Raw genomic sequence first — 288,358 nt, 5'->3', positions numbered from 1 at the left:
ACATTAAGAAGAAAATACTAATCTCATTTGGTGACCAACTTTGGCTGGTGATCAAGAAATGTCTGATTTCTTCCACTGGCCAAAAAATTTGTAATAGTTTCTTTACTTTGCTGAAAGGGCTGCTCTGATGGATTGTGCTTCATTGTCTATTGATGTCTTCATCACCGATATCAGGAAAATGTATCCCTTTATCTAGTCTGACAGTAGCAAAAAAACTTTGATTTCAGGAAACTCCAGATTGCTAATGACCACTTAACTCTATTTTGATTTACTACATGGTTACAATTTGGCCGCCTTCATCATTCCACTAATAAAATACCTTGTGTCCTTGGGCCTGCAAAGTGAGGCTTCCTTTGAGAAGTCCAGGTTGGCAATAGTAACACCCCCAGGTTAACAACCAAGTGGGATTTACATCTTCAGCAGATGCACAACCAAAACCAAAAGTATCAAAGAACTGCTGGAAGAAAAGAGGATAGCAAACCTGAATCTGTCTCTGGATCAGAAACTGAGTATTTACATACCCTCATAACAATGAGAAGGACAAGAGGATCTTTCCCGTTGTTCAGAAAGACTCAGGACAGCAAGGGCTGCAGGCTCACCCTAAATGAAACTCCAATTGCACAGCACAGCAACACGTGCTGGCTCCTGACACAATTGCTGTGCAGCTAGAAGGAACCGTTAGGTCCTAAATCTGGTAAACAGACGTGTGTGACTGGACTCTAATGGGCTATTAACCCACTCACTACTCATCGCGCATATTCACAGTATTGGCTTGATTTGAATTTACATTATGTATGTGTTTCTTTTGCATGAGACATTAGGATGCACGGGACTTGGCACTTGACTATTTATTAATTTCTTTTTAACAGTGACTTTGGCTCTAACTAACTATTATCTCTTAAGCTTTGAAGTTGGCACCATGTTTGGATCGTCGATTTTCTTTAGAAAGACACGTTCTCTTGGCATCACAATACAGATTTCAGTAGTTCTGCTTTTGTGAGAAGTAGAATACACCTTAACTCACTTCTGGATGCATTCGGTCAGTGCCTTTTGTTTGAAGCATGAATAGAAATTCAACCATTGTCAGTTTTGTGGCAGAGAAAGCAAGCATCTGACAAACATTTTATCCCAAACTCAGTTTAGAGCATTAGTGCAATTAAATGACTGATAAAAATAAGCAATTCTCCAAAATTGATACAGGGTCATTTTCACTCATTCTGAGCAGTTTCTTTTTGAACAGGAATACAGTAAGTCACTTTTAACTGCTTTTCCAGATTAGGCAGGTCATAACTGTATTATTTAAAAATAAAAACTTACTCAGCATTCTATTTCTTTTTTATTTCTAATTTTTGCTGAGTAGAAATGTAGTAATTGGATTCCTTCATTCCTCCTCCTACATCATCCTGGGTCAAACAACTCAGGTGATTAAAATGAAATGGAGCAAGTAATGGATAAAGCATTAGTATCAGCACAAATGTACTGATTTGAAAGCCTTCACTGGACAGTGTATCACTCCCACCATTGCAGGAGGGCTTGAAGTCTGCTGTTGTACAGAACAGCTATGAAATTTGGCTCCTGAGACCCTTATACTTCAAGTACTGTGTGTTTTTAATTTATCCACAATGGGCAATAACATTCATAAGCAAATTAAGGGCCTTTCCAGCTGAGAAATTGAGTTACAATGTCCAAGGCACTCTATTTGAAAAAGTCTTTAACGTGTCCTAAAGGTCTTCTTAACCCACCCGTTACTGAAATGGTGAATTTGTTTCTCCCTACGATGGTGTTCTGTCTCTTGATTTGAAAATCTCACTCAGACCCAGGCACTGGAGTTCTCTTGCACAGGCTTGGATTCCTACATTTCAGGCAGAGTATGCCTTCACAAATGCTTTGCAAGATGTTCTTTTATGACAATGTGTGAGAAAATGTAAAAATAATGTGTTCAGGTTATCTTCTAGAGATTTTGCAGAATCCTGCCAACTTGTATTCAATGCTTTAGGGAAGGGCAGGCTGCAGCATCAGCTGCTGGAGCAGACATCACCACCTTCAGAGGCTCTCCAGGGTGCTCCAGCTTCTGTATTCCCCAGTAATCACAGCCACCAGTCAGTGTATTAGAACATTTCCATAGTAGCAAGCTGGGAGTAACACAAATGTCACAGGTCTTGCCCCTCTCTGTACAGAAATTGTTCTTGGCATGATCCCTTGTGTTATGTACAGCTGTTCTGGTTTCAGAGCTGGCCAGGAGAATTATCAGGTCTGAAGACTTGAGAATGGGGGGAAAATCAAAACATACTTTGATATAAGTCTGCTTTTCTGTTATTTTTCTCATTCTTTCATCTCTGTGCATCTCCACTGGATACACAGAACAGTATCTCTATTTCAGTGTTTATTGTTGTCTCACCTTTTCCACAAGGAAAAAAAAAAAAAAGTTTACCAAAAGCTCAAGTCTCAATTTACCCCTGGTTTCTGAACCGTAAGAAGTGTCTGCTTAGAGATTTAGTCTGTTCTTTTGATCCACTAACAGGATCATTCCAGGACACATGCCAGCTCCTCTTTATCTGCATTCTCCTATTTGTGAGAGTTCTGTGACCTTGGATGCTATGGGACTGAGAGTACTTCTGTGAAAATTTCATCTTTTTCCAGTACTTTACCAACTCAGAATATCAAATAACATAATAAAACACCACAAATAGCACATGGCCCAAATCAGAGCCAGAATTTACTAGTAGCTGAACATAACTAAGCATTTTGGTGACTTCTTCTGATAAATTATCATTAACTTTTGATCCTGTACCCAGAAAATGCAATGAATAACAGTATCATAAGGGGAGTCCTTGCTGTACAAAAGGTTATTTTGTCTGTATTTTATCTATTTGGTTTTATCCCACAGGAAAAGGTATAAACACTAATGAGTGTGGATTGTCAGCTACAAGAAATCCAAGTTCTATTTTTGGGCAAGCAGGTCAAACCTTGTCTCCAAAAGCTCAAAACATTGCATGTTTTAAATTTGTTTCTCACCAAAAAGGTACTTGGGTGCTCTAGATATCTATCTTTTGCAAAAGAGAAATCCTTAGGTGACCAAAAGTCTAAGCATGACCAGAAGCATCTCGGTGCTGAATGATTTCGTCTCTGAAGCACTGAAAAAACACCTTTATTCAGTGATCACTAAATATAAAGTTCATAAACATTAATAGGAGAAGGCACTGAAGCCCAGCTCTCATCATTTCCAAATCAGTGTCCAAACCACAAGGATAAAGAACTGTGCCCCTTGGTTTTTGTTTCCTGTGCATCCACACACATGATGTATGGTAATCCACAGTACATGAAGGAATTAAGCAGGGAGGGGGGCTGAGAGAGGCTTGTAGTGCTGCTGTTACAGAACGATTTTGGAAGTCAGCAAACATGAGATTAAATTCTAATGCACAAAAAAAGCTAATGGAAATTCAGTCTCCTGCGTTCCATTGTCATGCCTGACCTATTAGCTCGTAAAGAGGCATCACCAGTTTGGAGGAACCTGATTTCAGGATGACTTACGAATCTTGAATGATGGGAAGCGTCAGAATAAAGGCACATATATTGTACTAAGATCCACTTCTCTCTGCATATTTCCTCCTGGCTAATGCAGCTCTGCACTCCTGTGCTGCCTCCCCTGGTCTCCTTCCTGGCTTTTAGTGTGCTGTATGGGGCAGGCACGCAGGCTCAGCAGGGACCATGGGTGCTGCTGCATGGTCAAGTGCCTAAAATAAAGATGCTGCAACATAAAGTACTGCCAGCTCCATTTTGTTTAATGGATGGAGCTCTCTGGCATGGACTGTGGATCCCCAGATATTTCAGCATCTTAGCAATTCAAGCACTATTTCTGAGCATTGGTACTAGTGCTGCAATTGTAAAGGAATTTCTCTCCAGGGAAAGAGATAAGTTATCTCACATTTTCTAGGGGTGCCACATAAAAGGGGTGAGTGTACAATAAGTGTTAGTGAGAGCTTGATACCATAGAGTAACTGGTTTGTATCTCAAAACCTTGATTTTACGGGTTTCAATAGAGTTCAAAAAGGCTTAGTCACAGAGTTATTTATTTTCCATTTTCAGGGAAAACGTGAAAAGTGAGAACCTTCAGTGCTGCTACCCCTGCAGCCTAAGACTTCAATCTTAAAAATAAATGACTTTCCAAATTTATTATTGCACAGAGAGTTTTCACATTATTGGCTCCAAAGAATCTGGAGTTTCCTGGAAAGCTCACTGATGTTTATCAACTTCCATCACAATAGAAGGCAAAGGAAATCCAGATTTTGAGACAATTTATTATTTAATATCACTATGGAATGACAAAATTCTGTTTTGCTTCCATGACCTGAATTGTCTATCACTTTTGTACTTTATTCAGGTTTTTATTATTGTCTATAATAGGCTTTTAGGGGAAAATATCTGGAAAAAAAAAGCATATAAGATAAGAAAATTATTTGAACATGTGTCTACTTTTTCCTATCTTAACTATATTTGTGTCTCTAAAGAGATACAAAGATGTACATATATATCTATTTTGTATATTTGCATACATAGTTATACTGTTAATGTTCTAGTAATAAATGCACACAATCACATTGAATATTATATATCAGTCAGCATTTAGAAGCAGAAGAAATTATGTTTCATCTTGGCAACCTTCTCTGTCCCTCCAGCTAAGACTAATGGTTATGTGACAGGTTAAGCATTCTGGTCTCCAGACTTCATTAAAATTGAGTTACTAAATGTATGTGAGAACAGTGTCGCTTCTTCAGATCGATGGAGAGTATGAGTATTGCCAGACACATGGCACTTAGTTTTTCGCAAGTGCCCAGCTGAGCCCTGCCTTGCTGTCCCCACCACAGTGGGGGTCCCAGCATGTCCGTAAAGTTGCCAGCTTCTTCAGCACTCCAGCCCAGCTCTGGAGAGGGGTATAGAGCTGCCAAGTATTTGCACATGGGTCTACCCAGCAGCCAAGCCAACGGACAGACCGAGCCTGTAATTCAAACAAATGCACAATCACAGCAAAGCCCTCTCCCTGGCAGCAAACCCAGCTCTGCACACCCCGCAGCAAGAGGGGTGTTTCCAGAGCAGCTGCAATCCCAGCCTCAGCAGGGTGAAGTGTGAAACCAGACCCCCACCTCCTGTGTGTTCTTGTGACACTTCAGGAAAGAAGGCAAGAAAGGAAAAGAAGAATGTCTGATTTTCCATTCTTTCATCTCAGATCTGCTTCTTGTTTTTCCCCCTCTTCTTTTCATTTCTCAAATTAAAATTCTCTGACATGCAAGGTGGGCAGCTTTTATTACTACATCACTGAGAGGTTGCTGGATCAGATTTCTGAACCAAATTTGTGACTCTGGGAGCAGTATTACTAGCCCTTGTGATAACTGAAGAATAGAGCTTCACGGGGAAAAGAATATCAAATGTTCTTTTTTTTCCTCGAAAATTGATGAAACTAATGACTTGTAATAAATAATAAAGTCATTAGCACTCAACATTAACAGCCATTCCAATGGAAGTGAATTAATACTTCTTTTAGTGCATAGCTTCTGTTTCTTACATCTGCTCCAATTTTTTCTGCAGAGGGATATTAGAATCTATGTTGCTACACTTAATTTTACTATGTTTTCCCTCCAGTTCTTTATTGTCTGGAGCAAGTGAGCCTAAGAACCATCAAAAGAGAAATAATCAAGCAGGTTTATCTTTGTCTGATAATCCTCTTCTAGAATATATGAGTGCAGCTCTACAAAATTCAGTTGAGTTTTACTGAACTTTGTGAATGAAAACTTCAGTGTTGGCTTCAGCTGTAAGTTCACAAAATATTCCAGCATGCTCTCTCTTATGATCATTGTGTCTTACATCACGTCACCATGGGATCTCTCTTCTTCCTCCCCTACTCTGTATACCATTGGATTTTAATTAATGATCATGCATTTAATGGCAGAGTCCAAATATCTTCACACTCTCAAGGTCAGCTGAACATAGTGATACTATAATGGCATTTTTAAGGTGTGAATTATGCTTTATGTTCTTCTGTTGTATTAATAAATTCTGTTGTTTTGTGATTAATATGAGATGATACACAGGCAGTAAGTGATATAGCTAAATAAATCATATTATGCATTCTAAATTATTAAAAGGGGAATGTAGCTATCAACATCACCTAAAATGTTATCTGTTACTGTGTCTAATTTCTATGAGATGAAGATATTGTTATGCTCTACTGAAGCAAGCTAGCATACCCCTAAAACATAAAGAGGCTCCAAAATGTGACAATCAACCACTGTTCATGGATAAGTATTAAATCAATAAGGTTTTTTTTATATCCCCACTTGTACAGGATGTTATTTCCAATCAGCTGTGAAGTCAAAACCCTCAAACTAAGCTTATACTAATGAGGTCAACTTAGAGGTAGGACACAGTAGAGGTACAGGTCCACTGTTAGACTGTGTACAGCATTGCAAAGAGCGAGTGCTGGAAGGCAATAATGTGCATGTTCTAGCTCCTGAAACCTGAGTCAGAAAACCAGGCCCCTACTGCATATTCAAATGTACTGAAAGCAATAATTGTTCTACAGTTTTGCTCCATTGTAGGTGTCCTTCCAAAATTAGTTACAGGCCATTTACCATTTATATGCAAAGCTAAGAAACATAAAATACCGTCAGGCACACCTAAGAGGATAACACCTGCAAGCTGAATCCAAATAAGGGACCTTGGCAGACTAACCTCAGACATCTAAGCACAGAACTCAGATATTTATAGCACTTTTACCAGCTTCTGACAAGCCAGATGTACTTGTGTTCACCATGGAATTGTTAAGGAAAACACCGATTACTTGGTACTGCTAAGTATCTTAATGTTCCTCGCATCCAGCTTTAGGAACAAAAACTAATTCATTGTCAATTAAAAAAAAAACAAAACAAAACAAAACAAAACAAAACAAAACAAAACAAAACAAAACAAAACAAAACAAAACAAAACCAACAACTTTAATCTGTATTTTTTGAACTCCAGTTAACAGTTCAGCATTGTTAGTCCCAAAGGAATGAAGGAGATAGATAAGTACCTGCAAGTGCTTTTGACTGGGAAGCTAAAGAGCAGGGAAAACAGACAAATGCTCTAACGTCTCCATAGCACTCTCTGGTTGCCTTCTCCAGCAGTTGGTTTGTGGATCTCAGTTCATGGACCCTTACAGATGGGTTTCTAAGCGCTGTATTGTGAGTCCTTCTGGGTGGCTACAAACCTAAAGGTGCTATGATATGACACATTGCAACACCCAGGTCCTCTCTATGGATCCTCTGCAACTGTCACAGTCTTCAAGTGATTCAATTGCTCTACCTGTGCAATATAAAAGCCCCAATGTAGGAATGTCTTTCTCTCCATGCTTGCTGCCAGAGTTCCTTCCATCAGCCTCTGTTCTCTGTGTTGAGCTGCGCTCATTCTCTCTGTGGTCTGGTCACTGCCTCTGCACAGCTAGGCTTATTAGCAACCTTGAGATGTGTTTATTGTGAAGCAGTCATGTATGTCATTGTCTTATTAGTTAGTTCAGTTTAGGAGTCTGTCTGACTACAGAATCACAACAGGGTTGAATAGACCATAATATGTCCTGTTAAAATGTGGGAAGACTTCTTGTTGTTGGAGAGAGAATATAATGAGCATAGGAATTACTCTTCATTTCTTTTATTTTTGTGAACTAATTTGTGCTGTCTGGTCTAATACAGACTTAGTAAGAAGTTTCCTCTCAGTTCCATCTTGGGAGTGGCTACAACTAGGGGACTGGTGATGCTGGGGCTGTAGGAGCACAAGTACAACCTCCTCAGCTGCTACAATTTCCCTTCCATAAAGAACCAAAGCATATAAATGTTGTTTTCCATAAAAGGAATTCAGCTGTCACTGAAAAGCAGGGAAGGTAAGAGAGACATTTTAAAAGGCATTGTGAAAACTAAGGAAAGAAAACTGAGTTAGGACTGCATTCAGAATACTTTTAGGCATTCAAGGGCAAGTTAAGAGCATAAACAGATCTTTGGATCTGGGCCCTAGAGTGCTGAAAACAAAGGTGAGGAAGGAGAAAGGATTGTAAGTGGACAAGTTGAATATAGAAACCTTATTTTGATGTAGAATATGCAAGAGCATGCTTGCAGGCAGTGGGACAGGAGCCAACAGAGTTGAAGGTGAGGCTGAGATAATGAGAATAAAAATAAAGGAGGGAAGGAAGCTCAAGATAGCAGAGACTGAAGGGATGAGAGGTAGATAATAGTCCTTAGACCTCAGAACTGAAGACAAGCTGTGACAGGGAAGGGGAAATTAATGGTGGGGCAGCAGAAGGGTGGGGACAGACAAAAACTCTATTTGGACTCATTTTTATAAGAGGTGGAGAAGAAATGTGAGAGGCAGGCAATATAGTCTAGCAGCAATGATGGGAAAATTGTCAACAAAATCTATAGGGAGTAACTCTTGTCAGACAAGATATTTTCTCATAACTTACAGTATCAAAATATAATCTCTACCATCATCATTAGAAGCAACAGTGGGAAACAATTCACTTCTGAATATCTGATAGTCAAATCCATTCCTCAAGAATGTGTGCCCAATGACATTTACCTACACAGTGAATTGCAAAATTTTCCTGCTGTCTGGAAAGAATGATATTAACTGAAATACAAAAATTACTGCTTGACTGACAACACTTGCTGCTTTTTTTAGAATAATTCTACTTTTTCAAATTATTATACATTTTTATATCATTTCAGCATTAAATATTAGTTCCATGAAGGGGAAGGGACAGATGCAATCAGAAAAAGTAAAGGGATCATATAGACAGTGTAAGTCATTATGGCCTGCACATCAGACTGGATTGTGGTAAAGAAAGAGCAGAAGAAAGACTAAGGACGTTTTTTCCCTTCATAAGTAAAAACTATGCCTAAAAGTCCATTAAATGAAACCACTTCTGAAAAACTTTACAGAAGATTAAGTTGAAGGTATTCATAGCCAAATTCCAAAACCAAAATTTTCAAAATAACTACTATTTATTTGTGAAAAGGGTAAATCTTCTCTTAAAGAAGGAGGCAGATTTTCAGTCAGCACTGTCTAATCATTTCTGGGGAAGAGGAAGGGGAAAAGCAAATGCCTTTTTGGAGCTGTCACATCCAAAATCACTGATTCCCCTCAAATGTCCTATGGCTTCAGGTCAAGGCTATGACCTCAAAGGAGGATGTTCTGTGGAGGATTTCAAGGGGCTTCACTCAGTCAGACACACATGAGAATTCTGATAAGCAGCCTGGGAAAACTTGTCACTGCTGGGGAGATAGCACTGACCAAGAAGCAGTCTTTCCACAGTAGACTGTACCTGCTTCCTCTTGGTCCTTGCTCCCTGCTCCCAGGGCTTCCCCAGCAAAACAAAAGTCCTGAAACACAGAAAGATCCTTCAAGTCTTCCCAGTGCTCTGCAGGGCCTTGGCATCCCGGGCATGGACATATTGTCTTCCAGGTTAAGTTGTCACATCCAAATCTGAATTATTTTCTGAGTGATCCTCTGATTTGAATCCATCTCTAGGGTTGCAGAAATTCTCTCACTATGGTGAAACACCAGCAAGCTGGATTAACTTTGCTGTAGATATTTTATTAGTGGGAACAACAAGTAATAGGATCCTATTCATTGCTCATATACAAGTCTAATCATGGTTCAGAAGGATTTCAGAAATAAGGAGATGCAGCTGTGTGAGCAACTTACTGTGTATACCCTTTTCCTACATTTTAAGGGAGAGGCTTCAGTCTGCCTCAGATTTCAGGACAGTAGCAAAGCCATTGCTGTTCTTTTCCATGAAGAAAGGAAGACCCGCACAGGCCTGCAAGATCTAGCTGATATTTACACTCAGAGGTTTCAGAAGGCATCCTCATTTATCACACACTGAGGTTTACTCCTCATTCAGAAATTGATACAGGCAGCTCTCTTCAGTTACAGGACATGATGAAAAAATGATTGCACTTAGGTATTATACAAGCAGGAATCTCTTTTAGATTGTATTCTTTGATCAGAGGTGAGCTGAAGACATGTATTCCCACCCACAGAAAGGAGGAAGCCCAAGGGTTTCCTAATGTCTTTGGAATTACATGCTGCACAAAACGAGCCTCCATGTAAAGTGAGACATCACTTGCCATCACCATCCTAGTCAGTTTTTCCAGACTCAAGATTTTTTCACCAAAATCAATGCAAGCTTTAACTGTTTACTATTGCAATATCCTTCGTCTTTGTTCCTCTTTTATCTACTCCTTATTCTTTTCCTTCCAGATCTTTCTTCTCTCTAAGTGTTTCATAAAACACTTCCAAGGGTTGCCCCCCCCTTACTGTCACCAATCCATGTTATTCCATTCAGTGTTGCTTTTCTGTAGGAAAATCCTCTCTAAATACCTTAGGGACAACCATGAAGAACTCTTGGTCATATTAGGATGTTAGTAGATGGCTGGGTGATTTTGATAATACCATAACCTACTTGTCTGCATTTAGTCTAAACATCTCATTACAAACCCAAGAACATATGGACATGTCTGTCCTGAGCAATTCACTGTGTCATGGAGTTGTGCCACGCTTACCAAGATTAAGTTGATTTGATAAATGCATTCCTAACAGGGCAGCTGCATTCAGGGGAGCGACCTCAGGTCCTGGTGACAGTACTATCCCCTGAGCATGGCTCTGCACCAGGGCTTGGTGCAGCTCTGCAGCCTCCTGCCTGATGCTCTCTGGGGGGTGACTGTCCAGTGCTGCCTCACACCGGGAAGGCTTCTCAAATCATCATTCAAATGCAGTGGTGCTCAAGCTTATAATTCACTCAGGCACTTCAGAAAACCTAATGTCCTCATCTTTGCCCATCAATATTCACGCTGCGATGCTTGTAAATGTCTTTGGAAACATTCAGTTCTCTTTTCTTTGTATTTGATGTCTTTAAGGACAGCAGTTTGTACACTGACTTCAGATACAAGCTTCACTTCCTTTAAATACAGAAAATTACACCAATACAAAAAAGAGGAGTCTCTCTTGTCCTCCATTTCCCCCCAAGAATCACTGGTTCCCAGGCATGGAGGCATTTAAACTTCTCAATTAGATGGATGTCAATTTAATATTTTTTTTCTTAACAAGAAAAAAACAAGTATTTTTTGCCATTTCTTCCCTTATGAAATATTAACAGTACTTCTCTGACCTTTTACCAAAAAGAATTAATATTAATAATATTAATAACAACAACGATGATGGTGATGATGATGATAATAATAAGAAGAACTTTTAAAAGCAGACACTTTACATGGAAGATTTGAACACAAATTGTTAAAGCCTTGTGAAATTATAAAACATCAGAAAGAACATTAACAACTTAAAACATGAATTAGATTTTTCCAGATCCAGTCATAGCCTCAAATGAAACTATGACAGCTAAATGAGCTTCTAGAAGCTAAGCAGAAATATAGCTCATGGAGGTCACAGGCCTAGTGAAAGCAGGGATTACACACAGAAGATCCATTTTACTCCTCAGAAAGATTGGGAACTGTGTGAAAAAGCAGAATTCCCTTGGCTGTGAAAATAATGTAGAATGAGAGCAAAAAAACATGCGAGGAGGGTAGAGGTTCTGACATAAACTAGGGATTAAAACAGTAGAGGTAAAATCCTGGCTCCTGTCAGGTTGGGTATTGACTTCAGTGACTTGAAGCTTTACTCTGCATCTGCACCACAAGGTAGGGAAAAAAATTATCTGCTTGATTCCTTGAACTGTTCTCTTTCAGGTCGCGTTTTGTTCACTTCTTCTTTGATCTTTGCATCAGTGCCATGCTCAATGGAAGCATCTTCTCTTTTGTTTCATTTCATAATCAGTGGTACCCAGGCACTGTGGGGCTTGGCAAAGAGGGAGACAGGAAGGCTGGCATCTGGGCGCCTGCTCCCTTTGGGCTCTGTGGAGAGCTCAGGAAAGCTTTTGAGGCTGCCATAGCTATGTGGAGTACAGATAAACATTATGCAACTCTTATCATAAAGAAAGAGGCTCGAAGAGATTATGGAGAACAAACAACATAAGACAGCTCTACTTCAAAAAATACAAACCGGCAGTGCGGCTCCCAGTGCAGCACCCATACAAGAAATGACTCTTTTGTTCCAGGGTGTGCATGCGGCGTGGGAGCTGTGCTATCATCTCGTACCACCTTGCACGGAAGAAATGTAAGGCTGTGAGTTCCAGCTACCCTTACACAGAGCCACAGTGTACCTGGGGGCTCCGCAGGAGGGAGAGGTCTACACGCAGAGGGAGCATAGAGCCACCTGCCAGCTCTTTCAAGGTCTGGCAACATGCAAGAGGTAGGCAGTAGCCCCGGCTGTGCCCCCCCCAGCACCCAGCAGCAGACAGGGGTGAGGTGCTGGTGCCCACGCACAGGTGGACAATGCTGTTTGAGGGTAGGTGTTAGTAAGGGGATGGGGAGGAGTAAAATTGACACCTTGCATTTGAAAGAACAGGAATGAAAGGAAGCTGAAAAAAAGTTAGATTAAGTTTATACATCGGGAAAAGATAATAATGGTGGTTGGTGCAATGATTTTTGCAGGAGAACAATTACAGCCTAGTCACTAGACACCATCCAAAAGTGCATGGGGCCATTTTCATATGGTTTAAGGTCACAGGCAAGATGGCTCAGAAGGGTTTGTGCCTACATGAGCAGCAGCCCGGATGAACTTTGTCTTCTGGAAGTCACTAAGAGTTTGCTGGGCAATTCTACAGATGCCAGTCCTATTGCAATAGCCTTTTCTAATAATGTGGCTAAAATGTCCCAACCCCTATTTAGTCTTTACATAGTAACGAGCCTAAGTAGGCAATCTGGTATTTACCCAAAGCTCCCACTGATTTCAGTGGCAGCTGGGATTGCTCAGCAACTCTGGAAATCAGGCTACTTATATTTAGCTATTTAAATATGGAGTTAAGAACCTAATTTTGGGTGCTCAAAATTGAAAATTTTGGCCCTAGATATTCTATATCAATTATTTTTTCATCACTTTCAGCAAAATTTTGAGGAAAATAATAATACTATGAACAAATGATGAGATTATATTTTTATTCTCAGAAGATTGCAAACATCTCTGATTATTTCTTAGAATACCTGTAGTTTCCAAACCAATATACTCAAATTTACTTTAACCATGTGCACTGGTTATATTAAGCAAAAAAAAATCCAGTGTACAAAGTTTTTATTTCGCCAGGTTTAATCTCAGAAAGTTTTATCTTATTTTCTGGAGAATAAAAGTTTGACCAGGGCTCCAGGCAGTGGAAGCAAATCCATTAGCCTTCAAAAAGGAAATGTATCATTATGATTTTTATGATTCTTTTTTTCCAGAAGTTATGATACCAATCATACTGTGATGCATGTGCTTGGTCTAATTATCCTTTTTTTTTTTCCTCTGGTAACTTAATTGTGTTCAATTAAGAGAATATTCAGAGAATATTTTTAATACAGTAATCTAACTGAATTGTTGAGGCCCACTTCTTCACCCCTGCAGCTTCACACAGAATTCATATAAAGACCATGAAAGAAGCATACCCTTCATTAAATGAATCAGCTGTGCTGCAGTACAATTTTCATTTCATTCTCCTGTATTTCGCAAACAGTGGATAAAAATCCATGCTTTTCTTGATTTTTTTCTTAATAAATGAATACAAAGAATGATGACTTCCTATAAAGTGGTCCCAGTGAGGAAGCACCTTACTTATTTGGCTGGAACACCTCACCTGACCTAACAGATGTGACTCCCTCAGAAACCTCTGAGTTGTTGTGACTTGTGGGAGCAATCTGTGAGAATGCAAAAACACTTTGCCACCTCTCAGTCCTCTGCCAGAGGTTTCCACAGTGCCATCTGATGGGACTGTGTACATGAACTCTATCTGCTGGACCCACAGACTTAGTGGCTGTGCATGGACCCCATCTGTTTTATTGACCATGTGCATGAACCACTTTTGCTATAGTTACTGTGTGCATGGACCCTACCTGCTTTACTGAGAAGTCAGGCAGCTAAGCTTAAGCTTATCATCACTGACAGTCAAACCCAGGCTGCCCAATGGCCAGAGGGAAGAGGGGTGACCTTGCTATTTTCTCTGCTCTGCTGAGGGCAGCTGGGCTGGATAACCTCCAGCAGATGGTAACAAGCAGCCCCCAGGTAGTAAGGTTTTAAACTACTGCAGCTGCTTGGTAAGTAAACATATTATATTGATGCCTTTAATAAAAGAACAACCACCACCAAAAGAGCAGTCAGAAGCCTTATACTTTTTTCCTTTGGTCTTTCTTCCTATTTCAAATTTGCTATTCTATCTACAGGGACTGCTGCTTCTTTTTTCTTTTTTTTTTTTTCTCCTTCCTGTTTTTCTCCTAGGATGGCTGATCAATCAGCAATTCTTTCCCTTTAGATCCTTCATATTCTTCGTCTCTTTCAAATAGATTTCAATTTACTTTATATAAGACCGATCCTCATTTCATTAGCCCTCTTATTCATCTAAGTCTAAGATTTCTGTAGGGCTTCCTTATGCGACAAACATGAAAGCTACCCTCCCTGCCTGACTTTCTTTAAAAGTCATAAATCTGCAGGCAGAGACTACCCTGGCTGTAAATCCCTGGGTAACTTTGTAAACTGAATGCTGATGAGAGTCTTTCATGAAGTCCTGGATATATGCTCAGTCACGCAGTAGCACTAGTGCAAGTGGTGCTCGTATCCAGAAGAGGAGAGCTGCATGTGGCCAGAGATGAGCTGGGAATTGATAGAGAGGGGGGTGCTCTGTATATTAGGAGCCTTGGTTTCCCATTCATAGAAGCAGGATAGCCGAAAGGCTGTCTTGTGAGATGGAAAGGAAGAAAAGCATAGATGGGATGAATCAGGCAAAGACACATTTCAGCTACGTTTCCAAATACGTATCCAAACTAAACAGAGGTCAAGGATCCTCAGTAGTTCTCCAACTACCAGGTTCAAATTTCCAAGGTCACATTTTAAAGAAATAGTTAATATATTTCCTGCAGTGGGGCAGTCAGAGTGGAGTTTACATTTTAACTTAAATTAAAGTTAATTCCTCCACATGGACTTTTTTGGCTAAGCTGAGCTTTTTATTAGCAACACTGTGATTTTTGACATCCAAAATACTTTCCATTGTGTTTTTCTATCTGCCTGTCTCCCTCACTGCCTTTCTTGTGTTTTCTGCCTTGGAATTATTCAGGATCTCTGATACTAATTTGTTTAACAGAGAGAGCTCTGACCTCTCTGCTTGGCATATTTTAGAGGTAATCTCCATACAAATTTGGCACAGGAAGTAAAGATGTATGAAAACAATTTATGCTGAAATCAAACTGGAAGAGGTCAGATATCATGCTCATATTTCACACTGAGAACATACAAAATAATTAGGAAGGAGCACGAAACTGTTTCCCAAACACACTGAATATGAGGTTACCAACAGCAGAAAACAGATTCTACTGAGTTTTTCTTCTGTGATTTCTTATCTCATGGAAAGAACTGTTTTATTTTTGATGATTGTTGTTTTTTGTTCAAATATATATTCAGTGAGTATGTATGATTGTGTAGTTTTTAAATAAAAGCAGAATTCATGTGAAACTGCTCTGCTTCATGGGTGTATATGCTGTTTCTTATGAGAACTAGACAAAGTATTCACACAGTATGAGACAGTTTGCACTGTAGGTCCATATGATCACAATACTGTTGAGAAGCAAATATAACAGGACAAGATTTCTGGCTGCCCACAGGAATCAAATAGATAGCAGACCTGCAGATTCCTTATACTGGAGTTATAGGACTGCTCAAAGGCCTCAATTTTTTCCTTTCCTATTTACAGAGAGTCAAAGTCATACACTTATCTACTCCCTACAGTATTTTCTGCCTTCTTCCTAAAGCCAGACAGCAGTAAACTGCCAGTAGGATAAGTGACAAAAGCATTAATTTCCTCAACCTTAGGTCAAGATTACAAACTCAGCCTACGAATTCCCCGGACTTGCTGATTACAGTCACAAAGCTTCAGTTGTTTTTGACACAGAACACTGCAAGGGCAGCAAGCACTGCTCTGCGGCTCATCCACCTCTGCATCCCCACCAGCACTGATCAAAGTTTTATTCATGCCCATCTCCAACATAAAGATGAATAAAGGGGAGACAACAAAACAGCTCCATTTGGTGTTGCTAAGCCGGGCATGAGTGTGAAGCTGTAGTCACATTTCTCCAGCGTTGTGTGTAGAGGTACTCAGTAAGCGGTGCTGGATTCGGTGAGCTGGTCATTAACTCGGGCTCAGCCTCTGGTCTCTCTCAATTCAAGTCTGATCATGTCTCAGAAGAGCTAACATGAGGATAATAAAGACTTGGAAGTGTGGAAACATCTGTTGATAAACAGCAGTCCTGCAGCCCAGAGGGTTCAACAGGGTTTTATCTTAGTGGAAAAAACTTTACTAGGTATATATATAGAGAGATGTGTGTGCAGAGGCAACAAAAATGTATTTGGTTACAGGATTACCAGAGAAGTTTAGCTCAAGCTCTGCTTCTTAAAGAACTGTAAACTTGCCCATTTAGAGAATGGTCTTAAAATGAGAGCGCAGAAATATTAATTGCGAACGCCAAACCTCAAAAAATAATTTTATCAATGACAAATCACTTTAGACCATTGCTCCTTCTATCACCCAGGAAGGAACATACAGAAAAATTCAAATTGTAGACCTTGATGCCAGAGCAGCAGAAGGGCTAGGTTGTATCCTGCCCTCCTTGCTGCCTACCCTGTAGAGCTTCTGACAACTGTGTTAAAAGTTTCAGAGGTATTTTGGCACAGGCAGTGCTTTTGCAGGAGAATATGAGAGCAGAGATGGGGCAGCACCATCCCTTGAAAGATTTCTAGCCAGCAGCAAAGTTCCATCCCATCAGCTGTTCCTCCTTGGAATGAAAAAGGGATGGTTTGCTGACAAGCCAAATGACGGCTGCGGTGGCTGCTGCCTGAAGTCCTTACAATGGAATTGATTGTGTGTGGTGAAAAGGGTTTGAATGTGAGCAGATAGGAGCGAAGATGCATAAGAATGCTAGTGTTAGGCTTTCTGCTATTGAAACACCAGCTAGTGAGGAGCAGCTGTGGTTATCTAAAAACACTCATGCATGGAAGAACAATTTTTCTTCCAAAATCTGAAAGAAACTCTAATGATGAATCATAGGCCAGGCTATAAATAAAACATGACTATGGATTTGCAGACCCAGAAACATTCTCATTAAAGAATGTTGTTTTTAGGGCCAAATTGCCTCATTTTTTATTTTTTTAATCTATCAGAATCATTCTGGAATAATTACTTCCATGATGTCAAATCCTTTGTAATGCACAGTGGAGTTTGTTGTATGACATGTGACAAGCATTAAGGTTAAGCAAATGAGTCTGGCTAAATATCTGCTAATCAGCATGACTCACCAGCCTGATATACATTCACAAGTTTACATCTTCTTTCTATAGATAATAAATGAGGGAAGGGAAGAACTGTCAGTCTTCAACCTTCTTTGTGCTGAAGAGCTGACTGGTTTCCTGAGCTTCATCTTCCAGACTGAAAGGTCAAAGATGCTTTCTGTGTCTGGTGAACAAGAAAGATTAGGGAAAAAGTTAACAATACAGTGATGACTACTAGTAATCATTATTGCTAGTTATAGTTAGCAATAGTATCCATTCTTGCCACAGAACAAAAGATTATCCCCCCATAAAACTGAAATATTTGTGAAGAAGTATAAAAATTGAGATAGATGGAACCTGAAATTCATCAGATTTTGTGGAATTTGGTACCTAGATGGCAAATGACCGCAGTCTCATTCACTGCACGCTAGTCTTGTATGAAACTCAGAAACAAGGGACTCCAAAATAATTAAATAATGTTTTGAAGACAGGTCTTGATTATTGTCTTGCACCATAATTTGCATAGACATCTCATCGCCCTCAAGATGACACTGAATTCTGTAAGACAGCTTACAGGTACAGCTATCTGTGTCTTCAGGTCCCACAGCAGCACTGCATGGTTGCAAAACATAAAAAATATAGTCAGACATCATATTTCATTTGAAAATACAAATTTAAGCCTGAAAATAAAGTTCTGTTGGTTCTTAGTTTGTTTGGAATTACAGTCTTACTTTAAAACTTTGAATCACTTATGGCATTTAGCAGTAAAAGCACACCAGTTTATCAAGTTATCAGCCTTTCCTATGTTTTTGCAGGTGAGCACTGGTACCTTTTTTCCCTGAGAAGTTCTCTAATGTCATATTCAACTCCTTGTCTTTTCCCTGTTCCAAAGATGACATGGTCAGTAAAAGAGATCAATCAGGTTTTATTAAGATGAATTGAAAATATGGATATCCACAGAAGTGTTAATACATAAACTATTGATATTTGTCATTCCACCAGATGTGCAGATATGCATGGTTATCTAAGAAATATTTAAACTAGTCTTTTTCTATTATTAGATTTTCTTTGCTTTTATTTACAAAAAAAGTGAAATATATTTCAACACTTCATATGTTGACAAGTAAGTGATATTGATTGAACCTGTCAGCAGCCTCTTGCACATAATCTTCCATTAAAATGAAGATATTTCATATTGATACATTCCCTTTCTTTGTTTAAAAAGTTCATAGCCTCGCTATGCTTTGTTTCAATGGGTATGGAGACTTTCTGGCTTTAAATTAATGGTGTAGCTAGCTTTGGAGTTTTCTTCATAGATAAAATTGACTTCTTCCCAGTTCTGCTGTATCATAAGACTGCCAGGCAGACTTCCTTCTGCACAAGCAGTGTAATCCCTGTGCCACGGCAGGTAATACAACCTCAGCGACAACCTTTCCTTTATGCCTGGAGTATCTCCGTTGAGTAGAGCTTGCAGTTCAGGAGCAGTAACCAGCACATGAGCTGAATGCTTAAGCTCCTGTGAGGGATAAAAAGGTGAGGGATGTGCTTATTCTGATTCAGAAACCTTTTGTACCTGGATGGTCTTCCTACTGTATTAGGGACATTTCATGTCTTCCACAGCCTTCACCCAGACTGACACAGGCTTTTCAGTACTGCAGGACTCTCTTATCCATCACTGATAAAGGAACAGGCCTCTTCAGTGAACAAGTTATTGCTGGGTAGTTGGGCAGCTGCACTAATTGCAGTTTTCTCTTAGTCAGCTATTAAATTTGGCTGTTTATGAAAGCTGCTTTATTGGGGTTTGAATGTCTGTTTTTTCCTATTCCTCTTTTCTATTTATTCAAATCCTGACTCAGAGAGTTGCCTAACTCCCTGATAAGTTCATGTTTCTTCATGTCTTTCCCTCTTTCTCTGATTATTTGCACCTACTACCAGAAGCTGATGACATAAAACTGCTATGTTGTCATCTGAAGCGTGAGATACATAGCGTACACTCTCGGAGTCAAAAAATCCAGGTTTTGCTCCACTGGGATCCTATACAGAGTTCAGATTCAATCAACCAGCTTGCCATATGGATAAGCCCTGCTTAAAGAGATGCCATCTGTCTCGCTATATGCCGACATGTGTTCACTATTTCTATTTTAAGCGTTTTCTCCCAATTTTTAATGTTTCTCTTTTGGCATTGGGTTGGTCACCTGATCAGTTATAGTAGGTTTTATGAATTAATCAGACACTGGGTCTGTTTTGCCAACAATCCTGCTGTACACTGATGGCAGAAAACCTTCTCTGAAGGTGCAGCCAGACATCACCCCTCTGTCTCCTAACCACCCTGCGGCAGCCGGTGGCCCAGGGGGGTTGGAGCAGAGTGGAGGGAGAGGTGGCTGATGCATTCGGCTCCCAGCAATGCTGGGGGGGAGCTGTGGGGCCTCCCCATGCTGTTCCCCTGGGATATCTCCAGGAGGTAGGTCCCCACAGTTGTGCACTGCCTGCTGGCACCCACACACCTCGGACACTGGGACTTCGTGGGGCCAGGATGGTGACCAAGTCTCCTGGCTTAGAGGAGACAGAGAAGGCCAGATTAGTGGGCTAGGTTCAGAATTCATTCTGCATGAGGCAAAATAGTATTCTGTAGGTGGACAGGAGGCAGCCTCTGTCTCCTGCAGTTGTGAGAATTTATTTAAGAAATAAATGTATTAATATATTCTCCCCTTTTTTTACAATATATAATAAAGGATTCCTTTTTTTTAGGTAGTAAATTACTCTCAGATGAATAAAATGACCATAAGTGATCTGTGGCATGGATCAATTCAGAGTCCTGAAGACACAAGACACACCTCTAGTTACTGAGTTTTCCCTTGAATGACATCCTAGGTGCACTGACCTCTATTGTGGAGCTCCCAATGATTTCAAAAGGAGCCAGCATTTTACCTGCTATTTCATCAAAACTTCCCAGACAAAATACTGGCCTTTTACTGTTGTAGAAATATAATTTAACTCAGTTTCCACTTGTCCCGTGACAGAATTTCTATTACACTGCAGGCTGAGCAGGACTTCTTAACAGGGTTTAGGACAAGCCTTTCATGTTTTTTTCATGTTGCTATTTTTAGAGAACAGACTGAACAGGGACATTTCATTTTCTCAGTCAGTCTTGGAGGAGGCAGTCAATGGAAGAATTGATGATCATGGTATAAATTCAAAGATAATTAAATGGTAAAGGGCAGCCTTTGGCTTGATAGACATGTTTTGCTGCCATCAGCAGAAAGATGAAAGACAGGATATTTATTGTAAAGAGCAAAAAAGCAGGAAGGATGCAGATAGAAGTACTACAAAGATGTCCAGGAAAAAACACATACACTGAGCAAGAATTCCAACTTGTTCAAAAAATACCAGTCAGATTTCTTCAGTGAGAAAGTAAAAAAAAAACACATTCATACTTGTGTCTTAATAGCTGCACAGTCAAACCTAAAAATTTGGAAATTTGTCTGTAAACAACCATATTACACTGAATTTTAAGTTGTTCAATTCTGAATATGTTCAGATACTCTGGAAGACAGCAGTGGTGATAGAACAATGGTGGGTAAGTAATAGAATAACAATTGTCTTTTTAAGATGAACATGGGTTTGATGATGGAGTAGCTGAGATCTTTGGGAACCCACATGAAGCAAACTCCTTTATTTGGAATTTCAGGTGTTGATGTTTGGATTTTACAACCATCAGTCTATAATTTTAAAATATTTCAAGGAATCATCAATTCCTTAAAAATTCTAGGTTTTACCTGTAATTTAGGGGGAAAAAATTAAAAATTTTGTGCAAGTGCCTATTTTGATTTTGTTTCCAAGTCTTTGAACTATTGTGTTTCCAGTGTCTTGTTAAATCTTACAAAAACAGATAAACCAGAGATCTAGCTAGCAGTTTGGTGTTCATATGTTTTGAGAAACACATCTTGTCATCTTTATACAAAAAATTCCAAGAGAGTTCATTGATGTTAATAAAAAGCATAGAGACTTTGTGATTAATTCTGATGTGCAATATGGTATCAAAATATTACCACCAATAAGACTGTTGTGTCATATTTCTGAGAGTAAAAAGCAGCAAGACACTCACAAATGTTATGCACAGCTCTGTAAATTAAAACATTATAATTTTGCCTTGCTAGAATAATGATGGTGATGGGTGGAATTAAGTGCATGATTAAGAATCAATTTCCTTACACTTCAGAAGTCTCAGGCAGGCATTTAAGCCTACACCCAGTGGCAACTGATCCTGAAGTCATTTACAGTGCAGAGAAACCAGCCTGTGCACAAATTTGGTGACCGTGTTCCCTGTTGAACCTCAACCTGGCATGGACAGACAGACAGGTTCCCTCACAACCGATCAAGAGAGAGTGCTATCGGATCCTAGAGGATTCTGGATTCTGGTTTCAGGGACAGATCTGGCATTCTTATGATTACTTAGGCAGGTATTTTTAAAACATATTTGGGGCACAGCTATCCTGTCTGCATATTCACTTCGATACAGTTATGCCATGCAGATACCTGCCACACGATTATGTATCTGAAATATTTCAAAGAAATTAACACATTCTTAAAATGTTCCAGAGTATGAAATCTTGCAGGTTGCAAAAAGACAATTCCCCAGACCACAGGGAGTTCATAGAGAAGAGATTAACATATTTTAATCTTAAACCCTGCTCCTGGATTCCCTGCTCTTTTGAGAGGCACCCACCTGTTGCCATGGTTTTCAGTGCCAGTTGCATCTTTGCATATTTTTCTTTTTCAAATATATCTTTTGTATAACAGGGTTCTGGCTCCTTGTTTTGGACAGAGCTGTGTGGTCCAGAGAGTCTCTTGGACTCCTCCCCAGTCATTCTTGGCCAACTAAATTTGGCCCTAACAAGCCTTCTGTGCACAACAGTGGCTATATTCTTAGCACTGCTTTCAATGCTGAAATACATTGCTGAAATGGCAAATTTCACATCAGGACAGATCTGACTGAAGCAGAATGTAAAATTCATTGGCTCTTGCCAAAAATACGTGCCTTGCCTGGGCCCATCATGCTACTCCACTCCTTTGACACAGAATCCATGAAAAACAGCATACAGTAGAATGACTTCTTTCTCCTTCTGAATTATCTCTTCTTATATCACTTTTTAAAAACTTACAGGGACTTAAGCCACTTTTTTTGCCATAGAATTTTCTGCATTAACTGCACAGAGAATTAGGCAAGATGAATATCAAGATTTATTGTCAGGGAGATCTCAGCCTATGATTTCTTACTGAACAGATAATAAATCTTCCTGTTCACCAGGAAGATCTCAGATTCCCTGTAGTTATAAGCACTCAATGTAAGCAAGGTCAAAATTTAGCTGACTCCCTTTTCCAGTTACTTTTTTGAAAATCATTAGAAATTATAAATTGGATTGTAAGTCTCATAAATATGTTATTTACCTGCTGACAGGTAGCCTAGTCAGGATTTGCTATACTGCATTAGGATACTACTAATTCAGGAATTAGTTCTCTAGAAAATTCACTGGCTAGAAACTTACAACATCATCAGGTAGTCTCCAGACAGAATTTTTCTCCTATTTTGAAAATACATGAGTGAAAAAATAAAAATTAACTATATGGAAGAAATAAAAGTCTTGTAAAAAAACTAAACTGCTGTTGGTCCATGTAATGTGATTTCCACATCAGTTTTCTGTTCAGGACACACAAGTCTAATGTCCATCCAAGGACGAGTTCATTCCCAGTTTCATTCAAATGGTCTGTTTTATATAAACTAGGGATTGAAATAACTACAAATAGATCAGGATTGTTAACAAAAGAGGGTAAAAGCAAAAGGCGGAGGGTAGGAGTTATAGTTTGCTGTGAAGACTACACCTTGTCAAGATTCACTAAAAAAAAAAGAGGGTTTATAAAACAAGTGTTTGATATCAAACTTTCAGAAATGCCACTGCTGAGCAAGCACAAGAAGTTAGTCAAAGAAATATGCAAATGGGACAGGTAATAATCCAAGAAGCATCAATATATCTAATCTCATCTTTAACAAAACCTGATCTAACTTGTAAGAGAAGGGACAAATTTCTAAGAGGGGTTCAACAACAGTACCTATCTGATATGTTCACACTCAAAAGAATATTTATTTAATATGTACATAGTGATCTGCTGTGCAGCTGAAATTACTCACATGTAAAGATTGCAAAGCTCTAGAGGTGTGCTCAAAACTTTCTCTGAATTCATCATTGGAGTCAATGAGGAGGACTGTAGACTTCTGAACAAATAGATGTGTGAATAGGCCAAAAGAACAGAGAATAAAAAAAGAGAAAAAAAAGTCACACCATGTTCTGAATGTCTGTCAAAACCAGGCATTCTTACAGGGCATGTTAACTTATCTGATGGAGTGGATATTTTTGATTGACAGGGCTGAAATAAAAAGGCTGAAGTGTTGTTGATACTTTTTCCAGTAAAACAGCTGTATTAAATTATGTGTTTCCCTTTTTTTTGTCAACAAGTTGTCAGGGTGTATGCAATGTGTCAGCTCTGTAATGACAGCACCACTTTAAACCACAGTTGGAAGAGCCTCATATGAGTGCTTGTTTTTGTGAATAGGTATCTCTAACAAGTGAAAATATAACCAGTTGTGAAGAGAATTAGTGGGTAATGTGTGTCAGAATGATACTTCAGCCTTATAATATTCAATTTCTTGCTCTGTCCAGATATTATCTGGCAAGGAGGTAGATCCACAGTCTTGAGTCATAAACTCCTGCACTTAAGTGACAGAAACCCCATTCCTGCAATGTTTTCAAGCAGGCACTCTGTTCCCTGCCACCTGGGTAGTTAATGATGGAAACAGCACAAGCACCATATGCTTGCTGAGGCACTTCAGAAGAGCTCTGTTGATCCTGGCCCAAAACAAGGAATGAGAAGCCATGGCAGAAATGTAAAAGAGCCACTGAAAAATCTTGCTTTAAAAGCAGGATGATTTCGGTTTGATTTACCTTTGAAACTGATTATTGAGCTGAGTCTTATGAAATCATCTTGTGTAACCTATTCAGATGGTTTTGCCCATTTTACTCTACCCTAATGCCTACAGAACTGCTCCCAGGTGTACCCAGCTACAACTCTATCTAACCTAATGAATCCCAGGCTTTGAAAATTATGTTCTCAGACACCATTTGCAAGACCCCATTGTTAAGCTGCAGTACCACACACTAAATACTTCCTTTGCACCTGACAGCTATCAGTGAACACTCTCTGCACGTTGTTCTCAAAAAAACACCTACCAGGGTTAACACTTAATAGAAAGGCAGAGTGAAGGGTTTTGCTCATTCCCAGTGAGAAAAGGATGAGGGAGCTCACAAACAATGTAACGCTGCTGGTATGGTGGTAATCGTGGTAGAAAGTAGAATAGAAACAGCTGAATAGCAAGCATGAAGTATGAATGCTGCTTTTGCCATGTAACCATAGTGACTACAGAGAAGGTGACTGCTGTGACACCAACCCAGAAAGCTACTGCATCTGTTTCTGAACAGAAAACCTGCCCCACCACTGATGACAGAGAGGAGTCAAAGCGAAGGATGGTCTGAGATAAATGGTCTACCAGTCACAATATTTTAGTCAGAATTTTTGTCCTAGGTAAGTAGTGTTCACACCCACAATGAAATGTTTTTAGTATGTGTCAGTATTGACAGCCCTTCATTTAGGAAAAAAAATGCTGCAATATAGGAAAAAACAGTTTTAACATTTTTGAAAAACAATATTGAAAAGCTGTTTTAAAGTAAAAATTAATATAACCATACTTTCATTAAAAGGTGATATTTGAAATGAAGTGTTTCCTCTCCCCAAATCAAAACCAAAAAAATCCAGCTAATTTAGTACAGTTTATGGAATGTTTGTTGCTCTTCTCCTACTTCACAGCAAGTGAAACATTTAGAAAATTAAAATTTTGGATGGAAAATACATTCTCAATTCAATTATTCAGCTTACAATGCAAATCTGACAGCCACTTGGGTTTGTACATACATTAGCATAGGTTTGCACATAGTCCCCACATATATATCTGGAAATATTTTGATATTGCTAAAGCCATTTCACCTTCTGATAGCCTGTTTTAATCTTCCCTCCTGAATTATCTGGGAAAAGGAAATATTAAGTCATTATGTGAATTTTCTCATTAACTGTAACTCCCATGTATTGGTTACCACATATGGAATTTTGCTGTACTTTCCAAAGCAATAGTATACACTCAGGGTCTCTTTTATTCCCTAAAGAAGGTACATGAAGTTAATTTATAATAAAGGGTAAATGTGACTATGGTGGGTTAGCTTTGTATAACACCCAAACACCTACCCAGACGCTGACTTACTCCATCCCCTTAGTGAAGTAGGGGAGAAAATATGAAGAACAGGAGCAAGAAAACTAATTGGTCAAGATAAAGACAGGGAGTTCACTTACCATTTATTGTCAAAACAGACTCAATTGGGGAAAATTAACTTAATTTGTTCCCAACAAAAATAAAATTATAATTATGAATTCATGTAGTGGGCAACAAAAAGTCAAACATTAAAAAACCACCTTTCCTTCCCCCTTTTCAGATTCGGGTTCACTCCACCATACACAGCAATTTCTCTCTGCTGTTCTTTCCTTCTCACACTTCTCCTCTGCTCCACTACAGATCCTCAGTGGGCTGCAAGAGATATCTGCTCTGGTACCTGGAGCACCTCCTCCCCCTCCTGCTCCTAAGACCTTTAGTGTTCCTTTGGTGCTTCCTCTGCTTTTTCTCATTATTTTTGTCCCCTCCTTATCTCTCTATGATGTTCTGTCCTTTCTTAAATGTGTTTTCTCAGAGGCACCACCTTGGCTGTGGGGCTCAGCTGTGTCCTGCCACTGGGTCCACTGGAGCCCTCTGGAACTGGCTGTGTCTGTCATGGGGTAGCCCCTAGTCTCGTCTCACAGAGGACATCCCTAGATCCCCTCCGGTGCCAATACTCTGTTTGGCATCTACACCTAATACAGTTCCACATTTCAATCTGAGCTGAGGTGATATTCAGCTCACTTAACTTTCACGAGTTAGATTTTGTCTAAAGAAGGTATTTTTTTCTATGATAAGGATAACATCTTCAGAGGACAATCCACCCCATCTTTCTAAAGTGTTTCAGGATGGTACAGCCCACTCCTTGGAGCTTCCTTTTTCTTTAGATGAAGAAACCATGGAGGTAACAACTTTTTTCAGTATTGACTGAGAAGAGTCCCCATCACAGCTGATTGTCCAGGCTCTCCCTCTCACCAGGACCGAATTCCCACATTTGGAATTGTCTCATTTCAGCTGGGGAATTATCTTATTTTTAGCAATCAAATGCTCAGGCACATAATGGAATCTTGTAATCTGATCTCGTCTACAGTTGATGGAGGACAGTCAAGCACCTTGAAGGGCAATTCAACCTACCAACTTTAAAACCTTGTCTTTAGATATCACTGTCCTGATGTATGAACTTTTTCCCTTGTCTGTAGAGGGGATCTTGGTGACTGGCATGACTAAACACCTCTTCTTCAAATATCTTATCCTTAACCTTCAAGACCCTATGTTGAAATTAGTGCACAGCTTGTTTTCTATTTCAGTCTTTGTAGTTGTACCTGAATGCTGTTATTTACAGAAGAGTCTGACAGGCAACAAATAAAATTATTTATTAGGAAAAAAAAATTAGAAAAGGAAATCCCACTAAATAACCTGTAGTCTGCAGGCTATAGACTCACAGCAAGACATCCTGTCCTCCTGCAAGTCCCTGCCATCAGGCAAGAAATATAGATGAGAGCAGCCACTCTTCTTCAAACCTGAGATTTTTTGCTCAATGCAAAACCGCAGCCTGGAGGACCTGAATAATTTCCAAATTGTAGCTCTGTGTTTCGTTAATCACTAGTCTTTATATGTAACAGATAAATTTATTTGGCAGCCCAGAATTTAGATATTCTATCATTCTCTTGCAGTCAGTTGAATATGCTTGACTGATGTTGGAATGATGCACAATCCCTAAATAAAATTACTGACATGTATCAGTGACAACAAGAGAACCCAGAAAACCTTTGCAAGTGTTGTACTACTTAAAAAGATGTAAAATCTATGTCTGAGGCTCTTTCTCCCCCTATATACGTATCCTACTGTCATATTTAATAAGGTAGAGTTTTGATGAGGGAGGGCTTTAAGTACTCCAAAGCTTTCTTGTCAGTGAATGTTAAGGCCCTTGGTTGTGTTAGACCAATACCTGATGACACAGCTTTCACAGTTTCAAAGCAAAGTGTTGAGTTGCCCCAATTTCAATTACAGTTGATAATGGTAAATGGCATTGTACTTGTTTCCAAATGCTCCGTTCTTCCTGGAGATAATTTACAAAGCCTGTCATCCTGATTGCTGCTCAGTTAACTTTCACTATTTCCTGTGTTTCAAGGCAAACTCACATCAATTTGCTTTCAAGGTGTTAATTTACACTGTATCTTGAAAAATGTATTATATTTTAGTGAAGTTCCTATTATTCCCATTAGGTTTAATATTGTATTTTATAACTTCTGTCTCTTATAATTAGCAAGAGCTATAATTTTCACAACTCAAATTGTATTGCATTTCTCTACACCAAAATATTCTCTCACCTGTAAGATACCAGCAGTATTTTCTCTATTGTTCTATAAATATCTCTCCCACTATACATCTGAGGTAATCAAACATATTTAATCTATAATAAGTTTTGCCCATATAGTAGCCCCAACTAATAAAGTTTTGATGTTTCTCCAGTGCTGTTATCCTAAGCAAATGCAAACAAGAATACTGATCAGACTATTTTAAACAATAAAAAATGAAAAACACTTTAGCAGATGTGTAACTTCTAAAGGTTTGTGCAATTTATCTCCTGAAATTTACTCTCTGCCCTCTCCTGTGGTTGTCACTGGCTGCCTCAAGTGGTGAAATTAGTATTACCTCATCGGCATCTGCTTTTGAAAAAAAAAACACAGGCTCTACCCCCCTTTAAATATACCTTCTATTCAGCAGCCAAAGAATGTGTCACTTCTCAAAATCTTGGCTTATGCATTTGTTTTTTCAGGTTATGTAAAATACTGTTCCCCACAGAGATTGCCCAGGGTGGTTCCTGTGCCTCAGTGAAATTTGCCTGTTGGTGACCAGCAGGATTGTACAAACCACGGGTGGAAACAGTGACTGTTTTTTTCCCATCTGACTCTGTGTCTACCTGTGACCTGCAGGACTGTGCAAACGAAGGGTGGAAGCCCAGTCACTGCTCTTTTTTTTTTCTGTTTTCCTTGTGGTGTTCCTTCTTGCTTCACTCTATGGTTTCAATGAGATGCTCAATCTCTTTTTATTTCTTATTACACAGCATTTCTGTAGGCTGATAAACAGCTGCTGGATATTTTCTATGCCAAAGAAGATCACAGAAGTGATGGGGAGAGTGTAATTCTTACAAAATAAATGAGACGTTATGTAAATAAAACACTTTTAAAGCCTCCAGGCTGCAAGGTGTTATCCAAATAAGACAGGATCGCCCACAGCCTCATGTGCTGCTTAAAAGAATCAGGGTTAAGTGTCAGTTTAGATGTGCATTTCAATTAGGGTTAATAGTTCCACAGTATGACTCACGCAAAAGCATTTGTTTGGGGGCGAGGCAAGACACACGTGAATTTTGCCTCCAAGAAAGATATGTTGGGGGGGAGCATTTGGCACGTGACTCTGATGGTTGAACAGAAGGACTTACAAATTCTCTGTATGCTTGAATAACTTACCCAAGCAGCTAAAAGCCATTTTTTAAAGAGATCTTCCAAAATACAGTTAAAATAAGGTGGTAAAAAACGTAGCTCTTCTTAGAAAATGAGGCATAGGATCCAGTATTTTTCCTTTGGACTTGCATGTTGCTATGTGTTCTTTCTTAAATCCTTTAGGTTTCCTTTTTTTTTTCTTTTTTCTTTTTTTTTTTTCTTTTGGTCTCACTGAATGGCTTTCTTGTTCTCATATAATGATTTTACTTTGATGCCTGTAAACCCTGTGATTACTGTAGTTCAATAGTAAGTAATCAGAGAGGCAGAACTGCCCAAGAATAGGACACCAGTGTGGGCAGCAGTGCTTGCCTCCCTTTGAAAGAGTTTTGTAGTATAGGGATTAAAGGTGATGAGTAAGAATTTGGAGACAGATCTCGGAAAACCTAGGTGAAGTGGCTAAACGTATTTAAATATGTAGGCCTTGGTACTGTTTGTTAGGTGCCAACAACACACAAAGGTTTAGACATTGAAAGCATAATGAAGAAATCCTGTACTCTGAAGGACTACTAAGAGGAGATACCATCAGGAGAAGGTTCTGAGTGCTGTGTGTCAGTTAAGTAAAAACTGCAACAAAAGCCTTTATTTCCTTTCCTTTTCTGACTAATACAAACAGGTTGTTATGATGATGGAACTTAAATATACCTAACATTTTACAAATAGATATCCGTGGTACTAATAACCTTTAAATGGGGTTGACATTTCTGTCATCTTCAAAGGAATTTAAAAAAAAAAACAGCATTCATTTTCATGAGTTATGCAGAATGTAACCATGAGGTATAGTAAAAATGAAAGTATGTATGTAAGTGAAAGAGCACAGCGGTGGTACTAAGGAAGAAGATTATTGCTAAAGCAGTCATGAGCTAGAAGCAAAACCAAACTTGTGTTCAGCCTGACCTCAGGGCTGTTACTGATCAAAGAAGAGGCCAGGAGAAATCCTCACTCAGTAGAAAAAGGCTACAACAATTAACCACCAGTGAAAGCTTTTGTTATTGATGTTGTTTTGATGGAAATGTATTAGACAAAGATCTGAAAGGGCTCTCCATGTCACTCTGCCCTGCTGTCAAGGCTTTATTTCCAGGAGGGTACTCTCATTGAGAGCAGGCAGCAGTGGGGTTCTTGGGATTTTCCCCTGGAAGAATATAGCTAGCCAAGTCATTTTGCTAAGGAAGTTTTTGGTTTTCTGCAAAAAGCGCTTCTTTCCACCCAGCTGGAAAACAGTTTTGCAGAAAAGAACCTGCAGGTCATTGTGGACACCAAGGTGAACATGACCCAGCAACCTGTAAAGGCAGCTAGTAGTGTACTGGGCTTCATTAGGAGGACTGCTGCCAACAGGGAGGTGATTGTTCCCCTCTACTCACCACTGGTGAGGCCAAACCTGGTGTGTTGGGTTTTTGTGTGCACCAGGGATTTTAGTAGCAGGGGAGGAGGCTACAGTGGTGGCACCATGTGAGAAGTTTCTTAAAGCTCCCCTGGCTCCAAGTCAGACCCTCCTCTGCATCAAGGCTGAGCCAATTAATGATGGTGGCTGCAACTCTGTAATAACGTATTTCAGAAGGGGAATTGGGGAGGAGGAGTTGGAGTTGTGAAGAGGAGTTGCGAGGAGGACACCTATCCAAATACCAAGGTCCATGGAAGGAAGGAGGAGGAAGCAGGGAGGTGTGCCAGAGCAGAAACTCCCCTGCAGCCTGTGTTGAGAAGACATGCTGTACCCCTGCTACACATGGAGGTCCATGGTGGTGACGTGCGGAAACAGACTCCACAATCTGATAGATTGTAAAGTAGGTATGTTTATTCAGCGCTGAGGTACACAGGGGATAACTCCTCCTATTGTGTACCCAACGTGGGGTACTGTTACCTTAGATTTATAGAGCAAATGATTACATATTCATAATATTTCGCAATACGCCTATACATATGCAATACCTATCCCCGCTTCGTATTATAATTAGCATTTCCATAATCTCCTCCCAGTTGAGTCTGCGCAGTGTCTTCTGGTGGTGGTCGTGGGGGTCTTTGGGGATGAAGTCAAGCTCCTCTTCCTCCTGTCCGCTCTGTGACCCCAGGTTTTGCACAGACTCAGTTTCTTACTGGCTGTTGTCCAAACCGCGGGTCTAGTTCCAACCGGCTTGGTACTGATAAAGCCTAGAGAGCTCATCGTGTTTTACAAACTGTCTGCTCACTAAGCAGAACTGTTAACCGTTATCTAAACTATTTCCCTTGAACTATTATCTTAACTATTTTCTTTTGTTATCCCCTTCTTGCTATTCTCATGTTAACCCTTACATCCCCTGTTCCTATCTTGGCCCTGTATCAGTGGAGCAGATGCCCACCTGCAGACCGTGGAGGACCCCATGCCAGAGCAGGTGACTGATCCCAAAGAAGACCAGGACGCTGTGGAAAGAAGTAGCCCCCACTGTTATAGTTCGGTGCTGGGAGGACTGCAACACATGGGAGCAACCCACACTGGAGCACCTCAGGAAGAATTGCATCCCAGGGGAAGGACTTATGTTGGAGAAAGTTCATGGAGGACTGTCTCCCATGAGAAGAACACCATGTTGAAGCAGGGGAAGAGTGCAAGGAGTCCTACCCCTGAAGAGGAAGGAGTGGTGGACTGACTGTAACCCTATTCCCTTCCTCCATATGCCACTTGGGGGGAGGAGGTAGAAAAATTGGGAGAAAAACCAAGCCCAGGATGAAGTTGGGTTGAGGGGAAGGTGTTTTTAAGATGTGGTAATACTTCTCACTGTCCTACTCTGTTAAGTGTTGTTGTTGTTAGTGTCTGAATTAAATTTATGTTCATTTTCTTCCCATAATGAGTCTGTCTTTTGCCCTGGACCATAATGGGTGAGTCATCCCTCCTCGTCCTTATCTCTATTCCCAAGTCTTTTGTTTCATTTTCTCCTTCCCAGCCCTGAGGGAGAAGGGGTCAGCAAGCGGCTGCATGGCCCTTTGGACTCAAACCACAACACCTGGAGTGCTGGGTCCAGTTCTGAGCTCCTCAGTGCATGAGACATATGGAGTTACTGAAGAAAGTCCAACAAAGGGCCACAAAAACAATTGAAGGACTGAAACACCTCTCCTATGATAAAGGTCTGAGAGAGATGGGACTATTTAGCCTGAAGAAAAGAAAGCTCAGGGGGTTCTTATAAATGTATATAAATAACTGAAGGGAGGGTGTAAAGAAGAGAGTCAGGCTCCTTCCAGTGGAGCCCAGAGATAGTACAAGAGGCAACAAGCACAAACTGAAACACAGAAGGTTCCCTCTGAACATCAGCAAACACTTTTTTCCTGTGAGGGTGACAGAGCAATGACCCAGGTTGCCCAGATAGTGTGGAGTCTCCATCCTTGGAGATATTCAAAAGCCATCTGGACACAGTCCTGGTCAACCAGCTCTAGGTAGTTCTACTTGTGCAAGGGGTTGGGACAAGATGACCTCCAGAAGTCCCTTTTAATCTCAACCATCCTGTGAGTCTATAAAAATGTAAGGTAAAAAGAATTCATAGCATTGATTACTTCATTGTATAAAAAAAAAAAAAAAAAAAAAAAGAAAGCTATTTTCCATCCAGCACTGCTAATTACATCTTGATTTTTACCTTCTGCACATAATGTTCACAGGACTTCAGCACAATATATCTGACACCTCCCTCCATCTGCACACAACACATTCTGTTGTAAAAACTTAACCCAACACTTAAACAACCCTGGAATGACAAAAAACTGACAAGAAAATAACTTTACCCAAATCCTGTCTACCTCAAAACACCACCACTGCAATTTTGTGGAGAAGTAAAGATACCCTTTTCCTCAACTTTTTATACATAAAAAAAAAAAAAAAAAAAAAAAAAAAATGTCTGACTGAAAAGACTCCAGATTTCCATGGAAAGACAGATAGAGAGATAGAACTAAGGGAGGTAGGTGTGACCATCTGAAGGAGTCAAACATTATTATGGAGCAGTATGGAGCAGGTTTGAAATACAAAGGAGAAGTGGGGCCTCAGGTTGCATTATGGCATCAGTTTTACCATACCAGTCTGGGATTTGGTACACTGACTCCCTGGTGCTGCTACCTCAGCTCAAGGTCTCAGAGGAAAAAAAAAATATCTAATTTTCCAGGTTGCTTGTAGAAGCACAGACACATAAAAATAAACTTTTGATCTGTTCTGATCTTTTCTACTCCTGGGAGAAGAAAGCACTACATTCAGAGTTAGAAAGTGTGACTGGAACCAAGCAGCTTCACTCTGCAGTTCTCCAGAACATTTACTCTTGCAGCTTGTTAGATGGTGATCTTAATTTCCAGGAGAAGAAACAACAGTGTAGAAGATTCACACGGCACTGTATTGATCTGCTTTCAAATTTGAAGTTTCCTTCTTATCACTTCATTTACATTGCCCATGTCTGCTGGTGTCTTACCAGATTGGTGGTAAGAGTCCAATTATTTGATAACCTGATTAAGTGCCAGATTTAATGTTAATTATATACTGTGTTGGTACGCTTGCAAATCAATGGCAAATAAATAGGGGTTTTTTTTTAAGAATAAAGTATTACTATTAATTACACAATTGGGTGATTTCTTATGATGAACAAGGAGTATTTGTTTTGTTATGTACCGAACCCTTATATATAAATTATAATTTGTATAAATTTATAATTTACATAAATCATAATTATAATATAAAATTATTATAATTAATAAGCATAATATTGTTAGAACTAACAAAATCACAGTTAGATGAAGCATTAGTTTCAAAGTTTATGTTGCTGTAGGTGACCACCCAAATAAGGTATCCCACCAACAATGTTCTCCAACCTTTTTCACTCTCTCTAGGACATGGTGTATCTTCTTTGCATCATGATAGTTGGTAATCAGGGTTCTTTGTTCATTGTTCCAGATTCATTTTAGCAATTGACTCAGGTCATCATGTTGGAACAGTGTTCTTTCCAATGTAAGATTCATTCTAATCAGGGTAGGTAGGAAACCTTGATACAATGTATAGTTAGGTTGTAGCCATTACTGGTTTGTGACAGGAGCTGAATAGTTAAAATCATATCCCATAATTTTGGTTAAATTACAAATACAGATATTTGAGTGATTATTTGTCTCTACAGTGGTGTTGTCTATAAATACACAATCACAAAGGACTCTCAGACAAAAAACACATCCATTTCAACATATACAACTGCAGTTTCAGTGGTTTCATCAGGACATATTTCCGAATGGCATTTTGTTCAATGTCAAGACAAATGTCTTGGGCCCTAATGGTATTCCTTTCACAAATAAATCCTTGTTGATCCCACATAATACATGCACCAGCATCAATAGTTTGCCATTTGATCCGGTTTTGTTGGGCCCATATTCTATGTTCTAATGGATAGAATACAATTCTATGGTGATTTAATCCCGGCACAATGATTTCGTATACGGTGTCTACCAAAGCATTGTGTGCTGTTAAAACAAAAACTGTGGCTTTACTGTTGGTAGGGTTATAACTAGATGCTACCAGGATTGGAACTCCTTTTCCAATTTTTTTGCATTATCCCAGATTACCTTTCGAATCTCAGTAGGCAGGGCACCCTCAACTGCAGTTACAGTAGATTGTACCCACAACTGAGGAATGTGTATGGTGCAGAATGAACTATAATTATCATAATTGGTTAGGATAAATAAAAAAGTAAATAAATAAAAGTGAGGGTCTCCACCCTGTGGGTCAAATTTGTTGATGTATAAATCAAATTTGGTTCATGCTGGCAATGATTACTCCCGGAGAAAGTTAAGCAACCCTTCAGTGGTCAACCCAATCTCCAGGGGAAGTGTGCTGATATCATTCCTGGAAAGGGAAAATAAATACAAGTCTCAGTGTTTTTTTTCCGGATGGGTTACCCTCTAGTGGCTCACCTTGTTTAACTGATCAGACTAAAGACAAAAGTCCTTTCTACAATTCAGAATATTTCTGCTCTGTCTCTTTAAATGTAGTTAAGCTAAACATTAAATGACTTTTTGCCTACCCTGCCCAGTCTGGAAATAAGTATCCTGTTCTGCAAAACCCTATTCTGCTCTAATAGGGTCATGGATGTGTACTAGTCCCAACTGCTGATATGTTTTTAATTCCTGTATTAGTGTCTTGGCTGCCATTTCATGGTCTGCGTTCAATTTCCATAGCTTTCCCTTTCATAAAAGTGAGCACAGTGGGCTAACAATAATAGAAAATCCAGATACATGTTTCCTCCAATATCCTAACGTTCCCATTAACTGCTGTAACTCTTTCCTAGAGGAGGGCATTTACAGCTGTTCAATTTTTACCTTAGGGTGTCCAGTGGAATTGATGCACTACCTGCAATCCACCAAATACCTAAAAATTTTACTTCTCTACTTGGTCCCAGACATTTTTCAGGTGGAACTTCAACTTCTGCTTTATATAGTGCTTGCCACACTGCTGCTGCCACTTCCCCTACCTTTTCAGGGGAAGTTCCTCTGATTAGAATATCATCTCTATATTGGTACAGTTTCACGCTCTGAGGAAGAGAGACTCTCTGTAAAAGTTCAGCGAGCGCAGCATGAGCAATTGTGAGTGAATGTTTATACTCCTGTGGGAGTCTGTTAAAGGTGTATTGTATAACTTCCCAAGTAAAAGTAAATTTCTCTTTATCTTCCTCTTGCAAGAAGACCATAAAGAATACATGTCTGACATCTAGCACTGCTATCCAAGGATGTGCAGCTGTTTGTAGTGTGACTGTTAAAGTTGCAATATTGGATGCTGCAACCATTAGTGGAGCAGTGCTGGCATTCAGGCACCGATAATCAGTTGTCAGGTGCTGTCTCCCATCTGACTTTTGGCTCCCATCACCAGATGGGTGAATTATATGAGGAGTGGGTTCTGGAAATAATAGGTAATTTTTCCAAATCTGCTATTACATCAGAAATTCCATTTTGTTCCACATCAGTAATCAGATACTGCAGTACATTGGTAATTTTTGAATTGTGCAGTGCAGGGGCTGTGAGGAATACACTCACTGCAGCCTCACAATTTCTACTGGGGTTGGGGTCTTTTACAGAAGAACCACATACTGCCATCTGGCAAGCACCGGTCTCATCCAGTCAAAACATCAAACCCCAAAATATTTTGAGTGTTCCTTTTAATCTCAAAGCAAGTAAAGCACATACACTTCTCACCCAGGAGCCATAAATTAACTTTTGCTGTTTTGACAAATAACACTTGCTCCATTTACTCTGGTGAGTAACTTTCTACAGTGTGGGTTGCACACACAACTTCTCAGCATCCTGTTGTGCTAGTATTGAACTTTCTGTTCCCATATCTATTAGAAATTTTACCAATTGTTGGCAAGGACCAACAGGAATCAGAATGTATTCTGCTTTACTGATGGGTCTAGCCTCACGTACAGAGGAATCTGAGGGGACCAAGGGGGTCATCATTTCCCTCATCATCAACAGGATCACCCCAAATATCACCATCCCAGTCCTCTAGGGACACTATTAATTTCCTAATTTACATTTAGGGTGTGGGGCCTGTATGACCATCATCTTGATGTTTTCTTCTAACTTTCGTTTTATCTGTGGGGCCTGCATGAACATCACCTCAATTTTTTCTTCTAACTTTTGTTTTGTCTGTTTTTATTCCTTTAACTGCTTCTGTAGCTGTTCAGTTTTCAAAGACAGCATTAATTCAGCTGCCTTTCTGCCTTCTACTTCTTCCTTTAGGTCCTGTTGCCTTTTATTCTTTCTACCCTGATAAACAGCTTCTAAACAGGTACCTAGCATTTTTCACATAATTCCTTTCCCTTTTCCATCCTTTATATGCCCCCTGGCCGCATTTAGTTATTCTTCCACAGCTTCCCAGTCATGCCAATTATCACAAGCCCACAATTCTGAGAATTTGGGACTCAGACTTATTCCATGTTTCCGTAAGTAATCATTGATACTATTTTCCATCCTGCCAGCTATGCCAATTTGTCACAAATCCTGATTTAGGACCATGCAGACTACACCAATTTATCACAGATGAGTGATTTAGATTGCTTAAAGAATGACTATCAAAGGTATTAGCAAAGGTGATTTTAATATGATGTTGTAAAAGTGTGACATATCAAAGTTTGATGGCAAGGTTTACTCTATTTCTTACTACATGAAAGCAACATACAAAGGAAAATCAAGTTAGAATTGAGCTAGAATTATTTACAGAGAGACTGGAGATGAAAAAGGATAAGGAAGACCCTCTCATTGAGTCATAAGGTTCAGAATGAAGCCCCTTGCTTTCTAAACTCCTTCTCAGAGAAGAGTCTAGGTGTGGCTGGATGCAGACTTAGTTCCAGACTTGGTCAATGATTTATGTCTAAAGGATTATATATGCAAAGTTTGTAATAGTTAATATTGAGTAACTACATGGATTAGTAATGCTTCATTAATATTAATTCAGCATGCTATCAGTCACTTACTGAGGACCTGTTATGAGTAAGGGGTCTTTGCCTTGGGTAAGGAAGGATCCTTTAGTCTCAGGTAAGAAATCTCAAACCTCAAGAGGTGTCCCTGCTCAAAAAGAGAGTCACCCAGTGTGCAGTCCAATTGCAATTTTGGGACAACTTAAATTGGTCTTATCCAAAGATCTGTCTTCGGTAAAAGGTCTCTCTGCCTTGAGGAGCAACCTTGAGACATGTCCCAGTTCAAGGGGAGATCTCCACCATGCAGCCCGGCTGCCTAGCAGGGAGAACTCAGAGAAGGCTCACTCAGGCTGTCATATTTATGGAATAAAGTGTTGGCTCATAGTCAAATGGCACACAATGGGAAAGATATGCATAAGACTCCTTGTACGCACAACTTTTTATGCTTCTTGAGAAATGAGCCTTGGAAAAGCCACCCGCTTTTCATGTGTTAATCACATGATTAGTGTTCCAAGCTCATATGCAGGATGTCCGCTGTCACTCTGCTCCTCTTTGGGTTTGCCAAGGGAGTTCTTGGCCTGGCTATAGCCCAGCCCTTTACCTCCTTTGGAGACTGTACCAAACTATTGTGAGTTTGGTTAAGGGGTCAAGTGAATCCATCACAGCCGGTGCCTTCATTCATTAATGCTCCATTACAGTCCTTGTCCATCTTTAAGGAAAACTGACACTACAGACTGGATTTAATTCACTCAGTGAAGACAGAAAAAAAAGTTATAAATCCTTCATAACAGGCTTCTACCCACACTTTTAACTCTATTCTAGCATTGAAAATAATTACTGCATGCATCAGCTGAGGGATTTATTTTTTATTGGATCTTAGTAAGAAAATTACAATTCAAATAGAGTCATGAGTATTTAGAAATGGACACAAAACACATACACATATTTAACTACCTTTCCCTTGGCATTCCAGCCTGCATTTGTAAACTGGCACCAACCTGCTTCAAACACTTCAGCAGCACTTGATTGTGTCGTTCCTTTCAGTAAAAGTACTAAACCTAAGTTTTTAATAACATTAGCTACATCTAGACATCATAATTTTTTGCATTTAATTTTATCTAATTAAACCACTTAAAATTAACCAACCAAAGACTTTTGGCAGTAGAATTTTAATGAGCAATACCAATTCCTTCCATGTCAAGTATTATTAAATGTATGGATTATTTTATTTGGTTTTAAAAGCTTGGTTAGGTGCCAAGTTCATTTAACAACATTTCAAATCAAAGCACTTTATTTCAGTTAGAATTAATTACATTCAAGACAACAGATCTAATATTATAGAAGGAACAATCCCTGATACAGCAGTTAAATAGCATTTCTTCATTAAATCAAAATAACTCTATTCCATTCTCTGTCAAAACGAAAGATGTTCCCCATTTACTGTAGGGTGTTTTCATCTGGTATACTTAAAGAAACAAAGAAGTTCATATCACGCTGTTACTACCTGAAGCAATGTAATAGTTGTTATGACCTGCTTGTAAAAAGGTGATATAATTTTGTGAAAGGTTCTCTTTTTGGAAAGGAAAGATATTTCTGACAATGTTGCAAAATATTAAAATGTACCTGCCCAATCTAATTTTAGGATACAATTTCATATTGCCACTGGCCAGGTTGTTGAACAGCAATGTAAACTGTGTCAGTTTCCTGGCTGAATTGCTTTATTTTGCCATGAGAAATCATTTATTTTTTGAAACATTTATCTTCAGCATAGTTGAAGTCTGACAACTCTGATGGTTACAGAAACTATAACCTCCCACTGATTAAAACACCTACTGTGTCTGAATCAACAGTATGGAATCTGGAAGGCTTTTCTTTGGTTAAAACCTTTTTGGCCAAGAGATTCATGTGGACCATTCTGGAGGTTCTCCAACCAACACTGTGGCCCCTGTCCCAGCAACAGACCAGACATGCATTTATGGGCTGGCTGGACACAGATATTCTCTACTACATGGGCAGAGTATTCTTGCTGTGAATGGGGCAAAGCAAACACAAATCATTAAAAAAAAAAAAAAAATCTATAAATTACCCATTAGTTTTTACTGCTTATTTAAATGACCGTCCACCTCATGGATCTGTTTTCCTGCTCTGTGTATGTTTTGGGAAGTTCTAAGACTTTCTGTAGCCAACTTCTAAACTTAAACCAGGGGCAAAAGTCTGTCAACACTGTCCAACATAATGGTTTTGGGTTCTCAAAGAGTTCAGGATTCAAAAGCTGTTGAACGATGCAGGCACTCAAGCAGTAGGATGACATTTCAAGCCTACTTACTGTCTTCTGCTACCACATCAGCTGTAGTGAATAATCAAGCAATTCTCTGCTAATGGGACTTTCTTTTTCTGGAAAACCTAACCATACTTGCAGGTAGCAGAAATCAGTAGCATCCTGGAAGGAAGCTAGCTGGCGGTCGGAATTGGTAAGAAGGTTTGATAACAACCTATTCTAACTATCCTGTTAATTAAGTGAATGAAGAAAATCACTGCTTTTAACAAACTCCACAGATTTTGGTGCAGAGAATAGTCATGGAATAAATAAAATATATTTTTGTATTTTATTTAAAATTCTTTCTGCCTTGGGCATTGCCATTCTACCTGACATTAAAATCCACTCTGCATAAACTCTTCCACAGAGGTCACATTTTAATTACAAAAATGCATTTGATACCCATAGAGGAAACCATATAATTGTGTTTCATTAGCTGACATGCAACATTAAATTCCACAGAAGAATTAATTCTGTATAAGAACGGGGCACAATGACAAAATATCAAAGGTCTGACACATCTCATCATGCATATAGTAATGTGGACCTTACACTGCACTGTAGTGAGTGATTTATTAATCAATGTACAGAAATGTTACATCTGTTACAGATTATCTTTATTATCCTTCAGTCTCTACAGATGATGTCTTACAGAGATTGCAGAATCAACCATTCCCATATCAATGTTCTTAAGAATAGTAATTGGTATTATCATTGATACTATATTGATAAAGAACTCTACACCCTTTTCAGGTCATTTTGATTTCCTTTTACTGAGGAAGAGAAATCTCAGAAGAGAATACAATTCTGAAAATAAAAGGATATTTTCTCAATGTATTCACTTCATTGTGCTGCTAAAATAAAAATTTGAAACTGAGAACTCTTGAGTCATCAGTCATATGGATGCTACTTGTTTGGTCATATTCAGAACCTTTCTTTTCAGTTTTGAAAATATAGGCTCTTACATACGAACACTAGATTTCAGTAGAAAGTTGATCTTTTTCCTGACATCATCTTGTTCTCTTGCTTGTGCAGACTCTTTTTTTTTTTTTTCTCTTAATTATCTCATTCATTTTAATTGTATTTATTTTGAAGACGTTCAAAATCTTCAAGACTGCTGTCCTCCATGTGTGTCTCTGGGAAAACACAGCTACTCTCATCAACCTCCACAGGAACTTTACCACAGTTCTGTATAATTTTGAGCTTTTATTTTTGTTTTCTTCTCCCTTTTTTGTCTTACATTATTTTATTTTCTCTCCCTATGGCTTGTTTACTCTGTAGGTAAGTCTTCCCGACTTCTTGTCATTGTTTAGCAAATGTTATATTGGTGCACATTATTTTTGACGTTACCGATTCTCTAGGTTTTGTTCCCTCACTACAGTTGTGGATAATTGTGAATCTGTAAGGAGAGCTTCCTCTGATCCACTTACTGAGATGAGGGCTATAACACCCTTGTACAGCCTAGGATTTGCTCTTCAGAAGGAGACCAGAAAATATAGTTTGTTCAAGAGAATAAAAATTGGGTGATCTGATCAAGTTGCTCCTTCCTCAGTTAGATTTATCTACTAGGACCCAAAATAAGCATTTGCATGTAGAAGTCCTATAGCCTGTAGCTTTATTTTAATCAAATAAGGGCTGTTTTTGCCAATTTTTCAACACTAGAAAGTGTTTTCTTCCTCAAAAAATGTAAGAGTATTAATCTGTGTCATTCTGCAAGGGTGTCCTGCAGTCAGTTTCCATTCATTGGTTAACACAAATTCTGTCACTCACTGGGGAATGCACATTTCCAGCTTGTCATAGAAATGAGCCAAGAGTGAAAAGAAAATTGGGGAAAAACTATAGTGCCATAACACAAAATGATGATGCATGACCTCAAGAGATCAAAAAATATAGACTAAAATTGAAAAATCCTTTCAAAGTAGTTTCAATTAACAGAACTTAATTGCTGCATGTGAACACTGGACGTTAGCCTTGTGTTAATAATATTGACTTTCAGTCACCATCAGGAAAGATATTTTAGCTTATTATTTTCATCAAATGCATGAATGGTGCAGATTAACTCTTTACATTTTATTTTATTATATTAATATCAGTATTAAAATAATGTCTGTATTATCCTATTAAATACCATCTATTCCTCTGCTTGAATACTGATAAACCTGGAGCACTGTGTGAATTCAAGGTGTTTCAGAATGAGGGGAAGAAAACCCTAAATTGTTCTCAGTTTCACCAGTCCATACGTCACTCAGAAAAAAAAAAAAAAAAAAAAAAAAAAGTGTTTAAATAATATATCCCTGCATTTAAAAACTATATGTCTAAAGTCTGTTTTTTTATACCACTTTCATGACCTCCCAAGACCTACACTATCAAGATGCCCTTGTAAAATCCAATGACAATCTTCTCTCATGCACTGGTACTATCAGTAAAGAAGTGTTTTGAGTTGAAGAAGAAAGGGATTTGTATTTATAAGAGTCTTCAATTATGAACATAGGAAAAACAGTAACTTAAATATCATGCATCAACACTTAATGAATATATATGCTGGAGTTAAAAACAGACTCGATGGATTTTGGAGCTGTTCCTCTAGACACTCCTCCTATGGTTGTCACTCATCTTGTTTCTGACAGATGAGGCGTATCAGAAACCTCCTGCATTATTGGAAATCATTTTGATGATGACATTGAAGATAGCTAACTTAGTAGAGGGCACTCTGGTTGGACACTTTGGTTCCAGAAGAGAGAAAGAAGATTGAAGCTGGACCCTAGGTTGATGACAGTCTTGCACGTTAAACAAATACACGAGACAACTGCTCAAATCACTTTTGGAGAAAGAAGGACCTCACTAGAAACGTTCTTCCACAATCTTAAGATTTTAGATCTCCTTGAATAAAAGAGAAGTTTCACCAGAGAATTTCAGAAGCATCTTCAATAAATGACCAGGCAACCAACAGTTAAATATTTTCAGATCAGCCTGGAATTTAATGAACTTCAGGAAAAATACATACATCCCTGCTAAGTTTTTCTGATTGACATATCAAAGATGCGAGAGGATGTTCTACATCAGGAATCCAAACTTAAAATACTACCTCGTAAGCAAACACACTTGAGTTTACAATATAAAAAACTCTGACATGTCATCAATTACTATTTATTAACCTAAACATATAGGTAAATATACAGACCTTCACTCTTTGTTGCAGCATAATATTGTGTCTTAATATTCTGGGTGTTCTCTGGTAATTCCTGCTTCGGAAATCATGCTAATAACCACAGTCTCCATTTTATCATCTAGCCTTCCTAGTTGCAGAAAAAAACTGGGAAATCCATGGGTGCTTAAATACGTAGGGAACAAATGGAAATTAATGTATTTATTATTTTTAAGTCCTTATTTTTAAGACATCCTTAAAATGGTTGGGATTTTGAGCAATGAATTTTAAATATCTGGCTGAGTTAACCCCAGGGCTTAGACACAGCTCCATGCATCAAGAGACAGAAATGATTTAAGAAGTTATCAATCCTCTCTGCCATATGTATTATTCCAAAAGGACAGTAGGCAGTAGAAAAGATATATGATCACTCCTTTAGCAAAGTCAGACACCTCAGAGGACAGCTCAGGCCACCAGACTTTGCACAGAAATGATTGACGAGTGCTCGCATGGCCACAGACTGTGCTGCAGGCACAATAATTGCCATCAGAGGGACAGGAACAAGCAGCTGCAGGGTGCAAGTGTCAGAAAGCACCTCTGCCCTTTGCTGTGTTGATGCAGTCATAAGCCCCAAGAGAAGCATGAAAGCATGCACAGAAATAAAATCAGGGTACCACAATTTGCATGGGTTTTGTTTATACTGGTGTTGACCTTACTCATAGTTAGCTTGCTTAAGGGTACAGAAAACAATATTCAGAGCGCAGCTCATTTCTGAGAATAATGTGGTTATATATGCTCCTCCAGTTAATGGGCTTCCCACATAATGCTATGTACTGTACTGTCACAACTACATGGTGGTAAACAAGTCTGCATCTCTGAACGCTAATCAAGGAAGCAGTGGAAATTTTAGCATCAGAACTTGTGCTGAGCAATTTCACTGCTCCAAGTTGCACTTCAGTGCTGGACAACAAAGCTGGTTCTGCTACTACAAAAGCATCTTTCTCTTCTTGTTCCAGAAAAATCACTGACTGCATGATTCAAAAAAATTTATTAGAAAACATTTAATAACTACTTAGCTATTTATATTGTAAGTTTCAGTCATCTTGGTGAGACTGATTCCCCAGTGCAGCAGGACAAGAGACATTTTGCTCCAATAAGATCTCTGTAGGAGCTGAAAACCATAGAATCATAGGATGGTTTGGGATGGAAGGGACCTTAAAGATCATCTAGTTCCAAGCTCCACATGGCTCCCCTCTCACAGAAGACAGTCTTCCATGAACTTTCTCTGGTGTGAGTCCTTCTCACGGGCTGCAGCTGTTCCCATGCTGCTCCAGCATGGACGACCCCCATGTGTTGCAGTCCTCCCGGTGCTGAACTACAACAGCAGGGGCTTCTTCTTCCCACAGAGTCCCGGCCTCCTTTAAGCACAGCCACCTGCTCCGATGTGGACTCCTTCATGGGCTGCAGTGGATATCTTCTCCATCGTGGACCTCCTTGGGTGACACAGGGCAAGGCCCTGATGTCTCACCACAGGTAGGGTTCTCTGCTCTGGCACACCTCCTCCCTTTCCTCCTCTTTTATTGCATTGACCTTCGTGTTTGCACAGGTGTCCTCTTCCCAACTTCTCCTCACAAATCCCAACCCTCCTCCCACATTCACCTTCTTAAATGCATTATTTCAGAGGTTCAGCCACTGTTGGTAATTGGCTCAGCCCTGGCCAGAGGTGGGTCTGACTTAGAGCTGGAGGAGCTTTCAAGAAGCTTCTGACAGGGGGCCACTGCTGTAGCCCCCTCCCCCACTACCAAATACCCCAGAAACCCAGCACATTCCACCCCTTGACTCTATGAATCACATATTTAGAAACTGTCATCAAAATCTACATTCATTTCATGAGACAATACTCACAAACTTCACTTACATCAACACAAAAACAAAACAAGAAAACTATAGATCTAGTAAGAAGCTCAATTTTAAGTCCAACTTCTTCCATCTGTAAAGAAATTCAAACAATTAGTTTACGGTTTCCTAAACCAAATGGATACAGAAGTTATGCTATTATCTAATGTGCCCCCATGTTGATCTATGGAAGATAGTGAAGCTGATGACTTCTGACAGTGCTCTCACAAGGTAGTAGCTCACCACTTTTTTCCAGGTTTTTGTAACTTTGCATTTGCCCTAGCACTAAGTGGTAATAGCTCTTTTTATTCCCTTGAATTTTATATAAAAGTTTTCCTCATGACACCTTAAAGCAATTTAAAAATGAGACCAGGATCAATATCTCTATTTTTACAGATAAATAAAATTAAGGCACAAATTACCTGGGCTGTGTAACTGAGCAGCCCAAGGCTGACCTAGGTTTCCTGAACATTAAAGATCTGATTAGCTAAACCTGAAAAACAGAGTTAGCAATGATATAAATTACCACCCCTTGGCTGGAAATCCACACCTCTCACCTGAGGCACTGTATCTGTCCATACTCTCCCCACAATCCATTGCCATGCCTGATAAAACAGTTTAACTAGCTGGCACTGAGGATACCTGAGGCTGGGAGAGTCATAACTTCCAGATGAGGAAGCAGAAACTTCATTAAAAGCAGTAACTCCTTGACCTGGGGTTTCTTGATCTTCCTGCGTTCCAGATGACCCATGGTTTCAGCTTGCACCCAGAGTACCACCTGCCACACAGAGTCTTACCCCAGCTCTGCTCTGGCATGAATAGCACTGTGCACCTCCAGCTCCCTGGCATTTTTTTTTCTATTAACACTGCAAGTTCTCATGCATATTTTCGGTTGTAGACAGCCTTTTGGGTAAGGACAAATCCCCTCCCTTTCCTAGGCAGGCTTTTCTGGTGAGATTCATCTCCTGGCACATAAATGCAGGTGTTTACATGTAAGCTGGGTGCCTTAGCTCCCAATATAGCCAGAGAAGAAAAGACAGTCAGTGGAGACTAGGTTGCAGGCCACCTTTTCAGATGGATTCAACTGTTTCAACTTAGCCTTTTGGTGCCATCTGAGATGCCCTTGGGTATCTGCCTTGCCTCCAGCAACCATTATAGGAGACCTGAGGTCCCTTGTTGATACTGTGACATATCTGACAGTCCCATGGACATGTCTAGGTTCCTCAAAGGCACTGTAAATAACATCTGAATCATGCCCTCAGTTTACTTTGGAGAGAACTGAATCATTCTCTAGGCTCCCCTAACTGCTGACTAGCTCTCAATCAACTAGTGTGGGAGTCCTGGCACCCCACTCATATGCAAATGCCACATGAAACCCAACTTTCTTCTGCTTTGTCTAACTCTCACTGTTCTGTTATCTTTACTGAGCCACATACTTGGGTTTTGTTTAATTTATTCTCCTGCTCTGACAGTTAACAGTCAAATATGTCTGCTTTATTTTGAAAGAAATTTCAAGGTCCTTGGAAATATTTATTTCAAAGGTTAATAGGACCTGTTAGAAGTTATCAGAAGATGTGCAGATAACTTACTAGAACTTTACTTATCTATTCTCCATGTTTTGTTCTCAAATAAAGGCTCTCTCTCCCGCCTCTTAGTTCAAGAGGCCTACATCTTCTGCTGAGCTATAAAAGTCTACTTTTAACTGAAACCTAATGCTTTTAACTCCAACTTTTTCTTTTTCAAGTGAAAAGATAAAATCCTTCATAGTGTCTGTAGGAGGTTGTTTTTTTTTTCTGTTTAACATTCAGTAAGTTTGTGTGGCTCCTTTCTATCCCCTGTTCCTGGGTCAGGATGTTATTGCCCACACCAGTGCCTAAGTCTTTGAAACACTGAAGGAAATGCAGCACAAGACCCATATCACCATTTTTGCCCATTCTGACATGAAAGCTTAGCTCCACAACGGAGTACTGAACACTGTAACTGAGACTGTTTCAGTGCAGTTGGACAACCAGGGCTGACATAGAGCCAAGAGGTGTTGATGTTGACAGCCTCTCTTTCCTCTAGGTTAGGTGAGTTTCTCCTGGCAAATTCTGCAAAGGTTCAGCAAATTTTTTGGTTTTGTTTTCATCTAGGTCATTTACCTTAATTTGGAAGCAATGTATTCTTCCCTGACTTTCCTTAATGTCTGTTAGCAGTAGAAGACCTGGAAATATATGACCATGAAAGCAGGGTGTGTTATCGGGTGCTATGTCCCAGGCCCCCAGAGAATTTATACACCCAAGCCCATCTGAGAATCCAGGAGTCTTGCTCAGTCCTTGATCTCTGATTTTGAATCCTGAGATTACATCAGGATCACAGCTTTTTTTTTTTTTTTTTTTTTTAAATTCATCATTCTGCCTCTCCTCTTGCATCCAGCTCCTGCATATGGGTAGCATTTCTGAAAACAAAAACTAACCCTTATAATTGGGAAAGCATTCTCCCTGCTCAACCTTTTCAGCTCCAATGTGAAAGCTCCAGAGTGGAGATAGCCAGCAACACTAAGGCAGCCTGAAGTGTCCAAGAAAGAGGGGGGAAAATTCTTGTAGCATCTGAGAGAGTGAAACCCACAGTTGAATGAGGACGCCTTGTTTGGCGCTGGTGATGGTTCCCATGCTCAATAACTCAAGGGACTCTCTGTGTGATGGAGAGCTGCCCTTCCCTTGGCTTTTGCTCCTTTCTGCTCTAAATTTAGGGAAGTAAGTATGCACTGAACTGTGGGCAGGCATCCCAGTCATTTCCAAGGGCCCAGATCCACCAACATGGCTCAGGCTGGAAGCACAAAAGGGATGTCCTGCCACAGCATGAAGTATTCACACTTGGCAGAAGGGATGTTCAAGGCCAAATGCAATCCTTTTGGGATCCCCAAACACCCTCTCAACAGAAAAGTCTATATGTGGAAAGAAAAGGACCAGAGTTTAAGTTCAGTACTAAAGGCACTGCGAAGCTGCTCTTGTCTCTCTGGAGGGAGAGAGGAACTCTACAGCATCTTTCGTGAGGGAAACAGGTATCTTTATCTCTGGAAGAGACAGCTCTGCTATGCGGAGACCCTAGGGCCACTTGACTTGCTGCTGAGCTGAATTACAAGATTTTGTACTCAGAAGGAGATTTTAACTTTAACTAGGAAGCTAGCAGTGCTTACTCTCCAGCATAAGCAAATCTCCCTGTTCCTTCTTGAGTACCACATGTCCCCTGCTATCAATTCAGCTAGTTCCAGGGGACAGGCAGAACAAATTAATATCCCCTCTGTCACTCTGTAGAAGTAAAGGGATTGTATAGAGGGTTTTGGACAAAGGGAGATGTGAAGGGTCAGAGGGAATCAGGGCATGTGCTGTTGTGACTACACCCCTGGTCTACCTTTCCCTTCTCATGGAGGAGGGAGGGATTTTGAGAAATCCCTCTGGATACGACTTGCAACCCATCACCCTTAAACTCATGAATGAGTATTCAGAAATCTTCCACCATTTAATATATTTTTTACAATAAGAGTGAATTAGCTTTCTGGGAACAATGTGACCAGTTAGAGGTCTTTAATTCCATCATCAACAGATTTTCCTTTAAAATCATTGGACATATTGCTTGTGATTTTTGGACCTGTAACCTGCACCATATTTTTTATTCTTCCCTCACAAAAGAGATTGGTAAAATCTGAATCTGTGGCCAGAGGTGGGAATGCAGACTTTAACAGTAGTTTGAGTGTCCTATGATATACCCTATGTAAGCCCTGTCATTGTTCATAATTATTGCTCAACACAATTTACAAGAGAAATTACAGTAATCTACATTTAATCTAAAACTATTATCGTTCTTCTATGGCACTAAAATTCAGCTGCCCTCAAGAAATATTTCAATAGGAACCTCCATATATAATACATGTGTTCAATTTATTATTAATGCACTTCAATCTGAATCACAAATTCAACACGATGTCTGAATTTTTTCATACTCATTCTACTCTGCATCAGCTCTTAAAGCATGTTCATCACCATAGCATCTGAGAAATGGATCCATAGTGCATTAAACAACAAACTTAAAAATTATTTGTATACTGTTTAGTTTCTTAGCTTTTCCCCAGTGTTAGAAGTCTAGATCATGTGGAACATTCAGTTTTGATAACACTTTTATTAAGTTTGGTCTGATGCAGGTTTTCTTTTAACATATATGTATTTGAGCCAGTCAGACCAATGGCTCTTACCATCATAGTATGTGATGGCCAGGTTAGTGGTGGTCCTCAGTTCCTGCACAATTAGTTTCACAGTCTCAGCTCAGGCATCGAGAAAGGTCCATGCCCACGACAGAGAAGCCTCACTTCTGTGATAGAGAAAGTTCTAGTCATAACTTGGTCTTGATCCCATCATGTCAGGATGTTTTGTAGATATTCTGGGACCAGGTTCAAAATAAAGATTAAAGTCTAGCAATTAGCAACAAGTCCTATGACCTAATCTCATCTGCATGCTGAGCTGCGGCAGTGGTACCCTGTGCCTGGCTGTAGTGCAGGGATGATAGAGCAGCAAGTCAACCGCGTGCTGCTCACATATTAGCATTTAACCTTAGGTTACCCAAAGGTCATGAGATACTGGGGCAAATCCACAGGTGAGGGATCCTGCAGTGATGACACAGTGTCCCAAATCTGATCACTCTATATACAACCCCTGGAGAGATGTAGGGCGTTGTTAGCACCTTGCCTTCATCCCCCTTTCAGACAGCAAAGCACCATCTCATAGGGACACAGCACCTGCCTGATTGTATGAGGCTAATACCAGTCCTCAAGTGTCTTTCATCTGATGAGCCAGAATCAGACAGTTTTGGCTGGAAAGTTAAGCTTTTTCACCAGACAAAACTGTTTCTAAAGCTCCTTGGGTCCCTTCCCACCCCTACCCATTTGCTGCCATGGAGAGGAGCTTTAATAACCCCTTTACCGCCTGGCGAGGATAACGACTGTGCCACTGGGCATGCAGACCCATTGGGACTGTTAAACTCAGATCCACATGCTGATCACTGGGATTTCAACAAGCCTCTTCGGGAAGCTGACAAACAGAGGAAAATGAAGCCAGAAGCAACTCAGATGCTACACACTGTCGTTTCCCTTTGCAGAAATCTAAGGAACTGCAGGGAAGTGTAGATATTAGAAGTGGTTAGCTCTTTCCAAGAGCACTGGGTATTTTGCTGTCGATATAAATATTCCATTTATGACTGTCGTCTTGTTATCCAGCTCCTGTATGTTGTTCAAAAGGCACCCCTCAGTATACTTCCTCAGGCAGTCAGTAAAATATTAAAAATCCCACAAGTCAAGTTATGATCTGCTGCAAAAGCACAGACACTATGTGCTACATACCAGCTGGAAGAAGTCCATAAGTACATCAAAGCATCCCTTTTGAAGTTCTTTGAGAACATGAATGGCAAGCTAGTAATGCAATAATACTACTGAACAACTTCACATCCAACCATGGCAAATATGAGATTGCTTTACTTGAAAGGAACAATCTATCTAAATTATCTTTCAAACCCCTGAAAGGAAAAAAGTCTTTCATGTGACTAAGCATTTCAGAAGAATGTGGCTGAGTCAAATAATTATCATTTTGCCATTCATAAAACTCACTTTAATAAAGACCTCAGCTCATATCACAATATTAATGCAGCTATAGAGAACTGGGGTACAGGTTGAGCCTAACATCTCCCAGCAAGTCAGAAGCAAACCTGCTCTGACTTGCAGGCTTCCTGTGAATCAGACCACCTCTCCCCTCCTAGATACCTGTGTTGCCATCTCTTCAGAATATATCCCCAGGTGTCACAAAGCATGCTGCAAGCCCCAGAAGCCAAAGAGAGGGGAGAATAACAGTTTTTACCCTGAGACCCTGACCACGCAAACAAGATGCGTGTATCGCTGTCTGCATAGGCAAGCCCACCAAAGGGCAGCCTGGTTGTACCTGCCTGCAGGACAGACACCTCCCAGGACCAAGTCCTTGTCTGTGTAACCTGAGCCAAGATCTCACCTGAGGTGAGACATCATGAACAGATAGGAAGTCAAACTGAGAAGGGAGGAAAGAAGGAGAAATGCTATCTCTAAGATGATAATGTATTTACCATAGTGGATTGGGAACGGATATACAGGAAAGCAGGTCTTGATCGGCAGATATTTGATAAATGCTGGAAAAAGAGTAAATTTTAAGAGTCTGTGTTCCATAAACAGAGTTTAATTCAGAAGGGCACTCTCTAAAAGATGAAGAAGGCACAGCAGCAGCTCTTAACTGCTGTAAAAATGAAGTTTATAGGGAAAGAGATGGATTGGTAATCACAGCAGTAAGCCTGAGACCCTATGAGTTTCCCTTATGCCTGTGAATTACATGCTTTCCAAGCCTGTGAATCCCTTGAGCCAGACAGCCAGCTGTTCCCCAAAAAGGCCAGCCTGCTGATCACTTCTTTCCTCCAAGCCGAATTTGTGTTCGTGAAAGCCAGCTGTCACTTAGGTGTTCCTATTAAATTTGTAGTTCAGAGTGGTCTGACTGTTTTAAAAATTTACCAATGCTCCATTTGTGTGAAATAGCTCTATGATATTCTAAGGAATTATATTGTAGTTTATAAATATTTCACAAATGTGGTTGCTAAACCATTACCTTATCAGCTTTTCTCTATGCTACACTTATATCAAGGGTTTAAGATCAAAGTATATAGAGACTGCAGGCCCTGCTTTAGAGAGCATAATGTGGGGACAAGGAAATTCAGGGAAGGCTGAGGGGATGGAGGCTCAAGGACATGGGTGACCCACTTCCACATGCACAGAGACATCTTATTGTCCTCAGGATTTGAAAACAGCATCTCCATCCCCCAATCTGAGCACTTGAATCCATCCTTGCAAAATCCCAGCTTTTGAGCCAGCCAAGACAGGGAAAGTAGCTGGCATGACCAAGGCAGCTGTGCAGGCACCTGTGAGGATTTACTGCTGGTGCTGGAAAATTAGACCCCTTTGGGGTTAGGCACCACTGAGCAGTGTCTTGGAGACTCTGGCTGTTGGATATAAGGGCTAACATTGGAGGGGGCAAGGCAGGTGAGTACCCAAGTCCTTCTGTACACTGAGCAAAAAATGAGTCCAGAAAGGAGTATGGAACAACAACCCCAGAGCTGTGGGGTTTAGGTTTTGAATAAAGGTATGAGATAACACAAGGAAAAATCTTGTTGGACAAAACAGTACATATAATTATGTTAATGAATAACTCAAAGATGTTCAGTCTCCAGAGCCATTAAACATTTAATGCTGCTATTTCCAGGTTAATTTATGCTTGGCTTTTTTTTTTTTTTTTTTTTTTTTTTTTGGTGCTGTCTAATTATTAGTAAGCAGAAGTGACAGTCGCCCTTGAGAGAAAGATTCAGTTTGAAGTTGCCAGAATTTTCCTGAACTGATTAAACTTTTCCAGCAGATTTTTGTGAATGATCAGAAGGAGCTGAGTCACCTTATTGAAGAATTAGAAAAGGAAGCAATCTTTAAGCAATATCTCACAGAAATACCTTGGCAGATCTTTATCTGCTCAAAGGGCATTATTTTGCAGTCTAGATTTTTATCATAATGGTGCTTCACTAAGGCACTTAAAGATGTGTTTTAAGTGCATCTAAAGTCAACAGGTCTTGCATAAGTGCTTGCATTTCAGTGTACTTAGCTACTCTGCTGGAAAGGGATTATTTCTTAGAATGAAGATTTTGGATATTAGCCCTGACATTCATCTGGGTGGTCTGCAATCATGACAAAGCATTTCTGTCAGAAATGTGCACTGTGTAAAGGATTTACACACTTAATCTCAGAAACAGTTTGCCTCAAGTCAGAGCTAGTTAAATGACAGACATGACAAAAATTTAACATAAAGGGTGAAGCAGACTACTTCCAGATGCCTTGGCTGTGAGTAACTGATGAACAGCATAGGGTCAGGAGTGCTGTGAACAAATACAAAATCCTTAGTGGAAAAATTCCGAAGTTAAAATTGCCCTAAAAGATTAAAGTTTCTGGTGCCTTCACTAGAGTGGGTGTTGCCCAGGTGATGAAGGATGCCAAAGACTCTAAATAGAGAACTGTCTTTTGGGGCTGATCCTCTTGCCTAGATTGCCAGCATAAGAACAATTACCAGGCAGAGGCAGCTTTCAGTGGATTTGGGATGAAAATCCAAGCAAGAGCTCAAGAAGCTGAAGGAATCCTGAAGTTTTATGACAGCAGAAGACAATTTTGATGGCACAAGAAGTGATAATAAGAGGCTGTAAAAATTATAATAGGTGCTGGAGAAAATATACTACATTATGCTAGTCCCCTGAATAGGCTAATCAATTCATGGTGACTGATTTTATTAGATCTTGTGAGTGACAGATAGACCCTTTAACACCAACATGTGCTTTGTAGATATACTCTAAGCTCTCCATGGAGAACTGGAGAATTTTCACAACACTGTGTATAAAATCGGAGATCAGCATCCTCCCAGGTACTTAAACATAGAGATAATGAAGGCCTTTGTTGTTCATATTAAAAATGCTGAGGCACTTTCTAGGAGACCAGTATTACCAGGAAATGACCAAATCATTGCCACTTCCAAAGGGTAGGACCAACTCCTGCTCCTCCAGATAGGTGTGAGTGGGAAGCACGAGACGGGCTCAGTGGTCAGACACCAACACTCCAGGTGCAGCAAACCAGGACCAGTACAACACACTGGCTGTACTGTCCGATGAATAGTGTGCCAGAGCTCAGACAAAATGTGAATGTAGATAAAGGTGAGGCCTAGCAGAAGGAAATTAAAGCAATGAGTGCCCCCATTAAATTATGCCTTGGGCATGTTCTCAGCCCCTTGCATCACTGAGAGGTAGAGCTCTCAATAGTGGAAATTTTTTTTATTTTTTTTCTAGAAACAGAATGGTGCATTATTCCTAAATGCTTACAGAAAAATTAATTTAAAAGGCTGTGTGAGGGTGATTCAGTGATTGGAAAATTTCAGAGGGGAACCAGAGACATTTTAGATTGACCTCAGATGAACTGTGGCATTATGGAAAGTCTAAAGGTTTTTCACATATGCCAAAATACAAGACAATTCGAGTGAAATAAATAGCCCATGTAGGTGGTACAAAAAAAGGAAAAACTTTCTGCCTGGAACAAAGTATGCATTGGTTTGTTTAACCTGGTGAAAAAAAATACTTCTTGCTTAGATATATTTTTAAAAACTAGCAGAATCTCCTTTCTAGATCTGGATGTATGCTGTCAAATATTTTACATGAGTCATCACTTATTTTTTAATGCATTTATTAGACTCATACACATAAGAGTTTTTTGAATTTTCTTTAAACAAACACATCTGTCATTGAATCTTACTGGCATCTGAGTTTAGTTTGAGTGAAACCCATCTTTGTGCAGACTGTGATATGAATTCCATGCACTGTTTCAGTCATCATAATAAGAACAAACAAGTTTTAGAATAGTGAATATTTACTGCACTGGCTTTTGAGAAAAAATGCAAAGTTGTGGATGCACATGACTATAGAAAAATGAACTTCTAATTCACACATAGTGCTGTTTATTCCAGAAATGCTAGTCCACTGAGGGATGTGATTGTTATAATCAATCACAGATAACCACAGACAGATCACTCAGACCCTATGGACTCTACACTCTCAATAAGTCACATTCAGGTATCTTATGTTAGATAGTATTCCCAAATGCTATCAATACAAACATTTTTAGAGCAGGAACAACCTTACAAGAAAAGAAGAATAAGAATTTGGTCCAGACTGTATGCCTAAAATTTCATCCATCGACTTTAAATATTCCCTCCAGATATATTCCAGGAAGTAATTTTCTATATCTGTTTATATATACTGTCAAAAGCAATAAAAAAAAAAATAAAAAAGTCTAAACTTTCAAGATGAATTTTTAATCATGAATTATGATCTTTTCATTTATTCCTTTACTGTTTTTCACTTTCAGAGTGGGACAGGTAATCTAGATTTCATTTCATAATTACATTTCTAAAACATTAATCTTTTCAGGGGCAGACTTTGGATGAGTGGGTTACAATAAAACTTTGAGACTCAGCATGTTATTTTTCTCTGCATCTTCGCTGTTTTTTTTTCCTGCTCTACACAAAAATACATTCATACTTCAAAGATGTCTGTTCTTGGCACACTGTATATTAACCAGTGGCTTCTGATGTCTGCATATGACAACATTCACTAGTGCTTTTCCCTGCAATTCTATTTTTCTTAATCTTCAGCTCCAGTCTTCTATTATAAGTAATAGATATTCACTTCATTTTGCATTAGTGCTCTTCATATCTTCGCAGTTTCAAAAGAAAACTTCACTGGGCTACTCTGGTTTGAAAATGTGACAACAGGTACCATTTTGATGCTGTTTTGAGAAAAGAACAAAAATGTGCTTGAAGCCAACCTGCAAGATTTCTTGAAAAGTCACATTTTTAAACTTACCTTGTTGACAACGAGGAATATGTGAAACATGGGCAGAAGCTCAAAGACTGCATATGAAGCAATACACAGCATTTTCAGACCCTCAGTCTGACTGATTTTAGCAAACCCATTTACACCCTTCTGCTGGCAGCCAAGGGGGTCGCATTTGTATAAGATGTCCATGCTGAGAGACAGAGTGAGACATAAAAACACATAAACTGAGGAAGGATAATTGTCCTTGTACTTTTCCTCTTTATTCCTTAGTTGCTCCTCCTGCAATTCAACTTTGCACTGGCCATGAGTATGATGGCAACAATCTGGATCTTCTCACATCTGCAGTTAGGGCCAAAGAGGGAATTGAACCATGGGCATCCCACATCAAAGACAGGGACAGTGTCTGGGTAGACCTTGATCTGATGTATGTTCATATGTTATACATATGTTATACTGATCCCCAAGTTTTCTAGTCAGTCAGACAGTGTGAGCTCTGTATACTGGCTGTGAACCACCACATTTTCTTTTCATCAAACTGTAAATGAACTCTTCATGTAGACAATGTGCATGAGATATTGTTTATAAAGTCTGGAGAACAAGCTGCACTGAGGTTTGGGCAAAAAAAAGAAAGAGTGGCTATGATGTGAATAGAAGAACATATGAGACATTCAGTATTTGTGTCAGTTATGAGTGTTTGAACAGTGTTTATACCAGCTAGGGTTGCTTGAATATTTTAATGACTACTGGGGTTTTTTTGCCAAAATGCTTGTGTGTGCCACACATTTTCAGCAGAAGAGCTTGTCTTTCTGCAGCACTCATTGTCTTCTCTGATTCAGCCTGTGCAGAGAGTTGGTGTGACAAGCAGGAGCATGTTAACCTCTGTGTGGTTCAAATAGAACCAATGTACTGGGCACTGTGCTGTTCCTCTCCAGAAAAGTGCATGTGTCCCAACCAATGAGTCAAGGCTACTACATCAGAAACAGCTTACCCAGAAGCTGAAGCAGATTCAGCAAATGTTTAGTGATATTAACAACAGCTGAACGCAGTCTCAATGGAAAGGGCCAATACACATGGCATCTGAAGATAACTTTGTTGAAATGGAAGTTCAGTGAAGACTTTTTATCCAATGTACTACTTTCAGCTTGCCATCATAGTTTGTTAAAAGTAGTTTATGTTAATATAACCTCATAATGGTTTTCACTAAATGCTTGATACACAAGGGAAGAAAACAAAAAGGCCCTTAACTCTTGACATCACCCATACAACATGGTTGCTGCCATAGACTCTTTAACTATTGACCAGTAATACATTATGCTGTTGTTTCTTTACATGCTAGCATGTAAAGAAACGGAAATGGGGGAAATCTGTATCTCTCCAGTGTATAGCAGTCTCTGTACTCCGCAAGAGAAAGACATATATTTTGATAGTGTCGAATATTAAAAGAAAGTAAAACAAAATTATTTTTCTAGTTCTTATTTAGATGGGAAAAAAATTAACTCAGGGTGATCAAGATGACAAAAATACAGTATCAGTCATTTGGGATAATTATTGAATAGGGTTACTTTTGTTATTGTAGTTTGATTGTTTATAAAAAGTAAGTAGGAATCTTTCTGACGAGACTGAGGAGATGAAAACTAAGGAAGTACACTGGTGGATGTCCATTAGATTACATGAATTTTGCTTCCTTATGTTATTTTTTTCTGGGATTTTCTTGTCAGCATAATTTTTGGACAACCATTATATTAAACAGTGTTCCAAAGCTACACGGTACTGCTCTGAAAGTGTAGCTTTTCTTCATCCTTGTTTCTTTTTCTCTAAAAATAATAAAAAAAAAAAAGTTCTACTAAATTCATTTGTAATCCAGGTCCACAATGGAGGGCTTCCAAAGGTGGAATGAGTTTGTCTGGATTAAATCTGGTGGCAGGTTGTGAAGTGCCCATATGCCGAGAGGATCGAGTCTGTGAGGATGTTGCCCAAGAGCCAGTGTGTTGAGAGAGCATGTCCTGAACTGCAAACACCTTTCTCCAGGGGGAGGGGACGTCTCCTGCCATAGCTTCGCTAGCTTCTGGCACTGCGCAGTCTAATTTGGTGGTGCCAACTGCCAGGCAGGGTTGTGGCTTCCCTCTGCTTTCCAGGCAGGTGTCTATGATGTGATGGAGACCCCTGGCACAACACGTTAGCCCAGATGATAGCTGTAATAAATCAGTGCTAAGCGCTGAAATGTGCAGTCCATTTGCATATGTATTGCTCACTGCACTCACATTCACAAGCACTACTTGCTGCACTGTCTGATGAGAAGGATAAAATTCCCTTTTTGCAGGAGACAGTTTTATACAATTGCATGATAGTGCAGCATGACAGAGGAATTAGAAGTCTCTGGAGTTCCTGAGCCCTGGCAGTGCTTCAGCGCTCACAGCCCCACTGCAGTCCTCTCATCTGCACCTCAGTGTGAGGCAACATCAGAGACATTATCAGCCACCTTACCAAGTGACCTGTGACCAAAGAGACTTCTATTTGTGTTTGATATGCATACAAGGAATGGCTTTTTCCAACTACATCTTTTCCTCTTTTACCCCCAGGGTCAGTGCAAGGCTGAGACTACCATTTAACCAAGACCCAGCTTCCCCCTGAAGAGTACTTTATACTGAAATCACATTTCAGAAGTGGATAAGTAATATTATCCCCATCTGCCTTTTTTGGTTGGTTGGTTGGTTGTTTTTTTTTTTTTAAAAAAAAAAAAAAAAAGGAAACAGAGGCCCAGTCACTCAACATTTCAGCTAAAACAATTAAATAATTTAACATTCAAGGTTGGACTAACAGACCTCTGGCTTTCACGTCCGGAGCAGATTGATTCAATCTGTCAGATCCACAAGCAGGTAGAGGTAGTAGACTACACCCTACTGATTTCAGTGAATCCCAGGGTCCTAAATGCTAGCCTCTTGGCTTTTATCAGTTGGTGCCTGCAGTTTCTTTTTCCCTGGCTAAAGAACAGAATAGCCTGACTTTTTCACCTAAGTGAGTTTGTGTGGACCAGAACATTGCAGGCCCAGAACACCCATACTCAAAACCCCAGTATAGTCAGCAACTACCTTGCTCTGGGGAGCCAGGACTTCTGAAGCAGAAGAAACGTGAAGTCAAACACTGGTAGAAGGGAGAGATCCTCGGATCCTTCCTTGCACATTTGACAATAAGCCTTTTGTCCATAAACCCCACTACCAGAGATCCACAGTGCCAATGAAAGGACAGAATTTCTCCTTGTTTATTTTTTGTTTGAATCCTTTGAGGGGGAAGGTGGTCACTTGTTCTATTTTAGTATTGTAAGCCATTTGAAGGTATATAAAATTAATTCAGAAACACTGGTGGCCTTGTAATCCTGGTGAGGCTAAAAAACACATGCAGTTGTGAAACTGTGAGCTGGCACTCACATTTCAACATCAGCTGTTATGCTTTTGATGTCTCCTTGAAACTGCCTCAAGTTGGTCTTGAAAGAGAAAATTGTGTTGCAAAAAAAGGAAAAAAAAAGAATTTCCTATGTAGAAGCTAAATTGGATATTTAAACCTGACTAATTGGAGGAAAAAACATCCAAGCAAACTAAAAAGCGTTGTTATCACCTTAAACATAACTAAATTCAGGTTCTGGGAGAATATTCAAAGTGGAAAAGCCCACGGTTTGAGATAAATACAATTTAATAAGTAAAATGAAAAAACAAAAGAAGAGAAAAACAAAACTGAAAAGCCCATGGTTTGAGATAAATACATTTTATAAGTAAAATAAAAAACAAAAGAAGAGAAAAACAAAACTGAAAAAAAGAAGTGGTGCAAAAAACCCCCCAGAATTGCTCACCACCATCTCACTGATGCTCAGCCAGTCCCCAGGCAACAGCAGCCCTGGCAAGCTCCACACCCCACAAGATTTTGCTGCTGAATATGATGCCATATGGAGGTCTGGGCAATCCCTTTGGTCAGTTGGGGTCAGTGTCCCAACTGTGTCCCCTCCCAACTTCTTGTGCACCCCAGACTACTGACTGGCAGGGTGGTGTGAGAAACAGAAAAGGTCTTGGTTCTGTGTAAGCACTGCTCAACAATAATTAAAACATAGGTGTGTTATCAACACTGTTTTGTTTGCAAATCTAGAAGATATCCCATATGAGCTGGTATGAAGAAAATTAACTATATGCCAGCCAAAACCGGTACAATCCCTTGTGCAAAATATGTAATAACAACTGCATCTCCAGGGGCCTAGAGTCCACACATAGCCTGCAGAGCCATTTAACAAACCTTGCCTTATGCCTGACCACATTGTTTTGAGCTGATTGTAGTGATCAATGTACTTGGTGTCACCTTCACGGTGACACTTCATCACATAGAGTAACAGGAAAGGAAGAAAGAACCTCATTAGGACCAGAAATGCACAGTGGTTTCTCATTTTCCAGCTGCTGGAGATGTGCAGGAGGCCAAGATGGGGCATGAAGGAGAGGAGATGGTGACTTCAGTGATGCCCAGGGCAGGAGGATCTCCCCATACCCAGAGCACCCAAGGAGCAAATGTTTCTCTGTGCCCTCGTCCTCGGGGATGCTCTTTGCTTTCCCCTGGTCTGTAAAAGCCCAATAAAGTCCTAAAAGAGAAAATGTGGGGACTGCGAAGGAGTGAGCTACAGCTTTGTGGCAAAGGGCTCAATGCCTCTGGATGTGAGCGGGAGAGGACACGCAGTGGGCAGTGATGGTGCAGCCCCTTGGATTGCCCCACAGCTGTGCCCAGACCCCAGCAGCAGCTCTCCCCACTGACCTGCTGCCTCTGCAGCTGCCTACCTCCTTGTGCTGCACAGCTCACTCATCTCCTGCCCACACCCAGCGTCCCAGAGGAAGAGGACCAGCAGGATTTGGCCACTGAGGCTGATTTGGGATATACGGTCTCCAGTCCTCACACCATGGTCCACATCCAACAGATACCTTGGATGTTGGTGCAGGCAGGCCAGCATGTGAACACAGGGACCATCCAGTGCATATGTCCCCCTCTCAGGCCCACCTGGACCTGCACAGCCCTCTAAATCCATCCACCTACCCAATGGGCAAAAACATGATCTCTATCACTAAAAAAAGCATTGCTTACAGCTGAGCTCCCAAAGGCATACTCCTGCAGAGAGATTTGGAGAAGATCCCCTGCCTCCCACTGCCTCGTGCCATGTGGTACAATTTACAGTTTATACTGAGCACATGATATTGTAAAACATCAAAATGTGGCATTATTCATATATTTTTGTGATGATGTGACTATTCTGAAAAGCTGTGGAGATGAAGGGGAAGAGGGAGAAGGCTGTGAGGTGTTCAGCATCCACCACACAGCTCTGCTTCCCTGCCACCAGCTCTACAAGCAAAGCCTACCACACAGGAGAAACCACCCTCATGAAATCCTCAGGACAAGAGGACCCAGACGCATGCTTCAGCAGCATTGTGGCTGTCACTTAACACTGCTTCTTGGGCAGACAGCAGGCTCCAGTTGACTCGTTAAAACTTCCGTCAGGTATTGCACAGTTGAGTGTTAAGGTTTGAATGCTGTTACACTTACCCCACGCACCGCCGCGGGGTCCCAAACAAGGCAGCCAGCTGCAAGGATGAAATCAGATCCAAGACCCAAAAGGCTGTTGGCAATGTTGTTGGCAATGCAGGTGTAACACCACAGCTGTGCCCTGAAGAGTATGTCCATGCTGCTTGGTGGGCTGGGATGGGCTTTTTAGGGAAGTAGGGAATCAAACCCCAGTGCCGGCCATAGGCAGATGCTGGCAACTCTCAGCTCTGCATGCTGAAACCTTTATGGGGAGTCAGCTGCAGTCCCAGACCCTTACTTTAGCTTATACATGGTAGAAACAGCCCCACTGAGGCAAAGCCAGCCCCACAAATCACCCCATGGACCTGCTGTGAACTACAGACTATTAATCTGGAGCATCTCTGTTGCAAAGCATATGTCTACCTGCCTTAACAGTTATTACAAAACATGTCACCTGAAAACTTGGGGAAGCATATAACAGAGTTTGTCTAGTATTTTTAGATAGGCACAGGCAATGTAGGAATAGCTGAATCAGAAATTACTAGTTACTGCCTAAAAGCTCAAATACAGATAAGTGAAACAGGCTTCCCAGAAATAAGGATAGCAGAAGTCTAGAAATTATGCCCTATTTTAAGGGTACTGAAGACTATGAATAAAACTTAATGAACAGTTTTTGTCTATGACTAGAACATAAAAACTTCTCATAAAGTAAATTCTTATAAAAGTATATTCTTATTAATTTAGCTAATGAACCTATTTTCATTGTATTTATCTTCAGGTCTCAAGGAAATTCAGTACTACAGTAAGACTTAAAAACAGCAGAAAGAATCATGTCAGTACTTGTTATTATTTTTGATAAATTACGATACATTCAGCAATCCAATCATTCTGCTCAGTACTATTATACTGATTGGTAAATCAATAGTTCAGTGAATATGTGGTTGGAAAATCTAATTTCTGAATTTGGTTTCTAAGCAATCATCTCTATACATTTTTTGGCATGTCCCTCTGCAGTGTCCCTGGCACTGGCTATATTCCAGTTGCAAACCAATCTTTGACAGCTGTGCTGCTTTTAGACAGCACTTTGTGGCTCCAAAATTTAATGTTCCCAAATGTGGTGGCCATACAAAAGGAGCTGCAGAGAATTGCAAATTCATTCCAAGCTGGATTAGACCCAACTACATAAGGCGACATCTCCAACAAGTTTTAGTCAGCTTCACAAAGAGAACCAGGCCTGTACTCCTTTACCCTTGTGATTAAGGTTCAAATTCACTTACCTTTTCCCATCCCAGCAGCTCACGTGCAGGCTACAGCTGCACTGTAATGAGGAGACAGGCAAAAGAGGTGTGTGGGTAAGTCCTGAATACAGGATGGGCAGAGTTGAAGCTAGGAAAGCTACAGAAGGCAAGAAGCAGTGAAGGCACGTGCAAAGAAAACAACGGAATAATCTACAGGTTCAGGAGACTGCAGAAGGGGAAAAAAAAAAAAAAAAAAAAAGCAAACAAGTAACATAAACTCTACTTAAAGCTTCTCAGATAGACAAATGCTCTTCCAAGAACTGGTTTTGAAGTACGCCTGGACCTCACTTGATAGGATGGTTTAAGTCAGAGATGTGTTTCTTGCAACATAAAAAAGAGAAGAAAGCTTGGGAGTTAGTGTGGGGGACATGTCAGTCCCACATACACCTGAGCATGAACCAGCTCCCAGGCAGGCTATGATTGCACACTCGTCTGAGAACTCAAGTCCTGAAAAAGAAGACATTTCTGGGGCGATAGAGGGGAAATGCTCATGAAGTAGCCTTGGCCCTCCACATCTGTGAGAGTGGAAAAAGCACCAGGAGGGGCAGGCACTGGAGCCTCTGAGCTGAGCCTCTGACCCCACACTAGGAGGGAAACAGATCCAGCTACTTTGTCAACAGGCACTTGCAGAGATCAATTTGACCTATACTGAAAGACATGGATAAAAGGACATACCTAAGACATGGATAAAATCACTTTCTGGATACGTTTGGTCCACCTTCTTTACCTCTGGAGAAACCCAAGCAGCTTGCTTGTAGCAGGCACCAGGCGTGCACTGGACAGGGGTGGTGCCGCACACCTTGCGGCTGGGTTGGGTGCGGAGTGACAGTCGCCTTTTCCTCCTCACTCCTGTGCCGGGGGGGAGGTTGGACCCCCGCCCTGCTGCAGTGTGAGCTGCAGTGTGAAGCCCCGAGGCACTTGCATGGGCCATTCTGCTGCAGTTGCATCAGCCAGGGGAGGAGGGAGAAAGGGGGAATGGGGCACAGGTAAAAGCTGAGGCTTCATTTCCTTGTGGCTACTTGTACCCAAACCAGAATCGGTGACCACCAGGATAAATGCCATTATTATTAATAATAATAAAAATATTTCAACTGAAATATGTTTGAATACTAAGATGTTGGTGATGAATGTCCTGGAAATGTCCATGACATAAACCAGTTGCTTCCCAACTGGTTTGCTTCCCAGCTTCTTGCATAAGCAAGCCAAAGACACTTTTGCCACTGATTTCAGTGAGGCCATTTCACACTGGGAATTTGTTCAGATAATGTTCTGTACTGAGAAAACTCTTCAATAATTACCGATGGACCTATTAAGTTTGTGCATAAATTCTCCTCTGAGCTCAGCCCTAGTGCTGTTAAGTTCTAGAATTGCTCCGTTATTCACATATTTAAAGGGGTTAAGTAGAGGCTATAAACAGCAGTAACTAAATAAATTTTGTTGCTGAGATTTCCAACCAAAACTAAGAGGAGTTTCAGAACTGCAAAAGTTACAGTCATTGTCAAGGCATTGACATAGGGAAAACTGAGTATTTTTATTTCTGTGTGGTCGCAGTTATATGCGGCAGATTCCATAAGAGTTTAAGAAATCTGTGACTTTTAGTGTTTCCTCTACCCCCCTTTCCAGTGTTCTGGTTTAGAAGAAATCTGATTTTTCATGCCAGCAAAATGCAAAAGCTACTACTAAACAATGGCATCATTTTAAGACTTTCAGAGTGCCAAACACTACATTGTACCAACAACATTCATAGGCATGAAGAAAATAAGATTTCCATAAAACCCTGGTGCTGCATTTAGTCACAACGCAAAGAAATCCTTGTAAGAAACTGAAAATCCATTCTATATTTAGCATCAGCCTAATAAGATAATGTGGCTATGCTTTACTGTTCTTCAGATTGATGGAGTTTTGTATTGTTTCACTGAAAATGCCAAGCTTCTTAAATAAGTCTGATGTTTCTGCTTTTGCAAATAAGCTATCTTAAGGTCAAGGGAAACAACTTCCACTTTCTTCTTTTGGTAGTTCACTATTGTATGCAAGTTTAATGCTGCTCTGACGAGGCTGACATGAAATCACCTGCTTTCTGTGTTTTAAAGAAAGGGTGCCTGTACCATTCTGCAAGACAAAGATGGATTACGGCCATCTATTACAGCCTCAGTATTTCCCAAACAATCTCTTTTTCTTCATATTACAATTCATGTTTACAGTCCCATAGGAGTCACAACCATTCTATAGAGAAAACATTTAACTTAAAATAGTACTCTCTGACTTGCCCTAGCATCTTATCTCTAAATCCCATTTGGGGAGAAAACTGAGAGCTTCATGTAACAGTAAAATTCAGTGATGTTCTAACCAGATGCAGAACATAAATGAACACATCCTGAAAGTTTCAGTATAGCCTAGTTGTGGCCCTTGTTTTAAACTGATCTCTAGTCATCCACCTGCAAATAGTACAGGAGATGTTAGATGAAATGCATAACATTTTAGTGCCAAATTTTCAGAAAGTGTCCACCTCCAATTTCTTTTTTTTAAATACACTAGAATATTGCCATCTGTGACTGTGAAGCTGTGAAAGTATGAATCTGAAATATGTCAGCTGTTCATCAACATGCTCGTGAGAAAAAAATGCAAGCGACAGAAGGCTGGGTTTTGGGGAGGAGGTTGCAGGGGGCGAGAGAAGCACGCATCTTTTGCCAGAAGGCAATGAGAAGCCACATGTAGAGCATGGCTCCGGATGCTTCCGCAGGCTGTGCCATGGAGCTGGGGGCTCTGCACCGCTCCCGCCCAGCTGGAGCACACCCCAGCATTCCCACTGAGCCGGTGTGTGACAGACCCCCGTCTCTAGGGCCTGGAATCAGACATCTCTGCAATTTCAACATGTCCCAGGGACGTTCTGCTACGAGACGGAAATGCTGGTAATGGCACATCAGCTAGGGACCCAACACCCAACACTAACATCTCAGTATTTGCTCATGAGCCAACTCTCAACTTTAAAACACACCATTTTTTAAATGACTTGTCTCTTTAGAAGTTAAATAAATAACAAATATTTGCAAGGGAAAAAAGATGTAGTATAAAAATATTAATATTTCTGATAATTTTAACCTGATAGAAACCTTTGCTTTTTTCATCATTTCTTCTCAAGCAGTTAGTATTCAAAGGCTCTATTATGGAATCATTCAAGCCACTGCTTGTAATACAGCATATTAATATATTCATTTTCTCTTTCTAGTAGCAGTTTTCCATTCCAATTTCCTTTATCTGACTTCTGCATGATTTATTCTGGTGATAAAATGCCCTCCTCTTTCATATAGTTAATTCCTTCATGACTTAAAATTCATATCTTCCCATTAAATATGCTGGCAAGTTTGCTCATATCAGATTGGTCCCTTCCCCCTCTAGTTTTCAGTGACCAACCTGAACAGAGGCTTCCTTAAATTTCCTTCTCTTTTAACAGTTTTAATTTAATCTAGACCTTCTGTAAGAGAACTTTTAGGAACAATAATTGTTTCACACATGAAAAAGCCCCCTGACACAGTGTTGTATTAATTATCATTAGCTGCATGCTTTTTAGAAGTTCTGGCACCAGTTTAGAACACACACCTATAACACTCATAATAGTGTCTCAAAATTCATTGGAACAGCAATATTTTCTCAAGGCTGCATGAGGCCCCATAAGAATAATAACTGTGTTCAAAGTCTGACAATCCCATAATCTGCTCATCTCCACAACACATCACAGCTTTTGATCTCTGCACCAACTCTGCTGTTGCATTAGTTTATCTTTCAAAAAGATGCTAATTTTTGACATTTTGACTTTACAACTTTAAAAAGCAAACAAGCAACAGCCATTTGTAAATTGTCTTAATGGATGCATTGCTTCTAAACTCATTACTTGTTTAACACTATCTAGTTTTGACTTCTAACCCTCAAATCTTACTTAAACAAGGATTAAATAAGTTTTTGGAGTCTTAAAGTAGGCCCAGAAATGCCCACAACTGCCCCTTGGTGAATATTTGATCCCCAGGATACCCACACTCACACAGCTCTCAGGTCTTGGATAGATCTGCTCTGTGTAAGCACATCACACTGTGAGGACCCCCTTTACAAAAGATCAGTGTATCTAATTTATTTTTAAAGGATGGCCAAAAGAGGAAATTAATGTACATCCTTTACATAGTATTTGAGCCATAAGAACTGCATTACCTTGAAGACTGAACTCTAGCTAGGTTCAAAGCTTTCCTCAGTTTGAGAAAGTTAAACTTTGGTGGCCTACCTCCCATGAAAATGCACTTTCACCTCTTCTCGGATGTAAGAGATGACTTGTAACTCCCCGAAACAAGGACGGAGAGAAGTAGCCTGAGGGAAGCGTGAACAATGGCGAGACGCAAGACTTGGTAAAGATAAGGGATGAGGGGAGAGGAAGCCCTCTGAGCTGCAGAATGTCTCAAACACTCAAAAATAATGAAACTACAGTCATGGGGTAGATAGAGTGGAGATAGAACTGATAAGATTGCCTGGATAGCACAGGTTGTGGCTGGAGGAGGGAGCCCTGTGGAGACAGGATGGTTCTGCTCTGGTGCATCCTGTAAATTTTCAGGGGCCATCTGTCTCGTGAATGACCTTTGCTTCATTACCTGCAAAATCCATAATAAAGTTCAAACCCTGCACATGCTAATGAAGATTAACAAGATCATGGTAGTTACATCATCCCATTGAGCACCTTACTCTTCCCCATGCATGTGATACGTCAATATGTAGGTTGACCTAGGGGAGGGACCCAAGGAAAGTGTGTATAAATTGGGGAGGGGCAAGGTTAACAGAAGTGAAGCAGAGGGAAGGGGAGGGGAGGGGAAGGGGAAGGGGAAGGGGAAGGGGAAGGGGAAGGGGAAGGGGAAGGGGAAGGGGAAGGGGAAGGGGAAGGGGAAGGGGAAGGGGAAGGGGAAGGGGAAGGGGAAGGGGAAGGGAAGACAGATGCATCCTTGAACCCTTGTCGATGGGACCAACACAGGAACCTGGACCAGTGATCTCTATTTCTATCTCCATCTTTATCTCTCTCTCTCTTCTCTTTTTCCCCCTTTCCTTGTTATCATTGAGTAATGCAAGATATATCACACTGCTTGCCATAATTTGTTATATTTTCAGTCAATTATTGTGTATCCAATTAATCCATTGTGGGAAATTAATAGATGTCTATGTATAGACTTTGAGACTTGTCTCACTGTTGTCCACTCCACTGGAGATTTCCGAATCTAAATCATTTGTCTCCCTCTTCTGAGCAGGATATGTCATTGGGCCCAGAAACAGGAGAATGGGATGGGACTAGTTTTGAGGGTTAAGCCAACTCTTCCTCTTAGAAGAGTCAAATTTGGGTTGTAGTCCCAAAACACATGAATAGTTAACAGATTCACCATCAGCTTGTCCTCCAAGTGTGTTTTAAAGGAACACATTTAAGCATGGGCTTGGTTCTCTATGAGAAAAATCAGTAGCTGCAATCCGGATATTCTGGACTCGAGGTCCCATGTCAGTGAAGATTCATCCACGCTTAATCTCCTTACAATCCAGAGACAGTAGAAGGTGTCAGACACCATCTGGCTGTGTTTTCTACAGTCATGCCCAAAACAATGCACCATCTTGTCTGCACGCCATTTGGGGCTCCTCACCATCCCTGTGTATCACTGAAGAAATTCAGTGGTGCTTGGGGGCAGACATCAGACGTGCATGACTGTAGCTGGCTGGGAGACTTGTGCTGGCTAACCACTACATCTCTTCTTCACATGGGTACTGCTCACAGGTCACAGTACAGACAACTTTTAACCTTTGGGCAAACTCAGCACATTGAGCTTTTGTGGTATGTCACTATAACATTTTCCAAAACTTGAACACCTATCGATCCTGTTTTCTGGAATCTTTCTTACATTCCAGCACCTTTTCCAAAATACTGAGGTAACAGCCTCTCAGATCATGGGTACAGCTGTACCAGCTCCCTAACCCCTCTCAGACACTCTGATCGTGTATTCGGTGATTTCACTGGCTGCCCCAAATACATTACTGAACTAGGAATTTTAGGCAACCATTTATCACCTCCTTTTTAGGTTAACTTCACACCAAGATGCAATAAAACTGCCTTGAGTCTGATAATATCTAGCCTAATTACAACTTCCACCTGAGATGTGGGGTCATTAAGAAGGAAGATTTTGAATCGTTTCAGAAGCCAGCTCATGCTAGTTTTTGAATTAGCTTCTCATGTACCCCAGGAGACTGGTTTGAGAATTGCGATGGCCAGTGGCAGGCAGGGGACCGATACAGCTAAAGAAGAAAGCGCATGAGCCACTTCAGAAGGTATGTTCCAAGTTCCTCCCCAGGTCTTTTGCCTTTTATTCTCCAATTCAGGTATTACATTTCCACTGGTTTCCACCAGGATTGTGCATGCACCTTGACATGTTCACAGAAGTTCCACAATACAGAGTTTCACAACTGGGACAGGTCCCTACAATCGGGACACCAGGGTGACAAAACAGATTCTGGAGAATTTCCCACTGAATAGGATGGAGAGAACATAATTACCACATCGTAGCACTACAATGCTTCATAAACATAGAATAGACTAGATCCATTTACCACAAAAATCACAGAAAGTAACTGATCAAAGAATATCTCTTTTATGTAAAATATACATTTGTAGCATATAATTTTAATACATCTTTTATACTTACGGATGTTGGGTTTGCAACACTCTGAATTAAAAAAAAAAAAAAAAAAAAAAAACCAAAATAGTCTTGCTGCCAGAATTTTATTTCTCTTAATACTTATAGTTTGAGGTAACAATGAAAGAAGACTGTGTGCTGTGAACAAAGTCAGTGATGTTTGTCTGCAGTCACATTTCTGCTATCAAAGTGAAAAGTGAACTCAAGACTTGGCATGTACACTAGAATTCATACAAATATAGGTCATGTCAAACTGAGAAAGCAAGGATTTATGCAAACCTACTCTGTTCATATTTGTGACCTTTGCAAAATATACCATTATTAAGACAGAAGTCAAGACAGATGTAGTTTACATCACTATCATTATTAAGTGTGTGTCTTTGTATGATCCACAGCACAACTTACTGCAGGAACCAGGAATAATACACACAGGGGTGCGGGTCTTTGCATGGAGCCTTAGCAATGATGACTTGAATTCAGCTTTCCTTGATATAGATAAAAACTGATATTCCATGCACACACATTTTATTTACAGCTGACTCATCAACAGTGACTAGTCACCCCTTCCTCTGGCAGCAGTAATTATGAGCAGTCTTTCATCTTCTTTAACAAGCTCTACTTCCATGTAAAGTCTCAGTGACCTCCTCAAGGCGTGAGTTGTTTATCAGGGCCCATTCAGCAGCAGCAGTCTCTTTCCAGTACAGTCCTTGGTATGGCTAAATTCCATTGTCCCTTTTTCAGCAGTCAAAAATCCATGATAAATTCTGTACAACACTGTAGTTAATATAACAGCAGCACCAGATATTATATTAATTCCTTTGCTAAAAGCTGTTTGCAGTTATCTCTCTATTGACAATATTTTAACAAATCTAATTCAATGTACATCTCTAAATATCAGAAATGTATACTTTGATAAATACATTATTGTACAAGAATTCTGACATGCAGGTCATGCTATTGGGCTAGGCTATATACAGAAGAACATGTTACATGGTCAACAATAAGTTGTATTTCTTTTCCTAACAAAAAATAAAACATGACAATCAGGGATTATTCAACAATCTCAAGGATCTCTTAAGATTTGAGTTGTTATTGTCTTCCCCATGTAGTTCCAAAACTCTAGTTTAGGGTGATTTTTCCTCACCAGCCCAGAACACTAAATCTGCCACTGCATTTGTCCTATTGCATAAACAGAAGTTAATATTGAATGAAAAAGCCACTGGAGGAGATACAGTTTCAAAACTGTAATGAATGCTGGTTGCTAGGAGGAAGATTGATGCAATAGGCAACCGGTCAGTACGGTAAAGCCGCTACTAAATCCCACTTGAAAAATCTTCAGAGTGCTCACATGAGTTAGTCTAGACAATACTAACTTGCACTTGAAAAATATATATATTTATATCTATACACATAAGTATAGTCCATATGAAAAAAGAGAAAAGGAGAAAAATGTCCTTAGTTAACCTTAAAAGAGGGGGGCATTTTAACAGTATCCCTGTGCTTTATGGAGACAGATGGAGAATACAGTAGACAGGTTGCAAAACAGACAGACAAACAACATATAGGACAAAGCACCTCAAAAAACATTGACTGAAGAAATTTTTGAAGCTCATGAGCCAGAGGTATAAGGCTGGTCAAAAACCCAATTTGAGAACTACTACCCTCTCACAGTGGTACAAAAAAGCCCCCAATAATCTTCTCAATTTTACTTGGTACTCAGCCTCTGAAAATGGTGAAGAACCCTGGAGTAGAGAAATGACTACAGTACCAAGCAGCACTTGCTAGCTTAAAATTGCAAGTCTGGATGGCGTTTACCTTTCTTGCATGTTTTGTGCCTTCCCCAAGCCATTAAGAAAGAGATCTGGCTTCTGCTTGCGTGTAACCAGTAATGACAACCTCTTTGCAGTTATCTGTGTGCAAACAACCGGAGACATTCAGAACTCTGATACAGCAATCCAGTACCAAAGTAAGTTAATCACAAAATAAAGCCATTTATAAACAAATAGATTGTTAAAAAATAAAAGAAAAGGTTAAACAAAGAAAAACAATCCCACATGCAGACCAGTTTATCAGTGCTTTCATTTCAGCAGGATGGTACAATGAGAGAACACACATCCAGAGCCCTCTGTGGTCTCCGCGATCAGCAACACTGCTTGTCAGGTGATGGAGACAGGATGGTCCATGCAAATGAGCAGACCCAAGTCACATTGTGTGCAACCACGACACGATTCCAGACATCTTCAGAATGGATTAGAGTCACGAGAAATGGAGGTTCAATGGAGTGACTGATAATTAGTTGGAAGCACATTATTTTAAGTAAATCTCCCTGAAAATATGCTTATTTATTGAATATACTGGCCAACGGCATCCACTAACTGTCCTTTTATTGCCACAGTAAAGTAGGACAATATAGTAGATAAAAGGAGAAGTGCTACCTTAGGTAATCTTTAGAAGCCAAGATAAAAATCTTCAGCTACCCAAGTGGTATTTCTTACTACTGACAGTTATACCATGCAGGAGTTATACCATATTTGTGGAGCCTATGGTTAATGCTACATTTATTTCCAATATGTGGTAAACAGTATTTGAATTAATACTATGTAGTCGATTGATGCCATCTGGTTTACAAGATGGAAGGGATGGGAGACCGAGAGCGCCTTAGAGGACAAGGTGAGCTGTAGGGTGATGTTACTGGAGACAGTCGCAGAGCATTGCCTGTCAAGCCAGCTATGTTGTTTAAGCTTCGAGATTTTTCATAGCCTTGTATGAGAAAATGCACAGACATCAGTTGAATTCAGCCAAAAAATAGACAAAGACAAACAATACAATGTAATGTAATCCAAGGAGCTATCTGGGACTCAGAGGGAATCTGCCTGCAAAAGAACTCAGTGCTGAGACACATTACTACCAAAAGTCGTTAGTAAATAAAATTATTCACAAATTAATGCAGCTATTCTTTTCCAGAAAAATAAACAGACCCTCACACAAGAGGTCTGACCTGCTCTGCCACATCACATCTTGCACTCAGTGCTGCTCTGTTGGCTTCAGCAGGTTACACAGAGTGCAAGATAAAGGATCCCAACAGGGTTACTGGGTGAGCTATCTGGCTAAGCATAATAAAAAACCCATCAAGACAGACTATAAAAACTGTTGGAATTATATAATCTCTGTTAAACCGAATTCCTAATAAAGGACTATTTTCTTTAAAAAGAAATAAAATAAAAAACAGATAAATTGCAGACAATATGAGTAAATCATTTCTGTGGAGGATTGAATGATAATATGGAAAAGAAATATTAACCCTAAGACTTTGAGACTAATATTAAAATATAATAGAATGGCAGAGTTTGACATATTTACAAATGCCTCCTGATTGGAAAATTTAAAACATTGTATTTGTGCCCCTTCTCCAGCTGACTCAAATGAAATAAATTATATTAATTCACATAAGCAAGTAGTAAGCAAATAAACATTAAATGAGGCAATCACATAATGCTTCACAATTTGGAGGGAACATCGCACTTACAGACATTTCTATTCACGTACACCGTGAGCTCTAGCTACGTACTTTTTGCTACATACAGATTGTTTTCACCTAGTAGAGGCTATGCTCTAAAACGACAAAAAAGCATTGCTATTCACTGCATCACTATCTTCATACTCAAGTATTTTCAGTAGCACCTGAATAAGCCCACTTACGAAGAAAAGGATCAACCCATCCATCTGGAGAGATACCAGCAAGGAAATACAATGAAGATGAATCCAGACAGGACCTCACTCCTCAAGTACATGGATACATGCTGCACTGCAAGCATGAGAAGTTTCATTGATTTCAATGGCACTACCCATTTCCTTGAAGACAAGTATGCATCTAAGCACTTGCCAGGTTAAGAAATTCACGTATAAATTGTTTACGGTGAAATATTGAGACTTTGCCCATAGAAATGATAAAATGTCGATGACTATGCAACTAATTACTACATGGAATGTCACATGACATTTTTCTTCTGACTGAAATAGTTACTGCCTTAAATTCCAGATGTCCAGATAACAGACAGTTAAGAGACAGTTGTAAGCATCTTCAGGAAAAATCCTATCTTAGTTTCTCCCCTAATGACAATTAACGTATTTCTTAGCTATCAAGAATTGCATACTGTAAAACTATACTTAAAGCAAATGTATAACATGTCTGCTAAAATGTGCAATGTTATCTCCAGATTGCAAGGGCAGGCTAGACTGTGATGCTTCACAGACTTCTGATACATTTCAAAAAAAGCCTCTAGTTTCTGAGCTTCTATCAGCATTTAGGAATATTAGAAAGAATCATGTTTGAAGTGGGAATTGAGGGGAAGCACAATGATAGTGTATATATTTAACCTCCCTTTTAAACATCAAGCTTACAAAAAAAAAAAATCAAAATAATCAGTTAACTTTTTACACAGAAACTAGGAAAATATTCTTTAAAAAAATATGTTTCCTGCTGCTTTTCTAACGATAAAAGCAAAGAACTGACAGAGGAAGATAGTAAAGAAGATAAAGAAAACAGGAACCCCTAAAAAATGAAAACCAGATACAGAAGATGAATAGAGATAGAAGCATGATCCAAAATCAGTACTTTCCAGGTATTTTAGTGGGGTTTGGATCAGCTCTGAATCAATATCATCTTAGAGATGGAAATAAGGTGTTAATGTAAAAAAGCTCAGAATAAATGACCATTGAACACAACTAAGAACCAACCAAGGAACCAAAAAAACAGGAAGGATGTACCAAAAGAAAGGGAAAAAATAAAATTAAAAAGTAGTAGACTTGATGTGTGAATTAAATTCAAGTTTTGAAAACCATTTGGATGCTACTTAAAGATGTTTTCTGCTTATGAGATAAATACCCTACTCTGTATAAAATAAACCTAAAATCCAGTGGCTAAAACATTTCAGCCTAGACTAAGGTTATCATCAGACTCAGCAAAGAGCACACTTCTCACTGAGAAACTGTCAGTTCTGAACTCAAGCCCCACCCCCTTTTTTTTTTTCCTAGTAAAAACTATGGAACAAGTTTCTCCTGAATCAAAATGAAAATGTTCACATGTTCCCAGTATAAAATACGTTTTATTGTTATAGGAATATGTCTTTAGTAGTTGATGAGTAACTTCTATTATTTCTGATCTGTTCTAATCATGGTTATTCTCAAGTGAACAGCACCCAAATGCTTATACTAGCATTCCTAAAATAAGTCAATAACCTTATCTTGCAAGATGGCATGGCAATCTGCCTTATTCAGGTGTTCCTGACTTCCTTGAAAACCAGACCCTTAACATTGGAGATATTTTAAATAATTCTAGCTGTTGAGAAGACAGTGTGAGATATACGCTCAATGCAAAGCGTCCTAAATCTATGCAAAAACACGTTTGCAACAAAGTCCCATTTAATCTAAACATTATATATAGGAATATGTAAAACACAGCAGCATGGAGACAATAATATTCTACAAATACTGTATACACTGAACTCTGGTTGAGTATCTGCCTTCACAGGTTTAACCTACTGAGCTCATGCTTTTGAAATGTAAAATGAGCATTTGCAAAATAACCCAAAAGAATTCCTTTAGGGTCTGCAGCTGACTGGAACAGCTATGTTTGCTGTACACAAAGCAAGTTACGAAAAAAAAAAAAAAAAAAAAAAAGAAAAGACAGAAAATCTGAAAATCTCAGCCAAAATTGTTTGTCCAATGTCATGTGGCTATTGCAGATGAACTCTGAGGTGAATGGCCACACATCAACACTCAGGAATGTGAAACCTGTTGGAATGATGCAATTTGCCAAGGAACCAAAGCAATTATTATCTAAGGAAATGGCAAGACTACCACTGGCATTGCTGATTTTGGGGCTATGTCCTGAGGGTAGGTTTGCAGCTACAGCCAGCTGTGGCCTGATGGGGTAGCCACACCACTAGTCATACGGATGATACATATAACGACAGAAGGTTTTGAAAACTCCGGCTGGGGAACCCAATCCTACTGAACAGTGAGTAATCAAACTCGAAGAGGCTGAATAACTAGAAAGGTATTTGTAGCACTTTGCAAGATCAAATATTGTTTACTGTAGTTTAATTCTGTTTGGGGTAGACAGTCACCTTTTAGCATCAGTGGCATATTACAAAGAGGAAACATTTTGTGGCATTATAAATTCAAAGTTTTCTTTGAAAGAAATCTAAATAACGTCTCATGAGATATGCTTTGTTGTGTCCAGAACAGAAATGTTGCTTACTTCTGACATTTCAACCTTTTAAGTGTAATTCATTCAGCTGTAATTTTTACTAAGTTATTAAGTGCAGACCAAAGTTATTAAATAATTAATTTGTCTTTTAGAATGACAAATGGTATTGAGTGATGACTGGTTGAATGAGTAAGGTCTGAATTGCAGGCTTTTCCATTAAAGATAACAGACAATGAAGACACAATTGGAATGAGGGTCCAACATCAAGCACATTTTGTGAAGACTAAAGAAGATGAGTGTTTCTAAAAGGAAAGGAGGAAAAGAATGACTAGGAATAAAGAAAAAAGATACATTGTGAGTACAGTTTTTCCTCTAAGAGCATTGTGCACATCATTTTACTTTAAGATTGTTTTTCACAAGCACATTGCTGAGTAACCTTTTAGGATCTAATGAAAGAAGTCCATACCTTTCCTGATCCCTCCATCAGTAGCACACGTGTAATCACCTGTTGTCAGTAGGAAACATGTTCCCCCTCTTCTGTTTTTGTCTCTTGTACTAGAGCGTCTGATGGGAGGGAGCCTTTCACCAGGTGAGAGTGGCTGCTCACTTCCTGCACTGTCTTCACCTGATAACACTGGTTAAAGCACCATGCCCATTTACAGACAATAATGAATGAGGAAATGAGACATCACAAAGAGCTTATGCTGAATGCCGGATATTCCCATCACTCAAAAAAGTTATAAGGTAAATCATTAGAAGAAAACAAGATTGCAATTCACCATTAATCAGTACAAAATGGCAAAAAGTATATTTTGTATTCAAGAACAAATGATCTTTTTACTTTCCTGTTCTTTTAAATTTCATGTAAAGTTATAGTAAACTAACATGAAATAAGAAATAATCAAATCAAGGCACAGTTAGTTGCCTATTATGGACTGTAACTTTTCAGAGTACAGTCAGCCTTGGATATTTCAAACAAGTATTTACTATGTTGGCTATCTTTTTTGTTAAACAAGTGGTCACATTAGTAATTTTTGATTTTTAAATTTATGTTGTTTAGCATATCTTAAAGACAACTCCTCCCCCAGGAGGGTTAAATTTTCAACGTTTGCACTAAAATCTGTTTAATAACACACTTAGCTTTCACTTTTATACTTATCACACTTGCACTGCTTGTCATCATAAGTACCCAACATTAAATGCTGTCTTTGGTCTCTGTAGTTTATTTTGTCAAACAGTAAAATTCTTACCTCTCCTGATTTGGCACTCCCAGAGGACTCTCTTTTAAAATTATCTACCATTTCAGATTCATGCCACACTTCAAGAAAAATATCTCTGCTCAGTACAGCACCTAACAGGTAATGGCATATTTTTGACTTCAGCTTTACCTTTGCATTTAAACCTGAGCATATGTTCTTCTGAGCTGGTAATGTAAAGGGCTATATTCAGCCCTGAAGTTTTGCGCAGAATTCCTAGTGACTCCAATAGCATTCTCTGCCAGAAATAAAGCTACAGTGTATGATATCAGCGGTAGCACTACTGAAGAGAAAGTTAACACTTTAAAATGGCTCATTTTTGCATATCTGCTTTCTCTCTAGCTTCAAGGATTATAACACCTTGTAAATAAAGCTGCAGACACAGGAAAGTGTCTCTTTGCTATGATCACACCGAGCCTCCTCTATTCCGGAATACCTTTAGTAAAACCTGATGGCATGAAGAAACTGTTATGATTAACACTTTAAAGATGTTGTCTGAAAGTGGGTATCAGTCAAAGCACTGTGAAACTAACTATATTCCACCCTCAGCATGAGTCCTGTCAAGGGTTTCCATCTTCTTAAATATATTTAGGATGTTCAAAAAGCTGTGTTAACTTTGCGAACACTCACTCGGAGACTGAAACCGAGCTTCTTTGAACATAAATATTATTCAGTAGCAGAGCAACAGACCAAAGACAGATATTTTTCAGAGACCAATTTTCCAGACTCTTCTTTTTTAAAAAATAGATTTCAATTACTGAATCACACCAGTCATAGCTGGTTTTCCTCTTATTATTCTTTAGCAGCTTTCCAACAGGAGTCTAATGACTGGTATGTGAGCTTTCTAATCAGATTGTTCTTGGCTTAAGAATAAGTACATTCAAGAAGCAAACAAAAATATCCTTGCTGCTAAAAAAATTATTTTAATTATACTGAGAGATAAAATTTACTCTTTAATTTGAAGAGAAATGGAATATGGGGCAGTGGCTTGGCGGGGCAGAGGCTGTCATTTGATATGCATTTTCACAGCGATTAGCACAAAATACTCCTTACCCATCATTTGGAACTCTAACAAATAAAGTAATGTGAATCATAAAAATCAACACTAATGATGATGATGATGTTGCTAGGGGCTGTCATTTTCATTTTTCTTTACACACTTTACATCACCTATGCTATTATCATTCAATTAATAGTGGATATCATGCAATGTCTCATCTAACACAGACAAAGGAGGTTCTTCTAGCCAGGGAAGCAGAATGCCAAATGGAAAGAAAGCTAGAAAGATAATTTCTTATTTCCTTTGAGTGCTGGGCTTTTGATGTAAAGCACCCGCTCCTTTTAAATGACTGCTTCTTTGTAGGATCTTGCTTAGCAGGCCACGATGTGGCACAGGCAAAGCTGACACAAGAGACAGACACTGAGGCAAAACACCATGGAGTCCAACAGGGTGGGACACGGTGGCTGCTCAAATAGTCACAGTCATGCAGAAAAACAAGAAACATCCATACAACGCAACAAACAACAGGCAAAAGAAAAGGTTGATATCATCAGCAGGAAAGCATTCTCAACAGAGCAAGCAAAACTGTATAGACCAGCTACATAGAGGTTTGGGAACATCGCTATACCTATTTTGTCCTCTGTGAGACTGACACACGCAAACACTGGAGGGGAGAAGGGTGGGAGCTACATCTTCTCCTGGCAGAAAGACTGGCTGCTTTCTGACCCTTACCAAACATACTGGTCTATAAAGTGTTTTCAGAGGACATGCATTTCCAGTGGGGTCCTACCTGATGATCTGTTGTGCTCCATCAGCTGGTTGTCCTTGCCGAGGCAGATGTCACCCTGTGTGCTATTGCAAGCCATGTTCAAGTCTGTCTTGCAGAAGGTGGGTGAACTGGCTTGAGGAGCAGGAGGGATATGCTTCTTCCGCTTCCTCGGCAATTTCTGCTTTGCCATGGCCAGGGAGTAGTACATCCCAAAATTGTTAACTATCACAGGCACGGGCATGGCTATGGTGAGCACCCCTGCCAATGCACACAGGGCTCCCACCAGCATCCCTGACCAAGTCCGTGGATACATATCCCCATATCCCAGGGTGGTCATGGTGACTACAGCCCACCAGAAGCCGATAGGGATATTTTTGAACTGTGTGTGCTCACTTGCTGACGGGTCATTAGGCTGGGCTCCCACCCGCTCTGCGTAGTAGATCATGGTGGCAAATATCAAGACACCAAGTGCCAGGAATATTATCAGCAGCAAAAATTCGTTGGTGCTTGCTCGCAGAGTGTGGCCCAGCACCCTGAGGCCCACAAAGTGCCGAGTGAGCTTGAAGATTCGCAGGATCCTCACAAACCTTACCACCCTGAGGAATCCAAGCACGTCCTTAGCAGCTTTGGAGGAGAGCCCGCTCAGGCCCACTTCTAGGTAAAAGGGCAGGATGGCCACAAAGTCAATGATATTCAAGAGGTTTTTGATGAATTCAAGTTTATTGGGAGAAAAAACAACACGTACTAAAAATTCAAATGTAAACCATACCACACAGACTCCTTCCACGTATGTCAGGGCAGGATCTGTCTCAATTTCATATTGTAGCACAGTTTCTGTCCCATTGACGACCTGCTCTGTTTTGTTTATAATAGTATTGAAAGCCTCATGCGTTTCCAGGCAAAAGGTTGTGATTGAAACTAGGATGAAGAACAAAGAGGCAAAGGCGATGAACTGAAACAAAAAGAGAAAAGAGACATCAGAACTACACAGCTCTTCACATTAATACTAACGAGGTCAGTGATCATTATAAATCTTTTGCTTATTCATCCCTGAATGATTCTCAAATTCGTATGCATAAAACTTTGCATCTAGGCCAGAGAAGAGCAGCAAACAGCTCTCACATGTAAGCCAGAAGTCTGGGAGCAGGAAAAGTCTTGGTGATGGACGCCATGACACTCATTCAGAAAGTGGCAACAAATTATTTAATCTGTGCTAAATCATCTGAAATCCCTCCAGTTGTCAATGTACCTTACAAGCAGCTCCCGTACACACTAGCCACAGCAAGATTTAAGGCTGTCCACCTCACACAGTGGAAAATGGGGCTGACCCTAATGGTCTTGAGATTATGTTTCAGGAATTCACACCTGGCCTGAAGGGCACCTCAGAGGGTCCCAGGAACAGATCCAAATGCTGGGTTTCCTTTGGATATTCAGTGATTCACAAACAGGATATTTACTGATAGAAAATGCCTTCCATGTTACAGGTAGAGTTGGTTGTACAGCCTGTTATGTTCACAGTCATCCATCACTCATATTCTTAGGCAGGACTAAGAGTAAAACTAGCTGAACATCTCACTGCAGTGGCAGAGCTTTGCCAGTGTGTTAGGATCCACAGTCCTGCTATCAAAGTTACAAATCCAGGACAATCTGAACAAATAGGGAAATATAAATTCAGTTCTACTAGAGGCACATAAATAAATAAATAGAATTAAATAACCTGGAGACAGCCCTCACAGAGGATTGTTAAGGACTTAAAAACATTTACGGCATGATCTTCTACCAGTCATCGCAGTCAAGCATTTAAGAAAAGAGAATGCCCAGGACAGGAGCTCATAAAAATTAACACTGAGCCAAACATCTGGAGGGGGAGATAAACTTTCTTACACTCACTAAAACATGCCAAATGAAAAGGTGTTTTGTGGGCAGTTGTTCTTGTGCTACAATGGATAACTTCTTTTAAGTGTCAATATATTACCACCATGTTAGCATTCCAACAGCAATGGTATGGTACATGAATAGATGTTGTATTTAAATCCCTCCCTGAGCCAGGACTTATAATATATTGTCAATGTGTTTGTTATTCTGGATTTTCATCTTAATAGACATTTCATAGCCAATATTATCCTGGAAAAAAATTCACTGAAGACCTGAAGATTTTCGAAGGTGTTATAGGCCCAAAGAGACAAAAAGATGCCTAAACAGGTTTTTGAAAATATCTAGTGCCTATGTGCTTCCGCACATATCTAGCAGTTTGAAATTTTACCATTGCACAATATCAAGAAAGAAACAAATTTCTTTCAAAATGGCAGAAAATTACTAACTCTTTTGGCTTTGGATTTTTATAATTTTAAACTGTTACTTGCTGGTAAAACTAAAATATATGATAGGGATCTCATAGCTTGAGGCAGGCTCTTCATCCTTTTTAATATTATTTATTTTAGTAAATAAACTAAATTAATTTTATGTTTCCCTTAATACTACTTACAAATCACTCAAGGTATCACTCTTCTAATCCATTAATTCCCAACCTTAAACTGAGTACCTTAAAGAAACCCAGCAAGTAGAGAAAAATATCATGTTCTCTACTACCAACCATTTGTAAATGGCAGTTTACAGTCTGGGTTCCAGTGGTATAGCCAAGAGAAAACGTGGCAGCGGGATGCTGGTATATTACCACACCAAAATCTTGAATCTCATTGAAAAAATCTAGCTACAAGGGAGACAAAACAGCAGCCATAAGCAAGAATGTCTCTGTTATGTCACTTTAATCCAGGCTGCAGCATTGTGGCAAACAATGATTTTGTGTACTTCAGGTATCAATCACTGAATTTACTATTTAGCACTCCGATTTATTATTATGTGCCACAGGAGTTCATTTGAGCTGGTACAATACTGAATGGTTGCATTTTTCTAACATAGAACATTAGTTAGACAACAAAATGTTGTCTCTACAACCGGCAGAGAGAATTGCTTTTATTCTGAGAAACAAGTTTAAATTTGCAATGCAGGCCTGGCAAATTTATTATATGCAGACCCACAAGATATATCTATCTACCAAAAAACCCCATATATCTACCTATATCAGAGACTTGCAGCTTGTTTATGGCTTCCTTTCCTCAATCAATGAAACAAAGTTATTACACCAAGCCCTTCAATTACAAACACTCTAAATCTGTTATCTTTCAGAAAGGACTGACTCAGGAACTGAACTGAACACTTATCATCCAGTCTGAACTTCTAGTCACGAGCTAAGCAAACAGTCTTACATTGTCTGGCTGATTTTTACTGAACAGGCTTTTCTGCATTTGCCTTAACTACAAAATTGCTTCACATTCATAGCTCATTTATTCCTGGCACCTGACATCAATATACACAAGAAAGACTCTGTCTTGTGTGAGACAACTAGAGTCAGCAAATACAACCAGATTTATATATCCTAAGTGAATTAATCTCAGCAGATCCTTGCAAAACCTCTCCATAACATGGATAGAGAATTTATCAGACTCTAAGCCACCAGTGGGCTAAGAATTACCCCTGGGAGGCTCCTAGAGCATTTTCCAGCATCTTTCTACTCAGTGAAGGAGGAAAAAAGCAAACAAATCTGTGGAGGTTGAGGATCACTGAAGCTAAGTCAGCACTGTAGTTTACAATCTGGGTGGGAACTTTTAATAGCTAAAATATTGGGCAACCTCTTTCACAGCAACACTTTGGTGATTTCAAACAACTGTGAACATTTTTTGTCTGAAAAGAACAGAAAATTATATTCAACCTAGAAAAACTAAAATTTACCAATTCAGATATAATAAGAATTAACTGTGCATACAACAGGCCACTGAATCAAATAGTATGTAAATAATAAGCACCTGTTTCTGGGCTGTATTTCAGAGAGCCCATTCTAGTTCAGATCCTTTCTAAAAAAACGCCAAAAATCAAGGGATAACTACAGGTTGAACTGTCTGACAAGCTATTTATTACTGTTTTGCTCAACACTGACACTGTGAAAGGCCATGGTGCACTTGGCACTTGGCAAAGCAGATTGAAATTTTTGACTGTGCACCTACATTCAGTGGTGCTTTATTATCCTTAAAGGATACAGACTTTCAGTCATTTCCAAAATCTGCTGAGTATTCCACTCTGTTATCCTAAAGCCAATCATCTTTCAGAGGTTAGAACAAACAAAGTCAAGAAAAAACTATTAATCTAGTAACAGTTTTCTTGATAATCCTGCAATTTCCATTAATAGCAATGTAAAACAATGAGACATACACATTTCACCATGAACATAATATCATATACGCCACTGATTTTGAGCAAAGACACTTATTCCTTTTATCTCTTTATGCATTTTGTTTTAAACTGTCAACTTCTTGGATCAGCACCTAGCACAATGAAACCTCATACACAGGAAGACCTGCAATGTCATTGCAATAGTCAGAGGGTTCAGAGAACATGCAAGAAGAAAATGAAATGGCCAATACAAGAAGGAACATTTTATCAGTCAAAGAAAAATGCTTAGGGATTCACTTTATATCAACAAAGATACTTCCTTAGTATTACATTACATAATACTAGGCAATGTGTTGGAAAGACTAGTATGTTTTTCACAAACAGTTTTAATGATAGAAGTCATGTGCTATCCTCACTTTATGCTTTCCTTCCATTTCATTCTAATTCTATTTTCTCTCATTTTGAAGGAAATGAGCCTTTAAAAACACATCCATTTTTGTTCATGTGAGCAAGCACTACATTTCAGACAAAGTCAGTACAGATCCAAACTCCCGAATTGTCTGGTGGATAGGACCAAGTTCTATTCCTCAGTCCTCCTAATGTCCACAATAATTAGGGTACCACACACAACTTTCAGGGGTTTTATTACGAAGTACAAAAATCTAAACAGAGTTAGCCTGATCATCATTTCAGAAAGGTCACAGCAAGAGACTATTTTTTATTTGAATCATTAGCAACCTTTCACTGTGAGAAGTTCTGAAAACCTAGGTTTTGACTACTTGCAAGACAAATCCAGAAATTGAGCCTTGGTATACAGCAAAACAGCTTCATCAACCCCCTTTTCTAACCAAAGACTGCAGTGAAGAACATGGTTTGAAACTTTTTAGAAAAGAAGTTGAAGAAAAATTTTCAAATATGATCCAAATAATCAGAACAATTTTCTAATTTCTTTAACGTTTTTTAAAAATAGTTGTTTCTTGTTTGTTTCAATGAACGAGATAAAATTATCTTTCTTCATTTAGGTTTTCTTTTTTTCCCCTGAGGGACAACAATTTTCTAAGTGAGACAATCGTTGTACAGACACTCCAGGGCCACCAAACCATCCTTTTTAAAGTTGAAATTAATAAATATTTAATTATTAAAAGTTTCAGTTCATTTTTGCCAGAAGAGAGCAGTTAAAAGTTACAAAAATGTTCAGCATGTAATACACAGCACGCAGAACATTCCTCATTAAGTAGTTAAAGCTCTCAGTAGGCTGCTGATTCCCTCTGCTCTCATTTTGAAGGCAGTGTGCACCCAATTTTGTTCATAAGTGTCGATAACACATTTCAGACAATGTTGGAACAGATTCCAGCTCCCAGCTTTTCTAGTTGATGGGATCACCAGCCAAGCTCTGTTGCTGAGTCCTACTAATGTTCACAGTAAGTGGTTTAATCATCTACGACCTGATTTTTAATGAAGCACATAAATCTAAAGTGAATGTCAGATGCCTGCACATAACTTGTTGAAAGTAGAAAACTTTATGATTCCTATTTTGAATTCAGCGTCCCATGGGGAACTGAATTGCTCAGAGCTTAAAGCAATTTCAAAAATGACAACCAATTCTAGGACTGCAAATTGAGCAGTCTGTGGATTATCAGAACATCTCTGTATTTAATGCCATGTTTTACCTTGCACATAGCTCCTAAAGTGCCTTGAAGAAATCAAGGTCATTTTAAAAATCATGGCTACAAATGATCTGACAACAGTCTCGTAGTAGGAAAAGGCACCTGGTTAGATGTGAGTACTGCAGCTCACATCTAACTCACCCCCACCAAATTTCCTTTTCAACATAAACCAGTCATGGGACTTGCTGCACAACTTGTTGTCCGGTGGTGAAGCCAGGGTCTGACTTCAGTCATTCTAAGGTTTATCAGCTTAGATACAGCCCAAATAAAACAGCAGTAGAGTTCAAAATTGATCCTCACACTCAAGTGTGTCATTCATACATAAAATCTGACTCATAATACTCCATATTCAAGATATGCTTTGTCCATCCATTCTGCACCTTTAAAACAGGCTATTTCTACACACTATTAAATATTCCAAGATGGACAGGTCATAGTCAGAGAAGAGGTTAATGCACAGTTAATTGTTGGTAGTCACAGTCAACCTTACTTATTGTTTCATAGTTAAGTTTTGAATAAAATCTCTCACAATATTTCAGTATTTTCCCAGAAAGAGTCTGTAACCTGTCTACATACAACTCGTTCTGGGGTTGGATCTCAACACCTCCTCCTTCAAATCCCCTCACAGTGTAATGTATATTTTCTAATGTGAGTATTCAATAGCAGCTTTTAAGGTTCAGTTAGTTCATTTGAGTTTCATTCCAGGACTTAGAAGGCTTGCCCTTGACACACTTGACTACAGAAAAAGAAAACTACTGAATATTTAATAAGCCCTTGGAAATACAACATGTAATATGCTCTAATGAAGGTACAGAATTGCCTTTAAAGAAAAAAGATGACAATGCTGTTTTAAATAAATATCTTCACAGGCATATTATGACACTTGATACATGGAGGTTGCCGGAATTTAAAACAATTAAAAAAAAACCAATAATGCTCCCTGCCACACTTAGACTAAAAATACAACTATAGGGACGCTGTCACATAAAAAGGATTGTGTTTTATTTCTTAAAGAAACCTGATTTGACGGCTTGCTCACTACTGAAACCAAAATCCTGCTTTCATTACAAAAGATAAAATTTCTCTGAACTTACCTTTTCCTGAACAGAACAAGACTTGGGGAGTTTAGAGAGTCATGAGTTCTTTGCTTTCCCACCAGATCATTCATGCTAAACAGAACCCTCAAAACACAGTAACTTTTCTGTTGGATAACAAACTACTTAAAAGGAAAGCAGTGGTTTTTTTTTTTAATATCATGATTATTTTGAAAAATCAAAAATAAATTTCTATACTTTGGAGAATTACAAATTATTTCCAGTGACACCTGTTCACATCTGCTAGTTTAAGCCTCATCTTTTTATCGTTCAGAATATGATACAAATTATTTGAAAAATAACTAATTCAGTGTCTTCCTCTTACCAATACTCTGACAAGTAAGCTAATCTATGTATTAAATGCATACCATCTCACTGACTGCAAAAATTTAGTCAGAGATATTCATTACAAAACTGTATTTTACAATTTTTCTTCATATGTACTCTAAAACTCATTGATCAAGACTATTTCTTAGAATAAGACAGTTATAAGTGGCTATATCAAAATTAAACATTCCCATCATAAACACTATAGTCTGATATTGACTTTTCTCTCAAGCTTCAGGAAAGAAAAGTCTTTGTTCCTGTAAATCTTTCACATATTTGTCCTGTAATATTCTCCACAAGCCTTTTTTATTCTTCCAGGAATTCAAACCCCCAATTACCTTGTGGAATCCCCCCAGTTCTGTAGGAGTGAGACCAAATCAAACAAGAAAAAAAGCCAATGTCATGTACTGCTTCCAATCAGTCACAACTAACTTGCAAAACAGATTTTTTAATCTAGTTTTATAGCTGCTTAGTCATATAAAAACAAAGTCTTAAAAAAAAAATCCCCCAAAGAATCCAATAAATTTGAGGGATTTGTGTGTTCAATGAAAATATGACTTGACTATGGACGTTACTTAGGCAGAAAAAGAAACTGCATTTGTAAGTACACGGCATGCTTCACTATAATGAGTAGCAACTAACACTGGAATGAAATCACAGAATTAGATGCCACTTCCAGCTTTAAAGAGAGTTGTCTCTGGATTTAGATTTGACATATTGTCCTCATTTCTTATTTTAACACAATAGAATTTTATCCCCTTTGTTTAATTTCATCTGGCTATCAGGAGACTGCTAAAATCGTAATCTGATTTCAGAATGAGCTCTTGTGATGACCTTACCTCTCTGGATGGTATGATGTTCTGTGGGGTGAAATTTAAACATTAACAATTTTACACAAACCCAAATGTCTCACCAAACAGATCATCAGTGTCTTCATGACTCTATTTCTCAAAGTAGCTATTCTTCCTCAGCTACAAGCTCCTGTTGGAAAATAATCATTTAATGAAAAAAAAAAAAAAAAAAAAAAAAAGTCACATATGCTTTTATGGTGTAATGCATTTTCAGTGCATTGCATCTGGGTATACTGAGTAAGGAGCCAAATACCACCAATAGCTACTAACACCAAACTACTTGCATTTTAAATATAAACTCAAGGCAAATATACTATCAATTTTCTTCATCACTCATAAATCATAATCTCTCACATTCTCACTCTCCAAAGATTAAGGAATGGATACATACACAGCATTTTAAATGAATCTTCAAGGGAATAACAAAACCATGATACATGAAGTATCAAGCACTAAGACCAATTTGATGTTTCCAAAAATCTGTAGCTCATCATCCTTCTGGGGGATAAGGTGGAATGTCAGCATTAAACTATTTTTTAAATGTCTACATAAGTATTTAACATCCCAGCCTTAGCATCCTAATTGGGAAACTCTGACCATTATAATTTCTCAACCAGCATTAAGTCACAGTTGGTATAGTTCTTGCCAATATTTTTGTTTTCATCCTGTGAAAGATAAGTCTACTCTTTCCAAATCTCCAGTATAGTTCTTCCTCATTTGTACTCTCTCCTGCTAACATTATTTGGCATTCAATTTAACAGTTAACATTCTGCTGCTACAATTCTACGCATCATCATATTTGAATGAAAAAAATCTATATATCAATACACTTTTATTGATATATTGTTTAAGAACAGCCTATAAGTAATAAGCTATGCAGAGATTTATAGTGCAGGAGTATTTACAGCTCAGACTGGCTACCATCTGTACATAGTAGTGGGAACACAAATGTTCTCTTTCTTGCTCATTCTTTTCCCATTTGTTATAGTTTTACAAAGCAGTTGTGCTTCATTACCAGCTGGAGCACAAATAAAAAGGTTATGAATGCCTCTTTTCTTATTCAGAAATCCAGGTCCACAATCAAGTCACTCTGACTCAGCTGTCAGGTAAATCAGCACTCTGACACCAGTTTGACCCAAATACATATCTGACTCAACAAATCTTAGGTACATCTACATTTTAAAGCAGATCATGAAGCAAACCAGAGTTACAAATTATGCTGTATTTTAATTGCATTTAAGTGATGTATATCTTCCCAAAGGATTCAAAACTGATTTACAAACCTACACTGATATAGACACATGTTCTGTTGCTTAGCATGGAAAACTTTTTCTCTGCTGAGCAACTGGAAAGAAGATGTGACAATGTGTTTCAGTGGCAGGGCCACATTTCATGAAGTGGGAGTCTCCAGGACAGGATTGATCTGCTGCATCCCTGGTTGTCTCACGTCCAGAAAAATTACTAATTTCCTAAATGACCAGTGTCATTTCCCACTAGACAAATCAAAATCATAAATCATCTGACTTTGTTGTCCGACTGAGCTGCTACGTCAAACATGTTATACTGACACACAACATATATCCCACTGCCTGTTTTTTTCTCCTGAAGACTCAGCAGAACTGCCTGAAAATCAATTATGTTGCCTCCAGAAGCTTCCTTTTCCCATCCACTTGAATTTATCAAGCTTGTTTCACTTGTGATCTTTGTGAGCTGTGACTAGTACAGAAATGTTTTAGGCTTTACAGCCAGCTGTGCTGATTTTTTTAACTGTTCTTGGAATCTATATTCTAGCATTCATTTTTTAAAAAGGCATTAGCAAGGCTCACTTTGACCTTGCTTTATTGAAAAGGTCTGGATGGTTATTAGGCCTGATAAAGCAAACCACTGCCACTCATTCATTAAACACTGCTATAAATCTATGCACTCAAACAGGCAAGATATTTCTAGCAGCTGCAAAAATGCAATGAATGTTTTTCCTGAAGTCAAGACAAAAGTGAGAAAAAAAGAAATTATCTTTTGTTATTCTGGGTCTGATATCAGACATTCAGTGGCTTCTTACTACTAAAAGAGCATCTTCCAAAAAGAAGCTAAAATTCTCTGAATGGATGAAGAAGGCAGACTTTGAAGGACCTATTTCAGCCAATCCCAAATGTACATGCTGAGTTGAATTAGCATCTCTGTATGCTTTGTTTCCCTGCCCTAGACTACCCACTGTTCACACCATTACAGCAGAGATCAGGCTCTCGTACCTGGCAACTTGAAATACTACACATGCAGTATCTTTCCCTCTGCACTTGATTTATCATGAAAAGGTTTCATTTGGCTCAGTGGGTCAAAACTGGAAAAAAATCTTCAGTATAATAATATTTATTATTAATAGACTTTCACATCCATGCAGACAAATGGAGAAAAGAGAGAAATTCTTAAGAAGACAAATTCATGAAAATTCTATTATAATGTAGTTTGCCTAGTACATAAATCTCATGTCCATTAAAATTACAGAAACATTTTCAGCCCTATCATCTCTGTTTCACTTAAGCACGTAAGCTCATTTATATCTATTTTTTCTCTCACTCAAAACAAGTCTGATGGTCTAATTTAAACTACACTTGGGCGAATTTAGAAAACTTTAGGATTTTGAGGCTTGACATCCATTAAGATTTGTAATAGAGCCCCTCTTAGCTTTCACCAGGGAAACCTTATAATCAAACTATTGAATCTTTTTTTGCATCCCTAACCTAATCAAAACATACTGAAATTATTTACAAGTTTTCCAGGCCTGTGTCTTTCCTATACAACATAATAAGTCTTCTACTACAAGTGCTGGAATAGAAATTACCAAACTACTTTTTAAAAACTGAAGGGAAGGAGCCATTTCCAAGATACTCAAAAGTGTACGCAAAGCCTTCAAACAGCTGATTATCGGGTCTCTTTTGACTGGAAGCTATTTCTTTCTTATACTAATAAAGCAGCATTGGTTTAATTTTTCATACCTATACCACAGTAATACAGTACAGTTGATATTAATTGGTGCCCTTGTTTCATGACTGCAAACATAGTTACAGGAAAGCAAATCATAATGAATAGGCTACCTAGACTATGGCATTGCCTAAATCTTAGTTGCTTGCTTAGTATGGTATGATGAGCTTCCAATGCAGCAAATGATGAACCCAGAAACTTCATCCTGACACTTCTTATGGGAACGGCCACAGTTGTAATCCAGTAGACAAAACTCCTCTGCCATTTGCACTAGCAGGGTAGCCAACAACAGGGGTAGTTTAACTGACCCATGGTAGAGTACACAGTGATGAGACTAGGCCGTCTCAAGTTTTCTGGTTCTGACATGAAAAGTCTCTAGGGAGTGCAGATTTTTTTCCCCATGTTTCCATAGCTTGCTGAATTTCAGACTCCATTGTGCCCCCACACCAAGTATTGTCTTCTCCCTGTCCTTCACTCCCTTTCTCAACCCCAGCTCTACATCTCAGGTTTACAGTTGGAGCCCAGACTTTCTTTCTTCTTCTGAGCAACTTGTTCTTACTTTAGTTTTATATCCATGTCCTGTACCTCAAATCATTCCTTATTTTCATATTCAGCTCTCTCTCCAGAGCTGATGCACCTCCTCTTTTCCAGAGTCCTCCTCCAGCCTCAGCTATCACTTCACATGCTACCCTGGCTCTTTGTCCCAGGCTGTTTGCTCAGCCAACTCTGTTTTCATCCTAGTCTCAATGTCTGCATCTTTCTACCTCCCTCCACATTTCTGGAGGAGCTTCAAGCCCTTCTTCTCTGACATAAATCACAACCACCTTCCTTCTTCCCATCTCCAAAAGCAACTTCATCTTCCTTTTGCTCTAGCACCGATACCATGCTATGGTCTCCTGGTTCACGCTCATTTATCTTTTCTGCTTCCACTCATAACCTCATCAGGATTTTTATGCCAGTATTCTCTCCCAGTGTTGTTTCTGTGACTTTTATATTTGAATCTGAAGGGAACACATGCCTGTAAAGTCATCTGCTTTTTCCAACCAAATTACTGGTCTACTGAAAGATAGTATCTCTTCCTCCAAACCTGGCTTCACTTTGATGCTGAAGTCTTCCTCCCCTGCATCAGCTAGATGACAGAAAAGCGTAAGGGAGCATAGGATAAATGTTGACCTTAATTAAACAAATCTACTGTAATAAAATTAGAAGTTTCTTTTCAGAGGAGGATTTATGCCTTTCTATAGTAAAATCACTGGATAGTCTATAAAACAAGAACAGTATCTCAGCTTTAACCTTTTCCTAGGCCAGACAAGATGGTGTCCTTGGAATTTCTACATGATCTCACAGGAGCCTCTGAAAAGTCTTTTAAGATTTAAAAAAAAAAAAAAATCTTTGAGATACCTAAATTGATGGACTGTACATCCTAACACTTTGGTACAGCTGAAAGAGTGATGCACTTGGAGAAGAATTTGAGGTCAGAAGGGCATTTTTATGCGAGGGGAAAGGGTAAGACTATTAAAGCCCCTGTGCATGATGTATGTGAGTATGTTTCAAGCTCACAACACAATCAAAGCTATCAAAGCTAAATTTAGAGACAGGTGAATTATTCATTGCAACAGTAGTCAGCTAGGCTTATCCAGACTCTCAGGAACTGAGCACGTCACCCCAGACTTTTTCAGATCTATCTTTTGTCTCCATGGTGCAAAAAAATTGAATTGGTCAACCAATTGTCCAGAATCTTGTTAAAGGTCTTCATAAAGATAGGTAAAAAACTATATGTAGCTTACTTGCAGTTTCTAATACATTAAAATTTCATTTACCTCTGTCTCCAGGGATGCAGAAATGACAGTTCAATTGAACTGAGAAAGGGAATGTAAGAAAGAGAAAAGCCACCAGTATGACAGTTATTAGGATACTCATACAACTGTGATGTTCAGATTTCATTCCTGCCCTGTTCAAAGCAGACACCTGAACTGAGATGACAGATAGTTCAAATCCCTCCTCTAGATCCTAGGAGAAGCATGTTTAAACATATGAAAAAGACACAAATTTATGAGAGGGATTAAATGACACTGGGCCTGTGATAACAGAGAATTGGACTCAAAAACCCAAGAGGCTTCTCCAGCCCTCTGTCCCCATGAATATTTGCAAATCCAATTTATGCATTTATTTAATACATAGATTATGTTCTAAGCTATTGCAAGTATTAGCACTGAAGCTGCATACAGCACCATTTCAAATGCATTCCTATTATTTAATACCATCTGCATTGCCAATATTATTTAGCTTAAACATTCTCTTAGAGCTTTATCACTAGTTTGCCCCAGGGACTGACACTAATCCTTGCACTCAGGGCTGGACTAATTAGCACAATGTCAAATATTAGTGACATTGTGCACAGATCATCATCCTGCTGAAGATTTCTTTAACCAAGAGCTTGTTACTGATTAGAAGGAGCTTGCCAGCAGCAGAGGGGAACCATACGAGACTTGCCTTGCCTCAGAAGAAGTGAGGAATGAATTCCTGTGTCAAACCTGTCAATCCACCATAGCATATATTTCTTCAGAACCACGTGCTGAGATGGACAACAGCATTCATGCCAATCCAGCAAGCTTCAGAAGCAGCCTTCCCAACTTGCCAGGGAAAGCTCCTGTCTGCTGCAATTTTGCTTTTTATGACAACTCTTGTCACTTTCAGAGGTGTAAGTTATTCAGAAAATAAATACCTTTATCCTTTTATTTGTGATTCTAAATCCCAATTATTTATTTTTTAACTTACTGTTGTGGTTTGAGCTCAGAGGGCAACTAAGCACCACACAGCCACTCACTCCTCCCTTCTCTTCCAGTGATGAGAAGGGACAAATAAGCCAGACTTGGGATTTGAGATAGGACCAGAAGGGGCAAATCACCCATTATGGTCACGAGCAAAAGGCAGACTCATTAGGGGAAGAAAAAAAGAATACAAATTTATTACAGACACCAAAAATAACACTTAACAGAGCAGGACAGTGAGAAGCATTGCCACATTTTGAGAATACCTTCCTTCCACCCCTCCTTTCTTCCCGAGCTCAGTTCTGCTCCTGATACCTCTACCTCCTCCCCAAAGCAGCGCAGGGGCAGGGAATGGGGGAGGGTGGGGGGTGGGGGGGGGGTGTGGTGTGTGCAGTCAGTGCTGCTGCTTCTTCCATCTTTGGTGGGGGGAGCTTCTGGAACTTCTCCCCCTGCTAAATCATGGTCCCCCCTCATAGGAGACAGTCCTCCACAAACCCTCTCCGACGTGAGTCCCTCCCATGGGCTGCAGCATTTCCTTACACTGCTCCAACGTAGGAAATCAATTTTCTCTAACTGGAGTCCCTCCCTGCAGCCCTTCCTAAGCTGCTCCGGCGTGGGACACCCCCGCACGCTGCAATCCTCCCAGCACTGAACTACAACAGCAGGGGCTACTTATTCCCACAAGATCCCAGCCTTGTTTGGGAACAATCACCTTGGTCATCCATGAGAGGCCCCTCATAAGCCATAAATCAGCGTCTGCTCCACTGTAGATCTTCATGGGTGGCGGGGGGAGCCGCCCTGTCATCTCACCACAGGATACAGGGGAGTCTCTGCTCCAGCACCTCCCCGCTCCTTTCTTCCTCCGTTCCTTTGATGACCTTGGTGTCCATGCAGCTGCTGCAACTCCTCCTCACAAGTGTGACTCGTCCTCACCACATCCTTTCTTAAATACATTATTGCAGAGGTGCAGCTGATTGGCTCAGTTTTGGTGCAGAGGTGGAGCTGACTTGGAGCTGTGGGAGCTTCGAGAAGCTTCTCACAGGGGGTTGCCCTTATAGCCCCCTCCCTTGCTACTAAAAAAACCCACCACTCACTCAAACCCAGGACACTTACATGAATAGCTTACATATGAAATATCAACAGTAAAATATACACAATGGACCCATTCCAGGATCTTTGTGATTTAATTCTCCACACAAAGGGGTGTGGGAAGAAATATAAACTTAGTATAAACATTTGGATGTCCTAGATGGCTAAAATTCATCTTCAGTAAAGCAGCCAGCAATATCAATAACTGTATTATCATTTGTGCATCAGTCAACTTGCCATTGAGTTGGATGGGGCAGTTCTTTGTGCAACTAGGATTCAGAGCTATCTGAAGGAAAATAACTCTGCACTGGTTATAGTTTGGGTTGGTAACTTTACAACAATCCTCACAGCAATGAAAGGCATTGTAGCATGAAGCGGAAACTTTGCATTAAGGGAGCACAATTCTCCAGAGAGAGTTTCTGTGGTGAAGACCAGAGTCAGAAAATCACACAGTAAAGGGAGTCTTTGACACAACTTGAGATCTTGTTGCTCATTATGTACAGAGTGGGAACTCTGAGAGAATGAATTGACGCCACTGCCACTATGAGGCAGACTATACATTCACAGTCTCTAGGGAGCAATCTGCAAAAGGAGTGGCATGCAGTGCTGCACAGAGGCACATTTCGCAGTTTCCATTTCCAGTTTAAGGTCTACATGGGATATTTACCGCTGGCACATTCCTCTCAAGACTGGTTACGTTTGTCTGCATACTTCTCTTAAATAAGGAGCAGGTTACTTGTACGTAGAATTACAAGAGTTGTTGCTGCTGAAATATGCATGTGACATACCTGCAGAGGTCGGTCACTAGTGGTGTTTATGAAGTAGCAAACCAGGCTTTGGGGAATTCTGTGGTTTTTATTTAGGGCTTTGTAGTCCTGATTTGAAGGGTAATAAATTCTCTTTGTTTACATATAACTGACAGTCATAAAACATCTTGACAAAATGATGCATGCCAAGAAAAACAACTTTATTTAACAGCATACAAGCAGAGAAGTCTAGTGGCAGGCTCAGACTTCATTTTCACCTTGTTTCTTCAGCTCTTTTTCATCAGTTCACCTACTCATTCTTCTCTTACCATTCTGCAATTTGAGATGTAGAATATGAAGATAAATCATTTCATCACAAACTTTTCAGATAGTTTGCTTCTTCAGGATTTGAACAAAAGCCCATTTCCCTGGTGTCTAATGAAATTTGTCCTGGTAACTCCTGGCGAAACTGAAAACCAAACCAAAAAATTAGCAGGATGTTAGTGGTAACTGTGTTCTTTACAGCCTCCTAATTCCTAACATAGAAACTGTTACTCACAAACAATTCTTAAACATTAAGACTCTCTGTGTCTTAAGATGTTCAGAAATACAATAACTGCATTAAAACATTAACCTTTATTCAGATAGGGGTTGGTGAGGTATTGCATTTTTTTGGGGGGGCGGGGAGGGATGGTTTTTGGACTGAAGATACTAGGAAAGATGATGCTCAGTAAAATAGTGTATATGAAGTTATCACTTGCAGTGTGCAGGATTACTTTGCCAAGCAAGAGCAGAGACACATTAAGTGACTATATGTGAAAAATCTGAAAGACTAGGGGAAACAGAAGCAAACTTAAATGCACCAGAGGGTTCTTGCTGGTTTGCAGCACACAGCAGAGAGAGGTCATCTTTATACTCCCTTTTAGGAACAAAAGGCTGTTTCTTCCTTTAGTAAAAGATATGCTAGAATATAAATGATATCCCAGCTAGTCAGGTATTTCCCCTGCCCTCAACACATGAACAGCTCAAAATAGTACCATTCATGGCAGGGTTTACCATGTATGCTATGTTTATAAAGATGTTTAGAATATATTCTATTTCCAGTTCAAATATAGATTGCTTACACATCATCATGTTTGACCAGCAGTTTTGTAACAGGCACCTTCAGTGCACGTCTCTAGTGTAATTGTGAGTTTGGTCCCTAGGGAGAGACAGGGAGTGACGGGTGTCAGATGAGTGTGATGAAGGACTCATCTGAGGTACCAAGGTTGAAAGCAGCATGTCCATTCAACAAATGAAAGAATGTTGCTACAAAGGGGATTTTTAGCGTTGCAAGAAACTATAGTCATCTTATTTCACAATAGCAGTAGTGAGTACTGTCTGTAAATCCAGTCCCACTCTTCTCTAGAGGAAAACAATGAAAAGAGATGTTACTTGCTAAATTTAAATTAATAACAAACTCACCTGTACAGAATATTTTTTATCCACCCAGCTCAAGTACTCCAGAATAATCCATGATACCATTCTGCACTGTGTGGGCTGGGATTTTGGATCCCAGGTACTTCTAGTACTTCTTGGTCCTGAATTCAATTCCAATTCACCATGGCAAGGGCAAGCAGCTCTCAAGCCACAACACTGCTCCAGATGTCCCAGTGTCACAAAAAGGACTATTTCTAGCTTCCTTGTATAGAAAAGAGATGAAAAACATTGGAGTTCAGATAGAAATAACTTGTGGCCCACATGTCACAGGGATTCAGCTTGTTTCCCAGACCTTCAGCCCTCTCATTTCTCTGTCATTGCTAGTTGAAATCAAAATTCCCTGTACATGGAATGTCATCCAGTTATAAATTAGTTTGTTTGGAAAAGTCCGTTGTGCTTTGTTTGTTTGTTTGTTTGTTTTTTTCTCTTAGTCCAAATAGGCCCACTTGCAGCTGCTTCATTCATGTGAAGTTGAGCCCCCAATGCCAGGGCACTCTTTATGCACTGGCATCGCACACAGCAGTACACAAAAGCAGCGCCCAGTAACAGCCGTTGGCAACCCCGGCACATCTGCGCATTACTGAGAGCGTTTGGAAGGACAGCACGGTGCATGGCATGCAGGGTCTTTCACTGACAAATGAAAGGGTCTTGTGTGGAGACAAAGCTGCTGTCTCAGGCCATATAACCGATGCCCTCCAAACCTACACACTTGCATACAAATAACACATTTCTAATAATATCATCCTTTATGTTGGATGTGGACATTGATATGTTACCCTGTTTTTCCAAGACAGTCTTCATACATGAATATGGCACTTATGTCTTTTAAAACTTTCTGTGGCAGTAGATCTTCCAAGAATACTGTAAACTGTCAAACTTCTTCCTCCCATAAGTCTCAATATATTTTTGGGTGGGAGGACATAAAGAGGTGTTATACAACCTCTGGAAATGTTCCAGTTTGAAAAACCATAATGTCTGGTCAACTCCCTTAGTTCTAGCACATCATTTGCATGCTACTGCCTTAATTTCTAAAATAATGTAATCCAGAAGGTGAAAAGCTGCAGTTATTCACAGAAAAACTGTTTGTGAAATTTTCACTGGGAATTCCAATCTCTCCAGAAAATAATTTAATTTCTGCTCTCCCCTGCTCCCATCCACAAAAGAGTATTCCCACCAAAACAGCCAATACCTCAGGGTTAAGATGCTCCAAGGGGAGGTGAAAGACCATGTTAAAGTCTCTAAGGAGTCAATGCGTGCCCCAAACTACAGCCTTGGACTGATGCGGATTCCACCTTTCCTTTCCTTCCCAAGGGCTACACAACAGATTTCAAATCCCAAAAATTTAATGAAATAAAATTTTTGTTTTCCAATCAGCAATTTTATCCCAGTTCCTAGTGGGTAAGATTTTCTAACTGTAACGCCCCAACATACTCTCTTTCTTTTCCTCTCCAACTCTTCTTTCTGTATGAAGCACCATCTGAAGTGACAGACAGGCAGACAATGAACCAGCCTTTTCAAACCCTACTGGGAAACGCAGTTGAAAGAAAAGTATCAAAACCATCCAAAATCACACACAAAATATAATGGCATGCAATTAATTAACCTGTCAAGAGAGAAGCAGACATTATTGTTCTGATGAGCTTTCTAGATTGTGGGTTGCTTCCTCTTGCCAGGTGCAGCTGCAGTGATAGTGGGGGGGAAGCTCACAAAAATACTATACTGCCAACCCAGAACAAAAACTGGCCTTCAGACAAACAGCCTGGCTGCATGCTCGCTGAATACGAGAGCTTCTCTCCAGAAGAAATCAGAGAGAGAGTGAGACAAAGCAAGGGTGTTTTTTTTTTTTTCCATTTTGCACAGCTGGCACCGCTGTTACTTCTATACAAAAATAAAAATAACAAACAAATAGAGTGGTTGGAGGTCAACCAGAGCCAAATATACACAGCTTTTCAGGCTCAATCCTGTGAAATAGTGAGCACCTCCTGCAATGGGAATTGAGGATACTTGATAGAGGGAGGGATATGCAGAACATAGGTGGTCTGGTGAGGGCTGTTTGCCCAGGATCCCTGTAGGAAACATATGAATGTGGGAATCTGACACAGATCTTTAGATTTATGGAAAATAAAACCAGTAGAAATCTCAGTCTGTACACACTGTTTCATCTGACACTCTTGGGCTTTTATCTCCATTTCTGTATGGGATTTATAGCAAACTTTATGTTAGTGCTTCGAGAGTTCATGCCTTGCTGTCATATCTTAACAGACATTTTTTTCACTTGAGTAAAATTTCATCTATTGTTTCTTTGATTATATAATGTCCTAGTGCAGCTCCTATAGTTACCCACACTTCCATGTACAGCTTTCGTTTTTGTCCCAATCTTCAAAAATTGTCTGGGATTCAGAGAATTCTCTATGTTAAATCACTACAAGGATTAAGAGGGCTTGTTGAACAGTTGCCATTACACAAGTCTCCTTATTCTGGGGCCGTTCTTGTTCTTAAGTTCACTGTAGTTTGTTCATAAGGTAAATGACTAGGAAACAGATAACCCTTTAGATACAGATAATTACAGTGTCAGGGTGGGAGGTTCTCCGAAATAAAAAAAATAGTTAATTATGTATTATTCACTTTTTTTTTTTTTTCAGATTTCAGCCATGAAATTTCAGCAGAATCTCAACAGGGATCCTGGGGAACAGATATACACTGTAGCCTGGGAACATATTCTAAAAGCTAGGTTCTGAAATTATGGATAGCAAAAAGTAGGGAAGCAAGAAATAATGCTTCTCTTAGACAACCAATATGGAACAGGCTTTGAGAATATTTTTGTAAAAAACACAGTCACTTATGTCCCCAGCTGAAGTATGTGTCAGGCCAGCTGAGATGGAGTTTTGCTCACTGAGTATAGGTCTATGTTTAAAAGATAAAGGAAGTTTTATTCCACATGTAGGGATTACATTAAACATTTCAACTGCTAATATGCTATCAAGTGATATAATGCTTCAGATATGAAGTGATGAGCAACATTGTGGAAATCTAAGTTTCACAGCTTTATATTCATTAACAGTTTTGTTTCAAATGTATGAAAAATTATGCTGGATATGACCAGAAAAAGTACTCAAATGTCTATTATTAAATCCCTTTTTATTTACCACTAATGATCCAAATACTCAGACATTATAAACTGAAAATGAAGAAACTAGGGAATATTTTGGTGCATTTTTGTAGATAGATCTGTGCCTGCCCTAGAAGGACTGGCTGCTGGTGTACTACATTACTCGTTGTCACAAATCCATGACCATATTGGATAACCAGACCAGGAAAATAGAAAGTCACTACCTGTAGTGGTTGAGTTAAAGTTTTTTTCTTACTTTATTTTACTTATCTGATAACAGTACTATGTGAAAACATGACTATATTTGTTTTCTGCAGTTCTGTGTTATTGAAATATGTATATTGCAAGAGGCTAAAAAGACCACAGTGTGACATTGCCATAACTGGTTTAGCACATGAGGTTCTTGCATACAAGGAAAGAATAAAGGGTAGGTGGAAAACTGCTCTTACAAAAACAAGATGGGACAAAATTCTGTGTAAATAGAAGCAGATATTAAAACATTTTGGGGTTTTTTTGGCTTCAGAAATGACAATGCATAAAATCAGCTCATGCAAGATACGGTCATATAAGATTTACATGTGGTAACGGATGCACATGGAGATCAGAAGCAGCCCATTTGAAAATTTAGGCCCATGAAAGATAATAGAAGGCAATAAGGCAAGTCACATGCAAGAGTAAAAGAAGAACATTTATCAGTTTAATGGGCATTTATAAGATGCACTAGGGAGGCAGCAGACCATTAGATAAGACTATGTGTGGTACACATGCACCCATCTATGAGATAGAGCACCAACAGCCTGCTCAGGCTTAAAGACATCTTCCCCTCATTTCATTCAGATCCAGGCTGCCTGCAGTGCTAACTGGTATCAACACTCTTCCAAAAATATAAGCTGATTCAGGCTTGTACTCTTTCAGTGGCTGATCATCACCATACAAGACCTGATAATGAATGCAGCTGCACTGGTGTAATAACAGAATAACTTAGTATGACACAATGGAGCTTCATGCTGTTAGAACTGAGACCAGAAACAAACCCAGTGTCACAGAACAGGGGAAATGGGAGAGTAAGCCAAAAAAATTAACCTAGCCTGGCAATGTCAGATTGTTTAAGACAGTAACTGTGCAATTCTTTTGAAGTCAATGTGACGACACAGAGGCTTCAACGGGGCACATGCTTAAGAATCTTGCTGACCCAGGAATAAATACATCGATTTTGGTAATATGATGCTGACTCTGTATCCCCCTGCGTGTGTGTAAGCTCACTCAATGTGCACAGACTGCTGCTGTATTGTTCTGCATCTACTAGGTATAGCAAATTTATAAAGAAACAATAAAACAAACTCTGAAATCCATTGTTACACAATCCAAGATTCAGCTTGATATTGGGACCTTAAGATCTTACTTTTATCTGGAAAGGCTCATGCAATTTAGACGTGACCAACAAATGTATTCAGTGCAGGCTTCTAAGATATGCAGACATGCAATAAAATGCTAGCCTATGAATCATTAATATTCTCTTACATGCTTACCTCAGAAGTAAGCTTGAAATTAAATTCAAAATGGTGACAGCGTAGGTGAGAAAGCTCCATTTCTCCCAGGTCCCTGCTAAATTTCTCCATGAGGCTATTGCCATGATAAAAAGTGTTTATTAAACTAAATCTGGGTGATATATATGCATCAAGTCACTGTAAACTTCTCATATACCCAGCCAGCCAAATTGAAAGTACTCAGTTGTCACTGTAAACCAGGTACATGTGGACAGGTTGATGTAACAGAGATGGCTGGTGAAATAAAACTTACCTAGGACTCCCCGAGGCACTTCTAAGACTAAGACATTGCCATTTTTAAGATTAACAGAGAGAATGACTTATAGGAGACTGCAAACAGTTGTTGCTATTTCAAAACTTTAGTTTCATAAAAGGACTCCTAATTTCTAAGAAAAATACTAACAATTACACCAGCTGAGCACAAAAGAAAAAGTAAACACGGCCTTATTCAGCCTCTGGCAGTATTCTTATCTTAGATGCAACCCAAGTTAATGAAAATTCCAGTAGAAACGTTTTGAATTAATGACATTCATCTGATTAGAAGCTTCATTTTGATCTTCAGCATGAGTTTACTCTAAACCTCAGGCTAGATTTGAGAGCTGCTCATCATGTGTGCTAACTAGCTCACAGAGGAGACAGGAGGAATTCCCAGGTTAGGAGGGAAAGGAAGGCTCACATACTTGATATAGAAAGATAAAGCATTTTTTTTTTTTCAATTCAGTGTCCTATTATTTTTTTTTAAAATAAGTTACCTGAAAATAAATAGGGCAGTTTGATTTATTTCAGAAGTTTGCTGCCACCATGCAGTACTGAAGGAGTACTTCTTCAGAGTTTCCTGTTTCTCTGATACATGTAATTTGGACAGCTGATCTAAGTCATGGATAAAACCACCATGAGGCACAGGTTTAAAATTTCTAAAGTTCTTCCTGTCCTGGGTAAGTGTGCTTGTGTGTGCTTGCATATTCTGTGCAGTTCTTACACTTTTTACATTTTCAGTCCACATTGTTAACAAAGAGAAAGCTCAGAGAAAATATAATAACCAGTTCCATGTTTTGACTACTGTAACAGAGATTTACCCACAATCACTGAAAGAGAAAATAAATCCCAGACTTCAAAAGTTTATTTATTTTCTCAACTTGGCAGAAAGAGAAAGTAATAAAGAAGAATGAAGAACCCATCAGAACCTTCAAAAGCAACACTAGATATTGGAATGAAACAGAAAAATAGGATTCTCTCTACCTGAGGGAACATCTCTACAAATGGGAGCTGCAGTGCACCTTTAAATGAGCTACTCTTAGCACATCAGTGGAGAAACGCACCATAAATAACTGAAATTAATTTTCTTATAGATGACCTTCATCTGGTTATATGGTTATTTATGGTGCTTCCCCTGGGAGAAGCAACCTGATTCCTCAAGTAGACAGCCTTGCTGGGGAAAAACTGGGCATGGGCTGAACATTTGCTCTGATCATCAGTACCTATTTAACATAATAGCCATTCTACACATGTTTTGGCAGTTGCCTGTGCCACAGTCAAAAACAAGTTTTCCATAAACATCTACCACATCCCACAGAAAGACTAGGATGGGGTGTGTAGTTTAGACTCAGACCACTAACCATACATACATCACGAGAAGCTTGTACCATCACACTGGCATGTCCACAGGTGGTGAGTTAATACTGAAAACTTTTGAGGAAGGACCTTAGCATAATTACCAGAGCTGAAAAACATGAAATGAAACAAGAGTTTCCTCCTGTCAGTGCAACAGCTTTGGGAGTTGCCCTTGCACACTTGGTGACAAAGGACAGAGAGAAAGTGCTTCTGTTTAGAAGATAGGATCCTTCCCTGGAAAATATACATAGCTGAAAAGACGTCATTGCCACTGGCTCCTTTGTAACTTCCACAGCATGCTAGTTCCTCTATTTAGGATGTTTTAAGAGTACATCTAAAGAGAGACCATATTTTGACTAGGAAAAATAAAAAAATACATCATCTTATATTTAACCTGACCATGCCATAGGAAATTAATTTGTTTGCTTTCCTAATGAAAAGGTAAATAAACATGACATAAATATTTAATCTGCAATCTTTCCCTCTTGCCAATATGTGGTTGGTTTCTCATAGCAACAACAGCCATGCCATTGTCAACAACAGGCTGCTTATGTTACTGTGAGCCTGGACAAATTCCACGGAATGTAACAATCCTGCATCTGCCCTCCATCATAGCTGTTCCCCTGGTGCCAGATGGACAGGCTGGCTCACAGTGGTTCTGCAAGCCAAGGTCACCAAACAGTTCTAGTCACAACCCCTCCCACCTCCCCTGGCTCATCTCCCTTGGATGCTTCTCCTAAAGGGATGCAGAAACAAGTGGCAATAAACACAGATAGCTATGGGCCCTCCAGAAAACATTCAGCAGAAATAGCTCTGCAACGGTGACAAACAGGGGAAAGAGAAACCCAAGCTGGTTCAGCAATTTCAGAAGTTAGTCCAGATTCAGAGTGGTGTATCTGACTCACCATCATCTCACTATGATGATATTAAATCTTTTATCTTGTAGCCCCTACTACTGTCTCCCTTTTGACAATCAGTCATGCAAAGTCCCTGATTTAATCCTGCCACTTACCAGTGAACCAATTTTCTGCACATGACCTTCTCCTTAATATTTAGTTGGCCTTGATCAAACTCCCAAGCAAAGATTCTTCCTTCATCAGTAAACTGTTTATATACCACTCTTTTAGCATAATAGCACATCAGTCAAGACACCAGCAGTAACTAAAGGCAGGTTTCATGCTCCATACTAGGCAGCTGTTTGTTTCTCAAGCTTCCTATAAATTTCACAGCTCAACTAATAATGCATGAAAGCAGCTAAATGCGAGAAAAAATGATAACAAATTGAACTATAATAGCTTTTTATTGTAGTTTATGTTGCCATTGCATGGAGCTCTGGAAATATTACTGAACAATCACTATTATTGCAAATAATTGCATGTAACACAGTGAATTATTCCCTCTTAATATTTGACTGCAAAAGAAACTGTCTAGAAAAATTATCTGGAGCATTCCAGAAGACAAGGATTTAATCAGAAATCAATCAGTACATATGCATTTTGAATTTAATAATAAGGAACTGTCACTGCAGGTAGAAAATTTCCCAAGTTAGATTTCACCAGTTACTAGCCTGTTAGAAGAATATGAAATATGATCTTAAAAATCCCTGTAACCAATTGAATACATGTGTCAACTTGCCTTGAAAGATTAACTTAATTATGTAGAAAGGGGGAAACAGAACTGGTAGGATTGGCAGGGTTTAAAACTCTTTGATGTATGTTTCTTAAGTGCTGAGATAGGGCATTGAAATCACATATAATACTATGAAAATGCGCTTTGAAATGCTTTGAAAATATATAGTGCTACATAGCTGCTATTACAATTACTGCATCTAAAATGTGCATGCACACATCATCTTTGAATGGAAAGTGTTATGAAATCTTTGACCAGGCTGGAAGTTATCTCAAAGAGGTCTTATTAAAGGATGTTTTCTTATATCTCGTAAGTTCCTGTTATTGTAGGACTAATAAGTCTCATCAAAGTTAGTGGGAAATAAGCATGTGTTGAAAATCTAGCACTTTCTCACCTTTCTGAATTGGTGTTTTATGCGCTTTTCTATTTCTCCTTAGATAATAAACTCCACTTTTCTTGGGTTCCCAGGTTCATGCGGCCAAATTCAGAGGTCTTAGACACCACATGTGACTTACAGCTCTCAAACCCACCAAAACTACGATCTAAAAGAGCCTATTTAACCATCACCAGAGCTTGGAGGTGCCCAAAATTACCAGCTGACTCCTTATTGTGTCTATAATTTTCTAGGCATCAGGAGATTTGCATATCTTCCTTACCCAGAAGGCACCTATTTGGGGAATTTTGAGGACTTTTTTTCTGTTTAAACTGACTGGGGCTCCAGAAAATACACATTCTCTCACATTTATAGCATGCCCTCACAGAATTTCTATCTTCTAGCCTCTTTTTATAGTCAGTGGAGAGAGTCAGACAATTTTAAATTAACACACATCTGACCCGTGCAGAAGTCTCCTTTAGAACTGAACCAGAGGACATGAAAGTGAGCATTTGCCTCCATTGATTATGAAAGGAGACCAGCTAGACTGAACTTCTGTGTGGACACCAACATTTGAGCAGATACCTTTCATCTTCATATCTAATGCACTCAGGATATTAATACCATTGAAGGAACTTGTAGATACTTCATACACAGAGAGTAAATTTCTTAAGACAATAGATTTGATAGTGACAGCAATTCTGGTTAGGTCTGTTAGGCTTCAGTTACCCTAATTTTGAAAAGAGGGAGAGAGGAAGCAGAGATGTAAAATTCACATCATTTGAGGAAAGTCTGATATGTTGAATATGAGATTTTACATTGGAGAGAAAATTCAAAATTTTTTAATGTTTACAGCACTCTAGAATTTCACTAAAAAAAAAAAAAATTAGGGAAATCATTTCCCTCCTGAAATATTTTACTATGGTTAGACTGCATCATGTTCTTTAGATATCCTTGAATGTCAATTAAAATTTTTTACTTTCAAATCAAAATGTTTGTCTCAGATTCTGAAGCACAACAGAATAGTTACTGCTTGTTGCATCTCGGGCCCTTTGTAGATGTAAAATTATGTCAAAAGAATTCTGCTAAGTCAGGTATTCAAGGGAATTGTAGTATAAGAGCAGGTTTTAATTTTTTTTTTTTTCCCCAATGTATTTGTTAAAACCAGATTAGAAGAAATTTTTATCAAAAGAATAACATTGCAATTTTATCAGGTCATGAAACAAATGTGCCATCTTAATTTGATCTTCAGATATACTCTGTTTGGTTGAATGACTGGCCTATTACTCCTTTCTAATTAAAATGCAGATATACAACATGGGGTAGAAAAACAGTTAATAGAATATCTACAAATGGACTTCTATACTAGAGTGACAAAGCACTGTAATAAACCCTCTTATTTTAAATACAAATTAGGAAATATTCTGCTCTAGAGAAACAGTGCAAATAAAAGCTTAAGAGAAGAACATCTTTGATATAGTATGATTTAAAGAGTGCTTATAACCCCACGGACCGGTGATATTTCCTGTTACATGAGCACAATTTCCTTTATCGGAGGTAAACCTGGATTTGCTTGCTACTGTTCAAGCTAGACATCGTCATTCAGAGAACACGAGTTTTGAAGGTCTCCCCAGAGACTTACCAACAAGACAGGCTTTTCAGGGAACGATCCCTTCATCGGAAACTCAGAAGGTGTCTTAATGCACACACTCACGTGTGAAGCCTTTCAGAAGACCTAAGGGCTGAGAATGGGATTTTCAGAGGGACAACACACTGCTGAGAGTGACTGCAACATAACATACTTTCTTCTTGGGCTATGATACATTTTTTACAAACATTAGCAAATCATCACACACACAGCATCTTTGCATGTTTTAAAAATTAAGAAACTGAGACTTAATGTGGTCAAACAATTTTACTTACAGGTGGTCAGAGTAACAGTTTACCTCCCTTCCCAAACTGTGGGTCCACAGCTAGGTGTAGTATCCTTGCTAGTCACTTGTGTCACTTTTCAGAAGAACATCTCTATCTTACTAATACTGCCATCACATTTTCTGGTTTACCCCAAACCAGTTTAATCTGGTTACTTCTCACTTTGACTACTGAACTACTAACAAAGCCTAATCCTCCCCTGTCTTCCCCAGGTAAAATGCCACTGAATTCAAAGATAAGAAAAGGAACTATAGATCATACAAATACTTTTATGGAAAAAAAAAAAAAAAAAAAAAAACAAAAACAAAAACAAAAAAAAAAAAAAAAAAAAACAACTAAAACCACTCTCTTTGAAAAAGAGCTTCTTCATGTTTTCTCCATCATACCAATGCTTTGAAAATATACAGTGCTACATAGCTGTTATTATGATTACTGTATCTAAAAACAAGCTATTCAGGTTATAGAAATACTCATTCAGAAAAAACAGAAATCACAACACTCCAGTCCTATAAAAAGCACACTCTTAAATGTTTTTATGAACTGGTTTCACAAAATACATACACGTAACTGTGATACACAGAGGCCAACTAAGGCAGCACATTAATACTCCCCTTCATAATATCTGATGAGGCAATAATAATATTCATAACCAACCTCCTATTTCCTAGATGTGCTACCATTGCTATACTTTGCCAAGCTAGACACGTTTTACTGTGACATATTTTGCTTTTGTTGTTTCAGTTAAGTAAGACTCTATATGGATCTAACAATGGCAAAAATAAACAGATGAATGGAAAAGTGTAACCTTTAATATACCTACAACAGATGGATGATTATTGTAAGAAATAGCAGACCATTATAAACTAACATAAGCAGGTTTATAATCACTACGTGTAGGCATCAGGTGAAATATTGTCCCTATTGAGTGAAAAATTAATTTCTCTAATTGCTGGCCTTCAGGATTGCTAATAACTACATTTATTTATACCTCTAGGTTTACAGCATATGAAAGAGAACTTCAATTTTTTGCATGGTACATGCACCTTTAGACTCTCTATTCTCTTTTTTGTTCTGGAACAAATGAAAGAAAATAATAATAATGAAAGTTCAGAAGAAGCAAACAGTGCATTGTAGATAGCTCTTTAAATCTTCAAAGCTAAGAAATTATTAACAATTAGGAATAAGAAGCATTTAAATAATGAAATTCAAGTTAAAATTTTATATTTTTGCCAGCCTTTAAAGGCATCAGTTACCTTTATTCTCTAATATATGTTTATCATATAATTAAAAAGTATCTGTGATACTTTCCCTTTTATTTTTACATCCTCAGCCAACACATACACAGACATCATCTTCCTATGCAGTTATCAATGTAAGACGAAACAAAGCAAAGCAAAACAAAACTACAATAAATACTGCTTGCCTTGAAAATGGAAAATCAAAGCAAAATTCAGTACCTGATGAGTTCCTTTCCCTATTGCTTCAAAAGTAAGAGTACACCATGGAAGAAAGCACTCTACTTTCTCATTTAATTCAGTCAGTAAACCTCCCAAGGGGAAAGGATGTCTGACTTACCGCCTTGGGAATTCTCATAATTCTTAAAATATTTAGTTGCTTTACTCTCCTTGTCCTTCATCCCCAAACATCATGTAATAAGGTTAAAAAACAGCCTGAGTCTTGACAGGCAGGCTTACGTGTGAGTTTAACTGCTATGGCTTTCATTTCTTGCTTTTCACATGGCAAATGGGCATTAATTATCTAGATCTTTAATGGTGCTAAAGATGTGCTTAGAAATCATATCTGAAAAAAATCACGTAGAAGATAACAGCAAGAATGCTTCTGTTCAGTGCATTTTCTTTTGCAATGTAAAAATGCTACCTGTAGAGACCTAGAAGCGACTTTATTTTGGGAGCATATTTTTGTAGTTCGGTGGTACAACATTATTTGGTTTGACTCTTTAATTTGCTTTCAGATATTGAAAAGTTCTTAAATTCAGTGGCATTAAGTTTCATTTTAACTGTAAAGAAAAATTACCACGCATTTATCATAATTCCATGAAACATCTTTCTCTTTCCAGGGAGGCTTTTCTTTACCTCCCTTGTATAGACTGTCTTCACATGCTTACAAATATTTAACATCAATCAATAGACATTAGAAGGCCAGGTGCCTTCCTTTCTGTAGAACAGAAAATATGTAAAACATGTTCTCACCCTTTGAGACACTACCCATGAAGACGGCTTTTTGAGCACACTAAATGAACTAAGAAGACCAGAAATATTCAGCTCAAATTTCCCATTAAGAGATACTACATTTGCAACACCCTTTATTATCCTATTCTCAATTTTCTGAGGAATTGTGGGGTTGAAGGTAGCTTTTCTGACCAACCAGTGAAACCAGCAGGGAGCCAATGGAAAGAAAGGAATCCATTAAATGTCTTATACTCATCATATAATGCTAAAACAGCATTCCTTCCCCTGTTTCATCTGCCACCACTCAATAAGAGGACTGAGGAGTCTCTGTACTTCACCGTTCAAAGCGAATAGGATGCTCAAGAGAAAGCCCTCCATGAACCTTCCCAGTCCTTTTCACCTCTGCAAGTCAAAAGGGCAAACGTATTTGTTGTCAGACAGGCTATTTCTCCTCACCTTCAGGCACTTCCTTCTTAAAATATGGTTGGGGAAAAAAAGTGAAAAAGTAACTGTTTTCCTGACGTTCAGCAAATCCCTGTATTTCACACGGTCCTCTCCAAAACCATGTTGTCCTTGCAGGTCTTCTCAATGAAACGGGGATGGTTGGCAGGTCAGGGAGCTGCAAAGAGTAAAAGGTCAGAGACACCAGGAACAAGGAAAATTGTAGCAAAAGAGGCACTGTCATGGAGCAGGAGGGTCTAACAGTACAAGCTGTCCATGCGTGACTGTCACTTAGAAAGTTCACGTGATGAGCAGTCTGCAGGCATAGGGAATGCAAAGCACGTCCCATGAAATGGGGTGCCCATAAAACACCTACACAAATGCCCATGATGTGCTAGCATCTGAGCCTGAGAGTACATTACTACGGTTGAAAAAGATAATTCTGTAGTAAGGTTTATACAGCACAGTGGGTGTTTCACAGCATAGACGTGACATGGGCGTGACACCACGACACCATGACATCAGCTGGATTCCCTTATATGAGAGGCCACAGAGGTAGGGATGTTACCACTCTGGGAACATAAACTTTGGTAAGGGGCTGAAACTGAACTTTTTAGATGGCCAACATAAATGAAATAAACATTTAAAAGGAGGCAGGGAAACACTTCTGCCGTTGACTATGAAGGTTACATACAAGACACCATTTAGAGAGAGCTTCAAATGACAACAGATGGTGTTTACACGATTTCAATCCTACTTGACTCTTTTATGGATATATCACTTATACATTGCTCCATTTGCCATGTAAACAAAGAATAAAGGAAGAAGTTTAAATACTTGCTTTGATTGTGCATTTTCTTTTTGGTATTGAAATGGCCGCTTTTCATAATTTCATACTTCAGTTGACTCACTATGATACTCATTATGAAATAATAAAACTATGAAATAATGAGTTATACAAAACATACATTTCTGCAATGGTCTCTTAAGACACATGCTTGGGGCTAGACATAAAATAAAATCACCTTTCTGTTGAGAAGGCTTTGGCAGAATTATATTTAAAGTTGAATAATTTCTTCTAAGTTGTTTGTTAATGCATTGATACACACAAAACCAGAAGGGTTAAAATGGTATGTCTCTATTCTTTCCCCATACCCTGTCTGCAGAAAATTCTATAATATGTATTTGAAATGACAGTATGTATACCATTGTATACTAAATCATCTGTGTATAAACTTGTATACATGCATATTTCACACTTCCAAGAAAACTTGTTATGTATGTTTTGGGTTAATAACATTTGTAACCCTAAAACCATTTCCTTTTCTATATGAAACAATTTTCTCTCTCTGCCTCTACTCTATTAGGACAGATCCTATGGTTAAAGAAGAGAAAGCAAAGACAGAAAAAGAAATGCTGCTGGCTGATTTGAAGTTACTGAAGAACACTGACTAGAATGAACACATAATTTCACGTATGAGGGAGGTCCCATGTACCCTCTGCAACACATAAAGGCAAAAGCAGTCTTCCTTCCTAGCAACTGATATCATAAAATATCAAAAAGTCTGATAATTGATTATGAGGAAGAAAAGAGACAGGAAACTGCAGTTTTCTTCACCTCCTTCTGACAACACGGGAAGAGCTGAATCCGTGGGCTCTCTGCTATGCTTCCAACAAGGAAGGGTGTATTCACCATCCCCTCACCTTGGACAGCAGCTCAAAGCCATGGCTTATTTTTAAGCACTTTAATAATAGAAAGCTGAAATAACCTTCTGAGATCTGAATGGGCCAGATCCAGCATGCACATCTGACAGCATGGTAACTAACACTGCCTGCACAGCTAATAACCATCAGAGACACTTTGAAGTAGACTTGATTGAAGTACACCAGCCAAGCACTGGGTACGTTTTGAAGGCAACCCCTCAGGCTGTGGCTTCTCACTCCTCCTCTGCCCAAAGCACCGGCTCAGTGAGTGGGCTCTGAAGCAGTTGCAGCCAAAGCACAGTGACTATTAATGGTGGATGTAAAAAGCCATTACAAGTGCCAGGGGAAGAAGAAAATCTCTGAAGTCTCAGGCATGGGGACCTGCTAAAGGAGAAACACAAAATAGCTTTAAGTCACATTATTTCCTCTCATGAAGCACAAAGAGAGCAGGCATCACTGAATGTAAAATGAGTAACTGCAATTAAAAAAAATCCAGTTAGTGCTCATGCCATTGATAACAACTTGGTTCGCAAAAAATACATGACCCTCCATATTCTGTGAGCATAGGAAGGCTTGTTGAAACAACATCCATATTTAAATCCATAAAGAAGGGCAATTCAGACTTAGGGTCCTCTGAAAATGTCATTTTACGAGGCACTTTCACATCAGTCAACTTCCAGGCAGTTCCCTCTGTAGAGGAAGGAGCACTATCAAGGAATCACTCTTTCTCTCCACTTACTATATATGGTTCCTCAAAAGACTTTCCTCTGAATTTGGCTGTGGCTTCGTGAGAAGCACTGCCTTTCTGACTTAAACTTTCCCAGCTCATGTGCTTTTTAAGTCATCCATTTCCAAATCAAATTCACAGCACAGCTGCATAAAGCTTTGTGACAAAACAGCAAAGGGAGCTATGCAGGAGGGGGAACGATAGGTCAGTGACAAAACAGTACTACAGGCCAATATCACACATATGGCTTTGTCTGATAAAACCCTGGCTGTGGCTGGTTAATGAAATGCCTGAATTTTGGTGATGAAATCTCATCTCTTCTCCCACCCCACACCTTAGTGGTTAGGGGCAACAAATAACACAACCACCTCAGGGCAAACAGGAGCTGCTGCATTAGGAACCTGCCCCTCTCTCACTGCCAGCCTGTACAATCCCTGTGGCCTTCCACAGCTACGCGCATCCTGAAACACCCAGTGAACAACAACTGAACAGCCACATTTCAGTAATATTTACTAGAATAATCAATCTGCCACAGAATGATTAGTACTTCTTGTGCAAAATATTAAGCAATGTTACATTCCCCATACTGACAGGGATGCTAAACGCTGTTTGTCCCTACAACAAGCACTTAGAGCCAGCAAGAAATAATAATTGTCAAAAGGAGCATGATAGAAGAGGGCTCATGAACAAACAAACGTAACCAGACTCTTCCTCCATCCAGGACAAACCAGGTATGATTGTGATCAGGAGTCACAGAGGTCTTAGTCCTGATTTAATATAGTGAAAGCATCATCATCTTGCCAGACTCTAAGCAGAATAGATGGAAGGACAGAAAGCCACAAACAAAATCGCTCTAAAAACTGCACAGGGCATCACAAGGCAATTTACAAAAGATGATTATCTTTCCCGCTGCTTATGCAAGGCATCTTTCCTTAGGTCTATATGGGGGAGATAATGAACACTCACACAGCTCCTTTGTGTTTCAGTGCTAGCTGCCAACACTGAACACATTCAGATTGGAGGCCTTCAAATTGGAAATGGAAAGCTAAAGCTGCACCTTTTTAATTTCACTTCACACCACTTCCAGCATCTTGGTGACACTTCCAGTATCACCTTAGAGGTTGTTAACTTCCCTTAACTGTACAACTGGGGATGGGACAGAGAAAAGAAAGATTATAGTTTTCCTTGTTAATCAAATTCATTAAGGCCTTAATTTGCATCAAAACAACTTTTCATTGATGAATAAGTAGGAAATATTTAAACATAGAAATAAACCAGCTCAAACAGCTTATTCCAGCAATGGAAAGTGACAGCATATGCACGCATATAATCACATGGGAAATAATAATAGTATGTCCCAGTGCACTGCATAGCATAAGAAATCCAACTGCCCAAGGGATATGTCAAGAATGATTTATTTGTATACAGGGCTCTCTTTCCGTGTGTCGCCGCCTGGTTTCTTCAATGGAATCAGCAAAACCTCAGTAGAAAAATAGCTATAGCTTCCTTCCCTTCCCTTATCTCTTGTTATTTGAAATAACTTAAATAGTCCTTTAAAAGAAATACAGGAACTTTCTAAGTAGTTGAAAAATTGGAGGAAGCTGTTTAAAAATACTTTGCTTCTAACTCACATTCACACACATGTAAGCAGATAAAATGTTTAGATTCTACTGAAAATATCAGTATTCTGATTTGAAAAACACATTGCTAATTCAGAAACTGACTGATGGCTTGTCTTGTCTTTTCCTGTAGATGCTATTTCATATAACCTTCTGTCTCAGCATTGTCCAACTTTTGCAATGTGATTCTTTTGCTTCTGTATATACGTTATTTCAAACCAGTCAGATGTATAGGTAATGTATCCCCAGATAGCAGTCACAAAGCTATTATCTTCTTCTCCTTACAAGACTGCTTTCTTCTTACTATCTTCTTCCACTTTGTTTCCAACATTCTCCACTGCAACTTCCCTGGAAAGTTTAAAGAAATCGGTATCTACTGGATAAGGAACTGGAAAACAGACAACATAAACAACTAGTGGTATTATCTGGCTTTCCCTGTAAGAATTGCTTCTGCAAGAGGGTGGTTAGTCAGCACATTACCAAAGATTTAGCAATACTATCTGCAGTATGAGTTTTTTTTTCAATGCAGGGGAACAAGCTGAGTATGAAACAATGCTGCCTCATCCAGTGGTCTGACAAATGACTAGAGATTGTGTTTTCAATTCTCCAGCAGTATTAATACTTAAGAAATAAGAATTCTTCCAAAGGCAAAGGCAGTGCTCCTGAAAAGGATCCTAACTGTTTCCATTACTGCTGGACTTCAACAGTTAGTCCATCCTCTACATCTTCCTGTGTTCTACCTGCCACCAAAGCCCTTTAAGACAGAATCCTGTTTCTCACGCTTTTTCTAGACTTACCGAAATTTTGAAAAAGTACAAGATCTTGCAAGATATCCAGGTGACTTTTGAAGATCAGTGAGCTTTAACTTTGGCCTGGCAAGGTTTTGGAAAAACTAACAAAAACATTATGAAACAAGACCACCTATTACACAAAAATTACAAGATAATACACCATTATGGTGAAACAGAACAGTTTGCAAGAAGATGAAGTCAATCTTCACACACTCAGTTAAAGTGGGTCTGTATGAAACACATCTATCATTAGCACTGAATGGCATAGATGACGAATGCATTAAACATCTTTGTTTTCACTGATTTTCTTGTTACTATCAAGGGAAATGAGGGCTGAAATTATCCACAGACTCATAAAATAACATAACATTGACCACATTTTGACCTAGTCAAATAATCTAGATGAACAGAAATGTTCAATACTTGATAAAACACAGCATTTTTAAACAGGATGCATTTGGTACTTCTGTTGATGATCTGCCTACGTTGTGCCAGAGATACAAGCAAACTATTGCTATTGTTTCCTTGACAGCATCAAAATAGTACTCAAGGGAGTCTTTGGTCAACAGGCAACAGCAAACACGGTGAGAGAAGCTGCATATGTCTGATTGTAAAGGAAGGAGCAGTAGTGCTCTTTTACAAAGTGAAACAGGTAGATACACGAGAAGCTGCAAGTGCCACACAGTGAGTGCACAAGGTATACGCTGCAGTACATCACATAGCTTAGCCACTGCAAGCTGGAGAGTTTCCCAATTTCTATCACAGGATTTAAAGGCTGGTTCAGCAAAGGAGGAGGCGGGATGGACCAGAAGATATAAAGGCAGAAGAAACGCAGCAAACAGGAAGACACTGTTGTGGCATTATTCAGAAAGTCAGTGCAGAGGCAGAGCTCCTTGGATGTGAAATATACTGAAAGGTAGAGGTGGGAATTTCTACATACATACCCACATCCAAAGTACTTCTAACATTACTTTTAACAGTATACTTTACACAGTATGATTAGGTAGTGACAGATTTACTTCAGCAGTAACAATTACTGCCATTCTCCATGCTAAACCACACAAAAGAAACCAGATATAAACATTCATTCAGATTTATTGATGAACTAGAGTTATGCATGGTAGAGGATTTCATGTCTTGTATGTTTTCCATTTGCTTACAGAAAAAATACTGCATTCATTTATCATCAGCCAATTTGCATAAAGGAGAACAAAAGCATAAACAATCATCAAGCATTTTTATTTTCAAAATGGTGCAGCCACAAGCCTGGAAATTTCATAACCTGGGTTATTTTCCACCCATATTAGATAAGCGAGACAGGGGTGATTATGCATTATACAAATTGCATTAGACAAACCTCTAGAACAAACTATACGTTCTGAGCTAATGCCTTTTAATCACAAGCCTGCATCAGCAACTAGGAAAAGTCACTCAGCTGGAGAGAATGACTGGGGTATGTGTCAGGAGATTCAGTCCCCAAAAGTCACCTTGCCTCCTGGACCACAGAGGCTCAACTGAAGAGCATGTGAAAACCTTCCCTGAGCCTCTTAAAAACATGTGAGCTGCTGAGGGCAGCAGCAATTAATTTCTCCAAGGTTCCTGATACTCTGCAGCCCCACAAAAATCAGTGTGGAGTCAGTGATGCCTCCCTTCTCCATATCACCAAATAACCTGAAAAGGTTATCTGGAAGTCTGAAAATAAAACAGATGCACGCAGCTCTTCAAAACATGCATACGCCACAGAGATTATGCCAAGGGCTAGCACTATAAATGTACCACAGTCAGGATGCAGTCAGGAACAGGTTTGCTTTATTCATAACAAGAACCACATCACCTCACCATGCAAGTGTGAATCTTTGCTGAAGAGAGAGGTCATCTGTGCAGCATTAGTTATGCTTAATAAGTCACTTCCCCCTCTTCTTAAGCTCTTTTTAAGAAGCTTGGGAGAGACATCTGTTCAGTTTGTTATTTGACTGCTGCTAAGCAGACAATAAAGACTTGTAAATACTCATAAATACTGTAGTTATCAGTTCCTCTAGATACATTTATGAATTGCCACCAATTCAGTATGGAAGACTTCAGAACCTACAATTCAACTACCTACACATCAAGTTCTTTCTCTCTATAACTACCAGGACTAATTCAAATACAAAGACATGTAAACCGAAATCATTACCTAAATGATTTCCAGGCTTTAACTTATTTTGTTTGTTTGTTTTTAATATACACTGTCCTTGCATTTAAAAGGGCTTTTTATTTCCCTGATAAATATGAAATATTTCACATAAGGATGAAAATTAGCCTCTATGAAAGTGACATTTCTTCAGAAACAAGCAAAGGTATGAATCTTACAGTTTTACAACCCCTTCTATTACACAGGAAGATTCAAATTAAGATGTCATGTTAGTGAAGTACATGTAGAATAAAAAGAGGAAACGGCCAATTTTTAAGAAAGTGCTGTTAACATTTGTCATATTCAGAAGGAACAAAGTAGAAGCCTCCATAAATTATTTAATGCACATCTTAAATATATGAAATTAAAAGATTCCTATCTTCTGCTATTAACTCAACTGTGGTAGTATCAAAACCTTCAATTGCAATGAGAGAAGATTTTCACAAATGCTGAAGCAACAAGTCCCTGCCCCAGAGAGTTTCTAACATAATTTGAATCCATGAAATCAGTAATAGCTTAATTGCTTCAACATTTTAGATGAAGAATATAACTATCTATTTGTTGAAAGCATGGAAGAAATTTCTCAATATGTTTAGTGAAAATGCTATTTAATTAATTCATTATAAGAATATAGCTTTGTGCATAGTTATTTCTACTTGCATCTACTTGGACAGCCAACGAGCCTTAATTAGTTGCAATTTTACCAGAGCGTGATCTCAGGGGCAGTCCAGTCATTTTACATTACAGCAATTAAGCCCTGTAGCTGTATGCTTAAAAGGTACATAACATTTATCACTCATGGAATGAGAATGGAAGTAGATTGCATGGATTATGTGAAAATAAAACAGTTACACAGTAGTTGATTATTTTTCTCTAAAATAGATACATATATTAAAATTACATATGTAATATATATACATTATAATGGATGTTCTGTAAATATATGCATTATACAGAATTTATATACACATACACACACACAGCCATTCCCTCATTGATAAGGACAACATTCCTTGCAGTTTCAACCAGCTAACACACACAAAAATGAGAATTTGGGTTCTCTGTGCTCATTCTGAAAGCAGATTCCTGGAACTTGTTTACATGAATGCTGACACTATGGACACTCGTCTTCCTCTCAGCTACATAAAAGTCAGCTGTCTCTGCAGTCAAGTAAAGCAAGACTTTGCATAGTGCTCTAACACAGCATTTAACCAACAGGTCCTGCCAACCAGCTTCTTCCTTTTCATCCTTAGACCTCACCAATCAAATGATACTGGAATAGTAAGTCTGGAAAAATTACCCTCTCCTTTATTCTTACAACTGATTCCTCAATTACTCTGGATAACTGGGGTATTTTATATGGAATTCAAAAAGACAACCAGCATACACAGCATTATGCAGGCATTAATAATCAAATGTAAACGCCTGTACTGTAGACACCTAAATCTAGATTTCCTTCATAGACAGTGGAGAGACATAAGCATTCTTAAGAGGCACAGCATCTCAACCCAATGTAAAGATTTTCTTCTGCCATTGCAGTTCAGATGGGCATGAGATAATGGTCCTGGAACATGCGAACTGTTTGATGTACCCAGTTCTACAAAGAAAATCCAAAAGAAGTGGGAAGCTTTGCTGGAGTTGTCCTCTTCTGTGCATGAAAGGTACATAAAGACAAGTGCAAAAAGAAGCAGACATGAGGGAACAAACTGAAGTAGCTTCAGGGGAAAAACTCAGAGATAAACTCACACCCACAGAAACACTGGAAAGGGCAAAGCACGATCTGGGTCCACGATGGTTTAACTTCATTAGCTGCAGAAGGTCCTCTCCATTTCCTCAAAGGAAAATGCAATATAAATACCAGCAACCACTAGGCAACATAGCTATGGGAAGGAACGGAGGATTATATGGATGATAAAGAAAACAGATGAATTAGCATTTCCTTTTCTTTTCTAGCAAATGGACCTCCTGGGTCTTGCTGTGTTCAGACAGGACCAGATGAGTGCAACGAGGAGGGTAATTCCACAACTCTCCTGCCACCAGATAGTAAAGACAGGAACTATTTTGCCTTTTAATTCACCCTCAAGACTACTCTATGCAGCCATGACATCTGAATGATATGCACTCTGGGTGTGGATATTAACATTAGCTTCCTTACTTTGATGGACTGTTTTACTAAGAGACCATCATGTGCAACATTAGGGTTACAACTTATTTTCTTTCTTTTTTTTTGCATTTTCTGAGAGTTCTCACTTGTCACTGGTTCCATGCCACAAACTTCAGTACTGACCTGAACTTCTCCAAAGCCCATAAGGTAACCAGCTTTCATCTGGAAGCTTCTCTGCTTCATGTGACTTTCAAGAAAAAAAAAAATCAGAATAAAGCACCAATTTTAAGAATTAATTTACTGAAACTTTTAACTTTATTCATTTAGGGTGACCAATGCAGACAGGTACATATGCAGACATTCTGCATTATGATTCAGGGTGAAACACTCAGAATCAATAGGTAAGCATGGAGTGGTTTCCACATTCATTTATTAGTCTGCAAATAAATGACTGAAGGTCAGGTATTCTTTTTGTCTGCCATGCTGAAGAGGGGAATTACACATGGGAGCTCTGAGACCCAATTTAGTTTATTGTTGAATACACTACATGGCTGTTTCAAAACGAAACAGAAAATATTTGTTGTTAACACATGGAAGTGCTCACGGTCCTCTCTCTTCCCACAGTGCATGTATTAGACTGAAGTGAGGGGAGGAAATTATTTGCTAATCCATGCAGAATTTTGCCTAGGGAGTAGAACCATTGTCACTAAACTCAACTATGATTATTCAGACCCTGTGTATTTTCTTAGTGATTTTTCTCCTTGGCCATGAATAGTTGGACCCATGGAAACCTCATGTTTTTAATGCCTTCTGCCAGGAAGGTCAACACAGCCAAAGGAGACATTTTATTTGGCTGTGAGTAAAACTATCATGGAACTATTTTCCCAAATTGATTGTATATACTTCTGCTACATCAATTCCTACATCTTTTCAGGCTGACTGGCACTTGTTTTTGCACTAGCATTCCACACCAAAACACCAATTATTTTTTAAAAGGCCTGAGACTGTATGAACCTGCAGAGAGAAGGACATAGATGCTAATAAATCCTCAATTAAATAATTCCTATAAATTTGTCTATAAAGTCTTTTCATAGGAACAAAAGCAACTGAAATGCAAATTATAAAGCCTGCATTTATATATTTTTAATAGGTCTTCTCAATTCACTATTGATATTTAGATGCAATTAATCTGTGTCATGGAATTTACACAGTCTATAAGCTTATCTGAGGGTGAACTAAATATTTGGCACGGCAGAGAGCCTGAGAAACATTAAAATGGTTATACACACATGAAATTTAAAGCTCAATAAAATAAAATCTACAGAAGACAGTGAAAGTCACAGCTTCCATACATAGCCCAAGTCTGAGCCCCAGAGCAGAATTCCTGCTAAAAGTAGCAATATCCTGCCAGTCCTTGTTTTCTTATTAGAAAGATTTTCTAGCTAACAGAAATCTCAAACCATTACATGTTTTTGCTTTAAGCTCTGATTTTCACAGGCAACTTCTCACTTTGAGACTAACTTTAGCCAAGGGTTACCTTCCCTGTGTTCAAGTCAGTCTTAGGTTTGTTACCACAAGGGTTGCAGGCAGCATCTCCCCTCCAGCACTTACTGTCCTTATCAAGTGTAGACAATTAACATTTGCTTAAGAGACTTCAGGAGAGCACTCAGTTGTCCCCTTTCTCAGTAGACTGCAATTCAGCTAAATATCAGCCCTCAAAAGTTTCATAGAAGCAAATCCTAATTAAAACTTTTTTCAGAAGAAAAAAATAATCTAGTTTGGTTTATAGGCTTAATGGTGTATTAAATAATTCTTCTCCATCTGATTAAAAGGCTCCTGCACATTAAAGCTGTGGCTGAACTTGGAGCTGGGAGTTTTTCTGAACTCATGGGTCCAGGAATTTGTTTTGAGTTGTTCTGAAACTGTGCTGTGGTCAAGACCCAGATATGCAATAGTTCCTTCTCTTCCCTCCTCCAGAAGGTTTTCCCAAAAAGGAAAGCCAGGCATGCGAAGCTGGGACTCCTGGGAGGATCCGGCAGATCCAGGATCTCTTCAGGCAGACATTGTTCAGCCTCAACACAGCATGAGGCATCCACCCAGCTCGCCAAGAAGAATTATTTAAGTCATGCCCACAGTTATAATTAGCATACTCCCAGTACACAAGCCCCCTTTTTCCTCTGCAGCAGTAATTTCGGTTTCTCCAGAATCCTAATGTTTATATATCTTAAAAGAGTTTCTTGTTCTCATCAAGGGGGAAAAAAAAAAAAAAAAAAAAAATAAATTAAAATTGCTCTAAGTATCTTGCTCCAAGAAAAGGCACTAAAAACAAACAAAATGAAAAGCAAGGATTTTGGAAGTATCTTGCAGTATCCAGAAGTGAAGTAGCACTACAGTTATCTTAGGAGCACCCATGACCTGTAAAATGTTTGTAATGTGCGTTATATCAAGAATGCAGTTACAAGACAAGGAGAGACAGCAGGTAAATAATGTTAAACAAAGATGAAGGGAAGTGCCTGAAGAAGGGGTTAGCAGAGGCTGGAATGACTAGCAGATAATTAAGGACCTAGCTGATAACTAGCGTGGAGAATAGGCAGCTAAGAAGCAACTGGAAAAAGCCTACTTGCTGCAGACAGGCTTCATTTTGAAAGAACAGCTTCTACACCGCAGGTGCAAAACAGGTCAAGTTCTTCCAGCTGGGGAGTCTTGCACGCACCAGTGACAGACCTTCTAACCTGGATAGGTCTGCAGGTAGGGGTACACTGGGGGACAGGATGGATTTGAGTCCAAGAGCCTGAAGTACCACAACCACTGAGCTCAAATCAGAACAAAAGTAGGAAAGTAGATGCACTGCGTTTATATTTCTCACAGTATAAATCCAAGTAGGGATAATATATCCATTTGGCTGTTTGAATATAGATCTGGTTGCACAAACTACAGGAAAAAATTCAAGAAGTTGGGACAAACGCAAACACTTTTGCCAAACACCATTCTTAACCAGGGATGACTTCAGGAAAGCAATATTCTGGATGAGGAACCAAGAGTAGAATTACTCTCCTGTAGTCTACGGAGAGAGATGGGTATCTCAGGAGAGTGATCCATCTTAGCCTATGGTAACTCTTTTCACTGATTATGGCAACAGCTAAATGCAGACAAATAATGTTTAGATGCATTGGGCTAGGCAGAAAGTATGGTATACTCATTGACCATTTCCACCACCAGTTACTCTAAATCTGTACTACCCTGCCACTCACATACTGCTGGCTGGGATCAGCATTCCAGCAGCCTAAATACAAAGAGTAACACATATCAGTGACCTGCCTGCAGAATGTTGACAATTTATACCACTCTAGGCAGCAATTTTGCATGGTCCCCAACCACAATCCATGTAAAATAAGAAATTATGAATTAAAAATCTACAAGAAAAATTTTAGCTTTTCTTAATTATGTTTCTAACCTGTGTGTATGTGCATCACCATCATCATTAGAACACACTACTGCTATCATGAAGAGATTTACAAGATGTTTATGCATGTGGCATTACAATGAACATAGCTGCCTCTGCCAAATAAACAAGTGTAGGAGCTTTAGGGATAGCTCCTGGAAGTTGCAGTGGGGTCTATGTAGAACATGAACTATCAGAAGGTCTTAAGGACAAAAGTCAGCTTATTTTGTTTTCTGGGAAGCATGATTAAAATCAGTAAGGTTCTCCTGACTTTTATCTTTGTTGTTTTTATCGTCGTTGTTTTCTACTCAAGTACAGACTCTAATACTAAGCCTGTTAATGCCTGGCCTACTGGTTAAACACAACAAAACTATGTCCTGTATGGGACTCCACTGGGACCCTACTCAATGTGAGCAGAGGGCTTTCTCAGGGAAGTTCCTTCTGAAAGGTTTCATGGGTTTAAGAGGTACCATAAACAATTCAGTATGTATTTCAGTTTATTTCCTAAAATAAATCTTCACCCAGGAGAGTCCAGGAGAGCTGGTAACTCCCGCTAGAAGCCAGGTTGCTGGAACTTTAAAAAGACAGGCAAATCCTGTTTCCCAATGAAATTAATAGAAGCACAGTGAAACCACTGGTAGTCCAGCACAGGCAATTACCCTGTTTATTGAGCTAGGGTCATTGTGGTGTTTAATCCATTAGGAACAAAAAGGAAGAAAGATAATTGAAAGTCCAGCTGTCTTTCAAGCTCAGTGTGAATCTATTATTATAGTTCTGCAAGAGTGGGTGAAAGATGTTTTACAAGCCTGACATAAATTGCTAAAAATAATCCCACTCCCGTTCATAAAAAAAATTCTTGCATTCTATTTCAAGCAGCTGTCACCCAGGTACCTGCCTCTCTTAATTTTTGTGTTTAAACGGTGAGGGGGGGGGGGGGGGGGGGGGGGGGGAGAGGAATATGAGAAGGCTGAAAATCTTCTCCTAATGAATTTCTTTTCAATTTACCTAGAGATACATAAAAAAACATGGCCACAGGCCTATGAGTTTAGCTTATCATACAGCTAACTTTCCACACATATTCATACTAGATGGTGCACATGGGGTTTCAAATCTTTCTGCCTGGATAGTCTTCTACAGTTTTATGCAGCACAATATAAAATTAGTGTGATTTTACCTACACTTCAGAACTACTACTTTTAAGAACAGGGTCTCTACAAAGCATTTTAACTTGCATGATTTTCCCCTCAAGTCATTGTTTTCAAATGAAATTCAGTATAAGAAACCGTATATTACTAATACAAACTGTTCTAGTCAGACAAATACCTTTATGTGCAGATAATTCTTGTTTTTCTTTCAGGAACTACAGCTTTTCCAATTCACACTTTGAAAAGCCAACTTGAAATACACTTGTTTTGATTGTTCTCCAAATTAAATATCCTTGACTTTCAAGTCACTACTAAACAGGACAGAAATAAACATATTTAAAGCTAGGGTTTAGGTAATTAAAATTCTTCTAGTATAAATTTTTAAGACATCTCCTTCCTTTGCAGTTAGCTCTAAAGATGTAAGAAGAAAGTAAATCATTTAGTCCCAACTATTTTTTACATAAATGAAACAAATGTCCACAGTTAAAGGAACAGAGACAATGAAATATTGCACATTTATTAAGCCAGTGAGCTACACAAACCACCGTCTTCAGCCTATTACTTACACTGTGAATCTTTATTTGATTCTGTCTTAGTTGCAGTGTGCAACTTAGCTCTAATAAGACAGCTTTTTGCATTTATTAAACAATTGCTTTATCTGGCGAGTACACCGAAATAGCGTTTGAAATTGCAATGTAAAAACTGTAAGAACTAACAAGCAAAGCATGAAGGATGTTACTATAACAAACAGTGAGAGAAAAGCCTCAGATACACTTGATCATTTTTTTTTCTTTTAAGAGTTGACAGTGTTAAGACATAGTAAACTATATACATGTAGGAACAGCCTTGTGAAGGACTGTGATTACTGTCACAGAACCCTAGATCTGACTTACAAAATCACATATGTTCTTTTATAAAAATAAAAAGATTGTCACAATTCATTCTGCTTATCACCATGAGGCTGGGCCAATTCACTGTACTGAATCATTCCTATTCTATACCTTGTAAGGGGTGTGGATCATATAACCTAAATCTCATTCAAAGTTACTGCCAGGGATGAAGGCTTCCTTTTTCATATAAAGGCAGATTATCAAAAGGTGGAACCAACTTGCTTACTACCTCTTCTTAGGTTACTACCTTTTCTTCTGTGAAATCTACACAAGGATTTTGTATTCAGAAGGCCTGCACTACAAAAGGTTGCACATTCCTCTCTCATATATTACCTTGCAATCAAGTGCCTCCGGTTCTTGTAGACTTGAAGAGAAACAGTAAGAGAGTCTCCTTCTGGATCTCAAATAAACCCCTCATTTCATCTGCTTTACATATCTGCATTTCTTAGCATAGCAAAATTAGTAACTATAATAAACCGTATGTTAGGATAAAATTTTCAAATATATAGTATTTGCCTAACCCTCTGAAAGCTTATCATTTAATTAGAAGGTTAATCCTGATACTTTCAATACTTTTTCATAGATGAAGAACTGACTTTGCTTCAGATTTTTGCCCTTTGTATTTGTTTCCTGGCAGGTTATCCCTGGCAAAGTCAGTATCTTCCTTCTGGCTGATTTTCCACCAGGAAAATATACACAGCGTTTCATTTTCTTTTCACTAAGGCAATAAACTCTTAGAGACATTTTAGTAAGTAACATGCATCTCATTAATTCATTATTCACTTCTTTTTAGCTGTTTGTTTCATTTGCACTTACTGGCTCTTAAATATTTCACCATGGGACAATAAATATTCTAATCCAGAGTAAATAAAAAACAATAGTATGCTCAATCTTAATGGAATGGATATTTTAAAACATAAAGTTGTTTTTCAATTACTTAACTGAAGACAGTTCCATTGAAGAATATTTATTTTTCACCTCACAATCTAATGTGAAATTAAACTAGATTAAAATTTCGAAGCCAAAAACTTTGTTTCAACGAAAGTACCTCCAAAGGACTTCAGTTCTCCACACCCACAAACAACAGGACCTCTGGACAACTTCAAAAGCATTTCCAAAATCAAATAGGTAGGATGGCCAGAAAGGGACAGACTATTCACCATAAACCTGTGAAAGTTAGTTGAACTCAGGGGTTCCTCAGTAAGCTTTCTGAGTTCAAGTAATCAGGATTTCCAGATTTTGATTTATTTGAAAATCTATGATCATTTGTTTACTAATGCCTGGGAATTACTGTTGTTGCATGTTCTTGGTAGAAATTCTAAACTATTTCAGAGTTGGAATAAACCAAACAGAGACTATCAAAGTGGTCTCCTGTTGAATGACATGAAAATGAAATTAATTTCTAGCTCTTCAACCATTTTTTTATGTTATTACTCTGATACACAAGATAGTAGTGTGTTTTTTGCTCTAGATAAAAAAATTAATTAGCATGCTTATCAATTTAAATAAGGTAAATTATCATATTGAAATAAGTTGCAGTTGTTTCCATCTGATATATCTACAGGTCTCTAAACACTTTGCAGCCTTGAATTATGTTAGCTTTCCTGTGCACCTTTATCATGCCATTTTACAGACATGGAAACAAAGACATGCAAAAAGGTTAAATGATTTCCTAAGGCTTCTGCCAGAACTAGAAATACAGACCATGCCTGAGTTAGTTTTTTGCTTTAATGATGAGCTATTTCCTTTTTTCTCCAAAATAATTTTTCATAAATATAAATTCCAGCATTTTCAAAATATTCTGCCTTATCTCTCATTCATTAACATTCCGGTTTACCACTGACTTTAGTATTTCTCTGTTTTGGGAGACAGGAAAAAACTGACACAACTATTCCATGAAAAACAATTATCCTGAAAGTGCTGTAGTCTCATCAAAACCTGGCAATGCTAAAGGCATTGGAAGTAAATTGGCTCAGTGTGCAGGGAAAAGAATAGTTCATGGACATGAATTCAGGTATTTTAATATTGCTTGTATTTGCAGATTTGACATTACTATATGTCTCTACTAACTGGTTAGTCAGCAATAACTAGTGCTGGAGGCAATTAGTACATGTCAAATCTATGAAATTTCACCTGCCACATGCCTAAAATCTATTCAGTCACTATAGATTTATTTAGACTATTTCACCTTATGATAAAAATCCTTCACAGTAATATTTTTAAGCAGATTTTTGCCTTATACTTTATGTAAGGTACTCTGTAAGAAATGTAAACGTCCAAAAGAACCTATTTGAAGCCACTACATTGAAATTACCTGACTCTATATGGATAAAGACAGTGCAGTACACTCCCTCTTTTTGAGGTCACATTTAAAAATAGACTAATTTTATTTTGTTAAAGAAGAGAGACCTCAGTCTTCAAATCCACAACGCTTCTACATGTGGATTGACAACACTGAAACCAAAGGCAAAAGTTGGTCTGTGTATTAAATGAGGCTGGGTTTTCTCACTGAAAACACAGAAACCAGATCATTATTGTTTAATAATAACAACAACAAATATTAATAGAAAGTCTTAATTGCAGCCTTACTAGCACCTTAGACAAAGTAAAGGTCATATTACATTAGTCATTGCAGAACATAGCTGCTCTGACTGCTATGTGTATCTCAGCCTCTGTAAGACAGAGAAAAAGCTGATACTCATGAACTTAAACCTACAATAGTCCTGTTTAGTTCCAGAGAGGGCTTAAACAATGCCAGGTTTAAATGCGTATGTGTCTGCATTGTGCCAGAGTCATTCTGTTGGACTGGAGGACCCTGTCACATGGAGTTAAGACTCCATCCCTACAACTTAGCCCTACGTGTTTAGATAAATAGGTTTCTTTTCTGTATGGAAATAAAACCTTTTTAATAGATTATATTTAGATATTGGCAGACAAGGTCCTGTTCACATGTAATTTTTCTTTCAGCTACAGCAGCATGGAAAAATGCTACCGATAGACCAAAGCACTGGTAAATTATATACCATATAGGCATTTGAGAACCCAGGCTTGTTTTGATAGACAAAATAAATCTTTAATAGACAAGGTCATGGTCAAAAAAGACATGGATTGTAAAGGCAAAGCAGCAGCAATAAAACAAACGTCTTGCATTTTTATTTGGCTAACAAGTTCAATACCAATAAACATTATTTAAGAACTTCATTCATACTTACATCATCAAACCTCCTGACTGCTAAAGAAAATGCCCTGAAGAAATTAAACAGATTGAACAACTATATGCACTGTAATGAATAAGCAGAAGGGGGGAGGTGAATTTGTGTGAGCTGCTTGACCTTTTGCATGCCCTGACTTTTGAAGTGTGCAAGCCTCATGACTTTCTTCTGCAATCACACACAGCAGTAAGTCTGAGCATCTCCCTAGGCTTTGTGCATCCCTTTGAAGCATTACAGGCCTTCTTTGTGCATGGTGCTATTCATAGTTATTTCTGAACAGTCTGAGAAATCTCAGTGCATCTCCAACATTGAAAACTGAAAATAAGTTATCTGCTGCTATGCATAGGCTTTTTTAGAAAAAACTGTTGAGCTCTAACAAATTTTGTCTTACACATCAAGGTGATGACAAGAGCTCACCCCTTAGCTAATCTGAGTTTGTTAAGAGTTTCCAGTCAGGTATGTGGTCAGCCTTCTCCTCCAGCTCAGTACCTGTACTGGGGAAACTGTCCTTGAAAAGCATCTGTGAAAATATTCTTTCAGAAAAGGAATTCAAGATGAAGCCGAGAAAAGATTTGTTAAGAAAGTGTTCCTTCACAGTTGATATCTTTAGCTATGTAGTATTTTGTGTCAGTTGTTTTGCCATTTTTCCAGCAGCTAAAAAAAAATAATTTTGGGGAAAAAAAAAAAAAAAAAGACGTTTGCTACAGGAAAAAAAAGTTTTTTTCCCTATTTTACCTATACTACTTGACAATATAGAACGAATTTTCACAGTCAAAAGCTCATAGTTAAACTCCCTGTATGAATTCAGAAGAAACGGCAGAAAGCCACCCTTCTTCTCACCTGAAACGATTTTAGTTCAGCCTAGATGGCTTGTATCAAAGGTTTTCAAACTTAATATGAGATATCATTTATCTGCTTTGGCAGGTTTTACAAGCCACTAAAATGAGGGTTTCATACCACTATCAACATCCTTTCCCTAATTGGGAACCCTGACTCTACACCAACAAAGGACAGTGAAAATAGCATTTGTTACTTTTCCTATCTAAAAATAAGCACCTCTTACTTACCATCACAAAATTCACACTTCATAAAAAAAAAAATAAATAAATAAAAAAAAATACATGCTTCAAAGACTTATATTTGCATCTTTGCAACTACTGTTTTTTCGTTTTTGTTTTGGTTTTGGGTTTTTTTTGTACATATACATTAAATTTGTTCTATTTTATGCATATAACTTGATTCTCATTTAAGCATAAACCTTTTCAACTACAGTTCCCCTTTGCTAGGGAAGGGGATCTGCTTGACAAACTTCCCTGCCTGTGCACTGTAAATTATTTTAGTATATAGAGGTATGGAGTGATTTTGACATAAATATAAGCAACTGAAAAAAGAGAATAGAAAAGAAAAATAGCAAGTGATATAACTGCAGGCTACAGCTATAGGTTTCTTTGATTCTCACTGTGTTCAGAGACACTGAACTGATTCTCTGTGTTCAGAGGAACTATAGTCTTTGCTGGTAAACAAAAAGGTGGAATTAAAAATGGCTGCAATAAGAAAAGACTGTTACTGTTGACCAGAACAAAGGGAAGAGCTAATTATAAAACGTCTGGGTCAATCTGCAAATCTTCTATTTTGTATTTTGTCTGTCTATTCTATATTTTTTTTTTCTAATTGAAAAATATATATTGCTGTGTTTAAGAGAGGGATGGAGAAGCTGTGAGAATGAGAATTGATATGTAATTGATTTACTGGAATTGAATTGCAAAGGACAGAAAGAAGACAGAAACTCTTCTTTCCAAGTATCCCCATGCTGGCAAAATAAACAAAAATGTCTGAGCCTGTGACTTTTCCAGCCAATGGTACATATCACGGCTGAGATGGGAGGAAATGAGAGCAAGTATGCTCATATTTACTAATTTTTTTTTTTCCTTTTTTTTTTTTTTCCCTTTCCAAATTCCCAAATCTGGAAGGTCTCCAGATGGTAGAGTCACAGGTGCAATGCAAGAACTTGAAACCTAGTCTATTGTATATGTATGTTTTTTCTTTCTGTTACCTTTTCCACTTATGCTCTTGCAAAAATAAATCATTAATCATTACAGAACATCATATGTACTAATGTCAAAATCCAAACTCCAATTTTCTGGCTCTTGAGAGGAAGAGACAGAATTCTACCGTATAGAAACATCCATGGAAATAGTATACATGGAATTTGACACAAAATAGAAGTTTAAAGCTAGTTTTCCAAGTTACTTTGTTGAAAAGTTCAAAGAAGTCTGAATATATGAAGCAGACTTGCTCTAGTTTGTCTCTTAGAATTAAGTACAAATTCTCTCCACAAGCTGTCCATTAAAGAGTTTAAATATGATAAATTATCACAGCATTATTTTCAATATGCTCTGCACAGCTGAAGAGATAGGAGTTAATAAAATGTCTGTCTCAGCTTTAATTACAGTGTCATTTCCTCAAAGCTGTAATAAGGTTCATTTCCGCAAAGCAGTTTTCCATTTTTCCTCTTGCTTATTTTATCTCAGCAGCAAATGCATGATTAAAAATTTCTTAGAATCAGACCAAATGTGTCACATTACAGAAAGATTTAACAAATCCTATGAATCAGTTCACAGGTGAAAAACAAAAGGGAAAATAAGAAGAAAACAACTAAACACATAAGAAGCTGCTGCTCCACTGTAAGTGCTGGAACAGAATAAACACTATTGGTTGATATTAAACACTGGAAAAGAACTGGAAATACCATTTTTTCATAAGTGTGACAAAATCACTTGGAGTGAATATACTTTCGTATTTGTCATACAAGGACAGCTAACTACATTAGATCACAAATGGTTCACACGTCTATTTCAGCTGTTTCTTCCACCTCTTTATCCTGAAATCCCTTGCAAACAGCAAGTGGAAAAGGCTTTGAGCAGGCTAGAAATACTCTGGACACTTTATGAAGATCTTACAAAGTCTGAATCATCGTGCTCAGGTTTTGGTCGAAGGTTCTCCATGAAGCAGACACACACAGTGCCAACCAAGGAAAACCACTAGGAATCTGGTTCTTTTCTCATGTCAAGATAAGAGTGTTGCAATTACCTTAATAAAATAGCCCGAATCCCAAAATATTATTTTGATTTTAGTTTAAAATATGGCTTTGAATTAAAATGGAGTTATAGCAGCTATGAGAATATAAAGCACACTAAGGCCCTTGGGAATAGGTAGCTAGTATGGTGTGTGCCTTGAACACTGTACGAATCGTTATGGACTCTGAATTAAAACAATGGGTACTGGTTATGGATCTTGAGTCAAAACAATAGGTACCAGAAGAGACTGGGTTTGGTTTGGAAGATCAGCCAAAGAAGAAATGAGCATTCGTCAAAGATGAAATGAGCATGTGCAAGGATGGAGTTCAATCAGCCGACACAGCGATGAAGACTATCGACGACCACCAGAGGACCCCCGTCCAGTATAACCATGCATGCGTTAGAGACATTTGCATATGATAATGATTTCCAGGAAATAACATGAATATGATGATCATTACCCTCCCCTCATTCTATTCAAATCAATCAGTGAGAGTGACCAATGATTTCTGTAGAATAGGAATAGAGGTAAGGTGAGGTAACTGAAAATCAATCATTATTAAGGTCAAACTAAAATTTATGAATTTTGTTGACCTTATGTAACCATGACTCTGCTGAAAAAGTGTATAAATATGTTGTGCTTTGTATCAGTCGGGGAGCACGTTTTTTTGGTGGAGCTATCCCCCATGCTCCCCAGCGCTGGAATAAAGAAGTGCCTGCTTATCTGCCTTCTGTAGATAAGTTCTATTCACGATTGTGACCGCTAACAAGAGGACCGCATCCCTTGAAACAAAATGAATAACCAAAGACAATACAGAATTTGAGGCTGAGCATGAACCGAACCCCCCAAGCTATCAAGACTAAAGAGACTGCAAAGCATAGGCATTAGTTTAGACACAATAGCCATAGACTACTTAAAAATCCGTCACACCCAATACGGTGGTGTAGATCAGTTAGTGTCAGTCAAGTAAGTCACCAACAGACAAAAATATAGGTGGCCTTTATGACTGAAGCTGATTTCTTGAGTTTGTAAAGGAGTAAAAGAGGTTTGCAGAAAGTATAGCAAAAGATATCATAGCTGACTTCTAGCCTTCTGCCTCCTAGTGAAGGCAAAAGATGGAAAAAATAGATTTTCTAGGTGGATTAAGAAGAACCAGAAGAAAGGCTTGTCAGCAAAACATAAATAATGCAGGAGTGAACAGGGAAGACTTTGTGTCACTGTTAAAAACAGAGAGAAGGCTAAGGAAGAGTCCAGTCTTGAGGAAAAATCTACAGCTGTTTGCTGGTGTGGGGTACGGAACTGACTACAGTGTACAGACTGGAAGTGCTGTGGGTTGATACTGGGAACTGATTGTGTGCACCAGAACAAAATATTCATTAGGTTCTGCTCCAGAGGTCCAAATCTACGAACCCAGCACTGCTGTCCTTATATTTCCAAACTCCTTAATGCAAAATCTGCAATCTCAGGTAACTGAGACCAAGCATAAACTGCAATGAAAAACATTTTTCATTGAGTATTTGATGAAGGATGGCTAGAAACCCATAAAAAAATAAAATTACTGTTTCCTGCACCTGTCACCTGGGACATCTGGCCACAAACTGTTCAAATAAAGGTTCTTCTACTGCTTCATAAAATTGGAAAGAGTTAATTTTTTTCTAAGGTACAGTGTGGCACAGTAGCTAATAAACATCACAGAACTGCATGAAACCTCTTATTGGTTAATTTATTACTCCAGGGGAAAAATCACACACAACAAATATTTTTATATGGATGGTTATTTTCTATTTATATTTAAGTTTTGACTAAACGCACTAATCACATTTTAAATGGCCTGTGATCAAGAGCAGGATGTATCATATTGTGTCACTGTCAACACAGAGAGGCAAACCTCCAGAGTACACAAAATTTAGCCCTCGCCTCCTGCCCTGTTCAAGCACTGCACTGCAGCACCACTGAGGCAGGCACCATTGTTCTGTGATGACTCTGGTTTACAGGACATAAGGAAATTAAAAAAAAAAAGAGGAAGTTTCAAGAATATTTTTTTAAATCAAGATGCATAGGCTATCAGTAATTCTGACTGAAAATTTTGAACATTACAGCAACATAAAGCCTGTGAACAAAATAAATCCCTTTTGCTGTAGGAGCTGCCTCAGCTGGAGATCGCTACAGTATTAGTGTATACTGGCCAACATGGAATATTACCCTGCTGGGCTTAGACTAGTGCTATCTTAGCTGTAACATAAAATTAAGGATATAAACTTGCAAAAAAGCACCTGAACAGCAAAGAGGTTGTATAGCAATTTGTAACTATCATTAGGATTTTTAAATGTATTTAACTAGACTTTTCTCAAACATAATCCCTTATTAATTGGACAAAAATACTGTATTTTCAGATAAATGTTTCCAAACTACAGTATCTTGCAAAGCAGAAAACAATTCTGTCATCCTGTTTCAGATTAGTCATTACTCTTTTCCTTCTATTCTGGCCACAGTAATCTTTCATTACTTGTTTCCGAGACTGTTGGTTGCAGAATTTTAGAGCTGTACTGTTGCAAAAGCAATAACCAAGTAGTCCATCTCATCTCCCAAATACAGCACCACTGCTCACTGTGAACACAATATAAAAGCCACCACGGTCAGTGGCAATGTTTGAAACAATTAACATCATTAGCTTAGTTCTTCGCTGCTGAAAGCTTATTTGGGAGCACCGTACCATAAGCAAGGCATGCACATCGCCCAGCCAAGGCACACCAATTTCATCTGAAAGCCAATCACTACAACAAATGCAAAAGGAATAAGTTGAGCCTACAACCAAAACAACCTTTCCAGCCCCACCGTAGCTCAGCCCAGCCCAGCAGTTGATATTCAGCAGAGCTCTTCCGCTTTTTATTCGGACGGTGCTCATTTCTGACAGACGGCAGTTTACATAATGATGACAAATGTGAGTGAGCAGCTGTCATCAGTGCTCAGCATTTATGCATCATGAAGTATCAGCAGTCAAACGTTCCCCTTTTGGAGGGGTGGGAGAAAAATGTAAAGGTTTTCAAACCACCAAAATCAACACCTAAAATCACACTTTCTGCCATAAAAATAGCAAGAGGAAACAATAATCACCACAAAGTAGTGAATGAAGAGTTAGGGAAGAGATAGCCTTGACTAGTTTGGAAGCTACCAGAGTGGCTCAGTGTTACCACTCTTCCCCAAGCTGCTTCTTACTTGTCCTCTGCTACAGCTTACCAGTCCCATAGGAAAAAAAAAAAAAAAAAAAAAAAAATGAATAAGCATCCTTATTTCATTTCAAAGCCAAGCTTTTCATCTTAGCTCTAAATACCTTCCTAAAGCATTTTGGAAGACCTGACTGACAAATGGATAAATAGTTCTTCCTTGCAGCTACTATCCTTTGGTCATAATAACCTCTGTCTGGTGATAACACACAGGTAACTGTAACATCATCCCTGATGTCTGCAGGAAAGGGGATCTGCCTTTGCCCTTAACAGAGGAGGAAATTGTCATTCGGGCTCCCTTATAACACCACATTTCAGCATGTGTTACAGCTCTGCAACCATGCTGAGGTCAATGCACTGGGCTCTAGTGCATATAAAGGCATACTTTGGCTCATCTTTTTAGTTTTTGAGACTCACACACCAAGAAGAAGAGAAGCTGTAAAAATAATTAACCACTAAACATTGATTTGCTAATACATACTATTCCTATTTCTCTTTACAGAGACTTCTTTTTAGTAAGTCACCTACATGGCCGCAAACTCTTCATGCTTATAAGAAAACTCAAAGCAATGTAAAAGATTAATTCTCCTACCTTAATTATTCCCTTTTTCTACACTACCAGATACCATGCAGTATAGTTTCTTGTGCTTTTGTGTTAGTATTATGAAACTAGGTTGGCGCAGTGTTTTTCAAAACCAAATGAAGTTGATCTTTTAAAGAATATTCTATCAAACTTTGTACAGCTATTTAAAAAAAAAAAAAAAAAGATGAGAAGCTCATCTTCTGTCTGTGAATGATGTAAATAAAGTTAGGCAATGGCCAAATAACACACCTGTCATATGCTGCTTCCTATCTTTTCCAGTTCATTCCCTTTAAATCAAAAAAAAGAGTCATTGGAGATTTATATTCTGTCTCTCAGAACATAAAAAATTGAATTTCAACAAACAGCCATTTCAAGCCAAATCAGGTTCTGATTAAATGCAGTCTACAAAATTTAAAGTGTTGACAATACACTTCACATATTTTCCTCATTTTCAGCTTTCACCATCCGTTAGCATGCAATATGAGACTCTTCACTAATTATCCTCACATTTCTCAACAAATAGTTGTTTCTGTTATCAAGTTCCATGAAAAAGTACATTTTTTTAGCTGTAAGAAAAAAGTATTTTGACCTAAATTTATAGCCATTCTTTTTTTTCCTGTTCAAAACCTGATCTGATTCCAGATGGCAGACTTTCCAGCTGAAAACCACAATGGAGAACAGGTGTACTTGAAAGCATAGTTAGCGAACTGAAGCAACTGTAGCCCATCTACACAGCTACACACTGTGTAGTACCCAGCCCACCCACATAGCCATTTGCTCATTTGGCCATTAAAATGTAGGAACTTAATATTTGCATAATTCATAAGCAAACAAATTCCATCTGTTTTACCTTCAGAGTCAGTGTTGATTAGGGGGCATGAACATAATGAAGTCATACTCAGTGGTACTCTACTGGTGTAAACATATGCTGAGAGAAAAGCCTAAAGGCTTTGAAGATTTGCAATAGTTTCAGGCTTCCATGCAAAAAGAAAAGCGATTGGGACTTGAAAAACTGAAGGAGGCCTCTGGGAGTTCCAGCACATCTTGTGATGCTATGCTGCAGCATTTAATCCTCATGACCACTCTTGGAAGGAAAGTATGCACACAAAAAAAAAAAAAAAAAAACCACACACACAAAAAAAAGGGAAGAGTACAAATGGTAATATGTAGTAACATTCCATCTTTCAGTGCAATGCTTATCTTCGTTGATAGATCTGCAAAGCAAAAGTCCCTTCAAGGGAGGCAAGCCCAGAACCAGTTGTACAGCCTTCTTTTTAGACCGTGTGAATTGGAAGGAAGGCAGCAGGCTCAATGTGTTTTCTACTCCAAATACAGTTCAACAATATTATCTCTTCAACAGACTGTGACAAAACCTTCTCTCCTCAACTGCTGTACATGTAAACTAAACATATACATTTTATGACACACAAGTCACAAACCATCCTGAACGTTTCTTAAGTATACAGTAAATAGAGTTTTGAATCCTCAGTTTCAAATGAGAAGCTACGGATACTGTACATGTTTTCTATGTGTTTTGGCTTCTCCCTTCTCCTAATTTACAGGGATAACACACTTAGAATACTATTGTACATTTTAGGATTTACAGAAATAAAACACAGACTTATGACAAATCTTCAGCTGGTGTAAACTGTCTCTTTTCCATTGGATTCTGCCCCCTTACACCACCCATTAATTGCTCAGATGCTCTTGGTTGTCCTATTGCATCTGTGTTCTGCTCCAAGGGACCATTTCGGATTTTGATTACCAGCTACTAGCACTTCCATTTAAAAAAAAAAAAAAAAAAAAAACCAAAAACAACACAGTTATGCAGTTGCTGGCCCTTTTATAGATCTTCTGGTCACCTCAGAACTACAGCTGCAGAATGACTGCTTGGTTTCAGCATCTGTACTAAATAAATGTTGGCAGCTGCTGAAGGCTTTCCTTTCTGCTGCCTCCAACTACAATGCATACAGATAATTTCTTTACCTCTGTTCTAGATATCACGTATGTGATATGACATCTGGGGAACTTGCACTGGCATGTTCAGTTAACTTTCCTGACATCTTACCACAGAAAAGAGAACTCTCTGATTAACATAGGAAAATGAGAGTGAGATGTAAGCTAAGTAGATTTATGAGGGAGGAAGAGAGTAAGAGAGGAAGGGAGAGAGGAAAAAAAAAATAGGGCAGAGGGCAACAGCAGCTTCCAAAAGTCCTTGGGGGAAAAAAAGCCATAAAACAGTATTTTAAAACTGCATTATAGTAATTTGAACAAATGCCTGTCAACAAGCAGTAAAAGAAATTCCAGCATGGCAACAAAATAATTGCCAGACAAAAATGTTCATGCATTCCCCCTAACATACCTGTAGACTTGAAGGAAAATCTGTATGTCAGCAATTTTTACCAGCCTAAGGCTTGGCTCCCACAGATCAAACAGCATGCTCTGCACCACAGGTAGGAAGAATCTTTTTCTCCGAGTTGTCTAGATGATCTACATAATTAAATTCACAGCAACTGTCTTCAAACTGTACTGTCTGGTTTTGCAGTTTCTCATCTGAATGAGGACTTACACAGCCAAAGCCTTGCGTATTTCTTCCAAGTATGCCTTCTGAACTAAGAAAAGGTATCATTCCTACCTGTAAATCATATTACTCTTCATCTTTAGCAGAACTACAAGCTGACTACCAGAACTAGGACAAACATTTCATATAGGATGGCTGGTTTCTCTTCAGCTAGTTGCTCTGTCAAAAAGTCCATTTGCCAGCATCCCAAGTTTCTGCTCCTGTCCTCAGTTCAGAATGTTACAGAGTATTAGAGTTCCCAGTAGTGGAAAGGTTCAAACTATATTTTAAATTTTGCCATTCAGTTTTATCATTCCAGAACTCCCTTTTTTTTTTTTTTTTTTTTTTTTTGATCTCCATAAACTGCCTCAAGACTAAAGAAACAGTCGTGATCTGCTGCTTAGCTCAGTTCTTCACTACAGGAACCTCCAGCTGATGAGATCTGCCCTCAGCAATGAGTACTACTAAGTTGATGGGAATAATTTTAGAAGGTTTGTGGGAGATGAAAGGCTGATTCACCCATATGAAAAAAAAAAAAAGGGAATAAACAAAATAAAAAATGTAGGTCTTCTATGTTTGCTACATGGTTACTTTTCATCTCACAGAATAAAATATTAATGAACTTTCCAGCACTAGCTGCCTACTGCTCAGGAAAAACTGTTAAATATGTAGTAAAATGATATGCTGTGTTAGCTTTATACATTTAGACATTCAATTTTTTATATGATGCTTTTAGGATTTTCAAGTATTTCACAGTTTTCTGCACCTCAGTTCCTTCTCAATGCCTCTCACAAAAGCCATTATATCACATGGAAAACAGGCAAAGAAGATTGAAGACTTTTCTCTTTTTTTCTAGTTCAGGTAGAAACACTGCTAAAAAGGCAGAATTCATGTCAGTCGGCAGAGCAAAATGCAACTAAAGACAGCATCTCTTTAAAGGAGAATAAATATTGTAAAATAAAAAATAAAAACCATAGGAGAAAATTTAAGCTGAGAAGTTGTTTAGCAACCCTTTAGTTTGCATAACTTATACAATTGAAATTCTCATCAGAAGATGAAGATATTTAATTCTCTAAGGAATACAGAAGAAAAATCATACTTTTCACTTTACTATCTGTATTGATCCATACATAAAAGCCCACGATAAGTACTTTCAATAAACTGGTCATTCTATGAATGTCCAGACTGATCTCTGCCTCAAGACCCTTCCCAAGACATTTCCATGTACAACCCGTACAAATTCAGGTCAGATCACAGAACACTCCTTTTTCAGCCCAAGAGCTATTGTGATGCTCCCTCCTATCCCTCTGACAGTCTGAAAGATGTCAGTTTCCAGGAGTTTTATAGTTCCAAGTTAGACAGTATGGTAGGTAATTAGATAATATTCCAAACTTTCTGAAGGCAGCAGCTTTATTTCCAAACACAGCCTGGACCAGTGCTCCATTCAGAAGATTTTGAAGCAGTTTTTAATGTCTTTTGAAAAGCAAAAACGTGTTTATATGATAAACACTCCCATAGCTCACAGACAATTGCTAAATACCATTTGGGTAAATAATTCCTTCACTGATGTACATGAAAGAACAATCATTATTCAACTCCTCATGACAGCTGCAGCCTATGTAGTGGCAACAGAAATTCAAAATTTCTCATTAAACACAGAAATCTGTTAATGTGTTTGAATAAAAGACCTACTGAGTGAGAAGATGCAGTATTTGTGCACTACCTCAGCACAAAGTACATTTGCAAACATTTAAAAAGGACTGAATATTAAATCAGTTTAAGAGATTTACTTTTTTTTTTGAGAGATCCACCTGAGGACTGAAAACATTTTTTGAGGGATACATTTCATGAGTGACTGGAAGGTAGCTAATGGAACAAATGTTGAAGCAGTTGCCTGTAGGTTTTGTATTTTGTTTTCTTTAAGTGTAACACCTAAAATGTTAATTAGGTCATAAAAATCAAATACTCAGAAGCTGGAAATGCCAGGCTCACCTGCTCATCCCCCATTCACAGGAGCAGAACATCTTGCCAATGTCATTCAACCTAACCCCTCACAGGCCGAGTAGGCAACTATTTATATTGAAGGCAAGAAGACAATAGATTTTTATTTTATTTTATTGTTTAAAGAAGTGACCCCACATTGCTGCTAAAAAGCACTTTACGAAACTCTATTTAAAACAAAACAAACTCCTTCACAAACAAAAAACCCTTACATTTCTGTCAGAGAAGAGACCTAAAACTCCAAGGAAGTGGCTCAGACCCCATTCTGCAATAGAATTAAAATGATAACAAACCAACCAACCAACCCACTCCTGACTTCCAATCCTGGGTTAGAATCCTTCCCTAGCTGTAAAACTGGTGACAAGTCTGAGCATGTGAAGACGACAAACCATTGAGTGATCAACGACACACCAGTACTTCTCATAGCAGATCACGCCAGTTTCTCCCACCTACCTACTTGCAGCCAATCCTGTATGCTTCAAAAAGAAAAAAAAAAAAATAAAAACAAACAAACAAACAAACACACACACACTGAGAAGGCAGGATATATAATGAAAGGTCAAGGGACCATCCCAGTAAGGTGTAGGCTGTGATTCATACAAAAAAGGTACAAGTGAACACTGTCAATGCCGATCCCATCTCCTCTGGGGAGCTGTACACATATGTACACATACTAGTTGGTTCAGTTTCTAGCAACCTTGTCACCCGATTCCATCCGTAAATTTATCAAGCTCTACCTTAAATGAGTTTTTCATCTTTATTGTTGGATAGCATGAATTCTCCTAGCTCCAGCAAAGCCTAAGATAGCCTACATCAACACTGACTTTACCATTAGAGTCCATGAAAAAGTTAAAATATGTAAAAACAGTGGTGAAACAAAGGAAGACAAAGATACAAAGTTTTGCCTTGCACCCACCCTTCCTGAGCATTATTCCTTTAAGCACTCCCACCCATGCCTGTCCACTGCATGAAAGATCCTCAACTACTGCCAGATGAGCAGGTACTCAAGGAATGCCTTGAAAATCTTCATTCTTCCCTACAGTACATACACGCATACATCTACAGTCCTGACCAGACATAGGGGAGTATATCTGGAAGTGTAAGGGCAGCTTTTGGTCTGTTTCTGGTACGTCTGTCCTTAGGAGCCTTTAGCTGTAATCCCAAATCCTGACAGAGAGGCATAATCAAACAGCAGGCAGTTTAAAGGACCAGATTTTCAGGCTCAGCAATCAGGCTGGTTTTAAACCAAGGTAATGCTTCATGATACCTAATCATATATTCTGCAGCTGCTGAAGAGAGGGCATTTTTACTTCCCAGAAGAACTGTAATTATCCACCACAGGCAAAGTCTGCAGACTTCTTGCAGGACAACAACTGCAGAAACTAATGTCCTGTTGCCATAACCCTTAGTATGAGTGTGCATGTTCTTCTCAAGGAGTAGTCACCTCAAAGCACATATGATCCATTAGTGCAGCAAAAAATTATTTATACAAAGACTCATGCCCCTACAAAGCAGGCTTAAAATGAGCAGACCATGATACTGGAAACTAATCTTCTACCCAATTCTCCTTTTTCCTCTTTAAGTAATAGTCAAGCCATGATTTCTACTTATCTGAAAAAGAAATACGTGAATTTTATTCATAATGCAGTTGGAGATATAGAAGAGCCATTCTATGAATAAATATTTTTCTTTTAGCAGAGAACATGAACTGGCCAAATTGGCAAATGTTTTGTATAAATGTCTTAATGACAGAACTGTTTATTTTCCACAAAACTGGATTCAAATTTGACATTTAGTATGGATGAAGCTAAGGCTGTTGCTCTTAAATTAAGCACTCAGAGAAGAAAATCCCTCATAGCAGCCCTTTATCATTTCAGTGTCATGAAAAGCCTTCCAGAGGAGAGATGATGCTTGGAAGCCTGGGGCAAGGCAACACTGCAATCCATGGGTAGCACACAGGCTTTGAACCCAAGCCAAAGCCAATCTCTCTCTCATTCTTAAAATATTTTTGTTAAGACAAAATAATTAAAATCAAATCTTGTTGCTAACATACCTTGTCAATCATATTTCAAAGCAGAAAGAATGTATTTAGTGTAGTTATATCCTGAAAACCATGACTTACATGGAAGTCTTGACACATCCTGAATTATTTGAGGCCACAAGTAGCACTGTGATACCCAAGCGAACTTTCAAGCACTGTTTTAGTAGTTTCGGAACAACAGTGAAGAGTAGTGGTAGAGTTGATAATACCACACAAAAGAAGCTGCCCAGACAATATAATTTTCTAAAAGTCACAAACGACACAAAACACAAGTCATGACGAGACATGAGCTTTGGCAACAGCCACTTGCAGTCTCTGAGTCTGGTCTGCTTCAACTCTTTAAAATTTTCTACATATCAGGGAAACATCTCAGCATTGAAACTAAAAACACAAACACTTCTTATTAATCCAAGCTGGGTTTCCATCGCTAGTGTACTCTGCTCATAGTTCATGGAGATCTATTGAAACATTTGCCACTGCAAAAGACAAGATTTCACATGCACTGCTCAGAGAGTAAGCAATTTTGAACCCATGAAGGCTACACAAGTTTTACTGAAGAAAAATGGTCTCGCCCTTTGGTATGGCAGGCGAGATTAATAAGATTCTTCCCTACATTGTGAAGTAAACATCTGGACTTTTTATTTTCTGTGCAGTATTTCTTCCTTGCTGAAAAGTAAAATAGACCACTCTCCCACTGGCTGAAAACTAAAACCAGCTGCTTGTCTTGTACATTTTTAGCAGTAAATTCACCTGTACACAACTGTGCAATCATTTAGACCCTCATTTTCAAGGCCCTTTCTGTGCTATCAATTTTTTCTGCCAACAAAAGTGACACTGTAGAAGTACATTGTCTTATAAATGCATATTAATTTTAGTCACTGAGCTAAAGACTTCTTAGACAGCAGAAGATAACATGCAATAAGAAGGTGCTGCTTCCTCTGAAAAAGAAATTTACCTTACTTCCAGTATAGTCAATATTTGGGGATTTTTTTTAATCAAATGAGCATTAATGTATTTTAAATACTGAAAACTCACCAAAATGCAACAGTAATAAACCACACTAAATGGAATACTAAGAATACTGTTTAACCATATGGTCTTTAAAAAATCTAGAACTTCTGTACCTTAATTCTTTATGCTTCTCAATACAAACAACTTGATGCAGGGTCATCATGATAATTCAAGCAGTTTAGAGCTGACCCAGCTCTGCTATGCACCAGTGAAAATGAAAGAAGACAGAAGCCAGGCTCTTCTCAGATGTGCCCAGAGACAGGACAGGAGGAAATGGTACAAATTGGAATACAGGAAATGATGTTTAAATGCAAGAAAAATGTGTTTTCCTGCAAGGATGCTCAAGCACTGGTACAGGTTTCCCAGAAAGCTTGTGGAGTCTCCATCCTCAGAGATATTCAAAACCCAATTGGACACAGTGCTGAGCAACCAGCTCTAGGTGGTCCTGCCTGAGCAGGTGTTGCACTAGACAATCTCCAGAAGCCTCTTCTCATGTCAACCATCCTGTGATTCTACTGGACTTCCTTGGGATCACCGGTGACCTAATATTTATTATCTTTTGTATGTGTGTCATCAACTCAGCTCTTCTTCTAGCCTAAATAGCAAAGCCAATAAACAAGCCGTTTGTCTTGACTCTGACTTAGAAGCACCTTCATGCTCTTGACTGGGCCAGAACTGTAAACACGGCTGTCCAACGTGAGGGAAATTAAAAGAAATCTGGCTTAGACTTTTAATTATGAGAGAGAAAAAAAAAAAAAAAAAAAGCTAGTATGGGAAAAGACTTATTGTATCATCAAAGTATACAAGGAACTATCAAGATAAGAAAAGCATGAAATCAAACTCCTGATCAGGTCTCGAAAATACTTCCATCAGCTGTGCAGTGTCATTTAACAGGACACTGATACTAAACCTAGAATTGTTCATAGTCCCATAAACAGGATTGCATTTTGGGTTCCACCCCACACTAAATTAATTTCTAAAGCTTTCTAGTTATCCCCAGCAGAACCTCATGCTAAACTCTTAAGCAACTGCCTCTCATGCACTTTATTTTAGTATAAAAAAATAATAAAACAATAATTTCCCTTTCCCCTCACAAAATTAAAAAATTCTCCCAAGCCAAATTTTCACTGAATAATTAAGAGAAGCAAATCCTTTTCAATGTCTAATCTGCAAGCAGAAAACTAAGGATGTGAATATTTATTAAAAGTAAAGCCATGGAGTTCTTGCATTAAAAAACTAAGGCTTTTTTCCTACTGAATAAAGGATAGTAACACTGAGGAAAAAAAAATCCTGAAATAAATCAAGAAATAGTAATAATAGCTTTCTGGTACATCCAGTAAAGAAAAAAAAGTGAGCTTCTATTGTGGTATAAATGAGAGTTGCTCCACTGAACTACACTACTATTCATTAAACCCAGTTTACAGCAATTTACAAGATGGGTGATATATCTGACTATTGACATCTGTCAACCAGGAATCACAAAGCGGTTTAATGAGTTGAAACATTATTGGCATATAATACAATTTGGCATATAGTTTTTCTCCTTTGAAAAATCACAGCTCTGAGCCATGGAGAACTTCAGGAACAAGAATCCAGAGTATCATTTAATTCTTCTTTTGGAATAAAGGAAGTTTCACGTGATAGCAGTTTTATTCATTGCATGGGGGATAAAGGCAATGAGTGGATACTTCTCTTGCCTCCAGAGCTGTGGATGCAGCTAGATCCACAATTTCACTCCACAAATGTTTTCTTCTCAAACATTTCAGTGTTGAAAAAAGCAAGTATGTTCCCACTATATACATCTGATCCAGAGCTAAAAAATACAGCTACCACAAATAAGAAAGTCATGCTGCATTCAGAACACAAGCAAATAAAACATGTGAATCATAACATGACCCCTCCTGCAATTTCACTGGGAGTGGTATCCTCTTAGAAAGTTTCACAGGCCTAAAACTAATTTCAAAACACACATGAGGAAGACCAGATCATCAATCTCTATATCAACAGGAGACATTCAGTACTCCTGTATTCGGACCCAATTGCACTACTTACCTGCTAATGGACATTTAACAGGCTCTGGGCTTGAAGACAGTAATTAATCTCACAAATTTATAAATAGGGTTTCTCTTACCCTTTTACCCATTCCAATACTCTCATCAGCTTCAACACGTCAGATGTTCCTACTTTGCCTCAGCAACCTCTGTGGCATGCCATCTGACCAGCGACACGTTCAAACATCGCAGTTTTAATTTTCAGTTGTGTCGTGAGACACTTGGCACTCTGCATCTAACATTTCCACAAGGAAATATGGCTCTGTGTGATTGATCAAATATATCATGTCCCAGCAACTTGTGTGTCTATCTCCCTCTGTTCCAGTGGCACTTCATTTACTGTTTAAAAAAAATAATAATTTGAAAATCCCCAAAAGCCTGATCTGTTATGGTGGAAGTTTAATTAGACTGAAAACTAATTTGAAAGCATCAGCAATATCTTTTCTAAAGAGCATTTAGGTATACTCCATTTAATAATAACATGACATGAAGTAAGTAATGAAATTATTACTGTAGGAGTGAAAATTGTTTTAAAAGAAAGACTATTATTCATACTGAATACCACATGTTTAAGTGACTGGCACTGCATTAATAATTATAGTAGTTATCACTCTCCATTGAAGAGAAAATATATTCGGATTACTAGCTCTACCATATTATAGCAAAAAGAAAAAGAAGACAAATGTTATTGCTGAGTTGGGGTAGTCATTTGCCAAAATCTATTCCCATTATTAGCAGCCAATTTTTTTCAAAGTCACTGCAAATCTGGGTAAGAAAACTGTTATTCATACAAACACACTTTATTGATAGAAAGCCAAATAGTTATGAACACAGAGCGAATAAAAAAAAAAAAAAAAAAACAAAAACGCATTTTTGCATCTCTTTTTGTTTTCTTTATGTTATTCTGCCTGTCCCAAATATAACAGATGTTAAAAAAAAAAAAAATAAAAGCTTAATCTAGTTTCCTTTGTTTTATGACAAGTGGAGTTTCTGTGTAGGAGAGGTGGACATAAAAAAATGCTGTTTCAAGTTCCATTTTCTTCCAGAAATAGGTAAGCTAAAAGTGCCTTTATCTTGGCAGACTTATTCAAATAACCATTTCTCATGATGACCACTCTGGTTTCCCTGGGATTGGAAGATGTCTCTAGCGCTTCTACTTGTCCATTAGACCACCTAGTATTCTTTAAATAGTTGTAATGCCAGTAGGTCACACTCAAAAGAACAGCCACTACTATAGCCCTTCCTCCACTGAAGAAGTCTCCTTAACATAGAACACAACTGTGAGGTACATTTTGCCCTGAAAAGCCCTCATGATGCATATTCTGGAGTCACTTCAGAAGGTCCTTGTGTGGGTCACTCCTCACCTCCCTCACTACTGTGATTTACCTGGCCAAGTATTAATTTCTAAGGCAGAGGAATCACTGAAGAAATTAGGACATAAAGATCATGTTTCAAAGCCAGAAGACCACGAGCTGAATGACTGTACCGAAGCTTGATGACCATTTCTGCATAGCTGCTAAAATAATTCTGCCACCACTAAAAGTCTGGGCTGATTTGAGAAATCAGCATATCCAGTCACATAGCTAACAGGGCAGGTTTGAATTTTTCAGGGTTTCCTCCTGCCCTTCCCCCCCCCCCCCCCCCCCCCCCCCCCCCCCCCCCCCCCCCTTTTTTGATTGAATTATTTGCTGCTTTGATCATTCAAAGAACATTTTAACCTCAAATATTCAAGACACATGCTTGCATTATTTTAGCATTTCTTTCTCCCTTTAGCAGCATTGCTCTGGAAGGAAATTGTTCTGTAACATCACGAGTGCCAGCGAAACACACTGCTGCTTCTCTCAGATTAAAACCTCCCAGCAACATCAGGAACTTAGCACTCCTGGTAAAACATCTGCTGGAGACAGTTAACCTTGACAGTCCCATGAGCAAAAATATTAATAACAAAACCAGCTTACTCTGTGGGCATATGTGTCTGCTGACGTTCCTGTACAAAGGGCCTTCACCTCAGACTCTGTACATCTTCATTACCACATCAAACAGATCGCTGAACTGAGTTAACTCATATTTCAACTCATACTACAATGATTGGGAAACAGCACTGAACATAGTGCGCATAAGAACTGCAAAAAGAATTCCGTTGATACTAGAACAAAATTTTAGTTTTATTAAGGAATTTTTAGTGGCTATTCCTTCATACAACACACCCTTTGTGTCATAATTATGCAAAAGGACTCCTTCTACCTCTGCAAGGAATGCACACAGCAGAAGTACCCTCCTCTTGTATAAACCTGCCAGCAAGTTGTACAAATTATTTTTCTCCTCAAAAACTTACTTTCCTGCAACCAGTAACTATTCTTGCAAAGAATGGCTGTAGTCTAAATTTCTGACTAGTTTATAACTTTTTCATCTTGGTAAGCAATTACCTTTAAATTAAAATAGCATTTCTCCTGCTTTGAGTTTTCAAAGTGAACCAGTCATTTAAACCTTGCAGATGAGATTGGGACTGTTTAGCTTCACCAACAGAGCCAAGTCAAAACTGAGTGCTGTGCAGGACTTGTATTACGTGCAGAGAGAGAGCATGTAGGATGTAGCTTCCAACTCTGCCACGTATGTGAAAGGAAAGTCCCTCTCTACATACAAGTAGATCTGCAATGTTCTCTAGAAGAGGAGAAAGACTCATGCAGGTCTGCAAGTTGACATCACACCAGCCAGGTGGGACCTGACAGCAGAGTCTGACAGCACTGGCACTAGATGACTCGGTCCCCACAGGACAGCTGACATTCACAGCGCCAGACACAAGCCTACGCACTTTTACAACAGCCCAGTGACACCCGGACAACAACATTTACATGCACATCTTGCTCACTGTGTAAAGATGCATGATGGCACAAATTACAGAAGCACAGAAGAAAAACAATTTTAGTAGACATCCCAAAAAGCAAAGCAAAAGCAACTGATTTCCCTTGCAGAGATGTCTTTTAAAGCAGTTTTTGTTTCTTTCCAGTGGTGTGTCTAAGGATGATACTCCTTTAAGAGAAAAGTCCTTCCCTTGCCTTCATGCAGTCATATTCCATTAATTGAGAACAGTGGCTGTTATGCAGAAGTTAATCGTTGTGGTTTCTCACACTGAAACTTCTATCATTCTTCTCCACCTGCTTTTTTGTTTCAATAAAATGTAAAAGTAATCTAAATTTATAATATTTGTTTATACCTTGTCTACAAAGAAATTCTGTGCCATTTCTGATGATAATTGGGCCATTACTATTACAATTCCCTTATTAATTCAGCAGAACAAAGCTCACCTTAGTAAGTTATGCACATTAATAACAGCCTATTGTCCATGTCGCCTTCTTATTAATCAATTAAGCCTAATGTCCAAACTTTAAAATGAGCAGAAGACATATTTCTGCAAAATGAACTGTGTTAAAAGGACAGCAAATGTTCATAAAGACTCACTACCCCTATCTAAACAGACTTTTAATAGAAGATATTCATGTTTATATAAGAAATCTCATCTGCTGCATTTTTGTAAAATTGGCCTCTACTTGAGCCTCAAATTTAATTAACTCATCAAGGCCACCAAGCACACCAGCCTGGGTTTTTCTCTTTTTTAACTCTTCACACATCTCTTACTTCTGCTGAAATGCTGAGCCACGACTTCCATTTTTCCTCTAACAGGGTAACTATTATTCTGAAATTAATGAACCTTCTCCAGACAACTGCTGTCAGAGCACACGCAGCTCGGACGTACCGGTACACATTTCAGGCAGCCTGAGCCCACGACACCATCTTCTCTGACCTGAGCAGTCTGTCAGTTCTGCTTTGGATGTTTGACATCCAGAGCGTTTCGCCCTTTAATGCTGCTATTGTAAGACTCCTCCAGAGAGCTCTAAATTCTGCCTGTTTTCTTCTCGCTTCCCCAGAAGGCTTTAAATGTCTAATCAGGGACAGTGACTTGAGTGATAAAAATAATGGACTTCTCAGTTTGAAGAACACACTGGAATACTAAATATTAATGTAGATCAGTCCATAACGGAAGTTTTTCTTTTCTTTTTTTTTTTCAGGGGATTTTTTTTTTTTTAATCAACATCAAAATATTTAAAACTATATTATCCTTTTTCCTAATTTTTAATGAGATTTCTACTAAAAATGACATTTCAGAATTAGCAGCTGATAATGTCAGCACCTTAAAAATGTTGCCCCATCCCATTATATCTCCTTCCACATATGTAAACAGTACAACAACAGCAACATTTATGAATAGTTTCTATCTCCTCTAAGCTTGGACTAAATTTGGACAAATTTATTACTGGTCAAGTAATAAATACTGTCCAGCATTTCAGCTGCTTTTCATGCATTTGAAGGGACTTCCACACAGGAAACACACACACTACAAGAAAATATTCCAGTGCTAACTCAGAAAAGCATAGAAGCACATTAAACAAGCACTTACCTGAACAAGCACCATCATGAAAAGGCACAACATGAGAAGGCATAACAATTCAGAAGGAGAAACAGTTGGATGAATATAAAATATATGGAACATAAAATCTGGTTCAGTTCAAGGTTTTGGAGGATATTCCAGAAGTTTTTTACTATTATTTACAAGTTTTTCAAAACCTATTTTCAGACCTTGTTTCAGGTAAAAATCTTGCTACCATCTTCTGAGAAAAAGACAGGTGTCTCAATAAAGATGAAGGATTTTTGGCACAAGTACACACTATAAATATTTCTATTTTTCCTGTGCTTATTTAGATACCTCACTGGATTATTTATAAACTAGTCTAAATCTTTTGCATGGAGGTATAAATTGGCTGGCATCTTCTCTTATGTAGAAGAGGCTTGTAAATCTTGGTTTGCACAACAGAAATCATAAATGATGACCCTGGATTTGATGTGGCCAAAACAATAGAATCTGGCACCTCCTTAATCACCTTTTAGAGTCTACTTGTAACAAAATCTAAAGCTTGCTTCATGGCTAGATACTATGAAGAAATTCATGACTGCGAATAGAGGCTGTAGAGCAAAAATGGTCCAACTTCCCAGCCAACTCTTCCTGGTGTGCTACTGCTCTCTTTATCATCTCTATTGTTATACAGTGATTTAAATACGAACGCAAAACAGCTTCAGTCTACATTGCCTGACTTCACTTCACAATTATCTTCGCTCCTTTTAGCAGCTACACACAATGACAACATTCAGTAAGAATGCCTGCAAAAAAAAAAAAAAAAAAAAAATCAGGACTACACAAAATCTTAACCTATAATCTGAGACCACTCTCTTGTTCTACCAGTCTGTGTTCACAATCCACTGGCAGATACACATTTCTCAAATTTCTGTGACTAGAAATATATAACCTCCTAAACATTAACAATTCCTACCACTTTTAAAAACTCTTACAAAGTAGTAATGAAATTAAGAATAACACAAGCACGGATGGGAATAAAGTATGGATGATCTCATCCAAGGCAATCGCTTGTTAATCTACAACTCTCCAGCTATGGAAGTACAATCTGAACTTCAAATCCTAAAGAGCGTTTGCAAATCCATAGAATTTGGAAAGATGCAAGGAGACAGGAGCAAAGTAAAGCTTGATGTTTCATGCTTACGAATTCAGATCAATCTCCTCAAAATCTGTTCTGGTCAAACAAAAGCATGGAACTGACTAAAACTAAACTAAATATATACTGAATCTTTCCACCTCCAATTTAATCCTATTACATTTTTGTCTCTTTGGTATGGACACTGGAAAAGCCTACTCTTTTGTTTGTAGCAGTCTATCTGACGTCCCCTATGTCTTTCTACATTGTCCTGTTCCCTAATACAAACAACGTTAGGTCCTTTATTCTTTCCCATAGGCCATCATATCTAAATTTCTGACTACTCTGGTGATCTGGACTGTCTCCATTAATCCATCCCTTTCTATCTTTGTTCCATAATAAAAACAAACTCACTCTTCCCCAAGAACAGAGGTTATGAGGAAAAAGCTACACTCACACACCTAGAAGACTTGATTGCAATAAGCCATTGTCATCTTCCCCGTTTTTCCACCTTTCCCACTCATCAATTCAGAGCAGTTTAGGGGCGCTTGAGAATTTGACCAAGACAACCAATGAAAAGATAATCCTCAACAGGAATTTATTCAGCAAACGGAAGGTGCAATGAGCCCGATTCACACAAACGCTCCAGCATCACCTACTCCTGTTCCTGGATGACAGCCACGGACTCACCCTGTGGAAGGACTTTGCTGCTGGCCCCACTGGAGAGCCTCTCAGAGGGGGTGCACCAGGAGGAGGAGAGCAGAATTGCACTGGTAAAGCTCAAGAGGCTGAGGTTCAGGTAAGCTCATGAGGGAGGAGTACTGCAATGTTTAGGACCCAAGCTAATATGAACAGGTATTTTTTATTTTCCATTTATTTTCTGTGTTTGCATCAGGTATTGTTGAAAGGGAATCATTTGGAAATAATTATACAGCCATTCAGCTGCAGCTGAACATACAACTTTTGTGCCTAAGAATACGACTAATCTTTACAGAAAAATGGAAAAACCTTACAACTACAACACAAAAGTCATATAAGCTTTATAGTACTGTATTCATAATGTTAGAATTTCACAATTCTAATTAATGAAAACACTCTTTTTTATGATATAAGGCTATATGAATGTTTAGTTTTAGTCTTAGTCCTTAAGCTACAGTGTTTTCAAGTTAATGGACTTCCTGTGTTTTTTTATAAGATTACATAAATAACCAGAAAAATAAGATTATTTTTTTAAAAATGTGCTCTATCAGTTAAAGCGTTAATGATGTTGGCAATCATATGATCAGAACCTGGCTTCAGCACCCACTGAGGTAAATGAGAAGTTCACAACTCTTCACATTATTGTTTACTTTGCCTGGCTCCAGACTAAACAAAACATTACTTTGGATCCAGAATCAAATCTAAACTCTGCAACACCCAAACCCTGGAAGGTCGTATGTCCTCAAAGGTAAAATTATGAATTTCTCTGATAAGTCAGATCCTGCAGTGGTTACAAATATTTGCAAATGTAATAAATCCTGCTACATTTAGGAATAAACTTAAAGAAATCCATCACTACAAGGTAATGTACTGCATAAGCATCCACCAGCCAGTAAAATGGCAAAAGTTTTGGTTCTTACAACTTTTCTCATTTGATGTAAACTATAATACAAGTATGAAACAAAATACAGTGAAGTGATACTGAGCAGCCACACATTGCATGACCAGATTAGAGCCCCACCGGCAAGACCTGTGGCGTTGAAATTTAAAGCAAATTTTTTTTCCTATTTATGACATTTCCAATGACATTTAGTCAAAGAATCAGTCTCTTTCTAGTGCGCTACAAGACAGTCTCCTCTGAAATGAGTGAAGCTGTTAACTGCAGTTCAGCAAACGGAGTCGGCTTCCAGCTCCTGTAAAAACAAAATAGCAATGGGCAGCTGTTCTTCAGAAGCAGTTTTTCTGTACTGCTTTGTTTATTCTGGGAATATTTGGAGGGCAATTCTTGGACTTTGACAGAAAGTCTGTATTTGTTCTCTAGCCTCTTTGCCACTGCTGAACATTACATTGCAGTAAACGGTCCATTCAGACCAGCGCATACATTAGTCATCCTGAACAAAGAGTCAGCTTGGATGAACACTAACCACAGTGATGCCCACAGCAGTGCTGAGAAGGTAGCTTAGCATGCGGTGATCTTTACAGCATGTCCATGTTATCCTTCATTTCTGAATCTGTTTCTTTCAAATACACCCTATAAAAATAACATCCTCCTCAATGACTTTCCAAGTTACAAGAATATTTTCACTTCCCACAGAGGTAGCATAGATACAATCCAAAGAAAGGGAAACCCTCTTAGCACAGAAGAAAACACAGTGGTCCCAAATGAAAGCAATTCACAGTCCACACTAGGATCCTTGCTTCTGATTACACGAGATTGCCTGATCTATAGATACTGACTTCATTTAGCTACCTACCAGCACGTCTATACTATGTGATGGAGTTTGGTGAACAAACTGTGGAGGTAGCAACAGCCCTCATTGACTAGATGAACATCATCACCCAGCACTACAGTCTTGCATCTTAAATATACACATAAGGATGATACTGCTAAATGCTGAATTTTAACATCCCCTAATTCAGGGTGCTAGCTGTGCAATTTGAATAGATGCCTTTTACTCTCATTTCTGCATTTAAAGGCTACATCTTGTGTATGAAAGCATTTCCCATACAAGAAAGCATGGGTCTGTTATGCACCGTGACAAAAAGATCTTGAGGTCTGGGGTTTCTGTTCTCCAGGCAGACGCAGACTCAGCAAATTATACAAAAGTTGCACCTGTATAAACTCCTACCCCACCCAACACAGATGGCTGCATTCATTTCCTCAAAATTAATAGGGGTGTATAGCAACCGAAAGATGTTTAACAAAGAAGAGGACAACAGGCAAAATTCAGTCCCAATAGTTTCTTATTCTATCTAAAATTAAAAGAGCAAATCTAGAATGTATGGTTATGGAATCTGTCCAGCTTCATAAAGCAAAACCAGAGGTACCGTGATGCTGCACAGGCACATAATGCTTTCCACTTGAACATCACTTCAGCGCTGCTGAGCAGGTGTGTGCCATCGGCAGCCTAGTCCGAGGCTTCCTGCTGAGCCCCTGCTTTCCCTTCCCTTTGAACAGAGACCATTTGCATAACTTTTAAAATAGAAACGTGCTGGCCTCTGTTTTGATTGTGATTGCTGTCTATTGTTTCATGTGGAAAAACAGCTTTTAAAGTTGCTGATGCTCTGATGTGCCTCTTTATCACCAAAAACAGGCCTGAAAGATAAAAACAAGGCTGCACCTGCATGGACCTCCACAGGTCCATCCATGCAGCTCTCCATGGCAGCTCCTTCAGCACCACTCACCGCCTCACATGGCAGAGGACAAACAGACCTCACCCTTTGATCCTTCTGCACTCGTCCCACCGCAGAAACACAAGCCCGCTATTTACTGCAAGAATTTCTCTGCTGGTTCTGAACACAGCCCAGCCTCACCTCAGTCCTCCCGTGTGGCACGGCCACCTCAGACTCTGCTCCTCAGCTTGGAAGGTCAGAAGCTGGTGTGTGCCGGCGGGGAATAGAAATCACTAATGTTGCAGTAACGGATTTAGAGGTCTGCCTCAACGGGGTTCATGCAGTCACAGCATGTCCCAAGAGCACGCAACAGTTCTGCTGCATGTTTGAAGGGCATGACAAACAAGGAAGGAGTTCAGCAGAAATGCAAAGAATGAAAAAAACATCACTTGGTGGTTACGTGGTGTTATAAATTGCAATAAGGTATGCTGGCAGCTGTCACAGTTCTTCCCCATTAACATTAATAAGACGTGCTAGAATGGAATTAAGATGATTTTACTGACTTCCTAAAAAAAAAAAAAAAATAAATAAATTTCAGGCTTTCTAAAGCTGTGATTGACTTTCATGAGGTCACAAACTTGACAGTGAATTGCATTGGGAACTCATTACTATCTCTATTTCAGTAACAACTAGGGAAGCCCCTAATCGATCCCAGGGCTCCTGCCATGCGATCTGAAATGTGCACAAGTCAAATATACATACATGCACATACTTCTGTGCTTATAGGGGATTTACAGCTGAAAGAGACCAAGGCAAGGAGTAGGAGCAGAAAAGTACTAAACGCAGGCAGTGAGTGGCTTGGAATCAAGTAACTGAGTAGCTGAGTCTCAGTTCGATCTGATTTCACTCAAATACTTTAAGGAAAGCATTGCATACTGAAAGCAAGCATATTTCAGATATATCAAGCATTCAGGAGTAAAACTGATAGCTCTAGGTGTGGTTTCCTAGAATACCTCATGAGAGTCTGAACACCTTGATACCACAAGTGGCCTATGCAGAAATCACACAGAAATTGCACCAATTTAGCTAAACTGTTTTGCAAATTGATTTATTTACGTCAGAGCTAGCCCCTGGTGCATTCTCTTAAGTGTGGGAAGATTGGTTTTGAAGCCAAACTAAGCTAAACAAGTACTGGGCAATCTTAACCTGATTGAACCATGCCCATATAAGCTTCCTATGCTGATTTAGGTAAACCAGCTTTAGCAAACAATTTAGTAAATCTGTGCCAATTCTGTTCTTAGGCCACAAATACAATTCACTCTTCTTCCACTTTTCACATTGCTTATTTCTCAGTAGTACAGCTTATGTAAAAACAAATGTATCGTAACAAAATAGAGAGCAGAAATGCCTATTTCAGTCACACATATAGTAGAATTATATTTAAAACACTCAAAAGGGGATTTACGCTGTCCAAATGTATGCATCTCAGCTATTCTTAATCATCTAGGCCTATATCTCTAACTATTAAAGAAGATGGGAAGCTCAGATACCTAATTTTAGGGGCTCTGAATTGCATCTTCTGGCCACCTAGATGAAAGATTATATACCACAATGTTTGAGAACTTTTCAAGCAGAAATTGTGTAGAAGATTGTGTAATAGTGATATAATGGATCTGCAGATAGGATAAAAAAGTAGAGGCAGTTCTCCCTGCAGTTTTAAGTTTTTAAGCCTAACCGTGTTTGAAAAGAGAAGAATATTGTTCATTAAATTTAACAGTGCTGAGCTGTGAATCTGTAGAGATTTATTTTTTTTTACATTACCCACTAAAAGGGAAAAAAAGAAAAAAAGGTTATGGACTCTTCCCATGTATTCTGTTTTGCAGGATCAGGTATCTAAGCTCATGAGATGTACCACTAGCTGTACAGTTGTAAAGACCCTCACTTTACAGAATGAACCTTTCTACAGAGGAGCAATGGGTTACTTAAATGTAGAAAATCCTCAAGTGATAAGAAAAAATAAAGGGAACAAAAATAAAGGGGAAAGACAAATTAATTAGAAAAATAGGAAATAGACCAAAGAAAAATAATTTGCTCCAAAAATTAACAAATTTATGAAGTAAGGATGATGATGATTCATATAATTGAATTTTTAAAAGTTAAGAAAGATCTACATTTAGTGTAGAACTAGAACTATCTCTCTGACTGTGCATATCTAGGTACAGTTTTCCTTTCTACACAATTATCAATAAGACATTCCAAAGCCAACCTCTGATGAAACGTGTCATAAAATCATCATTCACACATACTGATTTTCATGTTTGGTTGTTCAATTTCTTTATGTTTGATCCAAAATAATTCCAATTTTCATAAAGTGGTCTGATTACGAACACAGACAAAGCACTTTATCAAGACTGTCTGACACTTTAATTTCCATCATTTATAGTTCAGGAAAAGGGACACTGAAAATCTCCAAAGCTTCCTTTTCAATTTTTACTGCTCTTCCTCTGCCTTTATGAATCTTCATCTTAATTGAATAGATACAAAGTCTCCTAAACACAGTAATAAAAATGTATCCTAGAGGTCAAGCAACACAGCATTTTATACTATTTCAAGTCACTTGTTCTGCTCATTTTTCATATTTCTCTCATTCTTCATATCAAACTAACATTAGCTAATAGCATTAACAGTGCTATCTATAAAGACAGAAAATTGATGACACAGTCAAGGACAGTGATTCCACTTTTTTATGGTGTTAATCCATAGCAGAAACAGCTGTGAAATTCTCCCTGAAAATAATGTAAGACTCCTATAGCCAGGCAAAGAATTTCTAGTTCTGTACTACTTACAAGCATGACTTCTTTAACCAATATCTGAATTAGAGAGGCACGTTAAGTGAATGATGAAGCAAACCATCTATTCTTCACTGCTGTGAGCATAAAAATACATTATAAATCATAAGTACTAAATATCACAAAAACGTTTTTATTGCCATAATATAAATCTACCACAAAAATAACAACAAAAAAATATCTAATAAAATGACTCTACTACAAAGCTTTGGATAGCTTTTAGGATGCTAAAAAATCAGGAATTAGCTCAAGCTTAGGACTCCAGAGGTCATCACATTCCCTTATTCTAGACAATAGCTGACAGAAAAATTAGTACTTTCCATTGTACAGAGAAAAATTTTAAAAAGAGGGGATTGCTGAAGAGTTTCTTCTAGACATTACTTTTTGACCAAAGAAAAGCACGAGATAAGATCGAGGAAGGAATACGGGCTTAGGAAACATGTTTATTAAGCTTCTCATTCATTCGCCGGGAAATACAGAAAAAATTGACATTGTCTTTTAAAAGTTCCACCCCATCGCTTATAGTCGTCTTCACCTTTTCTCTGCAGAGAAAGACATTAGCCATTCTTCACACTATATTCTGTGGTTCTCTCCCAAAAGAGCAGAAACCACTACTAGCTGATACCACATAAATGTAACTTTTTTAGAAGGGTACCTCACAATGGACTACAGCTCACCTATTTTTCTTAACCTCCTGATAACTTTAAAATGTTCTCTCTGTTTAAAAAAGTAAAAGAATCACCCAGTATTTGACTTTCCTCAAAACCTTATTAGGATACTTTCTTACCGTTGTGTTCTTTCAACAGCCCTAAAAAAGGGTTTAAGATGGAGAAAAAGATTTAAATATGTCGGTTCAGAATGTACAGTATAGCATCCCTTAGGATAATTTTATTCAAAGCTGTTTTGTAAAAAACTAATGAGCTAGAATTAGAGAAAAATAAATTCTCTATGCTACTTAGTGGTTTCCCTGAATTTCAAATATTAAACATTTATCTTAGTAGCCTCTTCTCCTTAACATGACCTATTGTTCACTTTCCTATGAACTGAAAAAAAAAAAAGTGCTTAGTTTTCTTGAAAATCACCATATTATAATATTCATAATATTGGTACATATGGGTATATACTTAACTCTACGTGCTTTGTCCAACAAAGTTACACCTCAATGTCATATGTGTCATGTATTTCCAGGCATTTAACTTCAAAATCTCCTATCTAAAAAGCTGCAAATAGTGCAGAACAAGCACTACTTTTGATAGAGAGGTTATACACAAGCAGAGTGTCAGGATTGTGAGCTACTGACTCTCTAGAAAAGGCAAAAGCAAATGCACGTACAGGATCACATTCTGAAGCTTACAGAGGCACACTGAATTTTTGCCATTTGGATACAGCTTCAGGTAGATTCATGGTAAACTGAAAGATTTTATATATTGCTTTTCAAAATTAAAGTGTATAATTATGCCTAAGAAAACTGTAGCTCTGTATGAATGGGCATTGAGACTTCTCCCTGTCCTTCTCCTTTCCCTTCCCCCTGCCAATAATTTATTCTAATCAGTTGAAGAATTCCCTAGGATTGTGATAAATGTAAATATTTTCACCCTACAAAACTGTTAACATGTATTTTTTTCTTCCCTAGGCAGCAGAATAAAACAAATCCAGAAGCAACTATAGCCCACACAACCTCATTTCAGGGCAAGGCGACACCAGTCCCCAGTTTCCTGAGCCTGACGTACTTTGTGGTCTTCAAACAAAAAAACCCTCCCCAACAGGTCTGTTCCCTTCCCCGACCTTTCCTTTTATTTAATTGTCATGTATCACTTTTCTTCAGCAACTCCTGATTAGATTTTTCCTTTAATATCCCCACTCCTCAAGGTCTTAATGTATTTTTTTCAGTTTGGTTTTGTATTTATAGGAACACTCAAATCCTTTAGCACACTTAGCTTATCAATTGACAATGCTGTTTGTCCAGGATTCCCTGCATATCCTAGGAAATCTCTTCCTGATTTAGAGATTGACAGACTAATACAGGAAGCACGGTGTCCTCCACTTAAACACAAATGCCCTTCATTTGAAAGAACAGTGCTATGAACTCCAATCTTTACAAAAAGCAAGGTATTTAGTTTGGTAAGTCTTGAAAATATTTTAAGATATTAGGGTTTTCACTCTAATAAATATCACAGCAGTGAAGGAGGACCATCTTAACATCTAGTGCCAAATTCACCTTAAAAAGTACTGCAGCTCATTATCATGGCTACCAGCTCATAGCTTTTTCAGAGCCAAACTAGTCACCCATGCCAACAATTTACAATAACCACTAGGAATACATGGAACTATCTTTTTCAGTTAAACTCCTGTAATGGAAGGTTTGTTTTTTAAAGTTACATGGTGAACGTGAAACAAGATCTGTCCACCACTCCTGGTTCAGAACTAGCTTTGACAAATACAGAACCATGGCACAACATCAGCACAGTGCTTGTGCAGAAGAGAAAGCCTATGCGGCAGACATATAAAGATGTAATTCTATACTTTTTCTCTTGCTAAATATTTTACAGTTGGTTTATTGCTTGGGAATGTGCATTCAATTCTAAGTAAAATCTTGTATATTGTTTCAAGATCAGACATTACTCTGTGTAAGGAATCATGTTGAAATCCAGCCCTGCCTTATGCAGCTATTAGCAACACACCAGAGAAGAATTTTTCAAACCTCAAAAGCCTCAGAAGAAATCCCAAAAATGCAGCTTTCTCCTCTCAAGGCTATAGGCAATGATCATTTCAGGTAGAAAAAGAAACTGAGCTCACTTGTTTACCCTGCATCTTGTTCCAAAGCAATTAAATGAATGAAGAAATCACTTGCTTGTCCATGATCACAGCAGACTTAACATTTGTCAACTGCTGTCTTTTGGAATTAATTCAGCCAACATCATCACGTGTCTCAAGTACATGCTCAAATCCTGGCCAGATATAGCTAGACTTTTTTTTTTTTTTTCCAGCACAGAAACATAGCAGTTAAACTATTAATGAATTTCCTGCAATAATTCCGTATAGCTTCCCTGATTTGTAAAAGTAGTGTAATGCTGAACGGGGAAGGGGTGTTTGTGGGGAAAGAGTGAAAAATCAAATTAATGTCGTTGGTGCCCGCAGGGATCTATAAAGGCAGATCTTCAAAACACTTCAGCGATTTTGATGGCAATGCTCTTGCTCTTCATGGCTTCCACCTTACAGGACAGTTCGGGTTTCTCATCTAGTTAGCAAAATGTTTGGCTTTGTTTCACAACAAACCGACAAACATCTTACTCATCAAAATGCATTCACCTATATAGGACGAATTCACTCATCTCCATAGGAAGAACTCACAGCTAGAGTTCTTGTACACAAGAAGCAGAACACAAAGACAGGTGTTATTTCAGAATTAAGGAACAGGTATTACCTATTCCTTTGGAAAAATCTCTTACCAAAATTTACAGTAACCCAATTACAACACTGCCATGTGCTTAGCCAATACTGATCATCTATATAGTTGGGCACAACTAATTAACATATTAAGAAGCATCAAAGAATAGCAACTAGCTTTCACTAACCAATGCAAATACGAAATTCTGCGCTACCGTAAGTATTGCTCCCACTGGGCATTCCTTTGGGATCTTGCCCCTTCTTTTTTTTTTTTTTTTTTTTTTTATTTTTTTTTTTTAAGTCTGATAAAACGTATCTCCTAGAAGTGCAGCCCACAAACTCAACCATTCCCCCCCACATCTGGTGGCCAAGGCTCACCATCAATCTACACTTCAAAAGCAGCTACAGAACACAACCAAGAATCAACATGAGATCACTGAAAATATTTAACAATCTTTCTAATATACTGCAGATGGAATTGGTATCAGAAGCAACTGTAAAGACTGACCAATATTTCTCATTTTAAGACTTTCTACTCTGCTGTGCCAGAATTTAACTGCACAGGCCGAATGCCAAATGTCTCTGCATTCAGCAATCTGTGGGAAAGACAGAGAACTACACTGTTTCATGTATATTAAATTCTGGAAACCTTTTATTTCAGAAATGCTAACAGTAAGTTTTGGAGGAAAAACTTTGACTGTATCTGTTCCAAACCCCTCCTTCATTCAAACTCCTTGTGTTCATATACTACAACATAATTTTTACTAACATGACCAAAGAGTCTTCTCCCACATAGACCCTGCTTCAATCAATTCACAAAATAGGCAATGTTTTCTTACTGAATTCAAAATTTTCTTTTTCCATACTGTTGAGGTGTGGGTTATGTGCTTCCCTTTCTGAATACACTCTTCCATCTCTGCTCTGCAAACAAAGTTATCAGTATATTATGAGGATTTCCTCTCATATTCATTACTGCATATATTCAAGTGGCTATGCAGTCACAGTTAACTCCCACCATAGATCTACTGAATGGGAAGGGATGGGGGGTGGGGGAAGGTGATTATGTATGCTTACATTTTCAGGCACAGAAACCAGCAAACAATCCCCAACCTCCTTTAAAAATTACCTAAGCTCTCCTTTGCACTATATTTGACAGTTGCCAACTAAAATACAATTTCCCTTTTTTTACTTCATTATTTGAGTGATGCATAATTTTTTTAAGTTATTTTTTTATTTTCTAAGGTAAAAGAACATTTGTATCTTCCCAGTTTGCAGACAAGGTGAACCACAGATGTTACAGCCTACCAAAGACATAAACTTTGATCTCCAGAATTCCCTGCTAGCGCTTTAGTCACTGAGCCCTCTTCACCTCCCTCCCAGCATGACCAAATGAGTTCATTGTAACACTCCCTACACCATTCACAGATTTCACTGTACTATGATGTTTTGCATCTTCCACTTAAATGCTGCTTTCATGGTTTTGTGCTTTTTTATTCAGTATTCCTCACAAGAAGCAGAGATGTACAAACTTCACTTGAACTGACCTTTTCTTCCTTCTAAAAAAATACCTACATGAAAAAAAATATAGGTAAGTGAATAATAGAACAGGTTGCAACACTTCAAAGATGAGAAATCATGGTATGTGTTATCAACACAACCTGATGAAAATGACTGCCAAATCTGATTGTACTTAATACATCTCCTTACCAACAGCTGAAGAAGGGAAAGCTGCATCCCTGGGAGACATGAGTTTCTTAAAATGTCTTGTAAAATAATATAACGAATGCATAGGTTTTTACAATATAAAAATCAGTAGGGTTCTAGCACAGTTCTAGATAATTTACCAGAAGAACTTGACCATTTTATAGGGTTTTGAGCCATTCTGTGACACGCTATGAAAGCAATATAATTATATAATTATTTTTATTAAAAAATATAAAAGCAATATAATTACTTATAATATTATGATGTTTGAAATAAAGTTGTAGAAAGAATTGTCTCCTTGTTTACTTTTTATAGGTGCTTTCCATAAAATGGATACCATAAAATATTGGTTTGCTTTGGAATAATTGTTTTTTAAATGACATAATGCATATCATAATGCAGTAGTGACTGCACAAAACAATGTATAACAATCTCCACCTTGATTTAGTATTCGTCACACAAAAGGCAGAGCTCTCAAGTGTGGAAGGATTTCCTTTCATCAGTCAAACCCCCTCCCAGTCACAACAGTCCTTCCTTCAGCCTCTGCTTGCTCTTTCAACCTGTGCCTGAGCTCCAAATACTTTGGCAGAGTTACACTTCCTGGTGTAACAAGTGTAAATGTAAGTGCTTTCTTGAGAAAAGATGTCCTAAGTTGTCAGGACTTCCAAGTGAAAAGCAAATTTACCTTGTTTTGTTTTGGTTAGTTGATTTTGGTTTTTTAAAAAGAAAAGCCTTACCAACACGTCACCTAAGACTCTGAACCAGCCAGCAATTTATAACAAAGTCAGACTGAAGGATAGAGATTCTGAAAACAATTAAATCTCTACAGGACTGTGAAAATAAGAGGCCTATTTAGACAGAGAGATACAAAACCTTCAGTGAGAAAAAGCTGTGAAGTGAGTTCAGAACCTTCTGACCGCAACAAACCTGCACTCAAAAGAGACTATAATATGCCAAGTGCAGGAAAAAGTGTAGCAGGTCCTGAAAGTCACCCATAAGAGAGACATTCACAGAAACAAAAATTTCTTTAGGTACATTACTGCTTCAGGTTTATCCCATTTTTAGGGAGATAAAATTTATAAAGAACGCAGCACTACTTCTATCACCGAGCATTAATAAAATACTGTTAGCAAACAGTAATATAATGTATATCAAGATCTATCATAGCCTAATAAAGCAAGATACTTAGACGGTCCACAAAACTCTACTTGAACTTATAGCTGGGAGCTGAATTAAAGAAGTAAAAGCAAGAACACTGAATTAAGTCATGAGATACGGGATGCAGCCTTCTTCATTAAAATCTTCAAGGACAAATGGGAATAAAAAAAAAAAATCTTCTTGACTATCACAATTACAGATTAGGATCACTAATATATGCATTTGTTTAGAAATGTGTATGTGTGTGTGTGCAAATACATACACATAGACACACAAAAAAATATTTGCAGCCATATTTATATATATGGATAAAAACTCCACCTGAAGTTTGAAAGCACTAGGACCACCAATGTTCTCCTGCCATGTCTCAGACTCACATTTCACCCGTTTCTGCAGTGCACACAGTTGTCACACCGTACTTGTCTGTACAGTATAACTGCAATGAAAAATTGAGGTCACACATTTTCCTTTAGCCTTCACTATTGCCAAGACTTTCCCACCCAGAGACAAGGCTTGGGTTTCTGGAGGCAGCATTTTACTGACAGTATGATTACGAAACTGTAACAATTACCTTGTTATTTTAAAATTGCATTGCCAGTAAACAAACAAAGTAAGATTTGCCAAGTTTGTTCATTATAATTACTAATACATACCTCCTGATCTATATTTTCAAGGGGCACACAAACAGTAGCAGCACACAACAGGAGTTTAATAATTTTCCTCATGCTATTTTAGAAAGTTAGCTATTGATATTTGAACAAAAGCAGGCATTATTTCAAAGAGGATCGCTTTCATCTCATGAATCTGTCAGGACCGCAGTGCAAGGTAGGTTTCTGTAATGAAATACAAACCCAATGTGAACTACATCTGCACTTCTCTAGAGACTAATGGGTACTTTTCTGCTACCGAATACTGAATTTAAATGTCTTTAAATTGTTGAGAACACAAGATCATTGAAATTTTGCTGGGTTTCCATTTCAGTAAGTGATGCATGTCATCATGCTCTCAAAGAAAAGCTGCGAACACAGCTACTAAAGGTAGTATTAACAGTAGAGAGGTACCTATAGCTATAATTGTACCTCAAACCATAGCTGAATGGTTAATTTTATTATAAAAGCATTGGAAAAGGCATTGATTCAGAAGTATTAGAATAGGCAGTACACTGAATGCAATGCAGCAGGGCTGAAGAAGTGAGGAAACAGATAGCTAAGAACCAACTCTGAGAGCCTCCGGAGATAGTTTTGGGAGACACTTGCAGCTCTCACAGCTACTGGACTGAGGTGGAAAACAGCTGCAAGACGGTATCTACCTACAAGTAGCTCTTTACAAAATGTGATAAATGTAGTCATCAGGGGAGTCATTTTGAAAAAAATCAAAGCTCCCCTCTCACTTGAAGATCAAGGAAGTGGCAACTGCAACAAGAAGCAGATAAACCTGCAGCTTAAAGAAAAACAACATCTTCCATCCTTAAAGCAATGAACATCACTTAAAAAAAGCCACACATACAACACAAAATGCCTGTATCAGTTTTAAGATTTGTCTGGCTATGTTGTGATAAACCAAAATAACAAAAATACATTCTTTGCTTCAGTCCAGAATGGCACATTCTTTACCAAGATGTAATTTTCGCTTTCTTCAAGTATTTTCTCCTTTTTAATTCCCTCAGCTCATTTGTTCTGCTATCAAGGCACCAACTTAAAATACGCAATGGCTAACCAATGAGCCCCTGTAGCTGCAGTGCATCAAACCAATTTTGTTGACCATTCACACATCACTGCAACATCAGCTTCACGTGCCTGTTTTGGAGACACCTAGGCAAGCAAGAAAACTCCAGCCTGCTGTCAAAAGTCCCAGTCCTTGAATTCAAAACTATAGTCAAATAGCCTCAAATATAGCCAGTAATAAAATTTACTGGCCAAAGTATGAAGATTCCTGAGGTGTTTAAATCAATTTGTTTAACATAAAGTATTAACAGATAATGAACAGATAGTGAGTTATACAGCAGAGCTGATGTTCAATACCTGTGCTGAAACTCTACTCCATTTGTTTTCTACACAAAACAAAGCTGTTGATGTAATTTATTATATGTCATTTACTACATACACTTTATTTTTTAAACCATGAAAGAATGAAACATCATCATTATTAAGTAAAATAATTTCATCTTCCATTGTAAGCGAAAAGAAGGTTGGAAGACCAGGACTTATTTATTTAGAATACAATAGATTATTTCAGTTGGAAGGGACCCACAATGATCAACTAGTTCAACTTCCTGACCGCTTCAGGGCTGACCAAGTTAAAGCATGTCATTAAGAGCATTGTCCAAATGCCTGTTAAACACTGACAGGCGTGGGGCATCGACCATCTCTCCAGGAAGCCTGTTCCAGTGTCTGACCACCCTCTCAGTAAGAAATGCTTCCTGATGTCCAGTCTAGACCTCCCCAGATGCAGTTTTGAACCATTCCCACACATCATGTCACTGGATCCCAGGGAGGAAAGACCAGCACCTCCATCTCTGTTTCCCCCTCCTCAGGAAGCTGTGGAGAGACAAAATCCAGTTCCCACTGAGTTTTTTATAATTTGTTTAAATAATTTCCCAGATTAATGAGAGAATGTTCAAGATGAAATCCAGATGTGCTTGCACATCAATTATATCCTAAAATTCAAATGGAAAACTGAAGGCAGGTATCAGACCTAGAATTGAAAATGCAAGAAAATTCCTTTCCCAAATGTGATCAGAAACCAGGAAGACAAATAAGGTTCTTCTCCAAACCGTATCTGGATTAAACGTAGAATACTGCAAAATTCCTGTCAGAAGAAAACCCTGCATAACACTTGGGATGACATAAAAAAAGATCCAAGTTAACTCTTCCGTTCCTTAACAATCATTATCCTGTGAAAATTAAGATACTCCTGAAACCAATTAATAAAAAAAATTGCCATTCATATTGGTAAAGGATGACCAGTTCAAGAAGTTAAAATAGACAGCTCACTTGAAAAGTACAGAGAATTTCTGAATACCTAGGTAAAAATAAGGACTAATGAGGACATCTCCTTTGGGATTGTCTAAGAACTAAGGAAAGTTTATACCCACACATTTGCATACTTTAAAAACATCCATTATATTGTCCTGTAATAATTTTTACCACTGTTTAAAAAAAAAAAAAAAAAAAATTCTGTTATTGCACAGGCTTTATATAAAATACTAATTACTACATACTCGATTACCCTCAATCTTATAGTCGACAGCATATAAAAGCCTAATATATTTTGTGAACGTTTATGATCTGAGAAATTAAGTAGGCCAACAGAAATATGATTAGAAGACATTATTCTTCCTTCCACTTCAGAGCCCCTGCCAGCAGGTGCTGTCGGGGATGGTTAAGCACTCTCACCCAGCGCTGCGGCAGGCGCCAGCCCAGTCCCCTCGCCAAATCGTCAGGAACCCAGCCTGCGCTCCTCATCATTGCAACGACGTGTACGCAGCATTCCACAGAACTGTTCTTCAGCTCTCTTTTTCACTCTACTGAACTTCACCTTCTCCAGTGTAATTCACTGGAAAAAGAATTTTCTCAGCCATTAATTGAGCTTCAGCATTTGATTTCTGTTGCACTAAAATCCCACAAACTATCAGCCCTCTAGTATTGAAGTAGACGTGCTATTATCAAAGCAAGCATTTTAATGTGGTGGAAGTCATTCCTAAAGCAGAATTATTTCTCTTAGGATAACAATTAAACAGTTAAGAAGACTACTGATGTAAAGCTAATGCTCTACAAATTATCAAAACCAAACCCACAAACTTCAACTGATACTTCCCCTTTTTCGAAGACTGGGCATAGTAAAAGAGTATCATTTTGTATGCTATACGCTAATGAAAATGTAAACACTTAAAACACTATACTTATTTCAGAAATAAGGTTTCATGATATCGTGTGCTAGATTTAATGCATATTAATGAACTTTACCACATTATTCAGCACTGGGGTAAGTGACTGTTCTCTATTTACAGCATTCTGCAGGAGCATATCAAAGACCCGATATCTAAGGTTCACCTAGAAACACTGAGAAATTACAAAAGGTTATCTGTAGTAAGAAAGGAATGAATTATTACACCACTGTAATAATTAATCTACTGGTAAAAAGACCAAAACCACTGCAACATCTCAGAAATTTCAACATAAAGGGGGGGGGGGGGGGTGGGGGGTGGGGGGTGTGGAAACAACCCATGGTTATAATTGGATAATTTGGTTTTTAAGCTTCAAGTCACCACTTCAGTCAAAATTTCTGTAAAGCAAATCACAAATCACAAGAAATTGTATCTCGTGATTAGATGCTATTCTATTTTTAACACTACTGATTAACAGATGGAAGTGGAGTTTTTCCTTCAGAAGTGCCTTAGTCATCATAAAGTACCAACAAAGATGTTAATTAACAACACATTTGTAGAACTAAAAAAAAAAAAGGGGGGGGGGGGGGCAGGGAAGTGTGATTTCGTATTTGTTCTCCACAGCAATTTCTACAGCTCTCTGACCATTTAGTTACATCAACATATACATGTTTATGTCAGGATAGGGAACAAAATGTACCAGGTCATCGCTATGACTTGAATCCCTTTAATCGTGTTGATAAATATTGCCAGTGCTAAGATTACATTAGTACATCCGTACACATTTCCACAATTGTATATTGTGTTCACCACTTTAAATTATTTCTGATGTGTGAAATATCCTCACATTTCAGCCCTTGCACCAGAAGAAAGGCTCTTTGGAAAGAACAGCACACGTAAGTAAGAGCTCCCCTATTTGGTCTCCACATAAAAATCCTGAATAGCCTTACTTAGCATTGCTTTAAAAACAAATTTTTATTCCTATACAATTACTACTTTATACTGGAAAGGGTGTGTGCTTGTGAAAGAATGAGTGTGTGTAAAGGAACTACATCACTATAAGAACTATTCTAAGAAGAATGATAATCAGTAGTTCGGTATTCCAAATATTACCACATCTATATTTTATTTGCCTAAATATTTTACTCACAGTAAAAAAAAAAATAAATCTGCAGAAACCCCCACAAGTTTCTACACTGAATCAATACACTTATGTAAATCACATTGCCAGAAGTGAGGTCTACAGAAGAGTTTAGTAAAGAGAATTAAAAGGGAACATAGTATCCCCATCGGGTGCTAAATATAGAGAGCAAAAACCCTTTCTTTCCAGTTGTGGCTGAAGGAAACTGTGTTTCCTCAACATGAGCCAAGAGTCTGAAGCACAGGATGAGCAGGAGTCGTCTCTGGAGAAATGAACAGCACTGAAACATCACTTGATAATGAAAAGAACTTGTCTCTTCCATCTTAGAACTACTGGACAGCACTTCATAAGAGATTATTAAAATATTAAACATTTCTATAGGGACGCCTTTCCTCTTCTCTGATCCTTCCACCTCAATTGCAAGGTAACTTCATAGGAAAAGAACAGTCACTTTCTGCCAATGACCACTGAGGTAGAAAAGGACAAGTTTTACACAAACTTCCTGTAAAATACCTTAAAGTTCTTACAGTGAAGGAAACTAATCAAGGATTTGGGATTAGTCCGAGTTCTGAACTTTTTTGATTGTGACTCAACACAAACTCACCAACATAAGCGAAAATGCTGACTCCTTCATAGAGTATTGATTGATACGTTTATCCTGGACTAAGTACCAGACACTTTAACAATATAGGGACTTTGAAGATACCAGTTTTATTACATCACTTTTTTCATATCCTGACTGCATCATGCGACAATGGCATGACAATGTGATACTTCATCTGACAGTAGCATTGAAACCTATAGAATATTCACCAGAAGATGTGAGCTATTCCTCCCACCACCATCTTAATCAGTTTGAAGATAAGTTCTTGTCCCCAAAGTAAACCACTTGAGAATTTTACCACTGTAAAAAAGAGTGACAGATAGCATGTTGTGTATTAACTACATAAAGGAAGGGAACATGGTCTGCGAGATTTCTCAACCAAAACACTTCTCACACCGTTATTATCCTGGGCTGTGTATGTCAAGCTAATTTCCACTTCCAGTTACACAGAAGCAAATTCAGCCTAAACCCATTAACCAAATTAGTGTCGTTGCAAGATGAATCTGGCTGTATGCACGTGCACATACGTAACAGCATCTATTTCTGAAATGATAGGACAGATCATCTCGGTGGCATTTATGTCAGAGCCATGACAAAATGCTTTTCCCAGATGAATAAGTGACAGCGAGAAGGCTGTTTTCAATGGGAAGAGGAAGCGAAGAGCTGGCTTGTTTCCATGGAAACACTAGCAGCATCAGGCAGAACAGCTGTAGAGGAAAAGGCAGAAGTTCGGGAGGCAGAAATCTTGCTGATTTTACCTCACCAGTATGTCAGTACCACCAGAGACCATCTACATTTAAGGTAGATCAAGCTGGTTTATGTTGAATACGTAATGTATTAAGCTACAGTTTCCGATTAAGACTTCTAAAAGCCAGCATGCCCTAAGTAAATTAATAAAAATTACTTACAATGTGATTTAGTCAGCCCACGTATACATGAAGCTACAGAGTGTACAAATATCTGTAACAGTGATGCATTACAATTTTTGTCATTTGGAGCAAACCTTGCTGTTTCTTTAAAAATGACAACTCCCATAGGCTAAATGCTTCAAGCAGAATGTCTGGTTTTCACCAATTTAATCTAGCTGACTCTTTTCCCACTTAAAAATAAATTCGGCACTTTGATTACCAACATGGCAAAAGGAATACCCACTTTGCGGTTTATCAACCTTTACTATTTTCTTACTATTATTTTCAGATAGAAGACATCTGCATAACTCAAAAATTATTAAAAGGTGAAATATAAAGGATACTTGCTTTCCTTGTTGAATAAAAGACAGAGAGTAAAGCTTTCCACATATAAATTAAAGGGCCTTTCCATTTCTTAAGAAAGTAAATAAACTTTGCTACTCGCTATTAATCTACAAACATATATTCTGAGATTAACATAACTTCACCACTCCATTCACAGTATCTCAGAATATCCCAGCAGCATTGCTTCCATCAAAAATTGTCTTGCATCACAAACAGCCAAATCCCTAAAAATATAACCCACTCCAGTCATTCTCCATAGTACACAATGGGTCTCTAGCTACCTAGAGAAAACATAAGCAAACCACCAAATAAACACATAAGTTATCTTTGATAAGAATGCTCTCCCATATGATTTCTGTAGCTTTAGCCTTTTGAGTGGATCTATAAAATCGTATTTTCTCCTCCTTCCATCTCACTCATTTCAACTGATTCTTCCTACAACCAACACTACCGAGTGTTCAAAGCTAGTGTAGATGTTACGGGACACTGAAAGGAGTCTCTGACAATGTAACTTCATGTAAAGCAGTAGATGGAAACTCTGTATTTCCATCCAACGATACCGCTCACTGGTCAAGTCCAGCTCCTCCTGTCAAGATAAAGCATCCTAAGATCAGTATTTTTAAGAATACTTGCAAGGCATGTCTCGACGCCTATACTGCAAGGCTTTTGTGGTTTTATCTGCATTTCAGTGAATACTTACTCACAGCAAACTTTACAAATACTTGCTAATTAGATTTTATCCTTCCCTTGTAAGCCAAGTAATTATGATCTTTACTATAGATAAAGACCTAACGGGGAAAGGGGTGCTGCAATTTGCCTTCAGCTGCTGAAAACAGCAAGAGTGTTGCAGGCAGCATCTGCTCCAGTGCCCCGGGCCACGCCGAGCCCCGCACCGCACCGCTGAGCTGCCCGCCTCCGCAGGCGCTCCGTCCTTACCCCAGAACAGATTTACAGTCCTCTCAGAAAGTGAAGGATATACAGCTACGAACTTTGTGAATCCTGGGGCCACCTTTGAGTTCTTACACTAAGTTCAGGAGCAAACCATAATACTTGGGGGGGGGGGGGGGGGGAGGAATTAATGACAAATACTAACTACTTCTTTAAACAGCATCATGTTTCAACTATTATTCAAAAGTAAAAGGCCTTAAAAGCTTGATTTGGAATATGATATCTGACACTAACACTGATGTTCTAGGTCCTGCTGGGCATCTGCAGATACTCTTTTTAAACTCAGTGCTTAATTACGCCTCTTGTACTTTCTTACAAACTATTTAGACATATCTTTGCACTTTACTAAAGAATGAGTACTTTGCACTTATAAACCATCAAAGGATACCAAAATCATTTGCAGGCATTAAGCAGCGAAACTCAAAATACACATTCAATTTAGATAAGAATCAGGTAAGTGTGTTTCACAGTGTCTTATGCCCATAGGTTTCCGTATCTACATAACAACATTCTGTCAAAGAGCACTTTGTGAACAATTGCTCTATTAAGCCTGGAGTGAAAGCAGTACCGCTGTACCTTTTAATTTCATTTCACAGTCTATGAAGTCCAAAACAGCAAAATGGAAACAGAAATAATATTCAGACGTAACTCCTGAACTTGAGAAACAAAGAAAAGCATTGCAGGTTTCAAAGCAATTGTATGTACGTGGATTACATTTTATATTTACAAAAACCCATGTTTAGTAGTTGTCGCTATCCAAGTATCAAACTGCATACACTAGAAGTTGAATTTCTTTTTTAGAATGTCAAATAAAGTAAACCTTCTTGTCAACAAACTAGTTTCACTATTTATATAACATCACTGGATGGTCTTGCTAGAATAATCTTGTGCGTGCACTATCCCCCAATAGGTTACCATGGCAACTTATATTTGAATTTCTATAAATTTCTATTTTTAGAGATCACAGTTTAGGATAAAGAAAATCACAAATATTAAGTACCATTTCATTAATAGAAAATATCCCATTTTTATCATCATCATATTTCCCAGAAAAAGACATTGATGAAATTAAATCAGGCAGTAAAGCTAAAAAAAAAATAATTACCACAGTTATTAAGAAAGTTTACCACTAAGCAGCTTCATCATAAGCTAAGCACTGTATGAGTCAGTAGCTAACATTATGAGGCAAAGATTGATGTTCACAGAGTTTTGTCTTGATTTCAGTAAGGCCAGGATTTCACTCAAATGTTTTTAGAGTTAGTCATCATTTCAGCTGACACAAAACACAAGTGTATTTGCCAGAATACTCAGAAAATAATGTCTAATGTTTCAGGTGTGGGAAAATGTTGAATTGACAGTAACGTCTCAGTTCCAAACTAAGGTTACCATCACCTTAAATTACCGTGTTCAAGAGTGCTTACTAAGTGCTTGCTGGTCCTTAAATACAAATTTATTTAATGCTTTAAAACTTGCCAGCAATTCTCAAAGTTATCTCCCTACCTGAAAGATCAAGGTACAGAGTAGCAGCCTTGAAGAAAATTAAAACACTGATTTAGACAGTTGTTACAGCTCTGACACTGCCTTACTCTGGCTGCCTGTGGTTGAAATCAGAATATAATATTTAAAAACAGTTTGTAAGTTTTAAAAAATTAAACACCTTATCTTCAAAGAGATTAATATTGCCGTGTCACAATTTTATATTATTGTGTTAATTATGACATTTGTTTTCAAATTTGAAATATCTTTACCCAAGCCACTGACAGTTCAGGATGGTCTAGTACAGATGGAAAATTTGGAAAGCAAGTGCCTACAGATTATGTCAAAGAGTGGACCAAAGTGGACTGAAAACCCAAGTGTCAGCTACAACTCCAGGGCGCAAGCACAATCAGCATGCCCACCTTCCTACTTCTCCTGGTATCTTCCATTTAACATTTACTTTGCACTCTTCATTTCTCCAGCAAAGTTGAGTGAAAAGATTCCCTCTCGTAAAAGCTGCAGAAGCGACACTGTCAGCAACTTGCCAGGAAACAGTAGGTGAAAGACAACCTGCAGCACAACCACCACACATACTACTGTTGCGTTGGGTAACTGACAGCCAAATTTTCTCGGGGATTCAGACAGGCAAGAGGTGAGCAACGTGGGTATGTCACTGATAAGCAAAGATAGACACTTCTGGTAGTTTTTATTCAGAACCGACCCTTTATTTAAAAATTACTTCAAGTAGCTGCTGAAGCCGGCTGCCATGGGAAAATGCATTGGTGGGCAACCTTCAAAAAACATAAACAACACTGGCACTCAGCAAGTGATAGTAGTAACTACGAGGACTTTTACTTTCTGTTTAGCTTACCTCACTAAGCTCACAGGAGTTGCTAACTTCCACAGAAACTGCATCAGGCCACAGGGTACAACTTAGGAAGTCACTTAAGCACATGCTTGTGGTCACATCTACGAGATTGCCAGAGAAATCAGTGGAACTGAGCAGGAGACGACACCTACCATAACTGCGCTTTTCTGCGGGATGAGGCTTAGCCCTGAACACTTCATGCAAATCCTGGTAAACATGCTGCAAAACACTTAGCACCATTTTATAATCAAACATTTCCGATTACAAGTTCTTTTTCTTGTATTGCAGGGAGGATTTGCTGGTGGCTGCTTTTCTCGTTGTTAAATTTGAGGCACCACTATGTATTTCTGTCAAAGGAATTACAACCATTTGTTTGCTCCAAAGCCCCGAGTTAGAAAACGAACCCACATCACCACTAACAACAGCAACTAAAAGACAGAAGTGCAAATCATCAAAGTAGAAAGTAGTCAGCATCAAAATCTAAAATCCCTAAATAAAGGAAACTTAGTACGATCGTTTACTGCCTTGTACCTGTACCCTCAGTCACAGAGCTAATGAGGGTCACCCTGAGAAATCAATGGAGGAAGAGCCAGGGTGACCCCCCTGTCACACTTACTTTACTGAACTCGGAGCACCTCCCAGCATGGACAGGGCGAAGCTGGGAAAGGGCTGAGGTCGCTCTCCGGCTTCGCTGTCACCACCTCACCCCAAACCCGAGACCTCTGACAGCTGGGGAAGGGATGATGGCCTCCAGCGGGGCCAACTGCCCTGGCCCCAAAAATACCTCCATGCAGGTGGATCAGAAAGGAGAACGACACCGTGGGGTTGTTTCCTACCCACATCCCCCAAACACAAACGGGTCCCCCAGTGAGAGCACCTCCAACACCCCCACCCAGGCCAGGGAGGTGAGCGTGGCTCCCTCGCAGGCTCCTTGGGGCACAGCTCCCACCGCACCCCACGTACACTCCCACGGTGGGACCCCCTCACTGCCCGACATCGCCTGCAGACGCAGCGGGGACCAGCACCACCGCCCCACGGGGAGCCAACGCTCACACCCCTCCACCCCCCCCCCCCCACGCAGCAGCCCACCAAAGCCTCGCCTCCGCGCACCCACCCACGCGGGGCGAGCTTCCCCTTGGCGTCCCACGTCCCCGCCTCCCACGCAGCGGGACCACGGCGTGCGCGCCCCTGGAAGCCCCTCGGCCTGCCCTGCCGCCCCGGGCGGGAGCGCCGTCCGGCGGCGCTTACCCTGGCAGCCCGCGAGGAGTAGGGGTCCTCGAAGAGCGCCCAGACGCGGGGCTGCAGCCGCCGCCAGCGCCCGCCCTTGCCCTCGGCGGTCGCCCCCACGTCCTCGATGCCCAGCCTCTTGGCAGCCAGGTCGTCGTCGTCGCCGTCCGGGGGTGGCTCGCCCGTCAGCAGGTCGGGCGCCTCGAAGATGTCGAGGGCCTCCTCGGCGTCGCGGTGCTGGCGGTAGGTCATCCAGCAGCAGGGCTCCACGTCGGTCTCGTCGATGCCCCAGAAGGCCAGCTCCTCCTCGAAGAGCGGCCCGCAGACGTCGGCGGGGCAGTGCAGCTTGCCGGTGCGGTAGTAGTTGAGCACATAGGCGAAGACCCCCGGGTGCCGGTCGAAAAAAAACTCGCTGGCGCCGCCGCTGCCCCGGGGGCTGCAGCCGCTGCCGGGCTCCGGGCAGCCGCCCGCCGGCGGCGGCGCGTTGGGGGGCTCCTCGCCGCCCGGGGACTCGCTCTGGGACTCGCAGGCGAGCAGGGCCAGGCGGGTCCCCGGCAGGGTCTTCAGGGTGCTGCGGTAGGTCTCGTGCCGCGTCCCCCCCACGTTGAGGATCACCCTCTCGTTGTCCTCGAGCTTCCCCATCGCTCCGGGTCGGACATGACTGGAGAGACTGGGGAGGGCGCGGGAGGCGGCAGCGAGGATGGGGGGGGGGGGGGGGGGGGAGGGAGGGGGGAAGGGGGTAGGACGGACCGGTCGCTGGGCAAGGTGGAGGGGGTGCGGGCAGCCGATCACGGGCAGGTCCGCGGTGGATGAGCTTCTGCCTTAAACGCAAAGAGAAAGAAAAAATCGAGGAGAAGCCCCCCCAGGCATGACCGGGGAGGGGGGGGATGGGGCGGGGTGGCTATCCCCCATCGCCACCGCCTGCCCCAGCCCGCTCCATCCCCTCGATCTCCCGCCGCCCCGCACCTCCGGCAGAGCCCTCCCGGCCCGCCCCGCCGCCAGCCCCCGGCTCCGCGCCCCCCACCGCTGGGCTCCTCCCGCCGAGGGCTCTCCCGCCTGCCCGCCCCGGGCAAAGATCGGGGTTCCCCGCACACACACCCCGAGACATACACGTTTCCCCTGGAAGCAGACTACCGAAATGGCACTACTGCTGCTGCTCCCGCGAACGGATCCGCCACCGTCCCCACCCCCTTCTCCCTCACGGGGCTGCGTGAACCGAGCTGACGGAATAGAAAGTGTGCGGTTAATTATTTAATGGGCATCTACCTTTTATTAGCCTCACAGCTTCACCAGGGGGAGGGGGAAAAAAAAAAAAAAAAAAAAAAAAAAAAAGGGGGGGGGGGCGCGGAATTAGAGGTTAGTCTCTTCCCTCCTCATTTTGGGAGGGAGGGATTGTTTTTTGGGAAGAAACGCCAAGCCCCCCAATAAGCTCAGGCAGCAGGCACACCCTTGGAAAAGCTGCCTGCGTGGAGCTCGGCCCGCTACTTTCTCAGACGAATCACGGAGAGGAGCGTGCATCTCGGGGAAGGGCCGGTGGAACCGGCGCCGGGCTGCCGTGGGTTTCTGCCCGCTGCCCCCCGCCAGCCCCTCGTCCTCCCCGCCGCTACCTTCGCCACAGGAGAGAAGGCGGCTCCTCTTCCCAGGCGGGCTCCGGTCGCGCGTGGCGGTGGACGCCGATTCCCAGCCTCTCTCCGTGCTTCCCTGCCAGGCGAGAACTACTTGTTGTTGGGTCTGGGGCGGGGGGGGGGGAGGTGTTTTCTTTTTTTGCTTTCCGCGTTCAGGTAGCTGTTTTACCGCCCTCCATGCTCAACTCCCAAAGGCGTAAAAGCGGCTCCCGCCCCGCGCTCGGAGATCCCGCTCCCTTCATTTTACAAGGGGGGAGCAGCCTTTCCCCATGGGCGCCGGGCCGGGGCACCTCGGGGACCGCTGGCTGCCGTAATCCCAACGCCTCTCCGGGAAAACGAACCCGAAAAGTGAAAATTGTACCTCATTTGGGGCTGAAGCTCCTCCCCGGGGCGGGGGCAGGGCAGCCGTCCCTCCGTACCCCTCCAGCCCCCCACTCCCAGCCCCGTGGGGCGGAGAGAGGCGATAGCGAAAACAAATACCACAGCTCTCCCAAAAAAGGCGACACCACCTCCGCTCCTGCTACATGTAAATTTGGTTCACTTTCAGGAAAACACACGGGAAGGGAGCGGGGCTGAGAAGAGCTTTTTTCTTTTTTTTTTTTTTTTTTTTTTTTTTCCCAGAGGAATGGAGGAAAAGCAGCGCCTAGCTACAGGTGACTTCGACGAGGAGCTGCTCAGCCCCCCCAGGAGAGGGTCCTTTGCCTGGCAGGCTGGTGCCTGCACCCCTGGGGTCACCCAGCACCCACGGCCTCGGCCGGCAGGGCAGGGGATGCTCCCGGTGTGAGCTGAATGCTGCAGCATGGAACCCCCCTCCCTGGTTCCCAGGGAGCCTGAAGAGCCAGCTCCAGCACAGGACAGCTTCTGGGGAGCCCCAGCCTGAGGGGCCCAGGGAGAGAGGGCTCAAGGACAGGAGATCCAGCCTTTAGGTCAGCTGGAAAATAACAGATACGGTGCCGCGGGTACACTTCATACGCAGTAGACTTTGTACTTGGAGGTTGGGAGTGATGGGGGAAATGGAAATTGAGAGACCCCAATAATATATGAGGGTGCCCAATGCCTGTGCCAAAGCCTTTGCCTCCAAACCAGCTGAGTTATCTTCTACAGCCTATTTTACCGATGCTTGGTTTCAACTGGGTTGGTCAAAGGGAAAGAAGCTTCCAGCCCCAGAGAGACGATGTACAAAACAAGAGGTCATTGCTCTCGCCACTTCCTCAAAAGAAAAATCTTCCTTCACACCAAAGGTGTTCCCTGGCATGAAGTAGGGTAATGAGTGGAATAATGGTACCTGAAACATCCCCCTTCCACATCAGAGCCTTCGGCTGGGCACTTGCTGGCATTGAGAGGGAAAAGCTCTGCTGGAAGTGATGCTCGGAGGACACTGTGCTTAGACCAGATTGCTTTAACCCAAATCTGTCTGTACGTGGCATCCATGATGTAAACACAGACTCCCAATGCAGCAACAACTTTAAGAAATGGGATTTAAAAGCTTTCTCCGGATGTACGTTTTGAATGTCCTAAAAGGCAAAATATATCCTGCCAAAGCAGATATAATCAGTTAGTGAAAACTCCCAGGAGCCAAAATTAATATTCAGTTAAATAGTTGTAAATCCAATGGAAAGGACTCACCCATCCTAAACCAAAGCAACACTGCTCACACCATACTCACTTTTCTTTGCAGAGGGGATTTTTCTGAAAAGAAGAAGGAGGGAGTAAGACCAAATGAATATTCATTGTCTTCTCTCTGACCTACGAGAGGTTTCTGGAGAAATGCAATGTATTAAAGCTCTGCAGCATTCATCCATTACGGAAAACCATGGGGTGGCAGTAGCTGCCAAAACACTAGACAAACTGCATCATCACAGAATACCAGGACTTCCCTCTGACCTGTCACTGTCTGCTTAAGTCCCATCTGTGCTGAAGTTATAAGACAAGCACTCCCTTCTACAAAAAAATAAAAAAAAACAAACAAACAAACAAAAAAAAACACAAAACAAAAAAACAACAAACCATCCCAAAACACAACAAAAAAACAAACCACCACAAACAAAAAATCCAAACCAAAACAACGAAACCAAACACAAAATCCCCTAAAACCCAGCCCCCCATAAAGAAAAACATAACCCACCCAACAACCTAAGCAACCTAAGACTAACAAGTATGGCATCTCATAAACAAAAACTTTATATTCATACTCCATAATGTCAATGCTGTGAAAAATGCATGAATTATGAGAGATCTGTGTACGCTTCAGGTTTCTTATGCACACGGGGTTTTTTATTGCATTGCAAAGAATAAGCCACAGAAATAGTTTTTCTAGTTGGTAAGAAAAGAAATGGACTCTTCCAGAATATAATAGTTCTTCAGTCATGTCAAAATGCCCATATTCTACAACATGTCTGTTACTAAATATAATTCTATTAATTTCTCTGTATGTCATTCTTCCTTGTATTTTCAGCATGTGGCAGACTTATCGGTAAGAATTAAATTATATCAGACATTGACTTCCAGAGCCGACATTTTCTTGAATGACTATATTCTACATAAGCAACTGTAGTAGCATTTATGAATTAATTTCCCCTCTACAAGAGATTGACCTGAATTTTTGCACTCCTCAGTGCTTCCAATAAAAGTAAAACCATGAGACATAGAGAAATGTGCCTCCTGGGTGAGTCCTACCATGAAATATATCTGCAAATGGAAAAAAACTAATAACTATTTACACATACTGTCTTAAACATATTAATGTAAAAGTTAAGTGGTAGCATTTCTGTAGCTCAGGAATTGAAACTTTCTTTGAGGAACTGAATGACACTGAGCAGTTCACAAGCAATTTTCCCTGCTGGATAGGTATTGTGAAAGGAAAGGTCTTATGTTACTGTTTTAACCAACAAAGCAAGAAAATTGGATGTGAAGACTTCTATGAGAAACCCAAGACAAATGAGCATTTTGCTTACTAGCAGCAATCATTCTTCTTGCAAGCTTGAGTACTGCAATGCAAAGCCATTGGGTTACCAGCTGTCTAACAATAAAAGAGTAAATGGAAGAAAGGACATGTGGAACAGAAAAACAAATTTAAGGACAAATGCAGTGTACCCCAGTTACAGTCATGCTCTAAATCACCTTCTGGAGGAGCTCTGTCCCTGATGACTAGGGGGTCCCTGGGGACATTAACCTGCCCAGACACCATCTGTCTTCCTGAGGCAGAAGCCACCAAGTTTTTCTAGTCCAGGTCACCATTTCATATTTTTCATATGATGTTGCAATCGGGAAAAAAAAAAAATTCAATTTTATAATGGAAAATTATAATTGAAGACAGTGTGACACAGCCCAAATATGATTAATTTATATCCGTTTAGTTGATGATTAAGTAAATGAAGTAGTTATTTTGAATATCCACTGTCATTAACATTTTATTAAGCTTATACTTGTTTCTTTCACATATTTTTCTGTTTTCCCTTATTATTTATAATCATCTTTACTGTTTACAATTATATGTACTAATTCATTACAGATCTTGCAGAACATGACAGCCACATTATATTGAAGTACATTGATGATAAGACAGAATCCAACTCTGAAACTGCAAAAAAAAGAATGAATAGATTAAGTAAATGTCTGTGAAATACAACTGTAAGGAGCCATGGTGTAGTTAAATTGGACAAGGCTAGAAACAAAGCCAGCAGAAAGTTGTCATTATTTTAAAATTTCAAAGCATGATTGCATTTTTAGTTAATGCAATTGAAATGTAAGCTTGGTTTGATAAATAACACCGAATTGGTGAAAAAAGGTCTTACTGTAGAAAGATATAAATAAAACTAAGATTGGACAAGGCAGATGGACAAAATGTGAAAGCTGTCATGAAATTAGTCTACTGTTAGTCCCACAGTGGCAGGTGGGAGTCCCCTGTATGAGGCACTGCATACACACAGGTGTGCTTCATCTGCCTTCCCCCAGTCCAGAGCCTCAATTCTTTGTGAAATTCTGGGGAATGTGGTACCTCTCATCAAAAAATGAAAACCTGGAAAAGTTCCTTGTATGTTATATTTATCAAGAAAAGAAAAACTAGAGAACCCAAAATTGGGGTTTCCTGAGAAGACACATGATACCGTATAAAAAAAGAGGCAAGCACTGATTGCATTACCTAATTAATAATCCACAGCACAACCCATGCTACATGGTTAAGTCATTGCCTTCCCTGGTGGTGGATAGGAGGTGGTAAAATGTACAGTTTTACGTACATTAAAATAGGCTTCAGGTTTCTCTTTTCAAAAGAAAGGGGTGTTGGGAAGGAGAGCGTGAAGCGACATCGCTGCAGAGCTGGGCCTGGCCCTTTCTACCTCATGTTAACTCCAGCCGCAGCCCTGTGTCTCACACAGCTCTGAGCTGAACAGTTACACTTTCCCTTGGAAACCCTCATGTTTCCCTCTGCTGTAAGTTGAGACCCTGGAACACACCAACGTGTACGTTCTCATCGTCTTCTCTGTTCTCCAGTCCTCCCACAGGTGCTCGAAAGATTTCAAAGCAACATTCCTCTTCACAAGCTTCTGATACCACAAGCTACACCATTTCTTTCACCTTTCCAGGTTCAGGCAGATCCAGTGCAGAACTGGCCAATTCTCTTTTGGGGCTGAGCTAGAGCTGGACTCCTTCTACAGGGTGTCCCTCAGATTCCCCCTCACAGTGAAACTCAAGCCTGTCCCATTCCGTCCCAGCTCTCTCCAGAGACATCTTCCCCATCTCTTTTCTGCTTCTCTCCCCAATTCCTTCTACCTTCCCCTGTTTTCCAAAGCTCTCAGCGCTGGCAGGTGCAAGTTCAGCAACCTGCTTAGCATCGCCTCTGCAGCAAAAATGCATTCCTTCAAATGCGAACAGCTTGACTAAGCACGTTGGGTGCAAACGGCAAGGTTTGGGCAGCAGGACTGGAGGGTGCCTGCAGGGAGGGGGCCATGAGCTTCCCGGTGCCAGTCCCATACATTTCCAACTGGCTCTGCCCTGCTGGGAGCAGCCCCCAGCCCTCCAGAGCCTCAGCCAGCCAGGAGCCCCCAACACTTGCCTCCCATGTGGTTGAAATAAATAAAATAAGTGAAAATTCCTCAACTCAGCACTGTTTTGCCCACGATGTGCCAAGAACACGCATACAAGGCAAGTGGAGCTGTTCCAACCGATTGCCTCCTCCAACCAGCCTCATAAAATTCCAGACCCAAAGCACAGGATCTCACAGGGGGCAACCCCTTAGATACCATCAGCCTCTGCTCTCAATTCCACTGTTCCTCTAAATCAGGAGTGGATCCCACACACCCTTTTCCCAAACATCAACCACCCCAGAATCTTCTCCTAGCCACTGCCTTTTTCATTCATTACCCCGGGGTGCCCTTTGGCTCCCTCCAATTACTAATGCCAGAGGTATTAACAATGGAAGACGGTGGAAAGAAGGATTACTCACCTGTTTCTGCTGTAATTCAAGTAGCTTTGCCAGTGCTGATTCACATTTGTGGGATGCACATTTTCTCAAGAGATATAGGATATTACATTCCACTTATAGAAGAGGCATTGCCTCAGGCTCTGTCCGTACTCACATTTTTAGTGGCCAGTGCTGAAATAGTTGGAATGAATTTTTGATCTATTCTGAAATTTTGCTTCAATTCCAGTTAAAGGTCAGTGATATGTCTTTCTCATTCATAACTTGCCAGCACAGGATGCCACTTCTGAGGGACTGTCACCTGTCAGCAAGATTGTGCATTTGTAAAGAAGACTAATTAAACAGTGAGAACAGTACTAAGTTCTTCAACAGTCATTTACTCTTTACTTCAAGTAGAATGTAAATACATGGACTGAGCTTTTTTCAGGTGCTCTATATACTTACAGAGACTGAAAAGAAAGGTCTTGGAATGACCTAGTCAAACATACGGAGCCCTGAGGGACAGCAATGTATGCAGTACCTCCAAACTAACTAGTTACAAGTCATGGGTATGAGCCTGCATCATACAAAAGAGGTAAATATTTCCATTTGTAATCAGAAAGCACGGGGAGATGAAAAAAAGGGGAAATGCCCAAGCCACGTATCTTCTCTTACAGAATGGCTGTCAGAGCCAGCAGAGATGAGCTAGCCTGCACTGACCTCACTTCTGATTTCCAGCACAGGAACACAAGCCTCATGAAAATTTTGGGAAATGCTATTCCCAACATTTCTGTAATTTTCTATTCTTTATCCATCTCATTGATTTTGGACTGAAGTTTTGGGGCAACACATCAATAATAAAATTTTGTGTTAACATACCGAAGGCCTCATCTTGTTGCCAGTCTTAAGGCACTCCCATAATATAAATAATCAACAGTCACCTAGAAGATGCAGGACATATAGTTTTCTTCAGCTACGGAAGAGCATGCTCTGAAATAACTAAATCTGTCTAAGCAGAAGTGCCTTATTATTATTTTAGCAGTCTCTTAAGGAAAAAACAAATCAAAAAACAAACAGAACAAAACATGACAAAAACACCCAGATCTATAACACAGTTTGCTCTGAAACATCTGTCATTTTCATTTCATTGGCAAAGACTGTATTAAGAAACAGCCAATTTACAAGGGCACTGTACAAGTACCACTAAGCAACCTTACAAATAAACTTAAAGCAATCTTTAGTTTCTAAGTCTCTGAAGTGATCAAATGGAGTTGGACATAATTTGACTCCTACAGAGGGGGAAAAAGAAAAAAGGAGACCTTTACATTTTTATTTTGCTAAATTATATTATCTATCATCCAGCACACACTGTCTACTACCTCAGTCGATATTCAAACTGTTATTGAACAGCTAGTCTGTGTTTTTAAAAGAATAGGTCCACTTAACATTTTCTGGAAGCAGTTTTATGTTTCACTTAATGCTACCTTTTAGTGATTTTCTCCTAAAAATGGTTCAAATCTGATACATAACCCACATATGATGGTGATTTATTTGAGGAAGTCGGCAAACCCACCCTCACATGCCATCAAAGATCAGTGAAAACACACTAAAAGGACTACAAGGGTTTTCAGATGACTGGCATTGCTCCACTTAGTTTCTGCATTCCACCAAACTGGAAACCTACCTCACTCATCTATCATTTTCCTCCTTTCTCTGACCAACAAACTCCATTATTTATATTAATTTTTAGTAAGAGACCATAATACATATACCTCAAGAAGGCAAGAGATCTGCTTTAGTAGGTTATCTTCTGAAGATGTTTGCACTGATGATCTTTGAGGCACCCCTGAAGCTACAGCCATTTAATTGATCACTCTATTAGTGCATGGAAGAGATTTTGTAACAACAGTTCATTCTCTACTATTGAATCAAAGTTTGATATTTATGTTTTGGAATGGTTTTATCTGCCCATTGTGAGTAGTTATAGTTTACATGTCAGAAGGGAAACTCCTAGTGTGCAAGTGGCAGAAGTCTCCCGCAGAGTCTTACTGACTGAGGCACGCAGATTTTAAATCAGATGCCTTAGCTATGCAGGAAGCAAAGAGATTTCTTTGTAGTGTCTGCAGTCTCATATAGCAGACCCAATCTCAGTGTATGCAAGCTTGATTAATTTTGACTGCCTCCATTCAGCTGCAGTCAAGTTTTTCTCTCCTAATTTTTTTCATGCTACTTTGCAGACAAAATTGCCCAAATCTGGACTGAGCTGTCTACTGCCATGGAAACAGAACAGTATTCTCAAGAGATAAACACTGCATCTCCTCTGATTGTGCTTCAGTCTTGCTTGCAAAAGTTAGAGGTACTGGCACAGATTTTTGATATAACCTGTACGCTAGACCATTACCCTACCTGAGGGGAGAGCCAGATGGGAAATACTAGATCCATCACGGGGAGTGTCGTCAGCATTTCCTCCTCAGAGGCAAGGTGCCAGTGAGCCTTAAAGAGCTGTGCAAGGTTATGACGAGTTAGAGAAGTCTTGTCAGAAACAGCCCAACTCAGTATAAGGAAAATAATATAAGGTTGTAAAACTGCAAGTTGATTTCTAAAGCCTCTGCATGTCTTTGAATGAGTCAGCTTATATACTTAAGCATAGAGTAAAACCGCATTGGCCACTTTGACTGTTACACTTAATTGTCAGAGAGGATGCCATGTCCATGCTAATCTTGTAAACATGTCAGCAAAGTTTTCTACCCTTGAGATCTTTTCCCTAATTGTTTCAAACTGCACTGCTCTAGTTGCATAATGCCTTCCTTAAAGGAAAAAAAAAGGACTAGTCTGGAGCAATGGGGGGAAGGTGTGGGCTCAGGGGTGGCTGTTGCTGCAGATGCTGCTAAGGGGCACTCTCGCTGAGCACACATGGGGCAGGGAAAGCAGCTACAACACAGTCACGAAGACCCCAACCCCTGGCCACCTACCCATCCTGTGCACGTGGGGTGTAAATGGAGCTGTGGAGAGGCATGTCTGGACCAGAGGAAACAGGGCTGTTGGGACATCAGCAGTTTTGTCTAAGGCCTTGCATACCTCTTGCAGTAAGAACTCCGAACAGAGATAGATGTTAGGAAACCACAGAAAATACGGTAGGGCTTGATTTTTAACATCTGTGTCCCATAGGAGGAGTGAATACCCTCCTAACTTTTGCTAGTCAGTTTAGCTTTGGTAATTCCCCTAAGCTTTTACATATTCAACAAGAGAAAGTCACATGCCTTTAAAAGTCTAGAGGACCCTGCTTTTTTTCTGCAGAATGAGCAGACAACCTAAAGACTGTAGCAGCACAACAGAGGTGCCTGAAGCAGCTGCCTGAAGCTAAGCAGCACACTCCTGCCAGAGGCTAACCAAGAGCCTGCCACAAGCACCCCTGGCTGTTTCTTGACATGGGGTTGCTGTAACACCTTCTTCATCCCCCCTACGTATGCAGGCTAAAGTGACCTGAGAGTTTTGTACCCCTCTTCGGCAGGTATTTTTACTTCAAGATCACAGCGTGCATGCCACAGCAGGGATATAAGCTTACTGGCAGCCGCTGGTGGGAATTCAGGGTGTCGGTTTTGTAACCTTCACCTTTCTACTTAGCTTGCAGTTCGGCAGTTAGCAGTATTGGCAGACAGACAGAAGTCAATCTGCCATTGCCATCACAAGGAACATCATTTAAGTATGCAAGACAGCTACTGCAAGGCATGCACAAGGAAGTCCCTTACTGCCGCTTTGTTCCACTCAGGTTCTCACCTGCTTTTTCTCAAGATGGAGGTTAACAACAACAATAGACACACAACAACAACAACAACAATCTTTCTGATTATATTTTGTATTATATGTTGACTGTCAAAATGGAACAACAGCATGCCCACATCATGTTGTAATTATTTTTTATAAAATTTATGCAGCCAAAAGAAGTATCGTAAAGGAGATTCAAAGGATCTTTCTAAAACAGCATGGATTCTAGAGATCTGTTTGGGAGTTGCCTAAATAAAGGAAATCCTCATGGTATTTTAAACCCCTCCTACTTAGAGCTCTACCTTAGCGTTCCTGCTAACCTATGCAGAGATGAAGATTTGCTCTGACTTTTCAATAATCTTTGCATTCTACAAATCGTTATCATTGATATTTGTTAAGTGTCAGCCTGAGATGTTTGTGGTTACATTGTTAGCTGCTTGGATCATTAGCATAATATTCCCTGTCTCCCATCCTCATCTCTTCTCTTTGTACCTTTTCCAACTCAGGTTTTACATTTTCTGCAGCAAGGATTGTATCCTAAAGTAATCATTTGCATAGTGCCCAGCTCAGCCCATGGCTCAGTTTTTAGGAGCTTCAAAGCTAGAAAACACATTAATCAAACAGTAACTGGCATATGTCCCAGCTCAGAAGGTTTCAGCGTCAAAAGGAGAAGCAGAGTGGAAATCAAAATGCGAAAAGAGATGCTCTGAGAACACAGTTGCCATATTAAGTGTACCTTTATGCTTCTCCCAATGCTCTGACTGAAAGATTGCTACCCCTCTTCCAGACAAGGAAGCTCTAGTTTAAAATCTAGCAGTATCATAATTAATGTGAATATTACACTAATCTTGGAAAAAAATGCCACTACTTATCAGGTTCATTTACATTTTTTAATAACTCCTTGGTTTAGGCTTTTAATACTAATTTTGAGAACTGCTTAGGAGTTTCCGTATGTCAGCTCACGTCCCACACCCACCCAGCCCTTCCCTGGGGCAAAATGAGTACAAGAATATAGATGGGCAAAAAGGTCTCTGGTCAGTCGCTTCTCCCAAAGAAAGAACATTGCTGCATCCTATTCTGGCAACAGGACTTTCAGCTTCACAATACAGAACTGACATAAAGCACTTCCAGTAGCACAAAGACATGTCACCAGCCTCCACTTACATTTCATTAGATTACTAAATTGACATCTACCATGACAATTTTTGTTCAATGCTTCTGAACATTTTCTATCAGGATAAATGTTAGGAACTGTCAATTAAAACTTAGTCTAAACTGAGAATTGCTATGTTGTTATCACTCTAGGTTGTTTTTTTAAGTACCAGAACCATCTTTTTCCACCTTTAAACTGTTCATAGATAGGAGTTATGAATTCACAGCCTACATTAACTACTGCCATCAAATACTTTCTACAGCCCAAGAGCACAAGTCAATCTAGTAAGTCATCAAGAAGATTGCCTTTGAAGTGAAAGTGCAAAGGAACAGTTTGAAGTCCATAATTATTTGGAACTTACATGGTTACTGGTTTTACTACTCCTTTCATTTTAGTGAGAGAAAAATGCAATTAAGCCAAAAAGAATACTAACAAGTTAGTAATCTTGATGTAATCCTCACTAGTGTCTAAAGCAACCTTGTGGTCAGCTCCTTCGGACTGAAAGGCATTTCATCATTTTCTGTATTATTCATGGTCGTTAATTCACTGGGCAGGAGGGGGAAGGCACTGCAGAAATTAATACAGTAGTAAATTAATGACAGGGCTGAAGAAAAATCTTGCCTGGTAATAGTGCTCTTTCATATGTTTACTGAAAAAAACCTTTCAGTTCACCAGGGTAGAGACAGACTAATTTAAGTAAAAGGAATAAAAACAGAACAGCAGGAAATAACAGAAGTTCTACATCTTGAACATTGTTCAAGAGAAGTGAGGTTTGACTTGGGAATTACAGTAAAGTATCTATAGACTGCAGGTGGTATGCCTGTATTCTGTGTGTGAGACAGGAGCAGGGATTAGTACAGTTATCATAATCTAATAAAGATGTGTTTCAGTTAAGACAAATATTTTTCCATCAAAAATAAACAGTGATAAAACCTATTCTAATAAGTATCTGCATACATTATTATATTACATGCCATTTATTAATTGCATAAGAAGAGACTGTTTACATACAGTGCCTGAAAAGACCTGCTGTTAAACACCTCACATTCCAGTTCAGCTTCTTGTGCCTAGTTTAGGGCATCATATTCAGCGCAAGAAAGGCACCAACTGTCACTTAAGGGAGAATAATAAGAAAGGGCTAAATATGACCACTTAATGTAATTTTTCTGAGCAGTCATATTTACCAGATTTCAGATCAAAGGGAATCTTTTGCATAAGGAAAGGATAGGATAGTGGAAACTAATCAGCTTAACCAACAGCAAGAAAGATTCGGGTTAATCAGTAGTGAACATTTTCTGACATGAAGTGCAGTGAAGCAATAGAACAGATTACCTGAGAATATAGTGGAGTCTCCATCACAGATGAAAAGAGGGCAGACACACTATTTTTTCCAGATAATCTGGCATGGTGGAGTAGACAATCTCATTAAATCTTTTCAAGGCTGATTTCTTCTGACTGTATGTGAAGGAAAAGTATTTCCACTGACCGATACTACTGGGTAGGCTTTTCTTCACAGATGGTGCTCCAGATGGAAAAGTCAAAAAATACGAATGAACAAAAGCTATTAGGGAGTAGTGGTGTCATCACAGCTACTGTTTGCTTTTATCTGCCTAGTCTCCTATCCTCTCCCTCAGGGATTTTTGTTGCTGGATGTTACTTCATATCTGGATTTATTTCAGAAGTGTCCTTAGGATTATGGCTGTTACTGGAGAAGCTAATTTCCAAGAATCATGATCCCCAGAGAAGAGAGTTTGGAGGCATATCACGATAAAATTCTAAAGAGAATTTAAAAATCACGTAGTCTGGAGAAAAAGGGGGTAAGTATCAGAAAATAAACACAAAGCACGTGGAAAGTTAATTATCTGGCACTGATAATTGATTCCCTTCTCACCATCTTGGTTTTAATAAACAAACAAACAACAAACGTTTCTGGGTGCTTATTTCCCTACAGTTACTTGAATCCATGCAACAGTATTATCTAGAACAGATACTTCTCAAAAGTGTATTCAACCCATAAAAAGCAGACTATGGTAATTTGTTTTCAACTGTGTTGTTTTATCAGGCACTTTCAAAATGCTGGTTTTAAAGGAAAATAAAAAAAGTTAAATTGTATCTTTGATTTGACTTCTGTTGCTGTTCCCTTTGGTCATGAAACAATGAAAAAGGAGAAGAATGCAAGAATGTCTAGTGGTTGAATACAACTGCAGTATTCACTACTGAAACCTGCAGTTAATCACTAGCATCTGCAAGGCAAATACTTATTTCGAAAGAAATTACTCCAGGGGAATAATTTTACCAGTGTGAGTGCAGGATTTAATTCATGCCAAGACAAACCATAGAATCCCAGAATTAGTCATAGGAGTCATTAAGCATTCACTTACTTGACAGAGGTTGTAAGAAAAGGGAATACAACTTTAAGACACATCACCAAAGCTGCTATTTTACCTTCCAATCATTTTAACATGTGCTGCCCTGTAATGGCCTGGGGTTTCCCCTCATGAAGCGTAAAGCACTGTAAAGCAGGTATTGTCCATGGCGTGCTCCTCCCAAAGTGAGTCTTGTGAGGGCCTTGGCCGAAACTCTTAAAATAAGAGCGTGTGCAGAATTACCAACAACAGATAAAAAAAAGACAGCAGAACACCAGGAGGTATCCTCAGAACAGAGTCATTTTGAAGCCGAGTTAATCAGATCCTGCTGAGTTCCATTCCCAGCTTACAATCGAATGTGACAGGTGGTGTAAAACAGAAGTATGGGGTAAAGATGGGGAAGAAGCCCCACAGATCCCTGCTGCAAAGCAGCTCTTTGCCATCCCCTGTTTTTTCATCTCCACCACTGCCCCTAAGTGCTACCATTTTATGTCTTCTGCCTAACCTTTCCTCACAGCTTCTCTCTAGTTCATCTCTTTCCAGCCTCTGCCCCATTACACTTGCTGCAGCTAGACGGTACCAAGGGGCTGACGTTTTGAAAAGTTGCTGTAGAGACCAGCTTTGCCATGGGAGGGACAGTCCTTGTCCTCTGGCTTCGCAAAGGCGCGCTAGTAGGTAGCTGAACATCTGCCAGAGGTCTCCTCCTCAGAAGCCTCTCCCAGCAGGGTTATGGCGGGAGCCCACCGTTGCAGCGGTTCTCAGAGCCCGGCAGCGAGGCCAGCAGCCGTGGGCGAGGGGACGGAAGCAGGCGCCTTCGCCTCCCCCCCCAGCGCTTGCGAGGGGCTGCCTGCTGGCCTCGCTGGCCGCGAGGAGAACCTCCCAGGCCTTCACATCATTGTTTCTGGCACTTGGAAGGGGTCTGCCAAAGAGGTTCTTTCACACTACTCAAAAGGGCAGTTTGAAAGCATCAAGTTTCCTCATGAGCAAGATACCTAGGCAACACACCTCCTAAATCTTGTTCTTCTACCTTTTCCAGAGTCTCTTAGGTTCCTCTCTTCTCCTAAAACTGGGAGGGTAAATGACAGCAAAAGGTCAGAAGACACAAGCTAAAAAAATAACACAAGCCAGCAAAAGATCCTAAAATATTAAACCTCTTTCAAGAGAATGCAGCCTGCAAAAAAATCAAACCACAAAGAAATGGCTATTACTTTTCCTATTTTGAAGCTGCTTCTCTGGGGATGCTGGACACACAAAATCCTGACGGTCAATAGCAACAAACACAGAAATTTCCATGCACAAATCCCATTAATTCCACCGAAATTATAACACATGAGCAAGGAGGAAAAAAAGCCAGAATACAGGTACTCAGATACTATAAATTCAAAGTAAACACGACAGATACTATAATAAACATTAAGAAATCTTTGATAAAAAGATTTTTTTTTTTTTCTGAAGGGTACTTTCTATCACCTTTAAGTCTCCAGTTCCCCACAATCAAAAATGAGTGCAACAAAAATGTAGGAGACATAAACCAAAATAATACATAGGATCATCATGTAGGTACTATCTTACCACACTTCCTTCTTAAATACCTTCCAGTGCAGTTAATATTTTGAAACGTTCTCTGTGGGAAAAATAGCCTAAGAAGGAAAGGAAATACTGCTTGCCTCTTTCACCATTGGAGATGCCCCATGATTACAAGAGTCCTTCTGACAGCTTCTCAAAGGCAAGATGGTTAACAACGTGAAATGCAAGTACAGAATTATCTCAGTCTCTAAATTGCCGAATGTGAAGGAGGGGAAGCATAAATTAGTAGAGTAATAGAAAAAAAAGCTTGCGATTTTCTACCTTCCCTTTTTCTGCAACAGAAACTTACCTGCTTTGTTTTTCTGTGGACTGAACAGGCCAACACATAAGAAATCAGTTCTAGGCTTTCTCTTTTCATACGTAGAGATAAGTTTGCTTAAAAAACAAAACAGAACAGAAAAACAAAAGCACCAACCAACCAAACCCCAAAACCCTGACAAGACCAAAAACCACCAAACAAACTCCCCCCCACTCCAAAACTAAACAGCACCTCCATACAAACACACAGTGGTAGATACATTTTCAATCTTTTTGTTTTTTTGGCCCTAAAGACACACAAAATTTGATCAGCTGGCAATGACTCTTATGGAAGAGAAATGAGCTCGTGGGTGTGAATCAGTAAGAATACCTCCCTCTCAGCAACAAAGCTATCCCAGGCAATGATGCCATATTTCCATTAGCTGACAAAATTAAGCTACTGAAGGCTTGCGCATGTGCCTGTGTTTTGCTTTTTAAAAGTGCTCTTAAACATTCCAGCTAACAGTGCCAGTGCATATTCATTTGATGAAGTGGTCATAGACCTTGAGAATGAGGAGTTATATCACTTCATTAATTTCCACTTGTCTTCTGGGAGCATGCACATCTAATAGGACAAAATATGTTTGCAGCATAATGCACTTGTGATATTCTCAATTATGGCAGGTTGCTAAGACTTTGCAGCAGAAGTGTAAATCAGGGTGGCATGAAGATACCTAGTTTTATTAAGCAGTGAGTTTCAGGGAAGAAGCCATCCAGTTTCTCTGACAACCTTGCTTCTAAGAACACATCCTAATTCAGAAGACATGGGCAATTCTGAGAAAGGTAGCAAATGCAGAAAAAGTTTTGTTGGAAACATATTTAAAGTCAGTAAACCCTAATGGACACCTCCAGAAAGTTTTAAAGCTACAAAGCATTAATCAAAGAAAAGGATTGGGATTCATCAAATGTTTACAAGTAAATAAGAGAAAATCAGAATGCAATTAATCAGGGCATTGAGACCACTGTTAAAGAAAAGATGTCAGACACCAGAGACCGTGGTTTGACTACAGTCTCTGTGTTTTTCTACTAACTGTGGGCATGGTGAGCCAGCCTTGGATAGAAGGTAGTTTGAATTCTTTGTCACCATCTCAAGTTTAGACAATGAAAAACAGTGGGCAGATGGAAAGTGACTTTTGTGAACCCCACTAAAAACTCACCATTGACATCATACATGATGTTTTGAGGCAGTCAGTGAGGCATAACTGACCTTGTAGTTAATAGAAATTATATACCTAGCAGGTTTTACATAATTACCACAGTACCTACTTGTATTTTCAGGCAATTTATGACCTTTAGAATTTATCATAGATTACTCTTTTAAGGATTTGCCTTCAGATTAAGAAAAAAAATAATAATGCATGACCATCAAAGCTATGGAAATAACGTTCTTATAACAGCACCTCACTTCAGGAGTTAAAAACAAAACAAAACAAACAAACAACAAAAAAACCCACTTAATTTGCAGATGTGACCTATACAGCCTCTGCTGGTAAGCAGACCCACTAAAGATACATCCACTTGTCATCAATTTTTCCATTCCATAGGACAGTGTGGAATAATCTTCCTAAAAGTATCACAATAAAACCAAGCATTCCAGAAAGAAAGATGTCAATACCTCATTTCACAATCACTTTCACATTTATTAAACTGAGCTAGAATTTTATATGTTGGTACAACTCTCCTAAGTGAACAAGTCTAAATAGAGCAGGTGATTCTTTGAAAAACTAATAAAAATTACACTTGGTATTTTTCAGTTATTTGAACTGACATATTAACAAGCAGATCCCTGTAAAACCAGCTGAAATTGCCCTTCTCAGAATCACCAATTCCGAGAATGCTAATTAACAAAATCTTTCCAGCAGGAGACATTCCAGCAGGAATGGAGAGTAAGAAAATCATAATGAGCCACATCACAATTCTTGCTGAGAGTAAGCATTGACAGAATTTGCCTTTCTCTGTAAACCAATACATACTGACTTTTGCAGCCTCAAAAGAAACTCCCACAATCCCTCATTTGAGGATTTAGAGCAGAAACAGCAATTCTACTTACAATTGAGGACAGGGTACAAATAATCAAAACATAACAATGCACAAGCTGTTAGAACAAGAAAGTACTATATCTGGAATAAACCAGTCAGCCACTGAGGGACCAAAGTCCCTCATTTCAGCATTCATTTCAGCACTGACCTTAAAATCCTATGAAACACAAATTCTGTCTCAGAGGAAGGTTCTGTTAACCACAGATTATAAATTCAAAACAGGCAGACAAGCACAGAGGAATCTAATATATTTTAATTGCATAAGCTGAAGAAATGCATTTCAACATACAGTTAATTTTGGTGACAGGTACATTGAAACCAAAAGCTATCTATCTCTCTCTATATATATAATTAATAATACATTTTTTATTTCTTAACACAAAGAATTTTTCAGAATTAACAAGATGTATTACATTGAAAAGCATACCTGGCTGAATATTTGAAGTAGCAAGGAAAATTTTAAATTCATAGTTTATTTTTTGTTGTGACAGAGGTGGTTGTTTTGGGGTTTTTTTACACTCTTCTGGCTCATACTTCCAGAGTAGATAGGAAATGCTATATATCAGCTTGACAAAGGATATCATTGCTAAATTTTAGTTAAAAAATCATAGCAATAGCAAGTAAAACCCCCAGATATTTAAATATAAATTATTTGTTTTGAAAACCACTTAGCAAAGTAGAGGAAAGGAAAAAGTGCATTACAAAATATATGTGTAGATATTAAAACCTTTGGAATTCAATGCTGAGCTTTGGATGCCTGACCAAGATGAAAAAATAAGATCAGTCAAGATGGCCCGCAGGCCAAAAGGCTAATTGGTGCAAACATTTTTGCACTTTCAGTACTGCAGACATCCTCAGAATTGGACAAGGATGACCTGCTCTCTCTCAAGCTAAGTACCAGCATAAGAAACAAGAAATGAGACAAAGAATATTATAAGAATAAACATATTACTTTCACAAGAAGAAAACTCTGAAGAAAAGCTACCATTGATATTTATACAGCCGGATCTAAAGCTTTTCACAATGCATCATAAAACTAAATTTTCTATTGCATATAACCCTTCATGCATTTCAGTATTCTAATTCTCTCTTATAATAGAACAGGCCACTTTAATATCAAGTAAACGATGCCTTTTGGTATAGGGACCAGACTTTATTATTTTCAATGAAAAGGAATGAACAGCATTTACATTAAAGAAGTGGTTAGTAGAGCTCAACAGACACTCTAACAAATTTTCCATGTATTATTCTGAAAGTATTAATTTTCAGTGAAATCAGTTCAAGACACTAATTATGAAGTAATGCACGTTAGGACTAAATCCTCTCTTATTTAGCTCATTCCTTGTTTAGAAAATGTCTCCATTTTTGTCATCTTCCACCCTAAATTCCCCAAGGGTTCCTTAAGATATTAACAAAATCATCATCATCCATGATTCCAATACTTAATCCTTCATAGTAATCTTCAAACTCAGAATAGGACACTTCACTGGAGTTGCTGCAGGACTCTCCTAATGTTTCTAGAAATGACGATTTAATCTCTTCTTCTGTAGCTTTGCCTGTGAAGGTATATTTTTCTATTAAATACATTTTCAAGAACAGTGAATGTATAGCATTTAGGATACTTCAGGCAAGAAACTTTCAAATTTTAGCTTGCAAGTATTTTTACTTGAACAAATTCAATATTCTGATTTCAGAGTTAAGTCATTGCCTCACTTAATACCAGCTGCAGAAATCATCTTATTTAATAGCACATGATAACTTTAAATATCAACAGAAGCATGAGACCACAGTCAATTTCAATGAATTATGAGAACAGGAAGATTTTTTTCTTTAAATGACTGCAAAAACTGAATAATGCATTTATAAACTAAAGTTTTGGTAATTCAGAAGTTACTTCTAATAAAGCACATTTAATGTAATACAAGCTCAAAGCTCTAAGAAAACTTTAAGATGCAAGTTTGCATTCGAAAAGTGTTCTGCAATTTACATGCGCATTCTAGGGACTTAATAAAGATTATACTCAATATGCTTTCATAGCATTGAGGAAAATGGTAAAAAAGTATAGCATTACAGCATTGGAAAAATTGCATGTGTAACATCTCTATACCACCGTATGTCTTCATGTGTTACCATTAAAATCACTGGCAATACAAACCCCATCCTTTCTTCTACAGGTAAAACAGAAAGGGTCAGGACACTACGGAGACTTTCACAATGACTAGTTTGGTACATGGAGATGTTGTTTTAGAAATTGACATACAAATATTTAAACTCCTATTTTTTCAATGGTAGAGTTTAAACCATTTTGAGAATGCTGAAAAATATATTGAAGATATCAACATTTCTTCTGTAAAGGACAACAATCCTGTTGCAGAAATAAATGATTAATTTATTCAGAAGAAACTTCAAATGCTGAGTACATTCAGTATCAGTTGGAAACCTTGCATAGTTTGATGGAAAACAGTAATATGAAAATAAGAGTATCCTCCTAAGAGAAAATTACTAATATCATATGTGACACTGGTCACTTGCACACGAAAGCTGAGAAATAACTGCTTAAATGTAGTCCTACACAGGTATGGAAAGGAACTACTCTGCATATATGCAGTATTTGCATCTTGATAAAAAACAAGTATTAAAATTGTGTATATGAACTCCATTACTATTTATAGTCACATTCCAGATAAACACGTTATAGGTCATCAGAGGAAAAAAAGTTCTCCTTAACAACTAAAATCCAAGCCAATATGAAAACAGTTTGTATTTGCAGTTTCTGGATGTGGTATCTTTGCTAACAAGATGACTTCAGTAGTTAGAGATTTATTTTTTTTTCATGTGAATTACCTGCCAATACTAGAGGATGTTTCTTTGCACAGTAACATTTTCTGATATCTACCAGAGGCACACTCCCAGTTTTGTTGAAATCTAGTTTCATATAAGCCTGTAAGGGAAAAAGAGTTTCATATAAGCATACAAGGAAAGAAAAAAAAAAGTGGAAAGATGGAAAGCTCAAACATACTTAACTACCTAGCACATATTTGTAGAACTTGTGCAATGGATTATGTGAATTTACGTATTTTATGTAAGGCACCAGATACCAGAAAATTATTCTAGATTATGGAGTTTCATTATTTTATTTCAACAGCTTTCACATCAAATGTGGTCCCCTCACCAATTAAGAAAAATTTGTCTTCTCTCCAAAATTTCTTGCCCATCCTTAGAATCAGAAGTCAAGCTGCTTCCCTTCTGCATCCTCCAATTCCTCCATCATTCTGACAGAGGCCTCAACACAGCCTCTACAGCACTGCTAACAGCAGCTTCATTTTCATTTCGAGTTACTCAAACACCCATGTGCAATAGGAGAGTCAGATCCTCCATGACTAAAGTATGATGAAAGTATGTGTCATTTTTCTTGATCTTGATTTCCAGTCGCTACTCGATTGGCTGGTTTGTAATCAGTGTTTCATACGGCAAACGGCCTCACATTACATTACAGACATATAACAAATGGCATTCCAAATATAAGAAGTGTCACAAATATAATGACTCTAATTGTAGGTCTCAAAGGAGGCAAGTATTACTGCCTCCTAGTTCAGATACTGAAGGGAAAAAAAAAAATCTGAACACAACTATAGTGATCTGCCAAAATAAGGAAACAGACTTCTGGAAGAGATAGGTTCAGGCTGCCAGATGCTTTATACACTGGACTGAACTATAAGAATAGCATACATATGCATAAATGCAAAGCAATAAAGGAATTAAATTCTCAAGTTTAAAATTCACTAATTCAATAATGGAACAGCATGCAGTCCTCTAATTTATTTTAATAAACTGATCTGAAAGTTTAAAAAGTCAATTACCAGATGCATAATTTAAGAAAAAACAAAACAAACACACAAACAAAAAAAAAAAAAACAGCCAGAACATGGCTAATAACTAACTCCACAGTTAGACTTCAAAATATCTACACTTAGAATATCTACAACAAAACTTACTTTTCTTACAAACGCTTTCCTATATTCATTCATTTCTCCAAATATGGCACGAGTAAATTCTCCATAGTCGACCTTATCACTATTGCAGTCATCAAGAATAAGCCATAAGGATTCAAAGTCCTGCAATTTAAAAATATTTTGCCAAGGTTCTTCACTATTTGCTAGAATAAAACAATTGCTATAATAGGTAATTACAGTATTCTCGCAAAAAAAAAAATCCAAATCTAAACCGATTCCAAGATTTGTCAAAATAATGCAAGTTAACATCAGTCACTAATGACTACAATTCACATTATTTGCAGTTCTGATAGCTGCGGGCTATCTTTAAAACATAATATACAAAACAAAGGAAAAAGGTAAGTAAATAGTGTCTTATAATTATTTTTAAAAGGCCAAAAAATAAAAAAAAATGGATTGCAATCCCACTTGCATCTTCATGATGTAAAAAGATCGATTGTTTTTAATTTTATTAGGTTTTTTACTCTTAAGAATTTCACATAGAACTGATTGCAGAAATGCCAATGTATCACAAGGAAAAAAAAAAAAAAAGACTCGCAAAAAACAGCTATTAAAGCATAGATTTAAGCAAAGAAAATAAGTTATTCCATAAATTAAAGGAATAACCATGATTACAGTTTCAGCTAAACTTACCCCTTCAGGCATTTCCAAATGGAATACTTTTAGAGCTTCTTTAAAGGCTGCCTGTGAGAGAAAACCATTTCTGTTCTTGTCTACTTGTCGGAAATACTTTCCTAAGCCTGTTATAACCCGAACTCCTCTTTTACTTAGCGTCTCTCTGAATATACCTGAAGATTCAGAGAAATAAAGGACACAAGGTTTACCTGAAGCTGGCCACTTGCTGTGGAGCTGATATAAAAGTAAAGAAAACCACAACTACTTATGATACTGCTGGTTAAAATGACACATCCATTCATCCAGGCTCCCTTAACTTTGATGAGAGAATGTCAGTTCAAACTGAAACTATCAATTACTTACCATTTGAGTAGAAATCATATAAAGCAGCAGCAACACCTAACAAAACTTTCAAAGAAATCACAGAAGGAAGGAAGGAATGCCTACGTGCTCAGATTATAAAACTGCTTACATACCATGATTCAACATACAAAGCAACTTAGGTAATACAAACATTCCATTATGAGATCAGAGTTTCTCCTTCGTTGTACAAACATGTTAAATATGCGTGGAAACAAGAACAAAGATAAGTAATTCTGCAAAATTATTCCAAAATGATATGCAGAAAACTACATCTATGGTAAAAATATTGGTCTTATAAACTTTAGGTAGCAGGTTTACTTTAGGGATGTCCAAGTTTCTTAGCGTACTCTGTTAACCGAAGTCATATGCTATTATTATATCTTCAAATTACTTGTATCTACAATTCTAAAGCAAAATAGGGGGGAGGGTGAAAGAAGGAAGTTTTTTCCAGTGAAGTTCAAACTCAGATGCATGTTAAAAAACATCTTGAAGTATATACAGGTAACCTTCTTCCAAGCCACACCAGCAAACCTTAGATGTAGTCAGATAACTGAGAAATCAATTTGTGTCTATTATGTGAGGGGAAAAGATGGAATAACTAGAAGATTTAAAAATATCCCTAATTATTATTCCAACAATTTCTCTAAAAGTAAATGTCCAAGCAGATTTAAGTGGCCAAAGAGTGCCTACTTAAACCAGGTTTAGCTAATGACAGTGAACAGCAGAGGCTCTACAAGCTGAAAGCTGCTCAGTTCAACAGTTTTTGTTAACCACAGGTTACAAAGGCAATACACAGCACTGCATAAGCATCCTTCCATAATTTTAAACACAAAGCTATGCCTTTGTCCTAAATACTGTAGGTAGGAACCTGGAAAATTTATTTATACATTCCAGAATATACTACTCGATCATACTCACATATTTTAATCATAATATTAAAGACTATCAAAAAACAACTTATGAATGTATATAATGGCAAAAAGAAGCATCTAGAACAAAATTAACTGAAGAAATTAGATTGTGTTTGTACCTTTTGCCAATAGCTTTTTAAATTTAATGCCAGTTTAACATAGGATCAGTGTTATGTTTCAGCATTTTTTCAGAGATCATGCCAACACAGAGATTACTATTTTATTGATTAAATCCACAATTATCCTTTGCAATCTCCATGACCTTAAGCCAGACTGTTTATTTTAAAAAAGAGAGAAGAAAAAGTATTCTTATGATTTAATTATGCTGTACTGAAATTCTAATAATATTCTGATAAATATTTAACTTTTATTTAATTTCATGTATACAAATGAAATCTTTGTAATATCACAATTGTTCTTTGTGTTGATCTGTAAAGACAGAGACACAAAAATTAAAATTAAATGGGTTCAGGTAAACACAAACCTTGAATCTTCCTGAAAACTTCGCTGTCATCAACTACTTGCTTGGAACATTCTTGCTTTAATTCCGTAGAAGCAGCTCTAAAATAATCAAAATTAATGTTGATTGGTGAAATTACATGTAATATTACTGAATTCAAAACAGCTGTAGAAAAAACATATTGAACTTTATATTTAATTCTTATACTACCCTTATAAGCATAGTATCTAATTAAGAGAGTTTGAGATGGCACACACAAAAGTCCTTGCTGAACAGCTGCAGATATGCAGAAATTCCTTTCTGACAGTATTCCATTAGCAGCTCCTCTACTAATTCATTAATAATGGGTAATTCCTCCTGTGCATAAAATCTCCAGAAATTTATTTCAAGGCAGTCCTAATCTCCATTTTAGGTCACTGGAAGAGTTTGTTAAAGCAACTACATTTAGTTACCAACAGGAAAACAACATGAAGTAGCTACAAATATCTCTTTAGAAGAGAAATAGCAAGGGTATAGACCAAAAGCTAGACCATCATATTTTAGGTGTGATCTAGGAATTATGGTTGAATTTCGTGTTTTGTCTAGCAAGTTCCCTTCTGAGAATGGCTTCCCAAAATCCCCCATCATATATTTAAATAAACCCATTATAAAGGTTTATTTAAAAAATACTGTGAAAGAACCTACTGGAAAAAAAAAAATCCTACAATTATTTTGATCTGAATATGAAGGCAAATGGAAAAGCACTATTGTCAACATTGAGCTGCTTGCTCACCAGTGCTTTGCCATAGAGTACTCCTCCTACCTTCTGAGGCCAAAGACGTACCTCTGCTGTCTATTACAACTTTTCACGTCCACTTTATGTACCTCCCATTTTGAAGTCCCTAAAAGCTTGCCTGTATCAAACCATCTAACTGGAAAGTCACCAACCACCTGCAGAGGACAGCGTACTCTCTCTAAAACACGTATAAAGCAAAAGATTCATGACTTGTGACCGCAGGGCATAGCTGCTCCAGGAAACCTGCAATAGATCTTTCGAGCTGTACCTAAGCAGGATTCTCTGTGAGTACAGTAATGGGGGTAAGAGGACTCATTTCAAGAGTTTTGCACCAGAGAATACTGAGTTCAATAACACTACCTGTTCAGAAGAAAAAGAGAGACTTTACAATCTGAAATTTAGTCACTAATGGAAAGAACACAGAGAGAGAGTATAAAAAAGAAACAATCTGTTCCACCACAGGTAGCAGAAAATCCAAAATTATAACCCAGTGAGCAGGTCTTCTTTCTGGAGCCTTCAGAGATAACACTGAATCAACTCCAAATTTCACAGGTATAAGATTAGCAACAAATGAAAGGAAAAGCTGTTTACCAGAACGATAGGCTTCTGAGATGTAAAATGTCTTACATAAACTATCTGAAATTAAACTAGATTGTGTTTTATTTCATGGAAGGAAACCTTGCAGGGATGGAACAATTAACGCTAAGCATCATACAACTACATATTTCTATAATCAATTACATTTGAATTTACTGTTTTATGTACTGTTAGCTCACTATGGCTCCTTTGAAAAGCTTTCAGTGTAAAGGGACCTTAAAGTGACTATTCCCATAACTGAGAACGAGCTTCATGCACCTAAACCCATGCAGAAAGAAAAACAATAGCCAGCTATGCTAACAGAAGTACTCTTTAGATACCTAATGTATTTAATTGAGATTCTGTTATTGCTGTTCCTAGTCAAGGAGGGATTGAAGCACCTGATATATGAGGAGAGGCCAGGAGAGCTGAACTGTCTAACCTGGGGAAGAGAAGGCTCAAGGGGTCTTATCAGTGTGTATAGACACCTGACAGGAAGGAGTAAAGACGACTGAGACAGGCTCTGCGTGGTGGAGCCCAGTGACAGGACAAGAGGCAATGGGCAAACTGAAACACAGGATGTTCCATCTGAACACCAGGAAACACTTTTGCACTGTGAGGGTGACTGAACACTGAAATAGGCTGCCCGCAGAGGTTGCAGTCTCCATCCTTGGAGGTATAGAAACCCCAGCTGGATGCAGCCCTGAGCAACATGCTGTAGTAAACCCTACTCTGAGCAAGTGGAAGGACTAGAGACCCTCTTGAGGTCCCTTTCTATGATTCCATGTTTTTATGAAAATTTCTACCATGTAACATCTGCTACTGGCTAACACTCCTCACTAAAATTTGAGTAATCAAACTGACTGTATTTCTAATGCTGTTAAGTAACTTCCGTGTCCAGGCAACACAGCAGTGTGATAATTTTTATACCAAGATTATATTTGTGCTAAGAACCAGTATACTCACAATAGAAGCCAGAAACCCCAGAAAAAGATGATTCATTCCCTAGAAAGTTTACTTCTGCATAAATATTGAGATGAGGATATTACTTTCAAAAATAGCACATACTCGGAGATTAACCACCTAACCATCTGAAAAAGTTCTGAGAAATTCCCATCTTTCACACTATGGAACAACATAATTTACTAAAATCTATTTCAAAAAAGTAAGTGCAGAAATCCTGTCCCAGTGCCTGAAGTCTTCAACATGTGGCAACATCTGGAAGAACAAAGAATGAATGAATAGAAAAAGGAAGGAAAATGAAAAATAAAAAGAGAGAGAGAAACTTCCAATCCTTCCCCTGCCTGTGTTCAAACACTTGTGATATTATGACTGATACAAGCTCTCAACATAGGCTTCATGAAAGGTCCAATAATAATAATAATGCTGATCACAAAAGAAAGCATTTTTTCCCAAATGTAGTATTTTAATTCATCACATAAGAAAAGTTTCAGTATATGATTAGTATATAAAAACATCTGACTTCAAACAAAGCAAATAAGACAGTTTCTTAATTTTATTAATTCTAATTTTAAAACTACTCCTCATCATTCTAGAAAGTTACTGAATTTCATCAACTAACATCTATTACTAATTTCTTCTAACAACAGCCTAAATACAGATTTTTTTATTAGAAGTATGAGTAGTAAGATGTTAGAGGCTCTTATTTAAAAATCTTTTTTGCTTAAGGAAGGAGAGGTAATTTGAAAAACAGTTAGCTACACTTACTTTAGAAAGTTCATAGCTGCTTCATCAATACTTATCACACGAAGGGTGAGAACTGGGTTCTGCTTAACACTTTCTGGAAGGTTATGATCAACACTTTGGAAAGTTAGGTTAGCTCCCTGTTGGTAAAGCATACAATGACTTAGAAATAGGTTGTGTATTTCTTAAAAAATATTCTGCAAGACTTTCAAGTGATTGTTAAAAACCTTGTGTCCTGGGTTTGAGTGAGTGATGGGGTTTTTTTTTGGTAGTGAGGGAGGGGGCTACAGGGGTGGCCCCCTGTGAGAAGCTTCTTGAAGCTCCCCCAGCTCCAAATCAGCTCCACCTCTGCACCAAAACTGAGCCAATCAGCTGCACCTCTGCAATAACATATTTAAGAAGGGACATGGTGAGGAGGAGATGGACTTCTGAGGAGGAGAAGTTGCAGCAGCTGCGTGAACACCAAGGTCAGTGGAGGAATGGAGGAGGAAAGCGGGAGGAGCAGAGACCCCCCTGTATCCTGTGGTGAGGCGGCACCCATGGAAGTCTATGGTGGCAACACTCGAAGGCAGCCAAGATCCTGTGGGAAGAAGCATCTCCCACTGTTGTAGTTTGATGATGGGAGGATTGCAGCATGCAGGGGTGTCCCACGCTGCAGCAGCTCAGGAAGGGCTGCAGCCTGTGGGAGGGACTCTAGTTGCAGAAAAGTTGTGGAGGACTGTCTCCTGTGAGAAGGGGACCATGCTGTAGCAGGGTGAAGTTCCAGAAGTTCCCCCCCACCCCAAGATGGAAGAAGTGGCAGGACTGACTGCTCCCCCCATTCCCTGCACCACTGCAGGGAGGAGGTAGATAGGGAGCAGAGCTGAGCCTGAGAAGAAGGGAGGGGTGGGGGAAAGTGATTTCAAGGTGTGGTAACGCTTCTCACTGTCCTCCTCTGTCTGTTAAGTGTTGTTGTTAGAGCCTGTATTAAATTTATGTTCGTTTTTTCTTCCCCTAACAAGTCTGTCTTTTGCCCACCACCACAATAATGGGAGATTCATCCCTTCCTGTCCTCATCTCAAATCTCAAATCCCAAACCTTTGCTTATTTTGTCCTTCTCAGCACTGGGGAAGAAGGGGGGAGTGAGCAGCTGTGTGGTGCTCAGTTCCCCTGTGAGCTCAAACCACACCTTGGTATGAAATGATGAAGAGGTATAGCTAAGGTCAGTTAAACTTCTTTACAGAGCCTTTCTAGTACTAAATGAAAACAGCTGCAGGCTCTAAGAGAACACATTATCCTCTACATAGAGTTTTTTCTAGTAGGAGGGTCTACTGTTAACTAACCTACAGCTGAGAAACATGAGACTACAGATTGTTGCTCCCTCAGCCAAGTTCTACTTCTCAATTTTTCTTCCTTCATCATTATGGGATCCAAAACTCACTGGACCATGGAAGAGAGTCACAGAAGATGACACATTGATTCCAGGAGAGCAAAGTTCTCTCAGACTAGAGAAACCATCCACAGTTATTGAAAATAACCTAAAATCATACTTGAGGTGAACAAACAACTTAAAAGTAGCCTTCCCAAAGTTCAAATCATCCCTGCAATGTTTAACTATAGTTATTCTTTGCTAGATTGCTAAATTGATAGATTTCACTAATAAATATTGAATAAAAATACATTAGTAGCATAGAGTTCTATTACCTAGTATAGTCTCTTCTGAGTATTACAAATTCCCCTTCTCTCCAAGCTGGGGCCAGAGGACACACCTCACATATTTTGCAAAGCTAAAGATGCTTTTTAGTTAGGGAGAAAAAGGAAAGGGAGAGAAAGAAAAGCAGCGAACTAAAAGCAAAGAATGCTGAGAAGATTCAAAAAGCAGTAGTTCTAACTGTAATATCCACACAGACTTAGGTTATAAAGCCTCCAAAACCCATAAACTAGGGAGGAGACTGAGACACTGTTACTGTGGGTGTCAACCATTTGAACTTTGTATCAGATTTGTATATCTTAATGTTAGCCCAGAAACCCAATTTGCAGCTATGGAGATTCACAGGTACAACGTCATTCCAAAGAGCTATTGAACTCAGTAGCAGTACATTTTCTGGATGGCTTTAAGACACATCTTTATTCAGAACACATTACCATCTGCAGGTTGCAAAGATACACATGACAACAACAACAACAAAAAATCTCTAAAAAATAGCTTCAACCTCCATACCATAAAGAAGATCATCTATTTCATCTTGGAAACTCTTACATTGTAGCCACATGTAAACAAGTAGGATTAGGCAAGTGGTTTGACAAAATACTCTCAAAGAATGTTGTTGTCTTTCAATACTTTATTCAAACATGGTTTTGCTCTAAACTTAAGATTTGCAGGAGGATGTGAACAACTCAGTGAAAGCACTCTGTACTTGAAAAATTGCTCAGGTATTTATAAACCAGGAACACTTAACCCAGTACAGAAGTACAGCAGTATAGAAGATGCAATACTATTTGTAGTCAGTCATCAGATGAGCTGGTAGATGAATTTTACCACTGTTTCAGAAGCTCTCTCTAAACTGCTAGTGGTAAACATTTTCAAATTTTAGGTTAAAACCAACTAACCTGCAATTTCCTCATGTTTAAAAAAATATTTAATCCACTGCTTCATGGCAAAAATGCCAACAGACCTCACAAAGACGGTTAATTTTTAACAAGTACTTTGTTCTACTACATCTTCAGGACTCTCCCAAAATGTTCATTTTGTCTACAAAAAGCTCTGCACTGTCTGCAGTCTTGTGCCTTCTAGTGGAAAAATTGCAAACTACAGATGAATCATAAACCGAAAATGGAATCTCTAAAACGTAGGACAGCAAAATAACCCAGACTCCTGAAAATCTTTAATTCAAAAACGTTACTGAAGGAAAAGACCTTTGGTCTTCCCTGAAGGCTAGATCACAATTTTCAATTCGAATATCTAAATATTACTTCCAAATCACCAACAAAATTGCCTTCCATTCAGCAGAATACTCACAATGTAGAAATCACCAAGATCGTAAGCGTTTCCCTTCCTTTTTCCACGTTGATGTTGATAAACTCCCTTCTGAATGAAAGGCAAGGCATTTGTTCTGTGAAATAATTCAAAACTGCTATTACAACCATGAAATTTATTTAAGTTTCCTAGATACAGTGAAATATATTTTCTAACACCTTGTTAAAAAGAAATTTATCCTACCTATTTTTTCCAAATTGTCGGAATTCATACACAGTAAGGGATTTGTCACATGCAAAAAAAAATCCAATCAACTCTCTACAAGCATCGCGACCGTTTCTAGAAGGAAAATTGAAAAGCACCTTTATGGTTTTGCATCTATATAAATCCAGTTCAACCCAAACATAAATAACATTTATTTTGGAATATGTATTTTATTTCCAATGTTGCGTATTGCACAGTCTTTTTCTTTGAAAGAGCTTTCTGTCTATTTTCTCTAAAACACGCTGGAATTTAACTTCTGGACTTTTCAAGGCTCCATGTTTTAGTATACCAATGTAATTTTCACTCATTAACTAAAGTATTACTTACACAAGGCCTACTGCATTCATTATGGTATATGAAGCTATGCAGCTGAATCCTCAGCTATGCCTAACAAATATACAGCTCACTGCTTCAGAAATTCTTCATCTCTGAAAGTAGAGTTTATGTTTATGCCACCGCTACTCAATTCAGAACAGTTTCAAAGATGCCCTACACCTGCAAGTTTAATACATAAGGAGCTACAAACAAGACACAAAGCCATTCTTTCCATCCACAGTGGTTGCCACATACTAAATAATTTTTAATCAGCTGAGGTGCAATATCTAAGAGCACTATTTTACACAGCCCCTGTGATAACTGTCCTGCACAGAGCTATGGGTATGATGGTAACATAATGTTACTTCTGGATCTTAACACTGTACAATGGGACTGTAAGGCCACTATCCATCAGCCATGCCAAAATTTTTATTATACATGTATGCATATACATACCCACAGAGCACTTTTTTTCTGAACACAGGGAACAGAAAGGTACTGTGCAATTAATCATTTTAAGAGGGCAAAGATCACCATTCATAAATTCATAGAACTTAAAAGCTTCACAAAATTTGTGATTACCTTGATATAATCCTACTATCAAAGCGTAGCTTGTTAGAGAGCATGTTTTCAGTTAATCCTGATTTGGTCCTTATTCTGTGAAAATAATGCAGCATCTTAATGATACCTATATGCTCACAGAGAAATGTTACATAAAAATCAACTGTTTCAAAACTGCAAAAATTGTGAAATACGGTATCCTTGGCAACTGGCTGAGGAGATGATCCCCTTGTAGCTGAATTAGACAGAACTCAGAGTTGTAATGTAGAAGGTGTTCTGTAATTATATCATATGAGAGTACATTCATAGAAGGCATAGATATGAATGGGATATTTTGTTTATATACACTTATATCAAGAATTAAACCTCTACCACTCACTATTCAAACAATCAATGTGTTTTCTTGCAAAAATACCCAGGTTGGGGCTTCTTTACCCACCTACATATTTTATATTGGCCATATTACTAGTTCCAGAAATGGAGATTCGTCCACATGATGGGTGTGAGAGATTGAGACTGGTTTTGTTGCCTTTTTTTTTTTTAAGAATACAAAGATGACATTTGTTGGAAAGACTTCAGAGCAGGTTGTTAAAACGTGCAAAGCAGAGATGTTTGCCTGCAGGTTGAGAACGATTAACAGAACAAAACTAGGACCTGCAGATGCATTTAATTTTATGGATCACAGTGTTTTCTCAGTTTTTCTTAAGTCCTTGGAGTTATTATTTCAATGCTCACAGGCCATGAATGACTCTTAAATGCCAATACGGTTAATTATTGCAGCAGAAATCAAAACATGGAAGAAAAGTATGATTATATTGTGAAGATCTACATTAGCATTTATGGATGCATATTTATGCAATTTTATGCACCTCAGGATAGGAATCTTTAACAGGATATGACAAGATTGCAAGCACTCAACAGCTCAGAAAAGGCTGGCAAAAGCCTGTGATGAAAAAATAAATATAAGCTTAAGAATGTTCTCCCAGGTTTTATAAATTCTATGAATCGATCATTATACACAGAAAATCCACACAAAAAAGGTCCCACTAGGCAATTGTGAGCATGGGGAGGCTACAAAAAAAGGCTTCACATGAAGCTGGTGGATCCAAGCCAGAAATAAAACATCTGGAAAGGCAAATAGACTTCACAGAGCCCAAAATAATAAAAAATATAGCAGAAAATGTATTAAAAACCAACCAAACAAACAAACAAAACAAACCCCAAAAATAAACAACTGCTAGAGAAAACTTACTTCGTTTCATGTAGCGTTCTTTTCCTAAAACGCATTGGTGCTGTCCCAGTTCCCAGAAGTCCATGAGCTTCCTTGTAAACATCAGCACGCGTGGATTGCTCTGGGTCACTTATAACAGCTCTGACCAGAGAGAGCAGGGAGAGGAGCCCTCTGACTTAGTAAGTTTGAATGTCAGATCTTACATATTCTTACTCAGGAAATAAAACACCCCAAAATAACACAGCAATAAAATCTTGGACTTACCCATTAAGCTTGCATAAATTTGTGGTCTTATTTTTGTGTTTGTTTTTACAAATTCTGAAGTGTATTATTCAGAATCAAATGCATGCAATAATATTCTGGTAGTGTACTACTACGTAGTAACTTTACATGTATATACATATTATTTTAAATATAATTTCAATAGGTACATATAAAATAAATCTTAGGATTACACAATGGTGAGGGTTTTTTCCTCATTTTCACTATTTCTGTAAAAATTCCATCATTGATTATCTTTATCAATAGGTCCTTCCAAAATCAGTAATAACAGTTACTACTACTGGCCAGCAACATCATCCAACAAAAACATTGGCACTTCCTCTCCCAAAGCACTGACTACACAGTCCATAGGATCCCAAAGTCCCATCAAGCAAATAAGAAATAGATGAACTAGTTTTCAAGCATTTTTATATTCTCTGTATCAGTTTAACAAATAAACAAAAGAAGACACCCTTTAAAAATACATTAGATTCTTTTTATGTTATTGAAATGGTTCATGATCAGAAGAAAAAAAGAATTTTGCATGACTAATACAATTTTATAAACTTACTCTCTAAACTTTGCAGACCCATCTTTGCACACAGCAGTTACACTGATTTAATTGCAAAATTGGCTCTACTACTTAAAAAAAAAAAAAAAAAAAAATCAAAACACCTTTGTGTTTCCCTTAATAGATTTTTTTCATGCAACAGTTTTGAACTAATCTTCCCCGATTAGCATCCTGCTCTCTGATACCAATTCGTTTGGCAGTACTGGCACAGTTATATTTGGAACATAAACAGAGATATTTTTTTTAAATGAGAAGTTCATCCTGATGCAGCTGCAACACTACTGAATATTGTTTTGACATTGTCAACAGAAGAGTTCAGAGTAGGAGAAAGAATAAATGGGAAAAAAATAGGCAAAGCAGCTGAAGGAGGTTAAGCACAGAATGAACATCCATGATCCAAGATGCACAAATGTGTATGTTTTATCCAATATCAGTAGGATTGAAACACTTTAATACAACCAGAGCATTTTTAAGATAATTTCTGTAATCATCTGCTTTACCTACATCTTTGTAGAGATATGACATGGGACAATCATTTATTTGAAAATTGAGGATTTCTGCACCAAACACTTCCCTATTTTTAATCCTGAGACAATGACATTTGGAATTTAACATTGTGTTTCATGACAATCTTGTTTCATTCACGCAATGTTCTTGGTATCTCAGCTTTTAAATAACATAAAAGCATTAATAGACTTTTAAGCAATATAGCTCACTTAAACTGCAGTTGGAACAGAAATCAAAAATAAAATGGTGAAGTGCAACAACATTTCAACCTCAAAGTGTTAAGATGTGATGGGATATAATATCAGTACAGATGACTACAGATTGTAAACTAAGCACAGAATGCAACATTCTGTAGACTGCCCACAGATAATTTTTAGCAAGTATAAGGTAACATGAGACTAAATTAACCTACCTTGCACCATCCTATATTGTCATAACCAGACAACTTGGATAAAGACCTGAATTATTAAAGCATGCTTAAAAATAAGAACAAGTTTATGGGAATAATGGTAAGGAAAGATGTTTTTACTATACTGATCCATACCTGTAAGTTACTTTTTTTTCCCCCCTTAACATATAAAGGGATCTTTCTACATAGAAGCAATGTTTTCTCAGAGCTAAAGGGATAGAAATTAAGTTAGGAGAGTCCTCTTGTACAAGCTTGATCAACTTGATTCATCATTGTGCCTCTTCTTCCTACCTGCTCAACGTTGGCATAACAGTCCTTTACTCCTGAAGGATGTTGTGTCAGTATTAATAAAGGAATATTAATAAAGCTAAGATTCTTAGAAAATACAATAAATACTAAAGTGTAATTTGTAACAGCTGGCATTCATATATTTTGCTGAGGTGCAAGAGGGTTATTTCTGAGAACTAGTGCTATTGTAAAGCCCTTAAATTAGGTTCAAGTATAAAATTAAGAATTATTCTCAAAAAAAAAAAAAAAGAATTTACACATATTACTTTAAAGCAATCTTTTAAGTTAAATTAAAAAGGCTTTTCATTTAAAGAATTTTAGCAAATAAGGACACTACATCAGACTGCATAAGACTTGGAACAAGATGATCAAAACACCTCCTAGGCAAGAAAAGCCACACTCACGGGTCTAAATTCTTCTGTCGGGAAAACTAAAGTTTTACATTATAAATACACTTACCTAGATAATTGATCCACCATTACTTGTTCTACTACAGCCTGTTTTCTCCTCTCTGCAGCAACATCCTCCTGCAATGAAAAACTGACTGAGAGCAAAGGAAATACGTAACACCAGACACTTCAAATAATAAATTACCCTTTAAGATAGCATTCAGAAGTCACAATCTTACTAATGTCACAATTTTTTTTCCATCTTTTTGAATAGGGTTCTATTAGCATAACAAATAGACAAATAATGTTCTCTGCTACACAGACAAATTGTCTGCACACATTAGTTGTCAATAAATATGAGAATTCTAGTATTTCTGTGGACAGACAGCATCCTTATCTCTGTATTGTTTCCAATAAATTCTCTAAGTATAACAAAGCCTGAGGAAACTCGCACTACTCCAGGTTTCATGGTTGACACAGATTCCAACTCAAAGAACGAAATTTTACCTCCAGCAATATTTAGTCAAAAAAAAAATTTTAAGGCTTAGTTTCAACACACAATTTTTATTTGCTGCATGCCACAATAATTTGCTGCTGAGACAGGCCAACCTGAAAAACCTTTCAGGAAAGATCATCTTAGGGGGGAAGGGAATTTAACATGACCTTATTATTATTATTTTTATTAGAGTAACACTGAACCATAACCTTGTGTCATTCACTGTGACGTGCTGAGGCGTTGATCAGTATTTGTCTCATAGAAAAAGAAACCAAAGCACAAGAGGATGCTCTAAGACAGCATGGAGGCCTCTGGCAAGAACCAGGCCCCAGCATCTCTCTTCGTTTTATCCTCCAGATTTCTGAACTTTTAAACTACACCGAAATTTGTATTTTTTTCCCCAAAAAAATAATTTTTATATATGAGAAAGCAGATTATTGTTTCTAAGGGGGGGGGGCGGGGAGGATTATGCAAACTTTTTGACAACTTTGTAGGTATTTTGAAACTGAAGAATTAAGATATTTTTCTGATTGGTTATTTTTTCCCACACAGTTCTTGTGTGCAAACCAAATTCTAGATAGATCAAGCCTTCCCATGGCTGAAAAAACACCAAAAGTTTCTTCCCAGACACCAGGTAACTGTAAGGGATAATTTGACAGAGATGGTATGGGTATAATTCACAACCTTCAAGTAAATACTGATTGGCACTAACCAAAAAAAAAAAAAAAAAAAGCCAACACTAGACCAGATAGTGTTTATTCTGAACTGATTTTAAGCCTTAAAAGATTTCTGAATTACAGGAGATAGGGGTCTTTTTAGTTTGCTTTCATATTTAATTTTTGCACCTATCAGAAATACAGGTGCTTTATTCCAAGGTACTTAACCTTTGCCCATTAACTGTCACAACGGATATATTAAAAAGCATTATGCAAAGGAGGACACAATGCTAATACAGAGCAGTGTTCGTTAAAACATATTCCATGGACCCTGGCTTATAAGGTTAAACTAGTTAGCATGCTGAAAAGAACATGATTTTTTTAAAAAAAAAAAAAAGAAACATTACACCTTGATTTTCAATTGAATACTAGGTCACTAAATGTACTCTTCCACTGAACATCTTCTATTCAGCTCTTAGACAAAAGCTCTATTATGAATTCACAAAATTGCTGAGGCAACCATTGAACTTGCAGTAGCTCTCGCTGGTTAAAAAGTAGTAACTCTTGTACACAAAATATGATTATTCAGAGAAAACCAACCTTCTTCCAAAAAAACCTTGATTTTATTATATATAGCATCTATTGGCAATCACACATGTATTATAATGTCCTGAATAAGGGAAATTTCATCACAAACTGCAGAAAAAATAATTCTACTTTAACATTAGAGTTTCTGGTAATGATTACATTAAAAGGGAATTTTAACATTGTGTATTATTAAGCAAGTTTTTAAAGCACCTTAAAATCAAATGCCAACAACTGAGGTAACGTATACTCAATGAAATTAATACGTATGCAGTTACTACTTCTGATTTTTTCCATTATTCCTACCACTATCAGAAGTTTGAACCCAGGAGTACTTAAGAGAAAGAGATAGCCAGCCTGTGCAGTCATGAGTGCTAATCAATAACAAAAGGGCTCCTAAAAGTCCCAGTGGAATCTTGCTCAGACACCTGCTGGCTTCCTTTTAGAGCATGCCAGCTGCAGTGTACCTGTTATCTTCTGGTCCTGCACTGCTGTCTTTCTCAGTGTTTTCAAATTATTTGATATAGCATTAAGTAGTTACTCTAATGTTACTTCAAAACTGTTTTCCATTACCTTCACCCTAAAGTATAGATTTTAAAATTTATTCTAAAAATAACAGGAGGTTATTCAAGTTCTTCATAAAAGTACTTCCTGAAAATATTTTCTTATCATGAAAATGAATAGTGACCTCAGTAGTGCAACATCTGCATTAATTTTGACAAGGCTAGTAATCAAATAAATGCTTGCAGCAATGCAAAATTCAGTGCATAGTGATAAGCAAATAAAATAAATTAAAATTATTATATATTTTTACAATCTCATAAAATTTCTCATGGCTTAGTATTCCATGAGAAAGTTATAAAGCTAACTCTGTTCAACAATAGCTTCAGAAAACAGTTATGAAAGCCATCACTCTGCATATGCAAATACTGCATCTTGCAGTATCAGATCTCAAGGTTCTTCACCATTGTCAATAATCCTAAATTCAAGACTTAGCCTTATATGGGCAAGACTCCTATTACTCAGTCCTAAAAATAATAAAAACCCCATCTATGTAAGAAATGAAAGAAGCATACTGGGTACGTTCATATAAGAAAAGTTTTAATTCCCCTCTACGCATGCCAGTGAGGCCGTACTTGTTTCCAGTTTTCAGTGCTTCCTCCTTCCCAAGATCAACAGGGTTGAGAGGAAACTGGAAAGGATCTGACAGAGGATCAGAGCCAAAGCAAGTGAAATGAGAGGCTAAGGGAGCTTGAGTTTGTTTACTTTGCAGAAGCAGCAGCTACAAGGCACTCTGAAAACATCCGACAACCAAAGTTACCAAGAAGACAGAACCAAACTTTTTTGACAGTGGCCAACAGTATAACACTGAGGCTTGGGGGCCTTGGTATGGATAACGGGAAGAATTTCTTTACATGAAGAGTAGTGTATCACAGGAAGATGTTGCCTAGAGATCCTGTAGAAGATCCATCCTTGGAGCTTGAAGACTGAGCCAAAGCCGCAGCTGACCTAATACCAGCAGCAGAGCCCATAGAGTTTACAAAGCCAGTTCTCATCACATACTCCATTTCAGGAGTTAATGAGGGAAAACAGAGTGTTTACTCTAGAAACAAGTCAGAGTAAGAGCTGATGGAATCATGGAATTCATGGATCATGGAATACAGGCTCGGGTACAAGCTACAGACCGGAGGAAATGTAACGTTATACTCAGGTTCACTCAACTTACTCAGTTAATCTTATTGGTGTGTATATATTTGTATTTATTATTCATAATTTGCATTCTCATTTACGTACATTACTAAAAAAAATACAAGCATTGAAGATAAGATTAAAATAAATGCTCACTGGATTACTCGGTTCAGCTTTCATTGAAACAAATGTTTAAAGTCCCATGATTTCAACGGGTGCAATTACATACTAGGACCAAATCACCAAAGCCTTAACTTCTGTTGAACATTTGGGAAGTCATTCCACAAGTCTAGACAGTAAACAGCATAATACCAGCCAAAATACTTACAGCTTCATATTTCCTTATACTATGCCACATATTATAGGGCTTGCTTGTGTAGCACTGTTGCAGGAGAGCTTTCTCATCAAGAGCTGTAAGATCATCATGTCCATCTTCAAGCTGTGTACCCTACAGAAAAATACATGCTTTTCATAAACCAAATTTAATTAATTGTAAGAAAAAACAAACCAAAAAACCCCACACAACAGATTTTCCTCAACAATATATTTAAAAGTACTTTTCTTTCTTTATTTTTAAAGTGTCTACTTCTTCCACTTCATACTAATGAGAAAAAGTAAAGAATTTTTTTAAGCCTAGCTTTCTACAGAAACTGAACTTAAAAACCTTGCTCTCTAGTCTTTTCTTATACCTTTTGAATATTTACCAGCTTTCAAATGTATTGAAATTAAAATATCTCAAAAATACTGTATTCCTACAAGCTTTGTGAAAAATCAGCAGCAAGTCAGAGAGGGTAGACTGTTAGTATCTCTTTGAAGACAAGAGTTCATCCTTTTTCTGTTCTGCTCAAGAATAGCCAAAAGAAAGCAGTGGACTGGTGATTATGCATAGCTCAAAGTTCACCATTACAAAGATGCTGATTTTTGGCCAGCAAAGAAGTTAAATAGAGTCTAGATGGGGAAAAGCCAAAGCATACTGCTGAACTGGGTTTAACAGACCTGTAAATAAGTCTGAGGGTATTACAGAAATATCTCCTACATGAAGGATATGAAGAAAACTGACAAAGGAGATTGCTTACAGAAGGCAGGAATGAGGAAACTTGGGAAAGAAATCAAAAAAGTAGGTTTTGTTAGCTGTGCTCCTCTAGGAGCAGCTTCTTTTCAGAGAAGAAGTTCCCATTAACCAGATAAAATAACGAGTATCTTGAAATCTAAAGAGGTTTTGATTTATTAATTTAATCAGGTAGTGCTAATATCTAACACAGAAAATTGTTCTACTACACATTATATTAAAATCATGAGAACTGACACACACGGCTCCTACTGCTTAACAAGTATCTTTCTGGAACCCAAAAATCACCAAAATAAGCCAGTCCTCTTTTTTCTCTCCCAGTATACATTTGCCATCTATTTCTTCAGTTTCGCATTAACTTGGCTGCTCCTGTAAATACCCTTTTAATGGGCCTGCAGTACAGCATATAAAGGAGTCACTCCTTCAAAAACAGATGACATGACATGACAGTGTCAGACTAGTACATAAGAATGGAATCATCAAAAAAAAGTAATACTATAACAAATCCCCAGAACTGACAATCTTTACTGCCACCAAACATAAAACTAAACAAAGTAACAGAATTGGGTTTTTCACTCAACTGTTTCACTCACAGAATGTTTACTTATTGGTACCTGCAGGTTCTCCAAGTTTCATCTGAACATTAGAAGCATGACTATAAGAGGGGAAAGCCCTTTAAAACTATCGACAATATGTGTAAAACAACAACAATATGTGAACATAATCTTTGTCTTATGTAAGGCCTTCCCTTTTCATTCTACTGAACGTTAAGCAAGTAAAATCAGTAAAATTCATTGTTATTCATCACAAAACTTTTCTCTGAAAAGCAGTGAGCACATGTTTCCTCAACATCTACAAGCTTAACTTTTCATTTAGATTCTTAAATGGGCGTCTATCCCCAGCACAGTTTATCATTCAACCAGACCTCACAGCTGTTGCTTACTTTTGTTTCCCGTTTCCTTACACCTACAATGATCTACCTTGCTCTCTGCAACCACCCTTCTCCACTATCTCTTCCGGAACAAGAGGAAAGTTTTTTTTTTCACCCCTTTGTTTTCCAGTTTCTCTCCACTGATCTTCCCTTGTTTGTATCTTACTTTTAATTTAAAAACACAAAAGAAATCTGGCAGAATTAATACAGCTTGCAGTCCAACTGTACTGGATCTTATAAAATGTCAAAGCAACAAGTACAGATAATATCTGTCATTATTTTAACCCCATATTCCTTTCCATTTTCAGTGTTAATAGTTCTCTAAGGTATAGATCACATCTTTCACTTCCCCTTTTTTAAAATCATACATAGTCATAATTGAATAGAATAATAATTAATATACCACTATATTAAAAAAAAAATAAATAAAAAGCATGAATGCATTTTTATATTTGGAAACAACATCTTACCAAGATCTTCCCACTGTCTCTCATCTTAGGCTGAAAACTCTTCCCTATCAATCATGCTAATCTTCATGCCCAGGCTAGAGGTGCACTATGAGGGCAAATGTTACATTTCTTGCCAGAGAATATAAGCATACTTAGATTCTCAGAGCACCTCAGTTTCTTGCTCTGAAACAACTGAAACAAACTTCCTACATTTTATTCCCTACTCAACATTAGATGCTGAACTTACACGTTTTTATTTCTTTAAAATAAAATATGGAAGAAATTAATTACACATACATGCAAACCACTCCAAACACTGTAATGAAGTACTGACTTACATTTGCTATTTAAAAAAGTAATTACTTCTCTGCCAGCTACCTTTACTGAAGTTTCTGGACACTGGAGGCGGTCTTTTTTCTTTTCTGCAATTCTCTGAAAATGCTGCTTATATTCTTCCTTCATATCTGCTTCATACTGATGATACTTCAGTGTATATCTGTCTGTTGGGGATGGCAGATTTTCTGGTACTGTCTTCTGATTCAAAACAGAATGCTAAAGCAAAGAGTAATCAATATAAAAGCCTCTGGTTGACCTATTCAATGAGAACATCATTATTATAATTCTTATCCAGTCTAACTTCTGAAACATCTTAACACTATGTTTCACATTAAGAAAAAATGCAAATATGACTGCATATTCAGGTTTAATTTTCATTGAATTCTTCATATGCTGCCATTTTTAAATTTTAAAAGTGCACAGCCAAATGGTTTTACATCACTTTTAAAGAGAGAAGCCAAGATTCAGTGGTTCCATCCTTCAAGATAATGTTACAGTTCACCAAGATGGGAATTTTGACATTTGATTTTGGATGGCTGAAAGTTGTCTGATGGATGTTTTCAATCACTTCTAATACTCTTGGATAGCAGATGAGCATTAGTACTGGGACTTCCTTCCCTAGAACAACATCAGCTGGAAAGGCTAAGTGCCTTCCTAATTTTACGTCCACTTCAGCACTCTACTCAATGAAGGCTGGATCAGTAGAAACAGCAGGAATGACAGAAGGCCAAGATTACATTCTTCTTTCTCTCTCTGAATAACTAACACCTTCAATGTTTAAGTGATATTCCTTTAACACTAACAAAACTAAGACAGCCTTATCTAGCATCTCTACTTGACACATCTCATCTTACAACATCAGTCTAACAGTCCCAATCTAGAAAATAATTTCTCAAAAAGCCAAAAGATTTATGTTCTTGAAAGGGCAGCTTTCTCTTTCAAAAGAGGATCCACATCCCTTCACTGGTTAATTCCTGAATGATAAGACTATATTTAAATTATTCTTCCCAAAGTGACCTATTTTGGGAACATTTACTTACAGAGTCTGTTACTGAAGAAGCTGGAGCATATCTTGCTAAAGAATGCTCAGTCAGGACCCCAGAAGCAAGTAATGCAGAAATAAAGGTCGCTCAGAAGAATACGTTAAAATATTTTAGAACTGCTTGAAAATCTTCTCCAAAAAAAAAGGGAAATTTAAAAAAAAAAAAAAAAAAAGTCAGGCAAAAAGAGAGAGAGGGAGAATAAAAGAGGGTAAGTGAACAGAAGATACATTCCTGAACATTCAGCACTTCAGTATTTAAGACTTAATGAAGACAGAAGGAAAGCAAACAATAGATAAAGGAAAGCAGAGAAGAAAGGGAGAAAGACCCTGAGAAACAGACAAAGCCATACCAACTTTCTGTTAGCCTTCCAGCAGCTAGACAAAATTATATGTATGACCCTTATATTTTAAAAAAAATGGTAAAGCAAACAGTGAAATTATAGACATCCAGAATTAAAAAGACTATAGCAACTCAAGTATGTTTGCACTGCCCACTTACAATGCAGTACAGAGGAAAATAACCTATCTGTAGTTACATGTTTACAGTTGTGTCTTAAGACATGAGTAAATACATAAATACCTATGCTGGGCATATAGACATTCTGAGAAGTAGTACAGTCCGTTATTTAAAAAACACACACTTAACCATTTCAGTCCTTATTTAAATGCAGAACTTTTTTTCATGTTGAGAAAACATTTGTTTATATAGGGAACCATATAACATGATGATCTTGTCAGATTCACCTTCAGCTCCAGCCAGTGTGGAGTCCTGCCATGAGTCACTATATTATTTGTTTCAAGGGGCACAGGTTATATACAAATTAATAGTTATTTTTCCCTCTAGTTATACTTCTGTTTTAAAACACACTCATTAGAGTATTTCTTGGGTTTACGTAAGTTAAATATTTTTGAAATAATGGATTTTTAAACAGTGTATTTTCCAATTCTTCCAAAAAGAGATAACATTGATACTTTCCTGCACGCTAACCAAATAAAAATGTACCACTACTAGGAGGATTTTTACTATGATTATGTATGGTGCATGATTATGACAGAAAATAATCACATAGATAGCACTGTTCCTGAATAACCACGTAGGTAGCATTCCTGAATTAGTTTAAATATATAGGAACTACAAACAGAAGACTACTGTTTGCAGTACTTCAGCATTTTCCCTTTAATTATCACATTCGAAACACTCAAAATACTGAAGGAATGACAGCAGATTAAAAATAGTCTCTCCAATAAGCTAGTTCCTGTCATGCAAAATAAAACATATTACATTTTCAGACCATATACTATAGTGCTCTACTACTGAACTGCTAACGTGTATATTGTTCAGTGTATATTTTTTCAACTACTTTACCTCTATTTTCTTCTGACAAGATTTTTTAGACACCCATTTAACCTAAAGGAAAAGAGAAATTAAATATATATCAATGATCACAAAAAATTGTCACATTCATTTTTTCAATTTAATTTTGATTTAAGCGTTCAAAGGAAAACTTTTCCTGCATTCAGGGAACTGTAAAAACTGAGTAATTAAATTAATTTTTAAAATTGTTATAGTGCATATTGATCCTGAACAGTGGTGTACTGTACTATAAACCAGAATGTTAGCATCTGGACTACTGATTTTCCTTACAAAGCACCTAAGATTAGTGGTGATTAAGTTTCTTAGTCATCCAGGGAAAAAAATGCTGATAGGTGATCAAGAAATTTTAACAATAAAAGTGCTCTGACAAATTGAACGTAGTTTAAGGGTCCTGTTTTAAAGACAAGAGTCTTAAGAAAATCCCTATAAAATGGATGCATGTAACTCCAAAAGTTCCATATTATTCTTCCATATAAATAATACTTACTGTTTGTAAACTTGGGGTTTGTCTTCAATCATACACTTACGGACTACTATCGATATTATTTTTCTAAGTTCTACTTTGTTTAGAAAGATAAACCTAAAGTTACATGATACATGAAAAGTAGTACATTTTTCAGTTTCTTAATAAAGCTAGCTATTAATGTATCTGTTCAAAAAATGAGTACAATTAAAAGGATGAGTGTATCAACCAACAAAGAAGAGCTGAAGTATTTAAGAAAATAGGATCTTTCAAATAGTCTAGAAGTTTCTCAGTAAAAAGTACTTTGCCAAAAATATTTTGGACAAATAGCACTTGGAGATATAAGTTTAACCAAAACTATAAATTGTACAATAAAGCTAAGTATGCTTTTCTAAATAACTGCTAGAGGGACATTTTTAAATATACTTGTAGCAGCAGACTGACCTGTTGACCCTGATGATTCTGTGCATGTGGTGTTTGTAATGACATTCTCCAGTCTGAAGATAAATCTAGAGGGCATGTATGAGTATAACTCCCACTGTATGGTATATAGGAGTCCCCATCCTAAAATTACAGAAAAAAATCCAAAGGACAAACAATCATAATTGTTTTATACTGAGTGATATTTTTATAAACTCCTGCAACACATGAATTCTAAAAATTATTCAAGACAAAATTAATTTATAATTACCTCTTCATCAGAATCTCTCAGCCTCCCTAGATCTAGGCATGGCACCCTGTAGGAAGTTAAAATGATTTTAATAGCAATACATTCTCTTATTTTTCAACTACAGTAAAAGCAAACTTCCTAATAGTTGTTACTATTATTAGCTCATCCACAAAAATTTCCCTGCTATGAACAGTTTCACTGCAACTGGAGATGGCCTACTTGTCAAATCCCTGTTAGCCCCTCTTGCATCAACTCAGGAACTGGCCACTGAGGTTTTCCTCATCCCCAGTTGCAGAGTACCCTGGCAGCCGCAAAGGACCCCACAAGGTCCTTCTTCACTCCCAGCAAGCCCATCCTGACTTCTCTTCACTCCCCAAGAAAAACAGCTGCAACAAGACCACAAATCAGGGGTGCCTTATTCCTGCCTTCTACAGCAGGTCTGTGCAAACATCCCTCTATACTCAGTCACCAGAGAGGCAATAGCTCCTTGGAATCCAAATCTTCCAGACTTTTTGGAAGAGACCAACACATTGGAAGTCAACTGTACTTCAGTATTTTTATTCTGTTTAAAAAAAATGAAAACATCTCCAATTCATCTAATGTTAAGCTCAACCAAATGTAAATTAACTTAATTCAAATGTAAATAAAGCATCAAATATTCTACTCTAAATATAAATCATAGAAAACAAACCTATGATGATAAATTTCATGGAACACTGAGTTACATATCTATACGAATACAAATGCATTGTAATAATGCACAATTAAACAAACTGGTCAGAAATAGAAGCAGACTTACTCTGGTGGGCGAGGACCATGAGTAGCCTGTGTATCTGGTCTCCAGCCCTGAAAGAATGACACATTATTACATACCTACAGGGATTGGGATTAAAATATATAGGTAACTCTTTCAATTTCCCCTGGAATATTTAAAATCAATGCCTCAAAGCACCTGTCTGATATATTTGACTGAGATACTACTAACAAAGGGACAAAACAAAAACTTTCCAATGAAAGCTGATTCTTACATATCATGAGACTAGAAGACTGAATATTCATCATGACAGAAAGATTTCCAGCCATTAAGAACTCAGAATCCTGATAGTATCCACATGAATACTGTATGAATAATGCATTAAAAGTAATCCACGTTCCTGAGATTGTACAATCACTGCTCACAAGGTTTTAGGTCACATTGACCTTGTTGGTTGGGAACCAACCCCCCCAGCCAACCCTTAAACCAAAGCCACAATACCGACAGCCAGGTGGCTCATGTGGACCTAGCTTATATCTCAAAGAAGCCCTGATACTTGGTGTAACTATCATCTGAGTTTTAGTATAGCAGCACATGATGATGACCAGGAGCTTGTGCAATCACACTGTTTACTTTGCATGACTGTGTACCACACAGATCTCCAAACTCAACTGAGCAAGAAAAAAACCACTTAAGCCTAAGGTCCATCTAGCCCGCTATGGCCTTCTGAAAACAGCCAACAGCAAATCCCTAGGGAAGACTGTTTGACTGGGGCAAGCACACAGTAACAATTCCCACAACAGGCCTTCCAATCTGAAAAAAAAAAAAAAAAAAAAAAAAATGTGGCTATGGGATGTTCTGAACCAGGGCCAGCATCTTTGTTTTCACACTCTTCAGCTCAGAGCTCACAGCATCACAGTCTGAACTGAGCAGACATCCTATTTCCAGCGGCGGACTAACACTTGCACGATTTGAGAGCTGTCACAAAACCATAACTCCTTTCTTGCCACACACCCTTGTAGCCTGCTCCTGAAAAAGAAGTTCACAGTTCAGCAACACTACCCTCTAGTGCCTTCAAAAATGGGTATTCGGGTTTTAAAAAAATAATGTCGCTCTCCGGTAAGGTCGCACATAATAAACACCACCACCTTGTGGTCAAGTATGTAATAAACCACTAAGAAATCCAACACAATCTGTGTTACTCTTAAAACTAAATGCAATCCATTAAAACACAAGTATATAATTTTTCTGTACCATTTCAACTGTGATAAGATAAAGAACATACCACATTCTATATGTTAAAGTCTTAGTGTAATTCATTTTCCAGAAGTCACTGAATCAGGAAGAAAGCAAACAAAAATCATTCTGATGACTGTTCACGTTTACAGGATGAAGCACATAGTTTCGAGCTAATTTTAACCTATGATTTATTTTTGCAAGCCACCTAGAATCACATGGACTAAGGAGTCTAAATTTGGAAAACAAGGGGCACGAGAAAGACAAAAAAAAAAGGGATGAGCTATTAGAGAAAAACATGGACTTTTCTTTTGCAACCTACACTAAATGCCCCAAATGTTCTTGCTATGCAGAGATATTTCATTCTCAAAAGACTGGTTAAAAGGTAATGTTATAACATTGATGTGATATTGTTCACAAAAGTCCTTTTTCAATCCAAATCAAACAAAAAAGGAAACCAGCAATTTGGCAGCAAACTCCAAGAATTCCTAATGGGGTCATCCAACAAATAAGGAAGTTAAACGGGTGCTTGGGGGCTGAAGGAAGATTACCAATTAACTTTACTTCATGAACATAAGTACACAGTATCTGTGAGAAAAATCAACTGTTATTAACAATATTAATATTTACCTTAGCTGTAATGTAAAACAATGGCCTCCAGAATTCAAGGTCGTATTTGTACTGATCAGGCTTTCTAAAGTTAGCCTAAAAGTTTCTGCTACAGTGATCTTGTAAGGGCAGCACACCTACCTTATCTCAAAACACAGACTAATAGGAATACCTGGAAAACAAAATTCCCCTTCATACTGAGTGCAAAGCACTGAGATTCATTTTACACATCAATCTGAAATCATGACTTTTGAAATTATGTTTTGGGGGTTGCTTTACTGCTGTCTTACAAAACAAAAACATAGGCACACCTGTTACCAGTTTCACCAACAGCCTAAGACCGCACACAGTACAGGTTGCCTCTGTTGCTCCTAATTGAAAGCACTAGTTAATTCCTGAGTTCTCCACATCCCAGTTAAGTACCCAGAATATCAGTTGGTTCAGCACAGCTGTTTTTATTGGAAATTCTCACTTTCATCTGAGAAGCTGTCATACTAAACTATCACTTTCTAACAAAAATAATTTCTTTAAAAGTTTCCTTCTCTACAGAATGCATTATAACCTCAAACTAAGAATCTTCTGAGTTATGATTAAAGTATTTGTTAAAATGTCAAAGTAAGAAAGGAAAACAACCATAAGCCTGTCATTGACATACCTGATGTTTCTTTCCCATCGATGACAGCTGAGCCTGCCTTCGAGGGGATGCAGCAACTCCTTTAACTCCCAAATCCATGCAAATTCAATGACAGCTTTCAGAATAAACTGAAAAACAGAAAAGGCTATTGAGAAAATCATGTAGTTTTTACAAGTACTTCTGGGGAAAAAAAAAATAAAAATCATTGCATTAGAAAGAATGTGTCTATCACCAATAACTTGCATATTGTCCTCAGCAAGCTATGAAATGTTGCTGGCTTCCCTTTTTCACTGCCTCTTAACTTTCAGTCTTTCTTTACTAATGCTCACCCAGATTCCCGTTCAAATTTGCACCTTTGCCTCCAGCTTAACTCTCTCTTTCCCTTACACTTCTTGATACCGTCTCAATACCAGTACTGCTAATTTGCTACCCCTTGACAACATCGAACCTTTCTTACTCCTCACAGCCGCTCCCCGGCTCTCAGCTGCCCCGTGCCCTGGGACCAGCTATTTTCAGGAAGACGCGAGGGCCCCCCGGGCCCACAGCCAGCCCCCCCCGAGCTCCAGAGCAACGCTTTGTCAGTACGCTACCTCCTGCTTCGCCGGTTTCTTCCTCGCACCCAGTTCTGAACCAAAAGCCTACCGCTTCTTTCCTAGAAATCAGACTCGCCGTCCACAACAGTTTTCAACTCGCCGTCCACAGCAGCTCTACCTACTGAGCAGGTCTAAACGCCCAAGTATCCTTCCCTTCCCCACGCAGGGCCTGCTCCAAGGCGGCCGCGCAGCTGCTCACGGGTGGGACGGCCTCCCAGCCGTACCCCCTTTCTGCGGGCACCCAAAACGAAGAGCAGCCGCCTTCACACAAACGTAGCATCCTCCCACCGGGAGGCACGGGGTGGGGGAAAGAGGCGCTGTGATGTTGAACGCGCCGCAATCACTTCAACACAAGCAACCGTGCAACAAGGGGAGAAATAAACGTGACGGGCTCAGGCAGCTCCGTGGAAACGATGTATTTTCCCCTGGGGCAGAGGCCCCGGGCTCCCGGGTGGGTCTCAGCAGAGCAATCGCACCAAGAGGGCGCAACAGCCCCACGCACGGCTGGTGGAAAGGAAAGGGCCCACCCCCACGCGTCCCCACGGTAACCACCCCCCATCCCCCACACACCCCCCCCCACCCGTTGTCACGGCAGTGGCAGCCCCGCCCGGCCGCCCTAGTCTTTGTCTTGCTGAAAGGTGAAAGCCACAGCAGTGGTGATTCAAACACCGCCCGAGGCAGTGAAATCGCGCGGGGAAGAAAGTGACCAGCAGCAGCGGGAGAAGCCGGGGAGGCAGCAACACCGACCGCCGTCCACGGCAGCTCCCCGGGAGAGCGAGCGGCGCAGCCACCCACGGGCAGCAAGCGCCGCCGGCCCGCGTCCCCTTCCCTCCTTCCCTCTGATCACGTTTGGGCTTGGAAATCAGTTCCAGTTCACTTCAGTTGGCCTTGTGAGTCATCTCGGAGGACAGCTTCGCTGCAGTAATGGTTTTCTTAAACAGTATCAGTTCTCCTGAATGACCAGACCTACATCACTGCTTTTTGAAAATCAAATTGTGTCCGAGTACCAGTTCCGATTCATTCATTCATTCTATCTTGGGGGAAAAAACTCTCACCTTTTGAGAAACAAAACTTTTTGACCAATCAGTTTTCCAAAATCAGGCAAAATCCCACTTATTACAAAACTACTAATACACTGGTGCTAAAGATGTATTTCTGGATGCTGCTACCTCCAAGCCTGTGTGATCTATTTTTAGAACCAAAGACACATCATGTTTCTACACAAGAATGAACAATTCATTTTGTCTCAGTGAGTGACATAGTAATAGTTTTGGTCCCTTTAACTACAGCACATGTCCTCCATAAAAACAAATCAGCATGTTATCTTCCTGTAAGAATAAAGATGGCAAAAGAATTCAGGCACTATAACTGGTCTACTTACAAGCTACACAATTATAAAACAGAAAATTTAGCAACATTGTACTGTCAGACTGTTTTCCCAATTAATGGGGTTATCACAAAGGACACAGGCACCACGTTAAAGAGATAGGCTTATTTTACTTCAGTTTAAAGCAGCAGAAAGAATAAGCAAGGTAATGCACCAAATCGTTTAAGCAAGGTAATGCGCAAGGCAGTTACGAAATTAGGCAATGCATCCAGTGCTTACTATGCCAGACAAGTCATAGTGATTAAGACAGACACATCACCAATTGCCCTCACATTTTACCATCATCCAGATCCATGCTTCAGCTGGGGAGCCCCATTACAGAGAAGGACTGGAGAGTCTTTCTCAGCAACTGCAAAGCCCTACGCATTGCATCCCCCCGTAGGTGTGGTCTCCATCTTCACTGAGAGGGTCCTGCTTTTATACAGGTTAACAAACAAATCTGTACATCTCTCTATATGACAAAATGCACAGGAGCCACCTGGTGGATTGGCTTGCCCTCATCATCCTCTGCTGGAATTATTCCCCAGGCTTGGCCAGGGCTCAAAGGGCAACCAAGGCAGTTTGTGTACTCAGCCTTGGTATAGCATGTTTCTAAACTAGGAAAGGTCAATATATTCCCATATTTTTTTTCTAAACTACCTATCCCACTAATAAGATATTCTATCCAAGCTACATATTCCGCTAATGATTAGACACTGATAGAACGTTTGGTTGTGAGGTTCATCTAGAGGGCAACTTTGGCTCAAGGCCTGTTGTTCAGGTCTTAGTACTCCACAGACCTACCTCGAATGTAATTCCTGTCATTAAGTGGTGGCGGTTCCACAGGTATGTGCACTAAGTGAACAAGATTAAGTAGAAAATAAAGGTATAGGCAAAAATGATTCTGGCAAAAGAAAAAAATGCTTTTCTTAACACTGACCTAAAACAGCCACTATCAAGTTGGCATAATGTATTGAAAAAGGAACACCTCCCCAAGCCCCACAGTTCTTGAATGATACACAGCAATACCTCTGTTAATACTGATACAAGAAAAAGTGTATTACAATGAATTAAAAGGCCAGATTCTACGGTGTTCAAAAAAATATGAAACAGGGATATAGTACTAATGGGTATCAATCAATTATTAGGTAGCTGCCGAGTTCAGCCAGTGACAGGTTGACATAAGGTTTAAATTGACATACAATACTATACATCATTCCCAAGGAAACAGCAAACTCAAAGATAATTATTTTTAAATAGTGTCTGTGGCTAAATTTCTCTCTCCAAATGAAGAAACTTGACTATGAACGCACCTCTAAGACTTACCCCACACTGCTTTTCATTCCCCTCCCAGAGAAAAGTTTTCCACAAAGAGCTAAATTCATCAGTGCATGCTCTTTAATGAAAAGTCACGGTTCAAGTGCCACCACACTTACTAGTTACAAAACACTTATGAAACATCTATTCTTTATAGTCTTAGTTACAAGATATTCTAATATTTCAGTGAAGCATCAGATATAATTACAGTGCATTATATACAGAGTACAGAAATATTTCTTTAGGAAAAAAAATAAATAGAAAAAAATATGTAAACATCCCGAGTGAAATTCTGCTGCCACTGAAGTCACTTACAGAACCATCATAAATATGAGCACAGGCAGTATTTCACCCCTCTTTTTAAAGCATATAGCAGTGCACATAACTTCACTCAAAACAGTTTAAAGTGCATACAACATTATAAAAAAAAATAATTCATAAGCTTTTGAAAGTTTTGCATATACAGATTTCATTCATATCTATTACGTCTCCTCAACCCGATCTCTTCTGATTCAATGGCATCTTTGTTTATCATTTCTTGGTCTTCTACCACCTCTGGCTCAAACTGATGTACTTCATTTTCATCATATAATTCATGCTCTTCTATTTTGTAAGCACTATCAATATCCTCAAGCAAATCTTCATTACTGTCATCTTCTCCGTCATCCATTTCCTTCTCTTGAGAATGTTCAGCAAATGACTGAATGAGATCTTCAAGTTTCTCATTACAAATGTGGCTGACATCTTATAATTCACCCCAAAAAAATCAAAAGGAAAGTACAAATTACTAGAAAGGCTCCAAATTTCAGGGTCAGTTTAGAAGTAGAATATTTTTTTTTTATTTATTTTTTATTAAGACTCCACTAATGCAAAAATTCCCCAAATTTCTAGTGAACCAACCTTAACATTTAATATTTCTCTGGGACTACTATGCCCTTCTTGGAAGTCTCCAGTTAAAACTAATATACAATTTGCTGTTTAGTACTTTATGCAAGCATTACCCACAGCCTCAGAGGTCCCCATCTACAAATCCTCAGACTAAAGTTAGTCCAATACTGACAGACTGCTTAGGAACTCAAGAAGCCTGTTTAAACAAAGCAGAACATAACTGCGTGGTCTATCCGAGTTCAACGTCTTTTAGTACCTATTCTTAAAAAAAAAAATCATGATGTATCAAAAACTTGAAATTAGATATACGTCAAACAGGAAGAATAGTACTCCTCCAGAATAAAATTAATTTTACACACATTACATAAGATGCAGGAACTAAACATTATTATCGGAAGATCTGTTTATCCTTTCAAAATATAAACTAGTTATCTATCCTGCTGGAAATCAAAGTACCTTTCATCTTGTTTTCTGATTTATCCAATCCACTTTCTTTCATCAGTCGTCTAATTGATTGGAGCTGTGTCATTATTTCATCTTTCTGCTCACAAGCTAAAGCATTAACACTAGAAAAAAAGACAGATGTCAACAGCTGAAAGATTACCTTGCAAGTGAGTGCTTGATCATAATGCACAAGACTGCGGTATTTCCTTCCATGGATGAATACCATAGTTAAAGTTAGCAGCACGTTTAGGTCAAGCTTTTCTTTGACAACTATCTCTTGAAAAGTGGGGAGCCACCACATATACCTACTGAATAATCTAATCACCGAGTTCTAACATTGGAGCTCCAGTGGCCAAGGCTGAGTAATGACTACTGAAAGAAACAATTATCCAAAGTAATTTTACTTTTAGTACAGCAAAGCCTAATACAGAAGTTTACAGTTTAGAGGCTTTCTTCTTTTATTTCAGATTTTGTTTACTCTCTTTCCTCTCCATCACTACTAGAAATTTGCTAGGCAAACTGATCAGTGAATTTGCTGCTTAATAGTTCAAAAGTACACTAAAGGAACAATCATGAAATTCTGCACGTTTTAAGCTAGGCTTCATGAAGGATGTCAGTCTACAGAAAATGGACTGAATGGATATTTATTTCTAGTAGACAGGTAAGGGCCTACCTTCTTAAGAACATCTCTAAAATTCCCTTGTTACACTACAACAGAGAAGTTATTTTTCCCAGAACACACACAATCACTTAACACGTTCACTTCAAAACACAAAAATAAGCAGCTATACCTTGATAATTAGTTTGGTCTTCTAATTATATCAAAAGGAAGAAACTCTTTCTGCTACCAGAAATCTAACTCCCACACAGGCTTTTAAATGCCACTGAGCTCAAGTGTTTTTTTCAGTATTAAGTCTCCTCTGTCAATATTAAAGTTTAACTTGTTAAACCACAGTAATGCGATCGTAAGTCTGAGCTTTTGCATTTATGTTTGGTGAACAAGAGACAGGAGGTGTCTGTGGATCGCAAATTGCGGAAGAGATACTACCTGCAAAAGGCCATAGAAACAGTAAGCAATTAAAGAAGGTTCTTAAACACTGTTCCTTACCTACATATAAGGAACTTTTTAAGAACTATTTGTTAACATTTTGGAGGATTTAAATTTACAGAAAACAATACTGAGATGTTTTAGAAACACTCACCAGTTTGACAGTGGATCCAGCTGAGTCAATAAAGAATTTAACATTTTCTCTGTCTGTGCTAGATGCTGCTCCAGTTCTAAAAGCTGATGCTCTAACAAAAAACAAAAGGGGGAAAAAAAATAAAGAGGGGGACGAGGGAGGGCAGGAGAAAGAGCATTGTAAGAAATTTATTTACAATATCAAAAGGATATTAATTTATACTTTTAGTTGGGCAGATTCAAAACCAGGAAGTTTTATTCTCTACAAAATTCTAGAACATGAAAAGGGAGTGGCGGGGTTAAGGACAGAAGCCTTACTATATGTGACCAGAAGTCCTTCACATCCAATAACCTGTTTGCAGCAGTGCCCAAACAGCGCCCAAACACCTTGGCAGAAACTGAGCAGGAATGTGGCTCTCACCTTCTCAGCCTCAAAAACTATGCAGTTCCAAGACTTCCTGAGGTATAAGTAATGTATTTATACTTAATATACTGTCATGAATTTGCCCACTCACACTTCACAAATATATTTCACACTTAATGCACTAGAACTGTGAGAAGTAACTCCTCCTCAAGCACTTTGAAGAAAAAAGAATGCAACACAAAAGGATTGTGAGTAGGCAGTGTAGCAAATCATTGCTGAACCTGATTACAGATCTGGTGTACAGAGACACCAAAAGAGGCTGCTACTTGTTTAATTAACTAAAAACGTGTCTACACAAGGGGCAAAAGAAGTATGAAAACAGCTCAAATTTGATGTACAATAACTTTTTCTCCAAAGGAAAGCCCACTTCTTGGCACGTGCAGAATAGACTGAATCAGACAGTCAAGAGTACTCTGTATCATGAAGAAAAAGATGGTAGAGTTTATTCTGTCTCTTCTATAAACATTCAGTGTTTTTTGACAGGTCTCTAATCTGGTCTAAAAATTCAACAGTCTCTATAATTATTTATCCATGCTGTTCCACTATCACCACAGTTCAATTCTAAAGTAGATCATTATATCCTTTTTCAATACCCTAATAATCTAAAGATTATATCCTAGTTAAACATCCTATTCTATTGAAGAGAACTAAACAGGTCTTAAGTGAAAAAAACATCAGATATTAAAAGGCAGAGAATCATACTATATTACTATAGCTGTTTTAAATAATATTACCATCTGGAGTTTTCAAACCTCTAACAAGTGTTTCAAATAGAGTAACACAGTGGTTTTCTGTAGGTTCCTAACTGCACTTGAGTAACTTTAAAGACTGCTCTTGTTTAGCTATACTGCATAAACAAAAATATGTAGCTTTGTTCCAGCAGGGATTACGCATTTTTTGGTGAACATATGCATTCTGAATGGCTATCTTACCCGTTTCCTTTGCCTTGTCTTCTGTACTTTTTTCCTTTTTGGAGAGACTTTCTTCATGTGACTTCATCTTTAATAAATACAATCGTATTAAAATAATTCAGCACTATTTTTATATTAAAAATAAAAATGCATTTACAAATTTACTGAAATTAAGCATCAAGCATAAAAATGTGCTCCATCGATTAAATTTTTTTCTGCCATACCTTCTTCCTATCTTAAACACTTCTGATTTTAAGCAATGACAACATGATTGACAGAAGTTGTAAAAGAAAGCAGTTGCTATTTCAACTCCAGTTTTCAAAAATGAACAGAAGGAACCTTCTAGGTTACTGAGTCCAGTCTCCGACCATTAACCAGGAGGTAAAAGCTCTTTCTTAGAGTAACAAAGATGCTATTATAAGAATATGTATATTTCAATCCCACAAGTGCATCTCCTACTATAAATAATACATATCAAGACTGATATTTAAAAAAAACCAACAAAACAATAATGAAGGAGAACATATGATCAGTTAATTTACTAATGACAGAAAAGGTATCACATTTCATGGATAAAAGTCTATGTTGCATCTGCATGACCAAATGAGAAGTCCAAATAAAAGGTCTAGATTATTTGCTATTCTAATTGCTAATCTTAGACTATTACTCTGCAGGAGTCGTCCGTCTCCTTCCCATACTCAATCTCATTCTGAAGAATGGAAAGGGAGTGAAATACTGATAAGTCTTAAGTTACAGCCTCAGGTAACAGCACTGTTTAGGTTCTCAGATTCTTATTTGGAGGCAGGGAGGAAGTGTAAGATTCTCACTTCTTTAAATGTCTAAAAAAAGATAAATCAGAATCCTTCTTAAGGAAGAATCAGATATGCTACAATTTTAACTTTGGAATTCACATTCAAAGACAAAACGAGCAAGAAATGGCTTTTGGACAACCTATACATGGGCTCAGAATCAGGAGGGATTAAAAAAAAACAGTTATGTTTCCTTCTAATTACAATAACTTCATGTTTTTCTTATGGCTTACCTTAAGAAATTTGTATGCTGCAAACACTCCCACTCCAAGAGCATACAACGGCATGAGGGTGAATGCTAACTCTCTACCATTTCCTCTTGTTCTCTCACTCTTTATCTCTTTTTCCATTGCATTTCTCATCTGCTGAATACTCTGATAAGTATTACTGTCAGGATTTCCTGGATTCAGGTGAACTTGATGAACTGCCTGAGGACTACCTTAAATAATTGAGAGGAAGAAGACAAAGTTAGAAAGGAAATTAAGAGTCCAATTAGTTTCACAACTGGAATTAAATTGTTTTCTTCTTGTGTGACCATCTTTGTTCAACACTCTTCCAAGACGTTGTGGTCAGCCCTGCATCCAAATAAAGTTACCAAAAGAAATATTTTTTAAATCACTCTTTCATCAATAGAATGCAAAGTTAAATCTAGATAGCAAAGATTTTCAAGCTAAGTTCCTATGTTTCTTTAAGATACAAGTTTAAAGTTTCTTCCCTCACAGCAACATTGGCAAACCCACAGCAAACCACAGAAATGTAGAAGTAACAAGAAACAACTTAAATCTTGAAATTAAGGCATACTCAACAAAACTATCATTAATGCCAAGAACAGTAACAAATTAATATTTTTCCTCTGTAGCAAAGAAAGGAGTTAAGTACAAAGTGAATTGTCTAGTCCCAGAAAAAAAAGTTCTGTTGAAATACACATGCTGCTGTGTTGCTGCTTTCATTTTGACAGTAAATTGTTATGTGGATATTTCCACGGGCTCAGAAGTGCTGTAGCCCTGCAAATCAAAGATTTAACAGATAAAGATTACACAATAGCAGAGAGATGCAACCTTGGAAGTCTGAAGTATTTTTGCATGTAATTTGCCTGCCAGAACAGGGAGCGGATGAAAGAACAGCCAGTGTCATTGCTTGACTTAGGAATTAGGTTATTTGGTAGTTAAATCTGGGGTTCATGGGACATACACATGAGAAACTGGGCTATCAGCTAAAGAATGCAGATGTTTGCAGAGACAGACAGCAGGTGATCCAGGGGTGGGGTGTGTGAAGTTTTACACTGATGTCTCAACTGACTGCCTAGTCTTATACTTTAAAATCCCTTTGAATATGTAATTCATCATAATTTAATATATCAGAACCAAGCAGGGGTAAAACAAGATTCATATTCTATAAAAACTCCTAAACAAAAGACCGTTATGCAAATCACTCTTTGTCAATTAATACTAGAACAGTGGCATTTCACGAGTTTACAGTAACCTAACTCAAGTGTGCAGGAGACAGCCACAACCAGGTAGAGAAAAAAAAGAAATTAACATAAATTACAACTCCCAGTGAAACAACTGTTTGGCTACAGCTTCTTCCAAATACAAGAGAAAAAGGAATGTAATTCTGCTAGCCTAGGCTGGTTGGTACTTTGTGGTAAGAGATCTTGAACAGTGTTTTAGAATTGTCTAATATGAAGTAGCCAGAAGTTTTCCAGCCCTCCAGGGATGGCCCTGACTGTAGCGATGTCTACTATCAGCTCTGCAGTCAAGTCGTGCCAGGCATTACTGCAAGTTCTTCCACATGTAATTGATCAGTCTGCAACATGCACATTTGGAGTAGATCTTTTATCTGTACATTTGCTCACTGGAACTCAAAATACAACTGGACAGTTACACACAAAAAAAATTAAACTGATTAAATTAGCTTCTACAAGCAGGGCTTAAGCTATCTTAATCATTTAATGCAAGTTCAGGCAGACATTCTCAACACAAGCAGGTTTAGACTTACTAAAACTACACTAACTAATCTGGAAACTACATTTCATCTTACATATAGTTTTCCTCCTTTCAGACTGTTTCCCATTGATTACTAGTTTTAAGTTTGCACTTGCTCTTTTTTCCTTACTTTCAGTTCTACTCGTTTTTAATGTAATTGAAGACATTTACTAAAATACCTAATAGCACAGATGAAGAAAATTCCATGGGTGATACAAGTAAAAAATGTGGTCAAGGAAAACAACACCTTCCTGGCACTGAGGAGGGATGTTGAACCGTAACCGAGTCCAGTGCCTTGCACCAAATTTATCCCATGAAAAAAACAGCAGAGTGAGTTACTGGCCAAACAGGAGAAAATAACAACCCAGACAGGTGAGAACTGCAGATTGGCCTGAAATTTATTTTACACAGTGCTGGGTCAATACATCAGTAGAATCACAGGCATCTTAAGTGTTGCTTCTTTCAAGGTTTGGTTTTAAAATAATTTGATCTGTAGGAAATGACAGCTACCATATAAATTAAAAGAAATCAATGAAAACAGGCCAGGCTAGAGCATATGAAGTACAGTAAATTTTATGTCAGTTGGGAAGAATGTGGCAGCAGCTCAAGCCTCACTTTTTTCTGCCTCCTGGGGAAAAGCACAGACACATAATTTGGAGGATTACGGCAACTATCTATCTCTCGGTTTACAATGCATTGGAAAGCATCATCAGTGAATCACAAAGCAACTTCAGGAAAGCAGGTTTTTTGTTATTTTCCAAAATGAAAGTGGCCCTTTGGACCTTGAGCTAAATCCTCAGCCACGTAAGCTGACATAGCTTAACATATATTTACACCATTCAAGCTTTAACAAGCAGCAAGCTCTCTAGCCCATTCAGTGATATCTTTTCTAAACAAACATGTTGGACTCTTTCCAATACACTACCTGGCAAATCTCACGCGATTCCGTGCTAATGTTTACCAACAGTAACACTTGGCTACCTTATTGCAATTCTAACACGCACAGTGATTTTCTTTTTTTTTCTTCTGACACCTTACAGCAACTCCCTCACCTGTTAAGAGTAACTAACTATAAACCCTGCCGGCATTATTCCTTAAAGTGCCCCGATAAAACAGGCTGCCAGTAACAGGGTGTAACCTGCACTTAAAAGTAATTTTCTTCAGGCAACGCTGACCGAACTCAAAAGAGCGATGAAGCAGAACAGCAGAGCACAGAAGGGAGGTTGGGGGTGTGGGGGGGACAAGGCGAGGCGGTGAGGCACACTCCCCAGCTCGGAGCCCCCTGGCAAGGCCTCTTCCTTGGCAGGCCAGGCGAAACACCCGGCGCCTCCCGCCAGACGAAGGCGAGCCGACGCACAGCCCTCCCCGCTCCCGAGGGTTCCCCTCAAGCCCGCCCGAGCGAGGGGCCGGCCCCCAGCCGCGCCCGCACGGAACGCCAAGGGCGGCGCGGCCCCGGGCACCGCCGCGGCTCCCCTACCTCTGCGGTGCTGACGGGGATCGTAATGGCCGGGGCCGGCCCTCCCGCCCCGCGGAGACCGGCCGGCCCTCCCGCCACCACCTCCTCCTCCTCCCCCGAACATCCTGGGCATGACGACGAAGACGCAGAGCACCAGCACCACCGAGACCACCGCCTGCTGCGGCGCCCACAGCGCCATGGCGGCCGCCGCCACCTTCCTGCCAACGAGCCGCCCGCCCGCCGCGAAGGAGAGGCGCCTGCCCGGCTGCCGCTCACCTCCCCGGCCGCGCAGCGCCCCCCGGCGGGCTCCAGGCGCCGCGCCGCTCTGGGGCTCGGCGGGCGGTTCCCGGGCGAAGGTTCTGGAAGGGGCGGGACGGGACCTCCTCAGGCGGGACCCCCCTCAGGCGAGGCCCCGGCAGCCGGAGCCATGAGGCCGTGGGCGGCGGTGGCGGCGGCCCTGTGGCCAGTGCTGAGGGCTGCAGCTGGGCCGTTGCCCACCGTTCCGAGCATCACGGATAAGACCTTCATCGAGGACTGCGTGCGCACCCACAATGACTTCCGCGCCGAAGTCCAGCCAGCCGCCAGCAACATGCGGTACCTGGTAGGGACAGGGCTGGGGGTGCTGTAGAGTCCCGCCGTGTGTGTGTGGGGGGGGGGAACGGAACAGCAGACCAAGGGGGTCTTTTGGTGGTCCCTGGGTGAGGCGACCAGGATGGCTTCACTCATTTGTGTTCAAATTTCATCAGGTTTATTTGATAGAAAATAATGTAGTGAGTTGAGTTGAGGCGCGGAATCACGACTTTACAACCAGTAGGGTTATAAAGTAGGTATGTTTATTCAGTGCTGGGCGCACGGGGGAATCGTTTCCTCCAAATGCACGCGCAGCTTGGAGCCAAAAGCAACTCCTTTTTATTGCTTAAAAACGTTATATATTCACTAATTCTAATACATATGCATCACTACTCCAAGGATAGGGAGGGAATATTACAATTAGTTCCGAGAAATCATTAACATATCCCTCCACCCCAAATTCCTCCCATTATGCTTGCACAGTGCTTCCTGGTGGTCGTGGGCAGGGGTCTTCAGATGAAGGCTCAAGTCGTAGTCTTTTTCACTGTGTTCACTAGTTGACCCTTCTGCACAGACTCAATCCTGTAGTCAGGTACACCTTGTCCTTCAAGTCTAGGCTAATTTGCAGCTCCTTTGTCTTTATGGCTCAGTGGTTTTAGTTCCTCTCTTATCTCAAGGACAAGAGATACAGAGGTGGCTCATCCTGTCTTCCTTCAATTCAATCACAAGGGAGTTACCGTCCTTTGTTATGGACCATCAAGGGCCCATCTTGTTCTTATTCCATTGCAAAGGAGTTACCATCCTTTGATGGAGGCCATCTGGTGAGCATCCCAAGAAGGTGGGGGGGGAGCTATCGGGTTAGTGTGAGCATCCCCTGAAAGGGGGGGGCTGTCGGGTTAGTGTTTCCTCAGATCAGAGTCAGTTGTAGACAGGTGAATCTAGAAAAACAGGCATGTGGGATGAGGGTGCAGTGACACCAGCCAGCTGAAGATGTTCACATTTCACCCCAAGGAGTTTTTCTTTAGGAAGAAGCAATGGTCCAGCAGCAGGAGTGATCCAGAAGAGTTAGGTTCCCCATGAAAAACAAGAATATGAACTGCAATACGGGGGCAGAAGGGGGTTTCTGGAAAATTTTTTGCTGGAAAGGGTTGTACAAAACTGAAGAAGATGTAGAAAAAGTGGATGCTTGATGTTTAGTCCACTTTGTACCACAAGCGGAAGGTGTGAGCCATGAGCAGCTAAAGCATGAGTTCCTCGAGGAAGGTGTGGGAACACGCACGTACTGGGATACTGATGGCAAAGAACGCCATTTGCTTGAGTGGGTTTGAAGCCAGAGTGGCAGATAAGGGGGTTTAACCTTGGATCTGAAGAAGCTTGTGAAAGACAGCTAACCCAGGTTTTGTACTGAAGAACAGGAAAACCAGGAAAAATTACGAATAAGATATGGGTGGAGAAATATGGTTAGAAAAAACTAAAAGCCTTAGGGAGAAAATGGTAGCAGCAGCCAGTGGAGTTACTGCAAAATCCACATAGAAACTGAGAGCGAACTGCAATGTACAAACACCATTAAACTTAGGCAATAAAACACAGGATCTTTTACATAAGACATAAAACTAGGTACTTTAATGGTAGAAGAAACTTGATGAAAATCAGTCATGACTGGAAGACAAATACCACAGATATTCACGTTCAGGAATCACAAGTTTTGTTAACAGTGGTAGACTGCAAAGAAGTAAGAGGTAGCAGAATGAGATACTGGCCAAACATTGGCATGTTTACCTCACGAGCATGCCTCTCTAGTGCTCTGATGTGTATGTAAAGCTTTACTGTAAGAGCAGTAAGTGTCTGTTTCCAGAGGTTCTCTTAGAAGTACTTAAAATATTTATACTTCTGAATCTACAATAGTGTGCATTTTTACTTTGAATTAATTTTTATGTACCAAATAGAAATCCTTAATTACCTGTTCAAAAAAAAAAAAAGTTTCATGTTTCATTAATGTGACAGTAATTTCTTATCTGAAGATGAAAGTGCATTTCAAACATTTTTTCAGTTACTAGCAAGTACTCTTACAAAGTTAATTTTCAACCAGGGGAAAAAATCTTGTCTAATGAAATTAGTTCATATTTATGTGCTGCAAGAGGAAAAGGCAATGAAAATAAAACACAGGTACTTGCCTAAATAAGGGAAAGTATTTCTTTATGAAACTCCAGCATATGATACCTATCTGTACTTTATCGCCTGACTGGTTTTATCTGATTGTTTAAAACCCAGTTATAACTTACCATTGCACAACTATTTCACCTTTCATGTTTTGCAGACTTGGGATGCAGCTTTAGCAAGGACTGCAAGGGCATGGGCAAATAAATGCATTTTTAAACATAACGTATACTTAAATGAGAAACATCAGTGCCATCCTAATTTCACATCTGTTGGAGAAAATATTTGGGTTGGAAGTCATCAAGCATTCCGTGTTGCTGATGCCATTAAAATGTGGTATGATGAGGTCAAATTCTACATTTTTGCAATGCAGAAATGCACCAAGACTTGCAGTCATTACACTCAGGTAAGAGTTATCTTCGGTAAAATGTCCTACATAGTGCCTACCAGATGAATCAGTAAGGGCTGTAAATAATACAGAGTTGTATATATGGTTTGTAGTGACTGACAGTAAAGCAATGGCTGTACTGCCAGTTACCTCTGCACTGGTTCACCTCCTTGACTTGTGTAATAATCCATTCTTCTTGTCCACAGTACTGGCCTCACTGCAAGCCTCACTCCTTGTTTCATTTTATCAGTACTACATAAACTTTATAAAATGATAAGTTCTCTAGCTGCAAAGCCTCGCAGTTCAGAATTCTGTAAATTTGGAGATGCTGTTTGAAATAATGAGAGTAATTGCAGAATGTGTGTGGGTGCGCCATAGTAGAAATGTTAACAGAAGGAGAAAATCCAGCCAAAGTAAATTGTATTCTTTACAGATGTTGTAAAAAAAGGAAGGGAAAAAAAAGAGAGTATTTACAACAAAAGAAGTAATTCATGATATATTTCAGGTTTGTCAGTGGTAATTCTGGCAAACGTACTTCTGATGAGAAAGTAAAGCTTTTCTTTGAAAAGTTAATATTTAAAATGCCTTTATTCATTCCCATGTTTAAAAAACAAGCTTTGCAGTAGAATTAGTTTCATCTGTGAGCAAACACATATTTCACTGCTCTAAAACAGATTATAATTTTAATGTCAAGTAGATCTTCTCTAGTAAAAGTGAGTCTAATTTTTTATCTCAGTATTCAAAGATGCTTAGACTGCTCTCTGTCCAAATTGCAGATGAAAAAACTGTGCAGTATACTTACAGTGAAACTGTTACCAGACACAACGGTAGCTGCGAGATTCTTTTTGAGTAGAGTTCTAGATTATGAAATGAAAATACATTAAATTACCAGAGTCTTTTACAGACCATTTTCTGTTGTGTCTTTTTGTACCTCTTTTTACGTCTTTTCTCACTTCCTCTCAAGCGTTATTTTCCTATCCCTGGTTCTGCCTGTAACAAACTCAAAAGCAAGGCTGGAGGATTTAAGTTTTGCTGTTTATTGGGCAGTAAATCTTTAGAAGATTAGAACTAGACAGTACATTAGGAAAGTATTTTTAATTTTTTCTCTGGCACAATAGATTATAAAAAGTTATGTAGCAAAGTAGTTACTATCATTTTAAAATTTGCTGTTCAACCTTGTCTACATAGAATTCTGGAGGTTTTTGTACATTCTCTCGGAGTGATGTTGACTTCTAAGCTTTCTTTCTCCTGATTAATATTGCTTGATCCTTCTTGTCACACATAGTTAATTTGAATCAAAATGTTAATGTATTTCAGGCAGTATTTCAGGCAGAATTAGGAACTAATGTAATCACTGGAGAAAACAAGCAGAGTACGTGGGTTAAACACCAGTGAACATGTAAAAGTACATACGTCATCAAAATTGATAATCAGAGACCATGCATAATCCAGGAGCCATCATGGTCTCGAAGGCACAGACACAAAATTGCAAATGAGCAAAATGTGCAGTTTATCTGTAAGTGGATAGGCTGTGTAGACCTGCTAAGAGAACCACGACCCAGAAATCTCAAAATGGTGGAAATCTAAAAAAAAAAAAAAAGTGAAGCTGTTACATAAAGGTCCCAGAAATGCTTAGTCCTTAATCCAGGATTCAGGTAACACCATGTTAAACATTAAGATCCTTTTTGAAGAAAGTTTATGTCTGTTGAACATAACCACTTCTTGCAGTTGTAGTTGAAGAGATGGAATTTTTGGGGATGTTCAAATCAGTCTGCCATTCTGAGGCCTGTACTCTTCATACTGGGGACATGCTGAGAGTAATACACTATGTCTTTAAGTTTTCCAGAGTTAGAATGTATGATCATCCAGATGTTTTAGGTATATAGATAAACATTTTTACCTGAATTCAGTTTGGTTAGTCATATGCAGAAGGTGTAGGAAAAGCCTGCCAGGAAAAAGCAGATGCCCAAACTGTAATTGATGGTAAACCATCTTCTGTTAAGTATGGCAGATAACACTCGTTAGTTGGAAAATAAGCAGTGCTAAAGCTTTCAGACTTAAGTTTACAGTAGTAATCAGCCAGACCACTTATAGGACACAGGAGAAGCCCTTCTTGCAGACCTGAGTTACGAATTTTAAAATTACTTAAAGGAGCTGTTGGGTAATTGCCACTAATTTCCCTTTTGTTCCATGGAACCTACTCATGGATCATGAAGTCAGTGACTCTTACTGAAGTTGTTCTGTAGAAGATCCTGGAAACTTGCAGCATAGGTCACTTCATCTTGAGGGGCAAATATTTAGATGTTCATCTTAAAAAGCTTGGTTACCAGCAGTTTTTTTAAATGCATAAAAAGATCAGATGTTGCAAAATGAAAATAATATGTAGGATCTCTGAAAATAACAGAAACTTTCTAGATATTAGGCTAGGCTACCGTTGAGTGTTTTATTTTAAAACCTTTTATTTTTTTAGGTAGTTTGGGACGATTCATATAAAATAGGATGTGCTGTTACTCTATGTAAACAAGTTGCAGGAATACAAAATGCAGCAAATTTTATTTGCAACTATTCACCAAGGTAAGTTGCTGGTTTAAATGTTAAAAAAATGAAGGTAATTATAGTGAAATTTAGCTGAAAGTAAATTGGGTTCTTTATTTATTGGTAGCCCTGTAGATGCAATCAGAGAAAACAGTGATTGTCTAATTCAGTTATCAGGAGAGCTGTGAGCATTAGAACACTTATATAGTTTTTTAATCTGTTAATTTTACTGACAAAGCTTATTCTGTGCAACTCTTAAGCAAACAAATCCAAAACTTAGCTTATGCTCCAATTCATTGATTTCTTCTTCATATGAAACAGAAATGAGAAAATTGCTGCAGGCAACTGCTGTCAGAGCTGGAATTGCCTCTTGCAGTTTTATATATTTCTTTAATTGCACTTTACCTTTTACACTGTATTTCTTTTTTTTTCCGCCCTTAGAAATGATAGTAGTAATAGCACAGTTGTTAGATCAGTTGCTTTTCCTTTTTGTGTAACTGAGTAAAATAAAATTACATTATAATTTTTTGCCCATTTAATAGCTGCAATTATACCAAAAGTTATTTAAGCATCAGAAAACAAAAAAATGATCAATGCAAGAAAAAGCTAACTGCAGCATGTCATTTCACATCTAAATTGATATTCTGAAAAAACACAGGCCCCAGCCGGTGCTGTTCCTAAAGCAGGAGAGTTTCAAAACACAGAAGCAGATAGTTTTAAAATAATATATTTTGTCTCATAATAATGCAGACTCCATAATCAAGCACATGCATATGCAATCTGTTTGTCATTTTTTAAAACATACGTAGCTTGTGAGCTTGTACAACAACTGTTTTTTCTTTTTCTTCTGGCAAACCTGGGCAACTAGTGGGGAGTTCAGTTCACCTGAACTAAAAAATCATTGAGCCCTGCCCATCTCTCTTCCTGTCCCACAAAACTGGACTTGTACTTGAATTGTTATTTTGAAACTTGCTGGGGTATGGAACTTCATTGTTGTTCTCTTTTTAAAATATCAATTAAAATATTCCCAGTTATGTTCAGGTTAATGCCTACACTTTAATTTACGACTATACCCTTGAAGAAGAGCTAAAAGATTGGTAAGAGAGAATACACCCGGCACCAGATGGAGCCAAAGGCTGGATAATTGCCCAAGAAGCAAAAACTGGGAAGAGGTGAAGGTGGAAGGGGGAGAGCATGACCACTGACTCATTTGGACAAAAGGGTTAATGCATGCCATCCCCCCTCAACGCACGCACAGAAACCATGCTCCACCTTTTCCTCATCTCTCAAGGAAATAAGTTCATGGAATACCTGCTTCTCTTTGTCTAGTATGTTAATCAGCCAATAAGATGAACTTAAAAGGCGACAGAAGGCTTTGCTGGGTGTGCACCCACCACCCAAATTACTGGACCTGAGACAACACTGGAACCTGAGTTGGTGATTCTGTTTCCTCGAGTGTCTTTCTTTCCCTTCCTAATCTTCCTTTCCTTTCTTTCTTATAGATAATAAGAGGCCACACTGCTTACTATCCTTTTCCAAGTTGTTTCTACCACAAGTAAAACATTTTAACCACTTGCTTGATGTTGTTTCACCTTAATTTTACCTGAGGGAATCACAAAACCTTTATGACAGCCTGGGCTCCCAGTCTGGGTCATAACACATACTGTGTTGGTTTGCTGGGCTGTTCTGCACATCCTGGAGTACTGATTGCTGAGCTGAATAGCTTTCTAAGATGAGGTCTAACATGCCATTGTTCTTCTGCCTGCTGATTGATACCAAGAACACTGATGTTTACGTCACCACAGGAACAAGTGGAGTTAGAGCAGGCAGACCATCTTCTAACAGACTTTTCCCTTTCTAAACTGTCTGGAAAAATAGGTAAACTTTAACCTTGCCGCCAGTCATCACCACACCCCAGATACTGGAACAGCCTTTTCCAACTTGACCTTCATGAGTCCTTTAGGTTTGGACCCTTAGTGCTCAGATAACCCAACTAGATAGCACTTTCTTTTCAGAGATGAGGATTCACCAGTTTAAGGACCGCCTTGCCAAAACTACTTTATTCGGTGTAGTCCTTTTACAGACATTTCTGAGGGGCTGCTGCTGGGACCATCCATACGTGAGATGCCCATAGTATCTTTCGCCTTGTTTAAAGAGAAGCATACAGTACTTTGGAACATGTCCTGTCCTGTCATCATTCTCATACTCAAAGTTAGCTACGACATCCTAGCTACCAGGCTCTGTTCTTTATGCTGTTCTCATCTCTTCTACCCATCTTCCTCCTGGTACGTGAATATTCATCTAGTGTGTCCAAGAAACCTTTGGCTCTAAGAGGAGCCTCAAGATGGTCCTTCGTATTCTGCTTGGAGGGTAGCAGAATCTTAGAAATGCCCTTGAAAGGGTCTTGTAGGATGTCACAGCTTACTGGACATTGTTCTCAACCATCCTAGAGAGCTTTCCCAGCTAGTCACTTTCTTTTACCTAGTTGTTTTCATTTACCTAGTTTCTTTTCCTATTTTAGCTCTTCATTTTCTGCACCATAGGCAAAAAGTCCAAACTAGAAAAACTAAACACTTTCTCACATCTCACTCTCATTTCTGATAATCATCACTAATGGCAAAAAGTGTGAACAACTGGTGGATCCTGAAGGGAAGACTAGCTAGATACTGTGGTGATTTATCACTTTAGAAGATACTGTATCAGTTGCAACTACCAAATTACTAAGTGTTTGCATTATGTGAATACAGGGTGCTGTGACATTACCTGATGTCAGAAACCTCCTGGCAGTTTCTGGAGTCTTTACAGCACTGCTGGGTGAAGGCAAATTGTCAATCTGAGCTGGATTCAGCAGATCCAGTGAATCATTGGTGTTTCGGGTTGAGTGCTAGTGGTTTTTAGGTACCAGCTAGAGTTTGCATGCACCAGCCCCATGGAGACAGACCAGAGGACCTCTGTTCGAGAGTTCCATCTTGTTCCAAAATTAATCAATATTTACATATTTATGATGCTCAAGTGAGTTTGAAATCACATAGTTTCCATTCTATACTATGAAGGAAGTCTCCGTTGAGACACTTAAAAATGTCTTTTTGGACACTAGCATGTGGCAGCTCTGCTTTCTATTCCAAACCCTTTTCTAATGATTTTCTTTTCATTTTTAAATTTTGTTCATTTAATTTGTCTGTTGCAGGAAGAAACAGTGATTAATCATACATTGACGTCTAGGGAAACTAGTTGAATGCATGCAAATCAGATATCCCAGCTGAAAGTCTTCATCTTCACGTTCAGTTTTCTCTCACACGTTTGGAAATCGTATATCAAATTTACCAGGATGACTATATTACAAGGTGGTTAGAAATACCAAATACCATCATAGACAGATGGACTGTAGATGTCATTGAGAAGATTTATTTGGTTCAATTCAGACTGTTGCTCTTACTTGTGTTTCTATTTTACTGCTCTTAAGGAACCTTTATCTTAAGTCTACTTTAGCAGAAGGGGAAACCTGTCTTGGTTTTGGAGCTGTAAGTTTCCACTTATTTTAGAGCAAAGGACTTTATAACTTCTATTTGTGAGTTGATGGTGGCACATGCTGATTTTCCAGAATTAGAACAGCTGTATTTACAGTTTCAGATTAGGATTGGTAGTGGTTGAGGTTATCCCAACACTGTTAAAAAGAATAAGATGCCTTTAAACAGCAAGATTCCTTCTTTCATATTCCCGTCAGTCTGTCTTAGAGGTAGTACCTGTAAGTGCTGTCAATCCAAATACTGTCATTTTGCCTTTTCACATCAAAAGAGGATTCACTGAGGCCCTGGATATTGGCAGGAACATGATATCCCTATTTTCTTGTTTGGCAGATCATGGCATCCTCAGAACAACAGATGTGCCACGCCTTTCAACAGATGTGGAAAAACTACCTCCTTGTCCCAACTTCACAAGCCTCTCAGTTCTTCTGTTAGAAGAAAAAAATGTCAATCTGTGATATTTCTGTGCTTCAGGGAATACAAATAACATCTCATTATCTTTTTGTTGTTGTACCTTTCCATAATTATGACCTTCCAGGTCACCACCTCTTTAGAAAAATAAGTGACATGCAGTCCCCAATAGTTAGCTGTATCTGCCATTTTTAGGACCTGATCTCTCCTGAAGAATTTGTGGGAGTTGCAATGTTAGAGGACATCAGTGGCTAGTCAGTAAAGTGGTAAATGAAAATCACTGTAAGTAAATATGAAGTGAAACACGTGGGGAAAAGGCGGTCACGTATAAACCCGTGGAGAATGTCAGCACAATGCTCACTAGTTGTCAGAAGCAAATGAAACAGTAGTGATGATTAAATTAAATGATTACTCTTAAAGAGCAAAACATCAAACAGAATAGTGTCACTTTTTATGGAGACAGCCTTTTAGTTTCTGTGGCCTAAACCAGCAAGACAAGTGAAATTAAAGCCCATATGATAGTGTCCCATATATTTTATTTCATTTAAGTGGCATAGTCTTCAGAAGCCACCTGAAGTTCCTTGTGAGAGTGACTTTTTTTCTCTCTGGAGAAGTTAATTTGTGCCTTACATTCCTTCTCATTCCTTACACCTTCTCAATGAGGCAGCACTCCCCAACCTAGGTGTTAACCAATCTGTAGATAGATGGATAGATAGATAGATTTACTTACTTCTAATTACAAGATATGGCTTCTTGGAGAAAAGGGCAAGACCTTTTATTTCTCTGGATCTTTGGCTAAGAGTTCTATAAGTCTTCTCAGAGAGGATTTCACAGTGGATTATGAACTGTGTGAAGTAATAGTGTAATTATCACTTACAGTGGAAGCCTTTGATACCAAGAAAGAGTTGCTAAATTGCAGCTTAGGCAACATCGGTAGCTTCTTTGTATTGCATTCCTTCAATGAAACGCGCACAGTCACCAAGTGGGTCTTCCTTCACACCCTTGTGAGGCACTACACTCTGGCCAGGGCTTCATCTTTTTGAATGGATGCAGCATAGACTGGATACCATATTTCCCATTACCTAGTAGTATAGTGTAGGCAGCCAGGATGATGGTATCTGCATTATTATTTTCAGCAGTTACAAATGTAAGGAGCCTTTTTGAGAATGTGCAGTGGTAAGTTCTGCAGGCTGATCTTTATACTTAAACACATTGTCTCTACTTGGATGAGATGTTTAAGTATGTAAGGATCCCAGTGTCTTCATTAAGACTGCATACTTACTCTTGGACATTTGTGTTTTGTGGAATAACACTCACAAGATTTCTTTTCCTGCTAAATAATTAGTTTTAAGCTATTTGGCAGAGTGTCAGCTTTAAAAATTTACACTCTAAAATCCTCATTTTACCTCAGTTAAAACCAAACTCCATCCAGAACATTCTGGTTTAGTAGTTTGTATACCAATGTAAAATTTGAATAAAAAGCTGGAGTATTTTCCTGTGAGAAAAATAATAGCTTTTTAAAATTCTTTTCTTTCACAGGGACAGAACAATGAAAATTAAAAGTAGGAAAAATAATCTGATGTTATCAATGAATTGTCAGCAATTTATTGTATTTTCAGTGTATTTACTTCAACAGATGATTTAAGATGTTTAACAAATGATTTAAAATTATGTATGAAAATTTTCTTTTTCCTTTGAAGTGGTAATTTACCAAGAAGACCGTATATAGAAGGAAGATCATGCAGTAAATGTGCAAAAGGGGACACCTGTGAAAATAAACTGTGTAGTAAGTAAAAGCAAATGTAAAATGCAATATGTAAAAGGAAATAATATGACCACCTACTTGAAAAAGAATATTGCAAGCTTTGTTTACTCCTTGATGGTACTCACTCAGGTCCAATTCACATGTAATTTAAAACTGTTCTTAAGCCCATCTACATTCAGGAAACAGATAGTTCATGTTTTTCTGAATCTGGGCCCCGGTGATCATTATGATGTCTTTGATTACAGACAGGTATCATTCATGATTGTGGTGAAATGGATTATTGTTTCTATTGCACTCTGATACTCTGCTGACTTCATTAATCATAGCAAAGAGATCAGCATCTAGCTACATACTTCTCAAAGTAGCATTTAGCAGCAACTCTAGTAGTCTCATAGGCCTTTAGAAACTGCAAAGCTACTAATCAATTGTATGTAGACTAAAATACTTAAATTGCAGTTACTGAGTCTGTTGTGACTTTGCGCAGCCACAGCAAGATTCCCTTCGAGCATCAGTATAGGTGATGCTTATACACTCTGTAAGCAGTCACAGTAACTGTGGGAGAGTCATTCTGGGTCTGTAATTCGTGCTAGAGTTGTAAAAGAAATTATTCACAAAGTCATATTGTATTTCCTACCTGGTTATGTCTCTGGGAAAAGGGACTACATACTGATTTAATTCTCTAGCTATGAAGTATTTTCCCCATGGCAAGTAGTATTAATTTCTTAAGCTAGGTAATTCTTTTAACCCTGTTCTTGTCAAGAAGATGAATGAGAGTAATGAATTGCTACATGTGCACCATGTTTTGATGGAGAGAAACATCAAGAGACAGTAGGTTATCTCTCTTTGGAAAGCTCTAGACCTGACAACTTCCACCTGCTGGGAAGTCACAAGCTAGAAGTTTCCTGTGGCTAAAGTTAAGACATATGTTTTTAAATTTCATTTCATAAACTGGGAGTAAGTTTTGTGATTTCTGTTTAACAGTTAATTATTACATTTGCTCAATATATATGTTCGTATAGCTTTAAAAACATTCAGCAGTCCTTTAGGTCTTAATTTTTACGTAGCAGATTTCCCTTTCCCCCATCCATGTCATTGTTACAAATAACAACTTTATGGAGACATTAATATTGTGAAGCATTGTTTTCAGTTTTTATCAAAATATTTTAGATTCTGTTTTATTTGTAATGTTTATCAATGGGAATTCTCAAGAGTTTTCCATAGTCTATTGATTCTAAATCTGATGAGTTTGTTTCAGCTAGCTAGTAAAGATTTAAGGAGAGAGAAATCATGGCTGGCTGGTAAAACTGTTTATTTTTTCCCTTCTTCCAGGAAATCCAGAACGCGATAAAATTATCTGTACGTATTACAATTTTACACTGCTACTTATATACCTCAGTTACTTTACATATACGTACTCCCAGTAAATCTTATATGCTTATTTATAGCTTATCCAAGATGGCATCCCCCTTGGGAGTTCAGCTTTCTATGCGATGAGGCTTGTATTGCTGTTGTAGTTTTGAGGGCATCGCTGATGTTCCTTGCTTTTGTAGCTGTTTATTTTATCAAAAAACACTTTACAAACATGCATATGTCCACCTAACTGGATTTGAAGCATACTATCTAATGAAGATACTCGCTAATGCATTAAGCAAAAAGTCATACTGACATGACTTTAGAGACAACTTTCTTTGACAGTAATTTTGTTGCTATTATTTTATGCTCCTTAGAGAAAGTTAACATGCCAAAAAAAAATGAAATTATATGGGGGTAAAACCCATACTGGGAAAATACTAAGCTAAAGATGGTATCTCATAAGGTTTGGACACTTACTTTTAAATACCAAATTTCCTGTAACTGTGACATACTCTATTCCTGGAATTCAAGGAGAAAAGTATGTGTCAATTAACCAACTATTAAAGTTCATACTAAGCCAATATTTGAAATCACAATTGTTTAATTTAGATGCTGAGAGAAAGCTAGCATCATAGTATGTACTCGGTCCTGTTCTCTAGCGTGACAGAATGTTCTGAATAAAATATATAAAGTAAGAAAATTTGATAGAAAGATGGTTCTTGAGAAGTCTTGATGTTTGTAAAGTTAGTATAACTTGATATTTATAAGGTAATGCATTTATTGCTCTTCATTTAAAGTGTGACACTTTAGATTTATTATTAAGTATTTTGTTCCTAGCTACCTCTAAACCCAGTGATTAATTTTATTGTTTTCTTTCTTGTTTTAACACGTACCGTTACTTAGCATACCCTATTTTCCTGTTTTGTAAGTGTTCTAAAGTTTTAGTAATAAATTTTCTTTATTTGATCTTGAAACTTTCTCAAGTCCATTTAATCAACACAGATTTTACTCTTCTGTATCCAAGACTTTGAGTCTTTCATTATATGCTTTAATTTTACTTTCTCCAAAAGACAGATGAAATTTATACAAGAATCTGAAACTATTTTTCTTACATGTGTAGCAAACTATATTTTTTTTCCTGGTTGTATCTTAATCTTGTCTAATGAATGTCCATGTAAAAGTTCATTAATATGAGGTGATGTTTCACCATAATCGTAAAATGAACAAATAAATTAAAAAACAAACAAACAAACAAACAAACAAACAAATCAATGTCAAATTCTGCTATTTTCTTAATGTTCAGAACTCGAGTTTAAAGGAAGCTTCCATGAGTTCAGCTTTAGGAACGGTCTCAAAGAAAATAAACTAGACTTTTATTGTAGATTAATTTAAAATTAGTCACATGCTAGCTATTTCTTCAGTAAGTTTTTTATTCTAAAAGTACAGAACAGACTTTTCAAATACAAGTTTTATTATTTTAAAATTGGGTTACATTCTCAAATCTAGAAGCCTAATATTATATACCTAAAATCATAAATAGGTGCCACCTACATAGAAAACTATGCCGTATGAAAGTTCCTAAGCACCAGCTATTCTCATTGATTTTCCTGGAAGTTGCTGATATTCACCATCTCTGAAGATAAAATCATTATTTAGATGCTGTATTGTGGTTGAAAAGCTTACTTCAGAGCTAAACTTCAGATGTCTGTTTTCTTAGTACCTGAAATACAAAATTTGGTACTACAATAAAGCTCTTTTTAAGTTGTTTATATTGCATAGTTTTAGGATGCTGCTTTTTTACAGACAAACGCCCACACTTACATTCAGTTATTAAAACATAAATTTTCCTACTTGTAGCAGTGACATAGCCTGGAAGAAATTCGTATTTAACACAGTAATTCCTATCCCAGAGAATAACTGTCCTTGTCCTTTAGTAGCTCCATTACAGTTAGGACTGCAACAATCACAGTATGCCTTGGAGAGAAGGCAGAGTTGAAAAAGACCTCTGCAGTCTCCCAGAGCTTTAGAAAACCCTCGGTTCCTACTGGCCATATTTATGCTAGGCTGATCGTGGGCCTTTCATCTGAGACATAGTTGTAGTGTTTTTCCAGAGCTGAGCAGTGTGGAATTTGCAACACTGAATGATGTGCAGATGGTGATGCCATCAGATCCTGTTTCAATAAATGAAGTAGTTTTCTATCCATGAGAATATTTTTTCATTCTGCTTTCCTGAACTTGTGGTACTAGGTTTCTGTCCTCAGTGCTGGTTCTTGTGGTGTCCACACAAAATACATATAGTTTGCCCTGTTCTCCAGTTTGGTGTCTTTGGGAGGAAATCTATGAATAGCTGAGAACATAGTTCACTCCAAGATCCCCTTTTTAAAAACAGCATGGATGTGGGCTGTAATGGCTGTCAGTATCTTCTCTTGGGAGTTTCCTGAGTATCATTCCATAATATTCCAGTAGTATTGTAATGGTTCTTGAGCTTTCACACTTCCATATTGTTGCTATGCACCAACCATTTCTGGTGTTATTCTGTGAAAAGAGGCTTAGGATGGATAGCAGAAAAGCCTTCTCATTTTTCAAATGCCTTGAATTTAATAGAAAGAAACAAATGGGACAAATGATAGTCATTTAAGTTCAAGAAATTTAAATTTTGTATGAAGGGCAAGGAAGATAACAAGAGATCCTGTCCAGCTAGGCATATACTTGTACTCTGTAACAAGCTTTCCATATCTGTGTTGTTGAGATCATGCTAAATCCTTCGTCCTGCACAACCTGCTCAAGCTTTGGTTCCATCAAGGAACCGCAGAATCACAGAATGGTTGAGGTTGGAAGGGACCTCTGGGGATCATCTGGTCTGACACCCCTGCTCAAGCAGAGCTGCTTAGACCTGGTTGCACAGGACCATCTCCAGACAGCTTCTGAGCATCTCGAAGGATGGAGACTCCGCAACCTCCCTGGGCAGCCTGCGCCAGGGCTTGGTCACCTTCACAGTAAAAAAGCGTTTCCTGATGTTCAGAGGGAACCTCCTGCGTTCCAGTTTGTGCCCATTGCCTCTGGGCACCACTGAAAAGAGCCTGTCTCTTGTCTTCTGTACACTGTCCCTTCAGGTATATATATGGTTCCAGAGACTTCTGCCTTCCACAGCATTATCACTGCCTACCCATCTTCCCCTCACAATCTTAAGCAGAGCTATCACCAAAGGGAGGAGCCAGCCTTCAGTGAGTGCTTCACACTTCCCTTATCCTTTGGTTGAAGAAAGGGAGTGAAGCAGGCTGTCCTTGAGGGGCAAAGTCGGTGTGATAAAGGGCCATTTTGGCTGGCAGGAGGTGGGCACCACAAGGGAGAGAACACCTACCAACCTCTTGTGCTTTGGTCTGTGTGAGATCCTGGTACTTTGCTGAGAGGACGCAGCAAGCAGCGCAGCACACCGTGATTTTTCTCAGTTAGGCCAAGGGGCATAGTTGCACTAAGCAGCACTGTACAAATTCCCCTAACCAAAACTACAGTAAAACTACCTGCAGTTCAACCACATACTGATGGCCTCCCCTGTTAATTGTGAGGCTGTTTACAGCCTCATTATTAAAAAATAATAGCAAGATTTTTTAGCTTTTAATAAATACAAAGTAGTTTATTACAAAATAGTACTTGTAGAAATCCAGTACCACCACCATCCTTTCATTTAATCTGTTTTCTGCCCTGAGGTGAGACTGTTTAACAGAAGTAGCAGTGCATGTCAGAATATTAGTTTATTCACAGGTCTGGAAGGCCAAGTGATCTTGCAGCTGCCTTATGCCGTGGACAGAACAAGCCCAGCAGATCCACCCCTGTTTGTGCAGCTGAACCTAGTAAGTCAAGGACACACAGATCCTCTCCCCAACCCAAGTAATACTCTGTGGGGAAGTTGATGATTTGAGTCCAAAATTAAATGTAATATGACTGATTCCCAAGCATCTTGGATACCTGTATTAGTCTGTAATTCACCAGCCTTTCATCCTCTGACTGAGTCATAAATTAGGGAAAAACTAAGAGGTCTTATTCTTCCCGCCATTTTAAGCTGAAAGCAAGTGAGGAGTTAGAAAGGGGGATGTAAGCATGGGGATTTTTTCAAAATCATTGGTCTGTACAGCTTCCTGCCCATATCCAGCTCATTGTGCTAATTTTCATTTGAGATCAGTGCAGGGACAGGCAATGCCTGTATTGTCCAGACAAATATAATGTCATATCCAAATCACAAAGCTTACTTTTCATCTGGTTTACAAGATCTATGGCTTAATGCTGGCAAAGGATTATAACTCTTCTTGTGAAAACATCATTTACAGATGCTTGAGGGCAGGCTGGATGTCGGCTTTAAGTATAGAAGAATCACTAGATGGAGCCAGTCATCTCTGCAGGAAAGTATTTTAAAGCCTGGACTATCCCAGATACGTCAAACTTTCCTTCTTCATAAAGATCTCACTTCAGTTTCCAAGCACATAATTTCAACTACATGTGTGTATAACTGAAAGATCACTGCATTGCTAAATTAATGGTGTAGCTTTAGCTTGGTGATAATTTTTGTGCAAATTGCACGCAGTTGTAATATAATCATGATGGTTTTACATTAAGTCTAGCTGACCGAAGGCTTTAGATTCTCATAGATTGCATTTACATTATTAGAAAAGAAAGAGAAAACATACTTTCTAGTTTCAAGGTAATAATCAGCTGGAGAAAGAATAACTGGCAGTAAACTGAACTCAGTTGGCCCTGGTTTAGAAAAGAGGCAAGATGACTTTCAAAGGAACAAAGCAGTGGATAGGCCTTCTTGTTCAGTTTAGAAGCAAGGGTGAGGGCCATTCACTATAATGGTCTAAACTGTCCTAATTTGATCTAAGGACCTCTCCATTACCTCGTGCTCTGTGCACACACCGTACTGCCAGTGGCACCTGGAATGGTACCTTGTGGTCTTCAGGAGTGCACATGGTGGATTGGAGAGTCCCTGTAGCCCAGAAGCAAGCAGCTGATGGGAGAGACCAACCTCTGTCCTCTGGTAGGCCATCCTCCCGTACATTTTAAAATGACCCACCACAGATCAGGGCCCTATCACCTTTGCCAGTGCCCACACACGGTTTCTGGGATAGAGCATGACAGCAGGAGAGAACAGAAACTACGTCTGCTAGACAAGAGACCTTGGCACTGTTAGTGGTGCACCAGGAGGCAGAGTCAGCAGGTAGATCTAGTAAATCATAGGATCACAGAATGGTTTGGGCTGGAAGGGACCTGAAAGACCACCTCGTTCCAACCCCCTGCCCTGGCCAGGGACCCCTTCCCCCAGCCCAGGGTGCTCCCAGCCCCGTCCAGCCGGGCCTTGGACACTCCCAGGGAGGGGGCAGCCACAGCTGCTCTGGGAAACCTCTGACAGTGTCTCACCATCCTCACAGGAAAGAATTTCTTTCTTGTAGCTACTCTAAATCTACCCTCATTCAGTTTAAAACCACTACCCCTCCTTCTATCTCTACACTCTTTGGTAAAGAGTCCCTCCCCATCTTCCCTGTAGGACCCCTTTATGTACTGGCAGGCCACTATAATGTCTCCCCAGAGCCTTCTCTTCTCCAGGCTGAACAACCCCAACTCTCTCAGCCTGGCCTCAGAAGGGAGGTGCTCCAGCCCCCCAGTCATCTTTGTGGCCTCCTCTGGACTTGCTTCAACAGGTCTATGTCCTTCTTATGTTGGGGACCCCAGAGCTGAATGCAGTACTGCAGGTGGGTAGATGCAGATAAATGTAAATGTAGGTGAGGTCATGACCATCACATACATGTTCTGGAGGCAGATGGAGCCACAGCCAACCGCTGATCGAGGAACAGGTAAAGGGATCAGAGCTAAAAGCCAACGGCTGGACTGCAAGTGTGACTGCTGCCTTGGACTAGGGTTGTGTGGGGGTGGGTGTTTTGCCTCCTACTTCCCTTTATTTGCCAAGGGAGGTGAAAGTTTGCTACAATTCATAGTGCCTCATGCGTCTGTTCATCAAGGACATGGCAGGACCAAAAGCAACTTGCACCCAGCCTGCTGTGCCCATGGAGAAAGAGAAAGTGGCCAGTCTCCTCCCACTGACCAGTTTGGCTTGGTCTTTTTTAAACAAATAATTTATTAAAGAAAAAATTTGGGATCTTACTGGGAGAGTTTCAAAGCACGGGAAACTATTGTAAGAGAAAAGGGGAAGAAAATGTAATACTTGCCGAGTTCCTTCTCTGTCCAGGTCTGTTGTGCCTCTGAGGGCTGTTTATTGGTAATGGCTGTGTTAAACCTGTCCAACAAGGATAATTGGACCCCTCCTTTTTGTTTCTTTCTCGGAAGATCCAGGACACCAGAAGCTCCACCCCCCAGCCAACTTTGTTGTCTTCTACAGCTGCTCCTGCCTTCATGAAATTGTTCAACAAATCATGGCAGGGCTAAGAGGAGGGTGTGGAGAGTTAGTAATGCACAGACATCCATAAACACATGCAGACAGAGAAATATTTAATTATATGCATCCTGATAACAGCCTAGATAGGTATAGCTGTGATGGTGTTGGGGGGCTACAGCTTCTTCAGCGTATCTGAATTAGCTGTACAGATTGTTACAAGGCTCTGAAGCAAATCAAGGGTGTTATTTAAGAGGGACAAGCCATCATGCAAACAGAGAAGGCAACACCAGCATGGTAATTTCCACAAGTGTTCAGCAAGGTAAGGCCTGACCTGCAAAACTGAACGAAAATCAGACTCATGAATGTTGTCTACAACCTACAACATATTTTCTCTATAAACCTACCTAAATCTGAGGTTACAAGATCTTAGCTCTTAAAACATATGTTTGTGCTTATGCTCTTGCATACTTTTCTTATACACCAAACCAGGTCAGAAGGTCTGTTCTTGCAGCAAGCTTCCGTTCAGGAACAGATTTTTTTCTTGTGGTGAGGTCAAATTTCAATATATATGGGTTCTCTAATTTTTTTTATTCCTAGAATAATTCTGAAATGGAAGCAAGGTCCTACAAAATAATTTTAATTGAGCTGGTATGACTAAGCTATGCTGTAGGAAAATCAGCTGAATAGCAGATTTGTATTTTGTCAAAGCTACGATTTTTATGGTTGACGCAGGTTTTAGGAAAGCTGTTCTGCAGCATCTCTTCAGATAAGACCTACAATCACAGAATGGTTTGGCAGTCAACCAGAATGGATCACACCCAAAGAAAAGACAAAAGTATACCTGGAGTGTTTCTTCTTGCTAATATGCACGGCAGATGCCTGTTTCACAGTTTACCCTTTGACAGCTAGCTGTGATGTCAGATAGAGCTGTCCCTTATGAAGCAATTTCACTTCCTGTTACTTTGACACTTTGAAGTGTTCTACACCCAGAAAACAACGCCTGCTTGCCAGTATTATCTCCACCTAAAAGATTTTTCTTTTAAAAACTTCTAAAAAATAATACTGAAAGCATTTAAGAATTATGAAAATCACATTCTTTCTTGCTGCGTTGTTCTTCCTGGATCTCTTCGCTTGCTGCCATGCTTATCCACAGTATCCCTTGCCTGACATAGAAGATGCAAAGTTCATTGAAGACTGTGTGAGAGCTCACAACACGTTTCGATCCAAAGTGAATCCGCCAGCCAGCAATATGTTGCGCATGGTAAGGAGGCATTCATGATCTGTTTGAAAATTAGCATAGCTTGTACTGCTGCTTTAGCCCATGTTGCTCTTCATTTGCTTTGTGCTTGTCTTTCTCTTTCTGCCAATGATTTTTGTACTAAATATGTTAGTTCTTAGTAGGAAATACAAATGACATAAATTTTCACAGTATTGTTCAGTTTTAATAATTTGAAGAGAATTCCTTGTTTAGGGACAGATTGCTGCTCTAAACTTCAGCCAGAGCGAAGGGCTGTATTTCAAAAAAATAATGTTCAGTTCTCAGCATTTCATTTACCGCTTTCTAAGAGAGATAGTAATCTGTTTTATGTTAGTCCAGGTTTCCTACAGGGAAGCTGTCTGGTATTAAAAAGCTCCTGAATAGGCAATCTGCACAACAGGATTGGTTGAAAATCTATCATCTCCCCTTGTTTCTTCCATTCTAGAATATATGTTGAAGACACATATTTGCCAGGACATCCATTTAGATACCTGATCTTTATTTGCTGTATCGGGGTTTGAAGAGTAGGGATACTAACATCTGGGCTGGAAAGCAGAGCTTCCTATAAATACAGTGGATATCAGAACAGGCTAAGGACAGGTCTCAGTTTGTTCGGTGGAATACACAAGAAAAAAGGTAGGCAGGCAGGTGAGGGAGGTAGCCCCAGTCAGTTGATGTCATTACTCTGAGCCCTCCAGCAGTGCTGCATAGCTGGAAAGGAAGTTAAATACCTAACCACATGCACAATATTAATCATTTCTATGAAAGGAAGTTCATGGTAAAAGGGTAAAATTCAGACTACTTGAGATTTCAATTTCTTGCCATTTTAAAAAACAATGTTTAATTTAAAGAGCAAACTTAGCTGCTCAAGCCAAAGATCCAGCAAGCCTGAAATAACAGCAGGACAAATATATAGAAACCTCTTGAATCAAAGGTGTTGCACTGTATTTAAAAACTCTTGATGGATTTTTCCTGTATGACATTTTTTTAGCCTTCAACTCATGCATGTTTTTATTGTCCCTATCATCATGTAGCAAAGAGCTGCACAGACTAACCACAAATTGTGTGAAGATACCTCCTTTCATTTGATTTGGACCCATTAATTCCTAGCTTCATGTAAGAGTATCTGGCCTTTGTATTGGAAGGAGCAAGTAATTACTGATTATTTACCTACTTCACACAAGATGTCCAGCTGTCTCTGATCAAAGCTGCAGAACACTCTCGTGCTTTATGAAAGCCCTCCTTGAAAATGATCATCCTCCTCCATGTTCTCTCTGCCCTTTCCAGTTCTAGTGTTCCCTTCTTAAGAGGGGGGTGCTGTGCCACACACAGCATTTAACAGGATTTCTGCAGTAGTGTAATTATGTATCTGGTTTTATTCTCCCGTCCTTCTCAAGGAATTTCTAACACTTTATTTGCTTTTTAGACCACTACTAAACATTGATTTACAAGTGGTAATAGCCATCGCCAAACCTGTCATTATGAACACAAAGTCAAAATTGTTTTGTTTGTTTTTTTTTTTTTCTCTCATATCCCTTAACTTACATTTCTCTGTACTGAATTTTCCCTGCCATTTTATTGCTTGGTCATTCAGTGGCATAAAGTCTTTCTGCAAGTCTCCCACCCCCGACTGGTTTCTCAGTTTATCACCTGTGCCGCTCTGGATGGGAATGGTTCCTCCTCAGCCCAGCAGAGATGACTGAGCCTTTTATTTGCTTTGGCCACATGCTGAGGAGGGAGAAGAGCAAAGAGGCAGAAGGGTCTGCAGAAAGGAGCAGCTGTGACTCTTCTCCTCTCCATCCTGGCCAGCAGAACAGAATTCCTATCTGTCTGGTCTAGTGATAATTGCAAAGTCCAGATGCCTGGGCAGCCAACAGCTCCTAGGCACAAAGTCCCTCAAGCCGCTCTATGGCTGGGGGGTTCACTCGGTTACCTCCTCTCAGGCACAGGAGCTTAAAGACTGCAGTCCAGCTCTAAATACTTTAACAAGTCCGTTACCACAGGACAGTGGGTAGATACTACGTGTCCTGCAATATCTAAAGGAGGAAGAAGGAAAAGAATTTGCTATGGGGCGAAAAATGTCAAGTCAGAGAAAGAAACCGATTGCAGAGATGGGAACCAGAAAAGGGAAAAAGAATCCTTACAAGTTTCTGTTTAAAAAAGTTTGAATTCAGCTAAGTCACTGCAGATCAGATTATATTACGTTTCCTTCCTTTTCTACAGTCCTGGGATGCTGCTTTAGCTAAGACTGCCAAAGCGTGGGCAAAGAAGTGTGTGTTTAAGCACAATATTTACCTTAAAATGCCGGGAAAGGTGCACCCCACCTTTACCCCTGTTGGAGAAAACATCTGGACTGGCACAGCCACCATCTTCTCTGTGGATGCAGCTCTCAGTGACTGGTTTAATGAAGTCAGCAGCTATGATTTCAACACCCGTAGCTGTACTGGCATGTGTGGTCACTACACTCAGGTGAGTCTTACATGTCCAACGGTTTATAATGTAATTGTTTCACAGAAAATCCAAGTACAGGCTTAGAACAGACTCCTTTGGAGCAGGAGGGGGTTTCACCTCCTGGTTCATTGCTGCATGAGATTGGAAATAAATAGTCCAAGCCCCAGGGATGTCCGAGTCCTATTTCCAGTAATGGTGGAAAGGGATTATCCTCTGACAATTTCATGATTTCAGGGGAGCCAGATAATAAATGCAAAAACATCAATCAATCAGTCATTTACCTCAACTTCTACAAGATCCTTCCCTTCTCCTTCCTCCCTTAATGCTGTTGCTTTTTCAATCTTTGAACGGGTGCATTACCTATTTCCCTTTACCCTTCAGGTCGTTTGGGCAGAGAGTTACAAAGTTGGCTGTGCAGTTCACTTCTGCAATACAGTTGAAAATTTTCCAGGACTCTTCAGAGCAGCACATTTTGTTTGTGACTATGGGCCAGCGTAAGTTAATTATGGCATTTGGTTTTTTTTTAATTTTTTAAATATCCTGTAACAGATCTGGTATCAGATGCCAACAATGATGGGAGCAGTTGTAACACATTTCAGAAGAAGCTACATCTATATGTCATCAGTCCAAGGGAAACTTCCCCTGGCCATTGAGAGCAGAAGCTGATGAACATAGCCGGAGCTGCAGAAAATCCCTTTCTAAAATAGAAGACAACCAGATCATAGCTGAAAGCACTGACCGTAACCAAGATGGAGGAGTAAAATCTGTTTTGACTACAGTCTCTGTAGAAAAAGAGGGGAAGGTGCAAGCTTTCCACTTGAGAAAGATTACATCTGTATATAGCCCCACCCAAAATTCAAACAAGACATTTTAACTGAAGAAATAAAAGGAACACAGTCCTCTAGTTTATCTCACACCTTACAATTTCTGAACTTACCTTTCACAGATTTGTTTTTATAGTAGAGGTGGGTAATGAGGGACTAGAGGCAGATTCTTGTACACTTACACTGAATAATACAGTATTGCCTGAGAAGTCTTATTAACTTTAAGAGGCGAGAGTCACCAGGTAGCTGCTCCCAATGTCAGTGAGAGCTTTAATCTAATATAAAAGGAATTTCAAACAATTTCAATGATCAGTTTTTGGATAAAGGGATTTTCTACCCTCTCCCCCCCAATAACTTTTCATGACAAATTATTCTAATAATCTGATGAAACCATGTATTTAAATTGCTTTTCAAACAACTGAGCTAACAAAATATTGTTGTTCTGCTTTGCAGGGGGAATTACCCAAGAAAACCATATATAGCGGGACGACCATGCAGTGGATGCAGTAATGAGAAATGTGTAGACAAGCTCTGTGGTAAGACCAAAGCGATCAGCTAAGAAAATTACACAGAAATAAAAGTGGCATAATTATCAGTAGAAATATAACGAGTCAATTTGCACTAAGTACATAGTGGATCTGTAGCCCACAGCACAACAACAGTACCACACCTTGGTAAGAATAGTATAAGAAGGAATTAATTTAAATACTTTGCTGTTGAAATGTCTCAGAAGTAGCAGCTAGAGTTTCTGCTGAAGAGAAGTATCAGACTGCTTTCCACCTTTTATCTGATCAGGAAATCAAATCTAAAATTTAAGCCTCAACAAATATTCCCCATCTGGTTCTTCTTTCTTAGCAGAAATAGTATATTTAACTTCTGTTTTCTTGCTTGTTTAGTATGTCCTATCACATTTTCCAGACAACTATAGTTCTGAACCAGTAATAACACTATATTGAAAAGCACACTTATTTCTAACTTCCACAATTTTCTGAAATACAGCAGCGAGAGCTTGTTTTTCCACAAGTTTGCAGCTGTGTACCTTTATGTCATTACACCTAGTCCCAAAATAGTCAGAAAGTGTTTTAAATAAACAGAGATTAAAAGATATGCAACAATGTCTTAAATCAAATATGAATTTTATACAGAGGTTTAATAGGGACGGTTTCTACTAGCCAGGTGCTAGATAGCTTCAGCTGTAGAAATAATTGAGCATTTGGTACTCTTATTTCCGTCTGTGATACCCTGGCTGACTCATCTTGAAGTCTCAGACTGATGCATCACAGGAAAACTAGAAACATCTCAAAGACTAGGGGGACAGAGAGGAGAAAGAGAGCTTTTAAAAATTAAGTGCTAGATCCTACAACCCATATTCTCCTAAAGGGCAAATCAGCAATTCCAATTGGATGCATACGGGCAATCCTGCAAATGCATCAAAGCTCTTAGTAAAAGTGTACTTCTGTGATAAATTCGGTAGTTATATTTGTCTGTCTGTAACTACCTAAATTTAGTTTGTGTATCATTTTAAAATAAATTCCATGTTTTGTTTTTATTTGCTATTCCCTCCTCCCCATGACACAAATTCTTCCTAATACAGCTGCTTCTTTTCTGCTTCTCTTTCAATTCAATAAAAAATATTGATACCGTAAAATCAGTCAAGAAAACCCTCCAAGACTTAATTTGAAGTTTTGAAGTTTCAGAAGGCAGGCATTCTTTACTGCAGCACTGCAGTGCTGGATGCAACACAGACATCTATCTCAAAAGCATGCACACCAAACATCTCATCAAGCAAGGTTTATATTATCCTGTTACATACATATGCATTCTATTAATTGGAACTCATTATAATATCTGTATACTAATTACACATGCACGTGCAGTCCTCTGGGGTTTTCTTCAGGGGTCCTTGGTGGTCTTCAGGGACATCCTGGGCATGTGCAGTACACCCTTACTGGTCTTCTTACTCCATAATCTGTGGTTTCTTGACAAGTTCCTTTTTCTGATCACAAGTTCCTTTATTTTCTTAGTTAAGGCTATTTTTACACCTTGCTGTCTTAAAGCAGTGTCTATAATATCTTAGTTTGCTGAGACAATGTCTGTAATATTCTGGTTTGATTAGGCAATCAGAAAATTGTCTCTAAATTCTTAAGTTTACAGTTTTTATTTTGGTACAGTATATCAATATGAGCCCCACACCAGTTGGGAACCTGCTTTTACTGGCCTGCTTCCCCCTTACAGGATGTTTTAGGCACTGACTGGCATCATCAGTGCAATCATCTGGGCATCAGCAATTGCTTACCTCTTTACATTAAGAACCACCACTGAATGATACTTACATTTATTTCCTCTTCTGATCTCTTTACAGAAAACACAGAGCGTGAGAAGCTGATAAGTACGTATCAAATTGTTCTTAATTGCTTTCCTATAAGCATGGCTAAGTTTGATCAGCCTTAACATGTTTCTTCACTGTTTTTTAGGTTATTCCTACTGGTATCCGGACTGGGATACACGGCCCCAGCCACCGCAGCCCCGTCCCTCCAGGCCTCCTGCGCCGCCCTACGTCCCACCAGCTGAGCATCCACGTCCCTCTTGTGACCAGTACTGTCTTAGTGTGTCAATTTTAAGGCCACTGTTTTTGGTACTGAGTACTGGTGCTGTTCTCTTAGTACAACGGTGGTATCCACACACATTTTTTTGTGAGTAGTGATCAATTAAGATACCAATACTGATCCTACTGCTGTATTACTCTCAGAGAATTGCACACATTTAAACACTAGGTCATCTCTCCATTATCCTTTTGATGTTTATCCAGCATAGATAAGTCTGCTTCTTCACTCAAGACAAGATATAAGTGGCTGTGCATAGAGTTGGTTTAATTTATTGGCAGTAGCTGCAACATGCTTCTATGTCTGTACAAGCCTCTTAGCTCTGGCTCAGGGGTAGATTGTTAGAAGGACCACATAGACTATATATTACTATATATGCTTACAAGCTTCCTGGAAACCTGGGGCACCACAAAGACGTCTGAAGAGGCACACTGTATCGAAAAAAAACAGTAACTCATCTCCTTTAACTTTCAATTATCCCAGATACCATTTTCCCCAGATAATGGAGATTTAACTGCATGTTTTACTTTTTATGAACAGGAGTGAAACTTGTCCTTTACTGTATTTACCCTATGTGTATCAGTCTCCATTAAAGTTACTCTATTGTCAGTCGTGCTGTTGGGTTCTTCTCCTCTCAGAGTTAAGCTTTGTCCTCCATAGCTGGAAGAATACCAGGGAAGGTTGATAGAGCAAGGATTAAGATGGGGTGTCAATGGGGAGAGCTAAATTTTAGGATGCGAGATGGTGACAAAATCTGAAATGCAGAGTAGATGACAGCCATCCTGAGTTTGCAGTCAGGGGAAGGGAGGGAGCAGGGAGATAAAACAAGAAAGAGAATATTAAATGGGCCCAGGACAGATTCCGGTTCAGAAAAGGAAGATCTCAGCCTCATTAAAAAAGCCAAAATCATTGAGGGATTCAGTTTGCTTTTAGAGGCATTTAGGTTTCAACCCCTATTGTTCCTGTATAATTTGTTAGTAAGGGAAACAAACCTGTCTTTCAAGGTAAGTGATACTGGCTGATACTAGCAATGCATAACTGTGCTATCAATATTTAAAGGTGTTTCTTCTCCTTTATATTAGTCCTCATGTTTTGAGAACACAGTGATTCAAATTCTGAGCCATGCTGTGGCTCTGAAGGAGCATGACATCCCACAGAATAAAAATGAGCCCAAAATGTTTGGGCTCTTGTATGCTGCAAAATGTCAACATGTAAGATGATACATATTTAATTTCACAACTGTCAGTTCTTGTCTGATGCCATCTTTTATACGTAGCAACTGCAAGTAGGCTGGGGATGGGCAAGTGGTTGGGAGGGGGGACAGCTGAGACAGCTGACCTAAACTGACCAAAAAAAAAAGGGGGTAGAGGAAGAAGAAAGGTGGGGGGCTGGCTGGCTTCCAGGGTGGCCGTTGTGCAGAGACTGTCTGGGTGTCAGTCTGCCATTGTGTTTGGTGAGCCTTTGCATCGCTTGAGGGTTTTGTTTGTTTTTTTTCCCACCTCCTTTTTTCACACACATTGAGCAGGGTTGCAGGAAATGAATAACAAACTGCTAAAGCTCAGGAGGAGAAATTGATAGCAACACATAGCACAAGTGTGTGATCACAGGAGAAGCCCATCAATAACTGCAGCATGTTTAAATTGCAGTTCTCAGCCAAATTTACCCTGTCCAGTAATTCAATGTAGAAAGCGACTGTTCATACTGTTGTAAAAGTCATAGTTCAAATCAATTATTTCTCACAGCATTTTTCTCAGTGTAACAACCTTAACAGCAATGCTATTTTCATGAAAACCAGAAAATGTATCCCAAACTTTACTGCAATCCATAGTGATTGCTATGGAAGGGATGGTGGAGGCCAAAGAAAGAAAAACAAAGGAGCCCAAAGAACAGGGGAGAAGAATCTTGCCCACAACAATTAAAGAAAGAACAGAAAAAGAGAGAGACAAAGCTGCCACAGCTCTGATGCGAACTTGTAGCTTGATTTCCTTATTCTCATAGCAACGCTCCTGAAATATGACTCATTTCCTGTGACCAATGCCATACTCAATTACCATGGGTAAGATAAGTCCGGCCCACAAGCCTTCCAAGCAAAATGCTGCTGGTGAAGCTAAAAGCACCTCGTGCAGCTGAAGCAGTTTGCTCTTAAAGCTGGAAGACCAGAGGCTGAGAATCATGACAAGCAGATTTTCTGCTTGTGTGCTGGCTTTGCTGCACTTCTGTTGTTCCTCTGACTCTTACGAACCACCAGCACTGCCTGATGTTGGAGATCCAAAATTTATTGAGGAATGTGTGCAAGCCCATAACAGATTCCGGTCTGGAGTGAATCCACCAGCCAGCAACATGCTCTACATGGTAAGGGGATCTTCATGACTTACGTGCAAGCGCGTAGCATTGTGATGGTGTTTATGATTCACAGATTGTTTTTGTGATCAAATGCAAAAAAAAAAACCAAAACAAAACAACAAAAAAAAAAACAGCCTCCTCGTGACATAAGAGCTACCTCTTTTTAAAGGAGAGGAAAAGGCTCTGATTATCATATGGCTCTGTACAATCACGTATGTACATAGTTTTGCCTGGCTTAATTTCCTCATTTGAAACCCAAGCTTTCAACCCTGAACCTAAAGCTGTTGTTCTGTGCTGTGAAAAGCCTCCTCGTTCCAAGGCACCACAGCTCAACAGCCCAGGGTATAATTTATGTGCAGGCTTAAGCACAACTTTTTATACTTGAGTTGACAAGGTCAGAGACCGTTGCCAAACTATGTTGGAGAGCTTTCTCTAAGCTTTCTTCACAAGGCTCTTCCAGACTGAGACAACAGAGCAGCTGTTCCGAGGTGCTGAGGCTGCAGGGGAAGCCAAAAAGCAACAAGTGCAGCAGGAGCGGTCACTGGAGGCATCAGGCCCCTCGTCTGCTCGCTGTCTTCTCCCTGGCCACATCAAGGGGCAATATCTGCAGCCACTGCGCATAAAACAACCTGTCATGACTCAAAATATACCCAAAAGTGGCCACCTCTCATTTCAGATGGCTCGTGACACTTGTCTAACTGCTGGGTGGCACACAGGAAACCCAGCAAGGAGGAAGCTGTAAATGTGTGCACAAAGCTGGGCTTACGGCTGAGAAGCCCGCCTCTGATTTGTGAGATGTTAAATTCCAGTAGCTTGGGAGCTGCCTCACAACATCCATCCCCTTTTGTGCTTTGACTGGGTAATAGTTGAGATACCGTGTTTCTTCTTGGGATAATCTCCACAGATCTCTCAGATGAACCACAGCAATTGACCTGATTCTGATCTCTTTCCTTGTGCTCCTCTTTCTTACTATCTCGCATGGTCACCACCAGAAGAGGACATAACCATGTGTGTAATTAGCAACACTCCAGCCGAAAGTTCCAAAAACAGAAGCTCATTTGTCATTTCTGGTTGTCGAACACTAAAAAAGAAGTGCCCATTAAGGAGGGGCAAGTGAGCAGCGAGCGAGCTTGTGTTGCAAGTCTGACAGGAAACTATTTAGTTTCTCTTCTAGCTGTATCTTTTACTTCAGCTTTCTTCAGCCGGGAATCCTGAACTTCCACTACATATTGCTCCAGAGTCTGTTTTCTGGATTGCTTTACTGGCCTTACACTAAGAAAATCTTGCTGTGATGTATTAAAACAGCAGTAATTCATCCTTTTAAATTGGGCCTATATTTTCCTTTTGACAAATTAAAAAAATTAAATCGGAAGAAAAAAAAAAAAACAGCTTAAGAAACAAGCAAACAAACAACGATTATTACAAATACACAAAAACTAAATCACAGTAAGTTTCTTTTTAAACACTGCAAAAGCCCTTATCTTAGGTATGACCTCTCCCAGGAAGAATTTAATGTGGAGAAAGTAGAAATATATGATAAAATCTATTATGAAAGTAAAAGCATTGGAATTGAAAACATCATATTTCTTCATTTTTGAATGGCCTTTAGGACTTCAAAAATGAGGAAAAGAAGATGACTTCTTTATTTCACAGGGACTTTCTCTTTGCTGTAAGTAAATGTCCACCTGGCTATGTAAAAATGAAGACTCTGAACTCAGGGCATTTCCACCTTTTGGAAAAACAGTTTTTAAAAGAAAATACAAGACAGAAACTCCTTTTACTGCAAGTAACAAAGCCCAACCATCTATATTTGTAATACATTTATTATAAAATGAGAAAACTGATCCAACATTTTTTTAGCTGACAGATGCCATTCACCCAAAACATTGCTTAGGTCTGTTCCAAGGCTCTTCAAAACCAGCAGAAAGAGTCTCACAAATTTCAGCAAGGCTTCACACCAGTCTCCTCTGACTTACTGCTGCTTCACACCACTTTCCACTTATCATACAATTTTCCCTCCCTGAAGCAGCAAGCAACTCATCTGAGTTATAAAACCAAAACTGAGAAATAGATCATGAGGGAAAAAAAATTGTAATTACTGTTTTCTCAAACAGCAACGATATCTATATGCAAACCTCCCGGTCCTCTGCATTTTTCCCATGCAGTTTAGTCCAATATTTTTGCAGAAATGCAGTTTCATAAGCAAATAAGGAGTATAACATAGTTAAACTAAAGATCATTCTAAACTATCAGTTTCTGCACATTGTTTTTTTAACTGTCAGCCGGTTTAAGCATTCACACAAAAAAAGGAAAGTACATTTAAACTTATTAATTTACCTTTAAACTTATTATTACATATACCTTTTTGGAACTTTAAACTTATTAGTAGTACTATTGTAGGATGATGGAGAAAATAGATGTGCAGACTCTTGAAAAGCAGAATGTGAAAACAAGACTGTGAAGCACTAAGGAGCATCTACCACTGTCGTACATCTTTCATCATGATCTTCTCCTTGTGACCACAAAGCATTTCCAAGATGTAAACTGCAGCCTCTGTTTTAACTTGCAGTAATGCTAGGACTGGAAGATAACTTCCATACAGTGCCAGATTTTGTTCATTGGCCTTAAAAGTTATCATCTAAGGAAATATCAACTGCTCACTTGAAACAAGATCCACTGCCCCAAATTTACTTTTAATATTCGATACACTGAGTTCCTAGGAAAAATATTTATGTGTTAGTTTTGTGGGTTTATTGGGTTTGCATGGCAAGGTTTTGGTAGCAGGGGGTGCTACAGGAGTGGCTTCTGTGAGAAGCTGCCAGAAGCTTCCCCTATGTCCAATAGGGCCAGTGCCGGCCGGATCCAAGGCGGACCTGCTGCTGGTCAAGGCCAAGCCCATCAGTGACAGCCGTAGTGCCTCTGGGTTAACGTATTTAAGAAGCTGGGAAAAAAGCCCAAACTGCAACTGCATCCAGAACAGATGGGTGAGAACATGTGAGAGCAACAACTCTGCAGACGCCAAGGTCAGTGAAGAAGAAGTGGGAGGAGGTGCTCCAGGCACCAGAGCAGAGGTTCCCCTGCAGCCCATGCTGAAGACCACGGTGAGGCAGGCTGAGCCCCTGCAGCCCGTGGAGGTCCACGGTGGAGCAGATACCCACCTGCAGCCCATGGAGGACCCCTCGCTGGAGCAGGTGTATGCCCAAAGGAGGCTGTGACCTCATGGGAAGCCCACGCTGGAGCAGGCTCCTGGCAGGACCTGTGGCCCCGCGGAGAGAGGAGCCCAGGCTGGAGCAGGTTGGCTGGTGGGACTTGTGACCCCGCGGGGGACCCACACTGGAGCAGTCTGTGCCTGCAGGACTGCACCCCGTGGGAAAGACTCACATTGGAGAAGTTTGTGGAGGACTGTCTCCTGTGGGAGGGACCCGAGGCTGGAGCAGGGAAAGAGTGTGAGAAGTCCTCCCCCTGAGGAGGAAGGAGTGGCAGAGACAATGTGTGGTGAACTGACCACAACCCTCATTCCCCATACCCCTGTGCTGCTCAGAAGGAGGAGGTAAAGAAATTGGGAGTACAGTTGACCCTGGGAAGAAGGGACAGGCAAGGGGAAGGTGTTTTTAAGATTTAGTTTGATTTCACATTATCCTGCTCTGATTTGATTGGTAATAAGTTAATTTCCCCAAGTTGAGCCTGTTTTGTCCTGTTTTGGCCATGATGGTGTTTGGTGAGTGATCTGCCCCTGTCCTTATTTTGATCCATGAACCTTTCTTTGTATTTTCTCTGACCTGCCCAGCTGAGGAGGGGGAGTGATAGAGCAGCTTTGGTGGGCACCTGGCATCCAGCCAGGGTCGACCCATTACAGGGGGAAAATACTCTCCCCCACAAATGTTAGCCACAGGAAGAAATGGAAGACATAGGTTACAAAATATTTTCAAATCTCTGTAGATGTATTTTGGTATGATTTTGACATTTTTAATTACTTATTAGTTGTATAAACTTATCTATGTTATACAAAAAAGTTATATTATGTAAAACAGCCATAAAATCTAACAACCACCTTTCCTTAGTGTTACTGATCCATTCAAAACAATTTCTATAGCGATTCTATTGTCTGCAGAAGCAACTGAGATATTTTAATCCATATAGAAAAGTACAGTTTAAAAATAGTTTATTTTTTAAAAAAGTTCAATCCAAAAGAGTTCAGCAGTGCTGAACAACTTGATTTACATGACACAAAGTGTAACTGCAACTACAGGCACACATGTGGTACTGCATTTGCCAGGAGATACAATACGGTATTTGCTTAATCATGTTGTGTGAACAAGAAAACCCAGTGAAAACAAACACCACCTCCAGTGCAAACAGAAGAGATTTATGTAACTCAATTGCTTAAATAACCACTTTCTGTAGGATTGAATAGCAAGTGAATGAGTAATTCCACAAATAGGAATTCAGCACTAACATTTGAAGCCACCAACCACAAAGATGCAAACCAAGGGGTTGAGTTTAAACCATCCCAAAAATCCCAGTGTGCTTGTGAACTCACCTGCAAGCACTGGCCTTAATGCATGAGGCTGCATAAGACTCCAGTCTGATTGGTACAGTAAGCATACCCCCGGTCTCCAGATTTCCTGTAAATTCACTGTTTAAATGACATTAACATTCTCTCATGGCCAGCACAGCCTGGAAATGAACACTGCACCCCAAACACTGTATTTTACTGATGTACAGCTCTTGGTGTCCATCAAATGAGCAGGCCAGGATCACCCACCACCCCAAAAACTTCCTGGAGTTTAATGACTAACTAAGTTCAAATCAGAAATGAACCTTCAAGCCAGTTTACCATGCAGCTCTGTAAATCTCAGCAAAAGCAAAAAACAAATGAACTTGAAGCATATATGCTACTGAAACCCAGCTTCTCCTGAAAGTTTCTCTGTATTACTGCATTGCTAAAATACCAAAGTGATTTTTAGTTGTCTTTATTTTGCAGAGTTGGGATCCGGATTTGGCAACAACTGCGAAAGCTTGGGCAAAGAAATGCCTGTTTAAACATAATACATACCTCAAAGATCCAGGACAGGCTCACCCCAAATTCACCCCTGTTGGAGAAAACCTCTGGACTGGCTCTATTTCTATTTTTACTGTGCAAGCAGCCATCACCTCTTGGTACGATGAGGTCAGTGCCTACAATTATGCCACCAATAAGTGCAGAGGAGTATGCGGCCACTACACACAGGTAGGCATTGCATTTCTCCATCTAAATCACAAATCAGCATTGCCATTTTGACACAGAAACTCTACATTTCTGTTGAAAATTCAATGAACTGCTCTCCAAGTGCTGTAGTCTTACTTTGTCTGCATGTACAAGATGTTCTCATGTCCCCATTTTAGGGAGGAAAAGAGTCACTGAATTATTATTTTAAATGCACCAGTTGTATTTTGTTTCCAGGAATAAAACAGGGCAGCTGTCAGGCAGTCAGATTCAGCCAAGCAGTGGCCAAAGACCAGGCAATGGCAATGGCAATGGCTGTGGGTGCGTGATGGGGCCGGGTCCTGGCTCTGGCAGGCAGCCTCTGCGTGCCAAGGGCTGGGGAAATACTGGCACTTCAAGAGATGTCTGCAGCTCTGCAAGCATCACGTGCACATTTTTCCCAACCACGATTCAAAACAAAAGAGGGCAAAGTGAGGGAGAAGTGTGTCACTGCCCTGCAACCCTGCAATCGCTAGCCAGGGCTATGGGAGAGGAGGATGGCTTGCAACAGTGGCTCTAGGGATTAGATTTTGACCTGAGGATATTTAATATTTTCTACAGAGATACACATATGCATTTAGGACTTGAAGAGGCGAGCTGAAGATGGTGAGGTGTCGGAATGACACGTGCAGGTACTTGTGCACAGAGAATATATTTGGCTGAAAGAGCCATGAGAGGTGACATTGTGTTGCTTTTTTGACCTTGCTCACAAGGACACAGCAAAAGTCAGCATCTGCAAATTGCAGTGAAATGCACCTCGCCTGGCACTAAAGTGCAGTGCTGTTTACTGTGTTTGTAGAGAAGCAGCTCAGGCAGTTGCTTGGGCTAGAATGAGAAAATAAGATCATTTTCACTTGGAGTCAGCGGTGGTAGTGACTGTAGCTAGGAGCTGCATGTCTGCAAGCTTTGGGAGGCATCCTTGAGTCTGCACCTCTGGGGAACCCCTCGTTCCTCTCCCTCCTTCCCAGATGTGGAGAAGAGAAGTTTCCCCTGGGTACAATTACTGAAGTTACCACAACCACATCCCCAGCATACGCCTCAGTGGGTGGCCACCTGGGATGAGGGGGGTCCTGTGATTCGATCCTTCGCCATCCTCAGGGATGCAGTTGTCTACGGCTGGTGTTGGGAGAAGCCTCTGCTCTGCTGCTGCACTGAGAAGACCTCCAGTGGCCTGAGGATTGTCCCCTCTTCCCAGAGCTGGCACTGAACAGGAAAAAACAGAAAGACCCAGGCCTCCCCTTCAAGTCGGTGGAGGTGCATGTGTGTGTTGCGGTTTAGGCAACACTCAACCCAGGACAGTGTGTTTCTTCATCTCCTGTGCTGTCATGATCTCTCCACATCTCTCACATCGTCAGTAATCACTGCTGTTGTACCTCTCACAGGTACTGCTGCACCCTCATCTCCACTCTGCTTCTGTCACAGGGTTTATTTTTCCAGGACTGCAGCATTTGGCTGTTCTGTAATCTTCGAGCTGGATAAAGGGTTCTGGATTGAACTGAATGGTTTCTGGTAGACAGAGGATCACTAGATGACAACATCTAGTTGACAACACTAGATGACAACATCTAATGCCCTCACCTCTGCATTATCTTAGTCATGGCCATGATGCTAAAAGGCAGGACTGCAGCCCAGACTTTATCCTCTCTGCTCCTCCTGTAACAGCAGTGCCTTCTGGCAATTTGCCTATGCATCACTGCTGGGTTTGGTACAGGAACAATCAGCCCTCGTAGGAGCTGTAGCAGATCACTCAGCCTTTTCTGCACAGATTTGATCTGATCTCTCCCAGCAGGAAAAATAGAAAGTTAATGGATTACCTTGAAGCAAATGAGACAAACTTCACCTTCTCCTTTGCAAGGAAGGAAAACTAACTGTTACAGCCAGTTATTCCTTTTTTCAGAGTAATTTTAACAAATATCTGGTAAACTGGGCAAAACAAGCAGGTGTTTTTCAGAACAAACTATGATTTCAAGATCCATCACTGCTGCTCTCCCCCATGAAACCTGCCCAAGGAGTGCTCCTCAGCCAATTTGTTGTCCTGAAACAGAGTAGGGCAGGTCTTCTCCATAACATGTCAGATGCTGAAGCAAAACTTTTGTCACCTGTGTACCCATCTGTCTTTCTTTGCAGATTGTTTGGGCTACAAGCTATAAGGTTGGCTGTGCTGTCCACTTCTGTCCCAGTGTGGCATACTCCTCCATAACCAATGCGGCACACTTCATCTGCAACTATGGGCCGGCGTAAGATTTTTCATTACAAGTATTTCACAGGGTTTGGGTCTTACTCCTTCCTTCCTATAACATGCAACTTTATTAGATCGGTTCATCTAGTCATGTACTTTGTGGGAGGAAATGGTCCCCAAAATAGAGAAAGGGGTATACCTCTGTCCAACCAGCTTTTTTTTTTTTTTTTCCTGGATGGGGGCTATGTATTGGAGCCAGAAAGCAGTGGCACTGGTAGAAGGGGCAAAATATAAGATGCTGACATGAAAATACAAAAGTGACCATTTGAAAAGTAATCCCTTGCTCCTGAGTGCCAAGATGGCCCCAGACGGTTGCCAAGGTGCAAGCCCAAAGCAGAAAATATTTCCACATGTATCTGCAGAATTAAGCCTCTAGGTAATGGTTTGGATAAATATTGAAGTGTGCAATGTTTGCAGCTGCAGTGTTAGCAGCTCAGGGTTGCTCGTGAGGCTGGGGCTGCTCAAGGCAAAATTTTATCTAGAGGTCCTTCACATGCAGTCAGTAGGATATCAAGCTAGGATGGATGGTTTTAACCCTTCTCTAGCTAATTAATGCCACTGCAGTCTAAATACAGCTTTAAAAGCTTTACATTCACACTCCATTGGACCAAGGCCAGGACAGTCCATGAACTCAAGCAAGTTTGGCATTCCTGTTGCCCATGCTTCATCCTTGGAAGACTATGTACCCCTGACCAGACACCTTGAAATGACAGAGCTGCTGCTGGGCCAAAGCAACAAAACCGCTGTCCCTAGAAGCCCCACGCCCAAAGGAGCTGGGCAACCATTGCCTCTACTGGTTCTTGAGCCAAAAGCCACTGAACACCCAGGGCAGCCTCTTCTTTCCCTTCTCGGCCCTCGCTCTGCACCCACCATGCTAGATGGTGCAGGAACCCCATACACAGGCAAGCAGGCTCCCAGCACTGCTGGGAGGTGCTCTCTGCCCCTTAAGCCTTATACTTGGATGTCCCAAAGACGTGAGACAAGCCTTCCTCCTTCTGTCCCTTAGCCAGTATCTGTATGGTACAGACGACTGAAATTACACTGGATTGCTTGCCCTGCATCAGTGGGAATCACGCAGGGAAGGAGAGGGGTTCCCTCATCTTCAACAAGCACCCAGCAGAGCAGCCCTCTGCCAAGGGTCAAAGCAAGATACACACACAATTTCAATTCCTAAACTGAATATACTCCAAAGGTTTTTATTCAGCTTAGACCAATCAATGAAAGCTTCACCTTGCTGAAAGTAATGAGCTTTTACCACAAAGTTTATAGCACTCCTGAGATTGTGCGCATATAAAATCCCTCCCAGTGTATTTATGGGCAGTTTGAAGCATGCTGTAAATCTTGCTTTGGCCATGCTCCAAGCAAAGCGGAGCACTGAGCTGTGTTTGGTGCAGTATCAGAGGTGGGCAGGTAATACTGAGCCAAGAGCGTGGGCAGAGGTAGCTGGTGCCGCTCATGGAGCTGGAAGAGGGAGAGAGCAGGGGGAGACACACATCGCTCCTAAAATGTTTACCAACAAATGGATGAAATCACTACCTATGAGAGATTCTCCAGCACCAGAGATGCCTCATCAAGGTTGAATACGCATGTACATACACAGTAATCGTATTTGCTTTTGCTCCCATAAATAGAGCCATCTTTGAGAACCCCACAGACTCCTCATGCACAAATTATCCAGCTTTGAGACTGTTTTAATTCCCAGGTTTGCAGTACTGCTGTCTCCAGGCTCCCAAACAACAGAGTGCCCCAATGCAGTTAGCCTCTTCTGCTTTGCTGCATGTCTTGGGCACAGGGCACTCAGACAAAGACCATCCAAAAACCGTCTCCCTATCAACACAAATGAAGCAAAACCCAGGTTAAAAACTAATTAGAGGTAGGTATTAACGTTCTCCTCCCCAGGGTGGTTTGAGAGCAGTGTTACTTTCCTTCACAGTGGGAATTACCCAGGACGCCCGTACAAGACGGGAACAGCATGCAGCGACTGCAACAGCGAGCCGTGTGCTGGCCGGCTGTGTCGTAAGTAGAAGACAACCAGTCCTCCTCCCCAAGCACACGTAGAAAGGGAAAGAGCACACAAAAGATACTGGCAGGAGGCAAGCACAGGGCTCTCCTGTTTCTAAATATAGTCTGAAAAACTGCAGTCAGAAGCCAAGTGCGCAGTGATGCACAAAGGGCGGGGAGGAGGGTGGAAAGAGCCTGTTTTCTACCACAGGGAGTGATGGGATGGGGTCTGCTCTTCAGGTGCTAGACAGTGTGATACAGCAGAGACAGTGGCTGCATTTAAGGTGTTATTATCACTGCCAGAAGTTACTTCTTGCAGAAATGGGAAGCACAGAAGGGAATACACGTCCCCTCCTGGGGGCTCCAGGTTATACCATGGTGCATGATCTGCAGCTTGAGCTGGTGCACATCCAAGTGAGCCTCGCCCCTCCGTGCCGCTGCGGGAGGGGAGAGCTGCCATGACACTGCCAAAGCCACTCGCTCCAGTGAACATCAGCCCCACCATCTGCTTTCCCTAAGCACCAGGAGAGAGCCAAGCTGACATGTGAGAGCCCTTCATGGGGACACAGTGCTCAGCCTGCACCCCTGGCAGCCCGCCTGATTCTTCTGCACTTGGCTTTGCAATGGCTGGATGGAGTCAGGAGGGGAGGAAACCTGCAATTCCCGTAAGAAGAACAAGGCACTGTGCTGTGGACATCTGCCCAGGGAGAGTTGAGGGCACGGTCAACACTTTTCCCCAGAACTCAACCTCAGGTGAACAAATGGAGTGGGAAGGTGGCAATAAACCACCAGCACCGCAGGAACGAGATGCACAGGGATCTTTAATTTTAGCTACAGGCTGAGGATTTTAAATGCAAGGCACTAGACAAAAGCCAAAGTGATCTTGGGAAGCATGCCTAGGGGGAGCAAGTCCTCTCTGCATCAACCACTGGTGGGAGGAAAAGTCAACACGGTGTGATGAAGCACTCCTCAGCAAAGGCCCCAAGGTCACTGCAGGGCTCTCCCAAAGTCAGTGGGGTCTTTGCTTCTTCCTGGAAAGAAACACCACTCCCTTAGCTGTATTTGTGAGCACTTCGTGAGGCTCACACTTCATTCTCTTTTGCTTAAACTTAAATTGTTTATAACATGTAAGTCTGCTTACATTCACTTCTTTTCTCCCTCCAGAAAATGCAGAGCGGGACAAAGTCATTAGTAAGTACCACCAGAATTACTGCTTCCATTTGTTGCCCTTGGTGCATTTATACGTGAAAACAAGTAACTTGTTTTGTTCATAGGTTATTCCAGGTGGCGTCCAGACTGGGACAGACCTGCATGTGACGAGTACTGCATCACTGTTATTGCTTTAAGGCTGTTACTCCTTATACTGACAATTCTGGCTGCCTGGCTCCTACCAAAATACTGGTCTCTAGCACCCACCAGTGAGTGACACACATGCAGAAGATCACGAGAGCACTTGGGTCTACTCATCCCATCCCGGCACATAAGTTACTGGCAGCGCAAAAATCGGTAGAGACATTGTTTGCATCCACAGGTGACTTAGAAGAGCAGAAATAGTCTTAGTCACAGGCAGCAGCTAGGAGAGCTGATAAGCAGCTTTCTCATTGCTCAGAACCAGCAACTGGTTTTCAATTTCCCATGTATTTTTTCAAAGTGGAGCGGTATGAGTGGGATCCGGTGGGTAAGGGAGCACACTGCCCGGGCAGCACCCTGAGGCGTAGGCAGCTGCCCACCACAATTTCTTAGGAAGGGCTGGAGGGTGCCCAGCTGAGGAGTGGGGCCCCAGCCCCGGCCCCAGGCAGAGCTCGCTCCTCCCCCCTTCATATGGCTCTTTCCTTGGACACTCCTCCAACAAGATGGAGAGTAGCCTTGGAGAGATTTTTCATTTAAATGTTTGTGGGTTTTTTTAAAAAGAATTTTTGGACCTCGGTGAGCTCTTGCATTTGCATCCGGGGGCAGGCAGTGCGTTTCCCAGTCTTGCAGTGCACTGGGGCCACTGGCACTCCTCTTTGCTTTGAATTTGGTTTTAAACATGTCCTCTGTGCCAAGACATAGTTTCACCTGTGTTTACACATGATTATGTATCACCACAATCTTTCCTGTTCTTTTTTTTTCTGAGCATATATATTTTTGACCATTGTTTCAAATAATAAATCATTATTTCCTGCTTCCTATATATGGCAATCGTGTATTTTCAACGTGAGCTAAAGCTTAACCCATGAGCTAAATCTAGCGCACAAAAGCAACATGAGTTAAAGCTGGTGCACAAAAAAACTCCCACGTTCAGTTCCAACCTGCACAATGCTGAGAAACATGATGCTGGGAAAGATGGCATAAAACTCCAGATAAAATCATGCTGTACCCATAGTTATGCCTTTGGTTCGACAGCTGCCAAGGGATGAGTCTGCTGGAACCCGCACATCTGGAGCAGGCAGAGAGCCGCGGGGACAGCTGCTGTGTTCAGCTGGGCACGTCCTCTGCCGACCGCAGTCGCTCAGCTTGAGTGGAAGCTGGAAGGAGCAGAGCTGCACAAGCTCACAGCTGGACCGTAGCGATCCGTATCTATGCTTGCACTAGAATCATCTCAGCAACACAGCATTCCCTGAAATTTCAAAACGTAAATATGGCTGGGGACAAAATTACAAATTTTGCCCTTGATATATATATATTTGTATTGTGTTGGCTACCAGAGCCTCCATAGCCAAGACATCACAGTCACAGACAGGAGATGAGCAGCTTCTTTTCCACACTCCAGTGACCAGGGTCCCAGTACACACTGACCTACTTGTGAGAGCACCAAGCTCAGTCCTGCCTCCCAAACTGGGCAGATTAGGGTGTTTAAAAAAAAAAAAAAAAAAAAAAATCCCCATTAAAAAAGCAAGGCCATGGGTCTACCTGTTAAAAAGAGCAGCTATTTTCATCCCCACTTTTTGCCACTCTTCTGTGCAAGACCCAAGCCTCAAGCTCCGTGCGCTGCAAAGTCCCATCTGAAAAGGGGATGGCAAGAGGCACACGGGCAGCAGGGCTCAGCTGTGTACGCTCTGTTGCACAGGGCTCCCACACCAGCTCAGAGCCGGGCACCGTCTCTGCCCCACTGAAGCCACGAGCAGTTAGATCCTACTAGCACAAAGAGAAATGCTGGAGAGGGAAAAGCGTACGCTGCTGTGTCCAGGGAGCGAAAATGAGCTCAGCAGGAATTCTCCCTTACTTAGTTTAATCTATGCTTGGTCTCCAGGAGGGTAAACAGAATGAACACAGAGCCCTTAAAGTTCAAAACATTCACAGCGCTGTACCTCAGCAGATCTAAGGAGATATCACAGAAAAAACTTAATTGAAAAATCTGTGAATCACTGGGGCATAGGGGAAAAAAACCTCAAACTTTACAACATTGTCTCTTTCAAACAAAAAAGCCCGAAAGTCAAGAAATCAAAGCTAAACAAATACTGCATCTCATTTTAAAGAACATCCAAAAGTGTTATTTAACTCTGGATGATCAAATCACTTTGAGTTGTCCATATTTATCTTATAGCATACGCCCATGAATTCTACATCATAAATACAAAACACTGACATATAAATACAGCCTTCAGGTACTTTTTTCCCAAGTCTGTAAACTCTATAATCGGTTTAAGGAGATAATTTGCCAGATGTTCTGAAAAAAAAAAAAAAAACAAAAAACAAAAAACCTTTTTCACCCTTCCAAATACACTTTATTTTCTATTCTTTACTTTTTTATACAAAAGTTAGAACTGTATTGCCATATTCTCTCAGAAAACAAGCGTAAAAAGCTCCAACAGTGAGCCCATGCAGCCTGTTACCATTCAGATATGGACTCTTAAGCAGACAAATCCTTTAGTTCAACTTGCCTACCAGAATGTGAGTAAGCTTTCTTGATTTTCCAGTTTAAGTAAGTAAACATCCAACCAACAATCCTTAAAACCTGTCAACCATTGCAACTGAAAGACATTAAACACAATGCAAAGCCTTTTCACCCCATAGCAACCAGACAAGACTCCCTGAAGTCTGTGGAGTTTTACTACGGAGAGGGATTTGATTCAAAAGCTACATAGATGCTTCAGCTGTGGGTCCTAAATTAAAAAAGCATACTTCCATGGAAGTATATATAATTTAAGGCCAGGCTGCCACCATGCTGAGCTATGTTTTCCTGCACTGCAACTCAGGCAACCAGGCAGCTAGGTGATGCAGCTGGAAAACACTTTTTTGTAGGGTGCTTTCAGCTGGATCAGGTTCCCGAAACAAAATTCCAGCCTGCAAGACCTGTGTAGGGCAACCAGCCCTAGGCTTGTTTTTAACTTTTTAAACAACAAACAGGGGAAAACCTGTGCCAGTCCTCCAAAGTGAAAGGGGCCTCCTCCAGTCCAGATTAGAACCAAGGGCTCTCCTTCCCCTAATGCACTCCTGCTCCTTCCCTGGCTACCATCACACTGCTCCTTACTGAATTCCAGCTCTGCAGACGCTGCGGCTGACAAGCTCATTCGTGGGATCACACTGGGAGAACAGGAATCTAAACTCCAGTATTGCAGTGCCTCCTGTTGAAATTAGTCCTTTCGCTGAAAGAGAGGTCTGAACTACCCAGCTGGTGCAGAACTTCGGTCTCCCCTTTACACCATCACCTGCTAAACACCCGTTGGTGTTTCTAAAAAGCTTTTCATAGTGCTGGTATCACTAAACCCAGCAGCTCACCAGTTCCCCAGATGGGTGTTTGTGACTTATTGATCATATTCAGTGAAGTATCTGTTGTAGTAGCATTTTCCTGATTGATTCCACAAGTAATTGAACTGCTGTTTATGAACAGAGCAGTCCCTAAAAGAGGGCATTTTTTCCTTAAGTGCCAAGAAATGATCATGTAACTAAAGGCACAGTAAGGCTAATGTAGCCCCCTACCCTAAAAGGCAGGTATCCTAGCTATTTTTTTCAATGCACACATACTGGCTACTTAACCAAAATTCTTATTTATATATGTAAAAAAGGAAACGGCTGTGTTTTCACTCACTAATTTCAAATAAAAGGTCACTAACCTAAAAGCAGCAGTCTGCAGTGCTCTAGCATAATAACTTCCACTGCACGTAGAGATGTTGAAAATACTAGAAGCTGGCAAAAGCACTCCAACACAACTGGGAAACTGTGTGGCTCTACCACCTCCTACTCATTACCTTTGTTTCTTTAAGCTCAGATATGTGAAATAAGCAATACCTGCTCTTCCAGTGAACTTTATTACATCACAGTTTGCATTTTCAGGAAACTGAAAACCTCTAAACTTCCATTAAAAACAGGGGAAGGACCTCAAAAAAAAAAAAAAAGAAAAAAGAAGCACAATTTCTTAAGTCTTTCTTGTAAGCTAGAAATAAAATAAAGGATATATTCAAAGAAAGGTAACGACTTCATGCTTTCCCTTCAGCACATTCCATGTGGAAAGATACTTGTTTTGTACCACATTCCGTCTAATAGATTTCTAGGGTAATGCTAATAAATTACAGCTTATTAATGGCATTCAATTAAGATCATGGTTTGTCTAATTCTCCCATGAAACCATGAGCTTGTTTCCTGGAAAACAACATGTAGGTTGCACAGCAGATGACTAATTAAAGGATTTAAGAACAATGTATCAAAATAGTTTATTAACACCAAGACAAGACACAAAAACAATCACCTTTTCCAGAAACAAAAGCATAAAGTAATAAATCTTGCCCATTTTGCAAAAATTATCACCGTAACTGAGGCTGCACGTAGCCTGGTAGTCTTTCACAGAAGAATAACCTTAAACTCCCACTGAGTTCTGACCCAAATGTTTAACATCCTGCACCAAATTCCTAAATGTTTCTATTACGAGACCTTCCCTTTAGGCAGATGGATATTAACCAAATACACTCTCTTACTTTCTCAAACAACACAGCAGCGCAGATTTTCTTCACCAGTCTTGGCAGTTCTGCACAGCTGCTTTAGGTCCACTAATTAAACTGTACTTATGAAAAGAGAATGACCTTCCTAGTCTTTTCTTGTTCAGATTATACCGACAGCAAGAAGTTTTGAATCTTCCAAGTGTGAAAATGTTCATTGATTTAGGAGAAAAGCGAGCATCTCCGGTGGTGAATTACTTCTTTTTTTTTTTTTTCTTTTCATCTGCTGCCATTTTTAACTTGACTTCTTCCACAGGAAGTGCTCCTAATTTTTTCTTCTTTGCATTCTTTACCTTTTCCTTGATGGCTTCAATATCAATTTTCTTCTCAGTGGAGGCTAGATAGTAAAAAATACAAAAACAACAGACATGAATTTAGTATTTTTCTAAATTTTAACAGTCTACGAGATGACTTCATATATAAACGCAGTAAACTGCATCCTGTGGCACTGGTTAGGACTCATGTTCACTAATTACTTCATAAACTATTCTAATAATCATTTCTGTTGAAACTAGTATTATCCACAAACCTCTTTCAGCAGAATTCAAAAGAGAACAGTCATACAGAAATTCCTATACACCTGCGTTTGAACAGAGATGCCACACTCTGCACACATACAAGCTATTATCACCCACTCCTCAGACCACAGATGTACTCCTCCAAAATTAATACAGACACACTCTCTTAGACATAAGCCTATTGGCTTGTTTGGTCTCACATAAGAAGAGAGGAAATTAATTATTGAGTTCTTTTACCTGTAGAAGATTTCATGGTATTTTGTCTTTCTGCAAGTAACTAAGGTGGTAAGATCCCAAACATACCTGTCCCATCCTTAAACTCTCTCCCTGGCCATCCATTAACGGCCACTGTCGGAAACAGGATGGGGAAGGGTGGGCTGGAGGAATATGGTACAGACCTTTGACCCCTGCGTGAAGACCTTTATAAGAGACTTCTACAAGGAGTTCACAAAGTACTTAAGTTAAACACATAATGCTGAGCAACACAAATAACCTACTCTTATGTTCATCTAAGTGATGGGATTTTCTCTTTTGTGCATGAGTCATGAGTTTGGATCTGACTCTCCTACCCCACAGAGTTAATTCCTACAGCTAACAGTGGGTACCACCTGTCTTTGGATCTCAGTTCTTCCCTATATACAAACTACTCCTTTCAGTAGTCTTGAAAGACTGAAAAAAGCACAGTATTTGAGATACAGTACAGTCAATAGCAGGATCATTGAAAATTTACTGCCATCACAAAAAAAGTACTGTTATCAATGCTGCAGAACACATGCTTTTTGAGATACATGAACTTTTCAGTTCATAAGAAATTGTTTAATATATAGTGCAATAATACGTAGGCAGTAGAGCCTTCAAAACATACATAGTATATGGAATACAATGAATGAATATGTAGCAAAATCAATGAATCCAGAAAATGAAAGACTTGTTTCTTTAGTGCATAAAAAACAAATCATCTGAGAACACAAGTTCTTATTCTGCATATAGTGTGGTTTAACTTTTAGAACAGCTGTTTACCCTATCTTATACCAATACTTACTTGTGGCCTAAGTTTTCAAGTAAGTACTGCTTTGGGGTTTCTTTTTCGTAACAAAAAAATCCACTTGAATACAAAAGTTACGGCAGCTTCACTACAAGACTGAAAGCCAAAAATTGATGTAGCCAGAACAACCAGTTGAGATGGCCATCCCGGTATCTCCGTCGGGAAATTGTTCTACAAAGAACTGTCATTTTATAGGTATAAAGTTATGGGCTGCATATTTCTACTGTCCCTGGAAACTCCAAGCATGGATCTAACCACCAGGATTTTTTTGCACAACCTTTCTTATTTTCTACAGCTGTATGTCTGCAAAATCACTCAGACGAGGAATCAACAGCAGAAGGGTTTAGAGAACAGGAAAAAAAATAAATGGTTACCTTTCTTTGTTTTTACAGCTGGCTTTTCCTTTGGTGGGATAAAAGCTTTATTTCTTTCTTCTTGTCTTTTCTTGACTGCATCTGCTTGCTTTGCCTAAAGTTACCAATAGAAAGGTCAAGTATCAGTAGAGCAGGGCAAAAGGGACCAAACAAAAACAAAAATTCCAAGCCAGCGGTCAAACGCCTTTTAACTGAACAGTGGGTTAGAACATCTTTACCTTAATCTCTTCCATTTGCTTTCGTTTCTTCTGTCTTTCTTTCAAGAAGTACTCTCCACTTGCCAACTCTTTATCAATCTGCATAAGACAAGTACCAAGAAGCTTTAGGTAGTTACGCATTATAAGCCAGACGTATAGTATCAGGAAATGAGAACCTGACAGAAAAGGCCTCCCAACCTCTTGTTAGCAGAAACAGGATTTCAAGTTGCACTATATTTCTGCATAACCAAATAAAGTTTTGGCTGACCTGGCTTTCTGGCTGCGGAGGTGGGAACGGTGTATACTCCTTCTTCGTATTTTTCTTCTTTGGCTCCTTGCGTTTTTTCAAGTTCTTCCGCTTGAACTTAGGCAAAAATCTTTCCCAACTTTGTGTCCTCAGTTCAGGATCTTTTGATAATTCCCTTTTGATCATCAAAGTCTTCAGAATGTCACAAAGAAGTTATTAAAAAAATAGCATTGCAGTAGTGGCCAAGAGCTCCAAACTACAAGTTTTACTAAACTTTCTTACAGTGAATATGCTACATTCGAACCTTCCATCTCTCACTTCAGTAAGAGTAGAGGGGCTTAATAATGAACAGCAGAACCAGGAAGATACATAGGTCTCAAAACAGGGACAGAATGCACTGGAGAAGGTGCCTCAGTTTAAAAGAGTGAGTATCAAGCAAACAATTGAAGGGAGGAAAGCTTATGCAGAGTTTTCTTTTGATGCTTTTTCACATACTGTTAATGATATTGTGTCAACATACCCTGGTAAAATGGAGGATATAAAAGTCTGGACTTTAAATTTTAAAGAAGCATACTACAGAAATTTTCAAAAATAGTTTACCGTACAGAAACATGTAAATTATTAACATACAACTCTCTGAGAAGAAGTAGTACTTTCTTGTAAACAAAGATGCATGGTGGACCACGCTAACCTTAATGTTATATATGGGATGTATATTCTTCATTGTGTCCAGAACAACTTTTCTAACCTGTATTTAATAAAAAAGAAAAATAACAGAAAACTCAGCAAGTATTTCATATTATAATCAATTAAAATACCAGGTACACCATCTTGCTTCCTCTCCCCGCCCCTGCTCCCCAAAGGAGGTAGGATTTAAAAAGCTAATGCACATGCTTAACCAGAAGGCACAGCACTGCAGAAATATCAACAATATTGTCATGCTTCTAATACACTCCAGCACACCTCACAAAAATTATTTTCACCACACCATGGATTTAATGGTGTCATGAGAAACTTGGTTTTGACAAGCATTGTTCTCCTACAGTTACAAAAAACTGTAGAAGTTCCTTAACGATATATATCATTAGCTCTGCAGTATTTTCAGTCTTACACCTCTTACCCAAAACCACAAAAATTCTTGCTGAAAAAAAGCCCAAACAGTATTTCACAAATGCTTTTTTACTTCCAAGACAGGAAGATCTGAGAGTCTGAACAGATTCAGCAGTTAAGATGCTAAGACTACAGACATTCACGTAAATGTGGCTTACTATCACACAGCTGAAAAGTCAGGGATACTCCTGAGGTTGCCTTACTTTGCCTCTCATCTGCACTAGAGATGGGCACAGAAGTATGCTACACAAACAGCTCACCTGCCTCCACTTACCTCTTTTAGCCCACTAAAGGGTCCGAGAGCTGAAACTGTGTTCCCTTGCACCATAATATAACAGTTTGTTAACAGCTCCAGGGCCTACACCAAAAAAAGAAATGGAGTAAGCATAAACTGAAGACCTGACATAAATTTGGGTCTAAAAATTGTGTCTTGCTACTACACCTATTGAAAATACCTTCAGAGTAGATCCTTTTGGCCCAAGAAGTCGTCCTCTTCTTTTTATAAAAGTGTCTCTCTTCCTCACCAGAGAGCCTATTTTAATGATGTCACATGCAACATCATCCTGAAGAATACGAACTGCCTGAAGAGACAAGCAGCAGGCAATATCATCTGAACTCAAATGTGTCATTCAGAACAATCAAGAGAATACTTCGGTTTATTCTTCTCACTTCACTTTCAGATATATTTCCTTTAAATATATATTTTATTTTCCTTGACTCCCTTGAAAATCCCATTGTTTGAAAACTTACTATTTTATGACAGAATTTGATACAAACTTCCGGGATTTAATACACACCTGCTCAAACGGAACGCTTCTTGCCAGAAGTTTTATTAAATCTCTAGCCCTGATGATTGCATACGGATCAAAAGTCTTCTTAGTGGTAGTGACAGTCATGCTTCCTTCAATTAGATCCAGCATTGCATTCACATACTGCAATATTTGAAAAGAAACAGTGAATCAGTCTCTAAATAAGAATCTTGAACCTGTCATCTCTGGCAGTTAACAAAGAGAATGCTATACACTGAATGCATTTTCCAAATTTCCTTATGTGACTTTAAGCTTAAAGGAAATTCACACACACGGACATACATGAAAATAACCTGAATTTATGTGTCGCAAGGCCCCAGGCACGACCTCTCTCCCCTCCCCTCCCTGAATTCAGGCTCAACAAAGTTGTCAGAGGCTGAATGAGGAGAGACTTGCTTGTGCAGAGAGCTTTGCTGACAGCATCTGTAAAGAATTACAAGTCTGGCTACACAGACCTTCGCTGATTTTGATGCCAATAAAAAAATGAAACTCCCAATTCCAAACACAAGCACAGTAGAAACATATGCAAATACAGTATCAGAAAAGCAACTTGCAGTGTTTTTATAAGCTTAAGTAAAGCCTGTATCTCCAAAAAGGTAAAATACAGTATCATAATCGTTAAGTATTCATACATGTTCACTCAAGGCTTTCTGGACAAGGGGCCAGCACTCTTTCAAGTACGCTTCTCTATACTTCGGGAATAACGTTGCAAAACTGCTTTCTTCCAGCAGCCCTTTGGGATTATCCTCTCTTGTAAAGGCTGGCTCTTTCCATCCATCTGGCACAGTGAGAAGTTCAGAGTCATCAACTGCTACAGGCATAAAAAAAATAAGAAGCTGGTTTTAGCTCCTTTTCCACCAGTGACTATTACATCTCCTTCCCTCAGATACAATAACTGAGAGCAGGGACACAATCCTTTGCTAATACTCTGTGAAATGCGTTTTGCACCTGTTCTGGCCTCAGAAGTTACTGCTTTCAGCTATTTAAATAAAACAAAGAAATCCTCAACGGCGACAGGCGTTCGGGCTAGGACCCTGCCCAGGAAGAAGCCGCAGGCTGAGGCACCGCCCAGGGCACCCACCGCCTCCATCCTCCCCGGCCCGCCTTCCCCGCGCTGCCTCTCCGCCTGCACGCCGGCGAGGCCGAGCTCCTCGTCGCCCCCCCACCCCCCCATGTTGTTTTAGGAAACCGGCGGCACCCCCGGCGCCGGGACTGAGCAGCCAAGGCCCGAGGGCCACCGGGGAACGCTCAGCCCGAAGGTTCTTTTCCGGCGAGCCGGCCGCCAGCGCTGCACGGACCATCACCCCACCTGCCGCCGCTTTCTTTTTGCTTTTTTGTTTTTCTTTTTGCTTCGGCCCGGCCTCAGCCGCCTCCAGAGGGTCCGCCATATCTGCCCGCGCGCCGCCACCACCCCACCTCCCCGGCGCCGGAAGGGGCGAGGCGGGGCGGGCGCGGTGCACGCTGGGAGCTGTAGTCCCGGCAGGAGTTGCTTGGGCTTTACCGTTCGTATTCAGAACAATACGCCTTTCCTACGGGCCTGTCCGCCCCCGGGAGCGAAAAAGTGAAAATAAAGCCGGTGGGGACGGGAAGGGGTGCCTGCTCAGCCTCCCGGCGAGGGGCAGTGCCGGCTTCTCTTGTGTGGGTCACCCAGACGTCAGGTGTTGCTGGTTGCATGTGGGGCCCAAAGCGTCGCCTTGCTGCTTGTGAGGACAGAAGGTTCCCCGCAGCTCTCCTCAGGGCTGCGTTATCCGGAGGGGTGTCAGCCCCCCGGGTGAACACGACGTGGTGGTCTGCAGCGGTGGGGTCTGGTGGGTGCTGGCGCGGCTGGAGGCCTCATTCACACCCCACCCCGGGCGGCTCCACGGCCCCTTTTGGGGCACTCTGCCTCTACTCGGGTGGCGAGTATGGGCTCAAAGGAATTTAATACCTCGGTTTGAGGCGTAGACCAAGTGTCTTCTTTCCTTCGTCCTCTTTCATGTGAAACATCTTTTCCAGCCATGTTATTCGGCTTTGAATTTCCTAGCGCTGCTATGCAACATAAAGGGAAAAAAAAACAGCATCGTCAAAACGTACGCTAGAGTACCTTGATAAGTACTTCAGTGCTCATAACTAAAGAGAATGTGTTCCTGATGAGACCTAATTATTCAGTTGAATAACATAATTTAAGGTTCTCTGGGGGATGCTTTGCATCCTCCTTCCTCCCGCTTCCTGTACCTGTAACTGAGCATTTTCTTCAGTAAAAAAAGCAAAAATGTGCCTCCTTCTCTCTCTTCTATGGGGACCATGAAAAGCCAGCGGAGTGAAGAACTGGATAAGGCCTTTCAGAGCAAGAACACCTGCAACTCTGAGGCAGAATGGCATTGCCCCTGGCAGCTGTTCTTCAGACTTGTTTGTAAAAGCCTTCACTCTCTGGTGTTTAATTACCACCATGATGAGAAGTATATTCCTGTTATCTTGACCTACACATAAATAAAATATTTATTCAAAAATCAGTTCTGACTCTCCCAAACTTTTCTTTGAACTGTACTGCTGTCTTTCCTAGCCTGCTCTACCTCCCAGCCCTGCACCAGCCTCATCTCACTCACAAGGAACAGGACACCAGAATCCCTTCCACAGGCAAGTCTGCCATCGAGTCAATACATGGTTTTAGCCATTTATTTTAATTTCTGTCTGCCCACATCCTTTGAACAGGGAGGTTGCTATGGGAGTGCTTGCGGACCCACAAACGACAGAGTGTCTCTTGGCGGGGCGCACCCTCTCTGCTCGGAAACGGCACATCGAGTGCTCACCTTCTGCTCTGAGGAAAAAAGGGAAAAAAGCGGGAAGGGGAATCCAGGAGGCCCCACAGCAGAAGGGTGCTGCTGGGTCCCTCTGGGCGTTTGGGGCGGTTGTGGAGACATTTTACGTCAACGAAGGTCGTGATGCCCCTGAAGGTTTTTGAATAACAGAAAAATAAGGGGTTTTGAATAACAGAAAAATAAGGGGTTTTGAATAACAGAAAAATAAGGTAACAACAGACCTTGAAGGTTTTTGAATAACAGAAAAATAAGGGGTTTTGAATAACAGAAAAATAAGGGGTTTTGAATAACAGAAAAATAAGGTAACAACAGATCTTGAGTAACAGAAAAAATAAGGTAACAGCAGACCTTGAAGGTTTTGGAATAACAGAAAAAAAAGGTTTTTGAATAACAGAAAAATAAGAAAGTTATCAGTGAACAACAGAGGACTTTGGAAGAACGCCCATAGCAAAAAAAGTAAAAAAGCAAGTTATAGTGAGAAGGGAAAAAACATGTGTAGTTACGCTAGCCAATTAAATTGTTTAGAATAAGTGTGTGAGTAAGGTATGTTAACCAATAAGCACTTATGTTGGGGGTGTGGACAACTTTGTAGGGGGATAAAAACACAGCTTTATGCATAATAAAGTGTCTTTGATCTTAATATCGGAGCCCGTGTCATCAATCTCCTCAAATGGTGACCCCAACGTCCAGGACACCATCGAGGACCCAGGACGGACTAAGGGATCGGACAAAGCGCGCTCCAAAGTAGCAGCGTCCGGAGGAGACGTCTCGGCTGAATGATCGTCTTGCCGGCTGGACCGAGCGGACAAAACCCCGGGGCAATATCATCACCTTTGCCATTAACACCGTGATCTGGAGCAGGTGAGCATCCGAGAAATGCAATGGGAGCTAATGTGTCAGCTGACAAGAGAGCAGTTGTTAAATAGTTAAAGCATATTTTAAGGAAGAGAGGGATTAAGTACGAAGAACGGACTTTAGAGCTGTTATCAGCCTGGCTCAAAAGTAAGGGAGTACCCATGGGATCACCGCGTGCTTTTGATATTTTAACTTGGAATGAGGCAGGAGAATTACTTTTTGAGCGTGCTTCGAAGGGTGATTCAAATGCAAATCGTGTATTAAAAACTTGGCGTTTGGTTTATGAGATCTTAAAAGATTTGCGTGCAAAGAGACAGGTAGCCAGCGCCACTCAGAAAACTCTTTTTGACGGGAGCATGCGGCCTGAAGAACGCTTGCCAGGGATGGTCTATGACGATCCGCCTGCAGAGACGGCCGCAGCCAGCCTCGTCACACACAGCAGGCACTCGGACTGATCATCGCGATGATGGCCACAAGGAGACGCAGTCGGATAAAGAATCTGGATGCGAGCCTGTGGCTTCTCGACAAAGTAGCAAGTCACTAAGATGAAAAAGAAGGGTATCGGGCGTTTTTTATGAAAAACAAATGATGACAGCAGCAGTGAAGAGGAATACATTCAGGGGGCTAGAAAGACGAAAGGCCGGAGGAGAGAGTCTATTAGGGAAAGGTGGAGAAAAATAAAAATAGATGGGTTAGAGGATGGCGAGAAGATAGTTTTGGCATTTCCGGTTATTTTCAGACCAAACCAGCCGCCTCAATTTCAAGATTTTGACTGGCAATTAGTGAAGGAAGTAAGGAAGGCTGTTGTGCAGAATGGATTACAGTCTTCATTCTCACAAACATTATTGGAAAATGTTTTGTGTGGGCAATTAGTCACTCCGTATGATTGTCAGCAATTGGCATCATTAATCTTAATGCCAACACAAAAGCTACTGTGGAGAGACAAATTTATGGAACTTTGTGAAGTAAAGGCAATGGAGAATTTGGGATGCCAGCAGGAGGATCCCTTGCTAGGAATTGACATGGGTCATTATGCCAGTACAGGTCAGCTTACAGACCCTCAATAGCAACATACTCAGCCATCAACTAGTCCTTGGAACACACCTGTTTTTGTAATACCAAAAAAGTCAGGAAAATGGAGGTTGTTACGTGATTTACGACAAATCAACGAAGTCATGGAAGATATGGGACCTTTGCAATCAGGATTACCATCACCAACTATACCTAAGGGGGTGGAGCATTTTAGTCACTCATCTAAAGGGCTGCTTCTTTACCGTATCAATCCAACCTGATGATAGTGTTAGGTTTGCATTCTCAGTGCCTACAACAAATAGACAAGGACCAGTATAATGGTATCAAAGAGTGGTCTTGCCTCAAGGAATGAAAAATTCACCAACAATGTGTCAAATCTATGTGGATATAGCATTGAGGCCATTCAGAGAAAAATATCCACAGCTATTAGTGTATCGTTATATGGATGATATACTAATAGCAGGGAAAGATAACACTGACCAAACTAAACAGGAATTATGTAACATGTTAAAAGATTATCAATTACAAATTGCACCTGAAAAAGTGCAAAGCGTTGAGCTGTGGAAATATTTGGGTTGGAAAATATTAGACCACACCATCGAACCTCAAATGGTGTCAATAAGGGTGAATATTCAAACACTTAATGATGTGCAAATCTTGTTAGGAAACATTAACTGGGTAAGGAATTTATTGGGTATTGATAATCAGACCTTACAACCATTGTTTGAATTGCTAAAAGGAGATACAGAATTAACAGCGCCCAGATCATTAACAAAAGAAGCAGAACAGGCCTTGAAAAAGGTAGAACAAATTTTAAGCCAAAGACAAGCACATCGTGTTGTGTATGGACATCCTATAGAATTATTAATCAGTAATAATGATTTTCAACCCATAGGAATGATAATGCAATGGGTAGATAAAGAGTCAGAAACAGAAAAATTAAAAATTTTGGAATGGCAGTTTTTATCTCACCAGCCTCAAAAAACAATTACGACCAGACCAGAAATGTTTGCACAGTTAATCATGAAGGATAGGAACCCAGTTGTGGAATTAAGTGGAAAAGACCCCGAAACTATTATCAGTCCTATGACAGAGCAATACTGGCAATGGTGTTTACAGAATAGTCAGTTTTTACAGATTGCTTTTGCATCTTTTAGTGGACAGATAAAGGTGCATCATTCAAGTCATTGACTAATTACTTTTATGGAGCAACAGGGTTTGGAACAGAAGTCTAAGTGTAGTACCACTCCAGTAAGTGGGCTGACAGTTTTTACAGATGGTAGTGGAAAAACTGGGAAGGCAGCCCTGACATGGCTCAAAAATGGACAGTGGAAATCACATATGGTGATTTTACAGGCCTCTCCACAAATTGTAGGATTACAAGCAGTAACTGAATTCTTTAAAAAATGGATGAAAGAACCAGTTAATATTATCACAGACTTGGCCTATGTAGCTGGAGTGGTACAACTCTTGGAAAGATCATTTTTAAAACAAATTAATCATGAATTGTTATTTAGTCAAATGAAGGAATTATAGTTGTTATTACAGCAATGAGACCATGAATATTATGTGTGTCATCACCGTAGTCATACCAACCTGCCAGGATTTTGTGCTGAAGGAAATGTGAGGGCAGACAAACTTACACAACCGGCCTTTATGTTACCTGTTCCTGATACATGGAGACAGGCTCGCATATCACATGAATTTTTCCACCAGTCAGCAAAAGTTTTAAAAAGGCAATTTAATTTACCAATTTCAGAAGCAAAGGCAATCATACAAGCATGCCCAGACTGTCAGCAAATAACAAAAGGACCAACAGTAGCAGTTAATCCAAGAGGATTGCAGTCACTACAGTTGTGGCAAACAGATGTGACGCACATCCCAAAATTTGGGAAATTAAAATATGTGCATGTATCCATTGATACATATTCAGTGGCAGTTTGTACGACAACACTGAGTGGTGAAACATCTCGGCATGTACAGAACCATTTTAGACATGCCTTTGTGACGTTAGGCATCCCCCAAAAGATAAAAACAGACTATGGCCCAGCATATGTTTCACAATCGACAAGACAATTTTTTAGCAAATGGGGAATACAACATATTACTGGCATTCTGCACTCTCCGACAGGCCAGGCAATTATAGAATGTACACATCAAACATTAAATGATTATTTGCAGAAACAAAACCAGGGGGAATCTGGAGAGACACCAGTAAACAGATTAATGAAAGTACAATATGTCATGAACTTTTTATGATTAGCAGGGGAAGACAGTTTGCCTCTCATTGTGAAACATATGCAAGCTATGTCAACAGGAATGTCAACATATAACGAACAAATTAAGGTGTTAGTGAAAAACAAGGAAGGAATATGGGAAGGACCATTTCAATTATTAACGTGGGGAAGAGGTTATGCTTGTGTCATTACAGATAGTGGACCTACGTGGATGCTGGCAAAATGGGTGAAACCGGTGGTAGAAAAGGAAACTTTGTTGGATGGATTGTCTTTGGAGCAGCAATCATGGCGACAACAACAGCAGGACCATGGACCATCACAGCAAGACCATGGACCATCCAAACAAGACAAAACTTATGGGTGTCTTTTGCAAACCTAACACGGCAAGACTCATTGTGTCTGTCATTAGCCACACCCAGAGATCCATTCAGAACACGTTTTATTGGGAAGGCGGTAAAGGACTTTAAAGATTTTATGGAGTATGTGAATGACACTAGAATCTTAAATAACGTGCGAAATGCTAGTGACATTCAAAAGATCATTCAGGCATTAAATTGCACTGGGCCAAACCCTGAAGAATTAAACATTTTTGCATCAGGAGGAAATAATAGTTGTGTGAGATTTAGTAAGAGAGGAAGAGGTATAGTCACAGTGGAATTATTGGGGTTAATGACTCAATTTCTAAGTACAAGGCTTGAGACAGAAAGAGTTAGGGCATGGCTGCACAATTCAGACATGCAAGTTGTAGACCCACACAATCCTGTATATCAGAACACATCTTGGTGGTGTGGAGGACAAATTAAAATAGTTGAACCAAAGTTAACTGACAAACCAAGGATGCTACCACCAGGAGTATTTTTGATTTGTGGTGGTAAAGCATGGCCTGGAGTCCCAGCCAAACCAACAGGAGGACCTTGCATGTTAGGGAGATTAACTATGTTAGCCCCATCCATGATGCAGTTATTAAAACAAACAAAAGAAAGGCAAAAAATAGATTCAGAATATCAGCAAGGTTGTAATTCGAAGGTGGTTATCTGGGGGGAAGAAACAAGAGTATTAGTAGCTATGTTTGCTCCACATGTAGGTATAGGTAGAGCTTTAGGTAACATAGATAAGTTGTCATGTTGGGTGTCAAAGCAAACAAATCTAACCTCAGCTTTAATATCAGAATTAGCGGTAGATGTAAATTCAGTAAGGCATGCCATGCTTCAGAATAGAGCAGCCATAGATTTTTTATTGTTAGCTCAAGGACATGGATGTGAGGATTCTGAAGGAATGTGTTGGATGAATTTGTCAGATCATTCAGAATCCATTCACAAACAGTTAAGACAATTAAAAGATTTGATCAAAGATTTGAAGAGTAAAAAGGACCCAGATTGGTTAAGAGGGTTGTTATCTGGATGGGGGATC

At 39.3% G+C, this 288,358-nt stretch overlaps 6 protein-coding genes across 18 annotated transcripts; 3 read left to right on the top strand and 3 right to left on the bottom strand.

Annotated features, from left to right (window-relative positions):
- Positions 1 to 68,620: 68,620 nt before the first annotated feature.
- Positions 68,621 to 174,183, bottom strand: KCNC2 (potassium voltage-gated channel subfamily C member 2). Of its 12 annotated transcripts, none has more exons than XM_042792906.1 (6): positions 173,980 to 174,183; positions 173,601 to 173,694; positions 172,015 to 172,814; positions 78,242 to 79,172; positions 75,662 to 75,829; positions 69,650 to 71,744 (listed from the first exon to the last, which is right to left on the bottom strand). In XM_042792906.1, exons 3-6 carry the CDS (start codon positions 172,633 to 172,635, stop codon positions 71,608 to 71,610), a joined length of 1,857 nt encoding a protein of 618 aa, XP_042648840.1. In that variant the 5' UTR covers positions 172,636 to 172,814; positions 173,601 to 173,694; positions 173,980 to 174,183; the 3' UTR covers positions 69,650 to 71,607. The 12 variants fall into 12 exon arrangements, with proteins under 12 accessions (XP_042648846.1, XP_042648849.1, XP_042648840.1 ...); XM_042792913.1 differs by lacking the exon at positions 173,980 to 174,183 and having other exon boundaries at positions 69,652 to 69,758; positions 70,800 to 70,894; positions 173,601 to 173,957; XM_042792912.1 differs by lacking the exon at positions 173,980 to 174,183 and having other exon boundaries at positions 68,621 to 69,758; positions 173,601 to 173,957.
- A 17,104-nt stretch (positions 174,184 to 191,287) lies between these two features.
- CAPS2 (calcyphosine 2) lies at positions 191,288 to 221,338 on the bottom strand. Its single transcript, XM_032999864.1, has 18 exons — positions 220,977 to 221,338; positions 220,408 to 220,514; positions 217,953 to 217,999; positions 217,175 to 217,220; positions 216,928 to 217,047; positions 213,646 to 213,819; positions 211,147 to 211,266; positions 207,463 to 207,530; positions 204,989 to 205,108; positions 203,758 to 203,832; positions 202,840 to 202,935; positions 202,639 to 202,732; positions 199,665 to 199,780; positions 196,610 to 196,686; positions 194,870 to 195,024; positions 194,219 to 194,338; positions 193,068 to 193,164; positions 191,288 to 191,779 (listed from the first exon to the last, which is right to left on the bottom strand). The coding sequence occupies exons 2-18, from the start codon at positions 220,483 to 220,485 to the stop codon at positions 191,604 to 191,606; spliced, it is 1,779 nt and encodes a 592-aa protein (XP_032855755.1). The 5' UTR covers positions 220,486 to 220,514; positions 220,977 to 221,338; the 3' UTR covers positions 191,288 to 191,603.
- Positions 221,339 to 231,780: 10,442 nt separating this feature from the next.
- On the top strand, positions 231,781 to 245,393 carry LOC104358102 (GLIPR1-like protein 1). The gene is made up of 6 exons (XM_032999899.2): positions 231,781 to 232,360; positions 234,647 to 234,892; positions 237,345 to 237,448; positions 243,045 to 243,130; positions 244,439 to 244,465; positions 244,555 to 245,393. Exons 1-6 carry the CDS (start codon positions 231,806 to 231,808, stop codon positions 244,707 to 244,709), a joined length of 1,173 nt encoding a protein of 390 aa, XP_032855790.2. The 5' UTR covers positions 231,781 to 231,805; the 3' UTR covers positions 244,710 to 245,393.
- Positions 245,394 to 251,830: 6,437 nt separating this feature from the next.
- Positions 251,831 to 258,592, top strand: LOC104358101 (glioma pathogenesis-related protein 1). The gene is made up of 6 exons (XM_032999730.2): positions 251,831 to 252,108; positions 254,329 to 254,574; positions 254,938 to 255,050; positions 255,834 to 255,916; positions 257,743 to 257,769; positions 257,855 to 258,592. The coding sequence occupies exons 1-6, from the start codon at positions 251,929 to 251,931 to the stop codon at positions 258,079 to 258,081; spliced, it is 876 nt and encodes a 291-aa protein (XP_032855621.2). The 5' UTR covers positions 251,831 to 251,928; the 3' UTR covers positions 258,082 to 258,592.
- A 1,483-nt stretch (positions 258,593 to 260,075) lies between these two features.
- Positions 260,076 to 271,970, top strand: LOC104359259 (glioma pathogenesis-related protein 1). The gene is made up of 6 exons (XM_032999732.2): positions 260,076 to 260,335; positions 265,311 to 265,556; positions 267,699 to 267,808; positions 269,744 to 269,826; positions 270,976 to 271,002; positions 271,086 to 271,970. Exons 1-6 carry the CDS (start codon positions 260,156 to 260,158, stop codon positions 271,235 to 271,237), a joined length of 798 nt encoding a protein of 265 aa, XP_032855623.1. The 5' UTR covers positions 260,076 to 260,155; the 3' UTR covers positions 271,238 to 271,970.
- Positions 271,971 to 275,430: 3,460 nt separating this feature from the next.
- On the bottom strand, positions 275,431 to 281,447 carry KRR1 (KRR1 small subunit processome component homolog). Of its 2 annotated transcripts, none has more exons than XM_042793128.1 (10): positions 281,336 to 281,447; positions 280,659 to 280,837; positions 280,015 to 280,149; positions 279,673 to 279,798; positions 279,492 to 279,575; positions 278,799 to 278,855; positions 278,129 to 278,299; positions 277,882 to 277,959; positions 277,664 to 277,757; positions 275,431 to 276,063 (listed from the first exon to the last, which is right to left on the bottom strand). In XM_042793128.1, exons 1-10 carry the CDS (start codon positions 281,412 to 281,414, stop codon positions 275,921 to 275,923), a joined length of 1,146 nt encoding a protein of 381 aa, XP_042649062.1. In that variant the 5' UTR covers positions 281,415 to 281,447; the 3' UTR covers positions 275,431 to 275,920. The 2 variants fall into 2 exon arrangements, with proteins under 2 accessions (XP_042649062.1, XP_042649063.1); XM_042793129.1 differs by having other exon boundaries at positions 280,659 to 280,834.
- Between the last annotated feature and the right edge of the window lie 6,911 nt (positions 281,448 to 288,358).

Source organism: Tyto alba, unplaced genomic scaffold (genome assembly GCF_018691265.1).
Source record: "Tyto alba isolate M040663 unplaced genomic scaffold, T.alba_DEE_v4.0 Super-Scaffold_2, whole genome shotgun sequence".
In the NCBI taxonomy this organism is placed as follows: domain Eukaryota; kingdom Metazoa; phylum Chordata; class Aves; order Strigiformes; family Tytonidae; genus Tyto; species Tyto alba.
Note: the sequence above shows the minus strand (reverse complement) of the source record. Positions and strands in the feature narration are given on the sequence as shown.

What these genes read in the sequence shown, in the direction of transcription:
- LOC104358101 (XM_032999730.2), top strand. Translation starts at nt 251,929, where the DNA reads ATGAAAATCACATTCTTTCTTGCTGCGTTGTTCTTCCTGGATCTCTTC. An exon ending in CCAGCAATATGTTGCGCATG is followed by an intron (nt 252,109 to 254,328) that starts GTAAGGAGGCAT and finishes CCTTTTCTACAG; the next exon opens with TCCTGGGATGCTGCTTTAGC. An exon ending in AGAGCGTGAGAAGCTGATAA is followed by an intron (nt 257,770 to 257,854) that starts GTACGTATCAAA and finishes ACTGTTTTTTAG; the next exon opens with GTTATTCCTACTGGTATCCG.
- LOC104358102 (XM_032999899.2), top strand. Translation starts at nt 231,806, where the DNA reads ATGGCCGGGGCCGGCCCTCCCGCCCCGCGGAGACCGGCCGGCCCTCCC. An exon ending in ATTTGCAACTATTCACCAAG is followed by an intron (nt 237,449 to 243,044) that starts GTAAGTTGCTGG and finishes TTTCCTTTGAAG; the next exon opens with TGGTAATTTACCAAGAAGAC. An exon ending in AGAACGCGATAAAATTATCT is followed by an intron (nt 244,466 to 244,554) that starts GTACGTATTACA and finishes GCTTATTTATAG; the next exon opens with CTTATCCAAGATGGCATCCC.
- KCNC2 (XM_042792906.1), bottom strand. Translation starts at nt 172,635, where the DNA reads ATGGGGAAGCTCGAGGACAACGAGAGGGTGATCCTCAACGTGGGGGGG. An exon ending in ACTCCTCGCGGGCTGCCAGG is followed by an intron (nt 79,173 to 172,014) that starts GTAAGCGCCGCC and finishes TTTTTGTTTCAG; the next exon opens with TTCATCGCCTTTGCCTCTTT. An exon ending in TGATGGAGGGATCAGGAAAG is followed by an intron (nt 71,745 to 75,661) that starts GTATGGACTTCT and finishes TTCTCATACAAG; the next exon opens with GCTATGAAAAATCTCGAAGC.
- LOC104359259 (XM_032999732.2), top strand. Translation starts at nt 260,156, where the DNA reads ATGACAAGCAGATTTTCTGCTTGTGTGCTGGCTTTGCTGCACTTCTGT. An exon ending in TATGCGGCCACTACACACAG is followed by an intron (nt 265,557 to 267,698) that starts GTAGGCATTGCA and finishes CTTTCTTTGCAG; the next exon opens with ATTGTTTGGGCTACAAGCTA. An exon ending in ATCTGCAACTATGGGCCGGC is followed by an intron (nt 267,809 to 269,743) that starts GTAAGATTTTTC and finishes TTTCCTTCACAG; the next exon opens with TGGGAATTACCCAGGACGCC.
- CAPS2 (XM_032999864.1), bottom strand. Translation starts at nt 220,485, where the DNA reads ATGGATTTGGGAGTTAAAGGAGTTGCTGCATCCCCTCGAAGGCAGGCT. An exon ending in TGAGAGATTCTGATGAAGAG is followed by an intron (nt 217,048 to 217,174) that starts GTAATTATAAAT and finishes CTGTAATTTTAG; the next exon opens with GATGGGGACTCCTATATACC. An exon ending in ACATCCTCTAGTATTGGCAG is followed by an intron (nt 191,780 to 193,067) that starts GTAATTCACATG and finishes ATACCTTCACAG; the next exon opens with GCAAAGCTACAGAAGAAGAG.
- KRR1 (XM_042793128.1), bottom strand. Translation starts at nt 281,414, where the DNA reads ATGGCGGACCCTCTGGAGGCGGCTGAGGCCGGGCCGAAGCAAAAAGAA. An exon ending in CAAAAAGAAAGCGGCGGCAG is followed by an intron (nt 280,838 to 281,335) that starts GTGGGGTGATGG and finishes TTATGCCTGTAG; the next exon opens with CAGTTGATGACTCTGAACTT. An exon ending in CTCCGCAGCCAGAAAGCCAG is followed by an intron (nt 277,960 to 278,128) that starts GTCAGCCAAAAC and finishes TGTCTTATGCAG; the next exon opens with ATTGATAAAGAGTTGGCAAG.